Here is a 216,160-nt window from a genome sequence, read left to right on the forward strand (position 1 = left end):
GTGCTGTCTCCAGAGCATGTTGCTGTATGTGGCCCATGATACAGCCAGGGCTATGGTGATGTTCAGCATCCTGGCTGCCACTGCAGGTTGTGTTGATGCCCGTGAACCATGCTGTTATCAGAGGCAGTGTGGTCTGTGCTCCATGCTTCCAACAGGGGCCCTGTTGATGTTAGTACAATAGTCTGTGTTCCCTCCAGCGTCAAAGTTGATGTTTAGGGTCTGTGCTGGCCCCTGAATCTGTGTTAGTGTTTGTAAGCCGAAAAGCCAACTTGGCCATGTTGATGTCCATGGTCCATTTTACTGCCAGAGCCCATGTCAGTGCTACCAGCATAAGCCATGTTGATGTTGGTGGTCCATGCTGCCTCTGGAGGCCATAATGATGTCCATGGTCTTTGAAGCTGCCAGGGGCCATGTTGATGTCCGTAGTTAGTGTTACTACCAGGAGCCATGTTGACATCAGTGGTGTATGCTACTGCCAGAAGTCTTGCTGATGTTTGTGGTCTCTGTGGTCACCAAAGGTCTTGTTGACGTCCATAGTCTATTTGGTCACCAGAGGCCATATTCATGTCCATGTTGATGTTCATGATTGAACAACTGTCAAAGGACATATGTTCACCCATTGGGCTGCTGCTACCTGAGGCCATGTTGACTTCTATGGTCTGTGCTGCTGCAGAGGACTAGATTGGTGTCTCTGGTCTCTGCTGCTGATGGAGGCCATGGTTATGTCCATGATCCACCCTGCCACAGGGGTTTATGTTGATGTCTGTGGTCTGTGCTGCCAGAGGAGACCAAATAGATGTCTCTGGTCTCTGACACTACTGGAGGACATGTTGTTACCTGTGACACATGCTGCAACTGGGGGCCATGTTGATTTCTGAGATCCATGAAGCCATGAGGGGCCCTGATGAGGTTTGAGGGTCCATACTGCCACCAGGGACTATGTTGAGTGCATCTTTCAAGTACAACCAGAGGCAGAGTGAATTTCCACGGTCCATGCTACCACCAGAAACCACGTTGATGTCCATAATCCAAGCTGCCACTGGAGGTCTTGATGAGGTCTGAGATACCGTCAGAGACCATGTGGCTGTTCATGGTCCATGCAGTCATGGGAAACCCATGTGGAAAGCCATGATCTGTACTGCCACTGGTTGTTACAGGCAAGGAAGCATCTGTTGCAGTGGTACCAATGATTCTACACTCATAATTGAGAACGAAAGACGTTGAAGGATTCTGCAATGCACATCCTCACCCCATCCCCATACACACACGAAGAAAAAACAAAAAGTCTAGACAGGAAATTATTGAGGGATGTCCTTAAAAGTGATAAAGATGATGAAGTGTAGCTCTTCAAAACTGTAGACTTCTGGTAGGAGGATGGGAAAAGTCTCATTATCATGAAGGGGATGGCTACTGGGAGTTTGATCATGCGCTAATGAGTATATGGGCAACAATACAAGGTGTACTTGGCGACAGAGTGGACCTTGGAGGAATGTGAAGCAAGTATGATTGTGTGTGCATAGTATAAAATTCCCCAATAATCAGTAAAAGTATTATGTTGGGAAAAAGAAGAAAATAGTAATCATTTTAATTACAAATTTCCTTGTAATTTTTATGTGTTTTTGTTTTTCTTTCAATTATGGAATTTAAATCCTTTCAAAAATTATGGAGAATTATTGATATGGGAGACTTTTGATCTTCCAAAACCTAATCTAGTAAGACATATACTATGGATTTTTTTTTTTACAGTCATAGTATAAAGCATTTTGAAACAGGAATTCTATCCTAGGAATACATACCAGAAATATGTAAACGTAGTTAAATTTCATATAATGAATTCAATTTTAAGTAAAATTTTAAGGCATCTTTCCCACTGGAAAGTGACAAAATATTTCATAAAACTTGTCATGAATCTGTGAAGCAATTTCCAGAAAAGTAACTTTTTGGCTCATATGAATATAAACTATATGTAAAATGTATTTTCAAAACTCATAGAATTGTTCAAAAGCCTATGATAACATATATTTTCCCCAATTTATAGACTCATCCAGGGATAAACTAGGGATTTCACTTAAAAACAACAACAAACATTAGCTTACCAGTTACGTGAAATGTGCCCTACCAACGCAAGATGTTATTAATAAGGAAAACAGTATGCAGTGGTGTAAGGACTGAATGAATCTTCCATGCAATATTTATGTTTTACAAGCCAGGCATATAAGAGAATTACAGGCATATAAGATGTTTACACAACAAATCTCTCTTGGTAGAGTATTGGCAGATGGTTTGGAGCTCAGAATCCCCCCAAACATCTCTAGTTCATATGACATAGTTCTAAGCATTCTGGCCCCCCTGGACCCCAGTCCTCAGTCTTTCTCCTCCAGACCCATTCTTTGTATCTGTGCCTGTCCCTGACTTTCTGATGGGTAAATATCAGTATTAATGCCTTATCATGCCCTTGTATTCTTGCACAAGGAGGTGCTGACACTTCCATGTCTGACTCAAAACCAGGTACTGACACTTCCTATTCTACTATGGTGTCTGGCTTTTGGTGCTCCTGAGATAGGAACTTATTCTGCTAACTACTGGCCACAGCCTACCTCAACATTCATTCCAAACGTTTTCTCCAACTCTTCCCCAGGAGCACCTGTTTTGACTGTGCTTTGAGTACAGCTTGGCAATATTGGCAATATAATTATTAAAGGCAGCTGTCCAAAGGTGCTGACTGAATTTTGTTGGGGAAGTCCTGTTATTTGTCAATAAAGTACTGTTGAGCCTATAGAAAACCTAGATAGGAGGGACTAGGAGTCGAGGAGGATTCTGGAAAAGAGAAAGACAAGAGAGTTCGAGATGTAACCGCCATTGGGGTAGGAAGCCGGGAACTATTCTCCGGTAAGAGACATACTCAGATTAACAATTATGGGGTAATTACTTAAAGCAGAGCTAGCCAGTAAGAGACAAGCAAGGCCAACAGCTTCATAATGAATATAGCCTTCTGTGTGTTTATTTGGGACTGATGCGGCTCTAGAACCAGGCTGGCGCGGCAGAGCCCAGGCGACTGGCGGGGGATAAACCAAAGCGGCTAGCAAAAGAAAAAGCTTCTCTTAACAGAATTTAATTATGTTCATTCCAGATTCAAATATAAGAACAAAAAGGTTATTTAAGTAAAGGCTTGAGAAGATCCTTATACAACAAGCAAGCACTGGACATCTTAGTCCATCTCTGGATGTTTAAATTTTTTTATATTTTTAAAAATCACCATGCACAGCATTAGGTTTCATTGTGGCATTAAAAAGAAACTCCATTTTGTTGACTCTTCATTTTCACCCACTCCTGACCCTGGCTCTCATCACCTCCTTTCTGCTTTCATGTCACATCACACAAATCCTATTGCCGCCCTTACTAGTTTCACAACCCATTCCTACATTCACTGGGACTTACACATCTAATGGGCATATGAAGTAGGACCTGCATATTACAGAGCATATGCCATCTTTGTCTTTCTCGGTCTGAGTTACCTTGCTTAACGTAAAATTTTTCAGGTCAATTTTTCTTCAAACTTTATGATTTCATTTTTTTCTTTACAACCAAATAAAATTCCATCATGTATATATGAGGTTTCCTTATCTATTACTCTGCTGATGGACATCTAGTCTGGTTTTAGGTCCTTGCTATTGCAAATACTATAGCAACAAGCTTGGTTATGCAAGTACTTCAGTGGGAGAAGAGCAAGTCCTTTGAGTGTATGTCCAGGAATAGTATAGCTACAACACATTGAAATCTTACTTTTAATTTGTGTGTGTTTGTGCGGGCGCGTGCACAAACACACACACACTCAAAAGTGCATGCACTTTGTGAATGTATACTACTTGTATGCAGGTACTACAGAGGCCAGGAGAAGGCATCAGACCCTCTACAACCTTAGTGTCCCCTTCTTGACCAAAGCTGGAAGATGAAATTTCAAAGTCATTTTAATTTGCATTCTCTGGTGGCTAAGTATGTCAAACACTTTTTTTTAAATTTCTCTCATACAATATATCCCAATCACATTCTCCCCTCCCTCTATGCCTCCCAGTACCATCCCCCAAACTCCCTCTCTCCCAGATCCACTGCTGTTGTTTCCCTTCAGAAAAGAGCAGGCTTCCCAGTGATATCAACAGAGCATGACATAACAGGATGCAATAAGACTAGGCACAAACCCTCATATCAAAGATGGACAAATCAACCCAGTGGGAGGAAAGGGTCCCAAGCAGGCAAAAGAGTCAGAGACACTCCCTGTTCCCACTGTTAGGAGTGTCATAAAACCCCAAGCTAAATAACCACAATGTATTTGCAGAGGACCTAGCACAGATCCAAGCAGGCTCTGATTGCCACTTCAGTCTCTGTGAGCTCCTATGAGTCCCGCTTAGTTGATTGCAGGGGCTGAGCTCTCCTGATATCCTAGAAACCTCTGGCTCCTACAATCCTTCCTCTCCAGAGCTCCCTTTGGCTGTGGGTCTCTACACCTGCTCCCATCAGTTGCCAGAGGAAGCCTCTCTGATGGTGACTGGGTAGGTCTCTGGGCCATCCAGCTTCCAGTGCCTGTCCATCCAGGCAGTATCAGGCATGGATTTCCTTTTATGGCTTGGGCCTCAAGTTAGGCCATTCATTGGTTGTCCACTCCCACAAGTTCTGAGTCACCATTAACCCAGAACATCTTGCAGACAGGACAGAATGAAGTCAAAGGTTTTGTACCTGGATAGATGTCTCTATTCCACTGCTGGGATGGCTGTTTCAGCCTCCATACTCACCATTATGAGGAGTTCTCCCTAGGGTCATCCTCACGGGTTCCAGGAAGTTTCTGCTCCACTAGGATTCCTATGTCCCCCCACAATGCCCTCCAATTCAAGTCATCTCTCCCCATACTTTCTCCTTTCTTGCCCTCTCCCCGACCTGATTCTTCCTGTTCCCATACCCTTCCTCCCTCACTCCACCCTCAAAATCTATTCTCTTTCCCCTTCCCAGGGAGATCCACATATTCCACTCTAGAGCCTTGTTACTTAGCCTTTCCAACTCTGGATTGTGGAGTGATTTTCATTTACTTAAGTAAATGTCCATTTATAAGTGAGTGCATAGCATGTTTGTCTTTCTGAGTCCGGCCGGGTTTCCTCATTCGATTTTATTTTTTCTATTTTCATCCATTTGCCTAAAATTTTCTGATGTCATTGTTTTTAACAGCTGAGCATTACTCCATTGTGCAAATGTACCAAATTTTCTTTATCCATTCTTCAGTTGAGGAATATCTAGGTTGTTTCCAATTTCTGGCTATTATGAATAAAACCACTACAACATAGTTGGGCAAGTGTTCTTGTGGTAGGATGGAGTATCCTTTGGGTATATGACCAAGAGCAGTATAGCTGGGTCTGGGGGTAGGTTGATTCCCAATTTTCTGAGGATCAGCCATATTGATTTTCATAAAGTCTGTACAAGTTTGCATACCACCAGCAATGGAGGAGTGTTTCCACTTTGTCTTAGTCTTAGGGTTTTCCATTGCTGTAAAAAGACACCATGACCAGACTCTTACAAAGAAAACATTTGTGTTGGCTCGCTTAGTTTCAGAGGTTCAGTCTATTATCATCATGATCGGGAGCATGGTGGTGTGCAGGCAGACATGGTGTTGGAGAAATAGCTGAGATTCTTACATCTTACAGGCAACAGGAAGTCAACTGACTCACTGGGCAGTATTCTGAGCATGGGAAACCTCAAAGCTTACCCCCACAGTGACACGCTTCCTCCAACAAGGCCATACCTACTCAGCAAAGTCATACCTCCACATAGTGCCACTGCCTATGAGATTATGGGGGGCAATTACATTCAAACTACCTACCACAACCTTGCTCCACATCCTCAACAGCATGAACTGTCACCTGTTATTGATCTTAGCCATTCTGACAGGTATAAGATGGAATCTCAAAGTAGTTTTGATTTGCAATTCCCTGGTGGCTAAGTATGTTGAACATTACTTTAAAACTTTCTTGGCCATTTGAGATTGCTCTATTAAGAATTATGTTTGGAACTGTACCTCATTTTTAAATTGGATTATTTGGTGATTGATGTTTCTTATGCGATGTGGGGTTGATGAAAATATTTTCCCATTCTGTAGGCTGCTGTTTTGTCCTTTTCTATGGAAGCTTCTCAGTTTCATGTGGTCCCATTTATTACTTGTCAGTCTTAGTGCCTGCACTATCAGTGTCCTGTTCAGGAAGTTGTCTTCTGTGCCAATGCATTCAAGCTATTCCCTAATTTCTCTTTCAAAGACCTATATGGTTTAGAGATTTTTTTTGACAATGAGACAACTGTTCCTGACAGCACCAACTGTGTCAGAAGGGAAGATGGGTATAGATGAAAATCGTTATGGAGGTTGCTTCCAATAAGGCAAGACTGGCCATTTGGGCAAGAAACTGCTCTTGTCTGGACTGTTTGACTTTATGCTGTATAAAATGGACATGCAGGACCCACAAGAAAGTGACTGCTGAAACAAGAAGGACATTGCTACAGGGTTCCTGCTTCATGGAAGAGTCTGCCAGACATCGTACAGGACAGAGAGAAAAATGACTGACAAACTCCCAATACAAGGCAGACAGTTTAAAGTTTCCCACTTTGCTGAGGAGTCTGCCAGACACACTGTGGCCTATGAGCCAAAGATGGAACATTACAGAAGAACTTCGAGTGACAGACAAGGCAGCAAGTTGTCTCTGTCAATTCTAGAGTTTATAAATTATCCTTCTGTGGTCTTTGATGGAGTTGAAGACAGATAGCCAAGGTTATAGTTTTCCTTAGTTATTATAAAAGATAAGTCACATATAAGACTTTAGACTCACAAAGATAGGATAGGTAAAATATTTTGTATAAATTTTGCTAAATGTTAATGGATTAAATATTGTTAACTATAGTTATTTGATAACTTTTGTTATATATAATTTGACTATGTTAAAGTTAAAATCTTTTTATTTAGACAAGAAAGAGGAGATAACGGGGAAAGTCTTCTGTATATATTTTTCTCTTATTCATTGATAAGTAAAACACTGTTGGTCAATAGGGAAGCAAGATAGGCAGGACTAGGAGACAAGGAGAATTCTGGGAAGTATAGTAAGAGAGAGGTCACCATGTAATCCTGGGAGGAGAGGATGCATGAGTCTGGCGTTCTCGGTAAGATAAGACCATGTAGAAATACATATGTTAGTAGTTATGGGTTAATACTTAAGACAGAGATGGCCTATAAGAAATCCTAGTCGCCAGCCAACAGCTTATACTTAATATAGTGTCTTATGTGTTATTTAGGGACTCTGGGGCAGCTGCAGAACCCAGTGGGTATACAACAACAGTACACAGTATTGACATTGTATTTATGACACCTGTTGCAAGAAATCTCTCCACCTTTCAAGATGTTGAGGAAATGCTAAGAAACTTAGAAAGCAGAAATCTTATGTTCCAGGCAATGATTCTTCTCTGTATTTATGGAAAGCTTTTACTTAAAAGTCAACATATTCGCCGGGCGTTGGTGGCGCACGCCTTTAATCCCAGCACTCGGGAGGCAGAGGCAGGCGGATCTCTGTGAGTTCGAGGCCAGCCTGGTCTACAGAGCGAGTTCCAGGACAGCCTCAAAAGCCACAGAGAAACCCTGTCTCGAAAAACCAAAAAAAAAAAAAAAAAAAAAAAAAGTCAACATATTCTTGTCATTGAGAACTTGGGATAGACAGCCTGGAACTTCAAATACCTTCTTATACCAACATTAGGTACCACGAAGACAAATATTTTTGTAAAAAATTTATTTCTCTGTAAATACAAATTTCAACATCAACAAACAATAGTCCAGTGGAAAAATACTAGCCATTAACATTGAAAACTTTTTTCTTAGTTTAATAAATAGAACTTTGGCATTCAAATTTCTAGCTGTAAACCCTATAAAAACAAAAACAAAACTAACTCCTTTCCAAAAAGGAGGAAAAACAAAAAGTCAGAAGGCATAAGCCAGCCAGTGGCTTCACATTTTTTTTTTTACAATAACTGTATTTCAGGTAAGTTGTGAACACTGTATTTACATATGAGGTATTCTGGTGGTTCAAACACTGAACCTAGTTTACAAACCCACCAGTCAGTGACTGATTTGCATGCTCTGCTGTGCTCTTAATGTGACCAGCTAGCACCTGACCACTTCTGGTCACCACGGCAACATGATGTCAACTTCACACTTAAGTATTTAAATAACTACATATATAATATATATATATATAAACACACACACATACATACAAATGAATACATTTTAGAGGAATTTACTGCTCTCTACAAAGAAAAGGCTGGGCTTCAAAAACATCCAAATATGATACATCCTCTCACGCTTACTAAGGTAACTATCATCTAAGAAGAAATGGCTCATTTTAGAAAAATTCTTAAGTCTATTTACCAAAGAACAAGGTGCAATAATCAACATTCTTATAGTTCATGTAAGAGAAATAAACACTGCAGGCAAAAAGGCACAAAAGGTTTTCTCTGTATGCAGCTGCAACAGTGTTGCCTATGACTTATTGATTTCAAAGTACATTCTATTATACTCAATATTTCATTTAAATAAGAAATCTCAAATCATTTCCTTTCATGATTAAATAAATGTATGGTACATTCATACAGTAATTACCATTAATGTGTTTGGGGGGTAAACTTGAAAATTTTACTCTTTATACCAAATAGGAGACAGTTTTTCTTGGTTTCTGAACACTAAAAAGAACTGTCAGAAATGGAAACAAAAGAGAAGCAAGAGTCATTGGTGATTCCAAATGTCATCTGCTATGTGTGCTCATTCAGAGAACAGCCTATCGTTGTAATTACATATCCAGTGACAGAAATATGGACAAGAACTCCAGCAATCCACACCAGAAGCATGCTAGAGTTGAACAGTACTGTGCAAAATAGCCCGAGTGCTCAGCTCCTGTTGCTCAGTGAACTATTACTGGTATAAAGAGAATTCTCCAATCAAACAGTCCCTTTAGAAATATCTGCCAGAAATTCCTACTGAGTCTGAAACAAGAACACTATTCTCACAAGCTTCTAAGTCCAACTGCCCAATATTCATTTTAGCAACGTTCTCTAGCTCTTGAATTTTCTAACAAGGTACTGAAAGTTAAATTCAATTTCACAAAATTACAACCCCACAACCATCACTAAGATATAATAATGTTAACATTAAACAGTGAATCTTGTTCCAAATATTGAAAGGGACCATGCTCTTAAAAATAAAATTGTTGTATATTTACCTAGTCAAAACTTACAATCTTAATATCAGAGGTCACTGAAAATACATTAAGTGTAAGTCATTTTTTCTGACATCAAATGCAAGGACAGTGCATTATTTTGTCCTTGATTCAGCTACTTTTATCTGCATAGGTAACTGGTGTCTTTCCTGTGGTATCTGTTAGTCTACTTCTGTTCTATGTGGCTATGTTCTAAGGGCTTCAGCTTGAACAGACCTAAAATAAAATACTGCTTCCTAGGAGCATAAAGACTTTATACACAAAAGCATAAATGAAAAGAAAGTTCATCACATATGGAAATTTACAGATAGATTTACTGTAGAATTTGAGTTCCTGTTTATTTTAGGCTTATGTCATTTTGTAACTTCCATGTACAACCTACTTCAAAATGGAGATAAAACACTACAGATTTGATGTTTGCCATCTTACTTATTCTAATGGTAAATTCTGTTTTCAATGTGATGTGATATTATTACTTTTCTAGCAAGTGTGTGTCTTAAGGAAGAAAATGTTTCTAAAAAATTAAATGCTGACTAACTAGAACACAACTAGTCCATCTTCCTCAAAATTCCCTCCAAAGCTGGCTACTTACTATCAAAGTTCTTCATTAACTCTACACTCCAGTTAAGAGATTAGTATTTGTTTCCCATTATATCAAAATATGAATCAAAATCTATTACCTCTAAATGCCTTCTAAATAACAGTATACAATTTAGAAACTGAAATGTATCAGTAAAAGTTTGGTAAAACTTTCTTATTCTAATAAGACATGTGAATTAAATTCTTTAAGTTTTAGAAAACTAGCCAAAACAAAAATTTCATTGCAAGTGGCCAGAAAAAAAGGTATGTGTGCATGTCTCTCTGTATATATGTATATATGTGTATATATATGTAGGTATGTGTATATATACATATATATACATATTAAAATACATGACAATATGTTCATTTTAAAAAACTAACTATAAAACCTCAAAACATAAAACTAAAAACTAGGACTTGGGAGCTGCTCTATATAGTGCTGTAGTTCTGGGTGCCTTTATTTCTGAAATCATGATAGGATGGTGAGGACTCTAGCCAAAGAGAAGGTAAGTCTGTTACTTGCTGCACTGTGGTTGACCCATATAGATGCTATCACCTGACTTCACAGCTCAGGACTACCTGCACAGACATTACTTTTTGCAATCCATATATTTTTGCAACCAACAATTTCTTTTTGTCATCCAAGTATTGCCTTAAAACCCAACGAACACATCTTTAAAGATCTTCTAGGAGTTAGGGAGATGGGGTGTGTATTCACCTCAACACACTGATTTGTTGGTAGCCAGACCCAAGAGGAGTAGAGTGGATTTAGCACTAAATAGAAGGGAAATCTGTCATTATGATGGAGTATAACAAACTACTGAAATATAAGTATCAAATGACTGTGGACAGGAGAATAAAGGCCTGTTCTGAACCGAGTGTGTTCCTAGGCAGTCTCCTCAAAGGCCAGTCCCACTAAGTTTTCATTGTTGAGATTAAGAAAAATCTTTTCTAGGAAGCTTTACACCCCACTAAGCTTAGCAAGAAAATGGGTATGTGTCTGATCTCAGCCAACTGTACTACCCTGCTGGTTCCACACCCTTTATTCTCCCACCTATGCAGTCCTGCCTGAAGAAAATTGGGTTGTATTAAGAAGGAAGAAAGGGAGGAAGGGAGGGAGAGAGGGAGGGAGGGAGGGAGGGAGGGAGGGAGGGAAGGAAGGAAGGAAGGAAGGAAGGAAGGAAGGAAGGAAGGAAGGAAGGAAGGAAGGAAAACAAAACCAACCTATAAAGGGCAAAGCTTTGACTGTTTTCAAATGATTGTAATGAATTCTCAGCCAGCAATAAAATATATAACCTTTCTAAAACATAAAGTGATACAATATTATTTGACATTTAAATGGCTATGTATTTCATAGTAGTACCCTGTGCCCCAGATGAACCAACCTAAGCAATATCATACTCTATGACAAACTGTAATGTAACAAATCTAATAAAATAAATTAAAATATCATTGAGACTTAGGTTTTATGCTGCTGTTAATTCGCATATGAATAATGAGTTGGCTTTCTCTTAAAGAAGTTAAAGTAGGCATGAAACTGTTTAATGTAAATGCTGAAATGTAGATAAAAAGCAACTCTGCCAGACTTACTTTATCATCTGCCTTTTTATAATAGTCATTGAAGGCCTCAGAGGGCTCCTATTAATTTTATATGGCTCTGCTTACACACACACACACACACACACACACACACACACATATATGTATCATAAAGACTGCAAATAGTAAGGGGTATGCTTAAATTAATTGCAATTACTTTTCATATTTATAAATTACTCAGAGTTTCACACTGCTGAGACAATCTATGAACACTCTGGAAGAAATAGCTGTCTTCAGTGCTAAAATCAGCCCAACTTCACAACAATCATACCATCTCGACAGTCACTTTGTAAAGCACTAATGATTTTGTTTGCTGTCCTTCTGCATTAGAACACTGCCCTGCTGGCCGGGCGGTGGTGGCGCATACCTTTAATCCCAGCACTCGGGAGGCAGAGGCAGGCGGATCTCTGTGAGTTCGAGGCCAGGCTGGACTGACAGCCTCGAAAACAATACTGAGAAACCCTGTCTCGAAAAACCAAAAAAAAAAAAAAAAAAAAAACCACTGCCCTGCTATTGGATCTAGTCAGTCTGCCTATAAAATTCCAAAATGAAGAACCGACAGTGTGTGCCTTTCAAAGCCCTGCTTTGACCACTGAAATCCTATTTCTGTGTGAATAGAGTCCAAGCATTTGCAAATGCACATGCATACACACACACACACACACACACACACACACACACACACACACACACAGAGAGAGATACAGACAGACAGACAGAGACAGAGTGATCAGGCGAGAGAATGAATGAGTACATGAGCACTCACATGTATATACACAAAGTGATAGGATTAAGGAAATCCTATGCCTTTATCTGAAGAACACTGTTCACAGCTTGGTCCTACAATCAGTAGTTTGAAAATGCAGGTTGTTTTGTTCTTTTTCTTGCAGTCATTATCGCATTTTAATAGTAACATGATTGCTTGCCTGATTTGATCAGCCCCTTCAAACTTCCTCAGTAAAGCAAACCGAACAACAACAAAGCCGAAGTGCGCCACGAGAAGTCTCACCTTTCCTTATAAGTCCTAAAAAGAAACAAAAGAGTCTAACACAGCAGCATTTCACAATGGATCATTGTTGCTGTGGACCAATGCTTGATCACTGGGTAACGCAGTTGTCTCCCATATCCTGAGCATAGCGGTCTGATATTGTAGTCCTTAATTCATCAATGTCCCTCCGTAACTGGCACACATCTGAGAGCTTTTTAGTGAGTGCTTCTGGGCTGTGGTCATTTTCAGTCTCTTCAGCTGAACAGTTCATTGCTGTGTAAAGAAAGCATGGAGAGAAGGTCTCACATTTCTGCACAGACATTTCAAGATTCTCACAAGATTGCACAATGAATAGCAGTGAGGTTTAGGCACAAATCATACATTATTTGATATTAAATAGACCCTACCTATGTAGTTTAAAAAAACACTGCTAGTTAGAATGTATTACATTCATACAGCATCCACAATTTCAGTGTGCTTGGTGGAGGACATTAGCAAAGTGAAAAAGAATGTGACTTCACAGCTCTTTTCAAGCTCCACTAGAGCACTCAATTCTTTCCCACTGACAAAAATCTCAAAATTATTTGCATAGAGAAAAGTCTTAAAAGTGGGTTTTACTGGCATGCAGACATCAGTTTCAAAAGATAGAGCCAAAGTATTAGGACCCTAGAATCTCAAACAACTGAATCAAGTACATAGAGAGTGCCCAATTTCTGGATAATGACGGTGAGGCTCTACTCAACTAGCTTTTAGTTGTCTACTCTAGTTTCTCTTTTTAAGCTTGACCCAATAAAAAAAGCAAGAAAGCTGTGAGATAACCTCCTTCTACCTCTGACGCAGTAGCCAAATAACTGTTTTTTTTAAACACTATTGAACATTTACCATGTTCAAGGTGTGATGCTTGTTAGAGAAATCAATGGCTTATTCTCAATGCTTCCTATACAATTCCATAAACAACTGAGTGTAGAGCATATTGCAAATGACTCACCACCATTCAAAAGATACAGACACCTAACTGGACAAATGGCTGAATTTATTTATTAGTGGACCAGTGAAACACAAAACAAAGTAATCTGATAGACTCTGAGAAATAAGATTAATATCTAGCCATAAAGCAGGAGGATACAAATTACATGCAACAAGAGGCATAAGAAACTACAGAGATAGGTAGAACCTATTCTATCACAGGGAGTATATTAGGAAAAACAATTTGTGATTTAAATAAAACACTGGCAACAATACGAAAATGGGTAGGGAAAGGAGGACAAATAAGATGAGTAAGAGTCCAATGTGTGCCTGAATTAAGTCTGCTATAATGGCAGGAATAAATATTATCTCTAATAGAGCTCACCTGTCATCAACTTGAGTGAGGGTCAGGGACTGGGATGAGCTCATGGAGGAAAAGGCAGACAGAGTGTGGTGATGCTCACTCCTGTGAGGAGCAGGGCTAGTTGGGGCAAGTGGGATTCTACTTAAGTCATGCTGAGTCTCTGATGCTGCCTAGGAAAAAGCCAGATTGAATATATATATATATATATATATATATATATATATATATATATATATATATAGAGAGAGAGAGAGAGAGAGAGAGAGAGAGAGAGAGAGAGAAAGAGTTGACTACAAACAGGACGCCAAAGATGCCTTCTAGACAGAGAGATCAGTATCTGTATTGGGGGTGGGGGGGTATTGTAATAACAGAAAAGATACAAAAAAAGTATTCAGAGAGAATAAGAACTAAAAGTAGAAACAAATGAAAACACCCACAGACTAGTAGTTCTTATATACCTCAATATGATTTTTTTGAGACAGGGTCCCTCTATGTAGCTCTGCCTGTCCTGTAACTCATTCTGTAGACCAGGCTGGTCTTGCACTAACAGAGATCCACCTGCCCCTTCATCCCAAATGCTGGTATTAAAGGTGTGTCCATCTTAAAGCCAGTAAGAAAGCTGCAGAGAAGTCTACAGAATATTGAGGCTAAGTAGTCATAAAGGTGGAAGTAGAACTTGGGGAATGATGTCATGAAAACCAAAGAGGCAGAGAATTTTAAGAAAGTGGGGTAGGTCTGCCAAGAGATAACTGATGGAATCATGAGACAGCAATCTAAATGAATTCATTGGTTCTTCACAAAGTAGCTGGCTGGACAGAATTTCACAATGTCAAATGTAAGGTAAGGACTAGGAGGTTGAACCTGAAAGTCTAAAAAGAGCATACACTGGGATTAGTGCTGGGGAAGGTAGTGAGAGTCTTGAATATCCACTGCATTCATATTAACATAACTCTGTTAATATAAAGGTTAATAAATGCTATACTGAAATGTCGATTATAAAATAATCAAAGGGAAACCAATTTTAAAGCACTGAAGTCTTTTATATGTGAACTTCAGCTTCTTCCTCCAAGAGATCCAGCCTAACCAGTGCCAGTGTTCATCTGGTATCTTCTCCTCTAAGATCCATATCAAACACCAGTTACTCCATGAAGCCTTTGCAGCACTTCCCAGGTATACTTAATCATTTTAATTCCTTGTGTTACTACTGTTTTTGATCAGATCTCAATTACAGCACTTACTGCATAGATATAATGATATAATATTCAGTTAGTGTGTGAGAGGTGGTAGTTTCATTATCTGCACCGACAGGACCTCACACGCCACTGAGGTGTCTGATATGTACTAATACTGACCAGTGGTTTTCACATGCCTACACTTAAGCATGTGAACAAACATACCTCTATGAAATGAAGGTGAAAGTCTGCTAACCTTACTTAATACAATATATGTCTCACTTAACAAGTGACATTCTTTAAAAGCATTTGTTCTAATCCACAATAATTATTATGAGGTAATATGGTAGAATAGATAAAATAAAACAGATAAAATAGAAATATTCTCTTGTCACATATGAACCATACATACTGAGGCGAGCATTTAATAGAATGTGTTCAGCCATAAACTTTTATATATGTAGCCTTACCCTGTTTTTTAAGCGTTTTACTTAACCATTTCTTCTCTATTAAAAAGATACCAACAAGACAATATTGTACTTTAGATGAGCATTCCTATAAAAGGAACCCCCAGAGGAAGGCTTATCACTGTATTACTTTGGCAGCTCTTATTCAATTTCAGGTAGAAGGGGAAAGAACTGAGACAAAGTAGCAGGGATGTCACAAAGAAAGGAGAAGGGCCCATGTGTTGTAAGGCAGCACATCTGGAGGAGAGACTCTGGCTCATGTGAAATGACTGGCAGTGAGTATTATTTTCTAGCAGTTGATACACAGCTGGTCCACTCATCTGGGTAACCGCCATATAAGAGTAAATGGGAAATCACTGCTAAAGAGCACTACGGGCACACATTTACAGACTTGGTGTAGGAAACATGTCTAAAAGTTCTGCAACTATGCCTTTGCTGGCTTCTATAAACCTATGTCAGTTTTAGTAATGAACCAGCGAGAGGTAAACCTAAAACCACCAACTGTGTTGGAGACTTCTAAAGTCAGAAAAAAGGAGAGCATAAAGCAAACACGGAAAAGATAGAACAAAGGCAAGGCATCAGCCACTTACATCTGATTCCCAGTAATAATGAAAGGTTAGGCTCCTTGCCCTGAGCTCGTTGATTAAGAATACTGCACAATGCTTTCAAGTCAAACAAACAATAGGACATTTCCTTGAACAGCTGGTCAATCACAGTCAGATCAAAGAGAGGCCACTTAGAACGGATGGTCGGCAGCCCAGACTGCTCTCCTTCTTGGCCCTGATCCAGTAAAGAGTACATCTCTCCTGTCTGTCTTTGGCTCTGTGGTGGATAAAGAAAAAAAAGAAAGAAAAAGGCATTTATTAGAACAGAGAAAATGTATTCAAAAGTAAAAAAAGCTTAACATTTTCCATGAAGTCTATTATCAAACATCATAGTGTATTTATTCTAACTAAATTCAATGGCACATATTCAGTAGAAAAAAAAAGATCTATATTTGTAGGTCTGACTGTTCTGTGCCATCTGACACCATCATACACAAAGGGAAGATCATGCCCAAGAAGACTGGCTATGTATACATTCCCCACAATGTAACCATTTGGATGAAAAGAACAAGGACACTGTAAACCTCATTCCATGGTGTTGTTAAGTAGCAGAAGCAACTTAACTATACTGGAAGTATTTCTTTTTCTTATTTTTTATGTGAAAAAAAACCTTTTTTTCATAAAATATATCCCAATCACTTTTCCCCTTCCCTGAATTCCTCCTAGATCCTTCCCATGTCCCCTTCTCACCTACCCAAATCAATGCCCTTTTTATCTCTTTTTCAAACACAAAGACAAGACGAACATAAAACAAACTCTCTCCTCTCCTCTCCCTCCCTCTCTCCCCCCCTCACACATACACACAGCCCAGATTCCCGCCCATAAAACAGAAACAAAATATACAAGCAAAAGACAAATAAGACAAAGTGTTCAAACAATCCAAATGAACAAAATACAACAATACCACTGAGTTTGCTTCACGTTGGTCAACTATTCCTAGGCCTGGGACCTATGGTGAAGTGTAGCTAATTTACCCAGTAAGAGTCCACTGAAGAAAACTAGAACTATTTAATTTTGAGAAAAAGTATTTATGTTTTGATATTCATAGGAATTACATTTCATGACTTAAGGCACAAAAAAAATAGACATGTGACATGAAAGGGAAAGAAACGCCAGCATCTCAGAACTGTTTGACTGGAACTCGAAGTATCAGCATGGATTCATGACTTACTATACTCAGAAAATGCTATCCTTATCTCCAAAATTATTTTCCCCTCCTCAGCCTGAAAATTGCTAATGAAAAGTAAGCTTAACAGGATTTCCAACTGAAACTGCACTTAAGAATAACCAAATAAACTGAGTGATAAGAAAAAGATCGCTTTTATATATGAACATTAGGGAATGAAGTACATGTAAAAAAACTAACATTTTTAAATCTATTTAGACAATCAACTTTTGTAGAAGTTAAACCCATCAAGAAAACAGATGCTGGCAAACTGCATATTTACCCAGTCCCACAGGTCACATGCTGTTTGTAATGACTGCACCTTTATAATAAAAAAGCCAGGCTGTCACCACTTTAACCTAGAGAGATTAGTATGTGTATACCACTTAAGAAGGATAATCAAATATTGCACAATATGTTCACAATATAAAGTATCTATAACAAAACAACTGACATGAATCTCATGTAGCCTTTAGCTCTAACAGACAGCTTACTAGAAACACAGGGTAAAGAACAAATGGTACCATTAAGGAAGCAACTGGACAAATCCAAAAGGTATGACAATCTATGAGATGAATGAGCTTGAGGGGATTGGTGGCTGGGCACAGGAGGAAGGGAGGGAAACGGAGAAGGACTTGGAATTGACATGTGACGCAAACTTGTTTCTAATTTAAATTTAAAAATTATACACACACACATACATACATATATATATAGAGAGAGAGAGAGAGAGAGAGAGAGAGAGAGAGAGAGAGAGAGAGAGAGAGAGAGAGAGAGAGAGAGAGAGAGAGAGAGAGATGAGCTTCTTCAAAAAGACAGTAACAAGGGGAAGAATGGCACCTCAGGTTTTTAAGAAACCACAATGAAATGTCTTCCATAGCTACTAAAAAAATACTTGGTGAAGTAGGGAAATGTGAATACAGATTATTATCAACATCAAGAAATCATGATTTTTATTGGGCATGACAATCGTATTGCGGTTATTTAGAAAACATCTTCCACCTTTGGGGATTCATTTGAGTACTTCGGCTAACACATGTACCGTATGTAACGTTTCCTTAAACACAGGTCAAGTACGTCAGTTCACACTTAGGAGAGTGTGGTCTGCAGCAGCAGCAGTACTGCAGTTCCTTGCAGGACTTTATGTTTGATCTATGCCTTCTCGGTGCACTCTGGGTCTTCATGCATGTGTAACATTTGACTATATCTAGTTAAGCAATGAAAATTGTATTCTAAGTTATGAGGGGGGAAAGATAATAAAGGCTTGTCTTTTTGTTATAATTTTCTTATGAAGTCTAATGAATCTAACACATCAAAGTCAAACCTCCAACTTGAACATGTTCTTTATCTATATGCACAAAGCAAGCATTGACTTTAAAGAGGTGGAGACAGGCACTTCCAGGCAGTTAGAGCCGTACTCACTTTGAGCAGTGCATCTGTTAATCTCTGGAGGTTTCCTTCTTTCCTTCCTAGCTCTTCCACCATGTTCTGTGTAGTCAATTTCTCTGTAGAAAGTTTCCCTTGCATAGACTAAAATGACAACAATGACAAAACAAAGCAATTACATTAGCACATAAAATACATGCCAATCTAACATACTCCAAATACTAAAGATATTTTTGCCTCCCTAGTTCCTTCTAAGACAAAGTAGTCACTTTTAAAGCAGTTCACATTAAATCCAAAGAATAGGGAGACAATACCAAAGAAGTTTTTAACCTGTGTAAAATATGTCAAATTGAGGTTTATGTCTAGTGCTATACTACAAATAATTCTTTTGTTTTGGGGGGGTGGTTTCGAGACAGGATTTCTCTGTGGCCTTGGAGGCTATCCTGGAACTAACTCTTGTAGACCAGGCTGGTCTTGAACTCATAGAGATCTTCCTGCCTCTGACTCTGCCTCCCAAGTGCTGGGATTAAAGGAATGTGCCACCACCGCCCAGCTACAAATAATTCTTATTTTACTAATTGCTATTAGGAGTGTGTTGGCAACAAAGCATTACTTTGTTACATTTTTTCTTAAGTGTAAAACAGTAGAATAAGACAGTTCTTTTTTAAAAAAAATCATTTGTAGCTAAGCTCCCCTTTCTGTTTATACTGTCCTGAACAGTGAACATGAGCCTAAACTGAGGTCAGAGGAAAATTTGAAAATTAATCTGCTTATATCATTTAAATAAGTCAATACTATGAAAGAACATCTCAAGTGTGACAGAGCAGCATAGAAGGCACTTTAGGAATACCTGGGTCATTTAGCTGACTCCTGATTTTTATTACATACTACAGGAAGAACTTGTCATAGCTCAATAGTTTACTTGGGTTCCTAGGTGTTTCTATCAACTTTCCCCACTGTGGTTAGAGCATGAAATCAATAAACTTATGACCAAGAAAGAAAAATCATTTTTTCTACAAGTCTATCTTTATTCTTAACTAAAAACGCTTTAGTACACTGACTTCCCTAGCAGCACATGTCCATTATGTGTGGATCATCTGTGCGTGTGAAGGAAGGAGAGGGTCACAAAGTCAGGCAAAAGACTGAATGCAAAGCAGTTTTATAAGGGACAGATACTTACTGTTTTTAAATGTCACTTGATAAAGCTCTGAAAGACTATTTAATAACTTAAAAGTTAGATAAAAATGAAGCAAACCTTTGAACAAGTATATTTCCTTACACACGCTTGTTTCACATTACCTCAAAATGCATTTCACATTATAGCATAGAAGGAAAGCTCTCTAAATAATTTTTGTCACTGCAATTGTCTTGTAACTTAATTTGATTGAATGATATATGAAGATTTATTACCCACTTGGAGATTCATGCTTCCTGGCCTGACAAGATTATCTATATTCCATAATTCAATAGAAATTTTCTTAAGATACTGGCTTTATTAGAATTATAGAGTTAAAACTAGCACAGATAAACACTTTAAAGCTCACATAACATTAAATCCTGAGCCCAAAGAAGTTACTTTCATAATGCAATCCCTTAGAAGCTTAGTGTTCTGCACTTTGATCAACTCAGAGCCAACATTGACTCTGAAGACGACTAACTAGTCACTAATGTGTTTCCATACAAGACTAAAATTAAGAGCTGCAAAACAGGCAACCTTTTCTATCAGGAGAACTCAGAAGTGTTTGACAATCGTGTCATGCAAAGGAAAACTGAAACAACACCAGGCATATGTGTCACACTGGCTGGGATGAGGAAGCCCTACAAGAGGGAGAGTGGGTTCACAGATACAGTCCTATCTGTTATAATGCTGGCGCTGCCTGACAACAGCACCTCACCTACAACAGTACTTAATGTATTCTAAACTGTATGAGAAAGAGTATATATAAGGGTTAGAGGAGTGAAGTGAATCTATTGTCTCAATAGAGGAAAGAACAAAAACGTGACTGTCATGCTAGATCTCCAAAGTCAAGCACAGTTCTTGTTCAATCACCCATCACTGAACAGAAAAAGGCTTGTTTAAGTAGTTCTGATAGTTTACCTAATGTTCACAAGAGCTCTTGTAATATTTACTAGTGTTTATAAATACAAATGCATACTATATTTATTTTAATGTAATAATTCAAAATTACAAGTCAATAGTTACTTTTCTATGCAGAAACCTAGAAAATTTGATTGATTTTTCAGCTAATTTATTCTATTAAGAATGAATAAGAAATGTTATTTCACAAGGAATTTCAAAGAATTTTTGAAATCTTGTGAGTTTTAAAATATAATTGCTCCAAATAGTGGCTCCCTAATATGTATAATACATATAAGTGTCCCATATTTTCTGAAATAAATATCCGGCTGTTGTGAAATGTAGGATACCAATCTGTTAAATTTCATTAGCCATGTTAAGAATTAATAAAATTAAAGTACTGAATTAGGTCTTAAATGTCAAAAATCTTTTTAAATTCCAGATTTAACTGTCTTAAGACTCTAAGTTCATAACCTCCTGGCATTTACTATGAGCATTTCTGAAGTTGACAAGTGGTTTTAAATTAATATTTTGTTCAGATATAAGAATATAGAAATACACAAATAACTCAAATGAAGGAAAGTAGTGTTTCTGCCGATAGACTCCACATAATCTGTAAACCCAACTTAAAAGGAATCATTTGAAAAGAAAAACATACTAGTATTGCACACATACATGAATGCATGTGCGCACACACGCATACATGTCCCACAAGAGTTACCAAAACAATCTATGAGCAAATTGTTCTTTATACTCAGTGATACATCCCTGAACAAGACAGGAAAGCTGTTGGACTCAGTGGAATTTTTACTAGGAAGAAAAAGAAAAAATAAATTGTAGCTGTATAATAATGTTTATTAGTTTGTTTACTGCTGTAGAATGAAAGGTTTGAAGTGAGCAAGGCACTGTGCCCACCAGATACTAAGAGAATTTCAGTCTGCAGAAATTCTGGGAGAGATATTGCATTTTGTTTGGTTAAAAGAAAGTAGGGCAACAAAGCCAGAGTGACTACAATTACAGAGCAAGAATACTTTGTACAGACTTCATAAATTAATGTTAGAACTTGGATTATTATTTTGGATAAAAGAAACCATTGAAGAGTTCTGAGCAGAAACATGATCTGAGTTCTGTCCAACAGTATCACTTAAGAAGAGCACAGACTATGTGAACCCAAGGATAGAGGCAGGAAGAGCAACTCCACAAGAGAAACAAAATTAGCTCAGACGATGCCTGCATGGATGATGCTGGCAACAGGGGGAAGGTAGAGAGGGATATATTTTAAAGGTCATGGAACTTCCTGAGAAAAATGTGCTAAGAGTTAAGGTTAATAGTTCAGGACTGGGAGGTATGGCAGGTTTGCAGTAGATTTTTTTTCAAAAAGTTTCAGTGATTTTGCTTTTAATGTGTTATGTCAAGTATGTCACCAGTTGTGTGGTGATACTGAACAGGAACCTGGACACACAAATATGTGAGTTGGAGACAAAAAACTAGGGGATTTATTGGATGCATGCCCTAAAGAGTGAGTTCTATGAGAGAAATAGTTTTCATCCATGTTTACTGCTGTCCTAATGTCCATCACCAGATGAACAGATATGGGAAAGGTGGTACATCAACACTCTGGAACATTATTTGGCCATAAAGAAAAATGAAATTTTGTCGTTTGCAGGAAAATAGATAACAAGCACTATGTGTTTTATCACATATTTGGGTCTTACATTTTAATTTTTATGAAACTGCATGTGAGCACGAATAAGGGTAATAAGACAAGGAAAAAAAAACATAAGAGAGAGCCAGGCAGTGGTGGCACACACCTTTAATCCCAGCACTCAGGAGGCAGAGGCAGACTGATCTCTGTGAGCTCGAGCCAGCCCGGTGTGCAGAGCAAGTTCCAGGACAGCTAGGGCTGTTAAACAGAGAAACCCTGTCTTGAAAAACCAAGAAAATAAATAGAAAATAAAAATTAAAAAGAGGGGGAAGGCCTTTTCAAGTAAGGGAGAAAGAAAACAGGGGGAAAGGGTGACCAAGCTCATGTGATATGGAAGTGGAATGTGGCTACTTAGGGAAGAAGGGTGGACAAAAACAGAGTGTAGGAAAGTCGGCAGTAATACCCATTGCTAGGCCAGTATTCACACTTCATTGAGGTCCAGGCTACATGTCCACGCTTTGTGTGAGAAGCTTCTAGTAGAGCCTGCTCTGCAGTAAAGCTTCCTGTACTTAAACATTATTCTTCAAGAAAAAACGTATTTGTAAAGTGAGGGAGAGGGCATTTTAAAATGCCAGTAATTATTATGTATTACCAAAAGAATTTTCATAATCAAATCTTAGAAATCTAGGCTTTGAACTTGCCCCACTTCATTTCTATCTCCTTACATCTAAGAAGTAAGAATGTGGGGTGTACACACACACACACACACACACACACACACACACACAACACACACACCTTAGGAAAAACAAAGTATGTGATTAACTCCAATTTCAGAGACTTTTGTCTCAGGGGAAAAAAGAACATAATATGGAATTACAAATGTATCCACAAAGAAATGGGATTCCTTTGTAAGAGTATGCAGAGAAATTCAAGCCTTTCACAGTCACTGGAGGTGCTGGAGACAAGACTCAGTAATTAAGAATGCTTTCTGTTCCACAGGAGGACCTCAGCTTGGTACCCAGCACCCACATGAAGACTATCACAACCACCTGTAACTCCAGCTCTAATGCCCTCCTCCAGCTTCATGGACACCTGCACACACGCAATACACACATAGACATAATTTTTTTTTCAATACTGCCAGAGTGGCAAAAGGCAACTGTTAGGTTACTGACAGATTACCCTGATGTTACAGGCTAAAATGTAGATTTGAGGCAGTTAGGTGGGAAGCATAGTCCCCCAGGCAGAACAAACCTCCCTTGCCTATGCTGCTCTCCTGCGAAGGAACCAGAATGGGTGCATCTGTAAAGCAGATTGTGCCACAGTGAACAGCTGAAAGCAAAGCATCCATGGCAACTAGAGGAGCTTAACAACTGGCTAATGTGAGCAAATGGCACAGACACCTGAAGTTATGAAACAGGTAAGTCTACCGAGGCCAGCAGTGTCTGTGACTGCTCAGAGCTAAAGAGGGGAGGAGAGCTTAAGAGAACAAATAAAAGATACAGGGCTTCTTCTGAAGGCGATAAAAGTACTCTAAAGTTGTGATTGGAATCTCAACATCTACTGGATATATTACAAAAATGTAAAATATAAATGCATGAAAAGTATATTGTGATAATTATGACTCAGAATTATTAAAACTTCATACAATATAAAGAAAAGTCTGACTGAATTCCCTTTCTTCTGAATTATAATCTGTATTTTGGTTCACTAATGAGAGAGATCTTGTTTGGTTCGTAAACAAAAAGGGTCTTTTATCAGCAGCATAATATGGTATTTAGACATTAAACTTTCTTGTTCACCTCCCAGCTAGTGTTCCCTCTCAGCTCCCACTCAGGGGCAGGGAACGCTAAGATTTACCACAGACAGAGGATCCAGGACTAGATACAAGACTGCAATCAAGTGATGCCCTCAGTCTGTTCAATCCATGTTCAAACTCAACCCTCAGATAGAAATTCATAAAGCTCACAGTCAGACTCCAAAGCATCCCAAAATAATCTAACTATCCAGACAAACTTGGTGACTGACCAAGTTTCTTGAGCACAAACAGGCTCAAGAAAATTTTTCATAATTTACATAGACTGCCTCCTCCCCAATCAAGACGTAAAAAGATAGTTCTTCAAAAACTGTATTTACCTTTTACAATTTTTGGCATCTTCATTATGCAAAAATTATAAAGTGCTTACAACAAATGTATAATATGTATACTAAAAGTCTCCTGAATTAAAATCTTGGGGAAAGAGCATTTGAAAGGGTGCTGATCTCTCTCTGATAGATGGCATTATATTTGCTGGTAGGTTTTTCAACTATTACGTTTGATAAGGGACATCTAGGTTGCTTTCACGTTCTGGCTATTACAAATAATGCTGCTATGAATATAGTGGAACAGACATCCTTGTTGTATGAATGGGCATTTTTGGGGTATATGCCTAAGAGTGGAATTGCTGGGTCTTGAGGCAGACTGATTACCATTTTCCTGAGGAATCTCCATACTGATTTCCAAAGTGGTTGTACATGTTGGCACTCGCACCAGCAGTGGAGGAGTGTTCCCCTTTCTCCACAACCCCTCCAACATAAACTGTCATTGGTGTTTTTGATTTTAGCCATTCTGGCAGGAGTAAGATGGTATCTTAGAGTTGTTTTGATTTGCATTTCCCTGATGGCTAGGGATATTGAGCACTTAAGTGTCTCTCAGCCATTTTAGGCTCCTCTACTGAGAATTCCCTATTTAGTTCTGTAGCCCACTTTTTAATTGGATCCTTTGGTGTTTTGGAGACTTGCTTCTTGAGTTCTTTGTAAATTTTAGAGATCAGACCTCTGTCAGATGTGGGGTTAGTGAGTATCTTTTCCCATTTTGTCTTGTTGACTGTGTCCTTTGCCTTACAGAAGCTTCTCAGTTTCAGGAGGTCCCATGTATTGTTAACCTCAGTGTCTGTGCTACTGGTGCTATGTTCACAAAGAGGTCTCCTGTACCAATTCATTCAAGGGTACCTCCCACTTTCTCTTCTAAGAGGTTCAGTGTGGCTGGATTTATGTTGAGGTCTTTGATCCATCTGGACTTAAGTTTTGTGCATGGTGATAGACATGGATCGATCTGCATTCTTCTACATGCCAGCATCCAGTTATGCCAGCACCATTTGTTGAAGATGCTATCTTTTTTCCATTGTATATTTTTAGCTTCTTTGTCGAAGATCAGATGTTAGTGGATAGAGAAAATGTTGTATATTTTCACAGTGGAGTACTATTCATCGAAAAAAAAAAAAACAATGGAATCTTGAAATTTGCAGGCAAATGGATGGAACTAGAAGAAACCATCCTGAGTGAGGTAACCCAGTCACAAAAAGACAAACATGGTATGAACTTACTCACATATGGATTTTAGATGTGGATCAGGGGAGTGCCAGCCTACAGTCTCACTGCCAGAGAGTCTGGGAAACAGAACCTTCAACAAATAACTGATGGAAGCAGAGGCAGACACACACAGCTAAACACTGAGCTGAACTCAAGGAACCCAGTGACAGAGAGGGAGGACTGATGACCAAAGGCAATAAGACTGGGCTGGTTTAACCCACAGAGACAGCTGACCTGACAAGGGTTAGCTCTTGAACCCCAGACTGATGTCTGGGAATCCAGTATGGGATTGATCCTGACCCCTGAATGTGGATGTCAGTGAGGAGGCCTAGGAAATCTATGGGGCCTTGGGTAGAAGATCAGTATTTATCTCTGGCATCCAAATGGACTTTGGGTGCCCATCCCACAATGAGAGATGCACTCTCAGCCTGGAGTCTTGGGGGAGAGCCTAGGCCCTGCCCTGGATGAAATGACAGACTATGGACACCCCCATGGAGGGCCTCCCCCTCCCTGGGGAAAGGAGTGGGGTTGGGGGAGGGGATAGGGGTGTTGGTGGGAGAGTATGGAAGGAGGGGAGGGAAAGGGAGCTGGGATTGACATGGGAAGCAACCTTGTTTCTAATTTAAATTAAAAAAAAAAGACCAAAAAATTGATAAGGTAGTTTTAGTTTGTCATATGACATGAAGAATTTCATAAGCATATTTTAAGAATTAAGCTTAGAAAGAATTTCACATTATGAAATTAATATAAAAAGGTAGGAAATAAAAACCATATTACAATGGGAAAATTCAATTATTTAGGTTAAAGAATTCATATTCCACCTATAAGGAATCCTACTGGCTTATGATTCATTTCTACTGAAAAAAGCCACTAACTGAACTTTACAAGATACTGGTAAACATTAGGATAGAATGTTCTAAGACTGTATAAATATCTTCTCTTGACATGTTATAAATAGGACAAACTGTCAAGAGTTTTGAGAATGGAAGTCCCAGTCATGCCTATAAGAGTAAGAATTCTTTTTTCTTTTTCCCATTTTTTTTCCCCTAAGACAGGATTTCTCTGTAACAGCCCTAGCTTAGGGTCCTCGAACTTGCTCTGTAGATCAGGTTGACCTCAAACTCACAGAGATCTACTTGCCTCTGCCTCCCAAGGGCTGGGATTAAAGGCATTCTTAACAACATCTAAAAGTAATTTTATCTTTTGTGGTTATAATAAGCATTCATTGACAGATGCCAATTCAGAAAGGTCATTTAATGGTATACTTGCTTCCATTATGGAAACATTTTAATATTTTATTCTTTCCAGTAAATGAGGTTGAAACTTTTAAAGTCTATACTTCCTTTGTCAAGACTACAAATACAAAATGCAATGGTAACAGATAATTAGAAGTAAGCTGATCAGGGTGAAATGCTCCTAACAGTGAGGAAATCAATCATATTCTGACTGTAACCGTAACATTTACAGAAATGATGGGAGAAAGTTCGTAAGTGGACAGAAGAAAAGCCTGAAGGGCAGCCGGTTTACCTTTCCTGGTCTCTGGGTATAAAGAAAAGAAACATTTCTACACAATCAATTAATCATCAAGGTATTCATCCCAGTTAACAATGCCATCTTGACAGCTTACCGAACTGTATAGAAACCTGGACCTTACAGGGTTCAGTTTCATATAGGACTCAGTTTCCAATTTAATATCTGCTTTTATATGAAGCCTTGCTCTTTCTGTATTTAACAGCTGCAGTATTATTACTAGTCCAAGATCAGCTCTGTCCCCTTCTAAAACTGAACCACATTTGCCAATGACCTATACCAGGTATGAAATGGCAGATGACAGCTGTATTTAAATAGCATCTTCATGCCAGGTCTGGTGGCACCTGCCTTTAATCCCAGTACTTGGGAGGCAGAGACAGGCAGATCTCTGTAACATTGAGTCTTTGTATTGTTTTTTTCATGTGTTAGGGGCTCCTGACATGGTTCAAAAGAGTGATGACTGCTTTTGAAGAACACCCGAGTTCAGTTCCCAGCACCCATTTCATGTGGCTTACAATCATCTTTAACTTCAGCTACAGGGGACCTGATACCTTTTGACCTCTAAAAGGCCTTTGTATTAATGTACACAAGCCTACATACAAATAATTAAAAAAAATAAAACATTTTTAAAAATCCATGCATTTATTGTTGTAAAATAACAAAACTTCGTTAGACCCACTTTTTGGAAGCACCTAATAGTTCTATGGTTCTAACTTGTAGGACAATAGAAGCTTTGTCTGGAGAATCAACCCATCAGTGAATTCTTGACACAGGCAACAGACAACATGAGAATACATTTAATTCTGACATGTGAGCTGCTGACTCTACGGTCAATGAGGGTGATAAGGCTGTGACAATGGTTATGCAATGACTACCAGAGTACATTCACTCATAACACTATCTAGGAGTGGGCCTCTTCCCTTCCTTACTGACCATGTGGGTCCTTCCCAAAAGCTACATATCCTATCAAAAAGGATGACCTTTCTCATAGAGGATCTTTGTTTCCCCTAGGGTATATGAGTAACTGTGTTCCCTGCTAGAACTTCCAAAGAAGGTCTCAAAGTATTGCTAGCATGAGGATGTATGATTCTAAAATATTCTTCAGTAAAGTCTGTTCAGTGGTTTTCTGTCCTATATAGAGTAAAATGTAAACATTGGATCATCTTGTCCAGGCTACTTTCTTCCATCACCTTCACCTCACCTCACTGCCTCAGTCCCCCTCTCTAGGAGGGCAGCCTCCCTGCTGGCGGTACAGCGTATCACACAACTTAGGGCATCTGTTGCTTCCTTTCCCCAGCATGCACTATGCTTCCCCCTAGCTATCTTCATTGAAGTCCCTGCTCAAAAATTACCTCCTTTACAAAACTGCCATGGTCAGCCTTTCATGTGGAGTCCTGTCACTGCCCTGTAACCTACTTATGTTTTTAATTAGAACTTTTATAACAGAAAAAAATAGGACTTGATATGTATTTCCATTTTTTCCAACCCCACTGGAGACTTGCTTTGCTCACTAATGAAATTCAAGAACTGTGTCCACCATATAGACAAAGGCTTCATAAGTATCTGGCAAATGAATAAAGGAATTAAAGACCTACTAGCTTCCAAACTTTTCAAGTATGCATTATGTGTCCAGGGTTTTAGTTAGTTCTAACTCCCCAGCTGAGCTACCAGAGCATCATCCTCAAGAAACTCAGTAAAACGTAAAAACATAAACGTGGCATGCTATCATTTGGTAACACAGAAAGAGCAACAGCGCCATTAGAAGAAGAGGGAAAATAAAAGAAGCACTGTCAATTTCACCTAAAGGCTGGGAACATGTTTCCATGCTGTATGAGACAATGTGCTGTACAGTCTTCACAGCTGAGGAGGTTTTGACAGACACAGGCACTAAGGGGGCTTTGATTTTTACTCAAAGGATACATAGGTAGGGAGGAACTATAAAAACAGATTGTGGGGATGCCATACTTAGAACTGATTGTTTAACTGATACATAATAGAAGTACTCCACAAGTGACAGACACTACATTATTCCTGTAACTGGTGAGCATCACCTATAGCATTATAGCAAAATGGCAGTATGGGAAGCAAAATCAGAAAACAACAAGAAAGACAGAGTGATCTTGGAGATCTCAATATTGGGCAGTACCATGGAATGCTGGTGAGAACATTACAGACTTCTAAAGAAAATTCGATGGAGGAAAAGAACATAAAACAGGTAGAGTTGGTTGGAAATATGTTTCCAGATGGAACTAGTATATGAAAATTAAATGTTAATAAGTAGACTAACAACATTCCACCCTCTCTTGTTATTAGGTCTCTGACAACCTGAATCAAATGCATTCTCCACACCTGGAAGAGACTACAATCAATTATGGAAGAGACCGACAAAGAAGAGGAAACAATCTTACCATCCCTTTGGAGAAGTGGTTTACCAGGCAGAATTTTATTTTATTAGTAAATCTTGGTCTTTCACAATTGTATACATGTACACTATGAATTGTGCTCAGATTAATATTAATTTATAACTTTATCTCAGGTACTATTAATATTATATTTTCATATAGCTACACATACATTTTAATACTTTTAGGTGATATAGACACTAAAATGCATACAAAATATTCCTTACCTGAATTTCTAAAATCATTCTGTTAATTTCATCCTGCTGGCTCTCTATTATCTAAAACACAGCAAATAAATTAGTCTGAATCTTTTCCATTACTTTAAAAAAGCATCAATACTTCAAGAAAATTAAAGAGAAAAGTTTATTTTTAAACATCTTATTTACAAAAGCATTCGTAAATATTCTGTAAATTACAAGATGACATAGACCACCCCTAAGTAAAACTGTAAACATTTTCCTTAGTATCTATAAGGCTTTTATTTAAGTTTAAATAATTTATAATATATTAAATTGCTATCTTCTTTCTAAATCAAAGTAAGCTAAATATTTTATAAACTATTAAATATCACTAAAATTATAAACTAAAGATATATAAATTTATAAAATTACAAAGCTCTAAAGATACACATGCTCCACAGGACAGATGTGACCTCTGATCTCCAGAGTGTATGTACACTAACCTTACTAGCAGCTGCATTCTGCTCTCTGAGATTATCATTTTCACTTTGAAGCTGCTTTGCATCTAACATGGGAAGGCGGATTCCATCTTCAAGGCATTTTTCTACTTTTTGTTGTAAGCTGTTGTTTAGAAAAAGCAATTTCATGAAGAAGCCTTTTTAATCAAACAATTAAGATTCACAGAAAATATATAAATAGCTATGTATTTTACATAAGTAAGAAGAGCCCATAACTAGATAGAGGCTGGTTATCATTTTAGAAATGACAAACTGAAGTTGGGGCTGCTTATAGTATGGCATCCCTATATCCCATTGAAGTCCATCTCATGAAGCTGAACTCTGTAATCTAACCCCATTCCTTTCTTCTTCCCTAGATGAGCATTACCTTAAACACGGTTCAGTAGAGTACTACTTGACCAAGAAGAGTAGGGTGGGAAGATCAACAAATATGTGTTCTTGCCTTTTCTATGAGCATAGTGAACGTTTGATTGTAGGGATTGTTGTTGCCAAACCAACAGAATCACTTTCCCTTCACTAATAAGAATGTGGTTCTACCAGGCCAACAGCTTACTTAGGTTTGTCATGCTGTCTATGGCAAAGGAAGCACTTCTGGCATATTAAAAATAAGTCAGTTTCTTCCATGCAGTGTCAACCCCACTTAAGGACAGGCCCCAAGCCTAGGAATAGCTGGCAGCACAAAACAAACTCAGTGGTATTCCTTTAGAGTTTTTGTCTTATTTTGCTTTGCTTGTGCATTTTTTTTAATCTTACTGGTGCGTTGCTTATTTTGATTTCCGTGTGTGTGTCTGTCTGTGTGTGTGTGTGTGAGAGAGAGAGAGAGAGAGAGAGAGAGAGAGAGAGAGAGAGAGAGAGAGAGAGAGAGAGAGAGAGAGAGAGAGAGAGAGAGAGAGAGAGAGAGAGGGAGAGAGAGAGAGAGGGGGGAAAATGGGGGAGGGAAATGATCAAAATGTACTTTATGCAAAAAACTTTCTCAAAATAAAAGATAGAGGGAAAGGAGGTGTTATCTATCAGAATGGAAGATTAGTAATTGGTAAAAGCAAACCATGTCATTCATAGTAGTTGTATAATTGGAATCCTAGAAGGCTGAAATAGAAGGATTTCTCAGAGTTCTAGGCCACCTTGGGCTAAACAGTGAGTACCAGGCCAGTCAGCACTACATATGACAAGACCTTTTCTCAAAACAAACAAGCTGCAGATGACTGAAAGAAACTTCTCTTGTATCTCTGATTTTGGTTTTTCTTCTTTTCAAGTATTATAGCAATCTAAAGCCATATTCTTCAATGATGAAATGACACTACTTAGGTTGCGGAAAAAGAACTGATAACACTAGGTGGCAGAATAAGAATTAATGGCATTAGTGATCATTTATGTAGTACTGATATGATGTACTGCCTGGAAATACATTGTTAGTTGTTGCAAAAAGTATTTACTTTTTCAAACTACAAGTGCAATTATATTTTGCCAACTTGATGTAAAATACTGTGTTCCATGTACTTAACAGCATTACAAGAGGATAAAATGTACTTTAAAAATTAATCTTTCTGTCTGAGAAGATAAGTCAGTCTGAACAAGTCCAAGGACCTGGCCATGTTAATAAAGCAAACATGCTTGTCAATCAGCACTGGGGAGGTAGGAAGAGGAAGATCCCCGGATCTCATTGGATAGCTAGCTAGACTATCTTACTTGGCAAGTTTCTGACCCAAACATCAAGGCAAATAGCTCCAGAGGAATGATACCAGAAGGTGACACTTACATGCACACCCACATGAACACACACAGCCTTTAAAATTTTGAGTCAACAATAAGGAGGGAATTACTATGTTGCTGTGCACCACCAAGTTTTCTTTCATGCATACATTTGAATTATGTATCAAGGACATTTCCAAAAGCAAGAAAGTTTTTGAAAAGTGGAACTACCTTATGCATTATTATATATTTTATCTTTTCATTTCTAATGAAAAGCTTTAATTTATGAATTTCTTAAAAATTAAAAAATAAAAGATTAGACATTATATAAACCGTAATAACTCATAGTCACATATATATCTGAAGTTCTTTTAAAATATAAGAAATAAACTAGAGCCAAGGAAACTTAAATGCCATTCCTATCCCTCAATATTATGTGACACCACTGTCAATATAAATACTGGAGAGTTAAAAATAAACTTTCACCTAAAAGCAAGAGGAATCATCTAAGATATCTATGTCAGTCTCAAGATAAAATTTAAAGTGGAAAATATTTTCTGGAACATATTATACAAATCCTTGCAAATCAAGCATTTGTGGCTTAGTGTTCTACAAAACCTAACGAAAGAGAACACTGAAAATGATACAAATCTGCAAAAGCAAACAGTGGGACAAAATGGCATTCAGTAATCGTCTAGAACTGTTATGATGGCTCCAAACTCCACAGTTTTAAGTTTCCTCAATAACAATAGCCTACAAAACACTGGCAGTGTTCTTATTTTTGTCAATAAAGAAAAAAATGTTTAAATTAGTGAAGGTCAGGAAGTTTTTGAAAGACTAAAAAAGTTGGTATACATTATTATGGATTCATTAAAAATTAAAGTGCAAGAAAGAAAAAATACTGGTATAAAAATGTAAACTCAAAACTGTTACAGTTTTGGGAACTGACATCAAGAACAGAAATCAGAGCATTCACTGTATTTAAATCTATGAGAAAATAGCAAACCAAGTATATTTTAGATTTAAAAAATAATAGTATTAACATGAATATACTAAGCTTCTAACTAATACACTTCTGAAGACTGGATTTCTTGCACTCAGTTTTTTGCTGTTTTATTATTTGACTTTTTTGGATAGTTTGATCTATTCATAATTGTTACAATAAGGTTAAGAGTTATAAAAATAATATAAAGTTGAGGAGACCAACAAATGTTATACACTGTGTTAGTGGAGACTTGAATTTTTAATCAGGACCTTGGGGTCTTCAGGGTTCAGATTAGATGCTACAGGAAGCAAAAGGCACTCCATTCTTAGGGTATCTGAGGGCAAGTGAATTCTTTCACATCACACTGTTCCAAACAAGTCTCTCTATTCTTCTGCTTCTATTCTAATTTTCCTGTCCTTATGCTAATTCCTCCTAGCTTCTTTTCTTCTAGCCTAAAAACTCTTTCTTACAGGAACCTTAAAGCTATAAAAAAAAAAGTCACAAGAGTTGCCTCTCATTAGTCAAAAGCACATTCCTAGGGTAATTGATAAATAGTTGAACCATTTACCATGACAACACAAGGTTCCAAGGTTACAGGAGTAAGACTGAAATCAGACCAGGGCAGGAACAGTGCCCAGTGGCACACTCTGACACATAGGTCAGAGTCAGCTCTGTCAGCATACTTGGCAAGCAAGGAATTGGCATGCTTTTCTTAGGGTGCTTTGTGAGCAACCTTAAGTGGACATCTGTGACTCTGATCTTATGTATAGCTTTCAAGTTTTAAACTTAGGATCTATTTACAAAAATCTTTAGTCTAGTTTGAACTTGCTCTGAGGTAAAATGAGTTAATTGTGTGCCGTTAGTCTGAGAAAAAGGGACAAAACAGGCTTTTAAATAGCTAAAGTTCTTGTGGGACAAATAGATCTAGTTATGAAGCATGTCCTAGTATATTTTCTATGTATCAAAATTATACAAATGAAAAATCACCTTCCTGATCACCCATAGATATATGTGCCCATAAGACTGGGACGTAATCATGAGATTACTTATACACATCACATGAGATCACACACTACAATACAGGTATTGGGGGAGATACAAGCTGCTTTAGCAAGTGTGAGCAACGGTTTCCAGAGTGGATGGTCCTACAGACCTTGCCTGGACAGGATTAACTTCCTGGTGGGTTGACATCTGAATACTAACTGTTATCTGCTGCAACTCTCATGTCCTCCGAAAGATTTTAAAGCGTAAAATGAGGCGAGGTATGCAGGTGGGTCTGGAAAGCACACGGAAACCTGTCATTCACAGTGAGATGAAAACAGAGCCTATCAATCCCCTTTGGCACACCCTCTATGTAGGGACATAGTGTATTTTATACGTTACACTCTACTGTTTATAATTTTTACCAGTGATAAAACCTTCAACTAAAGAGTTTGCAATGGTATTTTCAGGCTTTAGTTGTTAAGTTGACTTTCTTTGTTCATTCTTTTGCTATTTTCACCTAAAATTTTTGGCAAAATGTTGATATAGTGCTTCAAAACTGAATCAATCAGTTTCAGTAAATGATACAGCATATTTCTAAGGTTGACACTAAGGTAATAACAAAGTACTTCTTAAATAGAACATACTATATAATGATATTGGCAGGTTAAAGAGCATGAAGACATGGAAGGTCCCCTCACCTCTGAACAGAAGTCACCAGCTCCTTCTCCTTCTTCTTCTGGCACAATAGCTGCATTTCTTTGTCTTGACACTGCTTCTTAATCTCCTCAAGCTTCTTCTCTGTGTCTATCAAAGTCTCTTGCAAATTCTTGTTTTTTTCTTCAAGAACTTGCAGCTAAGGAAAAAGGTTACAGCTTGAATTGCATGCAATATGAAATCTACTACCATTAAAATTACTACTCTTCTCAGGGTTAAATAGACTTATTGCTTACAGTCACTCTATATTTTATCTAAAGAACTTAACACTGCCTCTTCCTTTGTTTGAACCCATGGCTTGGAAGGACTGAGATGACTGGAATGCATTCACATTTCAAGAAGCCTCCACCAGAACTGGTAAAGAGATGGAATGAGGTATTAAGAACAAAAACTAGAAGTCAGAGGAGTGAAGAGAGGTTTCAAATCAAGGTGTATTAAAAATTAAAACAAGATTAGCAGTGAAGCAGAAAAATGGGAATAAACCTACCACAAGACCCAGCAACTCCACTCTTAGCCATATATCCAAAAGATGCCTATTCATACAACAAGGATGTCTGTTCCACTATGTTCATAGCAGCATTATTTGTAATAGCCAGAACTTGGAAGCAACCTAGATGCCCCTCAACTGAAGAGTGGATAGAGAAAATGTGGTACATTTACACAATGGAGTACTATTCAGCAGAAAAATCCTGAAATTTGCAGGCAAATTGATGGCATTAGAAGAAACCATCCTGAGCGAGGTAACCCAGTCACAAAAAGAGAAACATGGCATGTACTCTCTCATATATGGATTTTAGACATAGATCTGGGGAGTGCCAGCCTACAATCCCATGGCCAAAGAGTCTGGGAAACAGAGCCTTCATTCAGTGGCTGATGGAAGACGAGGAAGACTCCCACAGCTAAGCACTGAGCTGAACTCAAGAAATCCAGTGACAGAGAGGGAGGACTGATGACCAAAGGCATTAAGACTGGGCTGGTTTAGCCCCCAGAAACAGCTGACCTGACAAGGGTTAGTTCTTGAATCCCAGACTGATGCCTGGGAATCCAGCATGGAACCAATCAAGATTCCTCTGAATGTGGGTGTCAGTGAGGAGGCCTAGGTAATCTATTGAGCCTTGGGTAGTAGATCAGTATTTATCCCAGGTATACAAATGGACTTTGGACTCCCATCCAACAATGAGAGATGCACTCTCACCCTGAACTCTTGGGGGAAGGTCCAGGCCCTGCCCTGGATGAAATGGCAGACTATGGACACCCCCATGGAGGGCCTCACCCTCCCTGGGGGATTGAGGGGATATTGGGGGGGGGCTGGTGGGAGGGCACGGGAGGAGAGGAGGGAAGCAGAGAGGGACCTGGAATTGACATGTGAAGCAACCTTGTTTCTAATTTAAATTTAAATTTAAAAATAAAAAATATCTAAAAAGAAAAGATTAGCAGTGAAGAAAATAAACATTTATAAAGATACTCGACAAGTCTTGAAGAGCCTTGAATCCCAGAGAACACTGGACAAAACCAAAGCTAGAGTGATTAGAATAAATAAGGATATATGACATAGAGTTAGTTACAGGTATAGAAACCTGTAACTAAAACCAATGATAGGGGTCAAACAGATGGCTCAGCAAATAAAGGTGTTTTTCAGTGCAAGCCTGATGACTGAGTTTGATACCTGAAACCTACTTAAAGGTGGAAGTACAGAACCAATTCCACAAGTTGTCCTCTGACCTCCATACACACATCAGACATACATACATACAATAAATAAAAATAGAATTCAAAAATAGAACACTATATAAGACAGTAGATTTACTATCATGGAGATCTACTTTTTAGCAATTTAGAATCAACTTGTATCCTAGGAGCAGTAACTGAGTATGTAATTTCTAGGCAGCTAAATCTCTACAACACTGCAAGCATTTCAAAAGTGCATGTTTGACCATGTTACCTGTAGACTCTGACTCTGTACATCATCTAGAGTTGGAAGATCTGCCAAGTATTTTTCCAAGGTCTCAATTCTTCTCTGCTTCTCTTTGTTCTGCTCAGATTCCTTCTGGCATTTCTTTTTCAGGCTGTTGATGTATCTATCTCTGGTTTTCAGCTAAAGGAAAACATTATGAATCCCCAATTGTTTTGAGTTACTGAAAATTACAAAATCAGTGTTTCATTCTTGGGTATCATTGAATTTATCAATGAGTCTCAGATTACAGTAAAGATCATCAACTGAGTTAAGATCTGCCTTATTTCATTCTAAGACTCTTTTCCTTGAAACATTTATAGATCTGAAATAAAGAATCTGGAAGATATTTGCTTGCGTTTATAAATTATAGCATTTTAAAATTGTACTAAGCCAGGGGACAGTAATGATCATTTTTATAGCCTATACATATGCAAATTTGGATAAGGGTATTCATATCTCTATCACATAAATAATGTTATGCTAAAATGATTTAATTATAACTGTATCTTAAAAGGATATTAGGTACCAAAAAAGACAGAAATAAAGCTACAAATAGATTTTTTCAAATACTCGTCTCTAGAGAACAGATTCTCATCTCTAATTATCCAAAGCTATGTCAAAATACTTTACATGAACTAAAAAAAGAAGATACATCAGTTATTTTGTTATTAAAATTTTGCAAACCCAAGAGAACTTACCAAATATTCAGAAACAGATAAGGAGCTAAGTCAGCCAATTTAAACTTCAAGCAAGGACATTTTTATATAGTACTGTAAGTGAATTTGTACCATACTTTCTTTCTTTAAACTCTAATAGTACAGTGCCTCACTACTGAGGTCACTCTAGGGTTGAAGTATTATGTGAAGTTACTATCTACTGTTGAACAAGATTAAGTAACCCCAGTAAACCCCCAGTCTGTACAGGTTTAATTTCAGATGTTATATAGTCATTTGACTAACTTTAACTTATACATCTCAAATTCAGAAAACGCTTTCACAACTAAGGTCAATTAAAAAAATAAACAGCCCAGTCAATAAACAGACTAATGAAATGAATGACCTGGCTGTTTTCAAAAGATGAAGTATAAATGGATAATCTATGAAAAGAAAAGGTTCAAAACCTTTAGCATATAAGGGAAATGCAAATTTAAGCTACACTGAGATTAGAGAATGGCTCCCATAAAGAAAACAAATCACAGAGCCACTGGTGAGGATGGTGGGGGGGGGGAAGTGGAGAAAACGTAAATTTAGCCCAGCCACTATAGAAATCAGTACAGCAGCTACTCATAAAACTAAAAATGGAATTACAATACAACCCAGCTTATACTGCTCCTGAGCACATACCTCAACAACACTAAGTCAACACCCAACAGAAATATCTGCACATCCATGTTTATTACAGCATTATTCACAACAGACAGCCTATAGAATCAATCTAGGTGTCAATCAGCAGATGAATGGACGAAGGCAATAAGACAATATGATGTTTTACTAATACAACCACACATATCACACACACACTTCTCTCTTTGTCTTGTATGTGTGTATATATAATGAAATTAATTCAGCCATAAAGAATTAGCTTGTGTCATTTGAAAGAAAATTGATGCAAATGGAGATCATCTCATTTGTAAGTAAAGTAAGTAAAATAGGCCAGACTTAAAAAGGTAAATATTGACTAATTTCTCTCATTTGTGGATCACAGGTCTTTTATAGACATATAAAACCACATATACATGACATGAAATCTACTTATTCAGAGTAGGGGCTCCAGATTAATAACTTGAGGTAAGTTTTTGAAGATAGTTTCACTTCATTCTCCAATACTGTATGGTCAATGAGACGAAGAAAGAAGGAATTTGAATAAGGAAAATGAACGAAGTCATTGGTGTAGGCATCTGGCTTTCGAAAGTTTCACTACTAGTTAGAAAAGTGTAGTTAAAACTTAAAGGTCCTTAAACCTTTTCTGATAGCATAAGTTTCTTGAAAGTTGGTGTATATAGCATTAGTTACTATAATATGTATGTGTATAACACCCGGAACACGACTAATGACAAGCAAGCATTCATTGTTGAAGAAAGCTGTTGATCCACCACAATCTTACACAAGATACCCACCTTTTCTTCCAATTTCTTCTTCTCTTCACTAAATTGGTTTATTCTTTGTTTGAGAAACTCATTGAGCTGTAAAACTTCTTTCTCAGTAGATGCTAGCTTTTGTTCAAGTTCTTCTTGTTGGGGATGGGACAATGACTGCTCTGAAAATGGAGTCTGGACTGGACTGTTCTCATACTGTGGCTATTGAGAAAAAATAACAGCAGATAAGTCTTCGGAAGTTTACTTGTCTTGAAAAAATAAAAATGAAATGGGAAGGGGTTACAGTACAATACCTATAAGCTTTACAAACAGACTATCCTCAAACTAAATCCTAGCTTTTCTGCTTCCTAGATATTGACCATGATTAAAGTAAATCAGCATCACTAAGTCTTGGTTTACTATCCAAAAATAGAAATAATAAAGCCATTTTACAATGTTTAAGTATGCAAGCTCCTAGCCATAACAAAAATTCAATGAAAGGCAGCTACTATTTGCATTAAAAGTACACTGAAAAATACAAATAATGTATTATGCACCTTTGTCCTAAAGATGTGAAGCTTTTAGGGAAGTAATTAAACACACACACAAAAAAAAACTCTGAAAACAAAAGAATGAGATTTGGACGACCAGCATAAGTCACACAGTAAAGATACTGTCTCAAAAAAAATGCATGAAAATTTTCTTCACAGGTGATCATTTCAACTACTTAAACTCATATGCATTAATAGACTGGTTCTATAACTAAAAGTAAGATTCATAAAGTCATGTTTTTTGTCCATGGTAGGGTGTGATCATTTACTTGTCTAGAATCATGCTAGGTACCACACAATTGCTCAAAAGTAATCATAGAATGGAAGAAAAAAGTATTGTTTCTTCCATTTAGAAATATTTGATGGAAATTCTTCTATAGGAAAAAATGGTCCTCGCTGAGTTAAAATCTGGAAGGTGTGAACAGAAAAATACATATGTTCCTTTAGATGAATCAAAATGAATATTCAATCAACAGAGAATCTGCTATTTACTCAACAGATATTTATAACATATACCCCCATTGGTCAAGATTGTAAGTCTAATAAACAAGGTGACCCTTTGGAAAAGGGTTCAAAAACCACAACCAAAACTGACTTGGCTAAGATAGTGACATATGCAGTAGCTGGGGGAAGGTGGAAAGACGTGATTTTGAACAGGGTCTTAAAGCACTAGTCCTTTGCCAAAAGCTAGGCATTCATTCAATTTGTGAGTAATATTTGTCACATGCAGCAGTATTCCAATGTGGCAGACTCTGGCACTAGCGTTTAAGAACTTAAATATGAAAGGAGAAGCCCTTAGATAATTATAGCAGCACAGGAAACAATATAATGAGGTAACCAAATAAAGGTCACAGAAAGTACAAAGTGCTGGACAAGAACAAATGAAGAACATTGTGAAAATGGATAAATGGGCTTTAGTAGGGTAGTAACTTTTGAGATATTTCCTTAAAAATAGGTGGATTCTGCTGTGGTGGTTGATTTTTGTCAACTTGACACAAAACTAGACATATGTGGACACTGACCTTAAGATTCAGAACAATAATAGAAAATATTTACACATGTGGTATTAATTAAGTCAACTGTCCCCATGATCACTATGAACGTCTGAGGTTTAAGTACACCAGCTGTAAGAAGAAATACACATCAAGTGTAGTCACTGAAGACTTATCAACAGCTTCAGAGTTGTCCTGTCACAGAAGGCAAAACATCAATGAAGAAAGAAACACTTGCTCTCACAGCCCATCAAGCAGCTAGATGAGCTGACATCCCCAGACTGCTCACTCCTCAACTACACCACATACTTTTGAAGTTCCTTTGAAACAATCACCAGAAAAACAACATTATAATTCATAAATAACATTTTAGAAGTTGAAAACACATCAAATACCTACCTTCCGACCACAGGTAAATTAAACCAGAATCCAAACAAATACAAAAACCTGGGATATTCCAAAACAAAGTACTGCTAAATAATATATGGCTAAAAGAAGAACTCTCAGGGGAAACTTTAAAAGTCTCAACTAAAAGATAACTGAAAGTTTATGAGATTTAAATAAAGCTGGGCTTAGAGGAAATTTATACCACTGGATTTATTTTATATAGGAAAGATCTAAAATTCATGTAAGTCTCTAATGCCAGTAAACTAGAAAAAGCAGAAAATTAAATTCAAAGTAAATAGAAAAAATTAGAGCAAAAAAATCAATCAAATTAAAAATAAGATACAGAAAACTCAACAAAAGTTGAGCATTTATTAAAACCAATTTTTAAAAAGTCATTCTTCAGGTAGACTAAGAGAAGAAAACAAAAAAAGACCAAAATCACTAACATCAGAAATGAAAAAAGGACAGTAATAGAACCCTCCAGTCCCAGAAAACCTCATAAACTCAATGAGATGGAACAACATCTGTCAAAGCTCACACACAAAAGAAATTCGGAGACTCTTATTATATTAATAAAGAAGTTGAATACATAATTTGACCATCCTAAAACAGAAACCATCATTCCCTAAACTAATCACCAAATGGACCACACACACACACACACACACACTCTCTCTCTCTCTCTCTCCTCTCTCTCTCTCCTCTCTCCTCTCTCTCTCTCTCTCTCTCCCTCTCTCTCTCTCTCTCCTCCTCCTCCTCCTCCTCCTCCTCCTCCCCCGCCCCTCTGACACACACATTTTCAAAACACAACAAAAGAAAAAAAACTGGAGGACAATCCCGACCATCTGAACTGGAGTGGCTACTCTGAATCTCACAGGACAGGCAAGAACCACATAAGCAATCACTGATAAACTCACTGACTTAGAGAGCCATCTACTGGCCGCAAACACTATTCAGATATTTTTTTAACATGCTTTTGGTAATACAATAATTGTATAATCCAAGAATAACATTAAGAATGAAATTGTAAGGAAATATTACATGGATCTACTAAACTACTGTTTTCAAAACAAATTATACTAGTTATTTAGGACAAGAACGCTATTTTCACGTAACTGCACTACCAGTCTGAGCACTAGCCCACAGGGAACTGCTGTTTGCAACTGAAGTCAAAGTAGAGTACACAGCAATGAAGTATCATGATGTAGTACAATCAAAGTGAAAAGGCTAGCTACACCACTATGCTAAGTTCCCCTAACTTGCATTCAGTCGTACAGCTAGTTAGTATTTAGCATTTCATGATTCCAATGTCTAATTAATTAATACAAGTAACACATCTGAGTGCAATGAAGGAAAAAATCCACTTCAGATGAGTTTTTAACATCTAGGAATAAAGACATTAACAAAAATTATTCCATAAACAGAAGCACAAACCTCCAAGAAATGTTCATTTCTTACTTTTAAAAAATTTTTCAACATTTTTTAGATTTATTTATTATGTATACAGCATCTGTCTGTATGCCCTCAGGCCAGAAGAGGGTGCCAGATTTCATTACAGATGGTTGCTGGGAATTGAACTCACATTCTCTGGAAGAACAGCCAATGCTCTTAACCTCTGAGCCATCTCTCCAGCCCCACATTTTTTACTTTTTAATCACAAAAAAACCCAATATTTTTCTTTTGGAAATAAATAAACCCATTATAATGTATAAACAAAAAACATGCAAGTGAGTTTAAGAAAAAAATTCTTAAAATGGAAAGAAATAATTTTAAAAAGTGGCCTCAAAAATTTTAGAGACACTATTTCTGCATTCCCACTGGATTGTATAGGCAAACTAGGCTTATTCACAATTTTGTTCCCAGGTCACAGTCCTTTACCAAGATCATGTGGAGCCATTCCCAATGGTATATCTGCACTACATTCTCAAAGACACAAACAAGGAAATTTAAAAAGCAACCTACTAAAACATGTAAGAAAGAAACTGAAGGCACTAGCTATGGCAGTTTGAATGTGATTGGTCCCCACAATCTCACAGGAAGTAGTACTACTAGGATGTGTGGCTTTTTTGGAATGGGTACGGCCTGTTGGAAGAAGTGTGTCAATGTGAGAGCAGGATTTGAGGTTTCCTATGCTCAGGATACAGTCCAGTATCTCAGTCTACTTCCTGATAACTGTAAGATGTAGGACTCTCAGCTACTACTCTGGCACATCTGCCATGCTCCCCATCATAATGAAAATGGACTGACCCTCTGATACTCTAAGTTGAGTAACCCAAATTAAATGTTCTTTATAGTAGTTGCCTTGGTCATGGTATCTGAACACAGTAATAGAAACCCTAACTAAGACATACACTGACAGACACCACCACACACATGGTAACACACTGGTACAATTAAAATAATGGAAATGATTAAATTACTGAAAGTGATCTACAGACTCAATGCAATTCTTACTTTTTCTTTTTCAACTTTTAGTTTTTGTGGACTTCACAGCATGTATTCCTATTCTACTTAGCTCCTAGTCCTCTTGCATCTGCCCTCTGCCCTTGTTACCTCTCCCAGCCAAACCAAAACCAAATTTAATGAAAAATCAAAAAACAAGCGAAACAAAGGGAAAAAACAAAGGAAAAAAGGAAAGAAGAATATTTTCAGGGTAGTTGCAGTATAGCCGTTAAGTCACATGGCTTAGCTTCAAATGGTGGAGAACTCGCTTACCAATCCTTATTTTTAAAAAAAAAAAATCCTTGCTGTGCAATGGTAGCACGCGCCTTTATTCCCAGTACTTAGGAAGCAGAGGCAGGTAGATCTCTCTGAGTTTGATGCCAGTCTGGTCTACAGAGTGAGTTTCAGGACAGCTGGGGCTGTTACACAGTGAAATCCTGTCTCAAAAACCAAAGTAAATAAAATCCTATCATCGTTCTCGTACCTAGAAAAAACTGAAACAAGGTATGAGAGCCCCAAATATCCTGAATAGCAAAAGCAGTCCTAAGGAGAAGGGCAATGTTAAAGGATACATGACAGTTAACCTCAAATTATACTACAGATCCACAGTAACAAAATTACCATGATACTGCCACACAGAGAGACATACAAGATAAAAGGATGAAACTAGGAATAAACCTACAAAGCTACAGCCACCCAATTTTTTGACAAGGTTAACAAAAACATACATTAGAGAAAAGAGACTTCAACAAAATGGTGCTAAAAGAACTGGATATTTACTTACAGAAAACTAACACTGGGCACATGCCTCTCAATTTAAACCTAAGTAAATTAAATTACGGATTCAAGAGCTTCATGTCAGACCTGAAACTCTGAAACTTTTAGAGAAGGGACTGGAGAGAGACTCAGCAGGAAAGGGTACTTACTTCCATGCCTTCAGACCTGACTGTTTTTCCCTGCACCACAAAATGAGAAAAACCTGTCCTCTGACCACACACACACACGCCATGGCACATACTCACATAGACACATATACACACACTGATAAATGTTAAATATAAAAGCTCCCAAAGATATAGGCATAGGCAAGGGCTTTTGGGAAGGATACCAACATCGCAGGAAACAACTGCAGAAACTGAAAAAATACAAAATAAATTTTTCAGCAGCAAAGAGACAATCTACAGAATGGGAGATCGTCTTTGGCAATATACATCCTACAGTTGAGTAACACATAGACTCTAAAAGGAACTAACAAAAGTCAAAATGAAAAAAAAAAACAAAAGCACAACAAATTAGCCAATAAATGAGCAAATGAACAGTTTTCAAAAGAAAAAATACAATAGCTAATACGTATTTGAAGAAATGATCAAAACCTTAGTCGTGGAGAAATGAATACAGTGAAATTCTCTATCACTCCAATCAGAATAGCTATCATTTTTTAAAAAGCCAGCAAGGCTGGGAAAGAAGATCCATTAAGTACAGTGGTGGGAATGAAAACAGGTGCAGTTACTATGAAAGCAGCTTGGAGGTTCTTCAAAAGATTAAAACCAGTACTGACATACGATCCAGCACTACCACCCAAAGCAGGAAGGAAGCTAAGCATACCAGAGACACTTGCATGTCCCTGTTTATTGTTACACTATTTGTAATAGTCAAAATATGAAACTAGGTACCAATCAGCAGATGAATAAAGGAAATGTATGTATACAAGATGGAGTTTTGTTCAGTTCTAAAGAAAAATGGAACCGTTATTTCCAGGAAAAGGGATGAAATGAGACCATCATTTTAAGAAAAATAAGTCACACTGAGAGTCTCCATTTAAGCATACACATATGCATCTATATAACAGAAATTTCATTTCTCAGAACTTTAATTTACAGAGATAAATATATGTGAGGAGCAAATCAATACAAAAGGCTACTCTTCACAACATTATTTATAATATACCAAACGGCAAACAATCTTAATTTTAATGAGAGACAGATGGTAGAATAAATTATGATTTCTATAAAATAGAAAATCATGTAGCTACAAAAGCAAATGAAAATAGAATGGTTTATGTAAAATGATGTAGAAACAATAATTCTATATTAATAAGAATGATACAGGTATAAAACAATGTGAATATTCTTAAGGATTCTTGTAAACATTAAGGAACTAAAATGAATTTTTATCTATTTACAGTATGCATCAACTCTGGAAGGACACCCTAGAAACTGAGAACAGCTAAGTGTGTATGTGGGTGGGTGGGAAAGGGATGAAGGACAAATGGAAGAAAGTAGTTGAGAACCTTTTACAGACAAATATGAACTATGCAAATTTGCTGTTATTTTAAAACACTGATATATCATGTTCTAATGTTATAAAGAAAGTATACTGTAAATAGAGATTTGTTAGTTGACTTCAAACTACAAAGAATTCTCTAGGCTTACCTGCAAACTGCTCATATAAGATTCTTCACAATTTACATAATGTCCTAGCATGGCATGTTGTGCCCGTAGTTCATTATCCCTTATCCTTTCATGTAGATGGTTAATTTGTTGCTTCTGCCTGTAAAACATAAATTGAAGTCACACTATAAAGAATATACTTTCCTAAGAAATAGTGAAGAGAAATTTTAGTATTCTACTATTTTTTAAAAAGTGTATAAAAATGTTATCTTTTATCAACCACTGGGGGAAATGAAATTAGTTCACTAAATACTTTTCCTATGCAAAAGAAAAGAAAACCCATGGGGCTAAGGAGATAGCTCAATATATGCTTTCCACCCAAACATGAAGAACAGAGTCAAATCCCCAGAACTCATGTACACATCAGGCAGGCATGGAAGATATGATCCCCAGGGCAAGCTGGCTAGCTAGTCTACCTGGAATTGGGTAGCCCTTAGTTCAGTTAGCCATCCTGCCTCTATAAATAAAGTGGAGAAGGGGCTAGGAAGACACCTAAGTTCAATTTCAGGCCTACACACACATACAGATACATTTAAACATACTGCATATACATATGCCCCTACACATATAAGTAAATATGCATTCAAACAGACACATACACACAAAAGGACATACACATACACAAAAGAGGAAAAAATAAGACTGGAAGACGTTACCCACAACACAATAATAATATGTATAGTATATGTGTGTAAATAAATAGAAGTCTACGTATCAATTCCTGAATTACAGATTCAAAACTCCTCAGTGGAAACTATTCTTCTGAGAAAATTTAACAAAGATACCCTTTCAAAAAATTAACAAATACACACTGTTTCTTTTTTAAAAATTTCTCAGCAACTAAATTTTTAGATATTCTAATTCTTTTCCTGCACTGAATTTCAAGCTACCATAAATTATTTTTTCTGTTAACATGGTTTTGATAATTGCCTGAGGTCTCATGTCTGTGACTGGCATCTGAAGCAAAGAAAGGGTTTCTGGGGACCATGTCTTTGATCCTGTGGAATCTAATGCTAGCTCAACAATGTTAGAATTGACCTGTGGAACTGACCAGTTGAGATTAGAAAAATATACTTAAAAATAATCTATAATGGATTCAATATGCTATGTACATAAATATAAACTACAATAAAAAGTAAACATCAAGGGGTGGGGGGAGTGGGAGCTGGGAAGAAGAGAGGGGGAGAAGAGGAAGAGAGAGTAGGTCATGGGGGAACAGGAAGTTGAGGGGGTGGGGGTAGAATAGGGGGAAGAGGGAATCATAGGTTAGAAGACAGATCAGGCACCAGAGCAACCTCGAGTGATCTAAAGGGATAACACCAATTGGCAAGCTAAGCAATAGTGGAGAGACCACCTCGAATGCCCATTCCTGATAATGAACTTGATGTCTATAACCATCCGGGAGCCTTCATCCTGTGACTGATGGAAGCAGAGACAAACACACAATTAAGCACTGAACTGAACCCAAGGAACCCAGTGACAGAGAGAGAGGAGTGATGAGCAAATTGGCAAAGAATGGGCTGCCAAAACCAGCAGAGACAGCTGATCTGAACAGGGGAGAGCTCTTGGACCCCAGACCGACAGCGGGGAGGCCAGCATGGGACTGATCTGGACCCCCCCAAATGTGAGTGTCGGCGAGAAGGCCTGGGCAACCTATGGGGCCCTGAGCTGTGGATCAGTGCCTATCCCTGGAATACAAACAGTCATCGTGTGCCCATAGCACAAAGAGGGATGCTCTCTCAGCCTGGTCTCTTAGGGGAGTGCCTGGACCCTACCCAGAGTGAAATGACAGACTCTAGATATCCCCTATGTGGAAGGAATTGGCAATAGGGTGGGAGGCTGGGGGGGAAGGGGAGTGCGGGAGGAGGGGAGGGAGAGGGAACTGGGATTGACATGTAAAACAAGCTATTTAAAATTAAAATAAAAAATGATAAAAGAAAAAAGTAAACATCAAAACTGTATTTAGATGTTCAAATTTAACTGACAACTGTGATGCAAAATAACCACTACTCCTTTACTACAGTGTCCACCACAAAGCCAAAGAATGTATCCTAAGTTGCCATTAACACCAATTTTGCTATTCATTTGTTCCTCTTTGGTTGGCATAACAGTTGTAAGTTTCACTACAGCATCGTCACACATGTGCCACAGTTTGCTTGCATCTGTTCTCTCCCCCCGCATCCCTCCCCCAGGTCTTCTGACCCGATGTCTGGTTTCTTACCTTCCATGCTTAAGTTTTCTTATCACATGTATTCCATTATTCTATTTCCTCCCTCACTTAGGATCTCTTCTTTCCCTCTCATGATCCAATTCCCATTTCATAAGCTACACACACACACACACACACACACACACACACACACACACAAATTTTAAATTCAGATTCCACACAAAGAGATTCTATCAATTTTTCTGAATATGCCATGATTTCACTTTTCCTTGTGGCTGCATAAAATTCCAATGTATGTATCATCACCTATCTTTTTATCTATTCATCTTTTAGACATTCTTGGCTGGTTCCATGTCTGGGTTAGTGTGATAGTACAGTAATAAACATGAATGGAAAAATATCTCTGTAGTAATGTTGACTTAAGAGTATGGTTAAATCCCATGGATTTCTATTTTCAGTTCTTTAAGGAATCTCTATGGATCCATACAGTGGCTGTACCTGTTTCCCTTCCTACCAGGTGTGAATAAGGACTCATCTGTTCCCATATTCCCTATACCAGTGAGGATTGACCTCTCCATATTTGTTGCCACATAGTTTCTTGAAAACAGGCATCCTGACTATAGAGAGATGAAATAGGAAAGCACCTTGAATATTCATTTTCCAAATTTTTTAAGTATTTATTGGCTATTTGTATTTTTCTTTCAGGAAATACTCTATTCAGTTAATTAGGCCATTTTCTAATGAGATGACTTAGTTTTGTGATGTTAAGTTTTATAATACTTTATAAAATTCAAGATATTAATCCTCTGTATAAGATAAAGTTGGTAATGATTTTTTCATTCTGTGGGTTGTCTATTGCTGTGCTGATTTTTTTTATTTATTTGTCAATTGTCAACACACCCCAGGCAGTGGCTAAGTCTCCACAGATCCCAGAGTACTTCTCCTTTTTATTACTAAAGCAAGTAATACACAAGGTAATGTTTACAGCTAGTTTCATCAAATGCAAAGGCAGAAGGGAATATACTAGTGTTAATAGATTATGAGTACATCTCTGGTCATGTGAAAGAGCCAAGAATATTCCTTCCAGGCCTTTGCCTTTCCCTCTGTGGTAATGTGGTCATGCCAGGGCATTCCCTTCATGGCTTTGCTTTCAAGTGTTTCCACTTACCACAATGTGCTGCACAGTTTTATGTTACCTTGACACAAGCTGAAGTCATCTGAGAGGAGGGAACCTCAACTAAGAAAATGCCTCCACAACACTGGATTGTAGGCAGGCCTGTAAGCACTTCCTTAATTAGTAATTCATGGGGGAGGACCCAGGCCAGGAGTTTCCACCCCTGGACTGGTGGTCCTGGGTTCTATAAGAAATCAGGTTGAGCAAGCCACAGAGAGCAAGTCACCTCCCTGGCCTCTACATCAGCTCCTGCCTCCAGGTTCCTGTCCTGGCTTTGATGATGAACAGTGCCATGGAGTGTAAGTCAAACAAATCCTTTCATCTCCAAATTGCTTTGGTCATGCTGTTATGTCACAGCAATAGAGACCCTAAGGCACACAGAGTATCAGTTCTTCATAGGACACTTGGTGGGAAGAACATCAACAGTCTGCCCCATCCATAGTTCACAGTAACGTCACAGTTATCTTATACAAGCTCCACAACGTGGCATTACCTCTTCTTATGAGCACATTTTTGCTTATGCCCATACTCTAGTCTTCCTCTAGCAGTCGCAAACTTTCAGGTTTGTATTAAGGTAGTGAATCTTCCTTGAATTGTTAAGTTTTACAGGGTGAGATATCTAATTTTATTCTTCTACATGCAAGAGATTTCCCAGTACAGTTTTCCCAGTACCATTTCTTTTTTGAGGGGCGGGGAGTTTAAGTATTTATATAAATTTATTTTATATAAAAATTTTAAATGAGGCAAAATATACATCTCAAAAAACGTATCATTTTAATTTTTTCAAGTGGACATCCAGTGGCCTTAAGGACATCCACATTACTGTGTGGTCACCATTACCATCTATCTATCTCCAGGCCTTTTTACCTTGTAAGACTGATATATGAGACTTATCTTTTTTCCTTATTGATTCTTTGGGAATTTCCCGTCATGCAATCCCACTCATCTCCCAGTCCCGCTGTATCCACCCCTCACTCTTATAGTGCCCCCAATAAAGAAAGCTAAAAGACTAAAAATGAGATTAAAATAAACAATTTTTTTTAAAAAATGAAACATGGATCAGGGGAGTGTCAGCCTACAATCCCAGTGCCAGTGAGTCTGGTAAACAGGGAGGTTCCCAAGAGAGATGCATGATACCCCAGAGAAGTGGAATGAGGCAAGATCTCCTGAGCAGATTGGAAACATGGGGGGAGGGGAAAGGGAGCCAGGAAAAGGAGAGGGGGATAAGAGGAGAGGGGAAGAAGACATAGGGAAGCAGGAAGGTTGAATCGTGGTAAGAATAGAGGAAAGCAGGATGAGAGATACCATAATAGATGGAGTCATTATAGCTTTGAGGAGAGACCTGGTACTAATGAGATTTCCAAGGATCTACAAGGATAACACCAACTGGCAAACTAAGCAATAGTGGAGAGACTACATTAACAGCCCCTCCCTGATGATAGGGTTGATGACTACCTTATATGTCATCCTAGAACCTTCATCCACTGACTGACTGAAGCAGAGACAGATACCCACAGCTAAACACTGAACTGAATCTCTGGAACCCAGTGACAGATGGAGGAGTGATGAGCAAAGGGGTTTCAAGACCAGGCTGGTGAAACCCACAAAGACAGCTGACCGGACAAGGAGGAGCTCTTGAACCCCAGACTGATTGGTTAAGAGGCCAACAGGGAACTGATCCAGACTCCATGAATTTGGTGTCAGTGAGGAGGCCTCAGAAATCTCTGGGACCTTGGGTAGTAGATCAGCGTTTACCATGGTGTACGAATGAACTTTGGGAGCCCATTCCACATGGAGGGATGCTCTCTCAGCCTGGACACATGGGGAAGGGCCTAGGTCCTGCCCTGGATGAAATGACAGACTCTGGAGGTCCGCCCCGCCCCCCCGCCACAAGGAGGGCCTCACCTTCCCTGGGGAATGATGTGGGGATTGGGCCACGAGGACTGGGGGACAGGGCTGGTGGAGGGACAAGAGAGGGGTGGGAGAGGGAGCTGGGATTGACACGTGAAGTATGCATGTTTCTAATTTAAATAAAAACATATAGTGAAGAAAATGAAAACGCTCCTCCATCTTTCTTGCCTCCCCACCACCACTTCATTCATCCTAGTGGCACTGGGATGTATATACCCTTTTGTCCAAAAAAGCATTCCATGCAAATGTTCACTGTGTAATGGGTTGTTGGTCAGATTCAAGGCCTCTAGTTTTAATACACCATCAAAATTAGGCCCCACCAATACTCTGGCCCTGCCCCTAGTAGGAGAGCTGGCTCCCCATACTAGGGAAAACTCACCCCACCCCTCTTTGTGGACCTGGGGGAGCTGGCTCAACCCCTCACCTGAGAAAAGCCAGTCTCAGTGACCTAGACTGACCATCTCAGCTGCCACCCAGGCACACATCTAAGACTTGGAATTGGCACTTCCCAACATCTACCGATCTATGATCTGCTGGAGTGTTTTAAGGAACTGATCCTTCGAAACCACAGCTGCAGGATCTCTATCACTCTGGGAAACAGCAGTATAACAGTACCATTTCTTAATGAGACTGTCTTTTCTCCAGTGTGTGTTTTTAGCATCACTATAGTTGTAGCTGTGGAAATTGCTTCTGGGTCTACATGTCTATTTTTGTGGTAATACCATGTTGCTTTGTTACTGTGTTTCTGTAATAATTTAAAATCTCCATCATTGTTCTTAAGGGATTTGGTTCTTCTAAGTGTATTTTATAAAGGTTTTGTCTTGTCATCTTGCTAAAAGACAGTTTTAGGTATTCCAGGTGGGTTTTAAACTCACTAGATAGCCCATGGGAGATCTCAAACTTTTGTGTGTACTTGTTATTTATTCTTTCAGAATTTCATACATGTACACAGTGCATTTTGGTTATATCCACCCCTTCCCCACGCTCTTCCCTCTAATTCCTCCTAGATCCCTCCCACAATGTCTCCATCTCTACTTCACGTAGCCTTTTTGAAAAATAACTGAGTCCAATCAATGCTTCCCTTATATGCATGAATACCAGACCCTATACCAGGAACATCCCTGAAGAAAACTGACATCAACTGTCAACAGCCCTCTGCTAGGGGTAGGGCTTTATGATTCCCCCCACCCATGCTGGAATTTGACTGACTTCATCTTGAGCAGGTCTTGTACAGGCAACTACAGGTACTGTGAATACTTGTGTGAAACAGTCCTATGATGTTACAGTTTTACAGAAACATCTAGATCTTTTTTATCTTTCTACCCCATCTTCCATAATGATCTCTAAGCCTTAATGAGTGGAGAGGACAGAACTCATACCTGGAATTGCAAATTGGGTGAAGACAAACGTGACTACATAGATCATAGTCCCCAGAGGAGAACTTACTTTTATTTTGCTAAATGGACATAATATTAAGCTGCCTTTTTAATACTTACCCTTTTATCAATAGAATAATGTACTTCTCTAACCTCAACAAAAAAGATTCACACTACATGGAACCTTGAACTTCTTACCCTCCTGCCCCCATGTCCAGAATACTAGGACTACAGGTACACATACCACATTGAGTTTATACGGTTATGGGAACTGAATTTGGAACTTTGTGTATGCTAGGCAAGCACTCTACCAAGTGAATTATATTCCCAGCCCCACAATGGAATTTTGGATTTTTTTTTCTAATTCTTTGTAAGAAAATCATTGGAATTTTGATGGTAATTTCCATAACTTTGTAGATTGCTCCTGGTAATTTAGCCATTTCTGCAAAATTTATTCAGCTAATCCATGAGAAAGGTAGGTTTTTATCTTCTAAGTGTCTTCTCCAATTTCCTCGGTGCCTTAAAGTTTTCATAGTAGAAGTTTTCCACTTCTTTGGTTAGGTTTACTCCTAGGTATTTTATTTTTATTAATGCTACTGTGAATGGGATTTTCACTTCTTGGCATATTTATTTATTGGTGCATAAAAACACTACTAATTTTAAAGTATTGATTTTGTTTCTGCTACTTTGATGAAAGTGTTTGTCAGAGCTAAGATTTTTACGTGGACTATTTATGGTCTTTGAAGTATAGGATCGTACCCCACACTAAATAAAATCTTGTCACCTATAAAAAGAGATGACCTCTTCCTTTCCTATTTGTATCTTATTATCATATATATGTATATATAATGTATGTATGTATATGTATTTTTAATGCCTTAGCTAAAGTAATAATAATAATGTCAACTGCCCTTTTATGAAACATTATTACTTCAATCTCTCTGATGGTTACAGGTTAATTTAAGTTGTTCTAAAATGGCTAGTATTTGAACATCTATTTCATTTTAAAGGCTTGGGAAATTTTCTGCTATAATTTCATTGACTAGATTCAGTATGTCTTTAGTGTTTATCTCATCACCTTGTTCTATCCCATGGGTCCTTAGGTTTGGTCTGCTCATCATATCCCAGAGTTCTGAGAACACTGTGCTCATGTTTTTCTTTACTGTTGTATGACTGTCATATTTTATCAACTTCGCCCTCCATTTTTGAAGATCTTTCTTCCACATGGCCAAGACTATTCATACTGTTTTCTATTTGGCTGAGGTTTTCATGTCCAACAATTTTTTTTCAAAACTTCAAATTGTTCTCTACCCTGCTGAATTTTCATCCATACTGTTGATTTCCCTCCACTTTGATGACTTCTTGCTCTGTGTTGCTTACCTTCTGAGAATTCCAGCTCTTTATATTCTCTTTCATATCCTTGACTATTCTCTACAGGAAACCTTAGAAATCTTCATCAGGAATTTCACTCATTTCAATATATTTGAGTTCTATAGTTGCAGAATTATGATCTTTTGAAGGAGTCATATTGCTTTGCACCCAACCCCACCCATGCTTCTGGTAGATTCTGTGTTGTAATTTGTGTGTTGTTGGTTAGGATATCTCTTCTGGTTTGTTCTTACTGAGCAGTCTACTATTTTCAATTCTGCTCTCTCTCTTCTCTCCTCCCTTTCTCTCCTCTCCCTTCCCCCATGGTGCCCAAGCTGGCCTCCAACCCGCTATTTATCCACAGATAGCCTTGAACTCATGCTTTTCCTGCTTTCTTGCTTCTACCTTCTAGGTCCAAGGGATACAGGCATTCTAACCACTTCCAGTTTTAAATGGTCCTAGGGTACTGTGTATTCCTGACAAGCACTCTACCAACTGAGCCATGGTCCCAGTACCCTTAAACTTTGACCATTTAGGAAATACTAGCATTCTTTCCCCTCTTTATGATATTGGATACTGAAAGGAGGGACTTGTGCTCATAAAACAAACATTCTACTACTGAACTGAGCTCTAGCCCTGGGTAGCCTACCCTTGAAAGCTCAATCCCTATTTCAACTCCACTAGTAGCCACTGCTTCTCCTCCCTACTTGCTAAGAAACTGGGCAGCTGATGATGTTAAGGTTTCTTTTCTACTTCACCCCATTTTTTCAAGCTCTTTTCAGCTATCTTTTTACTTCCTTTGTTTATCCTATCACTGCACACAAAAATAAGCAACAGTTAACACTGGCTTCAGAAAAAAAAATCTTCCTCCAAAAATTTCTAAAGTATCTTAATATGAACACCCTTGACAATACCAGAAGTATATATAAATGATGTACATCCATATATTTTAAAGATAGCATAACACAATAACCTTACAATTGTTGCTCAAAACTTTCTAGTAAGTCTAAATAAATTCTTGATTACTCTGGTACTAAAATATTAAAAGTTTTTAAATGCTGAAAAGAAACCCATAATTCTTACTCTAGACTATATAAATTTAAAAATATATCCTTTTCATATTTATGTGGTCTCAAATCTAATATATGCTAGTCAAAAGAGCTCATAACTTTAATGTGGTTGTCTAAATCTGGCAGTATCATAAGGCAAATAAAAAGATATCATCTTGCAGCTCTGACAGATGCAGCATATAGAGAAAGGTAGAGAATATCTTCCAAAGAATGAATCTCACTAAAGCAAATATAGAGCATGTCAGAGACCAGACAGACACACCTACCCTTAGTGCTGACACCTCCTGCATGCCATGGGACTAGAGAGGGCAGACATGAGACATTAATGTGTTTGTTAATTTCAAATTCTAAGTAGTGGATGTGATAGTAATTGTTTCATTAGTCTACATTTTTACTGTCTGAAATAGTAATTAAAAAACAGACTTACCTATCAATTACAATTTCCTTCTGCCTTAGAAGTCCTTCCTTTATTTTCAACACTGATTCCCACTTACTGAAATCCTGAAGGCCAGAAGGTGAGTAACTCTGACGAGATGATCCGGGCAAAACCTGCATAAAAAGTTTATGTATTTAGAATGCTATCTAAAGGGAACTTTTACATATCATCTGGTATTTCCCCAATGGTTTCCATTAAAAAAGAAAAACAGATATCTCTGTTCCCTTTCTCCCTCTCCCCATCCGTCAAAGGACTACCAAAAGCGCATATACAGAACACGCCATCAAGCAGTTCCTCCATGGCTCTGCCTCCAGTTTCCAGCCTTGAGTCCCTGCCCTGACCCTTCAATGCTGGACTGCCTTAAGATGTCTTCCTTGATCAGGTATTATTTAGTACAATATAAAAAACCTTTAGTAGCTAAGTAAGCCATGTAAAACTTTCCCACCAATTTTTCAATTTCCAGAATAGGGCTACTTAAAGCAGGGTGAAGACAGACTAAGAAGTACTCATGAATTATGGGAGGGGATAGCTAATTATTTATAAAAGAAATGATGATAACCACGAGCAATGCCAGTACTTTCAGCTAGATCTTGGCAGCATCTGGAATACTCAGAGAGACAAGCTTTGCTAACCCTTCTTACCAAATGCTTCACAAATTGCAGGATGGAGACACACCTTCAAACTGTATTGTTTTATGAACACAACACAGAAGATATTAAAAATAATGATTCACCACTGTGGGGCAGTCTATTGTGAAACAACCCTCTTCCGCTGTAATGCTTTATGAATCCATCCAAACACATTGCTATATGCCCCTCGAGGGTGCACTGGTTCTAGCACTGGAATTTCTGAGGGCAGCTGAACTGACAGATGACTTCCTCGTTCAGGATCACCTGAACAGTTACTCTGTGTGTCTGGCATTTGGCATCTTCTTTTCCTGTTGAATGAGGGGAAACATTTTTCAAGGATGAGCTGGGCCTGCACATGGACTACATAATGACCAGGAAAGAGCAATTGCAAGGACTGGCCAACCCAAAGGTCTGCTTCCAACCCTTTCCCCTTCTCCAGAAAAGCTCCTTTGGGAAGTCCCTTGCCATGACTACAAAAAAAAATTGTGCTGAAAAGAAACCAAGCCTTTTAGCACCGGTTAACAGATCTTTTGCAGTCATTGCCACACAAGTCCAACCCATATCCATGCAGAACCAAAGGATGAATTGTGGAGCCTGAAGAACAAGATTGTGGTGGCCCAAATGGCAACTTCAGTTCCCCCTCAAGCAGGCTCCTACCTCACTGCAGCACTGATGTCTAGGCTCTGAACACTGTTGCAGCTTTCCCTGACACACAGTGTCATGATACTCTCTCACCGTGGAGTCTTTTAATGCCAAACTAAAGAATTGTAGGAGTCATCACTACAGACACTGGACCTAATGACATTCAATTATATATTAAAATGCAATAAAACTGGCTTTTACATAAAACACACATTTACAAACACTGTACATTAAAGAATTTCAAGCACTTTCCAAACTAAGTATTTAAGTCTAACGAAGAACCGACAATGAAAGTTTCAAAAGGTCTGCCTATTTGTAGCACTATATATAACATCTTATATGCAGTATCTTGTCTAAGGAGAAGTTTACTAAAAACTGGTCAGTTATTACCTCAGTAAGTAGCACAATAAAGGAAATGTTCTATGGCTCAGACAAACACAACCAGAAGGGTTACCATAGGAAAAAGATAAGCACAGCACCTAAGATCCAAACTTTAAATTGTCATGATCATACATCAATTAATTTCATCAAAATTTCAAAATTATACTTTCCCAAGGTATAAAACATTACTCACAAATAATTATGCAGAAAATTTAAATGGCTATTTGTCTCCATTGTATTTATAAAATCTAGCAATAATATATTTAGAGTTTAAGAAATTTTTCAGATACTTAACATATATCAACAATAATAAAAATCAATGTGGCAATGCCAGAAAACTAGAAAGCAGTCTGTGAGAGGGGAATAAAAAGAGACTTTAGCTAGGCATGGTGGCTCATGGGAGACAAAGGCAGGCAGATTTCTGTGAGTTTGAGGCCAGCCTAATCTACAAAGTGAGTTCCAGGACACCCAGGGCAGTGATAGAGAAACCCTGTCTTAAAAACAAACAAACAAAAATGAAGCCTTAATGGTGACAGTAAGTACTAGAACATGTGATATGAAAGTGGAGGGGAATTCTAGGAATAGAAAAGTTTAAGAGAGGAGGAGTGGGTAAGAAAATGGAAAAGGGGTGGAGGGAGAGTATTCAAAACTACATGAATATATGAAAAACCATAATGAAGCCTAATATTCAGTAAACTAATTAAAAAACAATAGAATCTGAACAAGATACTCTTTGTGGATGTACAAAGCTGCTACCAAAAACACAAGTTATTAAATAAAATTTCAGTGCCACAGGTGGGTTCTCCCTCTACTACAAGCTGTTGGTTCAGGAGATTCAAGTTCACTAAAATAATACAGGCAACTGCCACTATTGCTGTTTGCCCACCAGATGGTAAAACCCTATTGCTATAGACACCATGTACTCTGTTAGCAGGACATAGAGAACCAACCTGGAACTAAGTTGTTAGCTTCCTCCTGTTGATTAGCTTCCATAGTGCTAGAAAAGTGCAGATTGGCTGCTGAAGTTAAACTGTCATCTATAGTATTCAGTTATAGACCCTATGGGCTATACTAACAAGTTGGGCAAAATGTACCCACTGGTATAATAGTGGCAAGTCTGAGGGGGAATCCAGCCACTTTCTGATTGAGGGTCTAATCCACAGGAGGGAATTTATGTCTAGTACTATAAACCTGGTCTCAAGCTTATGTACACCTGTTATTGAAGCACTCAAGTATTTTCCTTGTGGTTGGTGACTTACCTCCACCCACTCCCTTTCATTTGCCCTCTCCGCTTCCTAGACCACTGCTGAGAACACCCCCACAATACAACAAATAAGGAACTATGTCCCAGCACACAAGGGATCCTTGAGGACTCTATTCCATCTATGAATGGCATCCTTCTTTTGACTGGCTACTTCCTGAACAAATCAGCCCTCCACACACTGGCTAGCAGACTATGTTCAGTAGCCAGAGCTACAGCTGAGATCCCAAGAAAGAATATTCTGTTCTTCACACACAACTTCAGCCTATGTGCTAACTAATAAGCTTATAGCATATAATCTAAGAACTGTATTTCAGTTTTAATATCCTCTGCCTCTTTTATTAGAAAAGAAGCTACATAACTGTCTCCTCACAAAGCCTTAACTCTACTCTCTACATATCATTGGCTGAATTCTCTCCCCATAGCTAAAACTATTCTTCAGGGAAAGCCTTTGTTTACATTGCCATGCTTTATTTTGTTTAAACACTTATTGGCAACAAGAAAATAGGAACTAAGCAGAAAGAACAAGGGGTCTGCAAGAAAATGACAACTGCCAGTGCTACCTGATTTTACATACTTTGAACCATTGGCAGGATGGACCACTAAAGCACCTGCCGAGTACTTTCATGAACATACATACATTTAAAAAATAAGCATAGTTTTATTCTGAATTGTAATCCTTGATATAAACCCTTCAGAAACAAAATGAACAGAAAATAGCTATAAAATGAGCAAACAGTGATAAACAAAACATGGGCCTTGCCCTGTAATTAAGAAGATAGTATTGCCGGGCATTGGTGGCGCACGCCTTTAATCCCAGCAGTCGGGAGGCAGAGACAGGCAGATCTCTATGAGTTTGAGGCCAGCCTGGTCTACAAAGCAAGTTCCAAGACAGCCTCCAAAACAATACAGAGAAACCCTGTTTTGAAAAACCAAAAAAACAAACAAAAAAAAAAGAATAAGAAGGTAGTATTATACAAACAATAACAAAATTAGCAGGGGTCTTCCTTACTAAACCTCAACACTGATTTAAAAGCAAACAAACAAACAAAAAACACAAGAAAGTATAACACAGCAAGCAGTCAAATATGGCACATGAACTTAAAGGTAAGGTTCCCCATCACCACCATCCACTCCTTCTGTTTCTGTTCAGAAAGGAGCAGACATCCCATGGGTGTCAATAAAGCATGGCATATCAAGTCGAGGTAAGACTGAGCTATTTCACCCATATTAAGGCTTGGTAAGGCAACCCAGTATGAGGAACAGGGTCCCAAAAGACTACCAAAGCATTAAGGACAGGCCTCATTTGCACTGCTAGGAGTTGTACAAGTATACCAATCTATATATGCTATAAAACTGTCACACATATGTAGAGAACCTAGATCGGTCCCATAAGGGATCCTTAGCTGTTGGTCCAGGGTCTGTGAGCTCCGATAAGGACAAGTTAGTTGTCTCTGCATGGGTTCCCTTGTGATGACCTTGACCCCTTGGCTTATACACTCCTTGGTCCCTCCCTTCAACAGCATTCCCAGATCTCAGGCCAGTGCCTGGCTGTGAAACTCTGCATCTGCTTCCATCAATTACTAGGTAAAGGCTCTCTGATGACAATTAGGGTAGTCATCAATCTGATTACAGTTCAGGCTACATATCCATTGTTGCTAGGAGACTTAGCTGGGGTCATCTTTGTAGATTCCTGGAATTTCCCTTGTACCAGATTTCTAGCTAACTCCAAAATTCGCCCCATCAAAACATCTCTATCCTTCATGTTCCCATTCCCACCCACCCAAAATTTACCCAGGAGATCTCTTCTATTTCCTCTTCACATGGAAATCCATGTTTCTCTCTTTAGACCCTCCTTATTACCTAGCCTCTCTGGTCTATGAATTTAGCATGGTTATCCTTTACTTTTTAGCTAATATCCACTTATGAGGGAGCACATACCATGTCTGTCTTTCTGTGTTTGGGTTATCTCACTCAAGATGATTTTTTTGTAGTTCTATCCATTTGCCTTCATATTTCCTGATGTCGTTGCTTTTTTCTGCTGAGTAATATGCCGTTGTGTAAATGTACCACCTCAACTGAATGGTCTTCAGTTGAGGGCATCTGGGTTGTTTCCAGGTTCTGGATATTACAATAAAGCAGCCAAGAACATAGCTGGTCATCCTTTGAGTATAGGTCCAATACAGTATAGTTGGGTCTTGAGATAGATTGATTCCCAATCTTCTGAGAAACCTCCATATTGATTTCCAAAATGGATTACAAGTTTGTACACTCAATGGCAGTGGAAGAGTGTTCCCCTTTCTCCCCATCCTCTCCAGCATAGGCTGTCATTAATGTTTTTGATCTTAGCCATTCTGACAGGTGTAAGATAGTGTCTCAAGAGTCATTTTGATTTAAACATAGTGATTAAGGATGTCGAACAATTCTTTAAAAGTGTCTTTTCAGTCAGTTGAAATTCTTCTATTGAGAATTTTCTGTTTACAGCTGTACCCCATTTTTAAATTGAATTATTTGGACTTTTTATGGATAGCTTCTTGAGATCAGCCATAAGTCAGATGTGGGGTTGGTGAAGATTTTTTCCCATTGTGTAGGCCGCCATTCTGTCTTACTGACAAGTGTCCTTTGCCTTACAGAAGCTTTTCAGTTTCAGGAGGTCCCATTTATTAATTGTCAATCTCAGTGTCTGTGCTACTGGTGTTCTATTCAGGAAGCTGTTTCTTGTGCCATGAATTTGAGGCTACTTCCCTACTTTCTCTCCTATCAGGTTCAGTGTAACTAATTTATGTTGATGTCTCTGATGCACTTGGACTTGAGTTTTGTGCAGGGGGATAGATATCTATTTGCATTATTCTACATGCTGACATCCAGTTATGCCAGCAGCATTTGTTGAGGGTGCTTTCTTTTCTCCCTTGTATAATTTTGGCTTTGTCAAAAATCAAGCATCCATAAGTGTGTGCATTTGTGTCATGGTTTTGAATCAATTCCAGTGATCAATGTGTCTGTTTTTATGCCAGTATCATGCTTTTTTTTTCTTTTAACTATAGCTCTGTAGTAGAGCTTGAGATCTGGAATGGTTATTCCTCTGATAGTTTTTTATTGTACTGGATTGTTTTAGATCTGCTGGGGTTTTGTCCCATATGAAGTTGATTATTGTTCTTTCAAGGTCTGTAAAGAATCATGTAGAATTCTGATGGGGATTGCATTAAATCTATAGATGGCTTTTGGTAAGATACCCATTTTTCCTATGTTAGGCTGATTAATTCATGAGCATGGGAGATCTTTCCATCTTCTGATATCTTCTTTAATTTCTTCAAAGACTTGAATTTCCTGTCATACAGGTCTTTCACTTGCTTAGTTAGAGTTACCTCAAGGTATTTTATATGATTTGTGGTTATCAGGAAGAGTGTTGTTGCCCTGATTTCTTTCAGCCTTTTTATAGTTTGTATATAATAGGGCTACTGATTTTTTTTGAGTTACTATTTTATCCTGCCACATTACTGAAAGTATTTATCAGCTGTAGGAGTTCCCTGGTAGAGCTTTTTGGGGTCACTTACATATACAGTCATATCATCTGTAAATAGTGATACTCTGACTTCTTCTTTTCTAATTAGTATCCCCTTGATCTCCTTCAGTTGTCTTACTGCTCTTTCTAGAACTTCAAGCACTATATTGAAGAGATATATAAAGAGACAACCTTGTCTTATTCCTGATTTTAGAGGAATCACATTGAGTTTCCCTCCATTTAATTTGATGTTGGCTGTCAGCTTGCTGTATATTGCTTTTATTATGTTTGCATGTTCTTTGTAACCCTGGTCTTTCCAAGAGTTTTATCATGAAGGGGTGTTAGATTTTGTCAAAGGCTTTTTTAGCATCTAAAGAAATAGTCATGTAAGTTTTTTTTTCTTTTAGTTTGTATGGTGGATTACACTGACAGATTTTTCTATGTTGAACCATCCCTGGATCTCTGGAATGAAGCCCACTAGACCATGGTGGATGATATTTTTAATGTGTTCTTAGATTTTGTTTTCCCGTACTTTATTTCCACATATTTTAGAGTATTTTTACATCAATGTTCATGGGGGAAATTGGTCTGTATTTCTTTCTCTGTTGATTCTTTGGACATCAGGGTAACTGTGTCCTCACAGTTTTCTTTTGTTTTATTGTGGATCAAGAGTATTGAGACTTGCAGTCTACCTTCTTACATAGTACTGTTTATATCAATAAAAAGTATGTAGTAATGGTTTTTCACTCTTACACGTAATGAAATTCAGTCCCACGCAGAACTCACACACATCTTAAAAAATAATTTTTAAAAGTTTGGGCTGGTAAGATTACTCAGTCAGTAAAGTACTTTTCTTACAAGCATGAAAGCATGAAATGAAAAAGGTAAGCCTAGAAAGATGGCTCAATAGTTACCTTCTTCAGCACACACGCACACACACACACACACACACACACACACACACACACACACACACACACACACACACACACACACACAAGCTATGCATAGACCAGGCATGGTGGATGCTGGCAAAGACCAGGGGTGGCACTTGGAAGCAGAGGCAAGGCATCTCTGTGAATATGTCTGGTATTCATAGCTTGGGGCTACATAAGAGACCCGAGGGGCAGGGGCAGGCATACTGGAGCATGCTTATAAATCAGGGATAACAGACAGACACAGGCAGATCTCTGTTAATGAAACAGTCATATTCGTTCTTTTATATGTTATTAGACTACTTTTTCAACAGCAAAGGTAACATCTGCAGAACATTATCTAGACATATAAAGTTATGAATATAAATATCTATTTAAAAGTCTGCAAATGTATTTAAAATTAGTGCACAAAATGCCTCAAAACTGTATAATGATGTACAGCATATCCTAACTAATGATACATTTTTTTCTGAAAATATCTCAACTCCAAAAACTTTGAAATCTTCCCAAAGTATGTGCCTTGGGATCATTAAAGACTGTATTTCACCTCCTGCCCTACTGTGTGCTCAGCCTGATTAAGCTTATCCTACCTGTAAGAGAACAATGTACCCTTGACCTTCCCATGCAACCAGCGTTTACAAGCTAGGCTAAATTCATAGCTTAATTCTAGTTATATACTCTTTCATGGCCCTGACTCAGAATAGATGTATGTATGTATGTATGTATGTTGTAGTATGTAGTATGTAGACAGTTTAGATGCACAAAAAGGCAGACTATCCATATGTCAGTAAACACAGCTATGGACAGATGGAAGACACAGGAGAGAAGTGAAGAATTCAAACGTGGGCTCACTCTTAATCAAACTAATAAAAGAGGAAGTCTATGGTTTTAGTCCTTATTGTGCCATGGACACATTTTTGTGCCCACTCTAAAAAGCATACATCAACAAGTCTTAAATTTTATGTAAAATGAATAATTTTCTAAGAAACTGTCAATTTCAAATAATTTCTTGAGTAAGTTTGATATTCCTGGAATTGGGAGAATTAGAGGAGGGGGGATGAACCCATTCATCAAACAAAGCCATGATTTTACAGGTAGTTTCTATTTGAATCTAGGGAAAAGATAAACAAAACACAACTTTTGAGTAAGGTAATGTGGTATTTGAATGAGAGTGACCCCTTCATAGGCTCACGTTTGAATTCTTGGTCCCCAGTTAGTGGAACTGATTGGTAAGAGTTGGGAGGTATGGTTTTGTTGGAGGAAGTGTCACCTTGCTGGAGGATGTGTGTTGATTTGAGGTTTCCAAAGTCACACCCAGTCTCCCTCCCCCCACCTCCAAGCTGCAGACCAAGGTGGACACTCTTTGCTACTGCTGGAGCACCAGCGCCTTGCCTGCTGCCAGGCTGTCTGCTAGGATGACCATGGGGTCACCCTCTAACTCTGTAAGCAAGCCTGCAGTTAAATGCTTTCTTTTAAAAGTTGACTTGGTCATGCTGTCTCTTCATAGAAATAAAAAGGAATTAAGACAAGCAATTAGACAGAGTTTGAACAGCAACAAATGTTATAAAATTACAGTTTAAAGTAAGAAGACATTTTATAGATGTGGAAACTCAAAACACCATCATCACTTTGGGCATCACTGAAATTAAACTTCAAAATAAAATGTGACTTTAACTGAATGAAAATATCAAAAGTGAAGAAACAGTGAAAGAAAAACAGAAGTGTATGGCAATAAGAAGGTATTAGAAACATATTAATTACATTTCTCTGTTCCCATTATAAAATAATTTGAAAAAGCAATTTAAGGAAGGAAGGTTTTACTTTGGCTCACAGTGCAAAAGCATAGTCCATCATGGCAGAAAAACCATGGCAGCAGGAACTTGGAGTGGCTGGTCCCATTGCATCCAAGTCAGGAAGCAGAGAGCAATGATGAATGCTGGTACTCAGCTCACTGTCTCCTTGTAATTCAGTCCAGAATCCCATCCCATCCAATAGTTCCAGCCACAGTTAACATGTGGCTTCCCATCTCAACCTCATCTAGATAATACCTCACAGGTATGCCTAGAAACTTCTCTAAGTAACTCTAGATCCTACCAAGGTGGAAATTAAATTGAACTTACACAACCCATGAAGCAAGCATGTAGAAGAAAATAAGTCCCAAACCAGAAATCAAGGAACTTTAAGCCAGAAAAACAATAGACAAAAATCAATATGGTAAGAAGCATCTCATGGGGTGAACCTTAAAGGCATGAGGCCAGGAAAGCAAGAGAACCCTCTGTTAGAGCAACGCTCATGGTTGCCAGTGTGCACTGCAGACGCTGGAGCAGATGGTCCCCAGTTAGTGTCTTTTCTTGCTATCATTTCAGTTCTATCTTCACCTTCAAATAGCATGAGATAAAAGTCCAGGTGAAGTAAATAACCACCCAATACAATGCAAGATCAGACTTACTAACAACCAAAAGTCAAGCTGGCCTTTCAGAGCTATCAATATTCTAGGAGAACAAAATTGTTTTCTATTAAAGTGAGGATGGTCCACTCTCATGTAGAAAATACCCCTACTCTACATCCTATCAAAATATTTTCCTCAAGAAGTTGGAAAACAGAAAGAATTTATGTTAAATAAAACCATAACTTGCCATGATATCCAGTGTGTACTTATTCATAGTGATAGCAAAATGCAATTTTACCAAATTTAGAAAACGTAACTACTGTTTGATAGAAAAAATAATTATCAAAATTTACACATAAAATAGAAAAATACTGCTGTTATGATGCTTTCCTGAGAATTTCAACAGTATAGCTTATTGCTATTGACTGCAGACAATTTAAATAATCAAGCATATAAGAAAACTTACAAATATGTAACTTATGTATCTCATAAGTAATAAAACTTAACTGAATAGGAACATAAAATATAAAGGTAATCATAAGGGCTTGTAACTGTGTCAGCCAGACTGAGAAAGGAACAGAACATCTGTCAAAAAGTGATGGTTCTGAATTTAAAAAAGAGAAACAATGGGTTTGTTTGTTTTTTTACAAGCAAATGTTATTATGAACATATTTTATAGTTGTCAAATTTAGGGATGGAAAAAAGTTCATTTAGATGTTTTACCTAAAAATGCATAAAATACACTATTTTTGCTAATTAAAGAAGAAAACACTAGTTCAAGAGTCAAAGAAAAGTTGTAACTTCTCTGTATATAGGGCTACTTAGAACCAAATATAACATCTTTGAGTATGTACATATAGACTCAGCTCCCCGCCCTCTCTCTCCCTCTCTCTCCCCCATCTGGCAAATTCCACTCTCCTAATTGAATAAGGATAGCTCCCATCTACAACAACAGCAAACATGCTATTGAGATGAAACCCAGATGCTATGAAAGTTGCCAAAATATGTCAGTGGCCAAACATGGTTCTAATAAAAGTATACTCGAGTGCATCTGAAAATAGCTCGTGCTCTCTGGCTGGACAGTGCTGATCCTCGCTACTGCAGTGTGCTGCCTGGGCACACCACCACCTCTGCAGTCCTTCAGGGTGTTATCTCCCTCTCCTTCATGTGCCTTTGTCCCTGAGCTCATGCATCACTCACAGCACGTCAAATAACACAGCAGATCTGTTTCCCAGAATAGTCTATCTGAAAGAGTACTTTATAAATGCAAACTCAAAAAGGTCAATAAATAAAAAGAAAACCACAAACAGCACAGAATTTAACAGCTTTTTATTTACTGAAATAAAAAAGAATTTAGTAGAAAACTGAACTATGTCTATGTTATTTTCTAGGCAGTACATAGCCACATCTTTCAACAAAACCAAGGCAAAAACATTTTTGATAATGTCATTGGTCATCTTTTCCAATCAGAGTGACCTTTAAGTTCTCAAATCTCTGAATTACATAAGGAACTTTGTGTTGTGGAACTGTTCTTCCTTTAAGAATGTCTTTTTTTGAAAGATGGGAAGATAAGTCATCTAGTTGATTTCCTGAAACAGGGTCTCACATAGTTAAGGCTGGCCTAGAACTTGCTATATATAGCCAAGGTTGACCATGAATTCCTGATCTTCCTGTCTTAACTGTGAGAATTACTGGTGGACACACCACAGGTAGCTCAGGAACCGTTATTTCTTCAATTTACTTTACTAACTCTATAATGCTCTCCTGTCATCCAAATACACTTTACTGAAATAAACATTCAAATGTATTGAATTACACAAAAGGTAAAAGAAAACAAAAGAGGATATGTACATATATACGCTTGTATCTTAAACGTATGTGTGCATGAAAATAAAACATTAGGTTTTATCCCTATCACACTACATAACTAAATTGCCATTAACTTTCTTTTAGAGAAAGAAACATTGTTTCCTCTCAAAACTCAATCTAGGTTACATCTGTGTTAGCTTCTCATGTACTTTATTTTTAAAATACCAACAAAGAAAAGATTGATACATGAAACATGGTATTACTATAGTTATAAAAATGATTGCATGGTATGTCAACAATTGCAGAATAAGGGCTGAGGAGATGGCTTAGTGAGTAATGTATTTGCCATGCATCACAGGGTTCTAATTTCATATCTTTAGCATCTATTAAAAGCCAGGCACAGGTGATGGAGAGATGACTTAGGAACACTTGCTACTCCTGGGGACCCACGCTCAGATCCCAGCACCTGTATCTGACTCACAGGCGTCTGTAACTCCAACTCCATGGGAATCCAACACCTTCTTGTCTCCTCAGGCACCTTCACTCTTGAACATATGTGCACATATCCACACACAGAGACATCCACATAGTTTTAAAATACATTTTTAATGACAGACATGGTGGCCCATGTGTATAATCCCAGAACTAGGGAGATGCAGACAGAAGGCTCCCTAGAGCTTGCTGGTCTGGCAGTTTAGCTAAATCTGTGAGCTCCAGATTCAATGAAAGACACTATCTAAAAAAGGAAGAAGAAAGTGATTGAGAAAGACACTGCCTGTCAAGCCCTGGCATCTACATACACAGCCACACATATGCACCTGGCACACATATATGCATGCACACATAAACTGAAAACACACTTCCCTTAAAAGATTAAATAAAGATTTACACCTTCAAATAAAGTTAATCATGAATTTCTTCCCCCAAAACTGTTATTGCCCTTACTTTCAAGATTTATTAACAGAGGAATTCAATTTATTTTTATTAATAAATTAGACTAGTTGGTCAAGTTGGATAAAAACGACTAAATGCATATTTATAATTCATAATAAAGTTAACTATAAGATGGAAATCAATGCAAGATGTGGCACCACAGACCTGTAATCCCAGCAAATGAGAGGCAGAGGCAGGAGGGTGAGGAGCACTGTAGGTGATCTTCCACTACATAGCAAGTTTGAAGCTGGCTTAGGATACAAGATATACCCACTTTACCCGCTTTGCTCAAAAGAGTGAGAGTACATGTTACCAAAATTAAGTATTTAATATAATATGGGTCTATTTTACATGCTATTTAACATTATGAGTAATAGTGTACCAGACAATACAGATAGCTTCTAATAAATCTGAGCTATAACAGAAATAAGAACATACTTTCTATTAAAATTCAGATTACCAAAGTGTTTTCATCTTACTTTACTATTAAGAGATGAAAGAAAAAGATAAGCTTGGTGGTGGTGGCATACATCTTTAATCTCAGCACTCAGGAGGCAGAGGCAAGTGGATCTCTGTGAGTTTGAGACCAGCCTGGTCTATAAGAGCTAGTTCCAGGACAGCCTCTAAAGCCACAGAGAAACCTTCATTAAACCACACCAGAGAATGTATTAAGTAGAACTATTAATGATGGTTATCTTAGAAGGGGAGAGAGCTTTTATGCTATATCAATTATCTAGCTTTCCTTACTGTCCACATAGTGATTGTTTTCTATTTTTGCACTTGGAGATATGTAATGCTTTCTTCTATATATTGAAAGTACTGTTTAAACATTTTCCCAAGCCAGGCTTGGTGACCTCTACCTGTAATCCCAGCAACAGAGGCTGAGGCAGGGAACGATGAGTGTAAGGTCAGCCCAGTCTATATACTGAGACAATGTCTAGTCTATATTCTCAGTTTACTGCAATCTTTTTTTTAATTTAATTTAGAAACAAACTTATTTTACATATCAATCCAGTTCTCTCTCCCTCCCATCCTCCCTTGCCCTCCTACCAACCCCCCATTCAATCCCCAGGGAGGTTGAGGCCTTCCATGAGGGATCATTAAAGTCTGTCATACCCTCCTCCGTGTATCTAGGCTGAAAGAGTATCCCTCGATGGGAAATGGGTTCCCAAAGACCATTTGTGCACGAGGGATAAATGCTGGTTCCACTGTCAGGGGTCCCATAGATTGCCCAGGCCTCCTAACTGACACCCACATTCAGAAGGCCTGGTTGGGTCCAATGCTGGTTCCCCAGTTTTACAACTGGGGTCCATGTGCTCCCACTTGGTCCAGCCTGGTCTTGACCCCTTTGCTCATCCCTCCTCCCTCTCTGCAACTGGATCCAGGAGTTAGGCTCAGTCCTTAGCTGTGGATGTCTGCTTTTGTTCCCATCAGCTACTGATAAAGGCTCTAGGATGGCATATAAGGTAGTCATCCTTGTATATCCCTGAACATTTCCCTCGTGCCAGATTTCTCTTTAAACCTATAATGGCTCCCTCTATTAAGGTATCTCTTTTCTTGCTCTCTTCTAGTCTTCCCCCTACTCGGTCTTCCTGATCCCTCCTCTTCTCTCTTCCTCTTTCTCTCTCTACCTCCCTTGCACCTCCCTCCGTACTCCCAATTTGCTCAGGAGCTCTTGTCACTTTCCCCTTCTCTGGGGAATCATGTTTGTCTCTCTTAGGGTCCTCCTTGTTTCCTAGCTTCTCTGGAGGGTTTAATGCAGTCTTGTATTTATTGCCCTGCAAAAAAATATCTCCTAGATATTGATGGGCAGTTGAGAATGGGAACATGAGGGATCGACTGAAGGTGGGATAGAGGGAGCAGTAATTGAAGAGATTATCTTTGATGGGGGCACATTTCAGGGTCAGGTAGAAACCTGGTACAAGGGAAACTCCCACAAATCTACAAAGATGACCCCAGCTAAGAAACCTAGCAATAGTGGATATGTAGTCTGAACTGGCTGTCATCTGTAATCAGATTGGTGACTACCCTAATTATTACCAGAGAGCCTTCACCTAGTAACTGATGGAAGCAGATGCAGAGTTCCACAGCCAAACATTAGGTTGAGCTCAGAGAACATTGCTAAAGAGGGGGAGGAGGGTTGTAGGAGCCAAAAAGGTCAAGGACATCGCAAGAAAAGCCAAAGGAACAATTAACCTGGCTCATAGGAACTCACAGAGTCCGAAACAACAACCAGCAAGCCTGCACTGATTGACATAAGCCTTCTACATGTATGTGACAACTGTATAGTTTGGTATATTTGTGGGACTCCTAACCATGGGTGGGAGCAGGGACTGTCCTTAATGCTTCAGTACTGGATTGCCTTGGCCAGTACTGAATGTGCTTAGTCTTACAGCCAACTTGACATGCCATGTTTTGTTGATAACCATGGGAGGCCTGCCCCTAAAGACAAGTGAATGGGGAGGGGGGTGGATGGGTGAAGAGGGAGGAGAAATAAATAATTGGGATGCAGTTGGGATGCAAAATCAATAATTAAAATTTTTAAAAAGAATAAATTGGAAACCATCTTTTTGTGAAATTTGCATGCTAATTTTAAAATTAACATAACTACATTTTCAAGCTAGTTTAATGTAATCAAAACATTGGACCTTTGATTATTTGTAGAAACACTAGAATACAGGAAAATTTACTCCCCCAAAACCATTCCTGTAAGTAGTTAAGCATGGAAGAAGATAGGAGGAATAGCAGTTGAAAATAATATTAAGAAGCCATGAGTGACACACAACCACACCACAAGTCACCATATTACTATGACAGCTATGGGTCAACTGTTTAGACTGCATTCCTATACCAGACCCACTGGACAGACAAAATAGGAATGGAGTCACTGCACTAGAAATCTCATGGTCAAACTGAAAAAATAAAATAAAAACCCAGAATGATTCCAACATTCAATCAGAAGCCAAAGGCTAAGGAAGCCCCTTTTCAATACTTTGGGGTTAACTAAAAGGGTCAATTTGATTTTCTGAACCTTTGCCACTTCCTTTAGCCTTGTTCTGCCTATAAAACCCATCTTTATTTAGCATAAGAGACATTTCTGTGTAGATGGATCAATTACTGATTCATGAATCACAGTGTTCAAGCCAATTAGATAAGAGAACTCAATGTTTTGACAGTTTTCTTTTGATACTGCACATACATCAAAAAGAGAACAGATTAGAGATGGAATACATTTAAAACCCCAGGTTCTCAGGACTGCTAAGGAGAAAGGAACCAGCTCATTTAAAGTCTCTGAACCTATATTCTTACTCTTGTTCTCTGATGGCAAGTAGTACTGAAAACATTCATGAGCTTCAAAAATATAGTAAGACCTTTAAAAGGTATTTAAAAAGCTAGAAAACTCACTTTCTGCTCATAAAGTTTTAGCTAAACTTCTGGATATTCTGAAATATGAGATAATCACTTACAATTTATGTAAACATCTGAACAGAGCTTCCTACTTATTTCTGTAGGAGCTCAACAGAATGACAGACGTCTGTAAATGTAATAACATACAATGACAGAATTGTGCAATTGTACTGGTGTGAATAGATGACAATGGTTTAATCAGAAAAGAGAAAATATGTATTCTATAAAATTTAGGTTTTAATCCTGAAGTGACAATGAATACAATGGGCGTTTTCAGCATGTGGAAGCTGAGAAGGTAAAATTGAGAAAGTAAACTATGATATGACAGTGAAGATTAAACCGAGAAGGGTCAAAACAAAAGGCAATCTAGTATTTCATATACTTCTGCTTTTAGGAAGCTCAGAAACCTGCTAAGGTCATGTAAACACAGATTTCTGTGTGATGATCTATCTTAATGAATGGTGCCTTAATCATTTATATTCTTTCCCCCTAAATAAGCTTTAAAGAGGATTTAAGAATTGTTCCTAAAAGTTCTACAGGTAACTCAAAATCACCTGGCAATCTTTCCCAGAGCTCACTATTGTGTTCAACTCTTCATTCAGTATTTACGAATTACCATAGGCCAGTTCTCCACCAGAAAAGTGTATTATAAAGAATAGAAGGTTAAAAAAATCACAACAAAATAAAAAGATGCCGTGTTTACCAAACAAAGCAAAAAAAAAAAAATAGAAGGTAGTACGGCACAGCTATATACACCTAGAATTTGAGGGCTGAGGGAAGAGAATTGTAAGTTTGAGTCTAGTCTGGAATACATAAAAAGACCTTAAATGCTTAAAAGAGTAAAGAAAAATGAAAAAAACAGCAAATAGAAGGAGTTACTGAATTGGTTGTCAAAGAGCTTGCAGTTTGTCTGGCAGATAAACTAACAAAGCAGACAGAAATGAGCAGCAGAATGTCAAATGGTTTAGTAAAGGGCAGGGAAAGCTTCACAGAGAGATAAACTGAGGAAGCACTCTGATGGGACATTCCTGTGAAAAGTGCCCTGGCTTAAAATAGAACAGTAACCTGTCTACAGGGTCACAGGAAGCTGTGCAGAGTCAGAGCACAAGACACAGAGGAATGCGATAACAGACAAAACAAAACAGATAGATAGGGCCTGAAAGACCAAGCTACAATATCTGATTTCAGTCTGCTAAAAAACTCAAAAGGGCTGTCCCAACCACAAAAGCTCCCCCATCACAGGAATTATATAGTTTTGTGTCCCACAGACCCTGTTGGTAAAGCTAAATCCTAATGCTCTGTTCTCAGAATGCAAAAAAAATAAAATACGTAGAATTCTAAATAATTCCAGAGATAGTCCACACTTCAGCAGTACAACACAATGGAGCACCTTGGCACCTGAGAGAAAGCACCAGCAGGAAAACCACCATCACCTTCCTTTTGCCTTAACCCTGAAGCAAATCATCTAACCTAGGGAAGTCACCCTGACTCTTCCTACCCTTGCCCCACTAAAACAGATGATAGGATCCTCACTGGAGAGGTGGTCCCCTATGACCAGGGGAAAGGGACCACTATTACACTCTCTCAGATGCCATGAAATATTGTATTTATCACTACTTTCATATTACCATAAATAGATCTGCCTGGAGAAATTACACAATGTGCCTGGCATGGCAGTACATACCTACAGGATCAAGAGACCCAGAGAAGAATCTGAGCAGACATGACTTGCTAAATTCCCATTCCTTTATTGCAAGATCACACCCTGTTATCTAATCATATTTCTCCATTACTACCTACTTCTCTACTGAACCTAACATAAAAAAATGCAAGCTTATCTGTTTCTTTGGGCTATTTTCTTATAAAGACTCCATGACAAGCAATACTTAAATGTGTGTGCCTTTGTCTTGTTACGTTGCCCTTTGTCTTAGCAGCCTCACTCATGAATCTATGGATGAGGGAAGAAAAGAAGCCTGTTCTCTTATACTTCCAAAGAACAGTTCAAAAAGAGGAAAAAGAATAACTTTATAAGGGTGGAAAACCTGGAAAGCACTACACTTCTTCTAGGGGATCGAGATTAACAACAGTGATCAATGTCAGTGAAAAGGACCCTTGATAAAGAATATAATGAAGAGGCATATTGCCCCTTTGACCTTAATACCAAAAAGGTATTAGCTAGCCTAAGCACTAGAGAAACATCAGGCAATCAAGATTTAAGGAGATGCTATAAAATAAACACTATTCTTCAGAACTGCCAGGATCATTTAAAAGCAAGTTTGGGGAAATTGATAAAAACCAAGTGAGAAGAAAAGAGACATGATTACTAAATGTAGTTTTAGAGAGAGAGATTAAGAAAATTTAAGTAACAACATTACTAAAATTACATGTTAGCATTTGCACAACTGTTGAGAAAACATACATACTAATTAAAAATTGTAATATGAGAAACTGGATATAAAACATATATACCATCTCTGTCATAACTCTATAAACTGAAAACTTTTCATTTAAAAGGTAGAATGCATGGGATTAGAAAAGAAACAAATTACAATCAAATTATTGTTCTTTAAAAACAATCTGTGGTACAGTAATATAGCTATTTGTCAGTGCATTACATTTTTTTAATTATTTTTGGATTTTTATGACAGGGTTACACATGGTCTAGGCTGGCCTTGAGCTTGCTATGTAACTGATGATGACCTAGGAACTCTTCATCCTTCCAAGTTCTAGGATGCAGGCATACATGCATCACCAAGCCTGGTACATTAAGGAATATGTATAAGCAGGTCTAATTATGGCAATTTCAAAACAGTGATAAATACATTATTTCAAAAAGTCTCAAACTGTCATAATAAGTTTCCCTTCGTACCAGATCCTAATTTGAATATCGAAGTCTGTAAATGCTTAAGTCCCTTATAAAGATGGCACACTATTTGCACACAACATACACACATTCTCTAGTATACTGTAAATCACCTCTGTGAAATGTAATAAAAATTGTATATTATTATTTATGTAATAATGAAAGAGTGATGAGTCTGTGTGCATTCCAAATGCAAGTTTCTTGAATTACTTTCTATCTGCTGCTGGCTGCATCCATGAATATAGAATCCACAGAGTACTCAACCTTATGAAATTATGTGAAATTTCCATAGCAAGAGTCAAATGCACAGCTAGCATTTCAGTAGCTTGTAATCTACAATTCAAAATGAACAAACAGGGCTTTCCTTCTTGGCCCCTCCCACTCTCAAGAGGGTTTTTTTTCACATTTTCTTAATAAATCTGCTCTGTAGAAAAAGAAAACGAATAAATGAAAAATTTCATTTACAGCTTAGTAAAAATAACTGTTTTTCTGTAACATGTTCAAGGACCTGTGCTACATCTATTCATGGCCATACATTAGCACTCCATTCTTGAGTACTAACATGAAATGGATACCTTGTCACAGAATCTCTGATAATCACTGTGTACACTTCTTGTTGCTAAACCCTCAGCCACAATATCATTCCACACATTTCTTAAAGTCGTGTGCCCAAAGTGGATTCCAATGACAATGTGATTCCTACAGAAGCCTGGCAAATACTTCTAAAGGATTTTCCAGATTCAAGTACAGCAATTTTTTGAGCAACACTCGATAACTGACCAATGTTTCTACTAAACAATCTATTTATGAATCTTGTTGAAACATAAATAATTGCTAAAATTCCATCGGAATTATCACCATGGAATTTAGTGGCACAGCTAACTTCCCAGAAGGGCAAACCTGAAAGGTCCTCACCCTCATACACACCTACAGAATGGAACTGGATTCCGGTTTTCAATTGTCAGAACCCCAGAGTGCCTTCCCAAGGTTTGTGCTTGTGTTGTTTTTTTTTTTTTTAAATAAACTTGCAAGCATGTAAAATAATTAGGACATATTTAGTCTGTAGCAGTTCCTTACTTTTTCCAACCAAGTATTATCAATTCTTTTTTCCCTAAACTTAATTCTCAAATGTGTGTAGCTGACAAAGAAGACTTTGTAAAAATAGTCACGGTCTTGAATAATTCACTTATAACTACCTTAAGAACGTATTTGCTGATATATGCTATGGTTTGAAGGCTAAATCCAAATTATGGCTTTGCCCTAGAATATGCCAATTTCACCAGGAACTGTAATTTAACGCACCTCATGGCAGTACTCATCTGCTCTTTCCAGCTGTTACCTTTGATAAGTTACTAGAAACCACAGAGTTGTCTAATGTTTCACATTACTAGCGGTATCTACAATTGGTAACATGGTAGTTTGTCAAGTAAAGACAGAAAGAAAACAGTTATAAAGCATCAAGGAAAGTGTCAAACACTGACTATGTGCACTACACACACTGATAGGGAATTCTTGCAATAACTTAGGAGTCTGCACTTTACTCCTAAGTGGTAAATACTTGCCTAAATAATATTTATAGAAGAACTTTGATTAAATGTTTTTCAGTTGGTTTTCGCTAACCTTTTAAGTAACAAGAGATCTGATCAAGAGGAGGATTTCATCTCACTTTGCAAGAAGCCAAGATCATATCCATTTAAGGACACACGAGCAGCTACAGTCACACATTTTTGTTACCCACAGGAAAGGGGAGGCTGAGTTTATTCTGCTATAAGCACTCTAAAAGTTACAAAGAGAGTCTCCAAAACTAAACATTCAATCTAAAAATCAGGATTTGCATGTGCGCTGATTTACATCATGTAATGTAAAAGCAATAAAGTATCTGAAGAGAGAGCAAGACAGCAATGCTCGGCTCTGCAGAAGGACTCAGTTCTACCTAAAAACAGCACAGAACTACAAGTGTCATTCTACTTTCTAAAGTTTTTCTTACATTTCAGACAAAAAAAAAAATGTTAGGTTAGTGCAAAAACTTTCAGAAACGCTCCAGCACTTAAATTTCAACACTTGAAAACCTGGTCAACAATGCCTCATTGCCATACAACTGACAGGAACCTACAGCCATTCTTTTCCAAAAAGCTATCGTTGGTATTATACCAGCTTACTAAAAGTCTATTTGGTTTTTGTGGTAATATAATGTAGCTATACAAACAATCTTAAGGACTTAAATTTATATCTTACTATATTTCTGGATACAATGCATAGCTATTGGAATGTGGAATCACTCAAGAAAACAATGTTAAGGTCCCAACTGAAGAAAATACAACAAATTAAATACCCCTCCTCAACTATAAGAAAAATTGTTTTTCAAAACCCAAAGCAATTATTAATCTAGTTTCCTCATACACATTCTCTCCCCTATACCTAGACAGATATGAAGCACAAATATAAAAAGGAACAGGAAAAGGCATCAAACACTGCCTAAGGATGCTTGCTGCACCCAAAGCTGTAGCCCTGAAGACCGCAGGCAGCTCCATGGACACTGCTCCTGTTAAGCCCACACCATCCCTCTCACACTAGCTACCTGCATTCCATCACAAGGATCATTTTAGTTCTTCTACACCACCAGTAGTATATAATTATCTCCAAGTCTGAAGATGTATAACTCTTTATCTACTATAAAACTGTATCTTCAAGCTTGCTTATTTTCTTCTCAGTTATCTGCTACACACATTTTAAAATTAAAAACTAAATGTAAAGCATAAAGTGTTAATGGCTTTCCAAAGCTAAAGTAAGATAAATTCTAAGACTAGGCTGTGATAAGAACATAGCTAACTAACCAATCACAGCATTAGAATTCCGACGTGACATCACAAGACCTCCCTAGAACACTTTTTCTCCTCCACCTACTGCAACTGTTCCCATAACCTTGGGAAGAGAAAACTTCCCAGCTAAACTCCTCTGAGACTTCATACAACTTCATATTCTGAGCTGTGATGATCACAGAAGCCAAGGTAAGACATGATATCACTGTTTTGGGAAACCCTTGCTTTCTGTAATTCAAACTAAACTTTTAAAAGAATCCTTATCTTCCAAATTCCAATTCAAAGGCAGAGAATAAAAGAATCTTTTATGAATGACAAAATGCTTAATTTCTAGAAAAATGCTTGCCCATTTACTGAGAGTAAAAGTTAGGCAACTTTAAAAGAGGTTTTATACATCTTTAAATTTTGGCTACTGTTTTGGTTTTCCAAACATGAACTTCTTCCAATTTAAAACCCTCTCAATTATAATAGCATATATGGTAGTGGAGGTAAATTAATATTCGTGTAAAAGAAATGGCTTCATTTGTTGTGTGTTACTCTGCTGAGACCGTGCAGGACAGGGGCACTGACTGCTGTGGGACACACACCCTGCTAGCATACTTACTCTGATGCTTTCATTATGGTTCTTAATGTGACATAAGAGATTTTAAGAATAGATAACAGAGCTCCTTTTTAAATATTTAAGAAATTTTACTCTCTAGAGTCCAGTCAATTCTAAACATTTCTAGAACTTCCATTTTCATAAACAGAAAGGGTTGTTTTAAGTTTGATACTATAAACAAGTTAGAGATTTTAGCTAGTTTTTTTTTAAGTGACAGAAAAATAATTCAAACCTTTAAGGGGGAGGTCGTCTTGGTATACAAATATTCCTAAATAGGAAAAAAATTATAAATGTATATTCATCTAACAACAGAATATACTTTTGTCAAGTTTTTATTCTCCAATGTTCTTAAATTTCCTGTTATAAATTTATAAGAACACAAGAAAAAACAAAATGCCCAGGAATGGAGATGCCATAAAAAATTTTACTATTGTTACAAACCTCAGCTTAATAAAATGTTTTCGCACCCTTAAATCTATTAGACCACATAGAAAATTATATCACTTTTTATTTATAACATACGCATACGCTAAAATAAAACTTTCTCAATTCCTCTAATAGTAACTGTCGCTTATGACAAACAAAACTTTGAAGTCTCCTAGGCAGCATTCTTAACATGCAAAAACATTTCCAGTACGTGTCTCTAATACTCAGGAGCCTTAACCTGCCTCTTAATACTTTAGCATTCATAAAAACACTTGTCTTTTGATGGTACACAAATGACACTTGGTGCCAAGTTTTGATATGCGTTTTTTTGTGGTTTTTTTTTACATTTTTATTTATCAGCGCTTGCGCACTCGCTGTGTGTGTGTGTGTGTGTGTGTGTGTGTGTGTGTGTGTGTGTGTGTGTAAGAGATATATGGGGGAAAGAGCACCATGGCCTGTTTGTGAAGGTCAAAGGATAATTTGTAGGACTCGGTTTTCCCCTTCCACCATATAGATTTCAGAAATTGAACTTGTTGTCATAAGGCTTGGCAGCAAATGCCTTCCTGGCCTTTACCCACTGAACCATCTCCCTGCCCCTAAATTTTTTCTTTAAAGCCTATAAAATAATATTCTCAAACTTCAATGATGTGTGCTAAAATATTTTTTCAATGGAGAGAGAGGGTAGATAATAAGTTTCTTTCCACCAGAATTTTCCTACATCACATTTTGTTCCAAAAAGTAGACAACTTCTAGAAAAAAATACAAATTCTGTCATTAAAGTATCTTTAACAGGTTAAGAGGGAGTCATAATTAGGGGCTGTGATTAAAATTATATATATATACACACATATATATATATAACTAGATATGTTTGAATTGCATTTCTCCATAGCTTTACAGTGACATTGAAGTAATGTTTTATTCTTTAAAACCAAGCACTAAAAAGTCAGATAAATTTCTTCAAATAGAAGAAATGTAAAAGACAAATTATGAAATAAAAACTTTTATCATGGAAAAAAGAATGAGATCATTTGCTTTTCCAAGAGGAGTTGCATCAATGTCATTTTCTAAAGAAAATCAAAATAATTTTATAAATATATTTTGATAGACATAAAGGGAAATCATTACATCTGGGTCAACATACAAATGTAATGTTTCAAATGTTGTTTCTTAATCTCACCAAATTAAGACTTATTATTTTCATTAAATTGTTCAAGTAATTAAAATCTTAATATATAAAATTATTGAATTATAAATTACAGGGATTATATAATTTAAATTGTATATTAAAAATAAATAAGTATAGATCACACCTCTATAACGCAAATAGCAAACTTCCTTATTCTGACAAACAATTTCCTAAGTGCACTTTTACACAAAGACTCTCCCTGATCTTAATTCTTTATGTGTTTGGTCCTGCATCTCTACATCACAATTTAGAAAACAGATTCAAAAAGGGTGAGCTGATCAGCTTCACAGAACGACGTGCAAATAGAAGAACATTAGCAAGCAAGGCCATGTGTGCATCTCATCCTAGTCACTTATTAGCATGGTTAAAACAAGGCATCACACTGACAGAGAACAGTAAAGAAAGTGTCCTGGAAATGGTACTTTTTTATAAAGACTAATGCAGAGGATGCAACTTCCATTAACTTAAAAATGTGCTCCATTTCGTTTTAAGATCCATCAAGTGTTGTATCTTTACTACTCTGTATGTTATTTTAGATATCATTTTCAAAGCCAGGCATAAAATAATCATTGATACCAAGCAGTAAGTTCTAATCAGAAATGTCCAAAGTAATCACAGATATTAACATACCACAGTCAATCAAATTAAAATCTTCAGTTACTTATAGCTTGCTTCATTGATAAAAATATGCCTCCAACCCATTTAGGTTTGTTACCTAAAAATCAGATTAACTTTTCCCTAAAGCTGCACAAAACTTCGATATTTTATTCCACTCTCATATTCAATCAATTTCCTTTCTTACCCACTCACTCTACCATTTTAACTACTCAAGGTCATTGTTTTCAAGGTTCCTGAACAAAAGAATCTGGCTTTGTTATCTTCATTAAGAAAATAATTTTTATCTACTGTGTGAATTCACACACTAACAAAATCAAAAATTAATTGGGAATCAAGGACAAAATCCTTCTAAGTTATAGCAGCATGAACAGATAAGACGTAGTCTCTTCAGACATTTCCAAAAACAGTGCATCGGTATCCTTACCTGCCACAAGTCTGAAGCATGCATTACCAAATAAACATGGGAAAATATAGCCTGAGTATATGCTCCTCCCTCCCCTCCGGCAGTCAACTGAGGCCCTCTAGTGCTGTCTAGAGTGTACTTCTCCAGGGTTTTCAAAAAGAGCTGAGTTAGGTGAGTGGGGTGAGTTGGATGTGTAGGGGGGTTGTATATTTGCCAAGTGTTATTCAGTTTTTCTTAGTACTTCCCTAACACTCTCTCCCTACATTCTCTTTCTGAAGCCTCAACATAAGCTTAAAAAACACTTTTATGGTGGCACACACTTGTAAATCCCAGATGAAGCAGGACTGTAGAATTCAAAACTAACCAGTATGACACAGTAAGACCAGCATGGACTATACAGTCCAAAACCAAAACTATGTTAATACAAACAAATACATGCATTTTAACATTAATGAAAATAAATCTACAGACAAAAGAGCCATAGCCATATGCCAATTTCAATGGGAAGATCCCCATCCTGATCCCATCCATCCTGTTGTTCAATGACTCCTCATCAAGATGGAAATTTAAACAGAGTATTTCTTTATTGGGCCAATTTAGAAATCAAAGACATTTTATTATGACCAGTTTTTGTCACAACCAGGTAGAAGCAGCTGGGAAAGGGGTGCTGTTGCCACAAAGGAACTTCAAACAGTACTTGCCAGTTTGCAGTTTGGCCATCTTAAACTTTTATCACAGTGACCTTGCACAAACTAACAGGTTGATTATAAATCTAATGATAAACCTGTAATTTGTAGTTTAGCAAGTTAAAACAACAAGAAACAAACCAATTTCTGTCTTATTTAAAGTTATGGTAATAAATAGCTGAAGGGATAATACAAAAGATAAAAACTTCCAACTACTTTTTTTTTTTTTTGGTTTTGCAAGACAGGGTTTCTCTGTAGCTTTAACTGTTCTAGATCACTCCGTAGTCCCAGCTGGTCTCAAACTCACTGAAGTCCACCTGCCTCTGCCTCCGAGTTCTGGGATTAAAGATGTGCGCCACCACTGCCTAGCGAAATAAATGAAGACAAATCCTGTTCACTCAAACTTAATAGAGAATTCCAATCATCTAAGTTAATCAAATAGAAAAAATACTAAATGTGTCTGTCAGACTGTGGTCCTAGGTATTCGATATTTGAATTTTCAAGCAAAATGTATCCAGGTTTCTTAAAAGCACTATAAACAAGTAGACAAAAACAAGGGGGCAGCAAAAGCCTACAGTAAAACTAAACGTGAGGAGTCTCAAGAATGAGGCTTTGGCAGAAGCAATACCCCAAACCCTAAAATTCAGAACGTTCTTCAAGGCAATGAAAGTGTTTAGAGTGGGGATTCCTATTCATCATATACAAAGGTGCTAATGTGTCAATTACCTGTAAGTCATAATAAGACAGGCCACCAAATGTTTTCCAAATCTCTTGGGTTTGTTTTTCAAAGAATATACCTAACATGTTATTAAAGTAGGATTCACTGCAAAGCCTCAAACTCCCAGAGCTCCCACCTACCTCTCCCTCTCCGTCTCAGGTTCTAGGATTAAAGCAGACACTACCACACCTGGTAGTATGACACTTGAAGGATTGCAGCTGCCTGCAGTGTTCCTCTTTCCAACTTAATTTCTAAGTTCCATCCAAGCTCCCACTAAGAAAAGTAAAGAACTGGTGATAGCATTCAGTCCTTGCAAAGATTAGAACAGATCCCACATACACACAACACAACACCGGTTACTCTAACAGATCCCACATACACACAACACAACACCGGTTACTCTTCTGCCTCTTCCATACAACTCAGAGACATGATCTGGCATTTCCCACAACCAAGCATACATCTTTCTCATTTTCAGTACTCCAGTACTACAATCACGATGATTAAATTTTAAATTAGTCTGTAAGTGAATAGTCTCCTTGTCCCTATCAAACATCCAATAAACATATATGGCCAGCCTTTTAAAAAAGGATGTGGGAGGCTAATTTTACATCCCAACTAATCTATTTCTAAGATCCTAAAAGAGATGAGTTATATTGTTCATCAAATATTAGTGTATTAAAGTATTATTATAAAGAACGGAAAAGAAGTGATCGGTGCAGAACAGACAAGACCACCTGACCCCCATGTTACAAACTGTGACATCTGTAGCGAGATACATAAATCTAAAATTAGGTCTGCACTGTTCTTAACTCTCAGCTTTCCAAATCTCAACAGATGAAAGGAAGCCCCCATGGAGGAATGTAGCTAAGTCATTATCCAACAGATTTAGAAGTCTAGCAAAATACCAACTATAGCACTGTAAAATAACCTGAGCAAAAAGCATACATGCATACCGTGCACATTTCTTCTTATAAAGCAGATATGCTTTCAGTTTTAGCCAAGATTACAAACTTGCTACAAATCACTTTATAATTATGACAAGTTTCTAAGCTTGTTAGTGCTTGGTCTGGTCACTATTTGTCTTTTATATCCAATTTTCTCATCAATTGAACAAAACCTTCAATAAAAAGTGTTGTGAGATGATGCTGTAAGTGTATCAATCATTTTTATTTTATTGCAGATTTATTTTTTATTTATATATGCGTGTGTGTCTGTGTGAAAGTCTGACAGGATGTTTCATTCCCTGGAGCTTGGAAGAGCGTCTAACCTGAGTGATGAGGAGCGAGCCCACACATCCTGTGGAAGGGCAATTAGTGCTCTTAATCACCGAGCCATCTCTCCAGCTTCAAAAGTATATTTTTAGTAGTTGACAGCATATCTCTTTGTATCTCACAAACACCAAATACTCACTTTTATAAAGCTTAATTCAGTTTAATGTTGAGTTAAACAAGAAAACATTAACTTAGGAAACAACTCCTCTAAGCTATATTTTCTTCATCTATGAATAGAAGAGATTTAAGAAAAATACTAGCGCTGATGAGTTTAATATCAAATCCTATTAATCAAATTGGTTAAAATGGTTAATTACAATACTGCATTTTTAACTATTTTCTAAAAATTTTAGTCATAAGAAACTTATCTAACTTTATAGATTTAATTAAATCATGCTAACTTTATGCACAGAGATACAGAATGAACATACATGCTCCCTTCACTTATATAATAGAAGCTCAAGTTGGGGACACTAACATATATATACTGAAATTATAGCATAGTCGGATATATATCCTGACCTAGTGACAAAAAATACTATTAAAACTTGGCAAAGTTGATGATTTCTACTTACTGACTCGAAAGGTCTTATCAGGTATGAACCTGAATTACAAGTATGAACCATATCTTTTAATAACCACTGAACCATTACAAAAAAATATACATAGACTCAATAGGGATTGCCAATACTAATTCTTATTTCTCTCAAAACTATACTTCATTATATATCTTCCTATAAAATGACTTGTCAATATTAAATATATAAATGCTCCAACACTATAAGTTCCCTAGACCTATAATAAACTAACAGAAGCATGTACTAATTGAAGGATACATTTTATTTAAAAATTTACTTTATTCCTACAGCATTGTATCTGGAGAATTCAAACAGACAATAGAGAACACATGCTAGACACACACAAGCTATTACTACTCTTGAGAACAGACTTTTGTATAAATTGACCCTGTGTGGCTCTTTATCATGGGCACACACATGAAGGACAGAACACACACCAAATGAAATCCAATTCACTACTATAATACAAACCATAATAGAGCCACGCTGAAGCTGAGAACTACGGCATCTGACTGGCATACAGCACATAGTTTCTTTATAAAATAAACACCAAGCTCTGACTGGTTCTGCTTAGTCAAATCTTCCCCTTTCCCAGTCTCCTTACTCCTCTCCTCAGCACTTGTCTCAGGGGTGGGGCCAACAGCCTGAGGTAAGTTCCCAAATATGCACAGAGCCAAGGGAGGAAATCCAACTGCCAGCTAGTCTGTGATAATATCCTGCTGACAGTGATGCATCAACAAATTAGACACAGTGGTCTCTAGACAGTAAATTACTGCAAATTTTGTTTCTTTTTATTCTTCCTGTTTTACAACTGGCACAAAAATGTTCTGACAAAAGAGACAAACATTAGTCCAGCATAGTAGTACAGGCCAGTAATCCCTTTACTTAGTATGCAAAGGCAGAAAAGTGGCCTCCAGTTTGAGGCCAGACTGATTATATAGTAAATGTGCTGAAGACAGCTCACTTAGTTTATTTTAAACTCGTATCTAATTTCCTATTAATAAGCTTTATTTTGTTGTGTTTATTAATTATCAGTGTTTTAGACCCTATGCAGCAATGGCTTAGGAACTTTGAAAGAAGGCCACTACAGGTAAGCAAGAATAACTGAAAATTGGAACTGTCCATGGTAGTTTAGTACAATAATTATTACTGTGTCTTCCAAGCTTAGCAGTCTTTAGTACTCATTAACATCATGTTAAAGCATTTAACATAGCCTTCTACAAGGGACCAGACAAGGGAGAAGTCAGGAGGAGGACATCAAAGGTGTAAATCATAAAGGAGAATGGCAAACAGCTGGACTCTATTTTTATTTCATATTTAACTTCTCAGTGAACTATTTTATTTTGAACTAAAATTAAAATCCAGAATACAATTTACTATATGCATCTCAATTGTGTTTACAGAGAGATTTAAAGAAATCATAGCATTCCATAAACCAAGTAGCCAAAAACTACAGTTCCTACAGCTCAAACAAGACAAATGAGACTGTGAAGTAACATATGAGATATAGAAACAGAGAGATCCTGGAGCCCAGAGACAGTTGATGTTATAAGACACAGAGATGGGGAACACAATGTGCATATCTATCTAGAGAATGGGTATAGGTATTAACCTAATTCCATTTACTATTCTTACATTCCAGGCCTCCTAACAGAAGACAGCTCACATTTGCCTGCCTACAACCAGCTTTTTATCCTTCTCTTGACTACTCAAAAACTTCAGGTTTCCTGCTATTGCCTTCCTGCTCTATTGCATCATGGAAAAGGTCCAATACCTCACTCGCTCTGCTATCAGGAGAGCCTCAACTATTGAAATGCCTCAGCAAGCACGTCAAAATCTCCAGAATCTATTTATCAACTTCTGTCTCATCTTGATATGTCTCCTGCTGATCTGCATCATCGTGATGCTTCTATGAAGTGCTGCCACCCACCTCCAGATCTGTAACATGCCAGCTCAGCTTCAAGCCAGCACTCCCTCAAGAGGGCAAACAATACAGCCTACTCCCTGCCTGAATGTCTTTCTGAAGGTCAAGATTAAGAGGGAAGCAAATTGTTAGCCAATGTATTCATCTACTGGATCTTGTAAACAAACTTTACAATGACTAAGTATGCATAATGTAGCCGCCAATTTCCTCAAAATGGTCCATAAATATCTTTCCTAATTATTTCTGAGAATGAAGTATGAGTTTTAATTTTGAAAAAGCACTACAAAAAAGTTCACTTTCTACACCCAGCACTAGCTGTACTGATAAGAAACTCACTTTATAGGTCCAGTTATTTTTTTTTACAGGAACTAAGCATTCTTCAAATCTCCACAAAATAGAAAAAAGATCATTTAAATGAAGTGTTCTTATTCAAAATAGCTCACTGGATCCTCACGTGTGTGACTAGTAGTAGTAGTAGTAGTAGTAGTAATAGTAGTAGTAGTTGTAGTAGTAGTATTACCATATTATTACACAGAAGTCTTGGTAGTTATCCTGTCAGAATAAATACCTTGAAATACAGATCATATCATTTATACACTAATTTTTTTAAGTTTATGAGAATCAAATAGGGAAAAGATCAGATTCTCATATAAATAAAATTCCTTATCACTAATTTTTCTCAAGGATAAAGGAATTCAAGTACATTTAAGTTAACCACAAATCTGCTCTCTCTAGGGTTTGGTGATCAACAAGCAAGAATATCTTACTGTGTGGCTGTGACAATTACTAATAGAAGGACATTGACATGGATATCCTTGGTTTTATAGGGTTTCTCCTATTCCAATCAGATTTTCAAAAACAGGAAACGGTATTTCGAACATTGTACAATTTTAAATTCTGAACTCTCTCTCTCTCCAAATACTAATTCTTTCATTTTACTTAAGTGTAAAGCTTTATTCTGAAATATTCTGTCTTCCTCTATTGCCCAGAGAATAAACATTTGCCTTACTAAATTTAATAGAACTAGCAATATTACTTTATAATTCTTGTTGAATATGTTTTAAATCTTCCTAAATTTTTAAATATCTTCTATTAACTAATAAAATAGAACAAAAAATTATGTTGGAAAATATATTCACCAAAAAAATTAGTAACTTAAATTACTTTGGATAAAATATAAAACAGGCCGGACATTGGTGGCGCATGTCTTTAACCCCAGCACTCGGGAAGCAGAGGCAGGCGGATCTCTGTGAGTTCAAGTCAGCCTGGTCTACAGAGTGAGTTCCAGGGCAGCCTCCAAAACAATACAGAGAAACCCTGTCTCAAAAAAACAAATATATATATATTAGACCTCTACTTTGTAATCCCCTAATTTTAAGTCCAGTGCAAGATATGTTACCAATGCAACAATTACTAAGGAAGAGAAATTGTAATTAGACACACTTTAAACAAAGATTACAAGGATATAAAGCATCAATATTCACTTTTGTTTCTAACATGAGTGTCCTTAACCAAGATGCTCATTCACACTGTCTGAATCACTCGTAGAAAGGAGATATTTGGGTCAGAAGTTATAAAGAGCAGTCAAAAGGAGTGCATGTTAACAGGGTTCTCTCCAGTGAGGGTTTGAGATTCCCACAGACAGAAAATAAATATAAAGTATGGATGACATAATCATCTAAAGCAGTGATTCTCAACCTTCCTAATGCTGCAACTCTTTAATACAATTACTCGTGCTGTGATGACCCCCAACCCTACAGTTATTTTCACTGCTACTTCATAACTGTGGTTCTGCTACTGTTATTAATCATAATGTAAATATTTTGGAGATAAAAGTGTTTGTAGGCGGTTGCAACCCACAGGTTGAGAACCACTAATAAAAGATCTGAGTAATTACCTACACAAAAATACACACGTTCTGTAGCTGGCTGTACTGATAGGAAAAGTGAAAGTGCCACTGAAAAAGTCCCATGTCTTTCATGATATTGCTCACTACCACATCAACGTCAAGGTTAATGCCATCAACTTACAGTTCCGTACAACACGTTCTTGTCGTTTTCATTCTGTCTTTAATAGAGTTACAATCTGATCCTGTGAGGATTCCAGAATACTGTAGTTCATTAAAGTGAGGAACAAAAAGTCCATTCTATAAATGCAAGCTTATTCTGTTTAATCATGATTAATCATGATACACAGAGTAAGTTGTAAAGAAAGAATAAAACTTTGAAGAACAATGAAGTAAATTATCTTAATTTGCAGGATACTAAAAACAAACTAATTTTTAAACATAAGTTTATCTGTAAAATATAATCAGAATCACCTATATTCAAATGAATATTTGGCTTTAGTGAAATTGCTATACAATTATATGCTAGTGGCTAGAAAATTTTCTAATTATAAAGAGTTTTGTGTTGTAAAGGTCTGAGGGGGTACTTTTCCCAAATAAAGTAAAAATCAAAATTTTCTAAAACAAATAAGAGAGGGGGTACCTCCATAAAATAATGATTTTTCTGCCAGATATTGTTTAGCCTTGTTTTTAAGTCTTTTGAAAAAATTGCAATATGGTGAATCACATAAAAAGGTTCGGTTTTATGCTAATAGCCATTGTAATATCTTGAACCTACATGTTAAATTATATAAACATGACATTGTATACTGTCATCATCGTGTCTCTCAGAATGCAGATTATCTCAAAGTCAAAGACACAACAGCATGCAAAAATAGTGAAGACAAGGAAAATTTCAAAGAACATAATAAAATCCTTACAAGCTAGAAGTCAGACTTTTTATGCACAATCGACTTTGAAGAGAAAGGTCTTTTATGTTATTCATCAACAAAAGAGATTCCATTAACATGTTAAAATACCCTTGACTGATCAAACCACTTTATGATTCATATAGGCACAAAATTTCATTTTCCTTCATAATTATAATTTTTCTACTGTTACATATCAATGCAAGTATCTACATTTTCTGATGGTCTTGTGCTATCCCTGTGAAAAGTTTGTTCAAACCCCCAAAGGGGTCACAATCCACAGGTTGAGAACCTGCTCTAAAGCATATAGGAATGTTTTCCATTAGTTGTCTTCTCTCTCCCTCTACTGTGTTCTAAGAAGATTTAAAACTGAGTTTTTTTTCTCCACAGTGTACATCACATCAACCCCTTTATCCAAATCAAGAAATTTACCCATTAGCATGTTATCCACAGACTCAATAGGGGTTGATACACTATGTTTCTCTATATCTTGGATTATCATAAAGTAGTTCCTTTAAAGCTGATTCAACCCATGATAGTCAATTCATTTAACAACAGCAGTTGACTTATAAGCATAAATACAAAGAAACCATTACCAAAATGGTACAAATAACTGGGTTCCACCTTCTCGTTTTGTAGAAGAAACTAAGACCCAAAGAAATTAAGTGACAAGTCACAAGACACTAGGTTCTCAGTACCTAAGACTAAGTCCCAAAAATCTAACAGTTCTACAACAGAAATGAGTGCACACCCATGGTTACTGGCATTCATAGCAGCTAGAAGCGAACCCAGCCTAGAAGTCCATCAATATATGAATGGGAAAGAAAATGTGGTACATATAGACAATACAATTCTACTTGGCCATAAAGAAAACTGAAATCAAGACATCTGCATAAAAATGAATGGGACTTGAGATTACTATAGTAAGCAAAGTACCCCAGACCCAGAAAGACAAATACCAAATGCTTCCTCTCACATTGTAACCTAGTTTTTAATTTTAACAAATCTAAGGGTTAACAGTTACCAAACTACAAAGGGCTAAAATGGAGGAAGAGTTAAAAAGAGGGTAGCAAATTATATGTGACAAGAGAGCAAAACATGTCTTGTGGGAAGAGGAGGGGAACCAATAGAAGGAAACTGGACTGGGGGTGGGGGAGCAGAGAACCAAGAAAAACAATGTATGAAAATCCCATAATAAGCCGGGCGGTGGTGGTGCACGCCTTTAATCCCAGCACTCGGGAGGCAGAGGAAGGCGGATCTCTGTGAGTTCGAGGCTGGGCTAGACCGATAAGCCTCCAAAACAATACAGAGAAACCCTGTCTCGTAAAATACAAAAAACAAAAAACAAAAATCCCATAATAAAATCAACATTTTGTATAAAAGTTTTTAAAAACTTTATAAAGAAAAAGAAAAAATCAGGCCTTAATATGATATGATCAGAAAAAAGAGCTATTTTTCTAAATTAATTTTCTGTTATACCATGTATAAAGAAATGTGGAAATATGTTTTCTTTTTACACGTACTTAATAAATGATAAAGCAAAGGTCAAATTTAGCACAGTGTTTAAGGTTCTCATGTTAATTTATCTCAAAGGATTTGTTTTTATAACCAAAACAGCATGTCAAATGTATAGCACTTATGGAGATAGAGAAAAGAACCTGTGGTGTAGGCAGTCATATACTTACTGCAATAAACAAAATATCCACTGGAGGGAAGCAAACACTAGGTTTTAAGGCTTACCTGCATTGGTGTTTCACTTCCTTGCTGAAACTCTTCAATTTGTGGCTGTTGCCAAGGAGCTAAACTGTAAGAATCTTCTGTAGTTCTGCCTTCCAATGGGTTTGTTCGTAACTGCTCTGTAAGCCACATCTGAGTCCTCACAGAAGGTTGAATGGGAACTCCACCGACTGCCTGCTGGCCAAGCATCAAATACTTGGGAGACTCAAAAGTCTCTGAGCCTGTCACAATGGGCTTGCTCTCAGGTAAGGCACTGTAAGTCATGTCTAAGGTTTGTCTCCTGAGAGCAGAGGAGGAGGCTCTGGTGTCCTCTTTGTTGTAGCTCTCAAATTTATACTTGCAGTCCAGAGTTGATGACCGCTTTTTATTTATTTCCTTGTCTTCTAGCTTAAGCATCTCCATACTGTCATGTAAGCAACTGGGCCCAAAGGTCCTTAGGTGAGGTGGCAAATTCTTGCCCTTCCCTGTCTTTTCCAAATCATTTCTCAACTCTTCCGTGTATGCAATGCCACTCTGGTTGCAGTTATCCGGGGCAGTAAGTTTGGACAAAGATGACCATTTCCGTAGGGGCCTGAAGTCCTTCATGTCTAGTGAGGAGTCCTGCTCCCCTCTACTGTGGTCTCCCAGAGTCTGCATAAGGCTTGTAGTCCACTTAGAGCCATCTGATGCTACAGATTCCCTGTGTTTGGAAATTGAAGCACTGGAGTTAGATGGCATCACATGGGCAGTGGGAAGAGTAACCAATGATCGACTAGGTTTAAAAGATAGTGTGCCACTTGAAGTTGAATGATCTGAAACGAGGAAAGATTGTCATGTCAGTATCAGTTAACAGTTTAAAAACACAAAATATAATATAAAATCAAAAATGCCACAGTAAAAATCTGGATGTGACTTCCAAGTACGTATTTCTGAGTTTCTTCCTTAAAATAAGGCAATTGCTAGGACTATTATCACTCTAAGGTTATCAGAAATAATTTAACATACTTTCAAACATCACTATACCCATTTCTCTGCTCTGTTTCCCATCTGCTCCCAATGATCCCCTCCATAGCCATCTACTGCTATGTCTATACATTTGTGTATTCTTGATAAGCGAGTTTCCTTGAGGTTGCTGTAGGGTACAGGAAGAGGGATAATTTACAGGGCACACACACTCATTAGTTACCCACTGAAGAAAATGCCTCTCCCTCCTAGTGGACCACTAAGTGGCCATAGATGCTCAGGGAGCAGCGGGGTCTCATGAGACCTAGTCTCTTAGCTACTGTTATCTGCCTATAGGGACGGGGCCTGGGATGTCCATGGGTCCTTCTTCTTCTTCCTCTCCCCACATGACACAATGTTGGCAGGCCCAATCTTGCGCAGGTCCTATACTAGGAGTCATAACTGCTTGAGATCAAGAGTGCAATGGTAATGTCATTCTTAGGAGTGTTCCAATTCATCCCACTCCTCCTCTGTCTGGCTCCCGTGTTCTTTCCACCCATCTTCTGCTATGCTCCCTGAGCCTTGAAGTGGGTGATATAGGACTCCATTTATGGCTCAGAATTCAGCAGCCCCTTATTCTTGGCACTCTGGCCAGTTCTAGACTCTGCAGTTACTGTCAATTTTAAAAACAATCAAAGGCTGGTCTATTTACATACATATGTACATACATAACATGCACTTACAGCACATGAATAAATAAACAGGGTCTCAAATATCTGACAGTAAGAGCGTCTTGTGGGGACTGACTATTACTTCTGAGTTAAGAGAAGCATCTAGAAAGTGTTAACTGTGTAAACCCTTTAAAAATATTATTTTTCTCAGGAAAACTAAAGATAGAAGCAATGTAATGTGCTTTAAGTTACCTAATTGTAGCCACAAGTCTCAATGGAAGCTATGGTCAAATCATCTAGTCCACATCTAAACTGCCACAGTACAATCTGAAACTAGCTGAAAAGCAGTCCTTTTAAACTAGAGAACAGGATTTGTAGCACTCAGGAAACAGTAAAAGAGCTAGTGACATGTTAACACTGTTTAAGGACATCACTATAACCTAGCAATGTAAGTAGATTACATTTAAGATAACACTTCTGAATTTTTAACAAAATCTCAGCTTTCTGTTATTTTTATCTATGAACACATTGATTCTATCTTCTCTTACAAAGAACCTCCCCTCCTCCACATCTTCTCTGATTTTACTCTCCTGTAACAAGAAGGAATTAAATGATCTAAATGATAATAATAAATCATAAGTTTTTAGTTAAAAATAAAACCTCAAATCAAAACATTCTGATTTAAAATGTAGGACCATCATTATTAATCAATATAAATTGCAATAATATTTTACTTTAGCCACAAGACAATCATTTTTACGTATCATGATAGGTTTTTTCTTTCACTTTCTTGCTAATATCATAATCACAGTGTACTATAACATATGGGGAAAACATTTTTATACCACAAGTAATCTCTTCCTTTTTAAAATTAATATTTCAAAGTAATCTGTCTATCTTAGGTAAATATTTTATGTATACTTTAACCTACAACCATAAATTTAGCAACTGGCCTATAGCGGTTATCTAACTTAACCAAGCCCAGAACCCAAAATAAAAACAGGGGCTTTTTCTCCATCTAAATGGTAGCTAGACAACACCACACTGACTGTTCAGTGCTTTCGCCTCTGTGTTCATTCTAAGCATAGGCATGCCAGTGTTAAGAAAGGCCTTAGAGGTGCTAGAGAGACGGCTCAGTGGTTATTATGAGCACTGACTGCTCTTTCAGAGGTCCTGAGTTCAATTCCTAGCAAACACATGGTGGCTCACAATCATTAGTAATGAGATCTGGTGCCCTCTTCTGGCAAGCAGGTATACATGCAGGAGGAATACCATATATATAATAAATAAATAAATAAATCTATTTTTAAAAAAAAGGCTTTGGAGTGAGAGGTGAGATAATGTTAGTTGTGCCACCTGGAAGAACTGCAATGTCTGTACATATTACTCTAAAGTTTCCTGATTAATATAATATCCTTTTGAGCTTAAGTAATTCACTATAGAATTAGTGAGCTTTCAAGTCAAAACTTCAAAAGCTACAGAATTTTTCTTGGTTCTCAGATGATTATCTGAGAAGGCATTACACAGGAGCCTCTAGGTTACAGAAGAGAATGAGCTGCTTAACGTAAAAGTGCAAAACAACCCTAAGAAAACAGAGCATACACTCTGCAACTTTCAAATCCCCCATCTACTATCTTCGCCACATCATTATAATAAATTTTAAAGTTTGCTAAGAGAACAAATAACAAAAGTATTGTTTAAAGCTTTGAGCACAGTTCCCCTGCTTCGTTTTTAAATTCACTTTAGTTCTAGCTACTCTCCAGCACTTTTTATGCCTTTCCATTTAACCTCACAAACTGTGTAGAACACTACACAGAATGTTGTCTTTGTGTCACACCATACTTAAGATACACTAAAATAAAAGCCTCCTCTCTTTTCTCTTCCCTCTTCCCTCTGCTCTCTCTCTCTCTCTCTCTCTCTCTCTCTCTCTCTCCACACACACACACACACACACACACACACACACACACACACACCAGTAAATGAGTTCATTTCAAAATCAGTCATAGCTGGGTGATGGTGGCGCATGCCTTTAATCCCAGCACTGCGGAGGCAGATCTCTGTGAGTTCAAGGCCAACCTGGTCTACAAAGCTACACAGAGAAACACTGTCTCGAAAACTACAAAAAAAAAAAAAAAGAAGAAGAGGAGGAGGAGAAGGAGGAAGGAAGGAAGGAAGGAAGGAAGGAAGGAAGGAAGGAAGGAAGGAAGGAAGGAAGGAAGGAAGGAAGGGAAGGAAAAAAAAGAAAAACGGTCCTTTGCAGACGTAATCAAAATTAGGATAACAGTCATACAGAATTAAGTAGACGCAAAAGCCATTGACTGGTATTTCCAAACATTTTCCTTATAAGGAAAAGAAAGAGAAACATCTGAAGACAAAGGGGACATGAAAAGGAGACAAGTATCAGAAAAGGGTGCAATGGGTTACCAGAAAAAAAGCCATGCCTTTTGCCTCAGGCCTTCAGAGGAAAGGGTTTTCCAACATCCTGGTTTTAGACAATCTCTAAAAACCTTCAGGGAGATAAAGGTGAAACTTCCCTTTGCAATTTACATCCAAGGAATAGATTCTAGATGGGGAGTTCACAACAGAAGCCATACAAACCTGGATCTGCAGCACTCAAGCCTTTCTGAAGACCCTGAGGGTCTTTAAAATTTTTTGAGGCTAATTTAGGGTCTAGTTACTTAGGGTTTGCTAATAATTTTAACAATGGGGGGGGGAGCAAGGTTCACAATTTAGCACTAGCTGGCATGGACCTCACAGACATCTGCCTGCTTCTGTCTCCCACATACTGGAATTATAAGTATGAGCCTCCACGCCCAGCTAAAATTGCTGAAGTTATTAATCTAATAATTCTCATAATCTTAACAACATTTTTCTTTTTATTATCTTCATATAGCTTTTTGTTCTTTTATCTAAGTTTTAGCAGAGTTTCAAGGGGAATATATAAGTATATGTGTCATCTTAACCTGAAAACTTGCTTGAATTTCTTCTTGTAAGATATAGAAAATATATAGGAAAAATGTGTGTTCCCATACACGCATAGTTAATTTAAATGGGTACTTAGTGAAATATTTAACCATTTTCCTTTTTTGTAGAGACTCTTAAAATTGTTTCACACTTTTCAGTGTTACAGTAAATATTCTTGTATATATTATATAGTTTCACCAACACAAGCTTACACTGAATGAGAACATGTATATGCTACCTATGATTTGTTTTCTGGTGGGTTCTTTTGTCTTTGATTTTCTAGTTGGCTAGTTTGGTTTGGTTGTAGTGCTGAAGATTGAATTCAGGGCCTTGTACATGATCCCTAAGCACTTTGCTGTTATACCCCCGAGCCTCACTTAGGAATAAGTTACATAACCCCTTGTTCTCCTCCCTCCCTCCTTTTCCTGTCTCTGTCTCTCTCTGTCTCTCTCTCCTCTCTCTCTCTCTCTCTCTCTCTCTCTCTCTCTCTCTCTCTGTGTCTCCCTCTCTCTCTCTCTCCCTCCCTCCCTCCCTCCCTCCCTCCCTCTCTCTCTCTCTCTCTCTCTCTCTCTCTCCTCTCTCTCTCTGGAAGATGGGGGAAGAAAGTAACTACTGTGCCTAGACTATAGCAACAGCAATAAAGATGTTATCACTGCCAAGGTGCCCCTCTAAGGAGTAACATTTTCAACTTTGCTCAAATCTGGCTATCACTGTGTATTTTGGAGAAAGGAAGGTCAGTTTCATTGGTAAGAATTGGCATCTCATCTGACATTCACTTTACTATGATGAAATCTGATCATCTTTTCAATCCTATAGTCATCTGCAATTCACTGAATAATTTCTTGTATTTTTTATCTGTGTTAAATAAAGTACTAAATACATAAAATTTTATATATGAATATGAACTTGTGGGCATTAGCTATATTTGTAGGAGCTCTTTAAGTGTTACCAATATTATCAGTTTTATTTAAAAATTTTACTCTGTATATCTCTTTTATTTTCTAACTTTAAGAAGTATAACAAAGTTTAAAAGTTAGAAATATTCTTATGCAAACTGACAATGAAATCAATACCCTATGGTCTAATAGCCAAGTTATGAGAGCTAGTAATACTTTAAAATGATTTAACAAAACAGCAGTGGAAAGAGAGAAAAGTTATTTTCCCAATACTGCAGTCTAAATACAACAAAAAGTATTGAACGTTATATATGAAACCTGAAAGGTTAGAGGAAGAAGGCAGACCATCCAAGGACCTTAGAAGGAGGAAACAAGGAAATAGCATGTTCTTTAAGTTTTCTTTTTGCCTCACGGCTCTAGATTCTGGAACAGCAAAGCCAGAAATTTAAAATGACCAATAGGAGCTATCCAAAAAAATCCCCACAAAAGCTCATTCATGTTAACCCAAGAACAAAAAAAGAATACATCAAGATAGAAAAGGTCTGCATGGCAACTCCTTTTCACTAACCAACCAGCACCTAAAACAGTATAGACCAACCTGCACAATCACCAACTAACGCCAAGAGAGAAACCTAAGCTTCCAATCTTGTCAAGCAGTAATAAAGCATCCAAGGGCCTAACAACAGGGACCACACAGGGAGACAGCAGCCTCATCCCCATCCATGGGTGGATGTACGCCCCCTACACACACACACACACACACACACACACACAATGGCAGAGGAGACCTACCCTAATAGAGACTCTGAATGTCCATTACACCTCAAGAAGGTAAGAAGTAATCCACACTGGGATCAGTGATGTTACCAAGGGAAACCTATTTTATTCCATATCTACCCAACCAGCAGTAAGAAAGTGCTCTCCTCTACCCCTTGGGTACCAAAAGAAGTCAGCCAATTGAAAATAAGGAACCAGTATTACATTCCTTTCAATAACAAAAATATCTAATTAAGACAGGTAGCAAATAAATAAATAAATAAATAAATATACGCTCTACATAATCCTAAGGTGAAAAGATAAAGTCACAAAGTATAAAACATAGTGAACTTGTTGCTCTTCCAGATGACCCAGGGTTCGGTTCCCAGCCTCTACATGGCAGCTCATAAGCATTCTAACTCCAGTTCCAAAGGATCTGGCATCCTCTTCTGAATTTAAGGGTATGTGATACACTTACATATGTGCCAGCAAAATCAACATATAATATATATTTAAACTATTACACACACATACACTCAACTGAATAAAAATGAAAATACATTATGAAAATGAAATAGCATTATTCAATAGTTTGGCAAGCGGATGGAAAATAGCTTTAGGGCATTTATTAATTCAACTTCTGAGCTTTATTTTAGTTTAATACAAATTTTATAATGCAAAATACTTGTAAAAGCAGTGTGTCTTTTATTGATTTGAAACAAATTTTATTCACTATTATGTCCAATAGAACATATTTTAATCCGGAAAAATAAAAAAATGAAAATAGACTTCCAACTCTGTGGGACACAGATAAAGCACTTTATGAGAAAGGAGATGTTGCAATTTATATCTTAATTGTCCCCATAAGCATCACACTTTCTAGCTATTTGTTTAGGGGAAGGGTACATGCCTTAGTGTGTAGAGATCAGGGGACAATTTACGGGCGTCAGTTCTCTTCTCCATATGTGTTCCAAGGAAAGGACTAAACTAAGGTTGGGCTTGGTGGAGAATGCCTCCATCATCTGAGTCATCTCATCAGTCTCCAAGTATCACATTTTAGAGGCTTGGTCCCCAGAGGTTCTAACAACTGAGAGGTACTGAGAGGTTCAATAAACTTAAGTGGTGTTCAGGACACAAGGAAACTATGGAACCCTCTCTTCCCTGCCTTTCCAGCCCCTCTTCCCTCTGTCCTCCTCCTTCTACCCATTCCCAGACTTCACAGCAATGAGGTGAACAGCTCTGCTCTGCCACACACCCTCCCATGTTGTGCTGCTTTAATTAAAATGATGAGCCCAAGAGGTCATGCATCAAAACGAACCCTTCCTACTTATAAGCTATTAGTTTCACTATTTGTTACAGTAGCAGAAACTGGAACCTAGAGAAGAGTGACTTTACACTTACTCATATCTCACTGTGGACAGGCTTTAGAATTGCTCTACAGATACTTAGAGGAGTCTCCATTGCTGTGCAATTCACAAGTTAGAAAAGCCATGGGACCGTCCTACATTAAGAGCTTCCATTTATCTATTTATTTGCTTGGAATTTTCTTTTTTTGAGACAAGATCTTACTACAGCCCAGGCTAACCTCAAATTCATGGCAATCTTCCTCTTAGTGCTGAGATTACAGTTATGTGCTTCCATGCCCAGATCATAGGAAGACAATCAGGCTAGATAAAGCTTCAAGTCATATAAGCCATGTTTAACACCAGAATACTGACAGGGAAGCCTATACTGTGGAGGTTTCGGGTGACAAGTGAGAGTATGGTTGGGATCTAGATGGCAGGCAACTCTTGTTATACACAGCAAGAATCAGATACATTTTGTTCATGGTCTGATCTTTTTAAGTGTCCAAGTCTAAAGGTGATGAGGCAGTTTATGTGTAGAAATTTCAAAGCAGCTACGTACTTGGGCACTGCATGCATAATACTAGACGCTTTAAGCCAAATGCACATGAGGCTCTGATGCAAAGATGTTGGGGCCCATAAAATGGCTTCGCTTCATCTTAAGTCAGAGAGTTCAAAACTATCCTTACTTTTCCAAGGTTAAAGTCATAAGACCTAAAGGTCTAAGGTGAGCTACTATAGGATGTTTGGTTTTAGGCATGAATGTTTTATCTAAATAAGACATGGCTACCAAATGTTTCGAGAATTAAGGAAGAAAGTCTTTCTTTTCCCCCTTTTTAGTTGGGGTATATAAGATGTTGAAGAATAAACAGCACATTCAGTATTCACTGGATTGTCCTTCTAATTCTGTTCTATGTCTGTTTTTTCCTTAGTGTCTTTAGCTGTTGTTTCTCAATTCATACTTCCCCTCTCAGGTACAAACCAGGCAAGTCAGCTGAAGCCCCACAAAGTCAGCTTATTACACAGAGAACTGAGGAAATGTGTGGTACACACAGAATCCCTACAAGCAATCCACAAAATAGCAGCTAAGGCTTTGAGGGATGGAAACCTGAGGAAAATGGTGACAGCAATGTAGGATGCCTATTAAAGAAAGCTGCAGGCAGTGTACAGCCAGACCAAGGGTGGCCAAGTGGACTATAAAAACAGCTGTAAGCTTGCAGTACTCTAGCCTTGGAAGCCCACATCCTAGTATGTGTCCTAAATACTAGACATGGAGGTTTAAGATTCAATGTTTACCACACTGGCTTCCAGTCTTGCTTTGTCCAATTCTTTCTTCCCATTCCTCTATTCCTCTTTTGGTGCAGAGATATTTGCTTTGTGCCTCTTATACCATTGTATCAGAGAAGCTGTAACTTTATTTTTGTTTTTTTATAAGGTTCACAATGAAGTTACAAAAGAAAGCTTTGTATTTAGACCTTTGAGCAATGCTAAACAGTTAAATCTAGGGGATCCTCTTAGATTTAACTAAATATTTTTAACAGTGTGAGATAAACATAAAGTTTTGGGACCAAAGGAAGAATGCATTTTGCATCTCAAATGTAGCAAAACTCCATCCAAGATCTCCAGCTTGGTGCTGCTGAGAAGTGGTAGAAACCTTTAGTTTTGTAGGCAGGCGTATTCCTAAGAGAGATCTTTATGCCTGCCCTCCAGAAGGCTTATAGAATCCTGGTCTCCTCCAATCCTCTTTCAGTTCCTAATCATGAGATAAGCAATTTTGCTCTTTTGGAAATCTTTGAATTAAGTGTGAAATATTCTCAATAGTTAGTCAATCCTACAGATATCAAAATGATAAGAGAATGCTGGAACTCACTACACATACACACTTGACAGGCAGAATGAGCCAGCAGTAAATTTCCTCTAAAAGAAATTATCACAACTCATCTAATTTGAAAATATTGACTAACTATTGAGAATATTAACAAGCTTATGATGAAATCCACATAGATAAAGCATGTGATAAAAAATTCAATAGCCACTCCTGATTTAAAAATAAAATTTTTTCGTAATAGCATGGCTCTTACACCCACAAATTCAGCACACAACTTGCACAAGACTAGAAATGGGAGACGTGCATACGGAGAGACAAATGGACAGAAGATTCATAAGTCACAATACATTATGGTGAACATATGCTTGCATAAATTGTTCCAACTTCAGAGGGCATACAATTCTAGGTAAACCTTAACCTGAACTATAGATCTGGTGGGTGTGTCTTAGCTACTTTTCTCATTGCTGTGACCAGATACCCGACAAGAAACAAGAGAGGAAGGATGCGTCATGAAGGATCATGGCAGGTGTTCTACCTTCATTCCTGTTGCCATGATAAAAATGGCCTGATGAAAAGACATCTGATGGGAGAAAGTGCTCCCTTGGCTTATATTACCAGAGGACAGAGGTAGGAGCTTGAGACAATTGGTTGTATCAAATCTACAGTAAAGAGCAGAGAAATGGATGTACCCACACTGCCCGATTGCTTGGCTGTGCTTACACTCAGCTAACTTCCTTACTCTTGTACAATTAAGGCCCAGCCAAGGGAATGGTATCACCCACAACAGGCTAGATTTTCCTACAGAAACTGACAAATTAATCCCTCACAAACATACCCATAGACCAACCTGATAAAAACAATTAGCTCAACTGAAACTCTCTTTGCAGGCGATCTAGCTGCCCTGAAAATGGCCTCGAAGGTCTGCCCTCTCAGAGGTGTGGCCCCTATGTAATTCAAACATCCTCTCAAACTGACAGTCAGTTACCAGCATGTGGGTGTGATGCATTCAAATGAGAAGGGTCCCATAGGTTTGCATGTTTGAATACTTGGTCCATACTTGCTAGAAATGTCTGGAAAGGACTATAGAGGAGGAGAGTCACTGAGAGGAGGCTGGAGGTTTCAGAAGATTCTCACCCTTCCCAATGCACTTCCTGCCTCCTGTTTAAGGCTCGAGTTGTGAGCTATCAGCCACTGTTCTAGCAGATCACCACCTTTGCTCCTTCTTCACAGACGCTAACCCTCTGGAACTGCAAGCCGAAAATCAACTTTCTCTTAGAAGTTGCCCTGGTCATGGAATCTTATCATAGCAGTAGAAAGTAACTAATACAGCAGTAAGAGGCAATATAGGTTCATCAATAATAATGAATGCACTACTCTGGTTGAACAGCAATCAGAGAGAAGGGACAGGGAGTATATGGGAAATCACTTTCATCTTCAATCAGTTTTACAGCTGCTCTGAAAATACACACAGATAAAAATAAAAATCTTATATTCATGCAGGGGGAAATGCAATATAAACAGAATTTGTTATTTTATATGTAGTAATACTGAATACTACCAACAACACAAATACGACCTTACAATCTTTAGAATCATCTCTTGATAACTTTTCTTACCTTACTCTACATTAGCTTACCTTCCACACTGTCAGAACAGGAAGTGCCAATGCCAGTGTCTCCACTGTCAGAAGTTATACTGTGTCTCCTGATATGGTTATTTCGATGGCTAGATGGAACAGTTGTGGCCTGCCACAATGATTCATTACCAGGTAACCATGCTGATGAATAATCTGAGCCTAGAGAGGGAAAAAATACAAAATTAACGCATGTGAAATATCTGGGAGAAGGCAAAAGATGTTTTAACCTTATAAAAATACACATAGTATTTACGAGATTATTTTTTGTTCAAAGTAAAAACCAACAAGATCAAAACTCATCAGATAAACTCTGTATCACAGGGATGGCTACTGAGTGCTGATTCTGCACCTTCTGACCATAGGACTGTTTTCTGCTTCTAGTCACTGAACTTTTAAAGATGGACTGCTGTTTAAAATCATAATCTGCCTGGACATGATAGTACATGCCTTTAATCCCAGTACTCAAAAGGCAGAGGCAGATTTTACAGATTTCTTTGAGTTCGAAGCTAGTTTAATCTACATAGTGAATTCCAGGACAACCAGAAATACCTAGTGAGACCACATCTCAAAAAAGTAAAATATAAAAATAAACAAATCCTATCTAGCTATATGCTAATGCACAACTGTAATCCCAGCATGCAGGAAGTGCAGACATAGAGAGATTAAGAGCTCAAGGACAGCTTCAAGCACAATGAGGAAGAGGCTTACCTAGACTACTGAGATAGACTCCTGAAAAAACAAATAAACAACCCAGAAAGCTAAATCAATCATCAAATGTCAACAGTCTGCCCTAGCATATTTCAGTCAGACACCTCTGATTACACAAGGTACTGAATAATCTCATCATGAAAGATTAAAAGAAAAAAGCTTCTACTGTGCCCCAGTCATTGTAAATATAATTTTTCAAGAGAATTTTTGTTTAATTATATTTTGGTAAACTGTTTACTAAAACTCCATTTAAAAGTTTCGAATAGAGCCCAGCAGTGGTGGAACATGCCTTTATACCCAGCACTCAGGAGGCAGAGGCAGGCAGGTCTCTGTGAGTTCAAGGCCAGCCTGGTCTACAGAGTGAGTTCTAGGACAGCAAGAGCTGCTACACAGAGAAACCCTGTCTCGAAAAAAACAAAAGTTTCAAATAAAAAATATCACACACAAAATTTAACCCAACCAAAATCCATACATTCCAATGAGCATCTATACAGTTAGAACAGCCACACTGAAATGTGGAACTTCACACTGGATTTTACACTCTCACTGCTGGATATATTTGCATGTACTTATCCACTCCCCAAAACAAAAAAAAAATATTCATGACAGAGTCAGAATAAGGAAACAATTAGTTTTTGCTAAAATTTCAACAGCACAATAAAACAGTCTCAAAAATTCAACTGATTCATAATAAATGATTCAGCCTGTTCATTCATTCCCCTATTTGTAAGAAAGGCTTGCTCATTCTAGAATACATAACAGCAAGCCAAGATGTTTATAATATAGTAATTCCTAAAAGTCTTACTAAGGGGATTGTTTTGTTTTGTTTTGTTTTGAGGATTAGAAAGACACACAAGTCTTTCAGATTTCTTTTTCCACAGTAAAACAATCACATTTTAACTATATGGTACATAAACCTTAAACGATGTAAAATATGGGTCATGGTTAATTTTGTATGTGAACTTGACTTGTCACATATAAGCCATGAGACGGAAGACTGATGGAAGCAGAGGCAGACACCCACAGCTAAATACTGAACTGAACTCCTGGGATCCAGTGACAGTGTCTGATGAGCAAAGGGGTCAAGACTGGGCTGTTGAAACCCACAGACAGCTGACCTGAACAAGGGGGAGCTCTTGAAATCCAGACTAATGACTGGGAGGCCAGCATGGGAGTGATCCAGACCCCCTGAATGTGGGTGTCAGTGAGGAGGCCAAGGCAATCTATGGGGCCTTGGGTAGTAGATCAGTATGTATCCCTGGCGTACAAATGAACTTTGGGTACCCATCCCACAATGAGATATGCTCTCTCAGCCTGGACTCTTGGGGGAGGGCCCATGCCCTTCCCTGAATGAAATGACAGACTCTGGAGATCCCCCATAGAGAGAGGGCCTCACCCTCCCTGGGGATCAGAGTGGGGATTGGGTGGGGGCTGGGAGCCTGGTGGGGTAGGCGGAGGAGGAGGAGAGGGAGAGGGAGCTGGGATTGACATGTGAAGCAAGCTTGTTTCTAATTTAAATTTAAAAAAAGAATAAAAAAAATAAGCAGTAATAAACAATAACAAATGTGAAAAGAAAAAAACTTCAACACTCCTCAAAACTTAAAAAATAGATAAAAGAGAAATATAAAGCTAAGAAATACACAGATGGATAAAAAACTATTGCAAAAAAAAAAATCCAAGCTCGTTGATAAATAATTAATGTGAAATCAAAAGGCAACCTAGCCAAGATACTCCTAAAGATTGTGTTAATGTCTGCACTACAAATAGAAAGGAAGGAAAAGGGGAAAAAGTAAAGCCAGGCAGACAGATCTCTGTGAGTTCAAGGCCAGGCAGATCTACATACTAAGTTCAAGGACAGTAAAGGCAACACAGAGAGACCCTATCAAAAAAATAAATAAATAAATAAATTTAAAAAACTTGAAATGGGCTAGCAATCTGAGGTGGAAGATTGGAAGACAAGTTAGTAAGTTCCAGGTCAGCCTGCAGGTATATATGGAAACCATATACAAAAAAAAAAAAAAAAAGAAAGTGTAAATCTAAAATCTGCAAAAGTGAGCTTCTAGACAGAAGACAGTTCCTTAAAAACTATTTCCAATGAAAGAAAAGGCGAAAGGAACAGAACTTTGACTACTAAAATAATGTTCCTGTGGGGGACCAGATGGCTTAGCAAGGAAAGGTGCTTGCCAGTGTTCCTGACCCGAGTGTGGTCCCCAGGAATCCAGAACCCACATGGTGGAAGAAGCAGCTCCCATAAGTTGTCATCTGACTTCCACACATGCACTGATTTGTGTGTACTCACACACATACACACATGCACATAAACAGGGGAAATAAATGTAAAATACAATGTAACTAAGGATCTAAAATGCTTACATTGTCAATTTAAACAGGATGAATTTCACAGGAAGGAAATTCACAACCTCAGGTTTCAGCATGTCTAGGAATTCTCTGAACTCAGAACCCACAAATCACAGTACCCAATCTCTGTACCTATTCCCTTAGGCAGGAAACCTGGCTGTGCAAAGCCACCGTCCCAGTCCTTACTTCAGTCAGATTATAGAATGAAATAAAGACAACTCAGGGGGACTGGAAAGAAACTCATCCAAACATTGCTGCAATCTTCTCCAGATGTCAAGACTGCTCACTGCTCTGACTGCCATGCTTTTATTTTATTTTGAATTACTACAGTTTAACTTAGATTAGAAAAATGTCTTATTTCTTTAAAATGCTTACCAGTAATAAGACTAATAACTTATTAAATGCCATTTAACTAAAGTCTTAGGATATTCTCTCCTAGAATGGGAATGAAATGTCGGCCTCTTCTGAAATAAATGGGTTATATCCTAACATAAATCAAACTACTGAAATTCAAGTGTTTAGAAATACAACATGCTGGTTTCCAGACACGGCATCATCATTGCATTCATAAACTCACAGATGCTATAGTTAGCTGCATAAGACCAATCAATAATTCTAGCATGGGGGTGGGGTCATGAGGCTCTACCACTAGCTGAGAGCTGAGCAGCTAATGGCAGTTGATGGCTGCTGAGAGGTGAGAAGACATTTTTCTTTGGTATGTGGCCACCGGTAGGTTGCCCATGTGCAGGCAGGCAGCAGTAACTGGACTCACTGGGTTATAAAAAAGAAGGAAGATGACATGAAGGTGGGAGAAGCATCTGTTAGCGGAGTACTGGAGACAAGTGGGAGGAAGAACTGGAAGTGGATATGATCAATACATTTTATATATTATTAGATTGTTTACAATACAGAGTTGTACATGAATACACACAAAATAACCTGGAAACAATGGAAAACATGAGGCACTGAGAAGATGCCTTGCTCAGCAAAGTACTTGCTCCATAGCATGTGGGCCTGAATTTAGTCCCAGCACCCACACAACAGTCGGACACAACCCCCACCTGTGAGCCCAGTCGCGGGGAGACAGAGACTAGTGGGGCGCTGAGCCTTTCTGATTCCTCTATCATAAAGACAGAAACACTGCTTTATGGATATAAAAATCCTAATGACCCACACATTGGAATAGAAGACCTTATGTTTTGTTTTTCAATACTAAGTTCACCTCCTGGGAAAAACAGTATTTCTCATACTGGAAATACAAGAAGCTGGGCATCAGAAGAGTCACCTACTGTATTTTATTTTCCGCAGCGTGTCTGAAGCACAAATGTGTTAGCATCAAGTTTTCCATAAAGAATAACCATACCTATAACTATACTTAGGATAACAATGAGTTTCCTTAACTAATGACAACACTAAGCCATAGAAAACAAACACAGCTCATGATAAAGCAAATATACAAGTTTTTATTTAAATCTGGATGTGCAGCATAAATCATAAATACAAATTACAATCGTTTGGGGGCAGGGGGTACCTCACTAGCCCAGGCTTGCCTGGAACTCTCTATGCAGCTGAGAATGGCCTTGAGCTCTTTGAATTCTTACCCCTCCTGCTTCCACCTCCTCCACAGTATTTTTCAAAATGTAGGCCGCTAGCCATTAATGGATCTTAAATTCAATTTAGACACCAATATTCTTAATCAAAATAGAACAAAATGGAAAATATCAAAGTGCACTAATTCTTATACCTCAAAAGCATAAATATCTTACATTTTAACAACTCAGAATTATTAAAAAAAATAGTACTTTGCCACATAGTTCAGGTTAGCCTTCATCTCCCTCAACTATCCTGTTGATGTGAGAGAAATCAATGTACAGAATAGGTTCAGGAATACGCCCCCAGAATAATCCATACAGCCAACCAACCTGAAACGCTTCATGGTCTTTCTGAATAGTAACTGCAGTACTCCTAACATGTCCACTGCTGTCACAGATCACACTTTGTAGCTGGAGAGCTGTAATCAGCACCAGGAAGCTCTGCTCCTGATAGAGTAACTGCCAAATCATCCACCACCCATCCATCAAAATTAACTTCTGAATCAGGTGCGTTTGTATCATGCTCCTGCTGACACAATCTATGGGTTCCTGGCGGCACAGTAAGAAAACTCAAACTCACATTCGGGAATTCTTCACCAACTGGAAATCTCGCACTAACTCTACAGCTCCAACCGCTCTCACCATCTAGCTCTCCAACAGACCAGAACAGCTAGGCACACTCACCTCTTCTTCATACAGAACAGTCAAGTCTATAACTCCAACTGCTTCCCTCTTTAGCTTTTTAAAGGACTTACTTGCTCTTTCTTCCTGGTTCTTTCGTTAGCATTAAATGACTACTGCTTTGTTCATTTCCAAACTCTGGTTTAAATTATCTCACAGAATTTACCAAAGTGTATTAACTCATACATGACTTTCTTCTACTTCACCAAACTGAAAAGCAAAGAACAAACTTTTTATCTAAGTGTCCCCAACTAGCCCCAGAGCTGTGCACTCAGGCAGTGTCAACAAATGAAGTCATTGTGAGCATTGGATATCCAATAAATGTTCGCTGAATAAAATTAGAATTTTGGAAGCCTTACAATTAGACCTACAAAAATATCCTTCCCTTTAGAAGAAGGATTAAAACAAGAACTTTGTTGGGAAGTTCTGTTTATTTTAAAATCCAAGGTATTTTCAACTATCCCTTGACCCAGTATGCATTCACATATCTATTTAAAGACCAGTAAATATTGTCAAAGTAGCTTTAAAAAGCACTTTAAAACAGTTATAGAGCCGGTGGTCAAAATCCTTAAGAAGGATGAGAAAGTAGTCTCAAATAGGTCAAAAGACACAAAAAGTCTCTCTCACACACAAAAGCACTAAACCATATAAGAAAACATTCTTAATATAGGGGAGGGAAAGTAAATTTTCCTTAAGGGTGTGGATACTGGCAGGTCAATGCTGTCCCGGGGGAGAGCCCCACACCCAAACAGGCAGCACAAATGGATTCAGAAGGGTAGTGTGTGTGTGTGTGTGTGTGTGTGTGTATGTGTGTGTGTCTGTGTGTCTGTGTCTGTGTGTGTAGGTAGGGGAGTTAGGCACTGAATTTGGGAGGAGATTTAAGGAAATAAAAGGTGAATATGATCAAAATACATTATAAGCACATATGAAATGTCAAAGAATTAATGCAAAATATATTTTTTAGATATTTATGAGGGTTTAAAAGTTAAAAGCACTTGCTTTCTTGCAGAAGACCCAAGTTCATTTCCCAGCACCCATATCAAGCAGCTCATAGTCTCCCCTTACTCCAGAGAACCCCATGCCTCTGGCCTCCTCAGAAACCTGCATTCATATGCATGTACCTGCATATACACACATATAGAAAATAAGTATCTTTAAAACTGTCGGAGAAAAAGGACAGGCAAAGAAGGGGAGGGTTGGTAAGAGGCTGTGTTCCTCCAATCACAAAGAGATCAAATGATCAGTGCAGATATGAACTGCAACTGGGGGTCAAATTCTAGGTCAGAGAAAAGAACTAAGAGTAAAACAAGGTCAATTCCATAATGGGAATTAAAGCAGTCCTTGAGGGTGGTTCTTCATTCAGTTAAGATAAAGTGAACAGCATCCAATTAGTAAGCGGTCTGTTCACATTAAACACATTAGCCAGTCAGAAAGGGACTACATTAACGTCTAGTTATCTGGAAGTTAACTGGCTTTCTTACATGTAAAGATTTAGGTCAATGTTTAAGTAATCAGTAACTAGTAGATGTGGCTTTCTAAATGTGAAAGGGGAGAGGAAAGAGAGGTTAATGCTGATCGAAGGTACAAAGTTTCAATTAACCTGGAAGAGTTAGCCTTGGTGAACTTTTGTTCTTCATGGTGACAATTTAATAATAATATATTGTATACGCCAAAATATGCTAAAGGACTAATTTTTGACAACATCATCACAAAAAAGTGAAGAATGTTAATGAGTGTGATTAAATCTTTCTACAGAATCTATTAGGTTAAAATGTGTTGATAAATGTATACGTTTTTCCTAATTAAAAATAAAACGTAAAAGCCAAGAATGGTGGGTAACACACTCCTGTAATTTTCTACTTAAAAGATGGAAAGAGGATGATTAGGACTTTAAGGCCGCCTCAGTTACATCATGAGTTTGGGACCAGAGTAAGCTACCTGAAAACCCTGTCTTATAAAACAAAAAGAATTTATTGTTTAACTATTAAAATAAAGTTTACATTAATGTCTTAGGGTTTTTATTGCCATGACCATGGGAACACTTATAAAGAAAGTCATTTAGTTGGTGCTGGATTACAGTTTCAGAGGTTCAGTCATCATCGTAACAGTGGGAAGTATGGAGGCACCAGATAGACATGGTGCTGGAGAAGAAGAATCCTGAGTTCTACATCTACAGCCACAGGCAGCAGGAAGAGAGACTCTGGCCCGGGCTTGAGCATCTGAAACTTCAAGGCCCACCCTCAGTGACACACTTCCTCCAGTAAGGCCGCAACTACTCCAAGATCACACTGCCAATATGCCACTCCCTATGGGCCTATGGGGAGTATATTCATTCAAACCACCACAATTAATAAAATGTAAATATGAAAACGCTCAAAGTTCCTTTTTACTAAGTAAGTACTACAAATAATTTTGAAAACATGACCACAAAAGGTACTACAAGCAGATGCTTTGAATTTCCTTATTTTCAGTTCTACTATTAGATCCTTGAAGTTGGTCTGGGCTGGTGTTAAAACAGCTCATTTAAAAATAATCAGAAAATAAATAGTTTGCCTTTCATAAAGAAATTATGAACTCAAAGAAATATTTCCTCACCAAATTTTCTTACAAGAAGCAACCAAAAGGTTAGGGTGGCAATCAACACAGATATGGCTAACTCTTCTATGAAAACATTACCCGCTGTTGATATCAGGGATGGACAGGAAGTCGCACTCCTTTCTGGTTATGTGAAAACACACAATCTAACAGGTATTTTGGCATCTGTATACTTTTCTTATTAGTCTCTGCCAGGAACTGGAAACCTTAGGTATTCTGAAAATCCCTGAGAGACTGTTAATTAATCAAACCACCCCATGTGTACAGGAGCACAGCACCAGTGCTCCACAGGCTTGCCCTTCTCTTGGGCTGTAACTCATCACTGCACTCAGAAAGCATTCTTTATGACAGCAAATTCTGTCTGTCCACAGAAGAAGATAAACACCAAATCAAAATCAATTTTCCTAAACAACAAAACTGTTAAAGTGCTGTGAAGGCTACTTTTATTATATGTAGCCTACATTGAACATGTAGGCAAGTTATTCCTCAATAACTCTTAATTTTCTTAGTAGCATCAGCACCATGAATAATAAGTCTAAATGCAAAAGTGGGTCAACTGGTAAAAGCTTTAAAATGGACACATAGTCCATTTCTAAGGATAAATAAAAGCTACAGTTCATTTGAGAGCCTACAACATTTACTATTAAAAACAGCAAAGTATTGTTATCAACAAATTTTGGTCTGCTGACACCCACCATGTAAATAAAGACATAGACTGAAGCTTCTGGGTTCATTCTCTTTAAAGTATCCTAAAATCCTATCAACTATCTGAAATGTAAGTTAGCACTACCTAGTAAATTTATAATGAATCACTGGGGGAAAGCAAAAGAGAATGTAAGTCCAGAGGACAGTTAATAAAGCATGAGATAAAAGTCCACATCAAAGTGAGTGTGATGGTGCCCACTTTTAAATCATGCACTCTGCAGGCAGGCAGATCTCTGAGTTCCAGGCCAACTTGGTCTACATAGTAAGTTCCATGCCAGCAAAGGTTACATAGAAAAACCTTATTCAAATAAAAAAATAAAAGAGGGGGAAGGGAGGGAAGGAGGAACAGAGGGAAGGATGGGTCTCCTATTCTGATGGGAGGTAACAATGTAAACACCAGGCAGGTGCTCTGAGAAACAGCAGTCAAAGCATCCATCGCAAGAAGTTGTTTCATCTGAGGAAAATCCAGGACAGGTCTCTACTTTAAAAACTGGAGGCCACAGGCAAGCCCAAGGAGGGGATGGCTTTACCTTATGTACTCCAACATTATTGGAAAACTTAGATATCTATCTTATGCAATGAAATGAGCTATCTAATTTCTGCCAGTTTTGTATTTTTAAGTCCCTCACTGACAGTGGTTAGTAGCATTCAACCATTTCCTTCTGACCTATCAGGTATGACCTGTTAGTTGTATGAGACTTTGGTGATCAAACACCATATTCTCCTGGTTTTACCTCTATACTCCCCTGGCTGCTCCTGCTTAATCTCTTTGGAGGCTCATCTTTCCCTATTCAATCAGAAAAATCGGTGTCCCACAGTTCAGTCCTCGGCCATCTCCCCTACATTCCCCAGTATCTTTTCTGTAACCTCTCCATGGGACTCAATCAACTCCCATTGCCAATACCATTATACTCAGGAAGAGTTTAGGTGTATGCCAGCTTCCCACTGAATCTCACCTAGACATAAAAATGTCATCAGACTTCACACTTGACCTTCCTCAAACTCCTCCCCACTTCCAACAGTTCCCATTGCAGAAAAGGGGAACCACAGGTCATTATAACTACTGCAGGGCAACTAAGAAGTCATGTTTGATTTCTGTCCCTCCTTTGTAAATCCTATCAGCTTTATTTCTCACAAACAGTCTAAGCCTTTCTCTTCTCTCAAAACCCCATCTAACTGCCCTAATCCAACAGCAATGATATAAAGACTGGCTTCCTTTTGTTATTCTTGCGTCTACCTCTTCATGATTTCTTCCCCTACACAATCAATATGTGATTCATAAATAGAGGATGTCCATATGTGACCCCAGTGCACAAAACAATGTGTGCCTCAAACACTGAGGAAAAGAATGAACAGTCCTTCGCCCTTACTCAGGTAACTTCTGTCCACATACAGAAAAAATCCAGCCCAGTGTGGTGGTGCACCCAGGGGGGCAGGATACATGAGGACTTGTCTAAAAAAAAAAAAATCACAAAAAAAGTTTTAACGCCTTGTGCGGCTGGAGAGATGGCTCAGAGATTAAGAGCACTGCTTGTTCTTCCAGAGGTCCTGAGTTCAATTTCCAGCAACCACATGGTAGCTTACAACCATCTATAATGAGATCTGATGCCTTCTTCTTGCATGCAGATAGAACACTATATACATAATAAAATAAATAAAGCTTTTCAAGGCAGTGTTGGCGCATGCTTTTAATTTCAGCACTCGGGAGGCAGAGGCAAGTGTATCTCTGTGAGTTCAAGGACAGCCTGGTCTACAAAGTGAATTCCAAGGCACCTAGGGCTATTACACAGAAAAAACCCTATCTCAAAAAAAAAAGTCTTGCATTACTATCGGGCCCTCCCCTCTGCACATCCCTGCTCACTGATCTCAGGACTAACAGTCCTGATGCAATCCAAGCCCCACCACACACACCTCTCTTCATGAGACGCACCTTCAGGTCTCAGCACAGCCTCCTTGGAGAGGCCTTCCCTGACCAGGCTGCCCAAAGTCATTCTGCCCACACTTCTGCTGGTTTCCTTCCTAGTCAGCAAGCCTAGCTGAACTAGCTTCTTATGTATCACTTACTGTCCCCAGGAGAATGTAAGCTCCTTTATAGCAAGGGCCTTCATCTCTGGTCCCACAGTATGACACCATGTTAGTACAGAGCCTGGCATATAGTTAATACTTGATAACAAAAACTTACACTTAGGTGGAAAGTACCATACTAGATAGTAACAATGTATTACATCAATAAATAAAAATAGCTAAAATAAAATATCAGTACAAAAAGAAGTTTGGTATTACAATAGTCCTTCCCTATTCTTTGTTTTATTTGTAGGGTGTGGCTGAGCCTGGATTTTTTTGTTTGGGTTTGGTTTGGGGTTTGTTGAGACAGGGTCCCACTACACACTCCTGGCTGGCCTGGAACTCACTATGTAAACCTAGCTGGATTTCAACTAGATACAATACTATTGCCTCTACCCATCTAGTGTGGGATTATAAGAAGGCAAGACAACGTTCAGTACTTCTATTCTTAATTAGTGACCTTCCACAATAAACTGATCTCTGAATATTTTTAAAGATTAAAGCATAAAATATCAAAATCTTTAAAGCAGTAATAACAATATGTTGGGGCTACATGTTACCTGGGTGATCACATTCTTCTTATTTAATGCATAATTTGTGGGAACTAATTAAGCTACAATTCAATAAAAACAGTATCTAAGAGACTGCAAATCTTCATTATCTTCTCGGGGCACATATTTCTTATAGACAGAAAAGCTTTAATATCTTTCTGTTCATAATATACATAAAAATTTACAACAATGGGTGTCATCAGTTCAACTCACCATTTATTTCCTGGCCTCAGATTAATACACCAGTTTCATTCAAGCCAAGCAGTGATCAAATTCCAATTACTAATCAAGTCCATTTCACAAAAGTCATCACTCAAGTGGTGATTCACCCACACCCAATGACTACTATGAAAGAACATGTCCAACTGAGCTGACAGAGCGTTACCTTGCATTGTTACCAGAGTGCTCTTAGGTCCATCTAACTCAGAACCACAGCAGAAAACATCATTTGTTGGAATCTCAGTAGCTATGACCACTATCATTATGACATCACTAAGCGGCTTGTAAGTGATGCATCGACTATGAAGATGCAAATTTAAAGCTCAAGGCAATGAGCAAGTGACATCATGAAAGTGTTAACTGTAACAGTTTTAGCATGTTTTAAAAGTATAATATTCTACCCCAAAATATTTTAAGGATTGGATATATAAGTTTTAAAATATGACTTACAAAACTAAGAATGGTGACTCATACTTGTAATCTCAGAACTGGGAAGGCAGAAACAGGAGGGCTGCTGTAAGTTTGAGGCCAACCTGGGCTACATATTTAGACCCTGTCTCAAACAAATAAAACTGTGTGTATGTGTTGACCTATATTAAAGAACATGTCCACTGTAACTGGAAGCCCTCCAGATACCACTGCATAATTCTAGATTTCAAAAGAATAAGGGAGATAGATTCATCTTTCAACCAACTCTGATGATGCTATACATTCTGAAAAAGAGTCATTTCAAATACATTCAAGTGCACAAAAGACACACCACTTCTATTTTAAAGTAGCCTTTAAGCTATATTTAAGTGTAGCGGGAGGACTTTATATCTCTTACATGAAAATGTAAGACAATTTTCATTTTAGATTGTTTTAGAACATTGTTAGCCATAAACCCGAGAAACTGAACAAAGACAAAACACAATGAAACCCTAAAGGAAAAACAAATGCTTCTGTTTTCTAAAGTACGCATACCGTTCCCATTTGTTACTGCATTAAACACAGCAGCAGCAGCAGCTTTCTCTCCACTGTAGAAAGCTGACACTGTAGCACCTTTGCTTCCCCATTAGTCAATCACCTATTTGTAGAATCCAGTTCCAGAGCCCAGAATTCACTTCTTGCATACCGTGATAGAATCTTTTTAATATCAGAAAACGATTTACTGTCTCAGAACCAAACATATTGCTCATCAACTCCATCAGAAGCCGGGGCTGGCAGATGTCTCAAGCCTGTGATCTCCCAGCACTTTAGAGTTGTTGGCAGCATCAGTAGCTCAAGCCCAGTCTTGGCTTCATTGCAACTCTGTGCTAAAGGCCAGCCTGGGCTACATGAGATCCTCTCCCAGAAAAACAGAAAATAAAAAACTGACTTTTGTTCATATAGGCCCTAAAATTGCTCAAATTAACCCAAAGTTGTATTTGTCAACCAGTACTTCAAAGACACATTCTTAGAACAAAAGAAGCTTTCCCCAAGAACCAGGCCTTAAGTTATCTTGACTCTCACTGGACCACTAGATATACCACACTTGTTTATCTAAAGAATAACTTTTTAATTAATTTTAAATAATTTATTTATATTGACTCAATGAGAAAATAATTGTATCACCATTACTATAAAAATAATCCATTCTCAGTATAGATCTGAAATTTTTTCACTATTTTTGTTGGAAAGAAATATTGTGATTTATGGCTTACTGGTGTCAGCGATAAGAAAAAACTGTTTTAGAAGGCTATATACTGTCCAAATCCCTTAGATCTGGGTACTACTTTAAAGTATTTTCTTTCTCTGTATTCTACAAATAGCAAATGCCTAAAACCTGCAGTGTAACAGCAGTCTTTCAGTTATTTAACTTCTAACTCTAAGGTGCTTTCTTCGTAGAAAACAATGGGAATGGATACGGTGCTTCTGTGATACTTGCAACACAGGCCATTACCACAGAGAGGATGTTCCAGGTTAGGTTACAAAGACATCACAGATGGCTTTTGACATATATGAATAAATGGAAACCACTCTTTCTCCTCCACCCCCCCCCCGAAAATGAGTATCTTCTCCATCGCTAAAGCCACTTAGAGCCAGGACCTTCGACAACTAGGTAAGCATTAGAAACCTTGAAACTGCTCTCTCCTCTTGAGGACAAACAGTAAATATTTACAAAGTAATCCCATACATATATTTTTGCTAATCTAATCTCCATTACTTCTAAAAATACTATGGGTCTAAAGTGTGAGATAATTTCATGATATATGCATGTATATCACACATATCACAAACTTCTAACCAGTGGTTCTCAACCTGTGGGTCGCGACCCCTTTGGGGGTCATGTATCAGAGAGCCTGTATATCAGATGTTTACATTACGATTCATAACTGTAGCAAAGTTACACTTATGAAGCAGCAACGAAAATAATTTTATAACTAGAGGAACTATATCAAGGGTCACAGCATTAGGAAGACTGAGAACCTCTGATAATTTTGAACTAAACTACCACCGAATTGCATTGTTTGAAATTTCAATAGCAATAGGACTGTCTGGTATCTTCTAAAAAGCTGAGGATATCACAAGAGGACCCCCACCAAATGTATCTAGAGCTTTGGAAAATGTACACAAATGTCTCTAAGTTACAAGTTCAAACACTTCGTAGAACAGGGTTACTACAGATGAGTAACCAAAAATATCTATATTTGTAGGAGAAATTTTGCATACAGGTATGTGGCCTTTTTCTTGGGGGTTGGGGGAAGTCTATGTATCCTTCAGCTTTTCAAAGAGGTTCAAACTCAGTTAAGATTAAAATGCCCTTAAGGACTGTCATCGTTAGATAACTTGTCATGGTCAAGCCAAGCCTTTTCTATTCCAGAATCCAGTGGCTCCTACACAACTTCTGGGTGACACGGGCATGAAATGGTCGTCCGATTCTAACAGCCCCCTCCACCCAGGCAATGCTGCAAACCCGCCCCCGCCCCCATTTTCCCTGAGCCCTGCAGCTCAAAGGTGGCTAGGTTCTGGTGGGACCCAGGAGGTGGCAGGCAGCCGCTACCCGCTTTCTAGGAGCTGTCGAACCCCCGGGGGCTACTGACTGCCACCACGTCCCCCAGCAGCGTCCCTGGTCCAGCGGCTGCGGGCGACACCGCAGCGACCTTCCCTCCCGCGTCCCGCGTGGGCCAGCCACGCACCACACGAGAGACAACAAAGCCCGGCCGAGCGGCCCACAGGGGTCGAGTTGTCACCCTGCGGGGGTCGCAGGCCTGAGGGCGAGGGCTCCCGAGGCACCCCGGCAGCCACCACCCTACCCGCCCGCCGTCCCCCCGTCCCCCTTACCCGCGGGGAAGCTGCGGGCCCCGCCGGGGCTGTCCCGGCCGCCAGCCTCCGGGGCCAGGAAACGGCCCCACATAGCGGGAGAGCAGGCGAGCGGGCGAGCCGGGAGCTCGGGGCCCGCGGTCGCCTCGGCTTCTGGGCGGAAACTTGAGCGGAGCCTGGGCCGCGGCGGCGCGGGCCGGACCAGGGCAGGCGGCTTAACGGCTCCTCAGCGACGGCCCGGGAACTCGGCGGCTGCCATGGCCCCAGCCGGCTTGCGCTGAGGCCCGGGCCAAGGAAGCGAGCGGCTCCCCGGGGACGGCGGCTCGATCCCGGGCTGTGCCCAGGCTCCGACGCTCCGGGCGAATCTGCAGCTGCGGCTCCCCTCAGCACCCTCCGCCCCACAAGAACCCTAGCCAGGCGGGCCTGGCTGCGCCGCGAGGGGCGGGGCCTGGAGGGCCTGGGGGCGGGGCCTGAAGGACCCAGGGGCGGGGCTGGAGGCGGGGTCTCGGACGGTCTTGGCGAGGCAGAGACCTTTTTGCCCAAAGCTTACTGGTGATTATCTCTGAAGCCGCTCTGGTACCTGCCTACTTCTGCATCCTGTTTCCTACAAGCCGAGAGAGCGGCCACGATCTGACCCCAAGCCCTGTCTTCCTATACACGCCATCTGGGGCACTGTTATAAAAGGTGCGAGTAGTCCACGGAACCCATCACTACTAGTTAAAAAAAAAAAAGAGGTCAAATGCGGATGAGGGGCGCTCCATCTGACTCAGACTGGAGATCAGATTTTAAATCGTCACCACGCATTCCAGGAGCACCGTCTACGGATCACGGTGGGAATAGAAAAGAGGTCGTCCCTGCCTCCCACGTCTTAGAGCCCTGCTCCACTTTACTGCCTCCCTTCTGAGGAACAGACGTCCTGAGAAAAGACAAAGGGACGCAGCATCCACTTCAAATTCTTCTTGCAGTATTTAGACACAAAATAAACACTGGTCAACCACCATAGCAGGAGGCGGGCGCTGTGTTCAGCATATCAATAAAGAAAAGCAGAACTCAAGTACCTTAGGCTTCAAGTCCAGTGTTGTTTTTCCTACTGAGGAAGTTGTTAACAAAGCCTCATATTTACATATTTTTCTCAAAAAAATACTATTTAAAACTTGTGAGGTTTAAATTTGGAAGTATATTCTATCGCTCACCACATTTGTTGAAATGTATCCGACTGAGGTTGTACGTCTAGTCGCCTTCCTGCAGACTTATTTCTCCAAACCCTGTGATGTTGGTCAAGGGTCAAGCGATTACGATGCTAGAATGTGACAGAAATATGAAAAGGTAATCAGATGGTTCTTTTCTGAATTAAAATTTTCTGAATTAATTATGACCCTTGAGAAGGATGGGTTTATTAGAAGTTCCACAAAGAAAATCATCAAAACCCCGCATGGTGGCACAGGCCTTTTAATCCCAGTACTCTGGGGGCAGAGGCTGGTGAATCTCTGTGAGTCTGAGGCCAACCTGGTCTACAAAGCAAGTTCCAGCTAGGGATGTTACACAGGGGAACCCTGTCTTAAACACCACCCCCCTCCCCAAAGAAAAAGAAGGAAAAAAATTCACCTACCCAGTTCAGGGATTCTTAAAACTAAACTCTAAAACCCTTTTGTCCAAGAAATTTTTTGCACAACCCTGGATTGTTCAAGAAATTTTACACAACACTGGATGTATAGGTATACGAAATAGTTGTTCCAGTCAAATATTTGCTTATTTCATAAATTTGTTTTAAAGAAATCCTTTGGTACTCATCAATTTTCCCATTTATTAAAGATGAAAACAAATATGTATGTTAATGAGATAGATGCAATTGTTTATTTTGTATAAATGATTAAATCTTGGCCAAGTATAGTAGTACAAACAAGTAAGCCCAGTATTTGTTGGAAACCAATGGATCAGGAGTTCCTGGATTACAACATAAGAGTTTAAGGCTATCCTGAATTGCATAAAGAAGCCCTATGTAGGGAAGAAAAAAAATAAAAGAAGGAAGGAAGGAAGAAATAAAGAAAGGGAGGGAGGGAATGGTGGGAGAAAAAAAAAGATACTAAGAATAAATTTAATACCAAACTAAAACTCTTGGTTTAAAAAAAACTTTTAAGGACATTATTGAGTGGATCTGTAGGGGTTGGGGAAAGAGTGAGGAATTAATATAATCAAAATACATTGTATGAATTTCTCAAAGAACTGATAAAATATTTGTAGAAAAACAATATTGAGCTGTATAGATGGCTCAGCAGTTAAGAGCACTTGCTGTTCTCCCAGAGGTCCTGGGTTCAGTTCCCAACACCTATCTGGGGCAGCTCATAATCACTAATAACTCCAGTTCTGATGTCCTCTTCCTGCCTCTGAACACATGGGGTACACATTCATATGCCCCAACATACACACATACACATCAAATAGTAAAAAGTCTTTTAAATGAAAAAATAAATGTTACATTAATAAATTTGATAAGAATTCAGTCAATTGTGTTGTTGGGGAAGTCTTATGTCAATAAAGCACTGTTGAGCCAATAGAGAACCAACATAGGAGGGACTAGGAGTCGAGGAGGACTCTGGGTAGGAGAAACACAAGAGAGTCGAGATGTGACGCCATGGGGTAGGAAGCTCGGAAACTTCTCCGGTAAGAGACATACTTAAATTAACAATTATGGGGTAATTACTTAAGTCAGAGCTAGCCAGTAAGAAACAAACAAGGCCAACAGCTTCATAATTAATACAGCGTCTTGTGTGTTTGTTTGGGACTGATGCGGCTCTGGAACCAGGCTGGCAGGAAGGCTTCTCTCAAGGAAAAGCTTCTCTTAACATTGTGTTCTAGTACTTTTTTTCATGATTGAAACTTACTAGCTTGGACAAGCAACAAGAAGGATGTAATAATGAATAAAGGTGGTTTTTAATATTAGAATAAAATACCATAATGTAGGAAAGATCAATAGTTTTTACTTACAAAACTACATAGTCCATCAAAACAAGATGGATAATACATAAGAAAAACTCCCAACAACAAAAAAAATAATTGAAAAAGTTCCACAAAAGTGATTACCAATAGATAGAGAAAGATGTATGGAGGAAATCTAAAAACCACTATAACTAGGAAATTCTGGTGTTTTAAGGACAGGTCAGTGACTACAATGTGTAAATTTTCCCACACAAGAGAAATGACAAGTTATTCAATTTTGTATGTGTTGTTATGACTCAAATGATCCTTCATAACAATTAAAATTAACAACACTTTTCTAAGCTGGATTTGAAATTCTTACTTGGTTCCTGGCACACAGAATTCATTAATCCAACAGTATCTAGAAGACAAGTGGGTTGCTTACCTAGTATGAGCCTCAATTTTCCTCACCTATGATTTGGGATTGTAACAGTGGCCATCTCAAAGATTTGTTGCAGAGATTTAATTGCTTTATATTTTGAGTACTGCATGCATGACCCACATTTGAAACACAAATATACACTAAAAATATAAAATTGTTACGCCTCACTAAGAAAAGAAAAGTAGCATTAATTGGTGTAGGGATAGGTTGTGGATCCTGTTCTATGTACATGTGTCCAAGTGGAGTAAGGTACTGTTTGCAGTCTTTTCCTGGCCATTTGTGGTTACTAATTAGCTCAGGAATTATGGTGATGTACTATTGAGAAATACTTAGCAAACTCTCCAGGGCCAGGTTAATGATAGCTTTCATGGAGGCTGTGATTCCCTGAGCTCCCTGTGTGGAAATCTCCTACCTGCACTACCAAAATAGAGGAAGGAACACTGGGAGATGTGGCTGCATAGTATGACCACCTGAGAGAGCCAGGACCCCTCATTTCAGGAGGGAGCAAGTGCAGAAAATGAATGCTACCTCAACTTTTGCCTTGAAGTTGGACCGTGGCATCCATTGAAAGAGCAGGTAAGCTGCAGAACACGGGTCTAGCACTCAGGCTACTGAAGGGCATAAAAGGCAGGACTCAGCCAACAGAGTCTTCAAGGGACATCAGTGTTTACTGGAACTGTTTGTCCTGGTGCCTTGGTCCCAGGAACTTGTAGTCAACAACTCATGTTACTGAGTTTATGACAAGCAGAAAGATCACTTACAATAGAAAAAGACAGCAGCCTTGGTAGTTCATAAAAAGTCAAAACCTCCCTTCCTTCTTTCCTTTTCAGATAATGGAGGATACACAGAACAGATAAAATTTAGATAGATAGATAGATAGATAGATAGATAGATAGATAGGCACACACACACTATATATATATACATATATATTTATATCATATACACATACGCACTATACACAAATACATACACACACACTGGACACACTACATACATATGTACATACTACACACACACATTATACACATACACACATTACACACACACCACATACACTACACACACACTACACATATACACTTACACACACACACACACACACACACACACTGTGACTGAGCTGCACTAGTTCACAAGGGAATTATTTAACAACTTAAACTGTCCCAAACATCATAGAATTAGGTCAAAATGTTCTGCGTGGCAAATGGGGTTATCTCCTGATCATGGTTAGTAGCATTTACTGAAAGAAAAAACTTTAATTATAAATTTCAATGTTTTGAGACATTTCAATACTGCAGCTACAGACTTCACATGATCTTTAAAATAATCTGTTATGAGGAGCTAGTTTAAGTTCCATTTAACAGATTGGGAGAAAGAGTCAGAGATGCTAGGGATGGCTGAATAGAATCAAAGATCTAGCTTTCACATCTGATCTACGTGACTCTAAGGACCATGCTTTTCCCACCATGCTCTTTAACATGTAAACAGAAATTAGAAAAGTATTCTTCAGATGCCATGTGAGAAGGAAGGACCTAATTATAGGAGCACTGTGTATTGTGTACAGTTGTGCTAAGATCCCCAGCAGTGACATTAGTCTGCAGTACTGTGTAAGGATAGTGGGGGGAGGAGGATGGAAGAGAAAGCTGGGTTTTGCAGTGTGGGCACTTAGGACACGTATCTAAGAACATTGGCTGGAGAATGAAGTGGTGGGTTGCTGAGTTTGGGGAGGGAATAGGAAGTGGAAGTTTTACGATCAAAGAACAAACACACCAAGATTGAAGGAGTACACACTCCAAACATGTGAATGAGGGCAAAAGAGAGGAGTGTTTCAAGTTTTGAGAGGTGAAAGAATTGATCAGTGAGTCCCACTGAAGTTGTGTCTCTCTGATTTCCTTCAGCAAAGACCTGATGTCCCGGAGTCAGGAGAGCAATCGGCTAACAGTCTGCAGCTCCTGCCACCCACAGGATGCACGTCAGTTTCTGAGCGGAGGCTGTGAAATTTCAGGATATTTCTACCGAACACAGAACATAGTAAGGGGTCCCACTCTTTCCGATGGACAGCCCCAGTAATCAGTCTGTCCCTCCCTCTGTTGGGTGGGCTGAACCCTTTACAGTCCTTGTCTGCAGTCTGACCCTTTGTTTCTCAGATCTGCTTCCTGGCTCTGACATCTTCCATGGGTCATAATCTATAACCCTGTTAGCCTGCACACTTCTTTTAGCATCTGCTTCCTGGAGTATGCAGTGTATACAGTCTGTGAAGAAGGTAAAGATAGAAAGGAATTGGGATTTTGATCATTTGTTTGAGACAGGTAGATAGAGCTCCTAGAGAATGTGGCAAAAATGTTTCTAGGGGAATGCAATTTACCAAGTATTGTGGTTTGAATGTAAACTTGCTCTCACAGGCTTCTGTGTTTGAACACATGGTCTCTAGTTGGTGGTGAAGTTTTGGAAGTGACAGATCAGTAGGAGGTGGAACCCTGATGAAGGATATAGGTCACTGAGGGTGGGCTTTAGGGTTCACGGCTCTGCCTTACTTCCTGCTTATAGAGAGAAGCCTTTTCCTTGCCAGCCGCTTTGTTTTTCCCTACCAGTCGCCTGGGCTCTGCCGCATTGTAGTCCCCAAATAACACACAAAACGTTGTATTAATTATGAAGCTGTTGGCCTTGATTGTTTCTTACTGGCTAGCTCTGACTTAAGTATTTAACCCATCTAAGTATTTCTCTTACTGGATGGACATCTTACTTCTCTGGCGGGCTACATGATGACTTCCTGTGTTCCTCCTACTCAGAGTCCTCCTGGACTCCTAGTCCCACCTATCTTACTTCCCTATTGGCCAACAGTGCTTTATTGACATATACACAGGACTTCCCCATCACCTGCTCAGCTTCTGCTTCCTGTGGATCTAATGTGACTGACTCCTTCTGCAGTGCCTTCCTTACCAAGACAGATTACAACCCCTCAAGAACTGCAAGCCCCCCCCAAAAAACAAAAAAACAAAAACTGTAATCCAGATAAACCTTGCCTCCCTGTGATTGTTAGTGTGTTACCATGAAAAACTCTGGTTATAAAGATGTGAGATGGGCCTGTAACATTCCTATAGGGAGTTATTCTCAGTTGCATTAATTGATGTTGGAAGGCCCACCTACCGTGGATGACACACATTCCTTAGGTATGGAATCCTGGGCTGTATTTTAAGAGTGCAGAGCACTGCCATGCATGCACACATGACCCTCTTCTCCTGAGTGTAGACATAGTGCAACCTTCTGCTTTAAGCCCTGATGCCTTCCTTTCCTCACCATGAGGGACTTGTCACCCAGAACTGTGAGCTGGAAGAAATCCCTTACTCCCTGCATTGCTCTGGGTGTGTTTTTATCATACCAACAGAAGAGACACCAAATGCCCACTCAGGTGGCTTCTGTTTTGGGTATCACAGCCTGATACACCAAGAAGGGAAACAAGAAATACAGCAGACAGAAAATGCAACATAGACAGAGAAAGTGGAAGCGGGAAAAAAAAAGAGTTCCTGACATTTCCACTTTCTTTTTGGTTTTACGAGACAGGGTTTCTCTGTATTGTTTTGGAGGCTGTCGGTCCAGCCTGGCCGCGAACTCACAGAGATCCACCTGCCTCTGCCTCCCAAGTGCTGGGATTAAAGGCGTGTGCCACCACTGCCCGGCAGGATGAGGGGAACGGCAGGATTAAGATGCTTCCAAACTCCACCTGGGTGTGCACAAGCCCCTGCGAAGAAGGCTGCTCCTGACTGAAGGGGCCTGGCAGCTGCTGCTCCAATTTTTAAAAGTTGCTGCTGTCAAAAGTACTTCCAGTAGTATATTGTGTTCATTGATGCCAGTAAAATTTTAATGAGTTAATTAAGAGTAATTAATTGGTTCTGATGTTACTACTCAAATAGCAAAATCATTAAGATAGCTTTCGTTGTAAAATTTACTTCCAGATAGCAGGAGAGGATTTATTCTGAGTTGTTTTGTTAAGTTTGGAAGCCAGGCATGATGGCTCACCTCAGAAATCCCTGGACTCAGGATCCTGGAACAACAGGATAGCCAGGAGTTTGAGGCAAGCCTGAGCTTCATAGTGGCTTCCAGTCATCGTTAGGTTACAGAATGAGACCTTGTCTTAAAACATTACACACACACACACACACACACACACACACACACTGACTTTAGTAAATTTCTTTTCAAGGAATTTTCAGGGCATTCTCTGCACAAAGCAAGAGTGCAGCGATCTCTGGAATTGTAAGAAACAAGCCCTAGAGGGCCTGAACTAACTCAAGGAATGGATCCTTCTGATCTATCAGAGGAGCTGGGATTTTAACAAGTGTAATAACAGACTTAGAAAGCAAAGTACAGATACAATGCTCAGGTTGTGAGGAAATAATTTCTTATCTTTTTTCCCTAGTGTGTGTGTGTGTGTGTGTGTGTGTGTGTGCCTTATAGAAAATACTCATAATTATCTGCTATAGTGATTTGAATATATTTGGCCCCCATAAGCTCACAGGGAGTGGCACTATTAGGAGGTATGGCCTCATTGGAAGAAGTCTGGTCTTGTTGGAGGAGGCTGAATGATGCACACCTTTTTAAAAAAATATTCTTTAAGTTTTATTTATTTTTATATTATGTGCATTTGGTGTTTTTGCCTGCATGTATGTCTGCAGGAGGGTATCAGATACTCTGGAACTGTTGTTACAGACAGTTGTGAGCTGTGATGTAGGTACAGGAAATTGAACCTGAGTCCTCTGGAAGAATAGCCAGTGCTCTTAACTGCTGAGCCATCTTCCTGGTCCCAGCACAAGCCTTTAATCCAGACCTTGAGGCTGCAGGGTCATAAATCTGGGCCACACCTTCTGTTGGAAATGTGTCACTGTGGGGGCGGGCTTTGAGGTCTTTTTCTCAAGCTTCACTCCATGTGATAGTCAGTCAACTTCCTGTTGCCTGCAAAATGTAGGACAGTCAGCTATTTCTCTAGCTCCAGGCCTGCCTACATGCTACTATGCTCCTTACCATGATGAACTGAACCTCTGAAACTGTAAGCTGCCACCACAATTAAATTTTTCCTTTATAAGAGTTGCCATGGTTGTGGTGTCTCTTCACAACAATAGTAAACCCTAACTAAGATATCTGGCAGAGACTATATTGTAGAGACGATAAATTGAGTAAAAACATGAAAATTAGAGACAAGGATGAAAGATGGATACTTATTACCACTGCTTTTAGCTGTGTAACTTGTTTAACTGAAGAGATTCCCCAGAAAATCGTCTTATGGTCTCTTAGATTATGGGTAATGCTCTTAGCTACTCATCTTTGATCAATGAGGCACTCATTGGAGAAGTCATTTAACCTGACACAAACTCAACCTATATATAAAGTCTAGTGTTAAGTTTAAAAATAAGCAAACGTGTAAAGATCATTTTAAAGACAAACATGCCTGTAACCCCAGTTCTTAGGAGGTTGAGGTAGGCAGTTTGCTTCATCCCAGAAATTCAAAACTAGCCTGGACCATGGAGTGGACTTGGTTTCAAACATCAAAAACAAATTATTTAAAACATATTAATTATATAACCAGAGAGGTAGGTTAGTGGGTAAATGTACTTTCCATCAGGTCTGATGATCTAAATTCAATCCCTGGAACCCATGTGGTGAAGAGAACTGACTTCCAGAAATTTTCCTCCAGCATGCATGCAACCACACATATACATATACATATACATATACATATACATATACATATACAAATAAATAGATACATTTTTCCCAAAATAATTTTCACATAATAATGATCATTAATCTGCAGCTGGGCTTTCAGACCTTTGAGACAAGGTTCTGTTACATAGCAAAAGCTGGCCTTAAACTCAAATCCTTTTACCTCACTCTCCAGTGCTGGGATTAAAGGTGTGTACCATGACGCCCAGTTTAGCAGGTTTTTTTTTTAATCTATAAGAAAGGACCTATAGATGAGTATTAAAAACCAAGAGCAGGCTTTTTTTTAATGTTCAATGTACCTTGACTCACCAATTATAAAACAATTATAATGGAAATGAGAATAGCACCTGAATATCAAATATAGTCCTCATCATAATGTTCACAGAGACCACCCGAAGTGAATTAACAAACAACAAAGCATCAAGATCTAATTCACACCTATATATATATATATATATATATATATTAATTTATCAAATAGTTCCCTAATTAAGACATTCTTAAAAACTTTCCATTGGTCTATCTCTATATAGATAACACAGCAAGGTTTTCGAATAGTAAATGTTAAATAGCACACATCTACCTTAAGAAAGTTGGGCAAGTTATTTTTGTTGTAATGATACCTGAAGGACACTGTCTTCAACTGAGGCCTAAAGCCATGGTGATTAGCGTTTAATTCCCTATTGGTACAAAGGCACACTCTCATAAAATCCCATCAAGAAGCAGCTGTAGATTCACTGAGGGTCGGGTTGTAGAGCCATACATAGAAGCTACAGGGTTTGATCAACAAGGAGGAGGAAGGAGTAAGAAGGCAGACAGAGAGGGTTTGCCTGGCAGTTGTCTAGATGTCTCTGCTGTCCTTTGAAGGTCAGTCTGAGTCTGGCCCAGAACCAAGATCTAAGTTTCAGATCATGGCAGGCTTATGAGAACAGCGTAGCCTGGAACATCTAATCCCACCCTGGCCTGCCCTAAAAAGGCCCTGAATTTGCTTGGCTCACAAGCCTGCTGCAAGCCTTACTCCCTGGGGTTGTTCTCCAGAAATTAAAGCATAGAAGAGCAATACTACATTTTCCTCAGTTTTGATTCCGGGCTTTATCACATTAATTTTTTTTAAGACGTTTCGTCTTCCCACATACCGACTCTTAGAACAGATGGCTTAAAATGTCTGCTAGGAAATGGGCTGTAGTCAGCAGATGAGTGATATATGGCCATGCTTCCCTGGCTATGATCGCCCCCAAGTACCTAACTGCTAACGTGACACCAGCACCAGGCACTTTTTTCTCCAGGGGTCACAGGCCTCCTTTCAATGGTTACAGTGTATACGGGCATTCACCTGTGAGTATACTCACTGTTAAGAGGAAAACATTATCAGCGATAAGGTGGCTTTGTTGGGACGATTGCTGGCCCCCCTGGAAAAATTGTCAGCTAAAGGAGACTATGTGGAGCTCAGATGCCTTGATCCCGGATCCAATGTTGCAAAAGGCCAGGCCTGTAGTACAGTTCCAGGGAGTAACTGAGTGAGCTGGCAGATTGCCAAGGGAGGGCATCAGTATCATCTATAAGGCAAAGGCTTGCATAGCACCCCTAACTGACACCGCCATCTAGGTAAACCCCAGGGGTGGGGAGTCCAGGGAGTCAGATTACTCTCTTGGTGGCAGAAAACTAACACTTTGAGTTTGTGGGATTTATACTGAATGTCATTTTATTTTTTTAACTTAATCTTTTTTTGTAAAGTATATTTTGATTGTATTTTCCCTCCTCCAATTCCTCACAGATCTCTCTACCCAACCAAGTTCTCTCTATCAGTGTGTGTGTGTGTGTGTGTGTGTGTGTGTGTGTGTGTGTGTGTGAGTGGGTCTTTTGAAAACACTTTTCTATTTATTTCAGTATAGTCTTTACATAATATGCATCTGTAGTTCAGTCTCCCTTAGGATGGTTTTGGCTTCCGCAGTCATTATTTCAGAAGGCCCTGCATCCTGGGTCATGCTGTATCTGTCCGTTACCTCACACCCTGGCTCCTCTACATCTGATTTTCTTAAATATAATAAGGAAATGTCACTAAGTATGAGAAGGGACAAAATATTCAATTAAAATGAATTTGATAAGCTGGGTAAAAATAAAATTAACATTATAATGTCATCTAAAGTTTCTTGCAGCTTAATACTATGTAAACAAAACTGGCATGCTCTATTCATGGATGAAAGACTTCATTTTATGTCCAGAGTACCTTTTCCATATCTTGAAAAACAATAAAAAATGATGTCTTAGAATATATTTTACAAAAAACATTCTGACAAGGCTTATTATAACTTTTCTTTCAAATTAAGCTTTTAAATCATAAAATTTCAATCCTATTACATGAACTACTAATAAACATTGATAATTATCATGAAGTGGTTTTAATTGAAATGCTTAGGACTAATACACTAATGAACTAAAATTAGGATACAGAAATAGCTTAAGATTTTTACTTTATCTTTTAAAATGTTCAGGAAGAAAGTAATATATATGAGATTCTAAATCTGACAATATAAGAATAATATACTATTAATGGCAAGACTACTAGTGTTATACAAGAAATAAAATCTTTTAATATAGAAAATTCAGAAAAAAGCAAAGAAGGGAACGAATTACAGGTAAGGGAAAGGAGAGGAGTCTAAGCAGTTAAGAGCACTTACTGCTCTTGCAGAGGACCTGAGTTCAGTTCCCAGCACCCTCATTGCACGGCTCTTAAGTGCTGTAACTCCAACTCCAGAGTCCAACACCCTCTTCTGGCTTCCCTGGGCAACTGCATTCATACACACATACCCACACAGACACAAACATATGTACATAGAATTTTTTAACGATTTTAATCAAAAAAAGGGGAACCACAGATGAGGCAATATGAGGGTCTATCCAGAATATTGTTAAAGAAAATTACAAAACTGCCTCATTTGATGGACCATGGTAGGACTGGTTAAGTTCTTAGTTCATAGAGCTTCAGCAAATACAAGCAAAGGCTGAGGATCTGGAGCTATCTCTGCTCCATAGTAGCAGAGACCACAGCAGTACTTGCTCAGACAGCCGCCAACTATGACCATGTCTGAAAAAAAACTTCATACGCTTAAGTGATTCCATCTTCCTAAGAAATACACAGGCAACTAAAGCTGTGATAAAACATGTTACGTGCTGACCTCCATGCCAACACTGTTGCATGCCCTCCCCATTTAACCTCCATTACAACATGGAAAGGGGCCGTAAGGCCCACTCTTCTCTCACCATTGAAGGTAAAGAGAGATACTGAGCTGGGTAGCAAGGGACAAATGAGCGATTCAACAACAGGTGTATCTGACTCAAGAAACAGCACTTTCAGATTAGTTCTGCTATGGAATATGACGAAGCTTTATTCGTCATTAATGATTTGGCAGGTAACATATATGGAAATAAGAAAACAAATGAATCTAACTATCAAATCACAGCTGTCTTTGTAAAAGGCCGGGAAAGTGGACCTGAGAAGGGAGCCTGAAAAGACTTCAAAATATGTAATACTTTTGAAAGCCAATGAAAACATGGGAAATTGTTAAAATTAGAAAATATAGTGTCTGGGGTTATCTGGTTTTCTCCATATATTTTTCTGCATGGTTAAAATAATTCAGTCAAAAATTAAAGAAGACAACTGGGTAGTGTTGGTGCAAGCCTTTAATCCTAGCACTCAGGAAACAGACACAGGCGGATCTCTGAGTTCGAGGCCAGTCTGGTCTACTGAGCGAGTTCAAGGACAGCCTCCAAAGCCACAGAGAAACCCTGTCTCGAAAAACAAAACAAAACAAAACAAAAAAAAGTAAAGAGGACAGCTAATGCTGAGCATATATATATTTGAATAGTTATGGAGGAACTGACATACCCAATACTTCCAGTGATAAAAAAAACTACTCCAACTCTTATGGAAAGCATTTTAACAATATGTGCCACTTCTTGCATTAAGAACAATTATATTCTGTGATTCAGAAATTTTCCTCTGAGGACACTATTACAGAGAAAACAATACCACAATATATATAGTATAAATGTACCATATCACACCTAGACCACATTGTTTAGATATAAGGTGTTAACTGTAACAACAGTCTAAAACTTTAGCTATAGATGAATCATCAGTGTTTTGCAACCTTTCAGTTATACAGCAATTTGAGTAAAGATTAAGAGGTATCATTACTTGGAAAAATCAGTATATAGAACTGCATGACCGTTAGGATTAACTCAATGAAAAAGTAAGCATAGAAAAGTCTCAAGAAGAATCCCTATAGAATGATAGGTACACACTTTATATTAAGGCAATGAGATCAATATTTTCCTTCCTTCTCGCAGACCTTTGGCCATATTGATCTGGTATATTGTTTTTATGATATTCATGTATTGCACAATACATTCCCAGGCTTTAGAAATAGAAAGATGCTGCTCAAAATAGACTGGAATGTAAGGGACATGGGGGGGCGGGACTTCCAAGAAAGTGTAGAGGCCAGTGGAAAGTGACATCCTGAACAGAAGCCATCAGTGGGTTTAGTCCAGAAAGGAGAGGGCACAGTAAGAACTAGATCTAGGAGAGGGCCTGGGAAAGCAGGCAGGCACACACTACTACAAAATGGAAATAAATCAGACATGCTCAGGAGACGGTACTTGGTGTCGTGGAATGTCATATTTTCAGTTTTCAATCTCTGAGTTTTTTAGAAATTGTGATGACGTTAAGGTTTCCACAGTCAAATTAATTCTGCCAAACAACTGCTTGAAGATTCATTGCAACATAATTATGAGTTGTGTTTCAGGCTCCAAATCCTTCGTCTAAAAATAATCACAATGACTACATCTTGGGTAAACAAAGCCATTACCTATTCTGTGCTCTGGCTATATTGGTAGTCACTTACTGGAAGACGGGTCACTTGCTAAGTAACGTCATGTTTTCAGAACACCTGCTTATCACTCTTACCATAGTGATGAATGAAATAAATCAAACACATTGAGTCTGCAGGGCACGAACACAACTTTAAAAGCTCTTTTACTATCACACGCACCTGCCCATACATCAGGAGGGGCACTTCCAAGAGAGCACTCCTAGAAGCCAACACTTCTATAAGGAGTGTGGTTTTGTATGTTTGCATAAGGGACAGACAAGCCTATGGCGAGATGCGGGGAGGCAGAGTGGGTAGTGGAACGCTCCACTGTCCCCACGTGGACCAGATGCTCTTTCCCAGCTTCCTGGGGTTAGATAAATACTTCTTGAATAATACATGACTCAACAGAACGAATGATGGTAGCTGCCATTTATCAAATGATTGCTTTGTGCCTGGGGTTTACATCCATTAACTTTAATTGTCGTGAGAATCCTGCCAAGTAAGTAACTCAAATGGCAGGGTGCTCGGTGTCCTCGGCTCACTCTTGGCTTTCAACCTTTGATATTCTGTAAGATAGAACTTCTTGAAGGCCATCTTGAGCACCGGCAAGAAACCCAGTGCTTCACCCACATCTCCATGGTTCTCGTCTTTGTTTCACATTCCATTTTTCTGTGCGAGCAAATTCCCTATGTGTCCCTTACAGGGAGCTAGCAAAGTCCTGAGTGACTGTATTCTGTTGATAAGTAATGTCAAGGATCCCAAAGCCCAGCCCCATGAGAGTGGCGATACCTTCCTTCCCTGAGTGAGGCACAGGGGATGATAAAGCCTTCCTTGGGTCTGTGTGCGAAAGCTGACAGTCTGGGCAGAAAATGTCCATCATAGCTGCCTCCCTCTGGATCTTCAGTGCCTGAAGACTGCTCCCCTACAGAGATTTCCCTACTACGATTAACTCGCTCAGCTGTAAATAATACCACTGCCTTCTTGTTTGTCTGCATTTGATAACCTCGCCTCCTTGTTCAGTATGCAGTAAAAGCAATCTTGCCCCCTTGTTCAGCTATATACCATAAACGTGTCGAACTTTTGGGGTGCTATGGCTTCTCCATCAAAAGGAATGCAACTCAGCTATCTCTGCTCTTTTGCAATGATGTTCATGTCTCTGTCATCTCTTCAGTCCTCTCTGTCCCTAGTCAGGGTTCTGGGATTCAACCCACGCAAGGACACTGCCATCCCTTTCCTGGCCCTGTGTTTACTTCCTCTTTAGATGCACCACACCACCTACTCCTCATACAGTCCTCAAAGTGTCATCCACATTGGGGAGTATCTATTTAATTCTGTAGAAGATAAGGATGGCCCATTCAGGTGTCACGAAACAACTTAATGGTGCACATCTAGACATGTGGCCAACTGCCCCCCATTCCCTTCCCCCCTCTTCTCTCCCTTTTACACTGAAGATCAAACCCAGAACTTCACACATGCTAAGCACATACTCTACCCCACCACACCCACAGGCCTGTAATCAGCTTTTGAAGCAAAGGCAGTATCCCACCATTGCCCAGACTGTTCTGAAATCCCCAGACTCAGGGATCCTCCTTCCCACCCTAGTCTCCTAAGTAGAAGGGGGACATGCTCACTCCAGGGCACTGCCTTCAAGATTCTTATGTATTATACAAAACACTATCCTCTACCTAGGGCTTCCCCTCCATACTCAAAGTGAACTCATAAAAGCATTTCCCTACATTTCAGATGTGGAGACATCAGAAGACTATAGACTGCAATAGCTTAAATACCATTTTGCTCCTCTGCCGTGTCATTACCCTCATTTTGCACAAGACCAAACAAGTTTGGTGAAATTAGAGATGCAGGGCTGAGCTTGAATTAAAAGCCTATTTTGCTTAACCCAAAAATGTAGGTTCTTTCCGCTATACCCAGATGAGTGCATGGGAGCGGTACTTATTGACGGCAGTGTGCCTGGCTCTGAGAGTGTCAGCATGAATTCATTAAGTCTTCACATGGAGAAGCATCCATTTTCTAGACACTGATATAGCAACTTGCTCAGAACTACACAGCCAACAGGGGAAGGTCGGCTGAGAACCGAAGTGGGCGTGTCTCAGGTTCTCATCAGGAGTGGTCCTCTGCCAGCCTCCAGCCATACCGCCCTCAGTCCTCTCTGGGCTACAAGCGAAGACAGTGCAGCCGGCACCCTGAAAACATGTGCTTTGGAAACTGCATTCTAAAGCCCTCCCAATGTTGGATTCATTTTGTTGACAAACCGAATTATAAACGCGGAAAGGGCTGCTTTCAAAAACAATCGTGGAATTCAGTCTTTCCCCATTTAAGGAGCTGACAGAAAATCATTCCGATTCATTTGCTCTGTCAGTCACTCGTCTGCTTGTCTTCTGGATGTCGGGTACTGTTAGGCCCTGAGCAAAGATGAATCAAGCGTGATCCTGCATGGCAGTGAAGCTTGTAGGTACTTCACAGATCAGAGAATGGGAAACCAGACTCCCCAGTGAGATACTTACTCACTTGACGATATCTGAAGCTATGGAGAGTCATGTTTTACATCTCTGTATGGGGAGAAGGAATGCGAGTTATTCTTTTTGAGAGAACAAACAGTTTTATCTCCAGCAGTAGCAAAGTTGTGATCTGAGAAGAGGGTGCTCTAAGCCTTGTTGAATGGCTGCCTGGCCAGACTCTTAAAGCGCATATATACACATCTGATGACCCAACACAGTCCCTCAGAGAGTCTCTGTCCCCTATCTGGTAGCCCGACATGTGTGGAGTTCTCTATGAAGACATAAAAAAAAAGATCAAGTGAAGCTTGTGTTGAGTATTCTTTTTAATTCTAGTTTGGGGAACTTGGAGCTGAGCTTCTAAATTACCTAACCCATTGTGTTGTTTGTGTTTTAGCATTGCTTGTTTGTGGCAGGGCCTAACACAATCCTAGGTTGTGGTGGAACTTACTATGTAAAATGGGCTGTTCTGGAACAGTGGAATCCTCCTACCTTGGCCTCCCAAGTGCTGGTGTAACAAAGTTCAAGCTCGAACCTCCAATTGAGATCTAATATTTTAATCTAAATAAATATTAAACACAAAGCACTGTCTCCTCCACTGACCCATCCTGTCAATCACCTAGTCAGAACTCCATCCCCAGGAAATCTGATTCACCTGAAGACATATCCAAGCAAGGGGAGGATGAATTGCCCCTTCATGAGGTAATGCACTTCCTCCCAGAATCCTCTTCATCGGGACAGTGACCAACAGAGCATCCATCTTGGCAGCACTGTTAATCTTATCTACTTTTTCTAAGCTAATGTCTGCTCATCTAACTAGAAAAAAATGTAATTTTTTTCTTTTCTTCTTAATTCTTTCTATCTTTTTCTTTTGGACATTGGCCAAATCCCTAAGCATTTTTGTTCAGATATCCTGGGTTTTCTTATGTATTCTCTGAAGCTCTCCCTCCCCCACCTCCTCCCACCACAGAGCTAACCTTCATTGCTGAATCTGCCTGCTCTCCTAAAAGCCTGACTTTGTTTTCTTCTTAGCCATCTCTCTCTCCCCAGCAGATGCCAAACTTCCAGCCTGTCTATCCTGTTTTCCTCCAAAACACTAGTAAGACTGCCCCTCAGCATCCCTCGGTGTCTATTTTTAAAATATTTTATTAGCAAGACTAAGGACCCCAAAAGGGAACCCCAAGTTTTCCCAGGAACACTGGTGCATGTCCCCACGCCTGGCTCTGCTCCCATTCTTTGAGAAAAATATTATGAACATGAGGAAAGGTGCTGAACTGAGTCACCATTGCTTAATAACATGATTCCCTGACAATATAAAACTTGCCATGACTCCTTTCCATTCACAGTTCTGACTTCTGACTTGACTTTGTAAGTGGACATGACCATCAGGGCAAGATGTGTGCAGTAAGTGGCAGTTAGCAGTATTTGGGCAGGAATATACCTCACCAAGTGATGCCTGGTGTTGTTGTGTAGAGACTCTAATATAGAGTTAGGACTCCAGCATGAACTGAGCTTGTGAGCTATCCTAGGGCATTACTTGTGCCCACTGAACATTTTTTTGTTTGTTTGAATTATGTTTATTTTATTTTTATAGTGAACATTTTTAGCCTCGTGTGGAAGCTGTGTACTGGTTATCTTCTTTGTATACTGAACTTAATCCAATTTCATTTAGGAAAGAGAAAAAGACCTCAATACAAGATCATGAACACCTCTTCAACTTGGGTCTGCTTCTCTATTGAGAACAGGTTGAGGTCGGGAGAGCTTTGTTCAGAGAAATGGCAGAGGTAAATCCTGAGCCTAGGTTATCTCTCCAGGCCTGCCCACAGCCCACTGTGAGTCTGGAGAGACAGAGTAGTCGCCTGGAAATAGGAAGATACAGAGAAACCAGTGACTGTCCTGCCAACATGTATTAAATCCTACCTTTTCTAATTTGACCTTCGAAATAAACTTCTGGATTGGTCAGAATAATCTTCCTATGACTCCAGCTTCAGTAACTTTTCCAGAAGGAAAAACATTTTTAATAATATTGAGTTCCTCAAGGAAATTTATATTGGTAGATAAGAAGTAAAGAAGCAAATAATCTAATCTTCTCCCTTTTAAGAAACCGAACTCTGTTCATTATATCATGTCTTATCTGAGCCAGTCAGTAAGAAATATATAACGCCTGTGGAGAGAGGAGAATAACAATGTCCCTAAATAGAACAGCTCCTCCAATTGACAGGTGTAAAAGACAACTTAGATGCCAACCTGTAGGCCTGGGATCTCTTGGGAGCTTTAAAATTATGACAAGAGGACCCAAAGTACCCTCAAGCACACTTATTTGTACCCTGAACTAGGTGGCTTGCACTGATTTGTATACCCAGTCTCTTTTTGTTGTTGTTCAGTATAGTCTGGCTTTATAAGCATTCCTGAGTCATGAGTATGTTTTTTGCCATATGTATTTCCTCAGTAAACTCCTACCACAAGTTTTAGTATGTATGTTGTTAAAAACTAGATCACAGTTGGAAATTGGGGACCATCTGTTCAAGGCTAAAATAAAGAAAACTCAGCAATACAGGGATAGGAAATAATTACTTTAACACACATTTTACATCCATCCCTGTTTTTCTATTTTAAAGTTGTATATCTAATCAATGCCTTTTGTTTTTCCTGTTGGATGGCCACTAATTATCTGGCTTATTATGTGTAGTCAGATCATTGATTCTCAGAAAAACTACCCTGTGGCTATTGCACAGCCCAACTCCCTCCAAGATGATGTCATCCTCAGGAGTCAAGTTTCTGGCTAGGGGGACTGATTTTGCTGAAGAGAAGTAAATAAATGAGAAGCAAAACCATGCAACGTTAAAGAGGCATTCAAATTTACACAGCATATGAGTAACAGATAATCTCAGCTATGAAGTGTGTCTTAAAAATGAAACATCGGGTCAAACTGACCTAGGCGATTGAAGCAGTAAACAACACAGAGAAAAGCTGTCAGCAACATCATCTAGGAACAGAGGTAAGGACAGCCTCCCCGTCTGCCCCAAAGGGACAGCTGTTCCCTTCTCTCAAAGCAAACCGTGCCCAGCGTGTCTGGGCTTCCCACTTGCTTACCAGCTCAGATCTGCTTTTGAGGAGTAAGCCAGACACACAGCCGCTGGTGATTACAGTGACTTCAAAACCAGAATCAAGTCCGACAGGCCCCGCTTGAGATCTGCTTTCCGGCTCTGGCAACCTTCCACTCTGTGTCCACCTAGCCACCCCCGGCCCTTCCTCGTGTTTGATTCTTTGTTAGATGAAACCTGGGGACAATGGAGAGCCTCTGGGAAAGAAATCAAATGTTTCCTTCGGGAAATATTACCTATTTTAAACTGCTAACCCAGAATCTGTAAATATTTTCTTTACCAATCCCTCTCCTGGCAGCAATCACTATGGAAAAAAAATAGTTTTCCAAATCAGAATTTCAAGTCTCCTGGTGGTGAATTACCAAGGGACTTTATACCTGCAACTGACCCAGGCTTTGACTTTTGGGGACAAACCATACTCACCACCTAAACCAAACTCACAATTTCACGTAGTGTTGACGTTTAGAGGCAATGTTATAGCTACACTATTTGGTTCACTGCAGTAGAGCTGTACACAGACATGTGACCTCGGTCCAGGCCCCTCATCTCTCTGGGCCACATCTACTCCTAATCCATTAAAATGAAAAGAATATACAAACTATCATTAAGTTTCCTGACACATCCAACCGCACTCATTTTAGAAATAACAGGCGTGTGTGCTGTGTGTGTTGTAACAGTGTTTCAGCAGACAAAGTACTTGAAACAAGTAAGAGTGGTCCTGTATGATGAGAATGGATAGAACAATTCTTAGGGACAGTGACATTGTGCCTGTCACAATGTCATAGCCATCACATCACTCATGTTTGCGGTGCTATTGGTGTAAACAGAACCACCACACTGATAACCATAGAAGTACAATATAAACAGTTATGCATGGCATATAATACCAGACAATGAACAACTATTTCCTAGTTCATCTTATTACCACATCATATGCTTTATCATTATCTCAGAACATGTGCCCCCTACTTACACATATTTTTACGTTTACTTAATGTTACTTGTATGTGAGTGTGTGTGTATGAGAGAGAGAGAGAGAGAGAGAGAGAGAGAGAGAGAGAGAGAGAGAGAGAGAGAGAGATTAAAGAGAGGCCATGAAATTGAGACAGAAAAGGGTAGAAAAAGGAAAGGAAGATGGTGTAACTGTATTTTAATTTCAAACAGTAAAAACAATTCCAAGTTCATCAAGCCATATTGTTAGGCCACCGGCAGCCTCAGATGTCTTGTCTACCAGGTCCCTCCATTGCATAAGATGCTTCCTTGAGGGGTGCCTGTCCCATCAGGGTTTGTGCAGGCCTGCACACTCCACACTGTTCACACGATGACAGAAGGGCCTGTCCGTAAATTCTTGGAGTGCAGCCTTGCTACTCACTCAGCCACACATAGCTGGACTAAGTAGAAAATTAAAGGGATAGAGAATCACAATGGAACCGTGGATATAGCCATTAGATACTTTACAGCTCCTCACTCCCTCTGCTGTAAGTCACACAGTTATCAAGAGGCTCGGCACTCCCTTCCATCCAAGTACACAGAGTATCTCTCCACCTAGGACTCTGTAGGGCTTGACCATCTGGCCTGCTATTAGCAAACTGAAGTCATATGTGATGCAAGCAGAGGGGTTGTTTGTTTTTATGTCTTTAGGCAAGAGTTCACTCGGTAGCCTGAGTTGCCCTGGAATTCAGTATGTATCCCAGAATAGCCTCAAACTTATACAAATCCTTATGCTTCATCTTCCTGAATGCCTGAGTTACAACTGTGGGCTGCCATGTCCTGCAGTGGAGGCAGCTTCTTCTTCTTTTTTTAATCTACTGAATAGCTACTGATTTAAAAATGGGGAGAGAAAATAGAGAGCTGACCAAAACCTTGAAATAAAAGTATTTGCTGCATTAAGCTTCTAAAATCCATGCGTGGTTGTTACTTAGTACTATTAAAACAGAAACCTGATGGTACAATAAAACCCCGTGCCCCCTTTGCATGCATTTTATCCAACAGTATGTGTGCGGACCTCAACGTCTTTCAAGGTTATTGAACTGTGTTGGAACCATCTAAATGGCTTAGGTTGTCTATGGAAATAAACTAATTGATAGGAAATATGTTCTCATTTGGCACCACCACCTGGACTGCTGCTGGTGCTGAGACTGTCACACAATCAGTAATGAGTTTAGTAAACTTTCCTGTGAAAAGAGAGGTGTGCCTGCAGCATGTATGGAGTGATGACTCATGAAACTGTTGCACTGGCCATAAAGACAGTTGTCATAATGTTTTCCCATGAGGTCTTTGTGTCAGCCAATTAGGGACATTTCTCACGGGGTTCAATAATCTGGAAGGGGAAATTATTTTTGTCCAGGACAACTGAGTGGTTCACATCTTCTAGACACTGTCTATAATGGGGTCAAGCTTCTAAAAATGGCTTTGAAAATCAAAACCAAAGATTCAGTGCTAACTAACAAGTGCACTTGAGTTACTTTGCAAGTTGCATTTTATTTACAAAATTCCCTCATGACTTCATTTGCCATTTTTCAATTTGGTTTTTTCCTATTTTCCTTATGTTTTGTTTCTACTGCTGTCTTTAAAGGATGGGATGGGGGGAGTTGAGGCAGGGTCTCCTTCTGCAGCCAGGCTGGCCTGGAAATCACTATGTATCCCAGACTGGGCTCAAACTTGGAGCCAATGCTCCTGCCTCAACATTCCAAGTGTACAAATTTCAGGCATGAGCCACCACACCTAGTTCATAACATTATTATTATGTAAGTATTCACTTCAATCTTTTTAGCAACAGACCTAAGAGTACATAAAATTCTGCTTGGTAAAAAGAAAAAATGCAATTTTAATTAGTATAATGAAGACAAGAGTACAATTTTATAGCTCATCCATCCACTCCTAATCAAGAAATATTTAAGGATGAAAGCTGTATTTCTTAAAACTGTTTTAAAAATAGGTTTGCTGAAAGCGGTGGCACATACCTTTAATCTCAACACTTGGGAGGCAGAGGTAGGGGAATCTCTATGAGTTCAAGGGCATTTTCTTAGTGATTGGCGGGGGAGGGCCCAGCTCCCTGTGGGTGGTACCTTCCCTGGGCTGGTGGTCCTGGGTTCTATAAGAAAGCAGACTGAGCAATCCATGGGAAGCAAACCAGTAAGCAGCATCCCCCCATAGCCTCTGTATCAGCTCCTGTCTCTGGGATCCTACCCTGTTTGGGTTCCTGTCCTGACTTCCTTCAGTGATGGACTGTGATGTGGAAGTGTAAGCCAAATAAACCCTTTCCTCCCCAATTTGATTTTGTTCATGTTGTTTCATGATAACAATGATGACCTAACTAAGACAGCTATGTAGTGCCCATATTTTTAATTCAGTAAGTCACTGACACTAACACTGCTTATGCATCTTTGTTGTGAACATCCACATTTCAAGTCCCTTGACTAATTACTCAGAAATAGTATTGCTTCTATCATATTGAAACCCTGTTTTAGTAACCTTCAGACTATTTTTCCTACAGTGCTGTACTAGTTTACTTTCCTACCAATGGCATTCAGGGTTCTCTTTGACATCATTCGCCATTTTGAGTCATCTGGCAGGTGTAAGCTTCTTGTGGTTTCAATTTGCACTTCCCCCACAGTTAGAGATGTGAGCATTCCATCACACGTCTAGATCATTCATTGATTAATTGTGTGCTTTCAGCTTTTTCTTAAGTCAGGTTTTGCTTTGTAGCTCAGGTTAGGCTACACGTGTATGCCATCACTTCTGACAAGCATGTCTTTATTGAGTTTTTTTTTTTTTTTACTAAGAAGACTGTGCAGTTTCTTTGTTTCACATTTTATCGAAGGAGAACACTAAGCCATAACCCAGGAAGTCTGTATTCCCTTCTAAGGCATGTGGCTTTGGTCAAATTAGTCTCCCTGAGCCCCAAGTTCCTCACCTGATTAAAAAGAATGTAGGAAATCTTGATGAGATATGGCTCTAGAAAGGAGTAGAGTGGAAGGGAAAAATGTTAGACAGATATAATAAGCTTTTTTTCTAACAGAGCTAACATTAGGTACCTAGAACTGTGGTATTATATTGTTTATGATATAATAAAATTCGCTTGAAGATCACAATGCGAAGCCAGCCACACCAGTTAGCAATCGAGCTGAGCAGTGGTGTCACATACCTCTAATCCCAGGACTCAGGAGACAGATGCAGATGGATCTCTTTGAGTTTATGGCTACCCACCCAGGTTTATATGAGAGTGAATCAATCTAAAAGAGAAACAGAGCTCACACTTTTAACCCCTGCACTAGAGAGAATACAAGGAGCTCAGTGCAGTCTCAGGAGCAGTCTGAGATTTGGTGAAGAGCAGTACAGTCTGGAGATGCAATCCGAGGTTCGGTGGATGTCCCCTTTAGTCTGAGCATTGGTAGAGGTGAGAGCTCTCTGGTGGCTAGCCACTTTGCTTCTCTGATCTTCAACTTGAACCCCAATATCTTCTCTGGGTTTATATTATTCGTGCTACATAGAACAGAAGCTACAAGCCACACTGCACAGTATTGAAGATGGTTAGTTGTATCAATCTAGTGGGGAGTTGGGAAATGATAAGGTAAGTGCCTTGGATATCTGGCCTTTGTAGGCCAGAACAGTGACCAGCTAATCTCATTATCATCCATGTGACTAACTACCACGTGGTTACTGGTGAATCTCACCCTATAGCATTGGCGTCTTCCTGATATTTCATGTGTGTTTTCATCCATCTGCCAAGCATTCCCTAAATTGAGGTGACTCCAGATAAGAACTCATTCCAGTCACTGATGACCCTGCTTCTCCTCCAGTTCCCTGTCTTCTCCAGTGACACCAAAATGTATTCTTTGTGCCAAGCCATAGACTTAGGAGATAGAGATAATACCTACCATGCCAACCAACTATACATTTCACCAATATTGCCTCTAAATACATTCATTTATTGATCTCTTTTTCTCTACTTCCTGTCACCATATTTACTCCGATTCCAAATATTCCTCCGCTCACTTGTGTGTGTCTTTACCTGTGTGTAGGTACACATGCATACACAGGCATGTGGAGGCCAGAGGCCAGCCTCAGTGTTGTTCTTTAGGAAGACTATCCTCTTTTTGTTTTTGTCTTTTCAAGACAGGGCTTCTCTGTGTTGCCCTGGCTGTCCTAGAACGAGCTGTGTAGACCAGGCTGGCCTTGAACTCAGAGATCCGCCTGCCTCTGCCTCCCAAGTGCTGGAATTAAAGGCGTGCGTCACCATTGCTCAGCACACTATTCCCTTTTTATGTTTGATTTTTGCCAGAGTCTTTCACTGGCCTGAGTTGGCTAGGCTGGCTAGAGTAAACCTCCTGCCTCTGACTTTCCAGCACTAAGATTACAGATATGTGCCAGTGCACTCGGCATTTTCAGGGGTCAAACTCAATTATCATACTTCTAGGCAAGTACTTTACTGACTGAACTGTCTTCTTAGGCGCCTAGAGTACAGCTTTTTCCTGCCTCCCCACCCCCATTGTTTTGAGGGGACGTGGCATGCCACCACAAGCATGTGAAGGTCAAGGGACAATTTGAGGGGCATGGTTTTTTCCTTTCACCATTCAGATTCTGGAGATTGAACTCAGGTTATCAGATGGGATAGCAAATACCCTTAACCACTGAGCCATCTCACCAATCCCAGACATTTCTTGCTCACACTGTTATAAGAACCCCCTAATTGATCTCCTGGTCTTCCATTTTGTACCCTTATACTTATCACCCAGTTACTTCCCTGCTAAATGCTGTCCCTAGCTTGAGCACAAACTCTGTTACATGGACCAACACACTCACTCAAGGACACTTTGTAGTCTGTACGGAAAACAACTCGTCAACTGCAGCAGAGTGTTCCCCGTGGTCAGCAGCACCTACGCATGGATGAAGCATGGGTGGGCAGACAGAGAAAAGACACAGGCTGTGACAGGCTCTGCGCCTCCCTGGGGCAGCTCTGGAGCTACATGGCCCCCGTTTACAGACTATTGGTCACGCTTTGGAGGAACTTTGATCTGATAGAAGTGAGATCACAGTGACATTACATTCTGCAAGCATCTTCTAGGGTCACTCCCAGAAGCTGCATAAAGAAGCCCTTCATTTAAGGGAAGACCAGGCAGCCCCTCAGAGGCTCCCTACACACCCACGGCCAGCATGCACGCGTCCTTTATGCCTCCAGCAGCCTCTGCATTTAGTTGGTCACACACACGGCTCAGCACATCTAGTGTTGGGGGACATCCGATCACACTGTGAACCCCGAGTCTGCGTGTGTGTTAATTAAATAAAATTAACCTTGGGTCAGGAGGCTGAGTTAGCAACTAGTTAACAGAAAGTCATCATAAGAGCTTCAGGGGACATCTGGAAGCGATAGAGATGCACCGGAAGTAGCAGGGAGGGGTTTGGAGTGGCCAGGCTTTCTTTGGTTTGGTGGAACAGAAGGAAGGCTCTTTTAGAGCAATGAGAGATAGGTAGCTAGATGTTTTTCAACCTCTCTGAACCAGCAGGTTTTCATCCCAGCCTTTGGTTCCCGAGCTTTATTTATAAACAGAACGGTAGAGATTTAGTTAAAGCTACATTCAGCAGCAGCGACAGAGCAGATGCCCGCAGGAAGGGAATTCCCACCAGGCTGCAGCCTGAGTGGCCAGGCTGCTGCTAGAGAAACAGATCAGTTATCTGAGGAGTTGCAACTGTTGGCTGAAATGGCAGTAAACTAAAGAGCAGCCATAGCGCTGAATATAAAACAACACTTTAGTTTATACTTTAGTAAATTAAAGACACTTTTTTGGAGACAATGTTTTGCTCTATGTCCAAGGTCCTACTGGAACTCCCTGTGCAGCCCAGGTTAGCCTCAAACTTGTGGCTATACTCCTGCCTCTGCCCTGCCCCCTCCCGAGGACTGGGATTATAGGTATGCACCTCTGTCCATCCACCATGCTTTCTTTACTGTAATCCTCACTAGACTGAATACTACAGTAAATACTGTAACCCCATCAACTGTTGGTGGATGGTGAAGCTGCTGGTACTTTCAGTCACCCAGACAGCTTATGAGATGAACCACTAAGTGTGTGAACGTAGCTTCCTGTCTTCCCATTCCTTAGGCTCCGGTGTGCCCGTCAAACCAAACTACTTGCAGATCCCTGAATTTCCCAAGATGCTTTTGAAGCCATGAGTTCTGTCTGTGCCACTCATTCCTTGGCCTGATTGTTTGTCTGACTGCTCATCAACTCTGTACCTACTCTTGGCTCAGCTCAGGACTGGAGACATTGCCCGGTGGTTGAGAGAGCTTGTGGCTCTTGCAGGAGTCTCAAGTTTGGTTCCAGTACTCATGTCTGGTGGCTCACCACTATGTGTGACTTGACCTCCAGGGCATCTGATTCTCTAGCCTCCACAGGCACTCACACTCTACACACACACACACACACACACAAGTTAAAGAGTCAGCTCATTTGTCACCGTTGGAAACCTTATGCCAAGCACAGCCCCATTCTTCATTCTCCATGTTTCCACACAATTTACTCTTTACCAGCTACCAAATCCTATTACTATTAATTCATACATCTGATCTCTTCTGGGGGTAGGTATAAACTCTGAGCATGGAACATTTTTTTTTAGCAGAGTGACCAGACACACAGGAAAGAAAGAGAGAGAGAGAGAGAGAGAGAGAGAGAGAGAGAGAGAGAGAGAGAGAGAGACAGAGAGAGACAGAGAGAGACAGAGAGAGAGACAGAGAGAGAGACAGAGAGAGAGACAGAGAAAGAAAGAAAGAGTAAAACTTAAATAGGATTAAAGTCAGACTCTAGCAATGTCAGCTAGGAAGTAATCACTGCAAGAACAGACAGAGAAGGGAGTTGTGTGAGATTGTTGGGTTATGCATGAAGTGTGTGGCTGTGGCCTCTGAATTAGCTGGAATTCTTTACTCCTACATTTGACCTTAGCCAGAAGGCTCAAAAGAGACTAGGGTTCCTGAATCTGAAGTTGGTTTTCTGCTTGTGCAAGGTTAAGGGCAGAAGGGTGGTGTCAACATAGTTGTTGCTTCACTGAACATGTCTCGATGATGTTGTGTCTTTACTTACATCTTAACCAAAGCTTGCATGAGGGTGTCAGACTGAAATGCCTCCAGTGGCCAAGGGATGACCTAAATGTGATGGGCCCACAGGGAACTTAGTCCATTAGAGAAACATTCAGCTTTCATTTTAGTCATGTGGTCACCAAACGGGACACATATGTGGGCTTCACATGATGGCCAGCAGACACCAATTTGACTTCCCTTTTGCCTATTTTGAAACTCCACTTTCTGAATTACAATAGAATTCAGTGTGAGAAATGTTCATGGCATTTTTTATCTGGGTGGAAAAGAGGCTGTTTCTCTATTTCTTATAAGTAAAAGTCTTGCTGAGACGGTTGTATGGTCTCACAGGAAAATGAATCAGAAATTTAACGTGTGTGTGTGTGTGTGTGTGTGTGTGTGTGTGTGTGTGTGTGTGTGTGATTTCCTTGGCATAGTTATTTTTTTAAAAAATCTTTATAAAATTTATTTTATTTCTTTTTTCTCAATATATGCTTTTATTTAAATTAGAAACATACATGCTTCACATGTCAATCCCAGCTCCTTCTCCCACCCCTCCTCCCTTGTCCCTCCAGCAGCTCCTCCCAATCCCCACATCATTCCACAGGGAGGGTGAGGCCCTCCTTGGGGGGATCTCCAGAGTCTGTCATTTCATCCATGGCAGGACCTAGGCCCTTCCCCATGTGTCCAGGCTGAGAGAGCATCCCTCACTGTGGAATGGGCTCCCAATGTTTATTTTATTTCTTAATAGTATTATATGGGTAGAGGAGATGGCTCACTTGGTAAAGTGTCTGCTGTACCATCTCCAGAACCTGAATTCAAAACCCAAGTCTTGGGGCATTCATCTGTAACATGTAGCTCCAGAGATACAGAGATGAGCCAGTCCCTAAAGCCCACTGGCCCATCAGCCCATCAGTGAGCTCCAGGTTCAGGAAAGACTCTGACTCAAAACATAGGGTGGAGAACAATGGAGGAAGATGCCTGTTGTTGACCTCTGACCTTCTGCATGCATATGCGCACTACACATCTGTGTACACATATGCCCCCACACTATTATACACATACACACAATATACTCTATGAAATGTCCCTGAGAAACAAAATACCAAGCTTAGAGAATACACACAATGAACATTAAAAGAAGATATTCTAAAAATGATATACACTCTTTACAGAAAATATTCACAAAAATACCAAAAACGATGAAAAATTCCTGCAAATCCCATCTCAGTGAGCAAACTTGACTAGCATTATAGCTCATCAGACAGCAGGTGGATTGTGAAACTGACTATACACAAGGTAGGTGGCAGGCAGGAGAGAAAACAATCCTCTGCAAACAATCAAGTTTCCACAAGAGCTTAAGATCCAATAGAGCTAGTAATGACAGTCTGGGGTGACTCTCAAATGTCAGTTGTCCACATCCCAAAGCCGAGGAGGAGCTTACTGCTGCGTTGCTGTCACTGAAACAGAGCATGCATCTGAGTCCACAACGGAACTATTGTGCAAATGGCATTTGCTTTGAGAGACAAGTGTTTGCTTGGCTCTCCACAGAAGAACTTTTGAGTCAGGCCCATGAGGAACTTTCTCTGGGCTGCTGGCCTCTTACCATTAACCCATCGTAGAAAACAATTTCTTTAACCTTAAAATGCGGAATGCCCTTCGCATTAAAATGGAAAGAGGTGGGTTATAGCTGTTAAAGGGGAAGACAGTTGCAATAAACAGACCACTTTGTAACTGATGCTGGCTTTTGTGTTCTGTAGCACATAAGGTGCCAAGATCTTCTCAAGCTCTTGTGTAGAACCATGAGGAGCTGAGAAACAAGGGCTCGAAAGGGCTAGAATACTAATTATTGCAGACCTGGAAGAAATTCAGGATGCTCAACGCTAACAGCAGTCAGGTTTGCTTGGAAGGCCAGAGATTTCAAAATGGCTGACAACAGATTTCAAAACGATGAGTATTGCTCTTTGTTCCTCATTTTATTTTTATGGTTTTTGCCTTTCTTTCTGTCCCCAACCACCCCTTTGTTTTTTCTTCTGGAGTCTCACTTTGTACTCCAGCTGATCTCAAACCCAAGCTCTCTTGCTGTAAGTTTCCCAAATGTTGGGATTATCGGGGTGTACCACAATGCCAGGCCTTGTACCTCCCATGACTAAAAAATGTGTTACAGGAAAGCCTGATGTGGCAATTTACACCTGCGATCTGTCCCTTGGATGCTGAGGCAGGACGATCACTGAAAGTTTGACTGAGATCAGCCTTGGCTACATTTTGAATCCCTGGTCAGCTTATACTTCAGAGTGAGAGCTATCTTATTTATTTTATTTTTATTTATTATTATTATTATTATTATTATTATTTGGTTTTTCGAGACAGGGTTTCTCTGTATTGTTTTGGAACATATCCTGGCACTTGCTCTGTAGACCAGGCTAGCCTCGAACACACAGAGATCTGGCTGCCTCTGCCTCCCGAGTGCTGGGATTAAAGGTGTGTGTCACCAATGCCCGGCATGAGAGCTAGCTTAAAAACAAACAAAAATATAACAAAACAAGAAAAATTAGATGAGAGATTAGAAAAATACCTTTGATATCCAGAAAATGTTTTACTTTAATCATTATTTTATTCTCTTTCTGTGATAGTTTACATTGACTGTCTACTAGACAGAATCTAGAATCACATAATAGGCAAATCTCCGGGTATGTCTGTGAGGAATTTAAAGCTGGGTTAATTGATGTAAGGAGACCACCCTAAATATGAGCAGCTTGACTTTGTAGAATTGGGCTGGGAACTGAGTGAAGAGGAAAACACAAACCAAGCACCAATTTCACCATTTTTTGCTTCCTGGCTGCAATCACTGTGGTCAGCCACCTCCTACACCTGACCTGAACTTTCCACACCATGATGGACTGTATCCCCTAGAACTGTGAGTCAAAATACAGACACACACACACTTAAGTTGTTTTTATCATATTTTGTCACAGCAGTGAGAAAATTCATTAATGAGAGCCACTTCATATCAGACCATTTATTTCATAGATAGCTAAAAAAAAAACCAACAACAACAACCTACATAATACTTACATAATACCATACTGCTTTGGTATGTTTTTACCTATATAATATTCATTTCAAATGTATTAATTTTAATAAAACTATCAAATAAAAATAAAATGTGTTAGCTCTTGGGTTTAGATATGCAAAACCTAAGTCAGTTCTTGCAAGTTAAATAGCATAGGCTAATTTACCAAGTAAGACCCTTGATATAGCTAGTCTCAATTGCCAAGTTTGCTTGCACTGAGAAATGCCTAGGAGAAGACACCTCTGAATGTGTCTGGGAGATCATCTCTAATAACAATGAGACCACGAGGGATCCGGCTTAATAAGCGAATATATTTCCTGGTGGCTTCAGAAACTAGTAGCATTACTGGGGCATTTGAATAATAAAGGAGGAACTAGCCTACAAAAGTAGGTCACTGGGAGCAATTCGTAGAGGCTAGGTCTTAACTTCAGCTCTGTTCTATAGTCCCTCCCTCCATCCCATCTGCCTTGAGAAGAGCCTCCACCACATGCTCCCCTACCACGTTCTGTCCTACCCCTGGCCCAGAAACACACAGTCAAGTAACCAAGAACTGAATCTCAGAACGTGTAAAGAAAAGAAATCTTTACCTCCTTAAATTGTTTCAGCCAGGAATTTGTGCACAGTGATGACAAGAGTAACCACTTCAAGGTCCTACACTTCTTGGTCACAGCAATTTATAAATACACACTTCCTTATTTGGGGGTTTCTCTTATTCCTCTGGTCAGTGGTGTATTAGTCAAGGTATTCTAGAGGAGCAAAACTGATTGAATATACATATATATTTAGGGAGTGATTTATTAGAGTGAGTTATAGTCTGTCACCCTACAACGGCTGTCTATTGACAGGAAATCCTAGAAACCAATAATTGTTAAGTCTGCAAGGCTGAATGTCTCTTCTGGTCTTCAGCATATGCCAGAATCCTGGAGAATAGACCCTAATACTAGTAAAGGAATGAACTTGCCAGCTAGAGTGACAGCAAGCAGTCAAAGAGCAAAGCACTTCCTTCTTTTGTGTCCTTTATACAAGCTGCCACCAGAGGTGTGGTCCAGATATAAGGTGGATCTTCTCACCTTAAAAAATCTGGATTAAAGTTAGGCCTTCCCATCTCAAATGATTCAATCAAGAAAAATCCCTCATAGGTGTATCCAGCTACTTCGGTTTCAGTTCATTCCTGGTGTACTCAAGTTGACAATCAAGAATAGCCATCATAAGTCAGTTACTTGATGTCCTTGGTCTAACATGTTGAGACACAGGATTCCCCACTATAATCCCTGTTTAATTCCATGAAGAAGTTTTAGAGGAGTGATACTTAGCCATGGAAGTGATTTGGTCCCAAAACAACATGAAGAATTGAAGCAACTCCTCTATTAATTACCAAGTGTTTCCCATTCCCTTGGTTTGTGTTTCAGGTAAAGGTGCATGGACCTTCAAACCATCAATGGTTAATCTTGATTGCCAACTTGACAGCACTTAGAACTGCCACAAAAACAAGTCTCTGGGCATGTCTTTGAGGGAGTTTTAAGATTAGATTCATTGAAGTGGGAAGATTTGTCCTCAACATGGGCAACACCATTCCATGTGCTGGCATCATAGACTGAATAAAAAGAAGAGCTTGAGTGACAGAAGCCAAGGGTTTCTGATTTCTGACTGAAGATGAAATGTGACCAGGTGTCTCAAGCTTCTGCCACCAGGCCCTCCCAGCTCTGATGGGCAATATTCTCAAACTGTGAGCCCAAAGAAGTCCTTCCTCCCTTCTTCCAGACCTATCTTCTTCCCTCCCTCCCTCCCTCCCTCCCTCCCTCCCTCCCTCTCTCCTTTCCTTCCACCCTCCCTCTCTCCCTTCTTTCTTAAGTTGCTTTTTGTCAGGTATTTCATAAAGCAATACCACAAGTAACTAATACAATATCTTAAGATGTTATTACACACACACACACACACACACACACACATGTATATACACACATGTTTAAATAGAGTCTCATGTAGTCCAGGATGTTTCAAACTCATTGTTAACACAGGATGACCTTGAACTCCTGATCTTCCTGATCCTCCTGTGTCTTTCCCCCAGTTTCTGGGATTATAGGCATGCCCCACCATACCTAGCTAAGCACTAAAACTTTAAACAGAAATATATGAGTCTTCCACTCAATCCCCCCCCCCACACTTTAATGTTGCCCTCAATTTTTGATTTTGTATAACAAGTACTTTGTACCAAAATGTTATTTTTGGAGTTCACAGCTCCAGTTTAGAAATGTGTGCAGAGCCTGGATGTAGATGTTTACATCATTCTTGACATTCCATAGTGGTAATAATAACCACATTGGGATAAGGGAACTAGAGTAATAAACAGGGAGCTATAACTTGAACATGAAAGAGCACCAGTTAGCAAGTGGGAGCTGTGTAATTACTTTTAAGGGAAGCTACAGAGTAGACTCATGCAAGCTTCCAAAAAGCAACTGATTATAAATCCTAAATAGGATTTATCTGAAGATTCCTGAGAAGATGATTTTGAGGAATCTTATACTATGCTTATAAAAATCTGGTAACTACATTTTCATTGTGTCTGCTTTTATAAATGGCTTTCTTTTTAGTTTTTGAGATTCTAGTTTAATTACAACATTTCTCCCTTCCATTTTCTCCCCTCAAACCCTCCCATATATGCCTGACTTCCAAGTCTGTCTTCAGACTGCCCTAGAACTCACTATATACCCTAGAACTCACTATATACCCAGGCTGGCCTCAAGCTTGCCATCCTCCTGGCCCAGTGCTAAGTGATTACAGAGTGTGTCACTATGCTTAGTTTTGGAGACTCTAATCTTGTCAAGATAAGCTAGTAGAGTTCCTTCCTCCCCCATATCCTTTGAATTTTAACATGAGAGAATATGAACCATATGTGTTGTTATTATTATTATTATTATTAGTGATTGTGTTGAGAATCAAACTCAAGGCTCATATATGCTAGACAAGCACCCCTCCTCTTAGCTACATCCCTAGCACTTGTTTGTTGAGAGGTTAGTTAGTGTCTTGCTGTATAGCCTAGGATAGCCTAGAGCCGAGACCCTCCTGTCTCCACCTTTATACCCCGCAGTGCTTGCATTTTAGCTGCTTGTTTATCACACCTGACAAAACACTTTTTGTTTGTTGTTTGAGAGTGGTTGTGTGTGTGTGTGTGTGTCTGTTACTGGAGAGTCAAATCCATGGCCTCAAATAAACACTTTCTTGTGAAAACCATATTGCCTTTTATTGGTTGCATTACAATGTGTCACTTGTAAAGCATATAGTAGTTTATTAAAATGCAGGACATAAAAATCTCAGTCAACTGTGAGGCTGCATCTCTTATAAATGACAGGAAAGCCACTCCCATGAAGTCTCATCAGCATGGCTGCCTAAGCAAGACCTAAGCAAGGATGACACCAACAGACATTCTAACATGGAAAAAGGAAACGTCACAGGTCCCCAAACCCTGGAAAAGAACTACAGGCAACTAAGGGATGCTGCAAGGGGTTAATAGTCCTTAAGGGTGCATGCATTGGTTATCCAATGCCAAGTAATCAGCCCTGAAATTATATACACACATACTGACTGCAAGGGTTGTGTTTATATATTTAGGAATGTGGGTATGAAACAATAGAGGCCATGAATTTGAAAGAGAGCGAGGCTGGCAGGAGGAGTGTATACATGGGAGGGGCTGGAGAGAAGAAATGGAATGAGGAAAATGATGTAATTATATTTTAATGTCAAAACAGAAACAAGAAACTCGTTCCACCCTGTAAACATCCTGATGTCACTCGGCTGTTTCTTGCAGATATGGGCCTATGGAGTATAGAAACATGCTTTGGTTCATGGCCTACTTGCCTCTGGAGAAGATCTTTCTAAAGAATGAGACATTTTTTAATGGGGCCTCTTTCCTTCCAAATTTAAGGAAGGAAATTTGTTCTCTGACAATTGCACATGCACACCTACATAGACTCTCTCCTCAACCCCCATTCCCATACCACAAGTCTAGCCACCCCTCTTCCCTACAAATCTCTTCCTCACATTCATGTATATTCATTTTGTGCTGTGACCTACTGCATTTAACCAGGACCACTACCTGTGTGACTGTGGGTTTGGGTTCTCTGTTGGAGCCCCGAAAGCTCAGCATTGGGTACACAACAGAAGATGGTGATCCCCGCCCCTCCCCAAACCTATCAACAACCAAGGGGAAGGCCCCCTGGTCCATTCATGATTGCCTGGCCACAGGGTCAGTCTTGGTAAGATCCGGTGTAAATAACCACTTCTGCTGCGAATTCATTATTACAGTGGTGGTGTACAGAGAATAACATTTCACAACTCATCACCCTGTCTTCATGCTCTTGTGTACTCATCCCCCCCCCTGCAGTGTTTCCCGGGGCTTAGGGGGGCAGTGTAAACATCTTGTTTAGAACTGAGCCTTCAACAACTTATCCTCAGCATCCTAGGCACCCACCCGTGCATCTGGACATTCACCATCATTCACTACGGAGAGGCTTCTCTGGTTCAGGCTGCTGGAGGAGGAAGAGAGAGACATCAGTGGTCTTACCAGGCTGTGAAGCCCATACCCACAAACTAGCCTGCCAGGCAGCATGTACCCACATGTGATAATAGGACTGCTGCTATGGAGGTAACAAACCACTCTCTGATTGGATTTGAAGCCTGCTCCATGAAAGGGAATCCATGCCTGGTACTTTTAAACCCAGACAGCAATCTATACTTGGGCAGATCATAGGTCCAAGGAAGGAACTTGCTACTGTTGTTTAACTAAATTGACATAGCTTCAACCTGTCTTCTAAATTTCTAAGTTTATACTCATGGACCAAAGCTACAGGCTCTTTTTTTAAGTGAGACTACCTGCAGGACCCAGAGCTACCTATTTTGTGCAAGTCTCTTTCACCTTGCCATATTGACCTTTCTTTTAAAAACACTGCATGGAAAAGTAATGTTTAATTTTTCATAACAACATTCTCCTTTGTTTGGTTTTCCCCAATGATTTCATATCTATACTAATCATCTATTCCAAATGGCTTACACAGGAAGTGGAGACTGAAGCTAAAGCAAACTCCATGCCCTTTTCTATGTTAAAAAAAAATCAAAGCATGCAAGAAAACTCTTTCTGCTGGGACAGGGTTCTCCTTCTTACTCTGTAAAATTCTACCTTTCATTTACATGGAGTTTTTTTTCTTTATGATCTTGGTTTTCCTTATTGTATCTTAATAGGTATGTGTGGAACTTAGCAATATTTGGAAGCTGCAACAGATTCTCACAGCTTCTGTGAAATGTAGTCTTTGTTTCTGCCTACATTGCTCGTACTGGGCTGCCCAGCTTCTCCCTGCCCGCTTGCCTGCCCTGCTAGTGCAACAGTTACGTCTCCTCTCCATCAAGACAGTAGCCCATGACCCCATGATCTCACAGAACACAGCAAGATGCTCTGCAGGCCTCCTCATCTCCTTTAAGTTGGATTTCAAAGGCATTCAGGATGCTTACTTTGTTAAATAAGAATCAAACCCTGGCACCGAGGAGTACTACTATGCTAATTGCTTCCAGCATTATACAGTTCATGTGACAGCATGATTTTAAAAAGTCATCTTCTATATTGAAGTGTAAGTTTGCATTTGTCTAGTTATAACCATAACTTCCCTTTTGGTTTTAGAAATATAACAGAAAGAAGGAGTAGGAGTGTGGCTTAATGTCAAAGCTCATGCTCAGTAGGCAAGAGTATAAAGACAGAAGACAGGAAAAGAAGGCAGGAGGGAGAGAGGGAGGGACAACAAGCAGGAAAAACTATATAACACAAATTGCAGTTAGAAAAAGTATGAGGGTGACCAATTATAATATGATTCTTAAAACATTTAAATGTACTTAAACCAAACCAAATAATCATAGTCTCCAATTAAACCAAAGAAAACTTTAACTACTTCTCGAACTTCAGACTTTTTTGTTTGTTTGTTTGGTTGGTTGGTTGGTTGGTTAGGTTTTTTTGTTTGTTTGTTTGGTTTTTTTTTTTTTTTGAGACAGAGTCTCACCACACCCATGTTTTTAAACTCGGATGTGTAGCCCATGCTGGCCTGTAACTCACCATCCTGCTACACCAGCTCCTGAGAGCAGGCATGTACACCAATTGGTTCATCCACCTTTCCCTCTATGGAAATAATGCAATTAGTCATGTTGATTTCAGTGGCTAGTGTGGTGATATATTATTTATGATTTATTAAAGCTTGCCTAGGGGTTCAGAAAGCAAAGCCAACCTCAAGTTGTAGAGACCAGGCAGTGGTGATACACACCTTTAATCCCAGGACTCAGGATTAAGAGGTAGATTGATCCCTGTTAATTCAAGGCCACACTGACTGCACGAAATTGATCAAGTCCTAAAAGAAACAGCTCACCCAAAGGTGATCTCAGCACCTGGGATCACATGCCTTTAATCCCAGCATTAGGGAGGTATATAGGACAGGAGCAGGGTCTCAGAGCTGGCATTCAGCCTGAGAGTTAGTCTCTAGCCACGTTGAGGAGAGCACAGCAGTCTGAATGAGTCTGAGGAGCAGTGATATGGTGCACAATCTGAGGATCACCCCTTTGGTCTGCGCTGAGGTAGAGGTGGAAGCTAGTGCCTTGGCTGCTTTGCTTCTCTGATCTTCAGCTTGAAGCTTGAATCCCAATATCTGTCTCTGGGTCTTTTATTTTCATGTTACAGGTTAGCTCACAAAATATGTTGATACAAGCAAAAAACTCTCTTGATAAAATGTTCTTGCTCACAATGAAGCAGAATTTTAAAATATGTTTCAAGTATAAATAATACTTTTGTTTCCTATGAACATAATTACAGAGCTGTTTTGAATGACACAGTACATTAGGGGAAAAAACCTGCAGTTTTTGGCTCCTTGACGTTTAGAAGTTGACATGATGAAACCTAATGTTTTCCTTTTTTCTAACATGTCCCTGTTCTGTTCTTCATGACTGTAATTACTCCTGTGTATGTGTGGGGGGGTCACAATCAAATCTAACACACACACACAAAAGAATGATGGATGACAGTGAAGAAAACAGGAAGAAGTGAGAATCAGAACAGTAAAGGGAAATAGTGGAGAAATTCCCTGAAAACATTGGCAAAGGTTAGAAAGTAGGAGGGGAAGTAGGTCAGAGGTGGTAAAGATCTAACCAGCCCAAAAGACCAGGAAATGCCAGATGTGGGGAATGCATGGAAAGTGTACGACCCGGAAAGGAAGAAACAATAGGTCAACCCCTTCCCAAGTGGACCTCTGGGTGACCCTGGAGGTCAGGGCAGCTTGGTGCTTGATAGAACAAGGAGAATGTCAGGGAGCAACAGGGAGGGCACGCATAACCACAGTTCACATCAAGGACTGTGGGCAGACAGTGCCCAGATGCTGAGGAGACTTACGTTCTAAATTTAGAGAATACATGCCTATGTCAGGAACAACCTCACTAAAGTCTGTTTGAAATATTTTAAGCAATTTAAATACTTTTCTTGCTCGCCCCCCCTCTCTCTCTGTCTCTCTCTCTCTCTCTCTCTCTCTCTCTCTCTCTCTCTCTCTCTCTCTCTGTGTGTGTGTGTGTGTGTGTGTGTGTGTGTGTGTGTGTGTGTGTGTGTGTGTGTGTGTGGGCTCAAGGACAACTTGGACTCAGTTCTGTCATTCCACCATGTGAGTTCCGGGGATTGAATTCAGGTGGCAGGCTTGGTAGCAAAAGCCTTCACACGTTTCACCCACCGCAGCTTAAATACTTTAAAAGATCCAACATTTTAAGTGCACAATTGAAGGAGCTGTGGCAGCCTCGCTGGGTTGTGCAACCATTGCCACAGTTCACGCTGGAACATGTCCAGGGCCCCTGAAAGATCCCCCTGTTCCTTTACAATTCATCTCTGTTCCTACTCCCAGTCCCAGGCGGTCACCACACCGTTTTCTCCATATATAGATTGCTTTTTCTGGGCATTTCATATAAATAGAATCATGCAATATCTGTTTCTCTGTGTTTGGATTTTTTTCACTCAGCTCTTTTTAAAGATAGTGCCTTGCTACATAGCCCTGGCAAATATGGAATTCACTATGGAGACCAGGTTAACCCCAGACTTGTGGGTGAATCCCCTACCTCTGCCTCCAAAACACTGAGATTACAGATGTGAGCCACCCATGCCTGGCTCTTTCTTATGTTCATCTGTAGCATGACATATCTCCATATTTCTTTTTCTTGTTCAGTATGTTTTCCAGTGTGTGAATACACACTTAAGGACGGAGTTTTGCTTTTCCATTTATCAGATGATCAGCATTTTTGTTAGTTCTGTTTTTGCCTATTTTGAATAAAGCTGCTAGAAAATGGTTGCATGAGGTCCCTGTGACATGTACTTTTTTATAGCAAAGTGTGAACTGAAGGGCTGTTAATTCATATAAGATATACAAAGATGTATGCATTTTGTTCCTCAGCTCCAGAAACCACACTTGCAGAGAGGGCTTTTGAAAACAGAACTTTGGGAATAGTCTTTCCTTCTCTTGGAGCAGTTTCCAGGGTCTGCCCACCACACCCCTGCCGAAGCCCACAGTACCAGACCTGTCTGCCTCTTCTGAGAGCCTCCAGCCCCTTCCACTCCTCTCAACTTCCCTCATGGTGAGGTGTTTGATCCTCAAACATTAAGGTTTATTTTAACCTCAGGATGGATCTTAGACGGGTTATTCCCATGGCCAAGAATTATCTTTCCTATCTTCATTCACCTCTCTGCTTTCCATTCAGATGCTTCCTGAAATGCTGTTAATGCAGTGAGGTCTTTGAAAGCTAATGGATCTGAAAGAGTGACCGTGTGTCCCTCACCATTGTCTTACTTGTTTGCTGCATTTTTGTAACAGATGTCTTTGACCATCTCTGAACTTCACATGTGGCAAAAGCTCAGTAAATTTTCTGAACTGATACATAAATCGATACCAGAATTGCCCCACCTTTACAATTCCATACTGAATCCCTAGACTCTACAAGAAGCCAGTGAACCATTCTCTGAATTCAGCTGTGAATTCTAAGTTGTGGTGGTTTGAAAGAAAATGGCCCCCAAAGGGAGTGGCACTATTAGGAGGTGTGACTTTGTTCGAGTAGGTGTAGTCTTGTTAGAAGAAGTGTGTCACTATAAGGGAGGGATTTGAGGTCTTTTTCTCAAGACTCAGTGTGAGAAACAGTTCACTTCATGTTACCTTCTGATCATGATGCAACCAGCACCATGTCTGCCTTCATGCCACCATTATGATAATGGACTGAACCCCTGAAACTGAGCTGTACCAATTAAATGTTTTCTTTATAAGAGTTGCCATGGCCATGGTGTCTCCAGAGCAATAGAAACCCTAACTGAGGCACTAAGCTATTTGATCTGGACCACAAGTCAATGGCAAGTTAGCCCTCACATGTGATTGATGTGTGGGGTTCTGGGAGCCTCACTTCTCCTCTTTCGGTGGCCTCTGTTGCATGCTATCAGCTGCAGTCTCTAGCTCCTAGGAGCTTCCCGTCATCTCCCTGGCAGGTGGGTACAAGGAAACTGCTCTTGGCTTTAGGCCTCTCCTATGCCCCGGTGTAATGTGTGTGCTCGCGTCCCTTCAGGGCTATGCTTGTGTTTGCCATGACAAATGTCAGCTGTTAAGGAACATGGGAGTCCTGCCTCATCTCCATACAGAAAAACCCTACAAGTTTCAGAGGCAGTGAAGCCTGGTCCCCTTCAGCAGCCATTTCATTTTGAATGGCTTCTTTCTCCTGACTCACTCTCCAGGTTTCCTCTTTCCAGGAATTAGCTCTCTTCACATAACCTCCAGCTACACCTCAGCCTCCACTTTGAGTGGAAGCCAGAATAGATAGATGATTTATTGGTCTTAATTTCATTGCAAATTATTGCCAAATTTAAAGCTAAAAAAAAATACCCAACTCATTCAGAATCATTGGTCTTCAATTTCATACTATAGACTGCTGCATGTAACTTCACATACTGCTCTATAAACTTATTAGTGTGTGTGTGTGTGTGTGTGTGTGTGTGTGTGTGTGTGTGTGTGTGTGCCCAAGCCCCACTACAGTGCATACATGTGGAGGTCAAACAATTTATAGGAGTTTGTCTCGCCACATGTAGGTTCTGGGAATGGAACTCAGGTCATGAGGTTATGACACATTTTAAACACTGAGACATCTCATTGAACTCCATATAGAACTTTTTATAAGCTTTGTTTGGTAAGGAAATCTGAAGTCCATTTGTATATTCTCTTGCTTTCAAACCCTTAAACTCTCAATTCCTGGATGATTTAAGTTGTTCTGTGAGGAAAATGGCCTCAAAACTCTGCTTCTCTTAGAAATGAGAGGATATAGAAAATTCTATTGTGCAATGTGGCAGGAAACAAATTTAAAACATTCTTGGTGTCATTTGATTTCTTGTGGTACAGAGAAATCCAGAAATTAAGAACTACGGTGCTAATATGAGAAACTGGTCCTGCTTATGACTCTGATTGGTAGATGCACAGTTCTCACACTAAGACATTGTGACAAGTGACCACCAAAGGAATAGATTGTGAGACCATTTTCACTGCAGCATTTTGTAATAAGGAGATGGGTTATAACAACAATACACACTAGTTGTTTAAGTGAATCATGTTTTCCTCATAAGAGTACATTGTCTTTCCACTCTCTTAATAGAGTTATTTATTTTGTAGTAACGTCTACTATTCAGGTATTGGGGAAGGCACTTGTGTTCCTCAACATGCCTTTAGAGATCAGAGAACAGCCCATAGGAGTTGGCTGGCGCTACCCCCCCCCTCTCTCTCCAGAACGTGGCTGGAAATTGAACTCAGGTGGCCAGACTTGGCAGGAGAGCCTCTACTACTTCCTGGCCCCTTCCCTTCTGTTTTGTTTTCAATTTTTCTCCACCTCCCCCCACCCCAGATTTCTGAGACTGAGTTTCACTGCCTCTAGCACAGAAGTTCTCAACCTTTGTTTGGTTCATGAACCCCGGCCAACCTCTAACTCCAAAAATATTTACATCACAATTCATAACAGTAGCAAATTTACAGCTATGAAGAAGCAACGGAATAATTTTTTGGTTGGGGGTCACCACAATACAAGAAACTGTATTAAAGGCCACAGCATTAGGAAGCCTGAGAACCACTGCTCTAGAGGCTGGCCAGCACTCACTGTGTGGACCAGGCCAGACTTGAACTCATGGTTCTCCTGATCATCCTCCACCCTGCTGGAACTACAGGCATGTGCTGCAACACCCCGCTGAAGACAACTCTTTATGCTAACGTGATTTGGGATTGTAAAACAAGGTCCCAGCATGCTCTGCGTGAATCATTTTTTGTTGTCTGACATGTAGATCATATCCAATGTGCCAGGCTTAACTAATTCTAATATTTTCCATTTCTTTTTAATTTTGTTCTCTTCAGTGCTTGAGATGAAAACCAGGATTCATGCAGGCTGCAACTGAGCTGCATCCCCACTCTCTGCTTCTACTTCTGCATCTGCCAAGTGCACTCTGGGAATATCATAATGTACCAAATCTTTTAGGTCTTACTCTCCTGAGATAACTCTCTGTTCCCAAGTGAGACTTTAAACCTCAAGGTGCCATTTCCTCTCTGCACAGGAATGGGTACCTCATCCAGACTGTCCAATTAAGGCTAGGTGGGGTTGGCCCAGGTTGCTATACTTGGCCAACTACAGTCATTTTTAAAAACTTTTATTACCCTCAGGAATGTCGAGACTGTTGTCCCTAGACACCAATCCTAAATTGCTGGCAGTCATTTTGCTAAAATGTGATTGAGTTTTCCCATAAAAATTGATGCTTTAGGAGAAACACAAAGGAAAAAATACAAAATAGGGAAGGACAAGGGGCAAATGAGGGAGATCCTGTAGTCTCATTATCCTTTTCTTAGTACTCATTTTGTGTATTCTAACATTTGCTGAAATACAGTTTGGGCATTAAGCATGTCTCAGTTGGTTTAGATACACCAAGAGACACTTGTGCTCATATATAGGATAAAGCAATGCAAACAGGGCATCAGTTTCTGCACACCAAGGCCAGCAGATGTTACAATTATTAAATAATTTTTTAAGAACAAAGTCCCTCAAGAGCGCTTCCATTCATACTTCTCTTTGTTGCTAACCCTCATGGGCAACTCTCTTAAGTAGTCTGTCATCTCTACAGTCAATTATTCAAGCCAGTGACATAAAACATTTTTCCTGAGTGATGAAAATGATCTGAGCATGACTGGGTGGCATTTTCAGCTTCCAATCCAATGGAACGATGTTTGTCTTCTAGTGGCATCAATTCTCTAAGGACATGCAGTTCTAAACATACAGGGCTCATGGCCATAGGAAGGAGAAACAAAGTAATGACTAGATGCTAACAGAGTGAAGTGAGTTCCTGTTACTTGATGTGTGAGTGTATTAACTATGAGGGGAGCAACATTTATTGGGTGACATTTCAAAGCAATGGCTCTCAAAATTATATGTATCCAAACATGCTGTATTCTTCATTAATCACTGATTGTGCACTGGCTCTGAGACTTTTAAGTCTCTCTAGGGTGGGATCACAGAAATTTTACATCTGGCAAGTGATGATTTTGTTGGTCTTGGGATCACCTTTTGAAATCCACTGAAAATCTGTGTCATGGTCTACATTACAGAATTTCCATTTTGCAATTTGGCTGACAGCTGCCTCTATTTCTTCTCTGTAGGAAAAGCTTGGCAGTTTTGCTACTCATTTCACTGTAGAATGAATTTCAGATCAGAAGCAACCCATACAAGATACCATGATAGTGTGTTGTCGTCAAAACTAGGACACTGTTGGGAATGCTAGAGCTACACCAGGGCGGCAGCAGTAAACTGTCACTATGTGGGGCAAACTGGAGCACTCACCTTTGTATGAGGTGTTAACTATGTCTAGAATGGTTACACTAGGAATATCGGAGAGATAAAAACTCCAAATCCAGAAACAAAATTCCAGTACACTATAATTCTAGGCAACCAATAAATTAACCTGCCACTCTGTGACTGGCTGGGTCCCAGGACGTAATGACTTATCAAAGCCTCAAGACTTACTGCTGTTTGTAGTAAATGGTCACCCAGTAGTGACAATCCATATTAGGAATGGCAAGTTCACACTGTTTAGTCTGTGAATCATTGCATCTAAGTAGCTGTGGAACATAGTGAGTGAGCCGTGAAGCAGTGACAACATCTGTACATTGTGTCCACCCTGGAGCAGTGACAACATCGTGCATTGTATCCAGTCTGGAGCAGTGAGAACATCTGTGTATTGTGTCCACCCAGTTGTAAAGCTGCTTCCACAAGGGGCTTTTATCAAGTGCTAATGATCTTTCATTTTTCTATACAAAGAAAATGAAAAACTTGAATAGTTCATATAAGAAATAGTTTGTGCCACATATCAGGAAGTCCTTGGGTAGGGTCTCAAGACACAGTTAATCAGATGACTCTAGTTTGTCCTGTCTTTTTGTTTTGCCATCTTGGATGCATTATCTTATTTTATTCCATGGTTATAGGAAGCCACAGCTATTCGTGGCAGCACATCTTCACACACGGATACCTAGACGCAGAGGAGAGTCCTTCTTATTTTCATTTTAACAGCTAGAGACATTCACAGAGGCCAGGCTTGAGAGTGCACTGACAATCACAGAATCTGGGGGACTGCAGCAAAAGGAGCAGAGTTCAAGGCTAGCCTGGAATGCAGGGTGAGTCTGTAAAGTCGTCATCACCCCGTGTCCAGGGTTTGAGACCATACAGCTGCTGCTTCAAACCTCTCGTCACAAATCCTCTTTCTCTTTCCATGTCCGTGACAATTTAACTGAACCATTTGTGACACCTGTCATATCCTATGTCTTTTCAGGGAAAGGCAAAGATGAGATGTCGCCCCATGTTCTACCTGCTGGAGGAATTCTAGTTCTCAGTGGAGCCGAAGAGAACTGAGTCAGCCTGCCGCAATGTATGAGACTCACTCTTTGGTGCCTGCTCACCATGCAAAGCTATATATAAACTTGCTAGGTCTTTCTTTTTCTTCAGTTAAGTGACAATAAAGAAGCAATCAGGAAGAGCTGGCAGTTTCATAAGGGGCAGAGTGACATGCCTAGAAACATGAGCAAGAGGAGCCATCGGTGTGAAACTTGAGCTAGCAGGACCAGCTCAGATGCACTCACGCATATACTGTTTCCATTCTAGATGTGGCTAACTTTGCAACCAGGTGGATTAGATAACAGTCAATGTGTGCCAGGCAGATTACATTTCTACTCGCCTGGTTTCTATCATGTCCCAGTAGCAAAGTGTCACCCCGAAGACTGGCTGCTCTAACATCCCGATGTTTTCTCCAGGAACTCTGCATGCAGTCTTTCCATGGTCTCATTTAGCCTTTGACCTCCACGTGTCCTAAGAGCCACGTGGGATGTATCAGCTATCTAGATAGTCTTTCCCTGAGCCCAAAAGCAATCAAGTCGCTTGGGAAAATAGCTGAGGGTCATAGAGCTATATGTGTCACTTCCCAAATCCAAAAAGAACATCCATTTTACTATTTTCTCTAGATTTGGAAACAAACTGTCCTTGACATTGGAGAGGTTCAATGCATATAATGCAACACCAACCCCCAAGAAAATTCACTGTGTTTCCACGGATTTATTTTCACTTTCTGACACATGGTCTTAATCTAAAGATAACAGCCTCCTCCTGCTGCCTGACCTCATCAGCACATTCTTCTCGGTGAGGCCAGAGTAAAGAGACACAATTCCCGTGGACCAGTCTACAGCACAGAGCACAGACAGATGATGTAAGCATCTAAGAAAATGCGCTTCTGTCCCCTAAGATAAAATCAAACTGCTGCTGCTGTTTCTCTGTTTACTGAGGCAGAAGGAAGCAAAAAAAAGACTGTCCTTTTAAAAAGCTGCCATCAGTATTCTAGTGTGTGTAAACTGCTTTTGATTAGGCAATTGCATCCAGAAAATCTATGGGCTTGGAGAACAAATCTCTGCTCAGCTTGGGCCACAGTTGTGCTCTGGAACTTCCTAAAAGTTCACCATTGGCCATCAGACAATTGTGTAGGATGTGACAAGAAGTACAGCACGACTTTCTGAAAAATACAACAGTAACTTTGTGTGTGTTTATGTGTATGCACAGGTGTGTGTTTACATAGTTGTGTGTGGTTGTTCACATACATAAGTGTATATACATGTGGGGACCAGAGGATAACCCTGGGTGCTCCTGTACCATCCATCTGGTTTTTTGAGACAAAATATCTCTGACCTGCAATAAACTAGTAAGCTATGCTAGCCATCCACCTAGCTCCAGGGATTCCTCTGTTTCCAGTTTTAGTGGAAATACTATGTTTGATATCACTTGCTATTTATTCTGAACTGGGTAGTGTCTACCACATGTTTTCTGCTTGTTTACTTAGATGGAAATGTTCCCATGCAACTTGCCATTGGAGAGCAGTTGAAGAGGAGTGAGAGAAAAACAGGAACACTGTGTTTGCCATACCTTTAAGTACTCATTTATATATTCTTCCATTTCTAAAGCAAGAAAACACTTTGCAAACCTACTGGGTTCAAAATGGTCATAGGTTATGTGAGGGCGATCTGGCTGCGACATCTGTCACCCCATTGATTGCCAGAGTTGACTCGGCTGATCTGACTGGCTAGATGGGTGTCCCCCTCCTCCCTCAGGGCTCCATGTACTTCCCTCTTGATGCTGTACGAAAACAGGAGGACCGGTCTTCAGTCAAGGGTATACGAGTAACTGGAGTAGCTATGCGCCCCTGCTAGAACCTCCAAAGAAGTTCTCAAAATGGTCACAGGCTCATTTCCAAACGCTTTCATCAAGAGGTAAGATCTATTTTCTCACTCTTTAAGCTCGAGCTGATCTTGGACTTCCTTTGATTGCCGGCCTGCCCAGAATTATTTGTGACTTCATACAAGGCCTTCTCAGTGGCTCTGCCTTACTGGAACTATTACAACTGGGGAGAAGCCAGACACTGTCTTCTGAATGAGCTAGGAGAAGACAGCAGAGATGTCTTCATGGTCTACCAACCCCCAGCTAGCTGCTCCCTGGCAGAAACTGAAGCAATCCCTTTGCATCAGCAGAAGCAGAGATGAGTTTTTTGGCTGAGCCCAGCACACACTGCTGCCCAAGAACTGTGAACAGATGGCTGATATTTTAAACCCAAAGTTTTGGGGGAATTTCCATGCTGCAATAGGTAACTGGTATCCTCGGTCCACAACTGTCACTGCTGATCTGTGATCTCTCCTTTTATCATGGCATTAGTGCAGTGGTTTCTCAACCTTCCTGATGCTGCCATCCTTTAATGCAGTTCCTCATGTTGTGGTGACCCCCAACTATAAAATTATTTTTGTTGCTACTTCATAAATGTAGTTTTCCTACTGTGTGAATTGCAATGGAAATATCTGATATGCAAGATATCTAATATGCAACCCCTATGAAAGGGTCATTCAAACCCCAAAGGGGTTTCAACCCATGGGTTGAAAATCACTGTGTTAATGGGATTTAGGAAAAATGCAAGCATATCTTTTATTTCATCATATTTAATTAGGAATCAAACATTATAGATGAAAAACATTATTTTTAAAAGGAATGTGAAAACTCGAATCTGCTCTTCATATAGAACACCAGAAATGACTTTAGACTTGTAGGAAAAGTGGCAAGCAACTGGTCTGGGGATGTCTGGGGATGTGTTTCTGTGGAGCTGCACTTGTCTCGCAGAGAAGCCCTGGGCTTGATCCCAGCGCCACATCAAGCCAAGCCTGGTAGTTGACGCTTTTAATCCCAGCAATCAAAGTGGAAGCAGGAGGATCAGAAGTTCAAGGTTATCCTCAGATACACAATGATTTAAGTGTGAGGCTGGCCCATAAGACTGTCTGTGGCTCCCGAGCCACAAGCAAGTCTGAAGTATTGGGAAAAGAAAGACAAGACGTCCGGCCGTTTGTGCTAAGAGAATGCTTTATTGCAAGAGAATGTGTGTGGTTGTATTCATTGCAAGTGCTAAGAGGTCTCTATTGTAGAGAGGGAGCAACCTTATATACAGGCTTACAGCACAGTGGGGGGAAAAAACGGGTGGAAGAGGTCATGTTTTCCTCATGCTAGATGTTGATGTCAGTGGGGCAAGGCTGGGGCAGTAAGCCAGGACTAGAAAACAGGATGCACTCGGACTGGAAAACAGGATGCAACTGTTGTGGGGGCTGGGACCCAACACTGTCTCCAAACAAGCAGGAAAACCCCCTTGGTGAACACTGTAAAGGTCATGTAATCTCTACATCAAAAACTGGGGAAATGGGGCTGGAGAGATGGCTTAGCAGGTAAGAGTGAGTAGCACTCCTGTCGTGGTTCAGTTCTCAGCTCCCATATTGGGTGGATCATGGCAGCTTGTAACTCTAGTTCCAGGAGATGTAATCCCTCTGATTGCCTCAGGGACCTGAACTCTTGAGCACAACACACACATAGACACACACACATACACACACACACACACACACACACACACACACACACACCCTGAAATAAAACAAATGTAACTTAAAATAGATTTTTTCAGTACTTGGGAGATAACCCTTTTTCCTTCTTTTAGTGCAATACGCAGTGCTCCCTACTCCATGCTACTGCAATGCATCTTCTCATCAGTCCTTCAGGCTGAGGGTTGGGTAGAAAAGTGAAAATAAAGATGAGGAGATGGGGTTTTCACTAACAAACACAAGAAAACACAAATAATTATTTTTTTGTTTTATTTGGAGACAGACTGTTTCTACATTGGTCCAGCAAGCTTTGAACCTGTAATTCTCCTGCCTCTGCCTCCAAATGCAGGAATTAGGGCTGTATGTCACCTAACCCTGGCAAAATTTAAAATATGTATTTAATTGTGTCTTCATCTCAGTATACTTAAGCTGTATTTCATAGCCAATAACTCAGGTTTCTTTAAATCTTTCATGCATATAACTTATGAACTCAGGCATACGTATATGGAACTAATGCTCAAAATACATTATTGTTGAGTACATGGATAATCAAATATTGAAAACTGGGCAGGGAACTTCGGTTTCTCTTTTAAGAGACAAAATCAGAAAGGAACTGTGCTTGCTCTACAATTTAAACAAACACACATGCTACCAGGTATCACAGACTTGCCGTGATAATGGCACCAGGGGAAATGTCAACAGATATTTGTCCACAGTAGGTACCTACTGGCCTACTGTGTGTTTTAACTCTCAGAATGTATGGAGGAAGCGAAGAGGGGGTCAGAAGTTTTCGTGTCTCAAGCTCCTCCACCTCTTCCTGGGGTTTCCCTTGGGATCAGGCCTAGACATCCTAAGATCGCACCATTATTTTAGAGTCACCTCAGGTGCATACCTGTTTAAAAATATTATAGACTTACTTATTTCTGGCCACCCAGCCTCCTTGCTCATTCTGAGAGTGATCTAATCAGACTGTGTGATGTGGGATGGTCTGGCCACTTTTCTTCAGACCCTCCCTGGTGTGGTCTCTATGAAACTGCATGCAAGAGCCAAGTGCCCAGAGTTTATTCACATAGGCTTTGTATTCCATTTTCCAGACAGCAAACGTGGCAGATACCTTTCCGGCTATTTTTACCTATAGCTCCCTACCCGACATCAGCTATTCTCAGTTGTGATCTTCTGGTCATTTAGATCCACACCACATCCATTTTCAAACATGTCCTTCACCGCTTTGGTCCTTGTTCTCTTAACCTCTTCATCACCACCGCTGCTTCCTTCCCTTTCATTTTTGCTCCCATTCAGTTATTCCCCGCTGCCCAATTTTCCTCTATTCCATTCCGAACACCGGCTGAAAGCTTCCCTGTTGCTAAGTAGCCACATCCCACACACAAGGTTTTCTATACCATTTTCTACTCTCAGCTCCTTTCTTCTAGTGAAGAGAGAGAGATAACCAAGACAAAAGCAAACAAACAAATAAGAAAACAACTTTATTTGAGCCTTATAATCTCTAGGAGAAAATGAAGGGTTCTGCCTTCCCTGTCTTTATGCCTGTAGATGCACACTTTCCACACCTCGCCTCTTATTAGCTGCCATTGCTTCCTTTATTAATGATTTGCTCCAGACCCTGAGATAACACTACAAAAGCACAAAGCATCCCTCTGAGCTTACTTAAACTACGGATGAGGAAAAGAAATAGTCCTACCATGGGAACAATGAAAGAGAGCACTCTAAAGCACTGCGTGGCTTCATGAAGGCCCGTTACAGCAAATCCAGCCCTCCCCAGTTGAGTGGCTTTCCTTGGAGACCAGATCAGCTAACAAGTACTGGCTGTGGGCCTTTATCTTATTGAGTTGTGAAGAGACTGGGGGAGGTTTGCACAAAACAAAGGGTAAAAACAATACGAGAGCTCATGATGTGGCTTACTAATGTCTGTCCTTCTCCAGAATTCAATCTGACGTGACACTTGTGCTGAAGGCATAAATGGGTGTGTGGCAGCCCTACTCACAACATGTTCTCAAGGGATTCCAAGGCTTCTGGCACGCTTAATAATTTAACAGGCACGGTAACTCCATATGTCCAAACACTAGAGCAGAGTATCACATACCAGCATGTTTGGAGAAATCTCCTTTTCAACCTTGCAATACCATAAATAATTTCTCCCCTTGGTGTGAATTCTTTCTCTGTCGCTGTGCATTTCTGCCATGCCTGGGAGGCCTTCTTTGCTAAGCCTGCCCGACACTGTGGCTGTCAGTTGTTTTGAGCACAGTTAGCACTGCACTAATTGGGGAGTGTTGAGAGCTGTTTCACTGGTAGTGTCACAGCCTGACCTGGGAACACATGACCCAACGCTGAGTCTTGGTCTCCATAAGAGCACCTAGGTCACGTGTGTAATAAATGCTTACTAAGCTATCATGCAAGGAACAATAATACACACATGCACAAGGAGTGCTGGGACGGCTTGCTTCATCACACGCCAGCAGGGTTTTTTGTTTTGTTTTGTAGACAAGGTCTGTCAGTCTCACTGGGACCTCAGGCTCAAGCTAGCAAGCTCAAGCTAGCCTCCTCTCTCCACCCTGCCTGCACCGGGATTACATTTCAGGCTATACTCCTGGCTTTTTTGGTACTTGTGTTTGTATGACAAACTCTTTGCCAACTGAGCCATCTCCCCAGGTCCTTGGCTTCATTTTCCAGAGAGAAGAAAGAGTAGTTTGGGGTTTGGTTTTTTTGCTTGCTTATTTGGTTGGTTGGTACGTTTGTTTGTTTGTTTGTTTGTTTTGTTTTACATCGAAGTCCTTGCTCACCAGTAACCAAACAACCAAAAATGAAATTGTCCTGAGATGCAGCTGCCCATTTCAAGAGAAAACCCTGATGTGCCTGAAGTCAGCTATTCTGAAAATGGGATACATGTGAACACAGCATCCACTCCAGGGCATTCTGAGGATGCCTGGCCAGAACTGCAATTAGCCAGCCGCCACGGTTCTCCTTTCAGAGTCTAGGTACTCTCAGGTCTCCTGAGAGGTTCAGGAATGTTTTTTGTCTTAGAGTGAGGTCCATTAATGAAATATATATATTTAAACTCCCTGGCATTTTCTACTTTCTTTAATTGCTTTAAACATAGGATGATTATGCATTCACGTCTCTTTCAACTGTTTTCTCTTTTCAGCTTGAGCTGCCAGTCAACACTATGGTGTCTTATCACCTTTTATTCACACCCACCCCTATGCGCTAAATTCCTTTTCCTTCCATCCTGCTTTATCAGAAGAGCCTACAGCAGTGGTTCTCAACCTAGGGGCCATGACACTACAGGGGTCACTAACACAATCAGGAAACACAGATATTTGCATTACTTTTCCTAAGAGTAACAACATTACAGCTATGAAGCAGAGCAAAAACAATTTTATGGCTGGGGTCGCCACAACATGAGGAACTGTATGTATTAAAAGGTGACAGCATTAGGAAGGTTGAGAACCAGTGCTCTGGAGTCTCTCACCCTGCATGGAAACACTGTTACCAGTCAGATCTCATTTCTGTGGGCTTAACCTCATGAAAAGCTTTGCAGCCAAACGTATACACGCCTACATTGTGAAAACCACATAATTAGTCTGAGGGATGAAAATAACATTAAAAAGGTGTTCCTTCCTTTGAATTGAAATAAACCTTGTTCCCTATGCAGCAAAGATATCGAGCCAAAACCTAGATTTTAAATGAAGCTGCTTTGTAAATGAGATAAATGACAGGCAATGCCAATGAGCTAGGAACAAAACAAAGGCCTCACTTGCTGACTCATTAGCTTGGGTGAAAATCTTAAGTAACTTCAAATTCTATTAATTACTTTTGCTACAAATATATAGAAAGTTAGGGAACACAACAGTGAAACCATACAAACACAGATTAGGACTCTTAAACACTTTTACCGAAAACTCTATACTAACCTACCTACAGTCTAAAATATCTCTGTCTACTGACATTACGTTGCAACCCTGGTTTGAGTAATACAGGCACTGATATCCTATGCCAAATGCAGTACCGATGGGTAACAAATGATGGCTTCTTCATTCATCAGAACTGAACCATAGTTGATTCAACCCCCACCCTCCTCCTCTTCCGTCTTTTGAACAAAAGCTATTTTTATTCCCCACATTATAACAGATAGGTGCATGTTTCGGATTTGATGTAGGTTTTGCAATTGCTGCCTGCTTGTTTCGGTGAGTTAGATAGTATTTTAAAGTTAAAGACCAACCGAAACTCAGTTTCTTCCACGATGCCCAGACACGCACCAAATGTGGGGTAAGACTTGGCAATCTATATTCTCCAACTTGTCTTTTTTGCTTTTGGCAATATGCTGAAATGCCTTTCTGCAGAAAATGTAGATTTATCTCTTTCTTTTTTTACTTCTATTGTAGCCCCCAGTAAGTAGTTGCCACTCTTTGTCATTATAAGTCGTGCTCTGATGGGGTGCTCACTCGTATCCCTTTCCAAGCCTAAGCATTTCTGTAGGATGCTTACCTCGAATTAGACTTTTAGGTAGGAGGAGATTTATCCTTTTTGGCTTTGTTAAGATGATGTGTCTTATGTGTTAAAATGAATTAAGTATAAAAAGTGCTAATTAACAGAGCAGCAAATGTCAGCCTTAAAGAAATACACAGATACTCAAACTTATCAATGGTCAGAAATAAAGATTAAACAACCGCTAGGGTATGTGTGGGGGGGGGGTTGTCTATGTCTGTGTGTTCCTGTGTGTGGTGTCTGCGTGTTTTTGTGTCTGTGTGTGTGTCTCAGAGGATAAAGGCACCTGCTTGACAATCTAAGTTCAATCCCTGAGCCACACATGGTGCAAGGAGAGCATTGACTCTCACGAGTTCTTCCCTGATCCCCACACACGCACCGGTATAAGTGCATGCCTACCCACAGTTCTGTAGAAATGAGATTAAAACCTAATTTGTCATGAAACAAAATTGTGTTGATAAAAGTCACAGGCGCTCTTGCAGCACTGGAGACAGAACATGAGGGGCACAACTAAAAAGGGTTGTGAGTGAGATGGAAAAAAAGAGGTAATCTTGGTAGTCATAAGACTGTTTTGCTCAAGAAATATACTCTTGGAAGGCTTGGGATCAATAAAGACATGGGAGGAGCCTATAAAAAGGTTTATAAATTTGGATAGTTTAAGATCTCACATGTCCAAGACTTCCATGAACAAACCTCTGCTTCCAGTCTATCCCTCTGTCCCGTCCCCCCTTCCTCCCTCCCTCTCTACCCTCCCTTCTTCATTTCCTCCTCATTTTCAGAAGGAAAGACCCCAGTCACGCTGAAGTTCTAAATCCTGTTAACCTCACTTTGACCCCATTATTTCACTATTTAACGATGAGGCAAAACCACCAGCTCTTAAATCATGAACTTTAAATGTCAAAACAACGTGCTGTGCGTATATTTCAACGTGTGAATGTTATTCAGAAGGCCAGCCAACATTAAAAACAAACTTCACAACAGGCACCCTTTGGAATACGGCAAGTCGGGGTTCCTCCAGAGGGAGCTCCCTGGAAAGCTCTCCAGCCCAGAGAAACAGGCACCACTCTTGTGTAAGTGCAGTGCCCATTGTCCGCACTGTGACTTAAGGAAAACACATTAGCGTGGGTTCTCCGGTACAAAGGCTGCGATCTCCATGAAGTAACAAAACCGTCCAGAGAGTCCCAAGTGCGGCCTGGCACCGCTTCCACACCACCAGCAAAACAACTGCATAGCAACCTACATTTGCCATCCCCTTGCTCATAGCTGCCTGACCACAGAAGACACCCGGCTTCTCCCTGTCTGTTGCGGTAGTATGTCCAACAGGAGCTAAACTTATTTGCCAAACTGTGTGTGTTGGGGGAGGGCGGGGGTAGCACAGGCTGGCATTTCCCAGAGCAGGCTGCTCAGCACGTGGGTTCCTGGAGAGCTGCCTCTTGGCTTTCAGCAGAGCCAGGCCCTCCTCGCCCCTCCCCCACTTCCTCCCACAAAGACAACATGGAGCCAGGGTTACTAGAACACACGTGTGCGAGCTCTCAACTGGCCAAGCACCTTTGAGAGCCAGCGATCTGTTTTATGAATAATAGGAAAGGCTTTCCAGCCCGTTCTCTGCATTCTGAGGAACACACAGAGCTCACAGGACGAGCAGAGTGACAGTCACTCCTACCACAAAGAAACCCACTCGAAATGCTTTGTCGCAAGGGCCGTTTGCCATCTGTTCATTTCCTCATGGCAGCGCTTGCTTATCAGGACCCCAGCAAAAGGCGCCACCCCACAAACCCAGACTGGGGAACTCTGCCTCCCTCCCAGGAGGTATTGCCTTGAACTTTTCCATCTGCTTCTGAGTTAGATAATATTATTTATAAAATAAGACTAGCAAATGACTCACTGTGAATAAAAATAAACCAGGGTGCAATTTGTCATCATCTTTTAAGAGGGAGGGGGAAATGTAAGCCCTCCAGAATTGGAGAAGCAACTCACTTTTTGAAACCTCTTCCTGGACGTCTTCATAGGATAGGCAGGAAGGACATGGGCTTGCGGGGGTGAGGCTCAATCCAAGAGCAAGAGCACCGGCGCATCATGCATATTCACAGAAGGCAACCTGAGTGGCTGTGCCAAACCGCAGTGTATACTTCCTGCACACCCTCAGCATCCACACTCCCAGGAACCACTGTGGCCCCGATCAACACCCAGTAGCCGCATTACTTGATTCAGAAGCACTGGCTACTTAACTCGGTCGGTCATTGACTGGAATTGCTCCATGACCGATGACAGCCCATCTGTCAGAGCCATTGCTGTGCAAGTGTGAATTTCAAGACTTGGGCTACAAAGAAACAAAAAGAACACAGCCATTTCCTCTCCACAAAGCCCTGGGCACTTATTAGTAATACTTAAGTGAAGAAGGGGGTCAGTACAGCGTAGATGGGAAGGTAATTGCACTCAAGACACGGCCACTCTTCTCAACAGACTGACCTCAGCATAATAACCTAGAGGAGTTCAGCTGCTAGGAAACGAACCGAAGGTCTTTTTCAGGGGACTTCAGAGTGGCATCAGTGACAGGGCAGAGAGCACAGAAACCTTTCATCAGGGTTTGGTGAGATTCGTACAGTGTCTTTCATCCATTCATTCATTCAGGTGACAAAGCATCGCTGGTAGCAGGCTTTCTTGGACCGACAGCACCCAAATCTTGACTCGAAGATTTATTATTAGTCTTGAATGCTCCGTCTTACCTTAGCTCTTATTTCTTGCTAGCTCTTATAACTTAAATTACCCTGTTCTCTTCATTTATGTTTTGCCTTGGGGCTTTTTGTCTTTCTTTCTATATAACTTTCACTGCTCCTCGTGTCTAGCTGGCGGTGGCTGCCTGGCTTCTGGCCCCAGGCCTGTATCTCCCTTTCTCTCTCATTCTCTTCTCCTCCTTCTCTCTTGAGCCCAGGTTTCTCCTACTTATTCTCTTTGCCTGCCAGTCCACCTGTCCCTCTCCTGCCTACTGGCTGTTCAGCTTTTTTAAAAATAATTTTATTATTTATTTAGTTATTTATTTATTTGGTTTTTTTGAGACAGGGTTTCTCTGTGTAACATCCCTAGCTATCCTGGAACTAGCATTGTAGACCAGGCTAGCCTCAAACTCACAGAAATCCCTTTGCCTCTGCCTTCAGACTACTGGAATTAAAGGTGTATTCTAGGCTGAACTGGGCTGGTTCAGCTTCTTATTAGACGGGCCAGGTGCCTTAGGCAGACAAGATGAAACAAATACAACACATCTTTACATAGTTAAGCAAATACAGTGTAAACAAATGTAACACATCTTTACATCTTTAGCAAAGGCAGCAGTTATCTAATTAAACTAATATTCCTCAACAGTCACCAAGTGTCAAATATACTGTGACACTTAAACTACAACAATGAAGAAAACTTCCTTATCTGGCCAAGCTTGGTAGTACTGTGTATAATCCCATCACTCAGGAGGGAAGGCAGGAGAATCAGGAATTCAAGTTTATCCTTAGCTATATAGCAAGTTCAGATCAGCCCGGGTTACCTGACCTCCTGCCTCAAAAATGAAAGCCAGCTCATCATGTAGCCTATGACCACCTGAGTGTTTTGTTCGGCAGTACTCCTCTATAAAGAACATCTGCTGCTGAAGGAGGTAGACCTTAAAATGCTCTTAGTGACTGACTTTTAATGAAGAAATTTGACATACACCCTGACGTGCTGTATAAAGAAGGGAAATGGACAAGAAGAAAGAAACATTGAAAGAGATATTGCACTGAGATGGGGATTACTCAAAGAGTAACATAAAAAGAGCTATCTTCATGATCTAATTAAGACCCAAGAGATACAAGTATTGGGAAATACAGAAGAATATTGTGTAGATGGAAAAGTCTAAGAAAGTCACAAAGTATTAACAAAGAGTCGATTACCTCTATTTAACCTAAAAATATGAACAAAACTGCATGCAAAAATTTAATTAGTTTGTGGTGGCTTGAAAAAGAATGCCCCCCCAAAGGGAATGGCACTGTTAGGATGTATAACCTTGTTGAAGAAGGTATGGCCTTGTTGGAGGAAGTCTGTCACTGTGGGGTAGGCTTTGAGGTCTCTTTTGCTCAAGCTTCACTCAGTAAGACATTCAGACCACTTCCTGGTGCCTGTAAGTCAAGATGTAGGACACTCAGTTACTTCTCCAGCACCATGTCTGCCTGCATGCTGTACCATAATGATAATGCACTAAACCTCTAAGAACGCAAACCACCCCAATTAAATGTTTTCCTTTATAAGAATTGCCATGGTTGTAGTGTCTCTTTGCAGCAATAGAAAGGCTAAGACAAGTTTAATATAGCCATTGTTGTATAAGTTATAACTCAAAAGACAGTAGGGTGCTGAAAAAAGCTGTTCACACTGTCAGTGCCCATAAAAACGGTTCTACTTCATTCTGACTTAAGATCAGAGAGTTTTTACCTGCTCTTGTTCTTCCAAAGTAAAACAACAAGGATGTCTGGCCTAAGATTTAAATGCAATAGGATGTTTGGCCTAAGGCATGGTCACTGCATGTCCTGCCTAAATAACAGATTACTTAACTCAGGATATAGTTGCTTGATGTTTCAGGTATTGAAGAGGTAATTACTCTGTTCCTTGTATCATTGCAAAGGAAGTTTTCTGCCTTCTCCCCCTATTTGAAAGGGGGGTATAAAATATCTTTGAACAATAAACTTGGGGCAGATCCTGGTATTCACCAGGTGCCCTCCCAACTCTTTCTCTTGTCTCTAGCCTATTCCTTTCCTCAATCCACACTCCCCCTCTCAGGTCAGCTGGACCTGGCTGATGCCCCATCGATGTGGATTACTACATCTCACAATAGCTCTTAGGACACCACATGGCAAAGAATGCTTGAACAGAGTGAGGTGAAGAACTGTCTATTGATAGAGAGGATCACTATCAAATGCACAAGACACATTTTAATGATGCAGTCGGTGCTCATGACAATGAGAAGGGTAATAAGGTGATGGAATATTTGCTGAGTGACTCTGACTTAACTTTTAATAAAAGCATTCAAGAGAAGGCTGGTGCTCAGGAAGCTGGCATGAAGCAAGAAAACAACTAGAGGCAGGAGATGAATGTTTCCATTGTCTGGATGCAAAATCCCATCTGAAAAACTCATGTCAATGAAAACAGAACATAGTTTTGAGTGGTGTCACAGAGCAAGGAATCATGGGATTTGTGACTTTTAGAAACATAGGAGGCTGGCCAAACGTGGAGCTGGTAACAGCAGACTTCACATTTGCTAGGCATTATAAACAGGACAAGGGTGCAAAATAAATATTATTTTAGATACATGTAATTGTATGTGGCAACCAACTGACATATGATCCAAACTCCACCAGAAATAGAACACAGAATTTAGATTCAATAAATTGGGGTTTCATAGGGAAAAATCTTTTGTGTTATTTTTCATCATAGAGCTAAATTTTCCCCTTGTATTACAGACTCAAAGTTCACTAATGGAAGCCATTCTTTTTTTTTTTTCTTCTTTCAGGTTTATGATTTGTTTATTGCAACAAAAAGTCAACACAACCAAAGCAGAATTTCACCGAGAGCAACAGGCAGCCTCGTATCTTAGACACAACACATTGTTTTGCATCCCTCCCCACCTAGGCCATCCAGTTTCCTCACGTTGTCATTCCCTCTCCTTTACCACCCTTCCCCCACCCCCAGTTTACCCTGTAGCTCTCATCTAATTTCACGTCCCAGGGTGATCCATGCGTCCCTCCTTGAGTAATGGAGGCCATTCTTATTCCTAACCTTCATCTTCTGTGGGGAACGCTCTTTGCTCCCTCTCCCACCTTGTCAGGGAAGAGCTGAGACATTTTTTTTGACAGTCTTACTAACACAGGGAAATGTTTCATGCTGCATTGTCAACTCCACCATCTGTCTCATCCCAAAGTTCACCAGCTGCTAAAGGAATACATTTGCTTTATGCCATTGTGCAAGACCTGGCTTTGGTCACTAAAAAGGTGAGGTGCCACTAGGTTGTTGAGTGGACTACCAGCTGGATGTCAGAGATGGGACGGAAAGTGGTTGTGATGTGAATGCAAGCTATACACAGCATATAGGTGACAGCGTTACCCAAGAAAATTGGCATTGTGGTCTTATTGTCCACTCCTTGTTTTTTGAAACTGGATTGATTATTTAACCTGCCAGGATCAACTTTGAATATCCTGCTTTGTTCTCCCTAGGCAACCTTGTGTCCTTGAAATATTTTTTCCAAAAATGTTGGAGAGTTTTCAAAAGAATGCATTACATCTTCTATTTCTATCTTTTTGCAGCAGGATCCATACTTCTTAGTCAGAGCTCTAAAATGCATACTGAGCAGCTGAGAGTCATGAAGGACTTTCTCCTGCCATATAAAGTTTCAGGGTTTATGGAAAACATGTTACTCCTCATGAACCTCTGATCTGTTTTTGGACAAGGAAGGAAACCCCAGCACCTTTCAGATGCTAAGACGTGGGTGGAGCTTCCCAATAAGACTTGTAAGAATACATAATTACACTTGGTGTGTTGTTCTTCTAAAACATTAGACACACCTTATGAAAGCTGAAAGCACAGGTTTTGGCTTTAGGCAGAACTGAGTCTGAATTCTGCCATACAGTCTCCAGAAGTGTGCTCAGCCTCCCCATGACTGTTCACGCATCTGTGAACTGAAGTAGATGGGATATTACTAAAGCAAAAAATGGCAGGAAAGGAAACTTTGGCAATGTGTACAAGAAGGTAGCATGGTACCCGTTTTAGTTTTTGATGCTATGACAAACACCTGGTGAAAAGGCATCTTGAATGAGGAATGCTTTATTTGGGCTTGATCTGGAACTTTGGTGAAACACTACGTGATGGTGGAAAGGTATAAGAAACAAAGCTGCCCATCTGATGGAGGCCAGGAAGCAGAGATAGACACTGGCAGCCTTCCCCTTTCTTCCCCACGGAGGCATTCCATGTGGCATCCCAGTCCATTGGATGGTGCTGCTCTGCCTTAGGTAGGGCTTCTATTGCTCTGATAAAACACCATGATCAAAAGCAACTTGGAGAAGAAACGGTTTATTTCATCTTACACTTTCAGGTTACAGTCCATCACTGAGGAGAAAGTCAGGGAAGGAACTCAATCAAGCAGGGCAGGACCCTGGGGGATAGATCTGAAGCAGAAACCATGGAGGAATGCTCATTACTAGCTTCTGCACTCTTCATGGATTGCTCAGACTTTCTTATACAGCTGGGGACACTGGCCCAGGGTTGACATGATCTACAGCAGGATGGGCCTTCCTACGTAAATCATTGATCATAAAAGTATCCCATAGTCTTGCCCAGAGACAAGTCTGGTGAGAGCATTTTTCTCATTTGAGGCTCCCTCTTCTCAACTGATTCTAGCTTGTGTCAAGTTGACAAAAACTCACTAGTACATGCTCTCATTTAGGGGGGGTCTCCCCACTCTTAGCTAATTGTCTCTGGAAAAGCCCCTACAGACATACCTAGAAATATACCTTATTACTCAATAAGGTATTTGTGGGGGGCTCATACTGATTATCAATTTGACAGAACCTAGAATCACATAAAAAACAAGCCTCCCCAGTATACCTGTTGGGAATTACCTAGTGTAGCTTAGCCTTCGGGCATCTTTGTGATTGATTGATTGATTGATTGATTGATTGATTGATTGATTGATTGGGTAACTGAGGTGGGAAGACTTTCCCACTGTAGGTGGAATTATTCCATAGGCTGGCATCTTAGAGTGAATACAAAGGAAAAAGTGGACTGAGCATGAGAATTCATCATCCTCTGTTTCCTGACTGTACGTGAGATGTGATCATCTGCTTCAAGTTCCTGATTCCCTGCCATCTCCACCATGACAGACTGGTACCCAATTAAACCCTTCCTTCATTAAGTTTGCTTCTATTTGGGTATGTCTTAAATATTTATAACATTTACTTAGTGAAGGGGGATACATGTGGAGTTTGGTGGACGACTTGCTAGAATCAGTTCTCTCCCTCCACCCTATGGGTTCTGGGAATTGAACTTGGGTCGCCAGGCTTGTCAGCAAGTACCATTTCCCAGTACACCATCTTGCTGGCCCTTCTTGGGGTATTTTGTCACAGCAAGGAGACAAGTAACTAATATGGTGCAGCACTTCTCAGTAGTCAAGTTCACAATCAACGCTGCTACATATAGTGAAGGATCAAAATGATATAGTTAAATTCGTTACCTTTCTCTTCACTGTGGCTCAAATCCTGACAGAAGCCACTTAAAGGTTTGTTTTCAGTTCTGTCTCTGGGAGTTCATATGGCTGTTTCTCTGCTGTGCTTTGGCAAAATATAATAACTGTGGCAGCGTTACATGGTGGAGACTATTCACTTTATGGTAGACAAGGAGCAGTGGTGAAGACAGCAGGAGTTCAGGACAAGACAGCCCAAGGACACCCCACCCTCAGAGACCAATTTCCCCAAGCTAGGTCCCACCTCCTGAAATGTCCAGAACCTCAGAAAATCGGGCCACCTGCTAGGTCAGCCTCTCAATTATTTTATTATCTTCCTCAAAACTTCCTTTGGGAAAGATACTTCCTATGTGGCCCCTAATAATATGAGTAAGCACCATACTTTTTAGTTTCCACAGTGAGTAATAAATTCATACCTAGTCATCATGTCCTAAAACTGAATTCCTAACTGTAGGGCACACGAGCCAGTCAAAGATGGCGTTGGGGGGGGGGGTCAAGAGGGCGATTCCTGAGTTGTTTACAAAAAAAGATGATTGGCTGCCTAGATGGAACCAGATGAGGTCTCTGCATGAACAACTTGTGTTCACTAGGTAAAGCCTAGGGCACCTAGGTGAGTGATGGGCTGACCTTTAAAACCATTGAGTGGCTGTTTCCCCTGCACTGCAGGTTTTTGCTTTAAAAGATGCTTGCTGTGTGGTAATAAATGAGTTCTTGCTTGACTAGACTCCCTGCTGCGTCTGATTGTCTCCGGAATTCTAGAAGTCTAGGGAACGCAAGCAGCACACTTACCCTTCGACCCAGCTCAGCCTTCCATGGTTGGGCTAAAACCCTGCACCTAGCTCGCCTAATATAAGTATCAGAAGTGAGTAAGACATTAAAGGAACCAAGATGCCACTTGGGTATAAGACTCACAAGTTGGTACTTTTAACTTTAGTTCAAAAACCTTGACAGCAAAACCAAACTATCTTCCCGTGTCAGGATCCCAGAATTTGCTCATATGGAGCAGTCATTAACTCATCTGAAGAAAAACACTTGCTACAGTGTTCTTGTGGGTGTAAGAGGACGAGTTTGTTGAGTTGGTTCTCTCCTTCTACCTTTTCATGGGTCCCAGGGATCAAACTTGGGTCAGTATGTTTTCATGGCAAGTATCGTTACCTGCTGACCCATCTTACTACCCCCACAACTTCTAAGATAAAGTACTATATTTAATGTTTAGTAACAGCCTCCTAATACACCTATCATTTCATCTGAGTCATTTGTTATCTTGTCCTGAACCGAATTTCCATCATAAATCTAGACAAATGTGATATTTCTTAGTGTGAGTATATAAGCATACATCTCAATGGGCAGTTAGCATGCAGGAGAGACTGGCATCATTAATGCGCTTGGAGACAAGTTAGCAGTGTTTGCTGAAAGATATGACCCAAGTTCGTTCTTAACAATTGCCATACACTGACTTGTGTGACCTGAATCAGAAATGAGCAATATTTCGCAAATCAGCAAAATGAAAGTCATTGTCATGTGAACTGTTTCGTATAGGACGTTCTGCCTTTTGGGCCAGCTGCGTTCCAGAGGCTTGGAGTCATTGACTCTTTCTCTTTAGAAGGTTCTGCCTCCCCTTTCACCTTCTTGGATGTCACAGCCACAGAGTGCAGGATTAATCCATCAGGGAAAAGACACCAAATCCTCTGAAGCCAGTGCTGAGGGGCAGGTGATTTTCCTTTTCATCTCATGGGTTTGATGGGTATCAGTGCATTAGACACAAAAGCAGTGAAATGCCCAACCACCCTGTTGCACATAGGGCCACCTTTCTTAAGACCCCCTAAAATCTATACACTAAGCCAGGTCAAAGTTCTTAAAGTATATGTGTTTAGAACGTGATCTTTTGATTACTACTCCCCTTCTAATGGAAAAATGGTGGAAAATGTTCCTAAAACATGGGATTAGGTGTGACTTGACTTGACGAACTTTATTCATATGGGTCCTAGGCAAAGCTTTATACCTAATTTATATTCACAGACGTCTTTGGAGCAGGGTTCTCTGAACTGCTCTGTGATACACTTTCCTGTTCTCATCCTGACCTCAGAACAGAGGTGTGGTGTGAGGTGTGGCATGGAGGTAGATATATATATATATGATTTGAACAATTGCTTGAGGAATCTCATGGACCAGTATCCTTGTAAATGTATTTTTGGAAGGGCAAAAGTTCACATTGTAGAGAAAAAGCCCTGTGTGGAGGCCAGAAGCAGACTGAAGTCACAGCCCTGCCTGCCACTTACTGATCTGAGAGATTTCTTAGACTCCTCTGAGCCCTAGTCTCCTCCTATCTATATCCTGCCCAGCAGTTGTTGCACCTGGTTTCCTGGTGGGTGCCTGTCTACACCAAGGACAAGGCTTCTGTGGCAGTTTGAAAATATTTGGTCCCCATAAGCTCATAGGAGGTAGCACTATTAGGAGGCGCGACCTTGTTGGAGGAAGTGTGGTCTTGTTGGAGGAGGTTGGATTATACAAGGCTTTAATCCAAACCTTGGGGCTGGAGGGCACCCTTTAATCTGGGCCACACCTTCTGCAGATGTTTCATTCAGCCTGCAGTCAGACAACTTCCTGTTGCCTGCCAGATGTAGGACAATCAGCTATTCTCTAGAACCATGCCTACCTGCGTGCTGCCATGCTTTCCACCATGATGGACTGAACCTCTGACCAGTCACCAAGCCATCACAATTAAATGTGGCTACATGGTGTCTTCCTGATGGCTCCTTTCTACCTTCCTCTTCCCAGAATTCTCCTAGTCTGGTAGCCCCACCTATACTTCCTGCCTCAGTCATAGCTGTCTTCAGACACGGTTTGACATGCTGGATATTTCTGGAACATACACTGCTCCTATGTTTCAAAGAATCCTCCATCCTGGTTTCTTCTTTCAAAGCCCATCTGAAAAATGGAAAGCAGACAGACTTAGACTCTTAAGTAGCTTTCAGGCTGACAACCTGCTGGGTGAGTGAGACTTGAGTCACCATCTGAATACTGGAGAATGGGGTGACTAATTTTCCAGTGGTGGAGAGAGAAGGGTAGGCCTGAGAGAGAGGAGCTGTCTTCACCCTACTTTTCAGCCAAGATCAGGAATCTTTGTCAATCTGCATGTGTAATTTTACCTGTTTTTTTCTGAGCATTTGTTTTGTTTTTAAAAATGAAGACCTAGTCACTGTGCTTAAGATGCAGAATGGTGGATTCCTTGGCAGTGACTGTGAGAAGGGCTGATCACATACTCTTTCCACCTGTCCAGATTCCATCCCTGCTGCTTACACATTTTCTTTGGGAACCTGTCCACTGAGCCTGCTTCCCACCAGCCCCTCCAGGCTGCCTGTCCAACTGTAGATAACTGGGTTATCTCTGGCCATATCCCAGGAGATGTCAATAATGGATGAGTCAACACTTAGGAAGACAGAGCATCTTATTAGAGTGAAATGTTAATTAGGACAGGAATCCTTGGAATGCAGGAGCAAGCAGAGGGTTTGGACAGTAGGGAGTGTGTAAGCATTATATTAAGGAATTACTCTGTGAGCAAAATATAGAATTAGAGGCTTCAATCTGAAGAGGTAATAATAGCTGTTGGTTTTACAAAGCCCGGAAGTTTTACAGTTTCTTTTTGTTGTGTTTTCACATTTGAATTGTGATAAAATACACATAACATAGAATTTACCATGTTACCCAGTTTCAAGTATATGGTTCAGTGGCATCAGATACCTTCACATTGCTGTGAACCACCAGCCACATCTAGAACTATTTTTGTCTTGTACAACTGAAACTCATGACCATTGGATTATTAGCTTGGTTTTTATCTCTTCTTTGGATTCCTGGAATCCATTATCCTACTTTCTGTCACTATGAATATGACTGTTTTGTGTGGTTATACTAATACACGATCCTTTTGTGACTGCTTTAGTTCATTTAACTTTGCAGTGGTTTGAATAAAAATGGGTCCCAGAGGCCCAAAGAGAATGGCACTTTAGGAGGTGTGGCCTTATTGGAGTAGGTGTGGCCTTGTTGGAAGAAGTATGTCACTGGGGGTGGCCTTTGAGTTCTCAGATGCTCAAGCCAGGCCAGTGTTTCACATTCTCTTCTTGCTGTCCACTGATCTGAATAAAGAACTCTCAGCTACTTCTCCAGCACCATGTCTGCCTGCACGCTAACATGCTTCCAGCCATGACAATAATGGACTGAACCTCTGAGCTGTAAGCCAGCCCCAGTTAATGTTTTCCTTTATAGGAGTTACATGATCATACAAACACTAAGACAAACTTCTTGTCTTTTAGATTCATCCATATTGTAGCAGCAAATCCTTACATTTTAAGGATGCACTACATTCCATCTGGTTCAAAGCACACTTTCTATATCTGTTCCTCTGTCAAAAGACTCTCAGGTGGCCTCTTAGATATTATAATATAAGTGTATGACCTGATACAAACTCACATGTGAACCGGGCATTGGTGGCGCATGCCTTTAATCCCAGCACTCGGGAGGCAGAGGGAGGCAGATCTCTGTGAGTTTGAGACCAGCCTGGTCTACTGAGCGAGTTTCAGGACAGTCTCCAAGACAATACAGAGAAACCCTGTCTCGAAAAAACAAACAAACAAAGAAAAACCTCAAATGTGATGGCTCTTCTTGGGTGCCAACTAGACTCTATTTGGAATTAAACACAAAAATGGGGCATACGAGGGGGGGGTTGCTTAATTTGAACAGACACAGAAAGTGTGGTTTGGACCAGATGGAATGAAATTCATCTTCTATGACTCCGACTCAGAAGGCTGCATTGATTAAATGTGCATTTAACCTGCTGCTCACCTATTTGAAATATATTTCTTCTTTCTCCTTCTTTACCACATCTACTATAGTACCGTAGTTTAGCTTTTGCAATTTCTGAGGTGACTTCATGGCCATCCCTGCTCTAATTTCAGTCATTTCCATTTAGGAAGAAGTCTTTCAGCAAATAATCCCCACCCCACATTCCCACATGAATGCCCCTGAAGTTTGTACGGCTTTGGGTGATCCTAGATGGCTTGAGGCTGGCATGGTTATCTTGTCCCTCTACAATAAAAAGGGTTTCCCATGCAGACGCAGAGGCAAGCGGATTTCTGTGAAATGGAGGCCAGTCTGGTCTACAAAGCTACATAGGGAAACCCTGTCTTGAAAAAACAAAAAACAAAACAAACAAACAAAAAAAGGATTGGCCAATAGACAAATCTGGGGGTGCATTTTCTTGATTAATGATTGATGCGAGAGGGCCCAGTCCACCATGGTAGTGGCACCCCTGGTCAGGTGGTCCTGGGTTGTACAATAAAGCAGGCTGAGCAAGCCATGGATATCAAGCCAATGAACAGCTCCCTCCATGGCCTCTGCTTCCGTTCTTGCCTCCAGGTTCCTCCCTGGCTTCCAGGTTCCTCCTGACCAGGCTTCCCTTGGTGATAGACTGTGACACAGAAACACAAGGCAAGCAAACCTTCCCCTTCTAGGTTATTTCTGGTCATGATCTTTATCGAAGCAATAGAAACGCAACTAGGACACTCCTGTCCGTATAAGAACAAGTGGAGCCAAGTCTAATTTATAACTGTGTCTTTAGATGCCTGACAGCTCCGTAGAAGATCCTCCTTCCATCTGTTTCACAGGCAAGTCACCGGACACAACATGAACATGCCGTCTAAGGGGAAAGAGACACAAGGTTAGTCGTTCTTCCCGCTTGCCCTTGCCCAGCACACAGTCTCTGCTGTGCCTTCCCTCGGCTGTTTCTCCTTGCAGCTCTGAGTTCACTCTTGTGGTCAGCTGTAGACATCTAATCTTTCTTCCTGCCATCCTTTCTCCAGTTACAGCACAGAGATCTTCGACATCGATCCCATAGCCCTCTTCTCCATCTCTTTCCCTGAGTGCCTTTGAGAGAGCAGATAATTGAAACCCATCACTCAGAGTTCTCTATTGACAGTCGTCAGTGAGCATGCCCCCAAATGGCCAGTGGGCAAAGCAAATGGTCAAAACAAAGACAGGGAACTTAGTGCTGGGTCAAATAGAGACATGGGGGGGGGTCTGAGTTCATGTTCACTCTGCAACTTGATTGACATATGAGATAAAATTAAGTGTACTCATACAAAGAGGCAGTCGTTATAAAGCTTAGGACAAAAAAATTTATATGAGACCGTCTTTCTACCCAATCTTCAAAACATCACACATGGTTCTAGTTATGACAACCTCTTCTCCTCTGTACTTCGCCTTCTCATATTTATACATCAGCACATCTAAGCATTTCTACATCAAACAATATACTTTGGAAGAATACTCTGTTATTTTTCCCTTTATCCACACAAGCACAATGGAGTATCAATGGAGTATGTGGCAATCTTTATACTCAGAATCTTGGGGTAGGGGATTCGTAAGTTTGAGGCCAACCTGGGGTACGTAGTGAGACAATGTCATCAAAGACCAAGAACTAGGAGAGTACTTACTTGGCATATGGAAGGCCCTGGGTTTGATCCACCCCTTTCCCAGCAAAAGATGACTTGTTGAATGAATAAATGCATGTGAGATTCATTTGGGAATGTAGCAAATACATAATGGTCCATGGCAGGAATGGGATTTTAATTTATCTGAGAGTTGGAAGAATGCTAATGAAAACTTTCTACAGCGCATTTCCTTTCTCTGGAAATAATCATTAGAACAGCTATTTGCTGCAAATACGAAACGGAAAGGAACATGTTGTTTTGGAGAAAACGTAAAATAATGACTGAACTGGCGATTTGTAGTTTGGAATTGCTCGGTGTTCTGCATTCCAATAAAAGGTAACAACATTTGGTGAGAGTGCCCTCACCAAGTTAAAGAAGGACACTAGGAAACCTGGGGATTGATCTGGACAATGTTGGAGATTCATGTTGTCTTTTATAGCTGTGCATGTGTCTTGATTCCAAATGTGTATGTGGATAACCTGGCCCTGCATGTGGGAAGGGTCCTTTAAGAGCCCCTGCCTGACACTGGCTCCAGTGCATGAATTGAGGCACACCCTGCTAGCAATAGTATCTGTTATTGTCCATGCTGGGTGTGGGGTTGGTGCATGCCCACCACAGTCTGCTCTCAGGGGACCAGAGGCATGCTGGACTGAAGGATTCCAGGAGGTCCAAAAAGCAGGGGTTCCGTAGATACATCCCTTCCATCAGGATACCCAGAACCCAGCCATGAAAATGAACACGAAAGAAATGACGTCCTTGTTCATAAGTCACGTGATCTGGGAATCTTTCAGCCACATCCAATTGGAACTATTGAGTGAAAGAGCCATTATCTTCCCAGGGTTTTTATAGTTACTCTGAGCAGCTCGCAGCTGTCCCAGCCATGTCTCATAGGAAAAATTTACTCTAAAATCTCACGTGTGACAATATATTAGAAGAAACGAGACCAGTAAACAAGCCAGAGGGCACTTATCCCCTCAAAAGAAACAAGAGGACAAGGAAACCACCGTCTCCCTCCTCGGGGCTGATGCTTCTCAAGTTCTGGAGCAAGTTCATGTGCCATGGCTTCCCTTTCCTTCGCCAAGGTGCCCTTCCTAACTGTGGTGCTTATTCCCACTCCCTTCTGCCTGGATCTTCGTACCAAGTGTTCCCAGATTTCCTGTCCCTGCCCCCACCTCCTTCATCCTGGCCTTGTGTTTGCTCATTGGTCACATTGTCATGTGAAGCACGATCCCTCAAGTAATCACTGTCTTGAGTTGTGTGCCAAATACTTGCCATGGGTTTGTCCTAGTTCTTCAAGCCCTGCAGGGGGAGGTGGGGTTTCTTACTCCCTCCATCCTTCTCTGTGTATCTACCAGCATTGCAGGCATTTGACCAGGACTCCGAAAGACACTTTTGTTAAATGTGTGGAGAAAAGGCTAGGGTTCTAGCCAAGTGTCCTTCTTCCTCTGTCCCAGGAAAATTTTCCTCATGCTATGATAACAAATTCTCACATGTTTCCCAGCTTAACAACAGAAATAAATTCTCTTACAATGTTATTAGTAAAAATTCCTCAAGGCACCTCATTCTGCTGACTAAAGATGTGTAGGGCCACCACAGTCCTCTGAAGGTTCTGGGTGAGAATCATTTCTTCCTTCTTCAAAGTGGTGGCTCTCAGCATTTCTTGGCATGGGGCATGTCATCTTCTTTCCTGTGTTAAGTGTACCATCATCATTCTGCCACAAGGATACTTGCAATTTCATTTAGCGCCTTCCTGCAAAATCTCGGAGTTTCCCATCTCAAAATTCATAACCACAGGCTGGGGAGAAGGCTCAGTCAGTAAGGTGCCTGCCCAGCAAGCATGAAGACATGGGTTCAGATCCACACCACACACACATATACACACACATGTGCAGAAATACACATATGCTACCCACAAATTAGTCACATCTGCAAAGACCCTTTTGTTCCTATGTAAGGTAACAGTTACAGGTCTAGGAAGTAGGTCTTAGTATCTTTTGGTGCCATTATTCATTCTACTACAAGGTATAATGTAAAAATAAATATAACAGCGAAGAAAGAAGTGTTAGAAATGAAGAAATTCAGCTCCCAGTGAGGTGTCGATCAATCCTCATGATCCACATGAATAGGTATATGCCCAAGTACTCACAAATCTGTAACAGGAAAGGTATTTCCTGTCACTGGCCTCAGGAGATGGTTTAATGAGTAAAAGACCTGCAGTGAATGCATGTAGACCTGAGTTCAGATCTCCAGCACCCATGTAAAAAGCCAGGCTCAGCAGTGCATATGTGTAATTTGGGCACTGAGGGGCAAAGGGTAAAGGCAGCAGGACCCCTGGAGCTCACTGGCTACCCAGACTAGTTTCAGGTTCAGTGAGAGATCCTGCCTCAAAAAACAAGGTGAAGGGTAATTAAGGAAGATGCTGAATTTCAGTCTCTACCATCCACAGGCACACGCGCACACATATGCACACATACACATTTTCAACTTTTCTACAGATCAAAGTTTTATTCATAAAGAAACACAACAAGCCAGGCATGGTGACACACACCTGTATCCTCAGCCCTCTGGAAGGTGAAGGTGAGGCTCTTAGGAAGGATAGGTTCCCGGTTAGTTTGGCTACATATTGAGATCCTGTCTGAAAAACCAAACAAACAAACAACAACAAAAAAGCAAAGAATTAAAGGCATGTTCAAGGCATCAGGTTGAGACTTGCCAGAATAACAAAAGAGATATTTGAACTTCATGAAGGGAGAGGTTGTTTCTTATTAAAATGTTTTAACGCCTCACTGGATAAAGATAGTTTTTGAGGTGGATACCCATTAGCAATTACATGAACAAGTACCTGGAAAGATAAAACATAGTTGAATTTCCCACCGTTTCCATGCAATTATATAATCTTATTCCACTACTTCCTTCTAAATCACAGGAGGAAGTAGGAAACCGTGTGAATTATAATTATAATACCTGTGCTTTTACAATGATTTGTGGTTTACAAAGCTCATGACGTATCTCATCACTATCAAGTATAGTAGGCAGGGGGGCTTGTTTTCAGATGAATAAAGAGTTTCAGAGAAAGTTAATGACTTAGTGAAGAAAACCTGGCAAAACAAACAAACAAACAGCTGCCAGATTTAACAATGATGGGCAATCCCTGAATCTCTACGCCTTATACTTTAGGTTCAGTGACAGTAAGTGCAAGCTAGTTGTAATGGATTTACTTTTAATTAGGAAATGATTAATTGACATCTGTGAGAAGAGATTCTTCAATCGGCTGTTTGTCCTGCTGGAGCCCTGGCAGTCACGCATGCTCCCAATCTGCCTTGTTTGTCTGGGTTTACCTCTAAGCTGGACCCAGATTTAATTCAAATATGGGGTTATTTGTAACATAGAAATACTGGCAGCAAGATCAACAATCTGGTTTTTATTTTGGTTTTGTAGCTTAGTCTAATGAGTGTATCTTGGAGCCTAATTTTAGGCTAGTCAAACAATATAATTGATCCTAGAATATATTTAAGGTACTGTGTCAGGACTATGGGGAATCTCAGAAAGGTGCCTGCTATCCTACCCACCCCATATATCTGATTTTAGGGTCACGGATGTTCCAAGCATTGGTTGCTGCTGTAAAGACACTCATAAGCCAGTGAGGGATGGGGACACAGGAACACACTAGAAAAGATAAATTTAACATGGCTGTTCTGTGCAAAATAGTTCAGGGTTCAGGAACAAACTCCTGAGAGGAGTCCTTAAGAGGCAACTTTTAAGAATCAATGATGTTAATAAAGGGAATGGAGGACTCACTTAAAAAGGGGGACACAGAGCTGAGACAATGGTATTCCTCAGCTGTGCCTCTTGACACCAGAGCCAAGAATGGCACCTCAACACTGAAATTACATCCTTTCTCTTTCACAGTGTCCACTATAAACTCCCGCGTGAGAACTGTAGTCACAGGAGAAGTTGGCGAAGCTGTATTTTCAGCGGCAGAGACCACGGCAGTGTTCTGGACCGATGAGCTGATCAGATCATGCACTTGAGTGAAAAGCCCCTTTATGGGAAAAGAAGGGAAGTGGGTGTCTGGTTTCAGTGAGCCCCCAAAGCAAAGGGCGGACAACAGTAACAACAACCATCCAAAGGAAAATCAAATCTAAGGGAATACTCAGAAAATCCCTTAGGAGGGAGCAACCATTGCCGAGGTCCAACATGTTCACCCTCCAACCCTGCACCTGGGAGGAGTTGCAGATGTCCTGGATCTTCCTCTGCACTCCTTTCCACTTCCTGTTGAGGAAGAGCCTGAGGTCCAACATGTGCACCCTCCAACCCTGCACCTGGGAGGAGTTGCAGATGTCCTGGATCTTCCTCTGCATGCCTTTCCACTTCCTGTTGAGGAAGAGCCTGACTCCTAGTGGTTGGAGTGTGCAATTGCAGATCTTTGGGATCAGGGCTTCAGGAAACAGAACCACAGTGTGTATGTGTGGCTGCGATCGCGTGCGTACATGCGTGGGTGGGTGCGTGCGTGCGTGCGTGTGTGTGTGTGTGTGTGTGTGTGTGCGTGCGTGCGTGCATGTACTTGATTGAACATACAGCACCCAAAATGAAACACAAGGTCTAGTAGGTGAGCCTATGTAATGCATTAGGGCAGTGATTCTCAACCTTCCTAATGCTGCGACTCTTTAATACAGTTCCTCATATTGTGGTGACCCCCAAACATAAAATTATTCATCACTGTAATTTTGCTACTGTTGTGAATTGTAATGTAAATATCTGATACACAGGATATCTGCTATGTGACCCCTGTGAAAGGGGGTTGTGGCCCAGAGATTGAGAACCACTGGTGATGGTATGTGATTCCATCTATGCTGTGGAGCAACACTGCCCTAGAGAAACAGACAGTGAGCCATATACATATTTCAAATTTTTCAGTAGCACATTTCTCAAAATCAGGAATAATATTTAAAACAAAACAGGAAAACTTAATTTTCAGAGGATGTTTCTTTAAACACAAGAAATCCAAATTTTTCATTTCAATATGTAATCTGCATTAAAAAGAATTAACAATACAAACTTTATATAAATGGGATCTGTTCAAAACCCTACTGAGCATTTTAGCATCCGTTGTGAAAGACTCATGGAAAATGCTCAGGAGATTTGAATCTGGCTGAACCAAAGGATCAACCTGGGCTAAAGCCTGGGAGAGCCTACTTCTGGCCTAGGATCCTGCCTGCATCAACAGGGAACCCACAGGATATTAGAGGTGGAATTTCAAGGCCAGCGATTCTGACTGGCAAGTTAATGAGGGAGTGAGAGGATTCTGCAAGATTGATGATCACGCAGGAACTAGGAGTGTCAAGAGTTTATAATACGCTCTTTGGGAACTACTGGCCTGGGGACTGTGGACAGGTCGACTCACGGACCAAGCAACCCAGAGTCTGCTGACATCGCGATGCTAATCCCGCCCCCACTCGGGGGAGAGGTGAACATGGGCTCCTGTCTCAGGCATGACTTCTGCTTGCCCTAGTCTGGGGACTTTGGGCAGGTTTACTCACCCCAGGTGGATCAAGCCATTCAGAGTCTGCCTCCACCCACTGGGAGAGAGAGTGTCTCAGACCCGACTGCACCAATCATGTGACCCATCAGAATATTGGACCAGCTTGCACCCACCAGAAGAGAACCTTGGACCTGTACCCACCAGGAGAGGAAAAGACCCCATCTGCATCCACTGGAAGAAGGGATGGGAAGACGAACATGTAAGAACACATTCAACAACAGAAAAACCAATATAATGCCACCAGATTCTAGGGACTCTACACCACAGACATGAACATCGCAACACAGATGAAGCAGAAGAGAGCAACCCAAAACCAACTGGAAATCTAACCGATAGTGGAGAGGCTACCTTAAATGCCCTTCCCTGGTAATGTATGCCATCCTAGAGATATACTAGGGGAAATAGATCCAGTGGCTGATGGAAGAAGAGGCAGACACCCACAGCTAAACACTGAACTGAACTCCTGGAAACCAGTTGCAGAGAGGGAGGGGTGATGAGCAAAGGGGTCAAGACTGTGCTGGTGAAACCCACAAAGACAGCTGACCGGACAAGGGGGGGAGCTCATGGACCCCAGACTGATAGCTGAGAGGCCAGCATGACTGACCCAGATCCCCTGAATATGAATGTCAGTGAGGAGGCCTTGGCATTCTTTGGGGCCCTGGCATTCAAATGGACTTTGGGAGCCCATTTCACATGGAGGGATGCCCTCTCAGCCTGGACACATGGGAGAGGGCCTAGGCCCTTCCCTGGGTGATATTACAGACTTTGGATATCCCCCATGAAGGGCCTCACCCTCCCTGGATAGTGGGGGGGTTGGGTGGGAGGTTGCCGGGGTTGGGGGGGGCGGGGAGGGGAGGGAGAGGGAGCTGGGATTGACATATGAATCAAGCTTGTTTCTAATTTAAATTTAAAAAATCAACCCCCCCCCAAAAAACAACTTCATGAAAATGATAAAGACATTGAAAGAGGAAATGAGAAAATTCTTTGAAGAAATGGAAGACAAAAACAAACAAAAAATTTCAAGAAATGGAGGAAAAGACAAACTGAAAATTGGAAGAAACAATTCAAACAGTGCAAGGTTTGAACGCTGAAATAGAGACAAAAAAAATAAAAACAAAAACGAAAAACAGTCTGAGAGAGTGCTGGAAATAGAAAAGCTGGGTAACTGATTAGGAACTACAGATTCGAACATAACCAAGGGAATACATGAGATTGAAGAGAGAATCTTAGTCATTGAAGATATACTAGGGGAAATAGATTAATTGACCAAAGAAAATCTTAAGACCAACAAACCCCTAACAAAAAATCCTTGAAATATGGGAGACTGTGGAAAGGCCAAACATAAGAATAATAGGTATAGAAGGTGAAGAAACCCAACTCAAAGGTGCAGAGAACATATTCAACAAAATCATAAAAGAAAACTTTCCCAACTTAAAGAAAGACGTGCCAATGAAAGTACAAGAAGCTTACAGAACACCAAATAGACAGGGTCCCCCCCCCAAAAAAGTCCCCTCACCGCATAATAATTAAGATCATAAACATATAGAATAAAGAAAGAATATTAAGAGCAGCAAAGGAAAAAGGGCAAGTAACATACAAAGGCAAACCTATCAGAATCACACCTGACTTCTCCATGGAAACTCTGAATGCCAGAAGGTCCTGGATAGATGTTCTACCAACACTAAGAGACCATGGATGCCAGCCCAGACTACTATACCCAGCAAAGCTTTCAATCCCCATAGATTGATATTGAAAACAAGATATTCCATGACAAAACCAGATTTAAACAATTCATATCCACTAAAGTACTGGAAGGAAAACTCCAACCTAAGGAAGTTAACTACACTCAGAAAAGCATAGGCAATAGATAATCCCACTTTATCAAAAGCCAAAAGAAAAAGTGGAGTAAATCCACACACAATACCACCACCAACAACAAATCCAAAACAACCAAGAATTAACACTCAATCTGGCACTAGGGAAATGTCCAGGTATTTACAAGGATGACCCCAACTAACAATCTAAGCAGTAGTGGAGAGGCTACCTTAAATGCCCTTGCCCAATAATGAGATTGCTGACTACCTTATATGCCTAGAGCCTTCATCCAGTACCTGATGGAAGCAGAAGCAGACACCCACAGCTAAATACTGAACTGAACTCTGGAATCTAGTTTCAGAGAGGGAAGAGTGACAAGCAAAGGGATCAAGACCAGGCTGGAGAAACCCACAGAAACAGCTGACCTGAACAAGGGAGAGCTCATGGACCCCAGACTGATAGCTGGGAAACCAGCATAGGTCTGATCCAAACCCCTTGATCGTGGGTGTCAGTTAGGAGGCCTGGGCAATCTATGGGGCCTCTGGCAGTGTATCAGTATTTGTCCCTAGTATTCTAAAGGACTTTGGGAGCCCACTCCACATAGAGGGATACTCTCTCAGCCAGGACACATGGGGGAGGGCCTAGGCCCTGCTCCAAATGATATGACAGACTTTGAAGATTCCCCCATGGAAGGCCTCACCCTCCCTGGGAAGCAGAAAGGAGATGGAATAGGGGATTGTGGGGGGAAGGGAAGAGGGGAGGGAGGGGAAACTGGGATTAACACGTAAAACAAGCTTGTTTCTAATTTAAATTTTTAAAAAAGGAAAAAAAAAGAAAAAGAAAATGCTCAGGAGCTATGTGTGAAGAAGGGCTATCCTGACATGACCCCAGAAGACTGCCCTTTCCTCTTCATGGAATTGGGGGTAGCAGCAAAGTGAGATTTGTATTCAAAAGACAAATTTGTCTTTAACTTTTAAGATTGTTTGATTATTTATTTTTTGTGGAGGGTAGACTGGCACCTTCATGCCACAGCATGGGAGGTCTGAGGACAACTCACAGCATCAGTTCTTTCCTATCATTAGATTCCCAGGGCTCTAACTTAGGTCCTCAGGCTTGGTGGTAAGTACCCTTACTCCCTGAGCATTCACACCGACTCCAGGTACCTATTTTTCCTAAGTATGAGAACAGTGCATTCAAAGGAGGCAGAGTGCAAGCCAGAAAAGGAGGCCAGAGCCCATTGTAAAAAAGTATATGCAGGGGAATTCTGAGTTGGAATTGGGAGCTACAAGGCTGACAGTGCTGATAAAAAAGGAGGTTTAATTAGAATCCAGTCCAGAGAGAGAGAGAGAGAGAGAGAGAGAGAGAGAGAGAGAGAGAGAGAGAGAGAGAGAGAGAGAGAGAGAGGAAGCACCCTCTACCTGTTCAAGAAAGGGACATTGATATGTTAAGTTGATCAGCAATAGTAGAGCTGATGAAATCCAAAGAAAAAGCATTAAGGCATCCTGGAAGCCAAGTCCCCTGTGCCCAGGAGCGGATGCTTTAGTCTTGGAAAAACACGCAATACCTGTGGAGCGTCTGCCCCGTGCTGTGGAAATAGCAACGAACAAACAAACGAGAATGCCTGCCTGAGCTGATTGTATCTTTGGTGCAACTAGGCAAAGAGCTCCCAAGAGACGAAGAACTATTAGGGTGCACTAAACTGCAAACAGCTTTGGTGAAACAGGAGAGCAATTCAGCGTCCAAACGCTCAGGCAGTACATCACAAAAGCTGAACAAATGTGAGGTAAGGGAGGGAAAGTAAACACAAAAACTATTTCTACGAGAAGCCGTGTTTCGTTCGCGCTGCTGTGTACTGGAGGGATGTAGCCCAGACTTGGCTGCATGCTTGCTGCTCTTTGCCTGGGAGCCTTGCATGGCTGTTGCCAGCATGAGTATGCTCACCATTAGGGGAAGGAGATTGGTGAAGATCTAAAGAGTCTCTATGTCAAGGAGCCAGGTTGTGAAGCAAAAGCAAGGTCCGTAAGCCTAGCGGCCATAAATCAAAAACAGCTTGATGGGTATCTATTTAAAACCAATTGTTTGAAAATTATTATTTCCTAATAATAGTGACTAAAATAGCATTGAAGATCAAAATAAGTCTGAGGGTAGCCATATATAGTTCACTCGGTGTTCTATAAGGGGAAGGGAGAAGCCTCCTTTTCCTCCTCTCCTCCAGTGACCTTGCCCTCACCACCTGCTCTTACCTCCACAGTGTCTTAGTTAACTAACACAGGAGCCATAATGGCCTCCCGAGCTTTAGATTGCTGCTTGCCTAACTTCCCCCAGATTCACCTGTACTCAGGAGGTTCCCAGGCAGCAGGTGTCTCTGGGATTCTGGGAGCAGCTAGTCCTGGGATGCCTACTGGGCAGCTTGGGGAGACCACACGCACCCTGTCACCACTGATTTTTTTTTGCAGGCTTCCTCACCGGGCTGCTCACGACAGACACCGGAGTGTCTCTGGGTTCTAGGACAATGGGAGCTCCACCAGAGAAGAGGTACGTGAGAGATGCTGACACTCCTCTCCAGCTTCTGCGCACATTGCTCTTTTTCCGCTAATACTTTAGTAAAGATAGAAGTTGCCTCAAAGCATTGATGGGAAATGATTTTATCTCCAATGGCCAGGGGCAGAAAAGAGGCATTTGGATAGCCGCTTCATTCCCCAAGTTCTCTCTGCACACAGGCCTCTCTCCTATCAGCTCATCATTGTGAGGCCAGGGACCCTGGGGAGGGCATTTCCCTTCTCAGCCTCCATAAGACCAACACCCTGGTTTGCACTCCATCTCAGTACAATGACTTGTACTTGGACACCAAGTTTTCCAGGGCACATTTTTGTAACTCTTTCCTTCCTGAAGGGCCTCAAAACAAACCTCGGTTTCCCATGACGTTGGTCTTTTTCCACATACCAATCAACAGGCCAAGTCCTAAAACCATGATGGCATAAAAGAACATGTGAAGCTGGGTGGTGCTGGCACATGACCTTACTACCAGCACTCTGGAAGGCAGAGGCAGGTGAATCTCTGAGTTTGAGGACAGCCTGGTCTACAGAGTGAGGTTCAGGACAGCTGGGTCTACCCAGAGAAGCCCTGTCTTGAAAAACAAAAACAAAAAAAGTATGACAATAAAAAGTTATTGAGGAGAAAAGCTCGATATGCATGTGTGTTACATATATACAGACCTGTCACATATTGACGTATATACAGATATATGAAGAAGTATTCACAGAAACACACACTGTAGAAGCAAATGCACACCAGTGATGATTTCATTCAAAAATTGTTTAAAAAACTAACGATTTCATTCAAAGGCTCACCTCCATAAAATAGAATAGAAAGTGAGAGTTGAGGTTTTTTGAAAAATTACTGCCACCGCAGTTTGTTTGTGATTATACAACAACCAGATGGAAAGCAATCTGGAAGGAAATCTGTTTCGGCACTGCAGTGAACAAACACGCATAGAATGCTAAAAACTTGGAGTCTCAGGAATCTGGCCAGAACAAGACTTTGTGCAGCAGTAGGATGTGGCAGCCACATAAACTCGAGAGACCTCTTGATCTGACAGCTGCAGGTGGACCTGGAGCAGAGTAACTGTGACTAAAGCTTAAATATGTGTTTCCAGTCAGGTTAGGCTGTAGCAACTCTAGTCTGTCATCTTGCCTTCCAGGGAGACTTGTCCCCCGCCATTTTCCTTTGTGTTCCTTTTGAAGAAAGAAAAGATTGACAAGCTTCCTTCCCACTTTCCTTCCTTCCTTCCTTCCTTCCTTCCAGCCTTCCTTCCTTCATCCATTCATTTTCCTCTCAAGAGAAACAAAGTCCCTAGAGCTCACTTCAAGTGACCTTCGAGTGATCTGAGCTAGAACAATTAGGAATTCATTTATTATTAATGTGTACTCTTAACAAAGGAGTGTGAGCATCTTAAGTAAAATATCACTTTGTACTGACTATGCTGTGAGTCCTGAGTATCTGGGAAAGAAATCTCATGGAATAGTTTGTGCGATCAGCTTCAACAAAAGAGAAATGCTCCTTCCATCCACAGGAGAAACACGGAACAAAAATGTGGTCAAATAGTGAAAGTGTGTGGATAACCGTGGCCCTGCGGCAGTCAGGGTCTGTGATGGTGTCTGTAGCTCTTGTTACCACCAAGGGCTTCGCCAATGCCTAGGGTCTGGGCCGCCACCTGAGGTCATATTGGTGTCTGAGGGCCATACTGCAGCCAGGACGATACAGAGCTGAGTGGCCTGTGCTGCTACCTGGTGCCATGGTGCCATGGTGTCATCCAGACCAGACTGCAGATAAGGACCATGTCTGGGTCGGTGGACTCATTGCAATCAGGAGATGTGTTGATGTCTGTGGCTCCTGTGACCACCGAAGGGCATGAAGATACTTGGGGTCTGAGCTGCCACATGGAGCCAGGTTAGTATCTGAGGGTCACCCTGTCTGAGTGGCCTGTGCTGCCACCTGGGGCAATGGTGATATCCAGGTCTGATCTGTTGTAAGAGCCATATCTGGGTCCATGTCCCTACAACAGGCAGGGTCTGAGTTGACATCCGTGGCTTCTGTTACCTCCAAGGGCCATGAGGATGCCTGGGGTCTGGTCAGCCACCTGAGACCACGTTGGTGTCCAAGAGCCATGCTGCCGCTGGGGTCATACTGATCTGGATGACCTGAGCTGCCACAGGGGCCATGGTGACATCCAGGTCCGAGCTGCTGCCAAGAACCACATCTGGGTCCGTGATCCTCCCCTAGCTGGGGTCTGTGTTGATGTCTGTGGTTCGTGGCGCTACAGGGACCCTAAGAACAATGCATGATGAAATCTGAGGGCCAGACTGAGCCCAACTCTGCTCTTTGCTGGCCCTAGGAAAGCTGGCCCTGCATCTTGCTGAACACTGCAACAAGAGAGCTGCCCCCGTGCACTCAGGAGATATGGCCTCACCCCTCACCACAGGCGTGGGAGAGTTGGCCTTGGTGGTATGGGAATAGGAGAGTTGGCCAGTTCTGACCAGTTCACTACCACCAGGCCCATATCCAGGGCCATGGGTTGGCCCACCTCAGCATCTTTTCCATCCGTGACCCACTGGGGCATGTAAAGGGACTTGTCCTACAGAACGATACCCATAGCATCTCCATGACTCGGGGAGCCTTGGGATATCTGAGAAGAGTCTTGGTGAGGGTCCAGTGAAGATGGTGTACCGAAACCACAGACTATAAAGAGAAGCCTTTTCCTTGAGAGAAACCTTCCCACCAGCCTGGTTCCAGAGCCACATCAGTCCCAAATAAACACACAGGAGACTATATTAATTATGAAGCTGTTGGCCTTGCTTGCTTGTTTCTTACTGGCTAACTCTGACTTAAGTAATTACCCCATAATTGTTAATCTAAGTATTTCTCTTACCGGAGAAGTTTCCAGGCTTCCTACCCCATGGTGTTACATCTCGGCGTTTTGTTTCTTCTACCCAGAGTCCTCCTCGACTCCTAGTCCCACCTATCTTACTTCGCTATTGGCCAACAGTGCTTTATTGACAAATACACAGGACTTCCCCAACAACAGACCTTGAACCAGACTAATGATTCCTTGTAATGAACATTTGCAAGTCAATCTGACAGGACAAAGTGTGACACACTGGGGCTCCCAGTGCCTCTAAGACAAATGAGGAGATGTTGGAGAGGCCAAAATATGGAGGAGCAAAGTTTGCTTGCTTGCTTGCTTGGTTTTAATACTTTTTACATTTTCTTTGGGGGGTGATGTAAGGATGAAGGGCAGTTATGGAGGGAATGACTGGGAAATGAGTGGAATAGGGGTGCATGATGTGAAATTCCAGAAGAACCAATAGAATATTTGTGTTAAAAAATGTGTGCATAATGAATTTGTTGTTAGTGAATCAACAATAAACACTAGACACAGTGTCTCTGAGCAGAAACACAGGATAAGGACTTAGTCCAGGCTCAGTGGGAACTGTGATAAGAGGCAAAATACAGCCTCAGACAGCAGAGATGACCCAGGATTTGCTAGTTCAGAACCTCACAGCAGATTAATGTGAACTGTGAGAATCAAGTACAGGCTTTGTTTGAAAGCTTTCAGCTCTGTTTATTAAAGTTTATCCTCCTGAGACTGACATTCAAGGCCCATACCTTTGTGCCCTGAACTAATTCTTTGCCTTCAAACTTCCATGTGAAGTGTAGCTACACTGGAAAAGCCTTTGGTTCGGCACAGGACCCTGCAGAAAGCATACACTTGTGTCCCAAGAGAAAGGTCTGAGCTGAAAGGCCCATCTTCCTCAGGCGTGGGGGAACACATTTGCCCTTTAAATTCTCTTGGCAGCGAGCTCTCAGAGTCCATTGTTTCTAGAAAACTGTTTTGTAGTTACCACATTAGTGACTTCATACGCAACCCCGAAGCCAAGTCAGGCTGTGTTTACTTCCTTCAGTGAGTTCCTGGCTCGGAGGAGGGGTTTGCACACGGCACTAACCTCAGCTCTGACATTCTCCCAAAGCAGGAGATTGTTCCAGGATGCAAAACCACACAGTGACACATCAGAGAGAGGCACGGGTAGGAGGGCGCAAACCTTTTAGCCAGTCTGCAGATATTTGGGGCATTAAGAATTGCAGATCAGTCAAGCATGTGATACACTTCTACAAATCCCAGCCCGATGCAGGAGCCTTGCTGTGTGTTCAGTGGTGGCATTGGTTACATGGTGAGTAGCAAGTTAGACAAAGATATACAGTGAGACCCTTCCTCAAAAATCCAGGAAGGAAGGATAAAGAAAACAAAAGAATGACAGATAAGGGGATTTGAACCCCCATTGAAATCCAGAAAAGTCCTTACTATAACTCAGACTTTTGCATCATCTCAAATCATCCACAGTTGGACTTGTCTTTATGGCCTGTGTGGCGGTGTACCAGGGAAATAAGAAGTGGGTAGCCTCACATTCACCTCTGTGTTGGTGTTGAGTAGCTCAGTGATCCAGAGGTGCCAGCCAGTGACAAATGGCAGTCCAGTGAGCAGCTCAGCGAGGAATATGAGAGCCATGAGAAGCAGCTGCCTCGTGGACAGGCTCGGAAAGCAAGTGTTTCCCACACAGTCTTCTCTGGGGGGTGACAATCTGGGTCACAAAAGCATGTGTGAGCATGTAATCCCTGCAATGCATGTGACTGATTGCAAACCCTTGGGTCTCTGACTCATCAAGTAGTGTAGATTCCCCTTACCACATCAGCTACCGCACCATCACGTGACTGTTCTTTAAGCATACCACTTCTTCCCAGGCCCGATCGCCGTAGCTGTGGGACTATGCTTCCCTTTTCCTGCATGTTAATTCCCTCTGTCTCTGCTGAGATAACTTTCTGTTCTGGTGATAGTGTCTCACTCCATCCTGGGTGAGGACAGCTCGTCCTTAACCTTCACAGTAGGCCTGTTATTACCTAACAAGGATTCCTTTCCTCGTTGGCCTCCTTAGCTAGGCAGTGACACTTGCTCAGAGCAAGGACTGAGTCCTTGTACTTGTGACTCGGACAGTCAGTCCAGATCCTTCCAAGGATCCTGATACTTAAATGGACAACCACAGAAACACGTCTGTGAGCAGCTAATGAATGCACTGTGGTTCTAAAGCTGCTCTGGTTTCAGGTTGTTCTGTTAACAGTTATGACAGGCTCGTTCCAAGGGTAGAGTTCCTTCCAAAGTTAGACGATAAGGTGGTAAGACTTGATGTTCTAGACAAGAGAAACAGGATATAAACTGAAAGCAGACACTAAGTGGAAATATAAGCTCTGGTCACTACCTTTGTAATCAAAGAAAGAAGGGAAGAAGCATGAAGCCTGCAAACAGTGAATATATCCTAACCACCTCAAGACTAATGCCAAAAAGTATGAGTTTTCTCTTTTCTTGGGAAATGACTGACATCAGAAATACAAGTAGGACAAAGATTGTGTCCTGGTCTCATGGAATTCTGTAGCCCAGTTGAGGAGGCAGGTGTGGGTGTGAAAAGAATCATTTCAATCCAGCAGGATCTGTTCTAGCATGGAGAACAATAACACACACACACACACACACACACACACACACACACACACATGAGTGGGCAGCTTAGTGTCACCCAAGCAGGCTGGCAAAGTTGACCAGATAGGCAATGGACCAGAGGGAACAAGCATATAGAATCATGGGTGCTTATAAGTGAGGGGAAGCTGGGCAAGTAGAAGCTCATGCGGACTTCCTAGTTGGAACTCTGAAAGAAGAAATACAAATGACCCCAAGCAAGCCTGGAATATATGCTGAGATGTTCTGATCTCTGCTCTCAGTGTCCCTCTCCTCTTCACAGTGGGTGGGAACCAGACACTCTCATCAGTCCAGTAGGTATTTAGCCAGCAATTGAAAGGTAACCTCAGTGGTGACCAAATATGTGACCAGGACAAGAGAAATATCTGTAGGGGATGGAAAGCCCAGGAGACCTCTGTATGTCTGAGGCCTTCACAGTCATATTTCTACTTATAGTGACTGCCCGAGGAAGGGCTGGACTGGGGAATAAATCTAATGGAGGTGGTACATGTATGGGATAAGACAGTTAGGTCAAGAGGATAGTTACCTGGCCAGTTAGCACTTCCTGCCTCATCCTATCTACAGAGAGAACTTGCGGGGAAGCTATATGCTCTACTGAAAAGGTCGGATGTGCATGTGTAGACAGACAGACAGAAGTGGAGGTATAAATTGCTATATGCTACACTTTCATTGGACAGGGAGAAATCAGAGGGAAGAAAGAAGAAAGGGGTCGGGTATGTAGATAGTTGAGTGGGATAAGCAAACAGAATGTACCCAGCAGGGAGACAGTAGTACTGCCCTCAGGACTACTGTGCCATTTTGTCCAAAAAAAATTTGCCCCTTCCCTGTATGTTTAGACCTTTCTCTGTTGCAAAGACATCTGCTTCCTAAAAACCAAGGCAGAGGAGTCTCTAAGCCCCAACAAGTCCAACTCTGGCTTCAGAAGTCAGCTGTTGCTCCAGCTGTTGCTGCACTTGGCAGGTTGAATTAGCTTCTTGGCTGCCCTCCCTGAAACATGCAGAGACTAAATGTGCATGTGTGTGCGTGCATGTGCATACTACATAGGTGTGCGTGCGTGTACATGTGTGTGCACACATGTGTATTCTTGTATGTGCTAATGCATGTATGTGCACTAGCACATGTGATTGTGTGTATTTGTGTGTGTGTGTGTGTGTGTGTGTGTGTGTGTAGGATCTCTCAACAGAGAGGCCTTGGTGTATCATATTCCATTACTGAGGCTTTACGGATAAAGACAGGTAGGTTTTGTCCTTGGTAACTCACATGGACAAATGTCCTGACTGAACACCTTTGAGTCTAGGTTCTGCTGTCCAGTCCACTGTCCCTCAGTCTTTCAGGAAAGAATTCATATTTACACAAAGACCCTTAACTCTTTCAGTTTCCTATTCTGTGTGGCTTCTCTGCCTGGAGTCTGAGTTTTACTCCTCCTGATGCAGCCTCTGGGATAGCTGGAATTACGGACAGGTGTCACAGTACCGGTCTCTGTGTTTGCCTCTTAAATACCTTGAAATCTGTGCTGGAAACTCCCCCATCACTTCTCCACTGTGTGGAAGGACCCTTCCTACTTCCTCCAAAGCTTCCCAGATGCTCTGCTACTGACAACTTTTCTTTTCCTCTCTTACTCCCCACCCCGCCCCACCAAAGACCACTGTTTCTATTGCAGCTCACTGGCCTTGTCTGGCTCAAGCCCAGGAAACCATGCATGGTTCTAACTACCTTATCCTTACAACTTCCTGAAAATTCACAAGACAATGTCATTATCTGTAGCTAGTTAGCACACACATGAAGGTGCTGTGTAGGGTATAGCATGCTCTAACTCATTTACTCCCCCAAAAAGCCCTAAGACATTGCTGTTTTTCAAAGGCAATTCCTGGCTGTTAGAAGGGTTGGGAGTTTGGGTTTGTAACAAGCTCACTGTGAAATCTGGCTTTGGACTTATCACGGCTGCGTTCTGTGCATTGGACCTACATCAGAAGGCTTCCACTAAGAAGTCTGCTAGACCTCATCCTGTCACTCCTCCAGTTCTAAAGCTTCCAGACAACTCTGAATCTAATAAAAGCCTATTAACACAATGCATACCAATTTGCAACTTGTTTTCCTGTACTTATGCATCATTATCAAAGGACAAGGCAAAAGTATGATTTTTGTTGCAATAAAATGAAAACAATTACAAGATATTTTTAACACACTATGTTTTAAGTAATATGTTACTATCAGTTCAAAGGGGAAGGCAAATTACCATGGATGCACAGACAATCAGAAACATTGAAATGAGTTTGTACAAATGTTTCAAACAGGTGAAATGAGCAAGTACATGACTGTTTTGCATTTCTATTGATAATAATATTGTGTGTTAGTTTCTGTTTTCTGCAACTCAGATTATCAATAACAATGGAAAGTAGAGAGTGATAGGAAGGGTGTGTCTATAACCCAGACTAATTATTTTACCTACTGTAAAGTCTTTTGTGGTTTTCATTGATATTATAAGTATAGTATTTTATTTTATAAATATACAAAAACCATTCCTCATACACATGTAGAAGCTTGAGTTATAAAGATTCAGGTTATGAAGAACCATTTCCCCTTTAGAATAAATGAAATGTACCCACCTGATTCTTCCATTCTCTTTAAGAAACATGTGTCAGAGGAATTTCGCAACCAGGTGCTGTTCCCACAAATGATTCATCTGCTAAGACTGCACTCTTACCTTTAATGCCTGCCACTGTTGCCATGACCATCAATCACAGGACATTACCAGACCGGAAGTCTTGAATCTTGCATTAAATATTTTGACTAGAAATCTGACTTTGTTCTAACAGAGTGTCCTAACATGAAACACATTTACCAAAACTCTTCCAAAGGAGGATATGGCTCTATTTCCAAGAAGCAACCAGTTGCTTCCCTTCCCCAAACACCTGCTTCCTGCCTTGAGATTTGGGGCTCTGATAGGACTAGAAACCGACATTTGCTTATGAAGGGTTCACCTAGTAAGAGGAAGACTGTAACCATGCCCACCCAGGAGCAACATGTTCAAGATGCAAGCCCTCCTGGTCTTTTGGAGGAAGCAGGAGACACAAATTCAAGTTCAGGCTGGGTGTGGTGTACACCTGTTATCCAGCTTTCAGGAGATGCAGGGACAAGGCTATCCGATTCCTGGCCAGCCTGAGCTACATAACAATTTTTAAATTAAAAATTCAAATGCAAGTATGTAGTTTGTGACTTGCAGGAATTTCCTCAAGTGGGCTAGAAAAGGAGCAGAGCACTAATAAAAACCTCCTCACTGAGCCTCTCTCTTAGTAGGTAAATGAAACTAATCTCACAGGGAAATGTGATGGTACAAAAAGAAAAACCTTAGAGTCACCACAGGGGCAATGGTACTTGGATGGTATTTATGTACCGATGCTGGGAAACCATGGAATGAAGGCTACTTCCAAGAGATGTTAATATACCATCAGAACCTCCAGCTTGCTATGGGGTCTGGAAATGAAGCCTTTGGATTCAGAAACAGATACTGGCCACTAGAGTCACTGGGAAGGTGAGGGGATGACAGGAAGTAAGGACAGGGTGGATGCTTGTCAGTCCTGCAGCCTTCTTCCTGCAGCCAACAAAGGCTGGTCTGCTGGTGCCTATCACCCATCACAGGTGTGGCTCAGGCACCATCTTGACATCTACCCTCTGGCTTCTCTTCCCGCTGCCAATTCCTCTGTGTTTCGTGTTTCTAAGCTCATAAAAGGAGAGGATCCAGCTGGTAAACTTCTCCCATCCTGAATCTTATTGGTCAAGGCTTATTTCCCTGGGTGAGTCCACTGGTTACCAGCCAGCCTCTAGGTGTAAGCATTGCAGCTCAGATGGAAAGATATCCTGTGTCATTGCATGTTCATGCCTGAGAGGGTAAGTATGGATTAAGGAGTAGCAGGTAGAAAAATTAAAGACTCTAAAGAAAAGACACAGGAGGGAATCAGAAGGGCACTCCAGTGAACACTGTGGGGGGTTGCCCAAGTTTATTACACACAGTCTTTACATATCCCATCAAAAGTGGGGGAAGGCAATGAGACTTCCTTACCAAGATACAAAGAGCAAGCAATCATATTACCTTCTCAATACCCAAAACATCAAGTAGCCATACCTTAAGCCAAGTATCCTGATTTCAAGGCAAGATACACAATAGCTACACCTTAACCCCAATATCCTGTCGTTAGAGCAAGACACCCATTAGTTTAGCTACATCTCAGGTCAAACATTCTGTTGTTTAACCTTGAGAGATAAATAAATCGTGGGTTTGGACTCTCTGACCTTAAGTCAAGATGAAGTGGAACCGTTTCTATGGGACCCAACAACCCTGGCAGTCAGGAGCCAAGGGAATACCAGAAAGTCACTGTGAGGTCCCTAGGAGTGTATAGGGGAGGGAGGTGGATATCACCACAGATAAAACAGCAAGCGTCCTGATACATGAGAAGTACATGAGAAGGTGATGGAGTCTGGAAACGACAGAGTGTGTTAAGAGGGATTTGGATGCTGGGCTGTGCTGCTGCGAATGGTGTCCTGTGGCTGGTTTGCAACTGCCACTGAGAGTTGACTGTGCCATTTCTTCCCAACCGCATCAGTCTGGTGACATTTCCTAGGTAGCTTCAAAATTGCTGAGTATTCATACCATGGAAATTGGCATATGCTAGAAAATATGGCGTTTCTACTACATATACACCCCGGTACTGTCCCTCCACATAAATAACCCATGAGAGATAAAGCCTGATGACACAAGCCATAAAGCTACCTAGACAGGGAAAATGCCACTCTCGAGTTACTTCACAAAGGCAGATGGCGCAGTTACACTATTATATATGCTATGGCACAAAAACCAAAAGTCAAACAAAGTCATCAGAATGCCTAACCTGAAACTGTGATTCATACACTTTCCCACTTTTCATGCAGTATTTTCCTTTGGTTCATCATACACTTTCCCACTTTTCATGCAGTATTTTCCTTTGGTTCATCCTGATTTAATGTATGCTATACTTTATTCTCACTATTAATTCTGTACTTTCATTTGCCTGTGTCTGTGAATGGAAACCTAAAATGCATGCAATAGGGTTTCCTTACACTAGGAATTGCTGCATCCTTGCTTTCCAGGTACATGTTACACTCAAGTGCGAGGACACTAGCTGGACCCCTGCCCAGCATCTTTACGTTCTCTGAAAGAGCCACCACCTTCTCATTCTCCCTCCTTGTCACACTTTCTTTGTAGTGGTCAGCATTCATTACAACTTATTTTTATTGATTGTTCTTTGTTAAATCCCTGACTCATATGCCAGCTTCTAGGAGCATCTGACACAATGAGGTAATCAAGTGAATAGTGCAGAATGAACCAACCACTCCAGTTAAAGGACTTAGAAACTTTCTAGGAAACAGCATGAGAAAATTAGGTTGAACTGATCCAGCCATGTCTGCTGCTTGGTGCACATTGAGATGAAGTTCTGGGATGGTGGCTAGCCAAGGAAACATGGAATTATCAGATAAAACTGAAACCAGAGCAAGGCCTCTGCACTGTGGGTCAGAGCGACGCAGTCTCAAGTGGGGACCAAAAACTCATTAACATCCAGAACAAAAACATCAAATGGCCATCAAAGCAAAAGGTGGAGGACAGTCTTCACAGGGCCAAGACCTCTGTGGTATATAAATAGGAGTCCTGGTTAGTTTTATGTCAATGACACAAACTAGAGTCGGAGAAAATCAATTAACAAAATACCTCTACAAGATTAGGCTGTAGGCAAGCCATTGGGGCATTTCCTTAGTTAGTGATCACTGGGAGGGCCTGTCCCATTGTGGGTGGGGCCACCCCTGAGCTGGAGGCTCTGGGTTCTGTAGCAAAGCAGGCTGAGCAAGCCATGGGAAGCAAGTCAATAAGCAGCACCCCTCAAAGGCTCCTGCATCAGCTCATGCCTCCAGGTTCCTGTCCTGACTTTCCCTGATGATAAAAATGAAATGGAAGTGTAAGACGAATAAGACTCTTTCCTCTCCGCATTGCTGCATTGCTTTTTGGTCTTGGTGTTTTGTCCCAGCAATAGAGAACCTAACTAAGACAACGGGTGTGGATAATAGTAGTCAGGGAGGGAAGTCTCAGCAGCCACAGTTCTGATAGCAGCCACGCTATCACAGTCCACACTCAATACAGCAGAGCTCTGTCAAAGCCAAGGCCTGGAGCATGATTTTCCAGAACCCAACAGAACAGAGGGTTGTGCCTACTGTGAATCAAGGAATTGGCTCTTCTCCTTCCCTGTTTCTTGTCTTCCTTGTATTTCCAATCTGGGAGTTCACGATGGGTCTGAAGTTTCTTTTGCTGCTGTGTATTTGTTCTGTTCTGTTGAGGCAAGGTCTGAGTGGCTTCAGACTCACCGTGGTCTTTGCTTCTGCACCCTAGAGCTGGGACTCCATGCCTGTTCCACACCTAGACAAACGTGAACTTCTAGTACAGGAAGTGAAATACTCACAACTTCGATGTTTTCCACCCTTTCTTCCCTGAACTCAAACAGCAGATTCAATATGTTGAAAGTCAAATATTAAATATAAATATGTCATTAATGAAAGATATTTGCACAAGTAGGATAAGTGTAATAATTTCCACTAAAATATGCCCTTAAAGATTGAAGGCTGAAATCAGGGACCACAAATACAACAAGTAGTTATTTTTCTGTTTTCTTGTACAACTATATGTTTACATCTAAGTTTTGGAAACTGTCAATATGCTAGCTAACTATACTAATGTTCATTAAGCATTTATTATTCTAATATTAAATGTATTAAATGTAAGTATGCAAAAAAAAGATTGAAGGCTGCTGGTAAAATCAGAAATAGCTTTCAAATCAAGGTAACGTACAGAGGCTGACTATATCCCAGCGTGAGAACAGCATGACGCTGCATTTCAGAAGGATGGAACAATTCAAATATATCAGAACAACATGCTCACTTACACGGCTCTGCAGCAATGACATATGGAAAAGAAAACGTTTTAGGAAAAGACTTTGAAATGTCAGTGGAAATGGAATTGCTAGGCTGTTGGAGGGCTTATATATCCGAGAGGGGGAGTATCCAGATCTTCACGGCCCCAGGTAAAGATATGAAGAAAGTCACATTGACACATTCATTCACCTAATAAAAACTAAGCATCCAGTGGTGGTTATCAAAGAAAATGACCACAAAGCATTTCCTAAAGCATTAGGCATTTTGCCTATTTAATGAATGCCCACCTATCTGTTCTCTTTGATCACTTCCAAAGAGCATCCACGGTTCTTCGGAGCCCATAGTAATGATGTATTATTAGATGATATCCTTTAAATTAAAGAGAGGGCGTCAAAAGAAGGGACTAGTGTGGAGCCCCAGAAAGCCCTGAGGGTTTTGGTCCTCCTGCTGAGGAAAAGGGGGGGTTCTAACACTCCCTCGCAGGTGACTGCTCAGAATTCCCCAGCCTCAGTGTTTTCAGACCCAATTCCATTTCCATCCAGTCCTTCTTAAGCAGGGCTACGTCTGTCCTGTCAACTAAGTCTTCAAATCTGACTACACATCTCCGCTGGCTAATTCTCCCGTTTCTCACAGGTTCTCTATCTTTATGGCATCAGTCTCATAGGAAAAGCCATCTATTAACTGGCTGACTTCATGTAGAGCACCTGCCCTGTGCCAGGCACTGTTCTCACAACGTGTCAGTGAACAAGCACACAAAGGTCCCTAGGAGTATGTGGGGGAGAGAGGAGGATAATGATAAAACAACAAGTGACCTGATATGTGAAAAGTGGTGGAGTCTGGAAACGACAGAGTGTGTTAAGAGGGATTTGGATGCTGGGGCTGTGCTGCTGAGAATGGTGTGCTGTGGCTGGTTTGCAACTGCCACTGAGAGTTGACTGTGCCATTTCTTCCCAACCGCATGTTCAAAAGCATCAGTTTGGTGACATTTCTAGGTAGCGTCAAAACTGCTGAATATTTGCACTGTGGAAATTGGAATATGCTAGAAAATATGTTTTTTCCATTAGATAGGCTGTTGAAAATCATTTGGCAGCACAAAAATATTGGTGTGATATTAAATTGATCACTGATATTTGGGAAAAGATGGGACAGAACATTTAGTCTTGTAGGCTCTAGACAGAGAGTATTTGCAGCCACGAAGCTATTGCAAAGGTCCTGCATCAGCATTGAGCCTGCAAAGGTCCTGCGTCAGCATGGAACCTTGTGTGTCCTAGGAACAGCAAGGTGTGTGGTTGACATGCGTGGAGAAACTGAGGTTAAAAAAGAGTGGTAAACATGAGCTCTGTGGAATAATATGAGAACTCAGGGAACCTTAGCCTTTACTGAGAGGCACAGAAAGCTAGGGGAGTTTTAGGAATAGAGAAGGATCACAGTGTGACTTCCTTGGAAAAGTATCTCTTTGAATACTATATTGAGATGGAGTGGAGGGAGTTGATGGGAGTGGGAAGGCAGAAGGACGAAGTCATGGTCCAAAGCTAGTCTAACTGTCCTGTTCTATTGTCCAGGTAGACTGTGATGACTCAGCCTGTAGTCAATGGATGTAGTGAGGCTTAGTTGGATTTCAGATACGTTTCTCAAGCCAACAGCAGATACCAACTGATACCAGAATTTGGAGTGTCAGGGAAGGGAATCAAGGTCATTACCAATATATTCGTCTAGAACACATGGACGCTGAGAATTGCCTTTAACTGAGAAGTAGAAAAATATGGGTGAAGATGTAAAGGTAGTGTCAGTAGGACAATCAAGTTCACTTTGAAATGTCAATCATGTCGAATAGGACATTCATCTGTGAGTTTGAATATCAGACGGGATTTTTGATCTTGACATATGCACTCATAAGCTATATATCACATTGAACAAAATGTGTACACGTAGTGAAGAAAATGAACAAGGATTTATGTTGCGATACTCCAAGGCTAACAGAGCCAAGAGAAGAGGAAGAACCAGCTTCAGGAAGAAAGAAAAATGGGCAGCCAGTGAAGATGAGAAAAGAGGGTAGGGGCCCTGACTCTATCTTGTCCAAGAAAATCATTGACTATGTCTAACATTTCTAAAATTACCAGAAGATCTGATAGCATGAGAACTAAGACTTGACCATTATACTGAGCAATCTGGGAGACAGCAGCGTCCTTGACCAGAGTGGTTTCAGTGAAGAGACACCTCACTGGGGTGTATTTCAGAGTGTCGAAGGAGGAAATGTTGAAACAGCAGATGTGGCAAACTCTTTGAAAGGTGCATACTGCAAAAAGATAGCAGAGAAATGTGTGACATTTTGATTGCATTGTGACAATAAAGTTTTCTTTGAATCAGAGGGCGGAGCTAGCTTCCGACTGATAAAAATGAACCATAGAGGTTTTGAAGGACAAACAGTTAGTAGCAGAGTGGGTCTCTGCCCTTTTTGGCTGGAGGAGTGAGAGAGAAAGGAGGTCACCAGCCGCTGCTCTGATCATTCAGGTTCTTGTCCGGATATCTGACTCCCCAGTTTTAATTGGTAAAGGATAATTAGATAAATGCATCACACAAAGGGGGCAGTAGCCGAAACTGAGGTCAATAATAGTCTTGCTTTCTTTGATGATAAGACAACCGTTTGCTTCCAAGTGCATCTGCTTCCTGGCTCTATTTCCCTTTCAGCTGTCCAGGCCCATGCCAGGCTATTTCACTCATGCTTTCTGGAGCTTTTCATTGCCCGCTTCCCAAGATCATCTTTTTCACCCTTCTCTAGAACATGCAGGCTGGCAGTCACCTTTACACCATGGATTCCTGTGACGTAACCTCAGCTGAACCCACCACACAGTCATCTGAGTCATCTTTACTTAGATGTTCTCTCATGTTTACGTCCCAGCAGATGGCCAAGAGTGTTTATTCCAACTCCCCACTCTGCCCTTATTCACCATTCATTCGACACAAACTCATTGTGCAGCAACCATATTCCAGGCGCTGAATGCCGAGACACTGCCCCACCCCCACCCTCACCCCCACCTGTTTGGACTCTCAGCAGATGACCTGACTTCAACACTAAGTGACTTATTCATGCAGGTCTATTTTCTTCCTTTTGCTTGCAGTCTTTAAACACACCCTTTCCCCCACTGTTTCTGTGAGACCAAGTATCTCTGTCAGTTTGTCTCGAAGTGAAGTTCATTCTATCTTCAACTTGTTCCTAAATTCCTTACCTGTTCTATTTAAATTCTTGTTGAACCTCTCTTTTCATTTAGGTTCAATCCATCTGGAGCAATAACACCCCCCAGAAACTCTCCCCCTTTTCTGCTACTTTTTCCCAGTGGTTTCAACTGCTGTGAATTTTGGACTAATCATTCTTTTGCTTTTGTTTAGTTTCCTCCAGGCATATACATACACAAAAATATAAATATATGTATATCTGAAAAACAGAAAATATAGTGTTTTGTAAAGCCCTATTCACTTTTGACAAAACAGAAGACTTTGAGTAAAACCTAAACATAACTAATAGGAGAGAAAACAATTTTGCCATTATTGGGAGACAATACCCTGAGTAGATGCTTAGATTACAGCCTCAGCACATAAATTCAGAAGTTCATGCATGTGTCCCAGAGTCTCAGGGTTGGGACCTTGGGCAGGAAAATGGTGGGGGCTGCTGGGCTTCTGTGTGCCTCCTCAGCTGCCTCATCTCAATGGCTGCAGAAGCCCTGAGCAGTTCACTCCATCACCTGCCTCCTTCCATGCCCACAAACTAAATTCTGAATGATGGACACGTGGTTACAGATCCTCACTACCTGTAATTCATATTTCCCGATGTCCCATGTTGCTGTTTGTGGCAAGGTAAGCTGTGATAACTGTACTGGCAGGTAAAGCCTGGAGGTTTTGAAGATAGAAAGAACACACTCAGATCTCTCCCAAGTGTTTCCAGGGTCTCATGTCCACCCAAGAAAGAACCCAAAAACAAGACAAAGTAAGGGTTTGGGAAAGAGTTCACAATAGGTACAAATGAGTTCTCATTTGTGAAGCATGAGAGGAACTGGTGGGATTTTTTGATCACTATTTATATGGGCAAGTTTTAATAAAGAGGAAGATTGCTTGTGATTTAAGGTCGGAAATCCCAGGAATAGGTCAGGATCTCCAGACTTCACTCCTTCTTGGTTTTTTAAAACTACATTTATTTGTTCCCTTATTTATTTATTCACCCTTGGGGGAGGGGCAAGCACACCACAGTGCTGGGATGCAGATCAGGGGATAATGGCTCTTCTCCTCCACCATGTCGGTGCCGGTGTCAAGCTCGGGTAGTCAGTGTGTGCCTTTCCCCTGGAGCATCTCTCCAGCCCTTCATGGCCATTTTCTATCCTTACAAGGAGGTGCTGGATGTGGAATGTTGATGCATGATTGGAACAGGCAGTTTTGCCAGGCCTTATAATGTAGCAGTGGACAGCCAGAAGTCATATGGGTTGGCTTTTTTGTGTTGTAGTCTGTCTGGAGTAGTCTCACTGAAGTTCAGCTCTGTATCAATTAGCCTCCAGTAGTCATACAGTTTGCCCCACCCTTTTCCTGTCTAGCCTGCTATATAATCACTATGAGAAGAGATCACAATTGATGGCACAATCAGAAGACATCATTTTCTTCCCACTCACAGACCCTTCAACCTGTTCTCAGCCCCTTCTCCTTACCCTCAGTGAAGATTGGGGAAGTCACAGAACACATCTGCCCATTTGTGGAAGACAAAAGTCCTCTGCTTTTAAAGCCTTAAAAATCACCTCAGTTCTGGGCCAGGGCTGGTTGCAGAGTGGGAGGGGATGTTGGTCAGTGCAAGCTCCGATGCTATAGAGGAGAGGAGCGTCAACTGCTACACTATGGTAGCTCAACCGAAGAACCTTGAGGGCTATGTGGGATTTGCCAACCTTCCACATCAAGTGTACAGAAAATCGGTGAAAAGAGGATTTGAATTGACACTTAACGGTTGTAGGTGAATCTAGACTGGGAAAGTCAACATTAATCAACTCATTGTTCCTCACAGATTTGTATTCTCCAGAGTATCCAGGCCCTTCCCATAGAATAAAAAAGACTGTACAGGTGGAGCAATCCAAAGTTTTAATCAAAGAAAGCGGCATTCAGTTGCGGCTGACGATAGTTGACGCCCCAAGAGTTGGGGATGCAGTGGATACAGTAATTGCTGGCAAGAGTTGGGGATGCAGTGGATACAGTAATTGCTGGCAAGAGTTGGGGATGCAGTGGATACAGTAATTGCTGGCAAGAGTTGGGGATGCAGTGGATACAGTAATTGCTGGCAGCCTGCTATCGACTACATTGACAGTAAAGTTGAGGGTTTCTTAAATGCAGAATCTCGAGCGAGCAGACGGCAGATGCCCAATAACAGGGTGCAGTGTTGTTTACACTTCATCGCTCGTTCAGGACATCGACTTAAACCGTTGGATACTGAATTCATGAAACGTTTGCATGAAAAAGTAAATACCATCCCACTAATTGCCAAAGCAGATACACTCATACCAGAGGAATGTCAGCAGTTTAAAAACCAGATGATGAAAGGAATTCAAGAACATAAAATTAAAATATATGAATTTCCAGAAATGGATGATGAAGAAGAGAATAAGCTGGTTAAGAAGATAAAGGATCATTTACCTCCTGCTGTGGTAGGTAGTAATGCTATCGTCGAAGTTACTGGCAAAAGAGTCAGAGGAAGGCAATATCCTTGGGGTGTGGCTGAAGTTGAAAATGGTGAACATTGTGATTTTACAATTCTAAGAAATACGTTGATAAGAACACACATGCAGAATTTGAAAGATGTTACTACTAACGTAACTATGAGAACTATGGAAACAGAAAATGAGCAGCAATGACTTACATGGAGTGGATAACAACAATAATAAAGGACTACTTACTAAGAGCCCTCTGGCACAGATGGAAGAAGAAAGAAGGGAACATGCAGCAAAGATGAAGAAAATGGAGATGGAGATGGAGCAGGTGTTTGAGATGAAGGTCAAAGAAAAAGTTCAAAAACTGAAGGACTATGAAGCTGAGCTCCAGCGGCGCCATGAGCAAATGAAAAAGAATTTAGAAGCACAACACAAGGAATTAGAGGAAAAACGCCGCCAGTCTGAAGAAGAGAAAGCAAACTGGGAAGCTCAACAATGCACTTTAGCGCAACAGAACTCTTCAAGAACCTTGGAAAAGAACAAGAAGAAAGGCAAGTTCTTTTAAATTAAGCTCTTTGACTACCAGTTATGGATTAGTTGCCAATATGCCAGCTTGGACATCAGGGTTTTCTGGATCCGTTTGACCAATTTGCACCAATTTTATCCATAATGATGGATTTAACAGCATGATAAAAATTATTTTTTGTTGTTCTCAAAGGAGATTAAGTTGTCTTGAATTGTCTAGGATATTGTGTACTTAGAAATTAACATCTCTAGGTACCTTTCTACATTTCCTTCTTGTTGTTGTTGTTTAATTAAAAAGACGTCTTCAATTTAATGCAAGAGAACATTTTACTGTTGTACAATCATGTACAGGACTCTGGAAGATTTTCATTGAGGATAAATTGCCATAATATGATGCAAATTATGTTTCTTTATGATAAGTATAAAACAGAGATTCCATTCAATGCAGCCTATATAATAATGTATTTAGTCTAACACAGTGGACCCTATTTTTGACACTTCCATTGTTTAAAAGTACACATGGAAAAAAAACCTATATGCTTATAGTGCACCTAGAGCTTTTTATAACAACCTTTTTTGTTGTTGTTTGTTTGTGTTGGATAATATATATATATACATTCATACACATATATATATGTATACACACACACACACACACACACATATATCTTTTATTGCCCCTTTAGCCAGGATCTCACTACTGCTTCATTTTTGTAATAACATTTAATTTAGATATTTTCCATATATTGGCCCTGCTAAAAGAGACTCTTTCATATGGTAGGAACCAACAAGGAAACTTTCCTTTATCTCCCTCTTTACACTTTCTGCTAAGTAGCAGGAAGAGAAATGCATTTGTAGATCATTTCTAGGCAAATTGTGAAGCTAATGACCAACCTGTTCTACCTGTACTCAGTCTTTTGTTTTACTAGAAATGGAAATCACAGCCTCTCAAAGAGAAAAAAAGTCACCATTCTGCATTTAGCTGTATCCATATATTGCATAGCTGTATTTATTGTTTGAATTTTTAAAAAATTCATATAATAAACAATGTTGTGATGTAACAAAAAAAACACCTCGTTTCTGTAAGGAAAGTGTCAGTCACTCTTGACAAACCTCCTGGGCAGGCAGCGTCACTCCCGTGTGGTTATATTTGGCCCCCAAAAAGATTCTCAAGCATGCTTTGTGCCACCAAGCTCCATCCCCGCTGTAACTATCCACTCACAGATTTGCCTGTGGATCTTACAGCCAATCTTCCGGAAGCTGCCTTTTATCCCTACATGATCCAGATCTCTGAGAGTTACCCTTAAAACACACAAACACACACGCGCGCGTGCACACACACACACACACACACAGAGACACACACACACACACAGAGACACAATGAGAAAGCTAGTGAGAGAGGGGTTACCTGTCAGATAATTTTTATTCACATAATTTCTCGTTATAAATTCTAATATTTTGTATGCCCTACAATTGTGTAAAGTGCCAAATGTTGCAAAATTGGTTTTGCCATTTCCTTTGAAAATCCTATGAAGGTGCACTAGAACTTCACTTTGAACAAAAAGCATTTGTTGGGCTCCTTGATTCATTCGGGGCTGCCACTAAACCCAGACAGGACACCTTATACTGCCTTATTTTCTGCTGACAGACCTTTCTTCCCTCTTGGCTCTTCATGTTTCATCCTCTTCAGGACCTGCCACCTCTATCTAAAATAAAGGGTCTACCCATCCCCTGCATACAGTTAAGATTCCTCATCTGTCAGTCTCTAAGCTCTCCTCCTGTGCCCTATCTGAAGGGATGGCTAACCACGTTCACCGTTGCATCTTAAGTACTTTTGTGTGTGCTCTGCTCTTTGTGGAATGTAAGATCCTGCTGCAGTAAACATGCTTGTATGTGTGTGCTCTGGCTATTATAAGTGCCACAGACCAAATGGCCTAGTTCTGGAGGCTAGAAATCCAAGCTGTAGATCTGCTGGTTTGGTTTCCCCTGACAGCCTGCCTCTTTGGCTTGGAATTAGCCACCTATTCTCTGTGGCTTTAGACAGTTTTCTCTTTGTGAATTCCATGCCCTAACCCTTCTGCTTTGGAGAGTACCAGTCAGATTGGATTAGGCTCACTCAATGGCTCATTTCATCGCCTTTTTAAGTCCCTGTTTCCAAATACAGTCACATTCTGACGCACTGGAAATAAGAAAGCTTCGGAACACAAGACACACTTTGACCCACAGCAATGCCTCGCTCACTATTGTGTACCCCATGTTTCCTCCATAGTACAGCACAGAGGCCGGAGGCTGCAGACTGAAGGATTCTTTAGAGACCTCATGTCAAAAACACACTGAATAGATGTTATGAACTATGATACAGGTGCTGAGTCTGTTTAGAAGGTAATTTGAACTGAAAAGTTGAGAGCATCTACAGCCATGTTATTTAGGTTAAGGTTAGTTTGGATAATCCTTGCAAAAGGTGAGGACATCCAGCCAACAGAACCAGACAAGGAGAACAGAGGACAGCTTCAGTGCAGACCAGTCCCACTTAACAGCACAGATGCATAAGCGTAAACACCTCAACAGCAGAGACGTGACAGGGGCCTTCTCTCCTAGGACGAGGCAGGTCACCAGCAATCTCTGCTTAAGCACTAGGAGAGCTAGGTAGCCGAGTGTTAACAAGGAAAATAAGATTTTTATACTTAATTAAATTTGATTAAATACAATGCAAGGATGGTGAAGGAAAGGAAAATTCATATGATTTGTAGACAGGAGGGCATACAAATTAACAGGATAGATTGAAGTGTTTGACAAAGTCTATATGAAAACAATTTATAAAACTCAACAGCATTCATATATTCTATCAGCAACACACGAAATGCATTTTAAAATACCATTTATAACATCAACAAACTAAAAAAAACATCTGTGGGTAGATCATAATGAGAAGTGTCTGAAACTAACTAGAACCCGAGAGAAGAGTTGTGTCAGTAGATATATGGTGCTGAGTCACTATAGGTCCAGGCTTACAAAGCTTGGCATTCTCCCCAGGGGCCCTAATATTTAACAGAGCTTCAGGAAAATTCTCCAGAGGACTTTTGGCAAACTCATTGAGATCCCCATGGTCAAACAAGAAACCATGATAGGCAGTGCATTCTGCAAACAAGAGTGGGGAGTCTCATCCTCCTGCATGTCAGAGTCACCCTAAATCCAGGTCCAACTGTGTACTAATGACGACAGATGGGCAAGGAATGTCCAGAAGCAGATTCTCCCTTGTCCCCTCCCCTCCCCTCCCCTCTCCACTCCTCCCCTCTTTTGTCCTCCTCTCTTCTCCTCCCTTCCTTCCTCTCCTCTTTTTCTCTACTTTTTCCTCCCCTTCTCTCCTCTTCTCTTTTCCCTTCCCCTCCCCTTCTGTTCTCCCCTCCTCTCCTTTACCTCCCCGCCTCTCCCTTCCCTCACCTACTTTCCATTCCCTCACCTCCTCTCCTCTCCTCTTCTCTTTCTTTTCTTCCTCCTTTCCCCAAAATGACATATGACAGGAGACATGGATGACGTCACAAAGTCTACAAAAAATTACCTGGTTTATTGTGCCACTCTTATACACATGCGTGTTTTTACTCTGTGATATTCACCCTCAGCTCCCACTGTCCTCTCTCACATTCCCTACCCACCTCTTGCTGGTTAAGAAAAAGTCTTAATCAATAAATGGTTCTGGGACTCATAGTTTCTCTGTGAGATTTTGAAAGGGGGGATCAATTGAATCTTGTCTGAATGCTCAGATAGAAATAAAACCCAAGTTAATTAAAGGCCAACAGACCAGAATCTCCCAATTCCAAATTGCCAGAAAACAACTATTACATACTATCATTTTGGCAAAAACAAACCAGGCTTCATATTACCAGGTGGTGGCAGGCTGTAGCACAACAGGTAAGTGTAGCGTGCTGCTGGTGTGTTCGCAGCTACAATGCTACCATACTTCACAATGATCTGAGGCTAAGGCCTAAGGATGAAAATAAAGATAAAGACAGCAGCTCATTCTTACAAGGAGAATGGAATTTATTATTACAAGAGTGGAGCCTTATATACCAAAGGCAGGTATTGTGGAAAAACACCAAGGTCAGAAGCCTAAGTTCCCAGGGACCTCCCGCAAAGGGTGGGCCAAAAACAGGAATTAGCATTTAGACAATAAACAGGAGCTTGCATGCAGGTCTTACTGGGAGGAGGGGATGAGAAGTGTTTTGCTAAAAGCCCCTAGTAACAAGCAGTCAACAGACCCCCATGGGAAAGGGTGCAACAGGTAAGTCTGTGTCCTGCTTAGGAGTGTCAAGTTGGCCCAACCTCTTTAGAAAGCCAGGACTCAGAGCTGGCTGCCCAAAGCTTAGACATCCCATTACTTTTCCTTGTTTACCAAACCTCTAAGTGTCAGAACAAGTGTGCTGAGGCTAAGCATAGGACTCACATCTGGTTCACAATAACCATGATTATCCCATTATCCTTGTTAGCAGAAATTTGCTTGGAAGGGGACTGACTGTTGGAGCTGTGGAATCCAGAGTGGGACAAAGACTGCATGAATCAGTAGAAAAAAACCTAGAATGTGAGCCAAAACTATGCACATTGAAGAAGGATATAGATGTGTTACATTTATAAGAAATTTTAAAATGTAGAAAGCAATGTTGTATGGTGTTCATATGACATATGTGTTAACGTGCAATACAAATATAAGCAGTGCTGAGTTGGGTTTGGTCAAGTTTCCACAACTATAAAAATACCTGAGACAATCACTTTTTCTTTACATTAAGCTTTATATTGTGTGGTTGCTTGTTTTTGTTTTAGACAGTTTTTAACGCAGTCTAGGCTAGCCTGGAAAGTGGCTG

The 216,160-nt window shown here is 40.4% G+C and overlaps 2 protein-coding genes, 2 long non-coding RNA genes and 1 pseudogene across 4 annotated transcripts; 3 read left to right on the plus strand and 2 right to left on the minus strand.

Moving 5' to 3' along the window:
* Positions 1–7,788: 7,788 nt before the first annotated feature.
* Positions 7,789–115,616, minus strand: Cep85l (centrosomal protein 85 like). Its single transcript, XM_005073296.4, has 13 exons — positions 115,287–115,616; positions 100,511–100,669; positions 89,496–90,283; positions 55,005–55,126; positions 45,491–45,608; positions 38,729–38,908; positions 36,601–36,753; positions 34,643–34,797; positions 30,272–30,389; positions 29,817–29,867; positions 18,618–18,725; positions 16,016–16,247; positions 7,789–12,729 (listed from the first exon to the last, which is right to left on the minus strand). The coding sequence occupies exons 1-13, from the start codon at positions 115,357–115,359 to the stop codon at positions 12,566–12,568; spliced, it is 2,421 nt and encodes an 806-aa protein (XP_005073353.1). The 5' UTR covers positions 115,360–115,616; the 3' UTR covers positions 7,789–12,565.
* Positions 76,641–86,019, plus strand: Pln (phospholamban). Its single transcript, XM_013115727.3, has 2 exons — positions 76,641–76,773; positions 84,720–86,019. Exon 2 carries the CDS (start codon positions 84,834–84,836, stop codon positions 84,990–84,992), a length of 159 nt encoding a protein of 52 aa, XP_012971181.1. The 5' UTR covers positions 76,641–76,773; positions 84,720–84,833; the 3' UTR covers positions 84,993–86,019.
* Positions 115,617–115,666: 50 nt separating the features above from the next.
* On the plus strand, positions 115,667–161,285 carry LOC110341481. Its single transcript, XR_005881863.1, has 3 exons — positions 115,667–116,591; positions 120,525–120,657; positions 159,856–161,285. It is a non-coding gene; the product is annotated as an uncharacterized LOC110341481 (long non-coding RNA).
* Positions 161,286–180,884: 19,599 nt separating this feature from the next.
* LOC121132889 lies at positions 180,885–200,883 on the minus strand. The gene is made up of 4 exons (XR_005869593.1): positions 200,757–200,883; positions 185,259–185,345; positions 184,269–184,397; positions 180,885–181,917 (listed from the first exon to the last, which is right to left on the minus strand). It is a non-coding gene; the product is annotated as an uncharacterized LOC121132889 (long non-coding RNA).
* A 9,035-nt stretch (positions 200,884–209,918) lies between these two features.
* Positions 209,919–211,419, plus strand: LOC101837154 (annotated as a pseudogene).
* Positions 211,420–216,160: the final 4,741 nt, after the last annotated feature.

The sequence above is a fragment of the Mesocricetus auratus genome, unplaced genomic scaffold, assembly GCF_017639785.1.
Source record: "Mesocricetus auratus isolate SY011 unplaced genomic scaffold, BCM_Maur_2.0 Super-Scaffold_100018, whole genome shotgun sequence".
Lineage (NCBI taxonomy): Eukaryota > Metazoa > Chordata > Mammalia > Rodentia > Cricetidae > Mesocricetus > Mesocricetus auratus.

Coding starts and splice junctions, on each gene's coding strand:
- Cep85l (XM_005073296.4), bottom strand. CDS start 115,359: ATGTGGGGCCGTTTCCTGGCCCCGGAGGCTGGCGGCCGGGACAGCCCC. Junction 100,670..115,286: donor GGCCCGCAGCTTCCCCGCGG/GTAAGGGGGACG, acceptor TTCCCTCTCTAG/GCTCAGATTATTCATCAGCA. Junction 55,127..89,495: donor GAAGTGAAACACCAATGCAG/GTAAGCCTTAAA, acceptor CTTTTTATGCAG/GTTTTGCCCGGATCATCTCG.
- Pln (XM_013115727.3), top strand. CDS start 84,834: ATGGAAAAGGTCCAATACCTCACTCGCTCTGCTATCAGGAGAGCCTCA.